The sequence below is a fragment of the Schistocerca piceifrons genome, chromosome 1 (genome assembly GCF_021461385.2).
Source record: "Schistocerca piceifrons isolate TAMUIC-IGC-003096 chromosome 1, iqSchPice1.1, whole genome shotgun sequence".
NCBI lineage: Eukaryota > Metazoa > Arthropoda > Insecta > Orthoptera > Acrididae > Schistocerca > Schistocerca piceifrons.
Genome location: NC_060138.1, coordinates 1067486010 through 1067774367, shown reverse-complemented (window position 1 = coordinate 1067774367; position 288358 = coordinate 1067486010). Strand labels below are relative to the sequence as shown.

The 288358-nt window shown below is 42.2% G+C and overlaps 1 protein-coding gene across 1 annotated transcript; it reads left to right on the top strand.

The window, feature by feature from the left end:
* The first annotated feature begins 57572 nt into the window (after positions 1–57572).
* On the top strand, positions 57573–275900 carry LOC124777677 (solute carrier organic anion transporter family member 74D-like). Its single transcript, XM_047253157.1, has 15 exons — positions 57573–57576; positions 57981–58272; positions 103892–104093; positions 113304–113514; positions 114550–114789; positions 119834–120043; positions 151188–151328; positions 181534–181677; positions 194551–194715; positions 197791–197986; positions 217858–218005; positions 231766–231926; positions 248875–248978; positions 259953–260054; positions 275546–275900. Exons 1-15 carry the CDS (start codon positions 57573–57575, stop codon positions 275749–275751), a joined length of 2526 nt encoding a protein of 841 aa, XP_047109113.1. The 3' UTR covers positions 275752–275900.
* The last annotated feature ends 12458 nt before the right edge of the window (positions 275901–288358 follow it).

Below are 288358 nucleotides of genomic sequence, written 5' to 3'. Positions count from 1 at the left end.
CACTAGCGCGTAGGGCTAATGTCAAAATGTTGTTGTTGTTGTGGTCTTCAGTCCTGAGACTGGTTTGATGCAGCTCTCCATGCTACTCTATCCTGTGTAAGCTTTTTCATCTCCCAGTACCTACTGCAACCTACATCCTTCTGAATCTGCTTAGTGTATTCATCTCTTGGTCTCCCTCTACGATTTTTACCCTCCACACTGCCCTCCAATACTAAATTGGTGATCCCTTGATGCCTCAGAACATGTCCTACCAACCGATCCCTTCTTCTGGTCAAGTTGTGCCACAAACTTCTCTTCTCCCCAATCCTATTCAATACTTCCTCATTAGTTATGTGATCTACCCATCTAATCTTCAGCATTCTTCTGTAGCACCACATTTCGAAAGCTTCTATTCTCTTCTTGTCCAAACTATTTATCGTCCATGTTTCACTTCCATACATGGCTACACTCCATACGAATACTTTCAGAAATGACTTCCTGACACTTAAATCAATACTGGATGTTAACAAATTTCTCTTCTTCAGAAACGCTTTCCTTGCCATTGCCAGCCTACATTTTATATCCTCTCTACTTCGACCATCATCAGTTATTTTGCTCCCCAAATAGCAAAACTCCTTTACTACTTTAAGTGCCTCATTTCCTAATCTAATTCCCTCAGCATCACCCGACTTAATTAGACTACATTCCATTATCCTTGTTTTGCTTTTGTTGATGTTCATCTTATATCCTCCTTTCAAGACACTGTCCATTCCATTCAACTGCTCTTCCAAGTCCTTTGCTGTCTCTGACAGAATTACAATGTCATCGGCGAACCTCAAAGTTTTTATTTCTTCTCCCTGAATTTTAATACCTACTCCGAATTTTTCTTTTGTTTCCTTTACAGCTTGCTCAATATACAGATTGAACAACATCGGGGAGAGGCTACAACCCTGTCTTACTCCCTTCCCAACCACTGCTTCCCTTTCATGTTCCTCGACTCTTATAACTGCCATCTTGTTTCTGTACAAATTGTAAATAGCCTTTCGCTCCCTGTATTTTACCCCTGCCACCTTTAGAATTTGAAAGAGAGTATTCCAGTCAACATTGTCAAAAGCTTTCTCTAAGTCTACAAATGCTAGAAACGTAGGTTTGCCTTTCCTTAATCTTTCTTCTAAGATAAGTCGTAAGGTCAGTATTGCCTCACGTGTTCCAGTGTTTCTACGGAATCCAAACTGATCTTCCCCGAGGTTGGCTTCTACTAGTTTTTCCATTCGTCTGTAAAGAATTCGTGTTAGTATTTTGCAGCTGTGACTTATTAAGCTGATAGTTCGGTAATTTTCACATCTGTCAACACCTGCTTTCTTTGGGATTGGAATTATTATATTCTTCTTGAAGTCTGAGGGTATTTCGCCTGTTTCATACATCTTGCTCACCAGATGGTAGAGTTTTGTCAGGACTGGCTCTCCCACGGCCGTCAGTAGTTCCAATGGAATATTGTCTACTCCGGGGGCCTTGTTTCGACTCAGGTCTTTCAGTGCTCTGTCAAACTCTTCACGCAGTATCATATCTCCTATTTCATCTTCATCTACATCCTCTTCCATTTCCATAATATTGTCCTCAAGTACATCGCCCTTGTATAGACCCTCTATATACTCCTTCCACCTTTCTGCTTTCCCTTCTTTGCTTAGAACTGGGTTTCCATCTGAGCTCTTGATATTCATACAAGTCGTTCTCTTATCTCCAAAGGTCTCTTTAATTTTCCTGTAGGCGGTATCTATCTTACCCCTAGTGAGATAGGCCTCTACATCCTTACATTTGTCCTCTAGCCATTCCTGCTTAGCCATTTTGCACTTCCTGTCGATCTCATTTTTGATACGTTTGTATTCCTTTTTGCCTGTTTCACTTAGTGCATTATGTCAAAATATGGCGTGCATTACTCTAGTGGCCAGAAGAGCTGAGGTCATTGCCAATTAGTGGCGTGTTTCATATCAGGAAACATAATCGTCGACAAATTCTAATGTTACTATCCAACTTTCAGTTCCTTCACTTATGTAACTACTAACTTGCAACTACCTCGACTCTGATAAGTGCAGGCTGTTTTCTGTACTACCTGTAAATAATGTAAAGAAAGCTTCTGATGCGAAGTTTTTTTATTGCCTTGACCGCGTGTATACACACTGGATTACATGACTAAGCTGCCATCGTCAGATGACCAAGGTTGCAAAAAATGTAAAAACATTTACACTATAGTATCTGTAATCATAAAATAACGATTTTTCGTAAGTTCTTTTTGACATGCCCACCGAGCAGACGTTATGAAATCATCCTGTGCTATAAAGCGCACGTTTTTATTCGTACCATAGTGATGGATCGTGGACCATCGTAATGTATCGTGCATTTGAAATACAGTACAACACAATTACCTTTACGTAAGTTATTATAGTAAATATAAAAACTCCAGCATAGGCCTAAAATAACATAAGAAATAGCAGAACTTTCGAAAATATAGCCGTGTCTTCATGGCAAGTGTGACACATCAAGAAGTACCGCAAGTGTCTGGGTTGGCTGCCGGCTACATACTGCCGGATACCAATCCGGCTAACAGAGTAATACATAGGAGTACCACCAAGCTTTTTTAAAATAAATGTAAATGTGACATTTCTTGAGAGAATGCAAAACATGGAAAATAGTGCAATGTCAGTAATATGAAACGAAAATACTCTAGGTAAAAATATTTCGTTAACTTTGAAGAGCGAAAAAATTATTTCCTATATCTCAGTTAATGTTAAACATTTGTTTCATGCTACATGAACAACGTAAGTGGGAAACAGTGTAGGTAACAGTATGTGTATATTCCGTTAATCTCTGTATATTTGTGTACACTTTATTAATTTTAAAGATCGAAAAATTGTTTCAAATGGGGCATTTAACATCAAACATTTGTTGCAGGCTTAATGAACGACGTAAGTGGGAAACAATGTAGGTAACAGTATGTGTATCGATGTACACATTACAAGTAAACAATTATGCAAAACGGTACTATAACTGGAAATTTCAGTAACATGTCTACAGTGAGACGAAAATTAAATTACGTGATATTACAAATTATAAAAGTAGGCATTCAGCCACAACCCTAGTAAATGAACGAATCATGCTGTTATCTACGTTGCTTTGCACTTACGCCATTAATTTAGCTTGCAACAAATGTTTAACGTCGACTGCCTTATTTTCGGTCTTGCAAATTCACGAAATATTTTTACCTAGTGTATTTTCCATTTTATATGACTGACATTGTACTATTTTTGACTTTAATTTGATTCACTTTGAATTCTGTCATTTACAGTGACATGTGAGCTTTTAAAAACTAGAAAATATATATTATTATTTCTGAGACGGCTCCCATCTGCTGGTAGTCCTCTGTATTACTCTGTTATCCTGACTTATGTAAAAGTATTTTTGTTTTATTTCACGTTCATAGCCCGTTTCGACGGTATGAAAACAAACATACGGTTTATCGCACAGCATGATTTCATAACCTGTACTCTGTGGGTATATCGAAAAGAACTTACGTAAAAACGTTATTGTACGGTTACAGCTACTACAGTATAAATATTTTTGTGATTTTTGTGACCTTGCAGATCTGAAGACGACGGCTTAGTCCTGTCGAAACTAGTAATCCAGTATACACACAAGAGGTCAATGCTATAAAAAGCATCATTTTAAACATATTTGGAAGGTGACTATCAACAGCCGTCAAGTAGTGTATAAAATGCATGTTTGACCATCAGCTGCTTTCAGCCGGTTTCAGTCATGGAAAGCCAAGCACTGTGTACACTTAGTATGTTTGCTTTTAAAAGTCCTGTGTCGTATATTGATATTCATGAGATGCTAGACATTATTTAAATAATGGCAAATGTAATGTGGTGGCTTAAACCATTTTAACCATTATCCGTGAAGATGGTCCATGACTGAAACCGGTTAGTATTTGAGTTTAAAATAAAAGTAGCTGATGGCCAAACGTCGATCAGTTGTAGAATTTTGGAACACGTACTATGTTCGAGTATAATGACTTTTCTGGAGACTAGAAACCTACTCTGGAGGAATCAGCATGGGTTTCGAAGAAGACTATCGCCGGCCAGAGTGGCCGTGCGGTTCTAGGCGCTACAGTCAGGAACCGAGCGACCGCTACGGTCGCAGGTTCGAATCCTGCCTCGGGCATGGATGTGTGTGATGTCCTTAGGTTAGTTAGGTTTAATTAGTTCTAAGTTCTAGGCGACTGATGACCTAAGAAGTTAGGTCGCATAGTGCTCAGAGCCATTTTTGAAAAAGACTATCGTGTGAAACCCAGCTCGCGCTATTCGTCCACGAGACTCAGAGGGCCATATACACGGGTTCCCAGGTAGATGCCGTGTTTCTTGACTTCCGCAAGGCGTTCGATACAGTTCCCCACAGTCGTTTAATGAACAAAGTAAGAGCATATGGACTATCAGACCAATTGTGTGATTGGATTGAAGAGTTCCTAGATAACAGAACGTAGCATGTCATTCTCAATGGAGAGAAGTCTTTCGAAGTAAGAGTAATTTCAGGTGTGCCGCAGGGGAGTGTCGTAGGACCGTTGCTATTCACAATATATATAAATGACCTTGTGGATAACATCGTAAGTTCACTGAGGCTTTTGGCGGATGATGCTGTAGTATATCGAGAGGTTGTAACAATGGAAAATTGTACTGAAATGTAGGAGGATCTGCAACGAATTGAGGCATGGTGCAGGGAATGGCAATTGAATGTAGACAAGTGTAATGTGCTGCGAGAACACAGAAAGGAAGATCTTTTATCATTTAGCTACAATATAGCAGGTCAGCAACAGGAAGCAGTTAATTCTATAAATTATCTGGGAGTAGGCATTAGGAGTGATTTAAAATGGAATGATCATATAAAGTTGATCGTCGGTAAAGCAGATGCCAGACTGAGATTCATTGGAATAATCCTAAGGAAATGCAATCCGAAAAGAAAGGAAGTAGATTACAGTACACTTGTTCGCCCACTGCTTGAATATTGTTCACCAGTGTAGGATCCGTACCAGATAGGGTTGATAGAAGAGATAGAGACGATCCAACGGAGAGCAGCGCGCTTCGTTACAGGATCATTTAGTAATCGCGAAAGCGTTACGGAGATGGTAGATAAACTCCAGTGGAAGACTCTGCAGGAGAGACACTCAGTAGCTCGGTATGGGCTTTTGTTGAAGTTTCGAGGACATACCTTCACCGAGGAGTCAAGCAGTATATTACTCTCTCCTACGTATATCTCGCGAAGAGACCATGAGGATAAAATCAGAGAGATTAGAGCCCACACAGAGGCATACCGACAAACTTTCTTTCCACGAACAATACGAGACTGGAATAGAAGGGAGAACCGATAGAGGTACTCAAAGTACTCTCCGCCACACACCATCAGGTGGCTTGCGGACTAAGGGTGCAGATGTAGATGTATATTTTATACAAAAAACATCGTATCAGAAGCTTTCTATACACTGAATTAGTTGATCGCTCTCCAGACGACAGTTCAAGTATTTACTCGTATAAATTGTGGAAAGCTTTTGTTCCATCTTCAGAGTTTCGTGCACTGTATTCTAGTGAACACTGCCGTTTTCTAAGTGTACAGTTGCTGTTACGAAGCGCTGTATTTCCATTAAACCCAATCACAGTCTGTAGGAGAGATCGCTACAGTCGTATTTCTTTGGTGGCCAGCGGAATGAGGGAATAAGTGGCGGTAATGCTCGCCAATTCGTGGAGAAGGTCGCCGAGGTAGGTGGGCGGGGCGCCTTGTAGCCGCCGCAGCTGCAGCAGCGGACGCTACGAGGGCTACAGCAGGCGCCCAGCCGCAGTGACATCAGCTGGCGTGTCCTGTCACATCTGGCCGCCTCGACACAGCGGGTACCTGCAACAGGTTGCACAGTAGATCACCCGATGGACCGCTGTACGTCTCGGAACACTACGAGAAATGCTTGCTTGAACGTAAACGCAGATGCCAGCGAACCGAACCTGCAGGTTGCGCTGTTGTATTTCGTAACGCTGTCTAATAAGAGCTACAAAAGCACTCGTTCAAAATTTAGTCTGCCACTGTAGTCACACATCCACGCACAGGGATGCCAAGCCTAACACTATCGCAGCAGAACGAGAAGGAATGATAGAAATATCGCCTGGCACAATATGTACACTGGGATGCACAGTGATGCTACGTGTGATTTAGTGATGGAAGTCTAATGCGTCCGCCCCCTACTCCTCGTAACTGAACTGTGGCGAATATGCTTAGCTCGCGCCTCGTAGACGTTGCTCTAATTGGTTTCTTCTCCGTCGGTCGCTAGCTCTAACGATTGAGCAATAAAGAGCGCAGAATAATGTGACAAATGGGTTGATGAAAATGCTAAGCATGAGAAGAATCATAAAATGGCTCTAAGCAGAACTTAGAACTACTTAAACCTAACTAACCTAAGGACATCACACTCATCCACGCCCGAGGCAGTATTCGAACCTACGACCGTAGCAGCCTCGTAGTACAGGGGGAAACGCCTAAAACCGCTCGGCCACACCGGCCGGCTGTTTTATTTCATCAATCGCAAAATTAGTAAAGCGATGTCTGGAGCCACTCCATAGTTAATATACCGGGTGATCTAAAAGTCAGTATAAATTTGAAAACTGAATAAATCACGGAATAATGTAGATAGAGAGGTAGCAATTGACACATGTGCTTGGAATGACATGGGCTTTTATTAGAACCAAAAAAATTAAAAAGTTCAAAAATGTCCGACAGATGGCGCTTCATCTGATGAGAATAGCAATGATTAGCATAACAAAGTAAGACAAAGCAAAGATAATGTTCTTTACAGGAAATGCTCAATATGTCCACCATCATTACTCAACAATAGCTGTAGTCGAGGAACAATGTTGTGAACAACACTGTAAAGCATGTCCGGAGTGATGGTGAGGCATTAGCGTCGGATGTTGTCTTTCAGCATCCCTAGAGATGTCGGTCGATCACGATACACTTGCGACTTCAGGTAACCTCAAAGCCAATAATCGCACGGACTGAGGTCTGGGGACCTGGGAGGCCAAGCATGACGAAAGTGGCGGCTGAGCACACGATCATTACCAAACGACGCGCGCAAGAGATCTTTCACGCGTCTAGCAATATGGGGTGGAGCGCCATCCTGCATAAACATCGTACGTTCCAGCAGGTGTTTATCAGCCAGGCTGGGGATGATGCGATTCTGTAACATATCGGCGTACCCCTCACCCGTCACGGCAGCAGTTACTGACGTTTTGCTGTCCAGCGCCATCTGTCGGACATTTTTTGAACTTTTTCTTGTTGTTCTAATAAAACCCTAAACAAAGTGTGTCAATTTTTACCTCCCTATCTACATTATTCCGTGGTTTATTAAGTTTTCAAATTTATACTGACTTTTTTAACACCCGGTACATAACAAGATCCCCGGCAATTAATCATTAGATCCCGAGCAGAACACAGAAAATGTCACGAAAATGCTTCACACGATCTTAGAATCAACATGAGAACGTGCAAATATGTTTTCCGAGGCAGATTTAACAATTAATTCCGTCTTTATGCGCTGTTGTACTTCACACACTATTTCGCCACCTCGAAACCCCGATCATAGACTGCCTTGGATTAACACTACATCGCACAAGTACGTCATCCGACGCAATTTTTTAACAAAATGTCCCGTCTCTACATGAGATCAGATTTTATACAGAGATTCTTGTATCACCTACTCGGAAACCGATCGTAGTCTATTAATGAGCTATTTTAGCAGTTTGGCGCACTTGTGCCTGGTCCATCCTTTCCGTCAGTAAGCACTAACAGTAGCTAATTTTTTAAATTAGCATTTCATGGTAAACTTAGTGATACCGAAATTATTATTAACAAATTCTCAGTGCAAGTAATGTCATCAGCACGGCTAGAGCTGTATATTAATATTTAAACAGTGAACATAAATAACAAGGTGACCATATTTTCTTCGGACAAAAGTAGGACTTTCATACTTTTCTTGGCCAAAGAGTGGGACTCATTTCACCTTCCTCTGCAAATATAGCCTTCACTGATATTTGTGTCTTTGTGTCTGTGTGTCTGTGTGTTTGTGTGTGTGTGTGTGTGTGTGTGTGTGTGTGTGTGTGTATGTACAAAACCAAACAAACAATGGAAAGACTGGAAAGAAGTACATCTCAAGTTTTCAGAGATTTATTTATTAAGAAATGTAACATTTATAACACAGAATGTAGAAAGACATACAATAACAATCACTACAAAAAAAGTTCTTAGTGAACACAAGGAATTTATGGTTTTGTGGATTCCACACTGCAATCATATTTCTTCGAAGACGAAATTTTATTCATCAACTCAGGTTTGCCTAATAGGTATGAATAGAAGTCAGTGCAACTGTATCTACTGAAGTTTAAAGAGGTCAGTAAAATACACTTAACGCTCCTCACAGTAAATATATTCCTCTCATCTGTCCACTGTGACGATAGTAAGCTGAAAACTCTTTCAACATTTGCATTGTGGGCAGGGAGTGAAAAGCAGTAGTGCGCATTAAGCGATTCTCTGAACTGTTCATTACACTGGCAAGATCTGAAAAACCTACACCATTTTTCATGTGCCATCAACTGATTCCATTGTTCACTGTCTGTTTCCACTTGTTTTACAAATGACTGTATATGAACTATTTCATCAAATAAGAGGCTGTCATTTACTAGAATGCCCTTTTCATTTAGCCACAGTATTTTCAACTACTGACTATTCTGGTGGTTCTGTGAGCATCATCCATGAGAATACAGAAAACTCAGCTATTTCCTGTAACCATGAGGATAAATAGTCTACTGAAGCATCTAAAACGTTGATATTGCTACGTCAAATTTCTTAACAGATTGGTCATCACAATCATTCAGCAGTTTTTTTTACACTTAGTGGTACAAAATGTTCATGTTTCCTTGAATTTAGACTTTTCAAAGCTTTATTTAAGACTGCTAATACTTCACATATGGAATTATTCTGTTTCTCAATGCTCAGAATGGATTGTTGGAAAACACTCATTTGTGAATGTACAAAAAGTAAATAACATTTATTTATAGGATCACTGAAAAAACTCATTAAGATTGCAGGGCACTTTGAGTTAGACTGTGACAAAAAGTAAGATTTCAAAGGTTCATACATTTTCAAGATGTTTCTATGGCTGGCAACGATGAGAGTCTCCTGGTTTTTGAAAAGAAAAGTAAATTTTTGTAAGTGACAACAACAAATTCACAGAATTCAGTGAGTTCTGCAACACGAATAGAAAAAATATGACAATGGTTGTACAACTTCATGACAATGCAGTCAATGTCAACAGCTAAAACATCACAAGCATTTTGAAGTGTGTTATGAACAACATGTGCTGGACAACCTATGCCAACAATGTTAGAGTTTTTTTTTTAATTTTTCTTTAAGATGTGTGAAAACATTTCTTCACTAACCCCCGAAATTACAGTTAGTATTATCTGCAACAAATGCAACACACTTTGAGATGATACTGAATGACTGTATAACATGAGAAAGACAACTGGAAATTGTTTCGGACTTTTCGTTCTGCAATTCATCAAGATCAAGCAATTTCGTCTGCAGTCCACCCTCACTTACAGAAAAATACTGAACTATCACAGCCTAAATTTTCAGATGCCCGTGGTTGCTAGCATCAGTAGATATTGAAAAGTATTTTGCAGCACCTATTTCCTGTTTCTGGGAATGCGGAGCTGTAGCAAAATGGTTCAAATGGCTCTGAGCACTATGGGACTCAACATCTTAGGTCATAAGTCCCCTAGAACTTAGAACTACTTAAACCTAACTAACCTAAGGACATCACACACACCCATGCCCGAGGCAGTATTCGAACCTGCGACCGTAGCAGCCTCGCGGTTTCCGGACTGCAGCGCCAGAACCGCATGGCCACCGCGGCCGGCGAGCTGTAGCATTCTTGATAATTGCTTCACACTTTGTTCTTCCACACATTTTCTACAATCTTAGAATCAAGAAAAAAATTCTTGTTTAGTTGAACACTGCAGTCATTAGAATGATAGCTTTGGCGGTGTTTAACAGCATGGAATGACAGGGTTCCTTCTGTTGCAGCTACGTTTTTCTGTTCCTGTGTATTTGAAGTTACAAAACATCTCGCAATTTTTTGCAAGGAACCTGCTGATCGAAAATTCCTCCCGTGTTTCTCTGATTCCATATGATGCTTGAGATCTGCAGCATCACCATGAGACACGGATACAGCACAATTACATACACTCCCGGAAATTAAAATAAGAACACCGTGAATTCATTGTCCCAGGAAGGGGAAACTTTATTGACACATTCCTGGGGTCAGATACATCACATGATCACACTGACAGAACCACAGGCACATAGACACAGGCAACAGAGCATGCACAATGTCGGCACTAGTACAGTGTATATCCACCTTTCGCAGCAATGCAGGCTGCTATTCTCCCATGGAGACGATTGTAGAGATGCTGGATGTAGTCCTGTGGAACGGCTTGCCATGCCATTTCCACTTGGCGCCTCAGTTGGACCAGCGTTCGTGCTGGACGTGCAGACCGCGTGAGACGACGCTTCATCCAGTCCCAAACATGCTCAATGGGGGACAGATCCGGAGATCTTGCTGGCCAGGGTAGTTGACTTACACCTTCTAGAGCACGTTGGGTGGCACGGGATACATGCGGACGTGCACTGTCCTGTTGGAACAGCAAGTTCCCTTGCCGGTCTAGGAATGGTAGAACGATGGGTTCGATGACGGTTTGGATGTACCGTGCACTATTCAGTGTCCCCTCGACGATCACCAGTGGTGTACGGCCAGTGTAGGAGATCGCTCCCCGCACCATGATGCCGGGTGTTGGCCCTGTGTGCCTCGGTCGTATGCAGTCCTGATTGTGGCGCTCACCTGCACGGCGCCAAACAAGCATACGACCATCATTGGCACCAAGGCAGAAGCGACTCTCATCGCTGAAGACGACACGTCTCCATTCGTCCCTCCATTCACGCCTGTCGCGACACCACTGGAGGCGGGCTGCACGATGTTGGGGCGTGAGCGGAAGACGGCCTAACGGTGTGCGGGACCGTAGCCCAGCTTCATGGAGACGGTTGCGAATGGTCCTCGCCGATACCCCAGGAGCAACAGTGTCCCTAATCTGCTGGGAAGTGGCGGTGCGGTCCCCTACGGCACTGCGTAGGATCCTACGGTCTTGGCGTGCATCCGTGCGTCGCTGCGGTCCGGTCCCAGGTCGACGGGCACGTGCACCTTCCGCCGACCACTGGCGACAACATCGATGTACTGTGGAGACCTCACGCCCCACGTGTTGAGCAATTCGGCGGTACGTCCACCCGGCCTCCCGCATGCCCACTATACGCCCTCGCTCAAAGTCCGTCAACTGCACATACGGTTCACGTCCACGCTGTCGCGGCATGCTACCAGTGTTAAAGACTGCGATGGAGCTCCGTATGCCACGGCAAACTGGCTGACACTGACGGCGGCGGTGCACAAATGCTGCGCAGCTAGCGCCATTCGACGGCCAACACCGCGGTTCCTGGTGTGTCCGCTGTGCCGTGCGTGTGATCATTGCTTGCACAGCCCTCTCGCAGTGTCCGGAGCAAGTATGGTGGGTCTGACACACCGGTGTCAATGTGTTCTTTTTTCCATTTCCAGGAGTGTATGTTACATTTTGCTGAACCGTCATTGTCTGTAGCAGTGAAGCAAGGAAATTTCCTCTGAAGCTCTTCCGAAAACTTTGATTTTCGTTTCGGCATCGCCACGACGTGCTAGCACTTCGCGAAACTGATACTGAGTGCTGACAAAAATGGCAAGCAAAAGCAAATAAAATGGGAGTACTCAACAATTATAGTGCTTAAGCTGTACATCATCAGGGGTACCAACATACAGAAGGTCAGTTTCAATTGATAGTTTATAAAATCGACACTCAGAAAATGTTTTAACCACTTTGTAAATGTCTGAAAATAATCCTTGAAAAACGGGACAAATTGCTTGTTTTTTTAAAAAAAAAAAAGTCGGGACAAATTTTTGAGCCTCAAATAACGGGACAATCCCGAATAATCGGGACGTATAGTCACCCTAGCCTCTCCGCACCCAGCGCTGTGGTGAAACCCCATTCTCTGTTCCAGTACGATACTGCTCTTGCTCTCCCGGCTATTGTCACGCTATGTGACTATTTCGCGCGTCTTTCGATGAGTCTGCCTCGCAATCCTACCTACTCGTCAGTATCCCGCAACAAAATCTTCCTTTACTGTACATTAAAACATAGCAACAAAAACGTTATAAACGTGGTCAGTGATGTGGTATAAACGACACAATTTGACCGCGACTGGCACATGTGCAATGCCACAACACAATGTAAGTAGCACTCGTGATCAGAACAGTGTTCTGTGTAACTGTGACCGAGTATCTGAGCTAAGAGAATTCAAAAATTGGCAAATTGTTGGTGCTCGTATGGTGTGTGCTTCCTAACCAAGGTAGCCCAAGTGTTCCGTGTTTTAAGAGGCAAGGGGTCGAAGATTTATACCGCATGCAGGGAAACGTCATATGCTCAGTCACCACGCGGACAATAGTGTGCGTTGAGGGACCGTACGAGACAGTCACTGAAAATGAATGTGACGAAAAAAATGTGAGTACAAGGGCTGCAAAACTCACCGAATAACTGAATGTCGCACTCGCAAACCCTATCAGCACCAAAACACAACGACGAGAGCTCCATATGAGGGAACTGCGGGAACAGCTGGAGTTCCAGAACCACTCCACATTGAGAAAAATGCCTGTAACAGGAAAACGAGGTGCCGAAGCAATAAAACCTGGACTATTGAGCAATGGTAGAATGCCATTTGCTCGCATGAGTCTTGTTTCACACTATTTACAACTTCTGGCCAAGTTTACTTCGGTTGTAATGTAAGTAGGCTGTTTAGGTTTTTATGTTGGTAACGCCACCTAGCGCTCTGTATGAAAATCGCTGACTGCGCTGTGTGCAGTCTGTCCGCAGCTCGTGGTCTTGCGGTAGCGTTCTCGCATCCCGCGCACGGGGTTCCGGGTTCGATTCCCGGCGGGACCAGGGATTTTCTGCCTCGTGATGACTGGGTGTTGTGTGTCTTTCATCACCATTTCATCCCCATCGACACGCAATTCGCCGAAGTGGCGTCAACTCGAAAGACTTGCACCAGGCGAGCGGTCTACCCGACGGGAGGCTCTAGCCACACGGCATTTCCATTTGTGTGCAGTCTGTGGCTGCTTGGACTCGTTGGAATATTCGCTGGTGTAGTGTTGGGCAGTTGGATGTGAACAGCCCGTAGCGTTGGAAAATTGGAGGTGAGCCGCCAGCAGTGGTGGATGTGGGGTGAGAGATGGCAGTGTTTTGAGAGGTTAGTATGAGCGGACGATCTAGATGTGTGTCCGTCATAAAAATTGGATGTCACAAAATATATATATATATATATATATATATATATATATATATATATAATTACTTTTTAACGCTATTAAGATAAATACATTGTTTGTTCTCTATCAAAATCTTTCATCTGGTAACTACGCCTATCAGTAGTTGGTGCCTTCAGTAGTCAGAAACTTATATTTACCTGGCAGTATTGGCGCTCGCTGTATTGCAGTAGTTCGAGTAACGAAGATTTTTGTGAGGTAAGTGATTCATGAACGGTATAGGTTATTGTTAGTCAGGGCTATTCTTTTGTAGGGATTATTGAAAGTCAGATTGGGTTGCGCTAAAAATATCGTGTGTCAGTTTAGTGATAATCAGAATAAGTAAAGAGAAAACTGTCTGAGTACGTTCAGTTCATTCTGCTGTTTTAGTATCAAATAACGTAGTTTACCAGCACAGTCATTCTTAATTTTCGAAGGGGACTTTCAGTACGCCTTCCTAGGCATTCGATGAAAACTGATTGCTGCCAAGAATGAAACAAGGCAGGAGTTTTGTAATGATTTGGGCAGCCATATCGTGATATTTCATGGGCCCCATGGTTGGAAGTTATTCCCTGATGTCTTAATAGAAATCGTATCATCCTGTCCCTTTTTGTTGTCAGTGCCTTCTATATGTTCCTTTCCTCTCCGATTCTGCGGTGAACCTCCTCATTCCTTACCTTATTAGTCCAGTCAAAGATTATGTGACCATTTTGGCTCATTACTCCCATCCCATGGTACAATGTTTGTTCCCCAGTGAGGATGCTCACATCGTCCAGGAATGAATTTTGAGCACGAGGATGAAGTGTCGCATCTGCCCTGCCACCAGAGTCAGCATATATCAGTGTTACTGAACTTTTGTGGTCTATTTTGGAGGGAAGGGTACATGACCGTCACCTACAATTTCCACTGTTTTTCAGGAAGATTCTCTTGAGAAACGTAGCTGTTTTGAATGCCAACGGTTTTCATACAGCTTATTAGACATAGTAATGTGTTTTTAGGGTTTCCGTATTTTTGTCCAACGACTGATTATCCTGCAAATTTAGGAAATGTTGTGAAACAATCCGCTTCTGGTACTCTCACCCTTGCGAAATCGCGGGAATGCCTACGTGCCACTGTCCACGAGCGTTTATTACGTTTTGTAGCTATGTTTTAACGCACAGTGCAGGATGATTTTGTTACGGGAGGCTAGCGAATAGGTAGGATCACAAGACGGACTGACCGAACGACGCGCCAGACGGTCACATAGCGAATCAGACGATCCCGCCATGAATGCAAGTGCGCCAGTATTGGCGAAGAAACGGTTAATAGGTGTGGTTTTGAATAAACTCTCTGCATTACTACTGATGTTGTGGTTTCCAGCTCGAAGACTGGTTCGACACAGCTCTCCGCTCCTGTTCATCCTATGAAGGTCTCTTCATTTCTGGACAACTACTGCGGCCTACGTCTATTTGAACCTGCACACTGTAGTCATACCTTGCTCCATCTACAACTGCTAAGCCCCTCCCACTCCAAAATGTCCCTCCATTACCAAACTGATGACTATTAGATCTCTTCTTTCAATCAGTTTGTGATACACATTTATTTTCTCCCCAGAACGATTCAGTACCTCCTTATTGGTTACCTGATCTACTCATTTCATCTTCAGCCACCTTCTGTTGCACGTTTTTCTTGTTATTGCGAATCTACGTTTTTTAAATCCTCTCTGCTACTGCCATCTTCAGTTACTTTGCTGTCTGAATAACTGCTGGTGTCTCATTTCCTACTTTAACACCCATTGACATAAGCTGATCTTATTCTTTAAATTTCCATTAACCTTATTTTACTTTTGTTGGTAGTTTTGAAGAGGTACGTACATGACGACCGTAGGTAAACACCACATATTATTTTTACTGCTCGCTTTTTTGCAGTCAGTACTTTCCTTCTAAGTGCTGAGTTACCCAAGAAAATTAGGTTATAAGGTCAATATCTTATAGCCTACTATGCTAGTGAAATAGCTTTCCATAGCGATCAACAACCTGGCTCGTATCCCAAAGAATTTGCTGGTACAAGCTATCATAAGGTCTGCAATAAGATATTTGGTAACATGTGTGAAAAATTTAGTTCTTCCTCGTACGTGTAGCGAAAAACGATTCACGTCTTGCAGCATAGAAGACGATTGAATTCCGTAGCAACTTTCCATAGTCGATGAAGTCAATGTTAATCTCATTACACCTGAATGCCTTGTTCAAAGAAGATAACGATACAGTAAACTGCTGGCATTGTTGCTAGTCGTGGTAAGTAAGGCAGACAAACACTGGACGCTAATTATCTTATCCATACCAATATTGACACAGAGAGTCAATGGCAGTTACTGTGTTCCTAACAGTGGAACTAGCCTGAATAAGTATGTGGAACGATACAGTTTACGCAACAAATTATTCCGAGAATATGCAGTAACATTCAATTTTTATAATACTCTAAGTCTCCCCATTGTCAGTGCTTCCAGATGCACGAATTTGGAGCAAGGTAATGAAACTGGGTATCCTATCCCTTCCTTAGAAAGAAGAATTAAACTCAGAGACTATATGAACAAATTTAGTAGTTTGTAAACCATATCGGAGTCTAACTGCATTCATTGTTTGGTAAAAGATTTTCTTGTTTTCTTTGAGCACTGTATCTTTATGTATAATGGCTATTTCATTAGCTGTGCTAGAGACATGCGAATCCTAAAAAAATGAACACCATTTTCGTCTACGATGCACAAAGATACATGTCAGTGAGGTATAGCATTGTGTTATGGATCGCTTCTGCGAAATTAGCTCTGACGAAAAATACAGCGCATTTTATTGTTCCGCTACAATGACTTGACACGTGAAAAGTGTCTTTCCTAATAACTGACTGATATTCAACGTGAATCCCCACAGTGGCTGTAAAGCATCAACATTAATCCCGATCAAAAATTTTTAAATACTTTATATTGAGACACAAATCCTAAATTGAAAACGGTGTCAATTCTATTCTTTTTTGCAGATGGCACACCATGTAGTCACCGAAGGTAATTTAGGATTCTGAATCATCTAATTGCGTAAACATTGATAATCCCTATCCTCCACGTAAAACACACAGCGACTATGAAATACGCAGTTATGAAGTATAATCACAATTTCACACTTTTTACCCTTAGATCCTGCACTCAGATTTTTTTCAAATTCTTCGTAGCGAGAAAGTAAGAATGCTTAGATGTAGACACAACTGACAAAGCCTTCATTGCATATACAATAAAATCGGATAAGTGCCTAAAACTGACTGTAGCTGTGTGCAGTCCTTCTTATACAAGATATTTAAAGTACTGCTGTAGTAAGTTTGGATGTAAATTTTAGCCGATGTAACTAGTTCATTTTTGTATAAACTTATTAGCATTAGTATTAATGTATTGTACAGATTACTATACTGCAGTGACACCGATTCAGCAAATAACCGTAAAAAAGTTGTGTTCATAACGAATTTGAAACAAAAACCATTACAGTTTGAAAGTTGTGCTCAAAACTTCAAATGTTGTATTTTAATTTTCATTTCGTCATTGAAATTAGCACTTCTGTTAATGAGGATAAACAATGAGATTGCATTAAAGTTCATTAACAAACGCAGTTTGGGAAGCTACTTTATAAAGTGATGTCTTTCGTAAAGCAGGTCTTTGGAACTTAATAAAGTGGTGACGAATGTATTACATTGTAGTTTAGAAAGCTGCATGTAACGGTTACGCACGCGAGCTGCAGAAGTATAACTAGAGCACATTTCAGTCATTTTTATTTTCATGAAATTTATCTTATTTTGGATCACACTTAAACTGTTTGCAGTTATCCCTCATAAAACTTGTTCTGAAACGATCAACGTCTTTTTATCACACACAACAAAGTGGCCTACGTTTTAACGACTGTGTCAGCATCGGTTTCTAGTGTGTTAGTTACTACTTTGCGACAAATGGGACAGGAGGATGTTTACTGGAGTTTTCTGTGACATTTCATCACCAGTGATCCGTCTTCTGACTGGTTCGATACCAGGCGCCATAATTTCCTATCCTTTGCCAATCCCTTACCGCCAAAGTACTCAGTTGTTAGTTCTTTGTTTCCAGTGTCTGCCTTCCCCAACAATTTTTGCCCTCTACCGATCCCTCAAGTATTGCGCGAGGTTACTGTCTTGTGTTTTACCCAAGTCACATCGTTTTGTCCCTTCCATTCGCCAGAGATTTCCAGACATCCCTTTGCTCGGCGATTCTGAAGAGAGGCTCCCATTTAAGTTCAGAGTACATAAATGACCTAGTGGCTAACGTCGGAACCTCCATGGGGCTAATCATGGATGATGCTTCTGTGTAGATAAAATCGTAACGCTACAGAACTGCACCGAAATACAGGAAGACTGGCAGTGGATCGACGGTTGATGCAAAATTTGACAGTTGGCTGTCAACAAAATTGTTGTTTGACTAAATAATTGCTGAACGATCCCTGGAAATAGTCATACTCTTTAAATTGAGGGAAATATGAATTTGGAGCGGTTTAAGTTGATAGGACCAAGCAAAGTTAACCATAAGAAAGGCAGCTGCCGTACTAACGTGCAGTGGAAAAATACTCAGGAAGTGCAGTCCACCCAAGAAGAAAATAGGAAGGAGATAGTTCAGTAAATCCTCATACGACCGGTACTTGAGTGTTTCTCCTCAGTTTGAGACCCTTGTATGTTGGATTAATAAAGGAAATAGAGAAGATTCAAAAGAAGAGCGGCACATTTCGTAACTGTTTCGTTTAACAAGGGCAGCAGCATCATCGAGATGGTCATCCGACTCCAGTGCCTATCTATGAGAGAAGTGTTATGCGTCACAGTGTAATTTTCAGTTGAAATTCACTTCTAGAAGAGTCAATCATCATATTCCTTACACACACACACACACACACACACACACACACATATATATATATATATATATATATATATATATATATATATATATATATATATATATATATATATCATATGCTCGCTGTGCTCTCACTTGCGTTCTTACGACCATTTGTTTCCTGTTCTTTTCTTGGTGTGTTTCTGTTTAAGTGTATGATTTTTTAAGACGTTTCTAAACTGCTCTCGATTATTTATGTCGTCTTGAGTGATATCCAGTTTTTAGTGTTTTCTTCTGTTTCAGTGGTCCACTGAACATTGTTAGTGTTTCCTACGTCAAAGATTTGGCTTGTGAGCCTGTTCTTGCTCATCCTGCTGATATGTCCATAAAATTTCATCCTTCTCTTTCTAAGGGTGTCCTTTTTTGTTTCCATCCCTTTGTAGGTCTCTTTTGTAGGCCTCTTTATCCATATTCTTCACGAAACACTGGTCCATATATTTTCCTCTTGCTCTTCAATCTCTCTGATGTTGGCATGACCATTAATCTCATGCCTTAGTTTTGCGATGACAGAAATAGGTATTTTTTTGTAGTGGTTACAAGTCAGTTCATACGATTTCTGAAATTTGAAAATTCTTGGTGGAGTAGTGACACTGGTAGAGGCAGTACTCTCTGCCACGCACTGTAAGGTGCCATTTGAGTAACTATGTGGATGTATAATATGTGGTCAACGTCAGTCGATCTCTTTGAGTGCTGCAGGTGGAGGGGTGCAGGGACTTGGTCGTACTGGCTCTGCATCTACCGGTAATGGTAGATTGAGATCGACTACCCACATTTGGGGTCACCCAGAAGACGTTGAAGTTCTTCACATCAGATACGCCAATGAAGTTTCACGTCAGTATGTCCCGCCACGAAAGCTCTTTGCTCAAGCCCAGAGGACTGGCTGCCGTGTAAGATTTTGCCAGGTGTCCTCATTTGGGTGCTACATTATCACCTTTACAGACCTCATTCACGTAGCTTCTCAACTGGACTAAGCAGGCTGAGTTCAAACTGTCCGAGTCCTCCAACTACGAAAAAATACCTGCCAGTACTGGAAATTTAACTCTGCTCCTCTACATGGCTGTCAGACAAGCTGATCGCTCAGCTCTCGGACATGTCCCCCCGTAGCGTTCTGCGAAGTTTAATCCGATAATGCCGATACATGTCACTAGACGGCACGAATGTTTTCGTCGCCAGTCGTATTATATTTAGCAAAGCTCAAGACGTAGCACAAGCGATTCCAGGATGGCCGGATGTCTCTGGCCAGTGATGGGCGATTGTCCAGCAAATGGAAACCCTCATTACTGAATACGGGTGTATTACGGTGGCAGCCGTTGATCCAGAGGTGAAATGAAATGATCGTATGGTATTGTTGGCCGGGAGACCCCATGCGGGGAAGTTCTGCCGCCGTATTGCAAGGCCTTTTTAGTTGACGCCACTTCAGCGACTTGCGAGTCGAAGGTCGGATTGAATCTCGGATTGAACGTCAGACTGAACGTCGAACTGGATGTCGGGATTGCAGGGGAAATGCAATGCTCTCTGTACACTTGGATAAATTGCCGTTCCACGCACACCTTCCGCTCTAAGCAAACCCACTGCACTCCTTTGTTTTTCTTCTGAAGCCTTCGTTTCTCTATTTTCAGCACTGCTGGGTACAGCCGACGATCGACGCGGTCACGTGTTCGCTCTACTGTCAAGTGGGTATGCTCCCATGCACTTTAGCGCCCACTTTTGGGGCGCACTTGGAGAGACCACATGTTCTTCCGTAGGCAGTGTATTAGGATTTTCATTTTAAAGTCTGCGCTTCGTTTCTTTTTGAATGTTGCTCATACGTTTTTTCAAACAAGGTTGCTGTTAAAGCTTCAAAAAATCAAAGGATGTTGGTACTTGATGTTTACATCTACACTGTGCAGTACCAGTATTAGCGATGTTCCTGTCCTCTTCCATTCGTGAGGCGAGAGATCACATCTGTTACATCACGCCGGCCGTGAAGGTCTAGCGGTTCTAGGCGCTCAGTCCGGAACCGCGCGACTGCTACGGTCGCAGGTTCGAATCCTGCCTCGGGCATGGATGTGTGTGGTGTCCTTAGGTTGGTTGGGTTTAAGTAGTTCTAAGTTCTAGGGGACTGATGACCACAGATGTTAAGTCCCATAGTGCTCAGAGCCATTTTTTTTTTTTGTTACATCACATCACATCTGTTACATTGTTTTAGGGTGAATGTCTACTTGTTACAATCCCATTAGCGTGCTCAGCTCATAAATATTCGGAACGGCTGGAGCTGTGGCCTAGAACCGGCTGCAGTGGTATTTTGCGTGCTATAACGTACTGATAGAAACTGAAAATTGTAGCTCAATATCACGCCATGAAGGTCAGGCTGTCCGCCTGCTTAACTGGGTGGTAATGTGCTCGCCTCCCATGCAAGCGGGCCGGGGTTCAATTCCCCACTGGGTTGGATATTTTGTCCGCTCGTGGATTGGGTATTGTATTGTCCTCATCATCATTTTATCCTCATCACCGGCGCGCAAGTCGCCCAGTGTGGCGTCGAACGAAATAAGACTTGCACTTGGCGGCCGAACTTCCTCGACTAGGGGCCTCACGGACAACGAAGCCATACGCTCATTTCATTTCAAGGCCATTCGGGGTTGGATGATAGTAGTGGACTCACCGAAACTATCCGTCTGCTCTGACTTATGATGTCATGAAAATAGTAGACATAAACCACTCATCAAAATCCATTGTGTTCAAAAGATGCACCATTACAGGAATCATGGTTATTCTCATGAATCACGCTTATTAGTTCGCCAACTTAACTAGTCTGTCAACGTTCAACCTGACAAGGGGATTACCCTTTAGATCAGTACATCAGTACAACCTAAGCTCTAAAAATAATATAGAAAAGGAATAAATAGTGTCAGTATTCTGTTCTATCTTTTCTAAGCACGTGTGATGTCACACAGCACATCATTAAGGTACGTCATTTGTCAAAGTCGACGTGCGGAGTGGTAGGCTCAACCCAGCCGGATGAGGAGGTTTACGAGCGGAAAACTGATAAAAGAACTCGCGGCTTTCAGCAGATTATAAAAGACGAAAATCAGAAGGTGACGGAACTCCTCTTTCGCTGTGCGTTAGGCACTACGCCACACCGCTCTGGACATAATGGTAGACGCTCTGAGACAATCGTCCGTCATGCGTCACTCCCCACTAAGGCGACATCAGAATTGTTGACACAGTGCCGCGACGTGCCTGAAGTAACCTACTCACTAGCTTTGCTTGCGTCTACCGTGACGCAACGAAGGCGCACCGGACCTCTACATAGCGAACACAAGCATTCTTCTAGAAGAACACCATTCGAAACGATGTATGCAATAGCATTATTCATCGCTAACTGTTGCTGTACGATGTAATGCAAGAAATGCTTTAGAAATAGGAGACATGTAGTTCTATCATATGGGTAAAACTATAGTAAATGGATTATTACCATATGGTGTGACATGCGAAATATGATGAAGTCCCTTGCTCTTTTGTATCCGAATCGTTTCAACTTCCACAAATTCTCGTGTACAATTCTACGAATGTTGTAAGATTCCGTAGGAAGAATTTGTGGCTAAGATGCTTGCTTTTACAACATAAAGGATGAGATTTACGCAGAATATTCTGTCCAACAAACTTCCACAAATTGTAGTGTATGTAAGGTCCATCACTTACCAGGAAGAATTTGTGACTAAGATGCTTGCTTTTACAAAATAAAGGATGAAATTTAACCAGAATTTTCTGTCCAACCTGTAGATTTTTTATGTTTCCTAGTTGTTGATTATCTTGTGGATTTGGTGATCTGACTTCAATTAGTTCCGTCTGTCGCACTGTGCTTGCTGTTCCAGAAATTTGCCACTGTCAGTTACGATACTGTGTTGCCTGCTATATGCATAATTGTTTCTGTGCCATCTGTTTTGCGGAATTGACCTACATGAATTGTGCCCATGACATAAAAGTATCGCCTGTGATTATTTTGATTGTTGTTGCCCATCAGAATATGCATTTGAATTCCCAGTATCGTCTGTAATTAATTTGGTTGTTTGAAAATTATTTGCACCTGTACATTATATAATACCGCAAAATTTGTGAACAATCGCAGTTCCGGAAGTTACAAAAATCATTATTCAACAGCGAGAATTATGCGTCATATGGACGATGTCGGTTATCCCGCCTGTAATTGTTTCTGTGGTTATGTTTGTTGTTATGTGAGTCCCAGTAGTTTCTGTTTTCACGTTGTACAAAAGCGTCTTGCGTGTCATAGTTTCTGTTGTGATTGTTACTGTGTATTTTCATTAAACCGTTGTCACTGTTCAATTTCTGAGGTAAAGTTTGAAACGCTTCTAAATCATCTCCACATCTGCCGGCCAAAATTACGTGTCTCAAGCGTGTAAGTAACTTTTTTAAGCAAATGCGAATTAGCTCCGACGGGATGCATGGGTTTGATAAGTACTGATATCTGGGTATGATGTCTTCAAAGTATTTTACTGCTCTACAGAAGTCAGACTGTTCAAAATATTCGTAACATTGTAATGCTATGTTTTACGCAATCTTTTGTGGCTTGCGACCAGTAGGCTGACAAAAATGCTCGGCAGAAATCATTAACGCTTTGGCAATCTCTCACTCTCGAACGCATTCTTGCCGTGGGTTCATTTTCCAAATAACCGCGAAGCATTTCTAATTTGTTCTTAAGTGGCCAATTTGTTGATAAAGAATATACGAACTGATCAATCAATACTTAGGGGCGAATTTCGTTACCGTTATTCCTGAAAATTTGAATTTACATACTGAAAAAAATGTTTGTAATCCAAGTTGCCATTTTTGTGTAAACTAGATTGTTCTCTACTGTACCACGTCGATGATTCATTGTCGTATCTGGATGTATCGTACTGTCCCCGTGGAAAATCACCTAAACGTAATAAATTTGTATTGTCACCAAATTTTCTGAATATGAATGTATACAGTCAAATTCGTCCTTCCCGTCATCGCGGTTAAGCTTTCTCTCAATACGCACGACCTCTCTATTCATAGTGTTCCTATAACGCTTATTCTTCCCATTAATTTTCTCCTGGTTGTCTTTAAAATTTATTAATGACTGGTATTCTGCTGTGTCTGAAAACTGTATTGGCAATGTGTTATTTGAAACTCGATCTGCACTGGCTGACAAGTTTGACATTATCATTTTCAGGTTATCAACTTTTTCTTTAATTGTGCTTAACTGTTCTTTTTGTCCTTCAGAATTTAATGTCAAAGTTTTCACTTCTTCGCTAATTTCTTTTACCGTTATGTTAACCGACTTTTCTTTTCTTTTACCTGTGTAACTATCGCACTCGGAACTACAGTGCTGAAAAACAAAAAGGATATTTTACCGTTATGTTAGCCGACTTTTCTTTTCTTTTAGCTGTGTAACTATCGCACTCGGAACTGCAGTACTGAAAAACAAAAAGGATATTTTTCACCCTAACATTCAATCAGCCATTCACCCTGTTCGAACTGTTAGTTCGTCCTTGTCATTACGCTGGTCTCTTCTCATGTTTTCGTGTTCTGCTTCAAGATCAAGTAATCTAGTTGCAAAACTGCTAATTACACAGGTCTGCAAAAAAATATTTTTTGAAAGTTGTTTGAAATTTGTAACTGACTTTTACGTACTTTTCAGCGCAGATATCAAAAATTCAATCCATTTTTTCTATCACGTTAGGTTTTCTCACAAAAAAGGAAGTATTTTTGGGTATAATAACAAAATTTGAACAATTTATCACACTCTTTCCAACGTATAAAATTTTATTTTATTTATACATCATGTTCTAAACTATATTTCCGGTACATTTCCATTTCTCTTTAAGTTCATTAGTCGTAATAATGCTTTCGCTTTCTGTCGAAGCTTATTTGTTGCTTTTCCGGCTGTGGACTCGTTGAGGATCACCTCTTTTTATCATTCAGCAGTAATCCGCTATCATGTTGACGTTCCATCTTCCTTGATATCTTCTATCCATTTCTTTGATGTCTTGGTGGAATCTTTCGCCCTGGTCTTCACGTACATCACCCATGTTTGCAGGGAAGTAGTCAAGATGTGAGTGGAGAAAATGAACTTTAATGCTCCAGGTCCATGAGGAACAGGGCGAATGGCTGATTGAATGTTAGGGTAAGAAATATGTTTTTTGTTTTTCAAATTGAAACCTCGTACGTTGCAAGAACAAAAATAACAGTCATCACTATGATTTTTGGTCTGCCTCCAAACCACTCCAACACGTAAGGATTTCTTTTTCGTTAAAAACATTGCCTCAGTTCTTCAACACACACTGAACAAACTTTGTGTGAGGCCCAAGGCTTGATCGCCTAACTTTATACCAAAATAGGGTAAATATACTTTTTCAACAAAATCGTAAATGTTTCTTTGTTGCTTTTTAACGGTATAGTTGCCACAAATCTAACAGAAACAATCTGGTGAGTTTCTATATCCTCAGGTAGCCATTGCCAATTGTCCATAAAACAACTTCAAAACACAAGAAAACAGTCACTACTTTAAAGCACTAGTAACAACAACACGTAAGCAGCACAGAGTGAAGAGGTACTGTGAACTGAAGGACAATAGCAGAGGCTCACTGCTTGGTGATGGCGGGGGAAGGGGCAGCGCGACAGCGTCACTGACATGAAAATACTGCTGGTTTCTCCTAATTTCTCTTTATTTTACATGTATCTAGTATGAAACTGGCTAAATAACAGTTTATAGAGATCCTAAAAACAAAGTGAAGTGGGCTGTGTTCGCTCAAAAGACATTGACGGACAACCTGATTCCGATGTATGTATTACCACTTGTAAAATCGCACGACTGTGGCAATTTTCGTGATCTTTCGCTAGACTGTGACGACTAATAGGCGATTGACCTAATTTCAGAATTTACGTTTTCATTACACATCGTTTGTTCTGCTTCACTGTTGTTCGCTAAACTAGATGATAATGGTGGATCCGCGCAATTTCCTGCTGTCTCATGTAAGCTATTGGTAGTTGCTAATCGCTCAAGGCAGTTTATCTCAACCTGTACCAACTCGTTATTTTGTAACACCCTTTGTTGTCTTGTGCTACGACAGATTTTCATACTATTTTCTCTTGTGCCGAACATGATGAAACACTATCTCTTGGAGAAATAGAATTGCTACAATTACCAAACAAACAAAAACAAAAACTGTACTACTGCGCACGCAAATACTCAACAATGTGTGAAATCCACGCAGAGCCTGTATTATTATGCCAACAGTTTATATAATAAAGTAATCGGTAATCGTCAAACGACACAAAATTTCACAAATTGAACACAAAATTTTAAACAAATTGCCTGAAAAAGAAGTACAGCATAAGTAAAATTAATGCAGTGGTAATGTTGCTTTCGAGAAGTCCAGCACTATCCGACTATGTATTACCAAAAGTACCATCGAACTATCCCGGCAGAAAAGGTCTCCATATGTAACCTCCTCACCACATGTTTCTCTAAGCAATTTAAACTAACTTCACTCCCCACTCTAAAAAAAATCTAGGTACTGCCAGGACTATGTACCCACAAAAAGTTGTCCAACTTAAACTCGTATGCTAACCTTTGACTAGACAGAATCTACTTTGAACTGAACTGTAACCGGTCTTAATACAACTTGTCTTTACGTTAAATGCGCAACCGAGTAAAACAATTATCTGGCCCTGATCAAATTATCCACCTACGTCACGTCTTAACAACACTGTTGCAGATTTCTCGAAATCACAACAGAAAACAGCAAGCAGGCAGTGGCTAAGCTGGATTTCTATTTCTAAATAAATATTCAAACTGTTGCATACCATATGTTAAAGTGTGGTAATGAGTAGTGATAAACATTCTTTAAACAGTGGAATGGGGAGAGTAGCTATTCCTATGAAATGATGTTCGAAGACAACGACTTTAGAGTGAAATATGTATTCAAAGATACAGAGCAAAATTTCGCATGATCTTCACACATAACATTGGTCTGAATGATACTACGCTTAACAAAGTGAACGATGACTAAGAAGGGTATAATGTTTACAGAGAATTTCTATAAATACCAAAGAGCTTATTCAGTTGATACGTTAATTCATGACTCAGGGAAGTGGGCTGATTTCTCTCTCTCAGCTTTGAGTAAGTAAACTAGCTGACAATAATTCCAACTAGCTGCAGAGTGCTGCAGCCTATTCTTTTCTGCCTCCAATAAATACATTATATTCATCCTTGCTGTCCTTTGAAATAAATCTTTCTTCATCTAAGAGATACAATCACAACCCGACGCAGCCACTACTGAATTTCTGAATACGTCCATCACCTACCACACTTCAACTAGAAATGTGTCAGACAGCGCAGAGGCAACGACTGTGCCAGAACAAGACCAAAGATTGTACAACAGTAACATAACTTGTTCTCCCTCTAACGTGCAGATCGATAACTTAGATAAATGAAAATGAAATACCTATCTTCAAATATATTTTGTCAGTTCGAGTAGTGGAACGTGAAAAGGAGGTGCTTAGAAATAGAGAACATTTTGAATCATGATTAAATAAAGAAGCTGAGTACCGTGAACAGCAGTTTAAATTAAATTCTTTAGCAGCGAATCAGGCTACCACTGTAATAGGTGTTCTAAGGGTTTATTCGTGAACAACAAAGTGTTTTGGAAATAATGGAAAATAACATTCAGTTAATTTTCTTGCTGTGTGTAGAGATGGTTGTTTGTGAGTTATGTTGGAAGAGGCAAAAATTAAGATCGCGAAAAGTGATCTTGAGGGCAATGCACAATGATGGGCAAATTTAGTGAGTGCTTCATTTATTACCTGTCATGGGTTTGAGAGTTGTTACCTGAACAAATTCAAGTCAAACGAAGCAAACGCGACTTCAGAATGAGTTCCCAAACGGGCCAAGTTTCAGATACGGAAGTGGGTCGATGCGGGATTTTTGTGTGTGTGCGAACTGGCTGAGATGACGCATATAAACCGTCCGCTAGGAGGGTTAACTGAAATCACGACGCTTGAGAACAACTACCGGATTTTTACAATGGGAGCTTGTCCACAGTCTGACAAATTCTACTGATGAATTTTTGGATTTTATTGAGAGTCTTGACCAGGCGTTGAAATTCAAGCCACATAACTGGACCAGTAGACGGGGAAATAGGTATCAGAATGGGAATTATTATGATCATAAGAGAAATAATTACCACTGTAATAAAAATTGTCAAAGGGAAATGGAAACAGGAACTTTCGTAATGGAAATCAAAACCAGAAACGAAGATTTGAGGATCAGGAGCCTCACGACATGCAATGCCAGAATACGGGTTCGAGAAATTAGAGATCGCCGCGTCTCATGTCCGGAGGTGACGAAATAAACCGTCGTTGAAAATGAAACGTTCTTTTAAAATTTCTGTCGGTGTCTAAAATTCGCGAAAAAAGCCACAAATTTTGGAGATGGAAGTTATAATAAGCAATAGTATAATGTAGAATAATTTTAAGCATCGCACCAATAAAGAGTGCACAAGTAATATGGTAAAATGTGCTGAGAGATTCGATAACGGGGATATGTGGCTGAAAAATTTATTATGTGAAAGGGAGGTGAATGAAGAAATGAATATATGTTGAAAGATGCTGTGATCAAAAGAGAGGCAGAGGAGGATCTGAATCCATTGGAGCTGTAATGTATGACGAATTCTAATGATTCACTAGACAATAGCAACAATTATAGTAATGTAGATGATTTTGTATCCGAGGAAGTAAGTGAAAATATCTGTGAAGGTGGTGAAGCTGTAGTCTCGTTAGCTGAAGTTTGTAGTGTATCGGGGGAAGTATTTAAGAGTATTTGTGAAGGAAGCGTAGCAACAGTCTCATCGGCTGGTGGTGAATTTTATTATGTATCGACGAATGTAAGTGATTTATTCTTAAATGGGGGTAAAGGTGATAATGTAGGTGCGGAAGTTGCGATTACTGAAGATACTGATTTAGATATCTCAGAGGAATACGTTCGAGCATTTATGTCTACTGTTGGAAGTGAACCGATGGTTCCTAAAGAAAACATGAATTTTGATGGAATGTTGAAGCTTCTTCGTATTCTTCTTTTGCTGCTGCCTTTGTCCCACAGTTTCGCGGGGTCGGCAGGGTTATAATCGGATTTGGCATGGTTAATTTTAAGGGGTGGCCAGATGCCCTTCTTGCCACCACCCCAGGATGGACTCAGTGTACCACAGGTGTCTGCATCTAGTGGAAATCATGAAAGAGTGCGAACATGTTGTAAATGTCTGCACATCGTGTAACTGAGGTGGGACATGGGGACCAGCCCGGTATTCACCAAGGGATGTAGAAAACCACCTAAAAGCCATTTCCAGGCTGGCCAGCACACCGGCCCTCGTCGTTAATCTGCCGGGCGGATTCGATCCTGGGCTGGCGCGCTTACCCAAGTCCAGGAAGCAGCGCATTAGAGCTCTCAGTTAACCTGGTGGGTCAGATTGGATGTTGAAGCATGAATGTGAAAATGTATTAGACGGTATGTTGATGCGTGAAGTGGTGGAGTCGTCTGAAAGGGGAGAAAGTGTAAAGGAGAAACCGTTAGATTCGAATTTCGCGGAATGAAAGTGTAATGTAGGTTCTAATATGGGGCGATTCAATAGCGGCAGTTTGTTCGAGGGTCAGTCCAAAAGAAATGCACACTATTTTTTTTTAATCCATCTTTTATTCTACATGTTTGAAAGTTTTACAGTGTGTAGATACATCCTTAAGGAACAATATTTTCATTTCTCCACACAATTTCCATCCCTCTCCACCGCCTTACGCCATCTTGGAACCGGCGCCTGTATACCCACACGGTAAAATTCTCGACCAACCTTTTGGAGCCACTGTTTGGCAGCGTGCACAAGGCAGTCATCATCTTCAAACCTTGTTCCACGAAGAGAGGCTTTCAGTTTCCCAAAGAGATGATAGTCACATGGAGCCAGGACAGGACTGTAAGGCAGGTGTTTCAGTGTTGTCTATCCGAGTTTTGTGATTGCTTCCATGGTTTTTTGACTGACATGTGGCCGTGCATTGCCGTGCAACAGTAAAACATCCTGATTTTGCCGATGTGCTCGAACACGACTCAGTCGAGCTTGAATTTTCTTCAGTGTCGTCACATACGCATCAGAATTTATGGTGGTTCCACTTGGCATGATGTCCACAAGCAAGAGTCCTTCGGAATCGAAAAACACCATAGCCACAACTTTTCCAGCAGAAGGTGTAGTTTTGAATTTTTTTTTCTTGGGTTAATTTGCATGATGCCACTCCATTGATTGCCTCGTCGTGTCTGGTGACAAATGATGTGGCCATGTTTCATCGCCGGCCGCGGTGGCCGAGGGGCTCTACACGCTTCAGTCCGGAACCGCGCGACAGCTACGGTCGCAGGTTCGAATCCTGCCTCGGGCATGGATGTGTGTGATGTCCTTAGGTTAGTTAGGTTTAAGTAGTTCTAGGGGACTGATGACCTCAGCTGCTGCGTCCAATAGTGCTCAGAGCCATTTTGAACCATGTTTCATCACCTGTCACAATTATTCCAAGAAATTCATCTCCACCATTCTCGTACTGTTCCAGAAGTTCCCTGCATACCGTTTTTTTGTTTTTTTCTTTGTGTGCCACTGTCAACATCCTGGGAACCCACCTGGTACTAACCTTTTTTAACGCCAGCACTTTCAGTATTCTGCAAACACTTCCTTCCCCTATCCCAACGTAGCGTGACAATTCGTTCACTGTGATGCGTCTGTCAGCAGTCACCAATTCGTTAACTCTCTGCACATTGTCTGGAAAGTGTGCAGTACGAGGCCTGCCGCTGCGAGGACAGTCCTCATTATTGCCGTGCCCGCTTTCATCACGTAACCTGCTTGCCCACCGACTAACCGTACTGTGATCGACAGCAGCATCTCCGTACACCGTTTTCAACGTCTTGTGGATGTTTCCCACTGTCTCGTTTTCACAGCACAGGAATTCTATGACAGCACGTTGCTTCTGACGAACGTCAACTATAGCAGCCACCTTGAAGACATGCTGTGAGGACGGCACTCACGGGAACAGGTTGAACTAAGTTTGAAAGCAAGCGGGAAGGATGTATCTACACACTGTAAGACTTTCACACATGCAGAATTAAAACTGTATTTTTACAAAAATAGTGTGCATTTCTTTTGGAGTGACCCAAGTACTATGTATCAGCAGAGACTGACGGAATTATTGGTAGGGGAGTGCCATAGATATGAAACAAAAGGAAGGTATGACGATAATGATATCTTGAAAGAATGTAGTTTAGAGAGGGGTGAAATTAAAGATATGCAGCCTCTAAATGTGTTGATCGATGTTAATGATGAAATAATTTTGCATATCTAATCTAGAAACTAAAAAATGATATGCCAGTGGTTGTCACAAATCTGGCCTCTAAACTTAAGAGCAAAAAAGAACAAAAAAAGTGAGCGTTAAAGGGTAGATTGGCGAGAAAGATGCTGTAAGAGACAATGTTAGTAGAGTTGCACCTTGTGAATGAAGAATGTGGTGTTTATGTGTATGTGCGGGTATGTTCAATGTTCAATTTAGTTTATAAGAATTTTTGGGGACTATTCTGTTTGATGTAAAGGGTAAACTTGGTGGATTTAAGATGTATTTAAGATTTATGGAGGCACAACTTGTGCAAGGAGAGTGCCGACATTGGCCGCACAACTCATGGTGCGTGGAGGTCGGCAGAATATAATTAATTCCATCATTTACGAAAGACACAAATATAAACGGTACAGTATATAAGATTTGGGGAGAAATTACAAGGGGTTATTTATACGTGTTAGATGTTACATGCAATAATTTGGATGGGTTTATCGTGTAATACGTGTACTTTATTTGTAACTATTGTTCGCACAAAATTGGGTGCTTGGAGCTCATCAGACCTCATTAGTTTTACTTACTTGTGTGAGTAAAACATGTTGCTACGTCCAAAGTATGAGCTAAGATTTAGTAGTATATTTTGTTGAATAATTCTGTAATATATGTTATTTTGGAAAGGATTTGAATAGATTTTTGTAAGTAGATATTGGGCATAACTCTACATAAAGTATGTGAGAGTATTTTAGTGCAAATGAAAGTGAACATTTACTTAATTTATGATCCAGTTATCCACGGAGTTGAAAGGAAAGCTCAATGGGCGATTTCTGCAAAGGGTTGAATTAATTTTAAAGTTTCTGATTACGTGCTGCAAAATTGTACAGAAATGATAAAATGTTTCGAACAAATTTAGAGACATGTTTTCCACAGGGAACATGTACAGAGAGAAATGTCGAACTGAATCACGTGTTTTGCCTATGTTATAAAACAGTTTTTGCTTGCTGTCCCGTTTGTGAATGTATCGATTACACTGGGGAGGGCATTCGGGCATTCAGTGCCTGATCTATGCGGATTCAGGAAGTCATATGATCACAGTAGTATTTCGATAGCTGTCGTTCTTTAACACCGACGGTGACAGGAGGTTGACACATGTATCGGAGCAGTGCTTAGCCAAGGGCGTCAATAGGCAGCTGGATTGCGAACCATTTAAACACTGACACCAGAACACCGATCGTGTAATTTGTATGTGATAATAAACTGTTACAATGTAGTGGTCAAAGCAAAAGGTGTTATCAGATGAGTGCAAAAGAGGTCAAAAACTTTTGAAAAAATCGAACTGACTCGAAAGTTACGTAAGAGTTGTGTGTTTACTTGGACATTTAATCGATGTGCCATAATTTCTATAACTCGTGTTAGATTTAGAAAATTTATGCTAATAATATGTTGTGACCTATCCTAGGAGATACACGCTGTTTCACGCACCACCACAAAGATGCTTACACTACTGTTCTGACACGAAAGTTGGGTATTCTGTTTATTATGTTACGTACCGGTATGTATTTGTTATATTAAGTAAGTATGTTACATTTGGTGCGACTAAATGTACCAGATTAGCGAGCTAATATGCTAAATAAAGTGGAGGAGTATGTGGGCGAGTTATTCGTCCACCTAGGCGTGGTACTGACGAGAGGTGAACTTGCTTCCATGGTTGAAAACTTGCGGGTCCAGGGCATAATGCACGACGCGGCCAGCCCTGCTAGTTGACCGGTCCCAGCCAACCAGTTCCAACCAGCTAGCTCCAAATATGAGCAGTGCCACAGGCAATAGGTAAATCCCAAAGCTGGCAGTTCAGATGGCTGTTGTTCACAGGGCCTTTGAGCAGGAGACAGAACTCCAGGAAAAGACGGTGTGCAAGACAAGCTGAAAGACGGCTTCTTCAGCTCTTTGAGGTTCGACACTAACTCACAGTCAAGTATTAAAGCAAATCTGAATACTAGAATGAAATTTTCACTCTACAGCGGAGTTTCATTCTAGAAACATCCCCCAGGCTGTGGCTAAGCCATGACTCCGCAATATCGTTTCTTCCAGGAGTGCTAGTTCTGCAAGGTTCGCAGGAGAGCTTCTGTGAAGTTTGGAAGGTAGGAGACGAGGTACTGGCGGAATTAAGGCTGTGAGGACGCGGCGTGAGTCGTGCTTGGGTAGCTCAATTGGTAGAGCACTTGCCCGCGAAAGGCAAAGGTCCCGAGTTTGAGACCCGGTCCGGCACACAGCTTTAATCTGCCAGGAAGTTTCAAATCTGAATACGTCTTCGATCTTAGATGAATGAGGAGCGTCAAATAACACAACAGTATTAATATCTTTAAAACTACAGGAGTTAATATTTCACAGTGAATAAATATTTAAAACAAAGACCTTTGAATTAACAACGTTTAACCGCTTCGTGTGATTTCACCTAAGGATATCTCAGATAATGGCATTGCAGTAAACCTATCATCCTATAATGGATTATACTGTAAATGATGAAAGTATGTGAATGCAGCTTGCCGCTAACTTGGTGTAATGTTTTGTCTGTAAAGACGTGTATTTGTTGCCTTTATGATTCCTTCACTCTCACACATAAATCTGTACCGTAAAGTAAGGGCCTCCTGTTTTGTCTTTAGGCTGATGCGTGATAAGACAGGCAAACAATTACACTACTGGAGGATTCTGAGTATTTTCTCTAATTTCATTCACTCTCTCTCTCTCTCTCTCTCTCTCTCTCTCTCTCTCTCTTCTCTGTACGATTTTAAATATAATATTTCATTACGTGAAATCAGCCTAATAGAATCTCTGGTGGAGCCCTTCGTCTTAACATTCAGCGGCTGGCTTGCTGTAAAAGATCTTTATATCTATTATTATTGTTAAGCGCTGCATTCAGTTGGGAAAATCGATCGTTTGAACAATTCGTTCATTTTACGACAGATTTAGAATTTCAGATGTGTCCGAAGCCTTTTTGGACGATTTTATAAAATCTCGGTGATTGCAGGCTCTCTTCGTCACAACTGAAACTTCCCCACTAATTACAGGGCCAAGACAATCATCAATGATTCAGACAGAGAACTCATTCGTCATTCACTCTAGAATAAGAGGGTCACAAACCTCATTTCTGAGGAAAATTGTATATTCAATCCATTTCCATTACAGGTTCCGTTTCCTGCTGATTCCAAGTCTTACTTAATTTGCATTTACAGTTTTTCTCTCTCTTCAAATAACCCGCTAGTGGCACAAACGTTAATAGCTCGCTTTAGCAAGAAGAAGAGCAAATATGTCTCTTTTAGAAACCCGACAATCTTCCCACCGATACTTCCGAAGCTGTCCTCGTTATCCCCCTATAATAACCATGGAGAATACATATATGTATCTCTGTTATTCCAAAGAATAAACGTACTAGAAAAATACCTTGGCGTCGACGAGCTGTCGGCGCATATATTACTAGAAAATCCGATCAGATACTTTTCAAAAGTGAATCAATGTGGATGATTTGATTGACCATTATTAATTATTGCGTGGTAGAGGGTAATTTTCCGTGGGGAGATTACAATGCCCCTCGCAGCGAGCGAAGTTTGTGAGCTCGATTTTGATTTACCGAACACACTTCGCGAGCTATCTATTAGTGTGGGTAACCCGGAAGTGATGATTGTCAGTCCTCCGACTGAAAAAGAATATTATGTTTAAGACAGACGAAGAAAAGAAATGTTGAAAACAGAAGAAATGAAGAGACAGTTACCGCGGCTGTATTGCTTGTACGTGCATCTAGGTGTTATGTTTGCTGTGCACAACCAAGGAAGATGATCTTTCATGAAACTGTCTACCCATTCGGGAACTTTCTTAAGCAGGGAAACCTTGGAAAACCTCTTAAGCCTAGACCCCCAGCCTACGGTACATAGAAGATAGGAAAGCCTATAGAAGAAAAAAAAATAATTTTGAAATAGATTTCTAAAGGAAAGATAGGGATCGATCTATATAACGCTTTGGAGAAGAGTGATTTGTGCCTCTAGCAAAAAAAAAAAAAAACATTTTACAATAAATAACGTGAATTTTCGTTTTACAATCTTGTTCCTAGGACAATATCTTGAGGTGGTAAAACTCCCCCGGGTCTTGCATGTCCCCGACGTCCACATTTGTAGTCGGTCTTCTACGCGGCCCACTTTGTAGTCGGTCTTCTACGCGGCCCACAATGGGAAGAGTAGAAGGAACAGGGATACCCGATTTCACATGCAACATTGAAACACGTATGTAACGCAGCAGCGATGGCGAGGCATTGCAGCGTCTCTGACCAGAGAGTATGCGCTTGACCGCGCGAGTGTTGCGAGCAGTTCGCTAGTTGTCGCTATGCAGAGCAGTACTCTGTCTGTAGTCGTGGCAGTCTGTAGCTCGGTTTTGTTGAGTGCAGTACTCTGTCTGTAGTCGTGGCAGTCTGTAGCTCGGTTTTGTTGAGTGCAGTACTCTGTCTGTAGTCGTGGCAGTCTGTAGCTCGATTTAGTTACGAGCGGTCGGTCAGTAGTAGCAGCAGCCCAGTGCGGTTGTGTGATGTAGGCGGTCGGCAACACTGGTCAAGATGCTGAATGAGGTATACTGTTAATTAATATAATCATTAAATAATGTAAAGTTTATTAATTGTAATTAATTTCCAACAAATGCCCCAATAATAATTTTTATTTCAAAAGCATTTTTTCAAAAATTTTATTTTTTATTGAACTAAAGATTTCGTTGCACTTCCCATTTCACTCCACATTTTTTTAAAGAAAAAATTTCAGTAAAATCACAAAAAAAAGGAATATTATTATTTGCAATGCAAATCCTCCAAGCCGTGCGCACGAAAAAGAGCAGAAATTTGACATCCAGTTATTCTGAGGTAAGACTTTAATTCTGATTGTTTTACACAGGGCCAAAGACCGATATTTCGGTTTAATTGAATTTTCTTATCACTGAATAGACTTTAATTTTTTGTGAAGAACTTATATTTGAGTCAGATTGCTAATTTTTGTTTAATTGTCATTGTCAGTAGATTTCATTGTGGGGAGGTTACACTTAGCGCAATGTCCATTACCATTTCTAATTAGATATTGTCCATCTTCTAAAATTTTTGTGGGGAGGTTACACTCGGCTCCCATTTGTACTAAATAATATTGTCATTTTTCTTTAAAAATTACGGTGGGGAGGTTACACTTGGCGACACCCAGTCCAGGATCGTATTTCGTTGAGAATCTTTTGAAAAACAGTCAGATATCTGCTCTTATTCGCTTAAGTATAATTAGGATTTGGCGCTACGCTTTTACTAATTTTGTGACTCTCTTTCCACAGATCAACGACAATTCGTTTACTCTGTTCTATTTGTGTGTTGTTTTTGCATTGTGCTCATTTGTTTTGTGAATATTTGTGACTATTGTAAAAATGCCGCGAAAGGCTGTGAATAGTGTATCGCGAGGTATTACGAACGAAATTACCGGCTCAAACGACTTTACCGATAGGACATGTGACACGCAGTGTAATGATGTCAATCCTGCGTTCACTAACAATCCGTGTATTCCAACCACTAATGATGAATTTTATCTTAATGATGAACAAACGAACTCAATTGTCTCTTCTGTTAATTTGACGACAATTGATGACGCGGGACACGCTATTGTAATGAGCGCTCCCCAGCTTAACACACCCGATTTGGAAAATTCAAGTAACGTTCAGACAAATTTTTCGAATGAAAATGGTCAGTGTAGTGAAAGTACGACGGATTTATTTAATTCCGGAACAGTGTCTGACAGTGTACATCCGACTGATAATCCTTTTTGTAAATTGCAGAATGACCAAATGGTCACACAAAGCGCGACAATTCCAGGTACACAATCAAACAGCACAGATAATGGAGTAGGTAATGTTAGTTTGGATCAATTTATGGCAATAATGCTACAGTTTAGGAACGAACTTATTGAAATGTTCAAACAGCGGAAGGAAATGATAAATAATTGTTTCAAACAATTTAATGAAAAACTTGATGAGCAGAACAAACGACTGGAAGAAGAGAACAAACAATTTAGAGAACGGAACAAACAATTTTCTGAAAGTATTAAACAGCCGAGAGAAAAACACGATAACCTTAATGAACAGAACAAACAAGCTAGCGAACAGATTACAGGTGTTACCATGCAATGCCAGGACATTAAAGAACAATTACGTGTGAATACTAAGACTTGTGCTAATAACAGTAATGAAAAAGTTGGCACTGTTGCACAAGAATTAAATAGTACACGTGTAGGCACAACAGAATCACATAAAGACGAGATTATTGCAGTCACCGAACAATGTTCAGCAAACGAAACACAGATACACGAAATTAATGCAATCACTGAACAATGCCGAAAAAACGCAGTACAGATTCGCGACGAGATTAATTTAGAGTCAGTGGAAGTTTCACACACTCCGAATACGGAAGCTGACGAGAAATTTGCACGACAGATCAACCAAATTGACGAAAGTGTTACAGTAACAGAGTTGAAAACTATTCCAATCACCAATACGTCACAGAACCCGCCACTTTGCGAACATTTGTCAGAGTCACGCAGCGTGTATAATGTGAGCAATTTACAGCAACTACGCGAATTAAAATCTGAAAAGCTATGCAACTTAAAATCCGAAAAGCTACGTAACTTGAAGTACGAAACGACACAGACAAACAGATTCACACACAAACCCGAACGTGTTTTCAAATTCAATGACGAGAACGTAGATTTCGAGCAATTTGCATTTGTAAGAAAATGTAAGGAATTTAATAATGACAGCGTACAGGTACACGCTTTGCGCTGTATACGACAATTTGTTTTTGTACTTTCACCGCTATTGCGTGTAATGCAGAAGCTAGCTTTGAACCAGATGCGACAATTTATTTTTGTATTTACAACAGCATTGCCTGTAATGAGGAAACTTGAATTAGCACGGATACAACAATTTGCCTTTGAAATTTTACCGCTATTGCCTGCAACGCAAAAGCCAAAATTTATTTGCAGTGCGTAATTGACCTCAGGGGATTCATTACGCTTTAATGAATATGTGCCGTAGCGAGCATAGGGCCCCGAGCTGTAGTAGTGCTGTTTCATCTTTAGTTTTCTGCACTGCTGCCTTTTCTTCTACTATCCTTTATATCTATCAAAACTGCTCTTTAACTATTGCTCTACCTAGTATTAAGAAACATGTAATGAAAAACCGGATATGACAAACTTTTACCGAATGTGGCAATATTCAGTAGGCACTCCCGTAATGACAACTACCGCCGTAATTTTAAATAACAGACAAAAGTCGTAATCATCAGTATGTGTAAAATTATTAGTAACAGGAACCACATTTTGGTAACAATAGACCTTTTCACCACAATAGCTTGAAAGTCAACCGCTTAGCATACGTAACCAACAATGCAGTCTACAAGGTCAACCAAACTTTAATGTTTCGCCGCGTAAACGTATAGTCCCAGCTCCAACAAATAGTAACGCACGGCAGCAAAGAAATAACTACGTACAGACAACACACTATTTCAACTCGTATCGCAATGCGCCGTATAGAAATTACTATCATGACAGACGTAAAAATAACGAGCACAATTTTCAGCGTACATTTAATAATAGTCGATCTTATGAGCAGCAACAACATCAGCAACAACGAATAATGATGAATGAAACAGACAATAGGTGTCATCGATAGCGTAACACGTCAATAAGAAATAAAAGAACAGTTCATATAGTGGATATGCCACAACATTCTCCCGTAAATAATAACACGTACGATAGATTTTAACCAGATACAGTACAGATTGCATATTACAGTAACGCAAACATTACTTTTGACACGCAGAATTTTGTTCACGAGAATGTTATTTGAAACATGCTTTGTTGAATGCTCCACTGTTATCGCATCCAGATCTTACTAGAAATTTTTCCATTGCCACCGACAGTTCTAACACCGCTTTAGGTGTACATATTTTTCAGGAAATAGAAGAAGATGGTTCAACAGTAATTAAAAACATTGCATTTGCAAGTCGCATTCTGTCACCTGCTGAACGAAATTACTCTGTTACAGAATTGGAAACATTATGTGTTGTATGGGCTTTTACGAGATTTAGGCATTTTCTTTATGGCAGACATACCACCGTGTACACAGACCACAGAGCGATACAATTTTTACTTTCGGCCAAATTCACTCACGATAGATTAAGTAGATGGAAACTGTATTTACAGGAATTTAATTTTACAATAGTTCACATTCCCGGCACGCAAAATGTTATAGCAGATGCACTATCGCGTTCTCTCGGCAACAATCAGCAAGACGTAGCAACCAACTTCTGCAAAACAAATTTCAGTGTCATGTACATTCAGCAAGTTGCATTTGAAAACTTTATTTCATCGTCATTACAGGACATAGCACAAGAACAAAATAAAGACAACGTGTGGAAAGAAATTAAACACCTTTGGCAAGATAGGAATAGTGTTACGATTAGAAACCATTACACTGTACGCAATGACATTCTGTTTCGCCGCTCTCATCCTGACAGCAACAATTGGTTATTATGCATTCCTGACGAACTGGTTAACAAACTAATTTGGTACACTCATTTAAGTTACGCACATTACGGAGCAAGAAAATGTTTTCTTATACTGAGACAGAACTGTTATTTTACCAACATGGAGAAACGTATACGACGAGTTGTAGCGTCTTGTAAAATTTGCCAGAAAGCTAAATCTGACACCACTTTACATATTCCTCCTTTATATCCAATTATACCTGTTAAGTTAAGACACATGGCCGCAGTAGATATTTTTGGTCCGATTCCGAGAACTAACAGAGGTTATTGCTACATTTTTGTCGCTATTGAGCTCACTTCAAAATTTGTTACTTTCACTCCATTACGCAAAGCTACTGCCAAAACTGTTTCGAAGGCATTTGTAAAACATTCTCTATCTCATGTAGGGCATGTAATGAAAGTAATTTCTGACAATGGATCTCAATTTCGTAGTACCATATGGACACGCATGTTACGAGCCAGAAACATTTCTCCGATCTATATATCCAAGTACCACGCTTCTTCGAACCCCTGTGAAAGATTAATGAAAGAAATTGGTAAGCTGTGCCGAATATACTGCCACAAAAGACATATTGATTGGGATACACACATACTCTCATTCCAAGATGTAATTAATTCCATTCCAAATGAATCCACTATGCTATCTCCGTCTGTTATACTGAAAAATGTTGAACCACCAAACAAAATTAAAGAATTAGTAAAATTTCCCAAAAGTCGTCGCCTACGACACCACGAAATAATTAACATTGCGCTGAACAACATCAAACGTGCCGCAGAGCGCCGGAGAAGACAGCAAAAACAGGTTTGTACACGCCGCGACTTTCACGTTGGACAGAAAATATTAGTACGTACACACTATTTATCCAGCAAATTAAAAGGTAAGTGCAGTAAATTTGAACTTCTATACGCAGGTCCATATCGGATTCGCAGCATCCCTCACCCCAATGTTGTACACGTCGAAACTTTGAGAACCAGAAAATCGAAAGGCAATCACCATGTCTCAAACATTAAACCGTTTATTGAGTGAAACCACTGTATGATTCAACACACTATGATGCCATTTACTAATGCAATTATTTCACCTGACTAATTACTGATGATTATCGTATTTTTTCTTGGCAAGTGCCCGGCAAGGTAAGGTTAGCAGGTCGCTTTTCTTGTCGTTACACATCAGACCGTGCATACTTTTCCAGATGAACTTACGTATTTTATGACTAATTATGCAATGTTAGCTAATGACATGTTAATTTCATTACATTTTTTTCATTAAAGTCTTTAATTCTCGCCTCTATTAACTACACTACATACAAGCTGAACACAACGAACGTCACATTTGTCTTTTTTATGTACGATTGTATTCCAGTTTTGTTTATATGCACTGTGAAATAGTTAAGATATAACACACACCAGTCGACTTTGACATTTTTTTTTTTTTTGCCCTATGATATCTCAACGTCGTGACTGTTTTACATTTTTTGCTGCTGCATTGTGATATTCTCTGTACATTTTTAGCTTTGAACACTGTCAATGTCTTTGACATATTACGTTTTCTGTCATGTTATGCTGTACGGCTAATTGTGTCACCATAAACCAGTCATTATCTAGTGGGTATATGATTTAAATGCAGGACATTAATCTGTTCATCAATTTCAGAAAGAAATGATGCGTCTAAGAAATAAATTTAACATGAATGGGAATTTCACCTACGGAATAAACGAAAGAAGATGCAATAACTTTATGAGGAAGAGTAAATGGATCAGGATTAACAAACATTAACAAGAATATACTATACTCATCACAGAATAGCAGTCTTAACTAATTTTTTCTTTCAGAATGCAAGGTGATTGATGCAGGCTGTCAGAGAGAACTACACATCTTAGTTTTAGTGATGAAATATGCTAGAGATAAGGAATAGTTGTATAATGAGTAATGAAGTGATTTTTTGCAGATGATAATGAATACTGATGAATAATGATGAAGGAAATGGTATTATGAATAATGAAGTTTTTCTTTACAGGTGATGATAATAGTGAAGTTATGATGATATGGATAATGAAGTTTTTTCTTTACAGATGAGGATAATGTTGAAGTTATGTATTTATGCTATGTAGTTATTTAAGTATTTGTTGCAGTTTGTTTTGACAGCAGGTGTTATATTGCATAGTAGGATGACAGAAAGTTTTGGAAAGGACAGCTATGGAACACATTTTATACACATTTCACTGCCTGTTAATTCGAAGTTCACTACCTTTCAGCATAGTGTGCGTTTCTTCTTTCAGGTCAATAATCCATTTTGTATTTTTTCCAGGAGAAGCTTTTCATGATACTTACTAAACCTGTTAGTTATTATGCCTGTTCTAGTACTTGCATTTTCATTTTTTTACCCATTTTTGTTTATCATTTATAAATGTGATCACATATACTGCCTTGTTACATAACCTTGCTACAGCTGACTCATGACGAATGACGTTACCTATCCTCATTTGCAGCAATAAGTCAAAAGCAAATAGTGTTATGCCTCAGCAATTAATTATCGATAACAACGCAATGCATTGCTATAAAAAAAAAAAAATGTATTACCAGTCCCAAGTAGTGATACCAGTTTGAGAAAATTCTGAATAATGCTGATTAGCTCTGAATAGTATGTCACTTCAGTAATGACTTCTTAATGAGACAAAAAAAAAGAGAAGGTATATATATAAAATAATGCTTTGTCACAAGCTAATAACTGCCACTGTTTATTGTAATGAGACTACTTATAATGCCTGTGATTATTAATGCTTTGATTGTAATTAGCTGATTTTTAATAATGACTTTGTAATGATCTGAATAATACTGAATGAGGAACAATGATTTATTGTAATGAGACTACTTATAATTCCCATGATTATTAATGCTATGACTGTAATTAACTGATTTTAATAATGACTTTGTAATGATCTGAATACTACTGAAGGAGAAACACTGTTTATTGTAATGAGACTACTTATAATGCCTGTGATTATTAATGCTATGACTGTAATTAACTGATTTTTAATAATGACTTCGTAATAATCTGAATAATACTGAATGATGAACTATGTTTTATTCTATTCAATACTTGCTGGCCACTGAGTGCCAATAATTAATGTCACTCGATGAATTGTTATTAATTATGCCATTAATTAGCTCTTGTTTTCAATGTTCATACTTTGTAAGCAGAAAAGAATGTGACTGTTTAATAATGCTTTGTAATTAGGAGAAGACTAATGATTCTTACTATATTGGAATGACAAATGATTAATTAACCATGCTACATTTTGTAACTAGGAAAAGAAGACTACTGATTCCATGTAAAACAATTAATGAACATTTTTCTGTAATACTACATACTTGGTACAGAAATGTTCAATAACTGGGCTATGAATGCCACAAACTGCTAATTAAGTCTCTAATTGTCAATATTATGTGACTTGATGTCCTTCACCTCATAAGCTGACTACCCTGAATTATTGCAATGTCCATTTGTCCTGTTTATCCTAGTGATCATGGAGCACTATCTTTGGTTTTGCACTAATTCTACGTTGGTGTGCCTTGTAAGAGCGTGGTGTTGACACGACATGCTGTCCACCACCGTGAGCGATGAAGACATTATTATGGTCCCACTGTTTGGTGTACCTAATGTACTGCCAAAATGAAAACATGGAACATTACTATGACAGTTCAGTGTCTTGGCTACACTGATAAATTCTGATGGGAAAAGAACTTCAAGTTGTGTCACTTGGTGTTGTACTTCTGTGGAAAGATATGGACTTTCAGAACAGCTGTGTGCAATCTAAAGTGCTACAACCATGATGCAATCCTTCCCTTTCCTATCCTAATTCTTGTCACATAATGAAAATCATTTTTTGGTAACATCATTTATGTTCATAGGTTATACATTTTTCGATTTGCTGAACTCCAGTGTGAGTACACTTATGGCACTGGTCGACATGATGTTTTGCCATTATGTTTATTTATTGCGAAAATGCTAAAGACATTTCTTCAGTGCATGTACACTTTCGACATGATGTTTTGCCATTTTGTTTATTTATTGCGAAAATGCTAAAGACATTTTTCGATTTGTTCTGAAGTACAGTATATGTACACTCTTGTCTTTTATATTGTGTATACATTTTTTATTTTAAGGATATGTTCTGAACTACAGTGCATGTGCACTTATGTTAGGTGTTAATATGTTTTGTACTGAACTTCAGTGCATGTACACTTTTCTCATTTTTCAATATGATTTGTACTATTCTGTATATTCAATACTTCAATGCGTATGCACTTATGTCATTTGTTACTAATTGTATATACATTTCATCATTTACTGATATGTTCTCAACTGCAGTGCATGTGCACTCATGTCACTTGTCAACATAATATTTTTTTGCCAGTCTGTTTATTTGTTCTGAATATGCTAAAGAATTTTTTCAGTGCCTGTGCACTTTGTTATCTGTCAAATAATTTGTATATACATTTTTCTGATTTGCTACTATGTTTTGTACTCACATCTTGTCTTTGTCTTATATATTTTGTACTTAGTGCGTGTGCACAACATTTAATTCATGTACTACATCTAAATATTCTGTAAATTGTAGAAGTTTATTAATTAATTAAAAATTTTGCCGCGATTGGCAAGTCCAAATGACTCACCATCGCTGCCAAATTTTTGCCCCCCCAGTGGAGGGTTATGAAACATGTATGTAACGCAGCAGCGATGGCGAGGCATTGCAGCATCTCTGACCAGAGGGTCTGCGCTTGACCGCGCGAGTGTTGCGAGCAGTTCGCTAGTTGTCGCTATGCAGAGCAGTACTCTGTCTGTAGTCGTGGCAGTCTGTAGCTCGGTTTAGTTGCGAGCAGTACGCTAATAGTCGTCATGCAGAGCAGTCGGTCAGTAGTAGTCGTGCAGTGCAGTTCACTACTAGTCGTCATGTAGTGCAGTACGCTAATAGTCGTCATGCAGAGCGGTCGGTCAGTAGTAGCAGCCCAGTGCGGTTGTGTGATGTAGGCGGTCGGCAACACTGGTCAAGATGCTGAATGAGGTATACTGTTAATTAATATAATCATTAGATAATGTAAAAATTTATTTATTGTAATTAATTTCCAACAAATGCCCCAATAATAATTTTTATTTCAAAAGCATTTTTTTAAAAAAATTTATTTTTTATTGAACTAAAGATTTCGTTGCACTTCCCATTTCACTCCACCTTTTTTTAAAGAAAAAATTTCAGTAAAATCACAAAAAAAAGGAATATTATTATTTGCAATGCAGTTCCTCCAAGCCATGCGCACGAAAAAGAGCAGAAATTTGACATCCAGTTATTCTGAGGTAAGACTTTAATTCTGATTGTTTTACACAGGGCCAAAGACCGATATTTCGGTTTAATTGAATTTTCTTATCACTGAATGGATTTTTAATTTTTGTGAGGAATTTATATTTGAGTCAGATTGCTAATCTTTGTTTAATTGTCATTGTCAGTAGATTTCATTGTGGCGAGGTTACACTTAGCGCAACTTCCATTTGTATTAAGTATTGTCCTTTTCCTTTTAAATTACGGTGGGGAGGTTACAACATTCATTCCAAAAGAATTAGCAATGACCAAAAGGGAAACTCTTCCTGTAAGAGAACTGGTTAGGTTGCACCGTCCAAGATTCTCCTTTTTGAAAGCAAAATCCTTATGGCTTCAAAACATCATCATATTTACTCTCGTTTGAATACTCTTTTTGACTTTGATCCCCACTTGTGCTTATAAGTCCAAAAGTTCTGACACATTTTCTATCACTGATTTGTTCTTCGTAATTTAAAGGATTCATGCAACTTACAATAGATTTTGGATTCAAATCATCGAATAATGGAAAGTGTAGTTCATTTTATACAAAGACATAATGCATCATTTCTTTGAAAAGTCATATAATTTATCTATACTCAAAAACTTTTTATCCTAAATACACATATTTCTCCAATTGATTGTTGTAATGTAAAAGTTATTAGCATTGAGGAATGCGGATTCACTTCTTTCATTTATTCTCTGATTCATACGGCGTTCACACATGCACATATATGGAAATGGATTTTTCAAACAAAATTCCCATACGAACACGAACCATTAAATAACTACTAATTCTATGAATATTACTTTCTTTAATTATTCATTAATAAATTAAAAACTCTTAACTTCTAATTATAACACCTTTTTTTTTTTAAAGTTCAACATGAGTCAGTTTACCCTCGCGTTTGACGCGAGTCTCTTACAAAGCATATCTGTGTCGTCTATATCGATTTTAACTCTCGCGCCGACGTCAACTGTTTTGCGCGGGAAATTATCTTTGCGGCGTTAACCGTCACTCATGATTCACTGCCTCAACACATCCCTTCACACGTTTACACATCTAAACGTGTACTTGAGATTATATATGAACATTCACTCGGAACCTCTTTTGATTATTCAGCGTCATTTACGGGAAACATTTCATTGTTCTTGAAGGTCAGTTAGATCCTTTATAAATCTTGATGACATTAGCAATGCTAAAGTTCCATGTTCACCCAAACACAGGTGAAGCCTATCTCCACTATCTTCTTTGCAACACTCGATAGTAATAGTTAGTCACTATTTCTATAGTCTATGTCACTGATTAATTATTTCAATTTAAAGTTTTCTAACACTACACACACAGTTTATTGTTATGTTTTTCACGAGCGCTCATCTCTGTCACTCGCAACACCATTCCTCCCTATCTTCTAATCTTCATTAAATTTTTTCAAGTCGTTATGGGAAAATAACCCTTTTATTTTGTTCGATCCCGGGTATGCTAACAGATAAGCCCCAGGAACTTGATTCTGTTTAGTGCAAAATGGGATTTCTGTAGGTTAGCAGTTATTCCCATGGTTTTGAACACGTCCAACACCCGTCTCAGTAAGGTAATATGCTCCTCCCAAGTCATCGATGCAATAAGCAAATCATCAACAAACACTGTTATCCTGGTTCTTAGTTCTGGGCCTAGTGCATAATCTAGAGCTGCTATAAAGATTCCAGCACTAATGTTGAGTCCGAAAGGAACTACAGTAAATTGGTAACTTCTTCCGGAATAAATGAAAGCCGTATATTTCCTTGATAACCCATCCAGCTTGACTTGCTAATAAGAACGCCGCAAATCAATGCTCGTCAAATATTGGACATCCTGGAACCGTTGTATAAGTTCGTCTATGTTTTCCGGATGTGTTCTCACTGGAATTATAATTTTATTTATTTCTCTGGCGTCGAGTCCCATTTGCTTTTGGCACGACCAACAATGGGGAGCAGTATGGGCTTGTAGAGGGTTCGATCAAACCCCATTTCAACATGCGATCTATTTCTTTCTGAACTTGAGCCTTTAACCTCCAGGGAACAGGATAGAAAGTTCTACAATACGTTTCGTGCAGCTTAACGTGGAGATGGCATATGTATCCCTTAATAACTCCTGGCCTTTCGTCAAACACGTTTTTATACGCTAATAATAATTCTTTGAGCTGCTTCTTCTGATCTTCAATAATGCAGTCGGATTCATTTAACTTTTCAAACACTAATTGACCGAAATCTCCTTTGACTTGGAACTCACCAATTACATGCTGTTTAGAATTTTGTGCCTTCCTGATTACTTGCACACTGATCCCACTATTATATTTTCTGGTAAGGCTTTCTTTTTTCAACAAGTCCAACTCAATTTCTTGTTTATTTACATTTAACCAAATTTTTCCTGTTTTAAAATCTATTCTGCATCCGTATTGACGTAGGCTGTCGACTCCGATAATGCAGTCTACCACCAAATTTTTCACAACAAGGAATGTGCTTAATATTGCTACATTTCCAACTTATACACTAAGTAGTGACTGCACTTTTACATTAGCCGATCTAGCCCCAACGGCGCCTATTATTCTGCAATTTTGAACTGGAAAAATTGGTACTCGTCTTATATTTCTGATCTTGTTGAATAGTGCCTCCGAAATAACATTTGTGGTTGCAGCTGTGTCTAAAACCGCCACTATAGGTACAGTCTCCAAAATGACTTGCACTTCGGCTACTGCCACCTGTTCCTTATCCTCATCCTGTGGTTCTAAGTCCTCGGTCAGTTCATCTGCCAGTAATCGTCCATCATTATACGTTAGCATGGGTACACATATCCTGTTGCCCCTCAACCAATTGTTGACCGCTCCTCCGGGGCACGAGTGGGTCCTTACAAGTTTGTTGGATTTTGATTTGCCTGCTGGTTGACATCATCCGTCACTTCGGTAATTACCGGTTGATTCGTAGATGTCCGTCCCCACTGATGTTGATTATTTGAATTTATTCCCCCCGGTTGATTCCACTTTCTATTACTGTTATTATTCCAGGCTTGAGGTCTGAAATTCCTTTCGTTCCCCCACACGGGATTGTATCTTTTCCCATTCCTGTTCTTCCTTGGATAGCCCCTCGCAAGACTATTGCCGGTATTACTATTGAGATTTTGAGGGGTTTCTCCGCTATTTAACGATCTCTGTCCATTCCCTTGCCTACCGTTGGGCGGAGGTTCTATCTCCCTATATTGGAATCTGTTATTACGGGCTTTCTGGTTGTTCTCTTCAATAATATCTATATGGTCTAACGTCGTGAGGAACGACTCCAAGTCTTTATCATTGCCGTAAATCAATTGATTCCGGATGCTAATTGGTAGTCTTGCCTTAAGTATGTTTATTATGTCTGGCAAGGGCATAGGTCTGTCCCAGTATCTAGTTTTATTTATATATTTTTCAAAATACTTCCTAAGGCTTCCTTTTGAAAAGGAGAAAGGCTCTGGGTAGAGCACCTCCTGCCTTAGGCGTTCCTGTACCCCTTCTGACCAGAACTTTGCTAAAAATGCCTTCTCAAAATCGTCATATGTCGAGCAAACAGAAGTCATGTCCGAGGCCCAAATCTCCCCCGAACCTTGTATATATCCTGTAAAGAAACTGATCTTCTGCCACTCCGACCAATTTCTGGGTAGCACTCCTTTGAAACTTCGAATAAAAACAGTTGGATGGACCCCCCTTTTGTCAGTGTTAAAAATCTGGAATTGCCGATGCTTTATCATTTTTTCTTCGGCATGGCAAAGGCTTTCGTAATCTCCGTTAGATAAGACTTCACGCGAACAACTAGCTCGAGGCAATTTAATGTTTGAGTTACTTACACAAGTCGGTATCGTGTACGAATGTGCAGTAACTGGCTCTATAGTCGCTGCCAACTTCTGCTGCTGGCCTGTATTCATTTGTTCTGAGCCTTGTTGTGAAACGCGTATCGACTCTTCTATCGTTTGTTTCCAATGCACGAAATCAGCACCTAACTGCTGTCGCACATCCTCAAGTCCTTTCACAAACAAATTCTCTTCCTGTTTGCCAAATAGACTCTGGAATGCTGCCTTAACATTTTGCTCAACGTTTTCACACATTAGCCTTTTGTTTTCTAATGTGATTTCGGATAATTTACCCGTTAATACATTAATTTGGTGGTCTATCACATCTTGACGCTCTGTCAGATGTTCAACACTTTTCTTTAGGTTCGTCTGCGTACGTGCCAATTCAGGAAGTTGCGCAATTGCACATGACATGGCATCTTGCTTTTGTACTAATTGCCGAACCATTTCCACCTGTTCCCGTACGGTATCTATCTTAATAGCCACATACTCCTTCATTTCTACACGTACGCGGTGAGTAGATTCCTCACATTGAGCTTTCACCAATTCTATTTGTGCAGTTAATTTTCGTTCCGTCTCTTCGGCCTGATCTTTGAGTTCCTTGGTCTTCGTCTCTATCCGCTGCTCTAATTCGGAAAAACTGTCTTGTAACTGCTGCTTAATCTCAGTTTTCAAATTTTCCTGCCCTTCCGTAACTGAGGCTAATTTCGCGTTCAAATCATTTTGCCCTTCAGTAACTGAGGCTAATTTCGCGTTAATGTCGGTTTTCAGATTTTCCTGCCCTTCAGTAACTGAGGCTAATTTTGTATTCATATTATTCATGCTCTCGGTTATCATCTGCATCTGTCTCATGATAATGACCAATGGATCTAACCCATGTTGCGTACTTGCCGTTTCATCTCCAGCCGTGTCTACAGGGCGTTCTCTTGCGCTATCTGTAGCGATCGGTTCTACAACACTTCTTACTACATCGTTATTATCACTGCTAACAGCTGAAGGCTGTTGCGTGCTGCACTGCTCTGCTTGACTCATCTTAAACATTGCCCTAGTTAAAACCATATAAATGTTCTACCGTCAATATATATATCTTCCTTCTACTGTCACTATATGTAACTCCGTTCACACAAGAGTACTCCTGTGGCTAGTTTCTTACTGTACTTATACAAATAAATGCAACTGGGGCAGGTCAATCAAACTACATCTAGCATGAACACAATTAATCAATGTTCAAATATCCAATAATACTAAATAGAAAGGCGTATACTTCATCTATACTAGCAAGCTTTAATAATTAAATTATAGATCTGACCTTTTCTCTGCGCCCAGCGTCTTGTTTTATAAATAATTACTATTAATAACAGTCTTGACCACAATTTATTTAATAAGGTGACCGGTTTCGACTACTACTGTGGTCATCTTCAGACCATTGAGTAGGAACCTCTTTGTTGGAGAATAAGACATTGATCACTGCTGTTCCCACAATGCATTCAAAAGTAAGTCTTGTTTTATGTTCTTATTTGTAGATCCACTTAATGTGACTGCGAGTATTTCTTCTCTTTTCCAAGCGTCAGTTAAGTTGGCTCGTCATAGTTCACATGAAACAGAGAACAAAATTATTTTAACAACGTCCAAAAACGAGTCCTGTCACGGATTGGCCATTATAATGGATTATACTGTAAATGATGAAAGTATGTGAATGCAGCTTGCCGCTAACTTGGTGTAATGTTTTGTCTGTAAAGACGTGTATTTGTTGCCTTTATGATTCCTTCACTCTCACACATAAATCTGTACCGTAAAGTAAGGGCCTCCTGTTTTGTCTTTAGGCTGATCCGTGATAAGACAGGCAAACAATTATACTAATGGAGGATTCTGAGTATTTTCTCTAATTTCATTCACTCTCTCTCTCTCTCTCTCTCTCTCTCTCTCTCTCTCTTTTCTCTGTACGATTTTAAATATAATATTTCATTACGTGAAATCAGCCCAATAGAATCTCTGGTGGAGCCCTTCGTCTTAACATTCAGCGGCTGGCTTGCTGTAAAAGATCTTTATATCTATTATTATTGTTAAGCGCTGCATTCAGTTGGGAAAAGCGATCGTTTGAACAATTCGTTCATTTTACGACAGATTTAGAATTTCAGATGTGTCCGAAGCCTTTTTGGACGATTTTATAAAATCTCGGTGATTGCAGGCTCTCTTCGTCACAACTGAAACTTCCCCACTAGTTACAGGGCCAAGACAATCATCAATGATTCAGACAGAGAACTCATTCGTCATTCACTCTAGAATAAGAGGGTCACAAACCTCATTTCTGAGGAAAATTGTATATTCAATCCATTTCCATTACAGGTTCCGTTTCCTGCTGATTCCAAGTCTTACTTAATTTGCATTTACAGTTTTTCTCTCTCTTCAAATAACCCGCTAGTGGCACAAACGTTAATAGCTCGCTTTAGCAAGAAGAAGAGCAAATATGTCTCTTTTAGAAACCCGACAATCTTCCCACCGATACTTCCGAAGCTGTCCTCGTTATCCCCCTATAATAACCATGGAGAATACATATATGTATCTCTGTTATTCCAAAGAATAAACGTACTAGAAAAATACCTTGGCGTCGACGAGCTGTCGGCGCATATATTACTAGAAAATCCGATCAGATACTTTTCAAAAGTGAATAAATGTGGATGATTTGATTGACAATTATTAATTATTGCGTGGTAGAGGGTAATTTTCCGTGGGAAGATTACAATCCCTAAAAGCTACATACCTGTATCTACTTTATTTATAGATTTACGACGCCTTTTACGTGTTTTTCATGATGCATTTGTATTCTCCACAATAGCACAATCCACATGACTGCAGCATTAATACATTTTGTCATACTTGTGTATTTATTTAAACAACAGTTTTGTAGTTCGCCAGTAACTTTATCCAGATGCTGATTACAAGTGCTATTAACAAAATGTGCTAATTAAAAGGTGGTGATCCACATGCGTTATTGGACACCACAGCTGAAAAGAGAACTGTAAGTCACTTCTGTCAAGAAAGCGTATGTCGTTGTTGTGATCTTCAGTACAGATACTGGTTAGATGCAGCTCTCCATGCTACTCTGTCCTGTGCCAGCTTCTTCATCTCCGAATAATTACTGAAACCTACATCCTTCTGGATCTGCTTAGTGCATTCATTTCATGGTCTCCCTCTAACCACGCTTCCATCCCGTGCTAAATTGGTGGTCCCTTGTTGCCTCAGAATGTGTCCTATCAACCAACCCCTTCTTCTGGTCAAGTTGTGTCACAAATTCTTCTTCCCCCCAGTTTTGTTCAGTACCTCCTCAAAGTGCTAGAAACGTAGGTTTGCCTTTCTTTAATCCAAGATAAGCCGTAGGGTCAGTATTGCCTTGCGTGTTCCAGTATTTCTATGGAATCCAAACGGATCTTCCCCAAGGTCGGCTCCTACCAGTTTTTACAGTCGTCTGTGCAGAATTCGTGTTAGTATTTTGCATCCATGACTTATTAAACTGATAGTTCAGTAATTTTCACACCTGTCAACATCAGGTTTCTTTGGTATTGCAATTACGAGTATTATATTCTTCTTGAAGTCGGAGGGTATTTCACCTGTCTCATACAACTTGCTCACGAGATGGTAGAATTTTGTCATGGATGGCTCTTCCGAGGCTATCAGTAGTTCTAATGGAATGTTGTCTACCATCGGGGCCTTGTTTCGACTTAGGTCTTTCAGTGCTCTGTCAAATGCTTTACGCAGTATCATATCTCCCATTTCGTCTTTATCTACGTCCTCTTCCATTTCCATAATATTTTCCTTAAGAGCATCGCCCTCGTATAGACCCTCTATATACTACTTCCACCCTTCGGCTTTCCCTTCTTTGCTTAGTACTAGTTTTCCATCTGAACTCTTGATATTAGTACAAGTGGTTTTTTTTTCTCCAAAGGTCTCTTTAATTTTCCTGTAGACAGTATCTATCTTACCCAAAGTGATGTATCCCTCTAAATCCTTACATTTCTCCTCTAGCCATGGCTTCTTAGCCATTTTGCACTTCCTGTCGATCTCATTTTTGAGACATTTGTATTCCTTTTTGCCTACTTCATTTACTGCGTTTTTATATTTTCTCCTTTCATCAATTAAATTCAATATCTCTTCTGTTACCCAAGGATTTCTACTAGCCCTCGCTTTTTTACATACTTGATCTTCTGCTGCCTTCACTATTTCATCTCTCATAGCTACCCATTCTTCTTCTACTGTATTTCTTTCCCCTGTTCTTGTCAATCGTTCTCTAATGCTCTCTCTGAAACTCTCTACAACCTCTGGTTCTTTCAGTTTATCTAGGTCCCATCTCCTTAAATTCCTACCTTTTTGCAGTTTCTTCACTTGTAATCTACTGTTCATAACCAATAAACTGTGGTCAGAGTCCACCTCTGACCCTGGAAATGTCTTACAGCTTAAAACTTTGTCCCTAAATCTCGGTCTTAACATTAAATAATCTATCTGAAACCTTCTAGTATCTCCAGGCCTCTTCCATGTATACAACCTTCTCTAATGTTAGCTATGATTAGGTTATGCTCTGTGCAAAGTTCTACCAGGCGGCTTCCTCTTTCATTCCTTACCTCTAGTCCATATTCACCTACTACTTTTCCTCCTCTTCTTTTTCCTACTATCCAATTCCAGTCCCCAATGACTATTAAATTTTCGTCTCCCTTAACCATCTGAATAATTTCTTGTATCGCATCATAAATTTCTTCAATCTCTTCATCATTTGCAGAGCTAGTTTTCATATAAACTTGTACTACTGTGGTAGATGTGGGCTTCGTGTCTACACTATGAGATCAAAAGTACCTTGACACCTGGCTGAAAATGACTTAGAAGTTCGTGGCGCCCTCCATCGGTAATGGTGGAATTCAGTATGGTATTAGGCCATCTGATCCTTGGTGACAGCTTCCACTCTCGCAGGCATTAGTTCAGTCAGGTGCTGGAAGCTTTCTTGGGGAATGGCAGCCCATTCTTCACCGAGTGCTGCACTTAGGAGAGGTATCGATGTCGATCGGTGAGGCCTTGCACGAAGTCGGCGATCCAAAACATCCCAAAGACTCTGTGCAGGCCAGTCCATTACAGGGATGTTATTGTCGTGTAAGCGTTTCGCCATAGGCAGTGCATTATGAACAGGTGCTCGATCCCGTTGAAAGATGCAACCGCCATCCCCGAAATGCTCTTCAGCAGTGGGAAGTAAGAACGTGTTTAAAACATCAGTGTACGTCTGAGATGTGATAGTGCCACGCAAAACAAAAAGGGGTGCAAGCCCCCTCCATGAATAACACGACCACACCATAACACCGCCGCCTCCGAATTTTACTGTTGGCACTACACACGCTGCCAGATGACGTTCACTTCGCACTCGCCATAACCACACCCTACCATCGGCTCGACACATTGTGTACCGTGATTCGTCACTCCACACAACGTTTTTCCACTGTTCAATCATCCAATGTTTACGTTCCTTACACGAAGCGAGGCGTTGTTTGGCATTTATCGGCGTTATGTGTGGCTTACGAGCAGCCGCTCGATCACGAAATCCAAGTTCTCTCTCCTCCCGCCTAACTGTCATAGTGCTTGCAGTGGATTCTGCTGCAGTTTGGGATTCCTGTATGATGGTCTGGATAAATGTCTGCCTATTACACTTTACGACCCTCTTCAACTGTCGGTCGCCTCTGTCAGTCAACAGATGAGGTCGGCCTGTACGCTTTTGTGCTGTACATGTCCCTTCACGTTTCCACTTCACTATCCCATCGGAAACAGTGGACCTAGGGATGTTTAGGAATGTGGAAATCTCGCTTACAGACGTATGACACAAGTGACACCCAATCACCTGACCACGTTCGACGTCCGTGAGCTCCTCGGAGCGCCCCATTCTGCTCTCTCGCGATGTCTAATGACTACTGAGGTCGCTGACATGGAGTACCTGGGTCTAGGTGGCAGCACAATGCACCAAATACGAAAAACGTCTGTTTTTGGGGGTGTCCCGATACTTTTGATCACATAGTGTATACTGGCTACAATAATGCGTTCACTATGTGCTTCATAGTATCTTACCCTTGTTCCTATTTTTTAATTCATTATTAAACCAAATCCTCGATTACCCCTATTTGATTTTGTATTTACAGCCATTCACCTGACTAGAAGTCTTGTTCCTCGTGCTACCGAACTTCACTAATTCCCACGATATCTATCTTTAATCCATCCTTTTCCCTTTTTAAATTTTGTAACCTGCCCGCCCGATTAAGAGATCTGACATTCTACGCTGCGACCCGCAGAAAGCCAATTTTGTTTCTCCTGATAACGACGTCCTCCTGAGTAGTCCCCGCCTGGAGATCCGGATGGTATTCTAATTTTACCTCCAGAATATTTTACCCAAAAGTACGCCATCACCATTTAACCATACAGTAAAGCTGCATGCCCTCGGGATAAATTACGGCTGTAGTAGCCCCTTGCTTTAACCTGTTAGCATAACCAGCACAGCAAGGCCGTTTTGGTTGATGTTACAAGGCCAGATCAGTCAATCACCTAGACTGTTGCCCCTGTAACTATTGAAAACGCTGCTGCCTCTCTTTAGGGTCCAAATGTTTGTCTAGTCTCTCAAGAGATGACCACCCCCAAATACAGGGTGGTCCATAGATAGTGACTTGGTCAAATACCTCACGAAATAAGCATCAAACGACAAAACTAGAAAGACCGAAACTCGTCTAGCTTGAAGGGGGATACCAGATGGCGCTATGGCTGGCCAGCTAGATGGCACTGGCATACGTCAAACGGATATTAACTGCGTTTTTTTAAATAGGAACCCTCATTTTTTATTACATATTCGTGTAGTACGTAAAGAAATATGAATGTTTTAGTTCGACCACTTTTTTCGCTTTGTGATAGATGGCGCTGTAATAGTTACAAACGTGTAAGTACGTGGTATTACGGAACATTCCGCCAGTGCGGACGGTATTTGCTTCCTGATACATTACCCGTGTTAAAATGGACCGTTTACCAATCTCAGAAAAAGTCGATATCGTGTTGCTGTGTGGCTATTGTGATCAAAATGCCCAACAGGCGTGTGCTATGTATGATGCTCGGCATCCTGGACGACATCATACCAGTGTCAGGACCGTTCGCCGGATAGTTACGTTATTTAAGAAAACAGGAAGTGTTCACCCACATGCGAAACGTCAACCACGACCTGCAACAAATGATGACGCCTGTCGCGGCTCATCCACACATCAATAGTAGACAAATTGCGCGAGAATCAGGAATTTCAAAAACGTCGGTGTTGAGAATGCTACATCAACATCGCTTGCACCCATACCACATGTCTATGCACCAGGAATTGCATGGCGACGACTTTGAACGTCGTGTACAGTTCTGCCACTGGGCACAAGAGAAATTACGGGACGATGGCAGATTTTTTTCACGCGTTATATTTAGCGACGAAGCGTCATTCGCCAACAGTGGTAACGTAAACCGGCATAATATGTACTATTTGGTAACGGAAAATCCACGATGGCTGCGACAAGTGGAACATCAGCGACCTTGGCGGGTTAATGTATAGTGCGGCATTATGGGAGGAAGGATAATTGGCCCCCATTTTATCGATGGCAATCTAAATGGTGCAATGTATGCTGATTTCCTACGTAATGTTCTACCGATGTTACTACAATATGTTTCACTGCATGACAGAATGGCGATGTACTTCCAACATGATGGATGTCCGGCACATAGTTCGCGTGCGGTTGAAGAGGTACTGAATAGCATATTTCATGATAGGTGGTTTAGTAGTCGAAGCACCATACCATGGCCCGCACGGTCACCGGATCTGACGTCCCCGGATTTCTTTCTGTGGAGAAAGTTGAAAGATATTTGCTATCGTGATCCACCGACAACATCTGACAACATGCGTCAGCGCATTGTCAATGCATATGCGAACATTACGGAAGGCGAACCACTCGCTGTTGAGAGGAATACACGTATTGCCAAATGCATCGAGGTTAACGGACATCATTTTGAGCATTTATTGCATAAATGTGGTATTTACAGGTAATCACGCTGAATCAGCACGCGTTCTCAGAAATGGTCAGTTCGCAAAGGTACATGTATAACATTGGAACAACCGGAATAAAATGTTCAAACGTACCTACGTTCTGTATTTTAATTTAAAAATCCTGCCTGTTACCAACTGTTCGTCTAAAATTGTGAGCCATATGTTTGTGACTATTACAGCGCCATTTATCACAAAGCGGAAAAAAGTGGTCCAACTAAAACATTCATATTTCTTTACGTACTACACGAATACGTAATAAAAAATGGGGGTTTCTATTTTAAAAAACGAAGTTGATATCCGTTTGACCTATGGCAGCGCCATCTAGCGGGCTAACCATAGCGCCATCTGGTTTCCCCCTTCAAGCTAGACGAGTTTCGTTCTTTGTAGTTTTTTTGTTTGACGCTTATTTCGTGAGATATTTGGCCCGGTCACGATCAAAGAATCACCCTGTATTATTGTTTAAAATATATTTTATGACAATCTTTTGTCATTTATGATGAGCACACCAACCTTTATTTATAATTAATGTAAATGATCTGTGTTTACTGCAATATTTATGACATTTCTTTATTTATTTTTTTCAGCCGTTGGAAAAGCAGACAATAGTGGAACATTATGGGAGTCAAGTGGAGCCTTGGATTTTTCAAGTGAAGAATTCAAGGGAGTGATTTGGGATACTTTTACACGAGTTTCGGAAGGAGGCAGACCTGACTGTGTTAATAAATGGTATTCAATCGCTGAGTTGTTTCATTCTGGGCGGTGAATGGTCGCTACCATACTTTAACCTTGAAGGGACTTTATATTTCGAAAGGTCTAAATGTGCTCGAGAGTAGGACGCTAAGTTTCCCGCTGGTATTATGCAACTGAGAAAAGACGGAATATGGGTTACTATTCTGAATAACAGTAACAACACTCAGCACTCGATAATAGTTAAAATTATAATGGAAATTACAAAAGCTAAACAGTCAAGCATGGTGAGGTGTTTTTGACTTTTTAAATGTCGTAATTTTTATGACAGTTTGGACAATTATTCATTTAAGCAGCGAATTTCGAATGAAGTGGGAAGTCTGTCCTTGAGTCTGTCAGATGTGACACAGTAGCTATGTAGCCTCACTACCGCCGTATAGGCAGTATATTCATTTGCTAAAACAAACGGCTTATCCTCCAAAATTTTTACTGCCACCATCGACTCAGATGAAATCCAGATACGTAGACGGTACAGATGAGGCTCTGAGGCAAAAACGATGTGAAACTCGTCGTCGACAGAGATGAGCACCTGCGATTTCAGGCGAACTCGGAGTTCGACAGACGCGTGTTGCCGGACCCGCGCCGGCGCCGGCTGGTGTCGAGCTGCGCGGCGGCTATCGGCAATGGGCCACTTACTTACTTAAGGCCCGGAGCCGTGGCCAGGCGCCGCCGCGTGGCCGCCGGCCAGTGCCCCGCTGGACTCCGCGTCGGCCGCCGAGCTGCGCCGACAACGCCTGCTCCACGCGGACACAACCTCCGGCGGCGTCGCAGCAGGGCAGCTCCCCAGCCAGCCAGCGCCGTGCCGCGCCGCAGTGCGACGCACGAACCGTCAGGTGAGACGACGCCAACTGCCGCGTGTGGCACAGTACGTGATACTGAATGACCGAATAGTCGCACACATTATACACTCAGGTGCCAAAGAAACTGGCACGCCTGCCTGTGTACGACCCCCGCGACCTCACAGAAGTGCCGCAACACGACGTGGCATGGGCTCGACTAATGTCTGAAGTAGTGCTAGAGGGAACTGACACCATGAATCCTGCAGGGCTGTCCATAAATCCGCAAGACTACGAGGGGGTGGAGATCTCCTCTGCACAGCACGTTGCAGGGCATCCCAGCTATGCTCAATAATATTCATGTCTGGGGTGTTTGGTGACCAGCGGAAGTGTTTAAACTCAGAAGAGTGTTCCTGGAGCCACTCTGTAACAATTCTGGACGTGTGGGGTGTCGCATGCTGTAATTTCCCAAGTCCGTCGGGCTACGCAATGGACATAAACGGATGCGGGGGACCGGACGGGATGCTTACGTACGTGTCACCTGCCAAACTCGTATCTAGACGTATCAGGGGTCCCATATCACTACAGCTACCCCACACTATTACAGAGCCTCCACCAGATTGAACAGTCCCGTGCTGACATGCAGGGTCCATGGATTCATGAGGTTGTCTCCATACCCATACACGTCCATCCGCTCGATACACTTCGAAACGCGACTCGTCCGACCAGGCAACATGTTTCCACTCATCAACGGTCCAATGTCGGTGTTGACCGGCCCAGACGAGGCGTAAAGCTTTGTGTTGTGCAGTCGTCAAGGTTACACGAGTGGGCTTTCGGCTCCGAAAGCCAATATCGATGATGTTTCGGCGAATGTTTCGCACGATGACACTTGTTGATAACCCAACATTGAAATCTGCAGCAACTTGCGGAAGGATTGCACTTCTGTCACGTTGAGCGATTTTTTTCAGTCGTCGTTGATGCCGTTGCCAGGATCTTTTTCCAGCCCCAGCGATGTCGGAGATTTGATGTAGAGGATTCCTGATATTCATGACACACTCGTGAAATGGTCGCACGGGGAAATCCCCACATTATCGCTACCTCGGAGATTCTGTGACCCATCGCTCGTGCGTCGACCATAACACTAGGTTCAAACTCACTTAAATGTTGATAATGGGCGTTGCCGACCGCAGTGCCGTGTTCTCCCTGTTTAGATATCTCTGTGTTTGAATACGCATGGCTGTACCAATTTCTTTGGCGCTTCAGTGTATGTGGGGTGATTCAGCAGCCCCTACCTATGGCTTTTATGCAACCCACAACACCTTCAGATACCAATCGTAAATTTTCGTACTTGCTCGTTCGCTATGCACCAACTATTAGTCCTAAAGGAAAAATGAAAGGGATCTTTTGTAGGAAATTTAACGTTGTTAAATTTTGTAATGGGACACGTTTACCCCAGAGGCTACAGTTTCGCGAATTAAAAAAATGTAGGGTTTTTTGTCTGACCGTCTGTACGTCCTTCTCTCCAACTGTAAGACCCCTTTTTCCCACTTAAGGGTAAAGGTATCAAGAGAAAGTTATGTCAAATGCTAAGGTCCCTTAGCTGTATGAATAATTTTATGCTTCCAAGTCAAGAAATACGTCCATGTATGTCACACACTGCGATTCTCACAAACTCACCCATTAAAACATATAGACGAAAAATCTACATACATGTTGTCCTCGTGGTCCAGCGGAAATCGAGAGCTCGCGGGATAGAATCTCGGTCGGATAACAGATTTTCCAGTCTTCTTTACAACCAGGCTTCACCTCTGAACGGTGCGAGTAGTCGCCTGAAACATCACGTGCTTCGATTCCAAGTTAAGCTGTAGGTCCGCTTTTCTAGGAAGGCTTGCACCAGGCGATTGAGCCACACGAAATTATTATCATTATTATGTCAGAGACAGTTTATCTTTGCCGGCCAGTGTGGCCACGCGGTTAAAGGCGCTTCAGTCTGGAACCGCGCGACCGCTATGGTCGCAGGTTCGAATCCTGCCTCGGGCATGGATGTGTGTCATTTCCTTAGGTTTAAGTAGTTCTAAGTTCTAGGGGACTGATGACCTCAGATGTTAAGTCCCATAGTGCTCAGAGCCATTTGAACCATTTTTTGAACAGTTTATCTTTATTATGCCAGAGACAGCTTATCTTTATTATGCCAGAGACATTGCTCATGTGTGTGTACATTGTCTATTTCATAAGGAGCCCCTTTGGTCGAAAGCTTACTTGCTTAGCAGTCTTTTTGCTGTGCGTGTCTGCTTCTCAAAATCTCTACCGTATGGTGCGTAGCAATCTACCCTTTTCATAATTTGTCATTATTCCATTCTGGATTTTCCATTGTTTGATTTTATTATTATTATATGTATACATAATTAAGTTTATACGGAACCTTCAGAGCGCGAGTACTACTCGCATTTGTCAGGTTTATTTTTTTTTTTTATTAACCTGACACGTTCCACATCATTACGAAGTGTCGTATTCATGATCTATGGAATAATTACTAATCTAATCTAATCTTAGGTGGGGTTGCCAGGTCCAGAAATAGAAAAGCCGGACTCGGCGTTACATTTAAGCGGACATTTTGCCATTAAAGCTGGTTTGCTCAGTTTAAACAGAAACAGAAACAGTTCAATATTGTTAGCCGTTATTAATAATCTTTACGGTGAGTTTTTTCAAGATAAACATTAAAGGTACTCGAAACGTGCTAGGCAGCACGAAACAGAAATATCTTTCTGCTTTCTGGGTAATGTTCGATAGCTTTGTACAATGCTCTTTAGACAGATAAGTGCCGAAAAAAGTTGTCAGGGATGAAAATGACTCATCGGGGTTTGACAGCCATGTTAGAAAGCTGCTACGAAAGCAAAAACTGCTTCACTGTAAATTTAAAACATTTAATTTAAAAGTTGTCGTAAGTTCCTATGGGACCAAACTGCTGGGGTCATCGGTCTCTGGGCTTAGGCACTACTTAATATAACTTAAACTAACTTAAGCTAAGGACACCAAACACACCCATCCCCAAGGGAGGACTTGAACCTCCGACGGGGGAAGCCGCACGAACCGTGGCAAGGCGCCTCTTACCGCGCGGCAGGCAAATTTAAGCGTAGCCAAAGCCACACAACCACACAAAAAGCCAAATAAAGCCAAAATTAATGTAAGGAGAGCCATCCGTGAAGCGTTCAGCGAATTCGAAAGTAAAATTCCGTCCACGAACTTGATGGAAAATACTAAGTGACACTGAAACGGAGGACGACACGGAAAAGGCCGAAATACTAAACGTCTTATTCCAAAGCTGTTTCACACAAGAAGATCGCGGTTTATTATTTCCTTTAAGTCATTGCAACAACGAAAAAATGGTTGATGTCGGAATCAGTGACCATGGGTTGGAAAAGCAACTGAAATCCATCAACCGGGGTAAGGGCACTGGAACTGACGGGATACCAGTACAGTTTCACATAGAATATGCGAAAGAACTGGTCCCTCTTCTAGCAGCAGCGAAGTTTTCCTGATGATTTGAAAAAGCACAATTCATTCCCGTTTTGAAGAACGGTCGTCTAGGAGACGCACGAAATTATAGAGCTATCTGTCTGACATCAGCCTGTTGTAGTACTTTGAAGCATGTTATATAATTGCGTGCTATGACATTTCTGGAGACCGAAAGTTTCCTCTGTAGGAACAACTTGGATTCCGAAAACAAAGACTGTGTGAAACCCAGCTCACTCTGTTCATCCACGAGACGCAAAAGGCGGTAGATACATCTGCCCAGGAAGGTGCCGTAATCCTTGAATCCTGTAAGGCTTCCGATACAGTTCCACACTGCCACCTAACGAATAAAATTAATATTACAGCAAGTGCGTGACTGGACAGAAGAGTTTATAACAAACAGAAAGAGCTATGTTATTCTCAAAGAAGAGAAATCTTCAGATGTAAAAGTAACTTCGGGCGTACCCTAAAGGAGTGTTCTAGGACCATTACTTTTCACAATATGTGTAAATGACATTGCAGACGACGTCGGAAGTTCCTACAGGCTTTTTGCGAACGATGCTGTTGTGTACGGAGAGGTCACAGCGCTAGAAAATTGTAGTGAAATGCAGGAAGACTTGCAGAAGATCGACGCCTGGGAGTCACAATTGATCCTCACCACAAATGAATGTAACGTACTGTGAATAGACAGAAAGACCCATTCTCGTATGATTACACGATTGTAGACCAGTCACCGGAAGCAGTTACTTCCACAAGATATTTATGAGTATGCCTATCGAGCGATTTAAAGTGCAATGACCACATAAAACTAATCGCAATAAAGGCACATGACACACTGAGTTTCTCTGCAAGAATCCTCAGGAAATGTAGTCCACCAACAAAGGAGGTAGATTTCGGTAGCTTTGTTTGAGCAATACTTGATTATTCGGCATGGGATCCATACCAGAGAGGATTTATAGGGGAAATAGAGAAGGTCCATGGAAGGGCAGCGCATTCCGTTACAAGTCCATTTAGTAAGCACGAAAGCGTCATTTCCAGTGGCAGACACTGCAAGAGAGGCGTTCTGCATCACGCTATGGTCTACTTTTAAAATTCCGAGACGCGTGAGTTGCTAGTTTACGTCACGAAAAGGCTGTCAAGACGAAATTAGAGAGATTCGAGTCCACTCGGACACTTACCGGCAATTGTTCTTCCCGCGAGGCATTCGCAACTGCAACAGGAAGGGGGAGAGCGAGGGGGGGGGGGCGTTACTGGTATACAGAGAATCCTCTACCACAAACCGCAAGGTTACTTTTTTCTTTTTAAAAAAAAAGTAGCAAACTGCATTATAATTGATGTTAGGAAGAACTCTGCTCAAGATGGTAAAGTTGTTGCTTATTAAAACACGACCGGTTTTGCGACTTTAAACCGCATCATCAGGTGAACAATGTTAAAAGATCATAGGCACACCCATTCAGAGTAAATTTTGATTAGGATCAATGGGTATGCCTATGATATTTTAACATCGTTAACTTGATGATGCGGCTTAAAGTCGCGAAATCGGTCGTGTTTTAACAAACAATAATTTTACCAGCTGTGAGCAGAGTTCTTCCTAACATCACGCCTTTGAAGAGCTGCGGTTGCCTGCAATTTAAAATAGTTTGTGCATTATAATCTGGTAGGTACCAAAGAAACTATGTGCTTATTCTTTCTAGTTACTATCTTCTTCGTATGATAATCTTTCTAGAAAATAAACTAAAAGCTCTTCGTTAAAGAAAATAAACAATTATCTGTTCTCCTGGGACGAAAAACGGAAAGACGCTCAATAACTTCGCTCATTTCAATTCAGGTGAACAATGTTAAAAGATCATAGGCACACCCATTCAGAGTAAATTTTGATTAGGATCAGTGGGTATGCCAATGATATTTTAACATCGTTAACTTGATGATGCGGCTTATAGTCGCGAAAAAAGCAATAACAACGATCTGTAGTTAAGTATTAACACGTCTCAAATGAATCCACTATATGATGAACATTATTTTTCTTGGAAATCGTTTCATGGAACTCTCGACGGGATAATTTTAAATTACACCTCAGCAACTACATCATCAGTTTATTGCGTTTACTTGTCCATTGGGCGTTTGTGAAGAAGAACTTCCTTTCGACGTTGGCTTTAAAGCCTCGAATTGCAAGGTAATATTTTGCTAATTATAATAATTTCGAATGAAATTCTTTGTTATGCTCTTGCGTGTCTCAACACGGATAGGATCGCCGTGCGAGCTTCGTGGGGTGGGGGTTGGCATAAGCAGATAGGCACATTTTGCTTTACCGCGCTCGCTCTGCTTCTAGCATGGTTCTGACTTCGTGTATAAGACTCGTTCGGCCAACTAAGGAAAATATAGACCACATTTACAAGAATAGCATTGGCTCGTTTAACTATATATGGTCTTATAATATGTCTCCTTGTTCCTCCTTGTACATATTCCTCGCGCTTACGTCATTAATTTGGAACAGTTCTTTGTTGTACGTTCTCTATTACACCACTAAAAAGCAACAAAAAAAATTCAGACAGACTGGATTTTAAGGTATTTGGCCCGACATGACCGTAAAAACCACGAATATTTCGGCTAAAACCCGATACCAGCAGACATACGTACAAGACGAAGGCTTGTTGAGACGTTAAATCGGGGGATAACTCTATCACCAAAATATTCACTTTCGAAATGAATTACTTCATTAGACGATACCAGCAGACATACGTACAAGACGAAGGCTTGTTGAGACGTTAAATCGGGGGATGACTCTATCACCAAAATATTCACTTTCGAAATGAATTACTTCATTAGACGATACCAGCAGACATACGTACAAGACGAAGGCTTGTTGAGACGTTAAATCGGGGGATGACTCTATCACCAAAATATTCACTTTCGAAATGAATTATTTCATTAGACGTGCGCAAGTGGCACCATCCTACTGCAATCAACAGTAGCGTTCACTGCCTCCAGAAGATAAATGAACTGTGTGGTGATGCCTTAGCACACAACGCTGTTCACTGTATTTTCAAAGACATTAGCGTTCATTGTTCGACGAGACAATACGGCACACTACACGCCAAATTTCTGAAAGAGCAAGGTGTTTTCATGAAATATATGTAGGTTTCCGGTTGACCAAATTCTTGTGTTTTGACTATTCAAGTACCAAAAATGGTTCAAACGGCTCTGAGCACTGTGGGACTTAACATCTGAGGTCATCAGTCCCCTAGAACTTAGAACTACTTAAACCTAACTAACCTAAGGACATCACACACATCCATGCCCGAAGCAGGTTTCGAACCCGCGACCGTAGCGATCACGCGGTTCCGGACTGTAGCGCCTTTAACCGCACGGCCACCCCGACCGGCTATTCAACTACCCACTAAGCTAAAATGGCGCCTCATCAGTGAAGAAAACAAGGCCCAGTTCTGCAATAATATGAACGTCAATAAATGACCGAAACCGTGTACAGTGCGTTAGACACTATTTCAGGGGCCTTCAATTGCTGCACACTGCGAAAAAAATATGCACGGAATTTCAAATTCTGCATCGCTTTCTGAGCACATGGCAGCCTTCCCAGTTCTCTTCCTGTCTACAACTCATACTTATTACCGGAAACGGGCGATTAATCTCGTTGTTGTTGAATTGTTCGGCACTGTGCCATCTGGATGTTCCCGACGAAACGCGTCTACGACACGTACGTACGAATTACTGGCAAAACAATGTTCAGCCATAAAAACTTGTTGCTATTGTGAAAACGGTATGCAGAGTGAGTTTTTTATCTTGAGAGGACAAAATATCTCAAGAACCACGCATTGGATTAAAAATGGAGAAATATCTTTTCAACATTTGTAAAAATACTGTCCCGTGATACTAATGTTAACCGCCCTGCCCCATCCTCTTGGGTTCGGCCGGTAGACAACTTCGAAATCTTCAATATCAATATACCATTTTTACTGTAAAACTCGATTCTACGGGAGGAAATATTCTGTGTGTAACACTTCTGTCGTTGAGACAGGCGGCGCTGTAATATACAGATGGCAGAATTGAGTAGCAAAACGGTGTTATCTCGAGAAAAAGGGATTGGATTGAAAACATAAAAACAGATACGTGTTGCAAACGACTCAATATTTTGCAGTTTTCTCCTCGTAGCTGTTCGTAAACAGTCATTCATTCATTCATTCATTCATTATTTCACTTGATATTATGGCGTGCATGAAGTCACTTATTTCTTAAATATGTTCCTTCGTAACCTGCCTGTGTTATTAGTTAAAACGCTGGCTATTGCGGTAGAAGAGAAAGTTGCAAGTGTTTACATGTTGTAAGAGGTCCATGATTAAGAAATTTATTACTAGCGCACTCAAGCAGATGTAACTTCGGTAGATTGCCCACGCGCTACCTGCGATATGTAAGCTACAACAGAATCGCAGACAAGAGAGCAGTGTCGGCAGCAGTAGGAGTAGTAGCTCGCAGTCGGGCGCTTGGGTCAGGTCGCTCTTATAGAGCAGTTGTATAGGTATGAAATTGCGAGGAGCCGGTCGTGGAGAGCGCTGGCGGTGCCTGAGCAATGTAATAAAAGGCAAAACCAAAAATTACTGTTTATAGCAGCGCACATATGTAATTTGTAACAACTGATTTTGTACTATTGTTATATCAAAACCCATGTAAATGTTTTTTTAAAAAAAATCTTTTAATAATAATCTTCCGTATAAAATTAACTTTTGACAGTCTTTCACCTGAATTTAAAGATTTTACTGATTTCTCTTGTCCATGGTCATCCAGATTATCGTAAAGAAAAATCAGTTGTTTCTTTTTATACGTGACAAATCTAGCGGCCAGCATTGCACTGGGCAGTGCCAGAAAAATTTCTTAAAGGAGCAGATATATACGCGTTATCCGGCGACTTAATTATAAGAATTTTCAGTTTATTCAGGATGACTTTTCAGGGCCATGACGCAGCATTACTAACGTCCAGATTTACTAGTTTAGGTTCACAGTTTCTTAATTATTGAAAGGTTATATACGAGTCACATTTTTATTAAGAGGTTAGACACATTTTATTCCGAGGTTACGGAAATAAATAAAATGTTGGGAGGTTACACTTCTTTTTTACGTGGGACTTGATATAAAAATAGCACAAAAATATGCGCGCAGCTATAAATAGTAATTTTTGGTTTTACCTTATGCTACATCGCTCAGGCACCGCCATCGCTCTCCACGACCGGCTCCTCGCAATTCCATACAAGACACGAGTGCTCTCCGTGAGGTATACAACTAGACAATTGCTCTCTAAGAGCGACCTGACCCAAGCGCCCGACTGCGAGATGCTACTTCTATTGCTGCCGACACTGCTCTCTGGTCAGAGATTCTATTGTACGTTACATATCAGGCGGCGCGTGAGCAAGCCATCGAAGTTACATCTGCTTGAGTGCGCTAGCAATAAAGTTCTTAGTCATGGACCTCTTACAATGTATGGAAAAAGTGGCAGGAATGTCAATAATGCTGTAACCCATTATGCTCCACGTTTTCCAAACGGGATGAAATCACGCGCTTCTTCTTGTCAGGTTATTTGACAGTTCTCCATCGAGTAAACATTACACTCATGAAAAAGGAAACGTCGACGAACAGTTGCTGAGACACTCATAGAACAGCGATATTAGCGATATCAGCACTAGGCAGTTAAGTCGGGAATCGGGAATTAGTCAAACAAATGTGTGCCGAATTTTGAAACATGGAAAACATCATTCGTCAAGAATTTCATGCAGTTATTTCCAGAAGCAAGTAACATTTTGTCAGTGGTTGCTTCAGCCTCGCCGGCCGGTGTGGCCGCGCGGTTCTAGGCGCTTCAGTCTGGAACCGCGTGACCGCTACGGTCGCAGGTTCGAATCCTGCCTCGGTCATGGTTGTGTGTGATGTCCTTAGGTCAGTTAGGTTTAAGTAATTCTACGTTCTAGGGGACTGACAACCACAGATGTTAAGTCCCATAGTGGTCAGAGCCATTTGAACCATTTAGCTTCAGCCTCTACAGAGGACCACAATTTCTTTGTTCTCTGACGAATCGACCTTCACAAACCACGGTACGATTAATCGACACAATAAGCAATATTGAAACGCGGAAAATCAACATTGGTTTCACGAAGTAGAACTTCAGCGTCCGTGAAATGTGAATTTTTGGTGTGGAATAACTGGTGAGGAACTGATTACTACGTTCTTTATCGATGACACCTTAGAAGGTGATAAATATCGAATACTCTTGGAGGTCGATTTCCACTGTTGGTTGTAGGCAATATGTTGGACTTGCTACAAACAATGTGGTTTCAACATGATGGTTATCCAGCACATTATTCTGTAGCAGCACGACAAGTGTTAAGTAGCGTGTACAATCGTCGGCGTATCGGAAGAGGCGGTCCAGTGTCCTGGACTGCAAGATCGCTAGATCGTACTTCGTCTGACTTTTGTTTGTGGGGTTACTTGCAGAGTGAAGTTTATAATGAAATGCCAGCTTCGTGAGATAGTATGATTCAGGGCATAACCAATGTGTGTCGACCTAGTACATCGGAACCACTGCTCAGTTGTGTCAAATCATTCCGTGTGCGGATAAGTAAGTGCCTCGAAGTCGGCGGCGACATTTTTGAGCACTTACTGTGAAGTAATTCTTATAAACAAGCACCTCGTTGATGAGATGTGAGAGAACAATCTCGAGCTTTTTCGCAGTTACTGAACACATCTTGTTTTCTCTTTTGAGCGAAGGCATTTTTCTCGAGATAACTCAGTTTTCTATTTTGTCATATACAGGTTGTTCATAAATGAATATCGGGGTTTTAACGCTCTATAATATGTATTATATTAAACTTACAGTTATAAATGGCATGTGAAATGAAAGAGCACCTCAACAGTTTTACCAAGAACCTTATAAATGTTCAATGTGAGCACCATTTGTCACACGGCACACATCAAGTCTATAGCCAAGTTCTTCCCAAACATTGATAAGTGTGTCTTCAGTGACTGTAGCAAAATCTGCTTCAATCCGGTGTCTTATCTCAGGGAGGTATACTGGTAGCGGAGGCACGTACAAACGATACTTGATGAAGGAAAAAATCGCATGGCGTTAGGTCGGTTGAACGTGGGGGCCATGCAAGGCAAGCCCTGTCATTGGGCCCCTTGCGGCCTATCCAGCGCTTGGGTACAGTGAAGGTCAATCAATTGTGTACTTCGTTATTATTTAACATTTATAAAGTTCTTTGTAAAACTGTTTGAGTTGCTCTTTCATTTGACATATAATTTATAACTGCAAGTTTAATATAATAAATATTATAAAGCGTTAAAACCCGATATTCATTTATAAACACTCTTTACTCCTTCCACATTTCAGCTTTACCATCTTTGCTTAGGACTGGTTATTCATCTGAGCTCTTGATATTCAACAGGTGGTTCTCTTTTCTCCAAAAATGTCTTTAATTTTTCTGTAGGCGGCATCTGTCTTACCCCCTAGTGATATATATTTCTACATCCTTACATTTGTCCTCTAGACATTCCTGGGTAGCCATTCTGCACTTCCTACCGCTCTCATTTTTGAAAAGTTTGTATTCTTTATCGCCTGCTTCATTTACTGCATTTTTATATTCTCTCCTTACATTAATATTTCTTGTGTTACCCAAGGATTTCTACAAGCCCTCCTCTTTTTACCTGCTTGATCCTCGGCTGCCTTCACTATTTCATCTCTCAACACTACCCATTCTTCTTCTACTGTATTTCTTTCCCCTTTTCTTGTCAATCGTTCCCGAATGCTCTCTCTGAAACTTTCTACAACCTCTGGTTCTTTCAGTTTATCTAGATCCCATCTCCTTTAATTCCTACCTTTTGCAGTTTTTTCAGTTTTAATCTACAGTTCATAATCAATAAATTGTGGTCAAAGTCCACATCTGCCCTGGAAGTGTCTTACAATTTAAAACCTGGTTCCTAAATCTCTGTCTTACCAATACATAATCAATCTGAAACCTTCTGGTGTCTCCAGATCTCCTCCACGTATGCAGCCTTCTTTCCTTCATGATTCTCAATATAAATGTTAACGATGATTAAGTTATGCTCTCTACAGAATTCTACCAGACGGCCTCCTCTTTCATTCCTTATAACCAGTCCATATTCACCTCCTACTTTTCCTTCTCTTCATTTTCCTACTATCGAATTCCAGTCTCCCATGAGTATTAAATTTTCGTCTCCCTTAACTATTTGAATAATTTATTGTACCTCATCATAAATTTCTTCAATCTTATCATCATCTGCGGAGTTAGTTGCTCAGGTTGTAGTACTTAAAAATAATGATAATGAATTTCGTGATATGGAACTTTTAGTTTAATTTAAAAATTTACCTTCAATTTTTTATTATTACATACTATTTTTATTATTAGTCGCTGCACGAGATACCAGAAAATTTAAGTTATATGTGAATATGGTAGAAATGAGTCAAGCATTCATACAAACAACATGAACAATCATATATTCACAAAATTCTCATGTCTGCTTAATTAGGAAAAATTTTATATAAACAAAATTTTGTTTTATAATAAGATGATCCGTTTCCCCTATTTCTTAAACTCGATCTTCTTAGAGCTGGGGAACATAAAGAAAAAAATAAAATGAAAAAATTTAGTTATTTTTATGAACTGAGGAACCAAAGAAACTGGTACATATGTCAAATGTCGTGTAGGTCCCCCGATAGCACGCAGAAGTGTTGCAACACCACGTGACACCATGAATCCTGCAGGTCTGTCTGTAAATCCGTAAGAGTATGAGCGGGTGGAGGTCTGAACAGGACGTTGCAAGGCATCCCAGATATGCTCAATAGCGTTCATGTCTGGGGAGTTTGGTGGCCAGCGGATGTGTTTAAATACAGAAGAGTGTTCGTGGTGCCAATCTGTAGGAATTTTGGTGTGGGACGTCGCATTGTCCTGCTGGAATTGCTTGAGCATGGGAAGAGAAACTGATTATATATTATGTATTTAGGCAAGCAGTTGTTGGGACAATTTTATGTTCAGCGTTTACCCGAGAGCAATATGCAGGAAGCGAAAGAATATTCATGGCTTCCGGCATTTAAGACAGTTCTTGGCGTTTTTTATGCAGGTTTCAGCTTTTCTGTAACACTACACCCCCAGCGAAAGCTCCATGTGAATGATCGCATCTCTTTTTTGTTTTTCGGATGGATGAATGATATTAGTCCGGCCTGAAATAGGCCTCATAGACTTGACCAGTATTCCAAAATTGATCATATTTTGTAAGTAACCACCTATTTACATAAATTGCAGTTTTACACTACCATACCAATAATCCGAAACCTACCTACCTGTCTACAACTGTTATTGTGTAATCACTACGCTTCAAATATGCACACATCGTAAGTCAACGGTTTTTGAAAAACGTTACTGACTACAGTTATTTGCCAGTACCCCTGTACACGAAAGCTACTTCTTTTCTTCGTTTCGTAGAATGCACAAATTATCATTTCTCTGGAGCCACAGCTAGTAGCTGACCCTTCCATTAATCCGACATTTTGTCACGATCTAACTGTCTATTTCTACAAGTTTCATAGATAGCTGCATCAGCTACAAAATGTCTCAGATTGTAACTAACACTTTCCATGAAGTCAGTAATGTACAACCTAAACAATAGTTGTCCTTGTGTCCTTCGTTGAGGTGCATTGGATGGTATTTCCGTGTCTGTGTCTTTTACAGTATACTATTTATTTGACAGGGAATTTTCAGTTTAGCAGAAACATGTGTTAGCAGTTTTCAATGTAGAAGTAAATCTTGTTAGATTTTCCTATATTTTCTTTACTAGCCATCAGTCTGTTCCTGAACAGGAGGCATCCAAAAATTTAGAAACACCGAATCCGCTTGGTGAGCTCTATTACAGGTATCATGTTTTGAAGAACAAGCATAGGATTTCCCATGATAAATACGTTTCTACATCCCGTTTTTTCTATAGAGAAACACGCTGTGTTTTGTCTCAGAAGGATTTCAACTAGCAATGATTATTGAATCATATAGAATGATAATTCTGTGCATTTGTTTAGCTGCCTAATTTGTAATTATATGTGATATCTCTTCTTTTCAAATCGCTGAAAACACTTTCTATTGGTGAAATCTGAGATAAACAATGGTAATGATTGCAGCCATTTCAGTGGCAAACTTTGTGTGGCATCTGAAACGGACTTCGTCGATCCATGGAATGTTACTGAGTTTTTGTGATTTCAATCGTTTTTCATCATCGTCCACACTGATCTCAGTAATTTTTGGAGTGGAACTGCAGTTGTATGGTGACAACATTCTTCGGTTTCCTTTATGAAAGAGCATTTGAAAACAAATTCAACGTTTCCCACATTGTTTTGCTGATATCTATTTCGGTACCAGCTTATTCTTGTCTACAAGGATCTGAAGGATTAATTTTTGCCATTGTTAGCCTTAAAGTTTTCCAAAATTTCTTAGAAATTCTTAGACAGTGTGGTCAACTGAAGCCTTCAGCCTTTGACTCTCACGTACTGATGTTGAGGCGCGTGGCGTGCGCCCGCTTATATGGGCGGTAGTTAACTGAAGGTATCGACACAAATTATGCGAGGTGTTTTCGAGGTTTTGGGTAACATAATGTTAATGAATTTTCTGATTGTCGTTTGTGTATTTTTGTGTTTTTCGCAGTTAATTTGTGGACCCCAACACTCTGCAGGTTTTAGCGACACATTGGTTTTATAATGACTTAGAATATTCTATTGTTAGCAAATTTTTGCTGTTTATTATGACGTTAAGGTTTCGATATTGAAATTAGATGCGTTGCTTGTTGTTGTTGTTGTTGTTGTTATCTTCAGTCCGAAGGCTGGTTTTATGCAGCTCTTCACGCTACTCTATCGTGTGCAAGTCTCTTCATCTCCGAATAACTATTGCAACCTATCTTCTTCTGAATCTTCTGAATCTGCTTGCTGTATTCATCACTTGGTTTCCTTCTACGACTTTCACCCCCGACACTTCCCTCCAGTAACGAACTGGTGATCCATTGATGCCTCAGAATGTGTCTTGTCAACCGATCCCCTCCTCTAGTCATGTTTGCTACAATCTACTTTTCTCCCTAATTCCATTCAGTACGTTCTCTTTGGTTACGTGATCTACTCGTCTAATCTTCTGCAGTCTTCTGTAGAACCATATTTCAAGAACTTCTGTTCACTCTTGCCTAAACTGTTTATCGTCCATGTTTCACTTTCATACCTGTCGACGCTACAGAGAAAGACTTCACTGTTTCATTTCTCAAAGCTCCCCATTTATCTCCTACTGTATTCCTTCCCCCCTGTTCTTGTCAATCTATGCATAATGCTCTCTCTGAAACACTCAAAAACTTCTGGCTGTCTCAGTTTATCCCCATCTCCGTAATTTCTTACCTTTTTTCTATTTCTTCGGTTTTAATACACAGTCCGTGACCAATAGATTGTGGTCAGAGTCCACGTCTGCCCCTGGAAATGTCTTATTTAAAATCTGGTTTCGAAATTTCTCTCTTACCAGTACACAACCAATCCGAAACCTTACGGTGTCTCCAGGGCTCTTCCACGTTGCTCCATTATTTTGATGACGTCACTGTTTGCCACGTTTCAAATATCTGCACATCTGCGTTTTAAACGAAGTTGTCTCTTGTTCAGCAGACTTCGTTTCGGAAAAACCTTCTGGATGTTGTTTGGCGGACGCAACAAACATTAATTTTCAACAAATAGGGAATTGTTTTAATGTGACTTATTTCTTGAGATACTCACCTATGATCTGCTCGAACAAGTCCTATTTTACCGGGCTAGCATATCCGAATATTTATTCCAGACATTTTGTCTTTATGAGTTAGCGAATAGCACATTTCCTGCAGGACTGGCGTAGGGACGCATGTAAGCACCATAGATGTCTTCTTTGTTCAATTACGTAGTAAAATTTTCACGTATGTGAGGTAATGAAATGTGTGCGAACATAAAACAATATCACCACACTCACAAAGACTCAGTCTCGTCTGAAGCCATTCGTTTAGCTCACGTGTGAAGTGTGACAACAGGGTTCTGTTTCCCGCAGAATGCACATATGTTTTCCGTCAATCTTTGACCGAATCGGTACCAACACATACAGAGGACCTCGGCAGAATAGAACGAGTGACCCATGAGGAAACTCTTCAGTTTCGAATTGAAAGCGCGTGGATTATTGCTAAGATTTTTGAATACTTTGGCAATGTATTGAAAATGGATGCAGCAGTATACTGCACACCTTTCTGCACCAGAGTTAAGGAAGTCCGATCCAAATGCAGGTTCGATTTCTGTCGAGTAGTAACCAAGCGAAAGCTGCTTATTCTTTGTAATAAGCTGATATTGTTAACAACAAATGACAGTAAAAATATATAGATATTGAGAGGCCAATGTCTGTCGAGTAGTAACCAAGCGAAAGCTGCTTATTCTTTGGAATAAGCTGATATTGTTAATAACAAATGACAGTAAAAATATATATATACATATATATATTGAGAGGCCAATGTCAAAATACCCAGGCTAGATAACAGAGGTTGACAAGAGGCTCTAGAACTTACACCACTTATTTCCTGAACTGCCTGTTTCTGAGCCAAAAATACCCTTTGAGAATGGGAAGAGTTATCCCAAAATATAATCAGCGAATGAAAATAAGAAAACTAGACTAATTTTCGTGTCGAACGATCACTTACTTCAGTTACCGTTCAAATAGTAAAAATGGCAGCATTAAGTCTTTGAACAAGATCCTGAACATGGGCTTTCCACGACAGTTTACTATCTATCTGAACACCTAGAAATTCGAACTGTTGAGTTTCACTAATCAATGCCCATTCCGTGTAATTAAAACGTCGAGTTTTGTTGAATTGTGTGTTAGAAACTGTAAAAACTGAGTCTTACAGTGATTTGGCATTAGTTTATTTTCTACAAATCGTGAACTCATGTCATGAACTGCACTATTTGGAACAGAGCCAATGTTGCACACAATATCCTTTATTACCAAGCTAGTGTCATCAGCAAACAGAAATACTTTAGAATTACTGTAATACTAGAGAGCATATCATTTATATAAAAAAAGGAGCAGGAGTGGCCCCAACACTGATCCCTGGAGCAACCCCCATTTGACTATACCCCCCCCCCCCCCCTCAGACCTCACATCACAGCCATTCTCAGCGTATTAATAATTACCTTTTGCTGTCTGTTGCTCAAGTAAGAATTGAACCAATTGTGAGCTACTACCCATATTCTGCAACAGTCCAACTTTTGGAGCAATATTTTGTGAGCAACCCAATCAAAAGCCTTAGCTAAACCAAAAAATATGCCATGTGTTTGAAACCTTTTGTTTAACCCATCCAGTACCTCACAGAGAAAAGAAAACAGCATTTTCAGTTATTAAACGACTTCTAAAACCGAACTGTACCTTTGATGGCAAATTGTGTGATATAAAATGATCAATTATGCTTACATACACAGCCTTTTCAATAACTTTAGCAAACACTGATGACATAGAAATAGGTGTGAAATTGTCTACATTATTCCTTTCCCCTCTTTATAAAGCGGCTTTACTTCTGAGTACTTTAATCGTTCAGGAAACTGACCATTCCAAATCAAATATGGCTAAATATGGGACTAAAATGTGCAGCACAGTGGTTTAATATTCTGCTAGGCACTCCATCATATCCATGAGAGTCCTCAGTCTTCAATGATTTAATTATTGACTCAATCTCCCCATTTTCTGTATCACAAAGGAGTATTTCAGATATCAATCTCGGAAAGGTATTTCGCAAGATAGTTATACGATTCCCTGTAGAAACTAAAGTTTTATTTAATTCACCAGCAAGCTCAGAAAAATGATTGTTATATACTGTACATATATCTGAGTTATCAGTAACAGAAATATTTTTACTACAAACTGACTCTTTATCATCGACCTTGTGCTGCTGACCAGACACTTCCATCACAACTGTATATGGTTTTCGTTGTATCCTGTAAATTAGCTATTCTTTTTGCATATCGCATATTCTTTGCCTTCCTAATAAAAATTTTAAGCACCTTACAGTACTGTTTCTAATGGGCTACTGTAGCTTGATTGTGACTACTTCTAACATTTTGATATAATTCCCACTATGTTCTACATGATATCCTTATCCCACTAGTCAGTCACCCAGGCTGCCTTTTACTGCTAATACCCCGTTTAGAGCTTTCTAATGGAAAGCAACTCTCAAAGAGCATGAGAAATGCGTTGAGGCAGGCATTGTATTTGTCATTTATGTTACCGGCACTATAATATCCTGCCACTACTAGTCCTTGACGAGGTTTAAAAAACTCTCTATCGCTGTTGGATTGAGTTTCCTACATAGTTTGATATTGCATGTGACATTTGTTTCAGTACAAAAGCCTTTTAGTGTTAAAATTTGTGCATCACTGTCTGAAAGACAATTCACCCTTTTACTAGCAGAGTGCCATCTAGTAATGAAGAATGAATAAAAAATACTGTCTATGGCTGTGCTACAGTTCCCCTGCACCCCAGTTGGAAAAAAACACAGTCTGCATCAAATCATTTGAATTTAGGAGATTTCCAACGTATTTTTTCTTGCACAATCATATACAAAATTAATACTGAAGTCACAATATATAACTAATTACTGGTACTTCCTACAAAGTGAATCAAGAACTCTGTCTAGCTTGAGCAGAAATGCTCTGAAGTCAGAGTTAGGGGACCCATAAACAACAACAATTAGAAGTTTGTTTCACTAAATTCAACTGCCCCTGTACAACATTCAAATATCTGTTCAGTGCAGTGCTGTGATACGTCTATGAATTCAAATGGAATACTGTTTTTTATGTACTTGGCCACTGCCTCACTCCGCAAGGAACTCCTTGAAAAACAGCCTGCTAATCTGTATCTTGGTAAAGGAAGCATCTGCATTGTCAAATTATTTAAGTGGTGCTACGATGTACCAATAATTTCAGAGTAACATCCATAAGCAGTTCACCACCTTTATCTATAATGCCTCTTTATATTTTGATGATATATGCTAATTTCTTCTCTACTTGGAAACATGATATCATCTGTAGGTGATTTCTTAGTTAGAGGGACGCCCTTTAAACAGGTATACCTATCATCTGACTTCAATCTAAAAAAGGTGCAGCTCTGACAGCAACCACTATAGGAATTTTTCCATGAGTGATCCCACCACCACCCATTACACTGTCACCTATAAGCTTTGCCAGCCTCCCCTTCCCGTACCTATTGAGGAGCAGGCTAAGCCAAGTGAAACCTGATCTACTGATAGACTTAACCGGTGCTAGTGCAATGTGAGCCATGTCCTCTGCCATCAATGCTATCTCTAGTTCCATGTTAACGCTCCTAACAGCCGCATTAAGATGAGACCGATCATGACGCTGAAACAGCTGCACGAAGTGCACATTAGTGCCACCAGTTTGAATAGCTATCTTTACCAGGTCACCACTTAAATCAAATTCCCCGTCCCTATCAAGACTATTCCCTGCTCCACCCATTATCAGTACCTGCTCCTCCTTCGTAAAATTCCTACATAACTCCCCTATGCTGCCAGTCACCTGAGAGATATCCAATCACCTACTCCACCTTCTTGTCAGTGTTTTCCATATATTCCTTTCCTCGCCGATCGTGCAGAGAACCTCCTCACTGGAAATCTTATCAGCCTACCTAATTTCCAACATTCTTCTATAACATGCTTAGATTCTCTTCTGTTCCGGTTTTTCCAAGGTCCATGTTCCACTACCATACAATGCTATGCTCCAAACGTACATTATCATCAATCTATTTCTCAAAAATTAGGGCTTATGTTTGATATTAGTAGACTTCACTTGACCAGTAATGCCGTTTGTCTAGAGCTAGTCTGGTTTTTATACCCTCCTTGCTTCATCCGTCATAAGTTATTTTGCTGCCTAGGTAGCAGAATTCCTTAACTTGAACTACCTCGTGATCCTATTTCATTGTTAAGTTTCTCATTATTGTTATTTCTGCTACTGCTCATTACTTTCGTCTTCCTTCGATTTACTCTCAGTCCATATTCTGTATTCATTAGACTGTTCACTCCGTTCAACAGATCCTGTAATTATTCTTTACTTACACTGAGGATAGCAACGTCATCACCGGATCTTATATTCATTCACCTTGAATTTTAATTCCAGTCTTGAACGTACCTTTTATTTCCGTTATTGCTTCTTCGATGTATAGGTTGAACAGTAAGGGCGAAAGACTGCATCCCTGTCTTACAACCTTTTTAATCAGAAGAGTTCGTTTTTGGTTTACCACTCTTATTATCCACTCTTGGATCTTGTGCATGTGGTATATTACCCCTCTCTTCCTACAGCTTACTCCTATTTTTCTCAAATTTCAAAGTTTACATTGCCGAACGCTGTTCTTGTACATAAATCGGAATCACTTTCAAAGCCAAACCACACAAGTCTATTGATCGCTTTCTCGTTACCATTGTCATGTGCTTCCTTTTGCGATAATCACTTGATTCAATTCTAAATATCGCAGCGATACACCCATTATCAGAATATAATGCACGGTACGGCATGTCCACAATTAATTCTTTGATACCGTTGACTTTTCCAACTCGTGACTCAATCAGCCGCTGTGCGTCAGATGTCGGTGAATATAAGTTATAATACGCGGTAATTATCTTAAATTGTGAAATTAAACGTATCATTGCACTATTATGCGCCCCATACGCATACGAAGCATCTACTGTTCGCGCGTCAACGAAACAAACGGGACCTTAACGCCGGGCTATCGATGGCTGCGTGCAATGATTTGCAGCTTACAAGTTGTCCTATGGTAACAGCATTGTGGTTGCTGTGTGGGTGCTCTTTGGACCACTCTGTTGATAGAGAAATGTATCTCTGATATTTTATCCGTGCTTCCAGTAATGACCACCTTACTGCAGAGAGAATGGGAACTGATGCATAAAGTTAACAGGAGGAACAAGTGACCATCAAAACTTGGTGAAACATACATTAAGGTTCATCACATGAAAGATCCCAACAGAATGATCACGACATGAAGGATCACAAGATGAAGGACCCCAGCAGAAGGATCGCCATATGAGGATTTTCACGGCCCTGAACTATCAGCACGTCAAGGATCACCACCCTGAAGGATCACTACGTAAAGGATAATAAGTTGAAGGACCACCACATGAAGGATCACAACATTCAGGACCTCCGCATGAAGGATTACCGCATAAAGTATCACACTATGATAATGACATGAAGAATGGCAATAGGCACAATATTCAGGAAATTATTCTCCTCTTTCATGTTCGCTGAAAAGAAAAATATGAAATATGTAGTGCATACGGTGACGTACCATTGCTGGAAAACAGAACTGCCAGCCGAAAAATGAAGTCAATGAAATAAAAGCAATGCACATAGTTTTATGTTAACATCAACGACATCCACGTGTACTGTAAAGTCGTTGCTCCCGGGCTTTACTCGCTCTCACGGCTTGCGTCAGATGGTGGCCATAAATCTGAGACGTGTAAGACACAAAGTGTAGTAGCGCCCCACCTGTTACGTAGGCAAACAAACGAGACGCCGGCTGCCTGCTATTGTCTCAGAGCGAGCCACGGAACTCGGTTATGTTCAAATACCGGCTTCGGAAGTGTCGACGATAGTGGTACACTTTACAGACAGGTATGCATTCAGTGCCTCCACAACTTCTAATACATCAAGATGAGTCGTTACACCTTAGTTTCCATTTACTTGGTTTCAACGCAACATCAGAAGATTTGTTACAGAAGTTTTTACATTTCCCTAGAGTAGCGAATAATCGCGAAAACAGCTTTAAACTGCTGGGATAGACAACTTGGTGAATAATCGCTTCGTGGACGAATTGCGATTTCTGACTGCAAGTCTAGCACATACTTCAGTTCTGTAATGGCTCCCTTGCCGAGCACGGGGTCCCAGGCTCGATTCCCGGCGGGGTCAGGGATTTTCACCTGCCTCGAGATGACTGGGTGTTTGTGTTGTCCACATCATTTCATCATCATTCATGAAAGTGGCGAGATTGGACAGAGCAATGGTTGGGAATTTGTACGGGCGCTGATAATCGCGCAGTTGAGAGCTCCACAAACCAAACATCATCATCATCTATAATGGCCCATTTGAGCTACGGTCTAACATTACTTCATATATCATCGATGCTATGTACAGGAAGCTTCATAAAAGTTGTATGCGTTTAAAGCGAACAGTTCGTTACAGGACCGATACCGACAACCATAGCAGAGTTCACTAACATTGGCTGGTGCACCGGTGATCGTTTCAGAGGTAGCCGGCTCGAATCGGTGTCGTAAGAAATGTTCGTAGCGACTATTTAAAGGGGCGAGGGCACTGGAGCTGATACAATACTAATATTGGTAGCTAGACTTGGAGACAACGTCCTGGTTTAAATTCCAAGCCTCTCTGCACTCTCTCATGATGTCAATGAAGATGTTAACCTCGGCTGTCTCTTTTGTTTCCGTTCTCTCTCTTTCTCTCTCTTCCCCCTAAGGAGAACAGTAGTTTTGTGCGCTACTGTCGCACTTTTCGAAAGAAAGGTGGTGCACTGCCCAACGAATACCAGTGTTGACAATTAGGCAGCTGAAACCAATCCTCGGAGTCGCTCAGCCGTCTGTACTGTGGGAAGGATCACTTACAACGGGCACACAGAATTGCACTGCGGAGTGCAGATGAGTGGAGAAACAGTCTCGTCACTCATTAGTCACCCTTTGGCTTGCAGTTTTGTTAAATTACAGGCTCGTAAGCATTATCAACCAAAAAAAATTGCATGGTACTGCGGAACCGCAGTAGTATCTTAAATAAAACACTATTCAACGTTTGGAGTACCCAGTTCTATAACCTGCAATACTGCATTATCGCTACGCCAGACAAGTCGAAAGGCCGTTGAAAGAACTAACTGTGAGGAGCCAGAATTGACACTTCATAGACAAAAAGTTCCAGGCGGAATGTTCAGTACTCAGGGATATCACTCAAAGCAAGAAACTTCATATGGAACTGGGCCCTATTGCAAATGGTTTCCTAATTGTAACACATTTGATGTATATTGTAATTTAGTTTCTGTATTACTTCATACTTTGTCAGTTTTTCAGATGTACACATATCAACAGGTAACAAACATAACAAAATTAGTTTTGCAAAGTATCCATTGACAAATACACATTTTCAACACATTAACCTCTAAGCGTTATCGTACACATCACACTACAGTTGTTTCACAGTTCACAATAAATGTTCGAGTACCCCACCGTCAAGTTCGACGCATTTGTGCTCTTTTGGGAGAATATGTTGTATTCCTTGTCTAAGTATCTCTGCACGATCACTAATGGGGGCAGCACCGTTCATGACGCGACCAAGCAGTTCACCTCGAGTACACAGTTTTCGTTTGCACACCTCCCATAAGCAAGCATGTAATGCCGTAAGATCTGACGATCTTGGTGTCCATTTAATTTTGCTACTTCACATGTCTGGTGAAATGTGGAGGGACTCCGTCATGCTAGGAGTACATTGCAAACGGTGTGGCTGAAGGAAAGTCCTCAAGCGGCTTAACAAACTAATTTTCCAATAAAGTCAGCCTTCCAAAATGACTGGACCTATCAAAATGTCACCGATCATGCTGCACCAAACACTGATCGAAAAACGAATGTGGAAACTGGTTTCCAATGTAGCGTGCGGATTTTCCTGTAAACATCGATGACTGTTAAGCCTGTTGCTGATTCCATTCCGTGTAAACGTGGCTTCTTCAGTGATAAGTGTTAGTGGAAGTAAATGACGGTTGTCATTTAATGAGTGACAAAATTCAAGTCGTTTGGCATTGTCGACAGTATTAAGATTGTGGACACATTGTAGTGATATGGATACAAATTTTATGCATGTAATGTTTGCCGAACACATGTTTGCAGATAATCGCCGTGTACTGGCAGTAGGGCTACGCTGCAGTCCCAACAATGGGTTGCTGTTGCTTCACAGGTTGTTGAACTATACATTTACAAGAAGAATGGCAGCTTGGAACAATACGTGTTTCACGCACTGTTCTGGAAATGCTGGTAAACAGTCTACTATAAAGAATTCGAAGTGTAGGAAATGGCCGAAGGTTCAAATGGTTCAAATGGCTCTGAACACTATGGGACTTAACATCTATGGTCATCAGTCCCCTAGAACTTAGAACTACTTAAACCTAACTAACCTAAGGACATCACACAACACCCAGTCATCACGAGGCAGAGAAAATCCCTGACCCCGCCGGGAATCGAACCCGGTAACCCGGGGGCGGGAAGCGAGAACGCTACCGCACGACCACGAGCTGCGGACAGGGCGGAAGGTATTCTTCGACAGCAGCAGGCGCACTACCGCAGCACAAGTCGTAAACATACACCAAGTGATCATATTTTTCGTTACTGTAAGTGTGACCAATCCACCTGTCATGAAATATGCTATTCAATACCGCTTCAACCGCACGCGAGTTATGTCCCGGACATCCATCATGTTGGAAGTACATCGCCATTCTGACATGCAGTGAAACATCTTGTAGTAACATCGGTAGAACGTAACGTAGGAAATCAGCATACATTGCACCATTTAGATTGCCATCGATAAAATGGAGGCCAATTATCTTTCCTCCAATAATGCCGCACCATACATTAACCCGCCAAGGTCGCTGATGATCCACTTGTCGCAGCCATCGTGGATTTTCCGTTGCCCAATAGTGCATATTATGCCGGTTTACGTTACTGCTGTTGGTGAATGACGCTTCGTCGCTAAATACAACACTTCCTGTTTCCTTAAATAACGTAACTATCCGGCGACCGGTCCGGGCACTTGGATGATGTCGTCCACGACGCTGAGCAGCATGCATAGCACACGCCCGTTGGGCATTTTGATCACAATAGCCATACATCAACACTATATCGACTTTTTCCGAAATTGGTAAACGGTCTATTTTAACACAGGTCATGTATCACGAAGCAAATACCGTCCGCACTGGCGGAATGTTACGTGATACCATGTACTTCTACGTTTGTGACTATTACAGCGCCATCTATGACAGAGCTAAAAAAAGTGGTCCAACTAGAACATTCATATTTCTTTCCGTGCTACACGAATATGTAATAAAAATGGGGGTTCCTATTTAAAAAAAACGCAGTTGATATCCGTATGACCTATGGCAGCGTCATCTGGCGGGCCAACCATAGCGCCATCTGGTTCCCCCCTTCAAGCTAGACGAGTTTCGTTCTTTGTAGTTTTTTCGTTTGTTGCTTATTTCATGAGATATTTGGCCCTGTCACTGTCCATGGACCACTCTGTATACTGTCGTAGGACCTGTACCTGTGGTACTAATCGAACGCACGATGACAGATGTGGACTACGTGACCTGACTGCGGATGATCAGCACCCCATTATACCCGACACCAGAATAACAGTTCGTGTCACAGGGCCTGAAACGTGCGACAGTGATTTGGGGAGCATGTCAGTGCACTGATGTTAGTGTCATTTCCATCAAATTCTGATGATAGTACTCCGATAGAGCATATCTGGCATGCGTTGTGTACAGGAGTTGGGTGATTTATACCGTGCCCCACACCTGCAGAAACCTGTCAAAGACTTGGTGAATCCATGTCACGCAGAAGCGCTACTGTATTGCGCTACAGAGGTGGACCACCACGCTACTAAGCTGTTGGTCACATGCCTTCAGTGTATACCCAACAACACACCCCAGCCACACTCAGCACAGTCGTCTAAGTCACACTCACACACGCAGAAGTTTGGTTAAACTTCATTCTCCTCTTTTCAAGCATCTGCATTCCGGCTGATTTGATAGTTTGAATGGTCGGAAGAGGAATTTGGTAAGAAAAGTTTTAACGTACCGTCTACGAGCAGATCTCTGGAATTGAACTTTGGTCTCCGGAATACGACTCCATTGTATTGACCCCTGCGTCGCCTAGTTCATTCGACTACTTTGATTCTATACTCAACATGTTTTCACCCTGCGATAGTCCTTAGGCCTCCTGTCACCCCTGCACTCGACATACTTGGTAACACCATACTCCAGTACTTGCGCAACTCTACGGTTTTACTCTCTTTTCCTCTTTTACGTTTCATGTTTGCTAATGCCGGACGCCTTAATTAATACTCCAGTAACTTATATGTTATTCTTAATGCTAGATACTCGTCCGTCAACCTATAGAAGAAGAGATTTTTAGGATGTTTTTTGAATTAGTGAATCAATCGACATAAACATTTTTGCACATTATTTATTGGGCTTTGGACATCACCCTCTGATGTTTTGAAAAATTCAGTCATCGTGAAGCCACCCCACCCTAGGAGTTTAAGTTGCAGTGTCCAAAATGAGATGTTCCCATAACGAAAGTCATACAGTTTGCAAATCTTATCTGAAATCAAACGACAAACAATTTTCTTAATCTACATTACGTTTCGCACTGAATAATAGCACAGGTTTTTCGAAATTTGAAGAAATAATAAAATAGAGGACGTTTCAATCAAAAATATGCTTTCGTTGTGTTCGTTTGGTCACGTCTTTTTGGAATAACTAATGAATAAAGTAAAATAAAAAAATAGCCTGTTTCTCCTTGCGGACATGTCCGAGGAATAATTCAGCAAATTTTCAGGAAGAAATCCTTATTAGTATGCCCTAGAGTTTCACTCTACCAAAACTACGGTTGAGTACTTTTGATACACTAAATAAATGACATAGTAATTGGTAGGATTACCGTTAGTATTGATAGAATTGGCAGGGAAAACATAAATAAATATATAAGAGAGAAAATGAGAGCCAACGACATCTCTTTCTTTTTTTTGTTTTTTTTTTGTTTGTTTCTTTGGTTGTTTGTTTTGCATATAATTAGAACTAGAACTGAAGTGTTAGTCTGTTGAGAATTTTGTATCCTTACTGATTATAAACTGCATTTTATAAGTAATAAAAGTAGTTGATAGCGTAATTTCTGCGCTTTTTTGTAACCAAAGTAATTACTTTTGATGAAAGTGCAGTTTACATTCAGAAACATAAAAGATACATATACGAGGATTGGAACTAAAATAGTCATAACTATTTATTCACAACCGATACCAAAGAGTTACATGTTTGCACCTGTTACTGTCTTTCAAAGTAGTCACCAGCGTTGTGTAGAACCCGTTGCCAGCGATGTGGAAGGCGTAGTATACCGTTAGCAGAGCCTGTACTGTTGATGGTGCGAATGGAACGGTGTACTGCCTGTTGAATCTCCGGAACAGTTCTGAAGCGAATGCGACGAAGTGGTTCCTTCATCTTCGGAATCAAATCAAAGTCACAAGGACTTAAGTCGTATTATTGCTCATTTTGGAGCATCGCCTGCGACCAGCTTTGCGAAAGAAGCGGCGACACTTTCTGCGCAACCCACCCATCATTTTGCAAGATAATTCGCAGGCACATACAGCGCAAGGTGCGGCTGCTCTGTTTGGTCGATGGGACTGGGAAGTACTGTACCGTCCACAATACTCCCCGGATCTAAGTCCGGTATTTGCCATCCATACTATCGTTGGATCTTAGAGTCAGTACCTGCATTGCCATCCGTGGTTGCTACACCACGTATAATCTGAGCGACAGATTTTGCCACGCAGATCGCCCTTCATGAATCCCATCAAACATTTATGGGACATACTCTAGAGGTCTGTTCGTGTACAAAATCCTATTTAATATTTGTTGTGATATTCTTCAGATTCTGGAGCAACACTTTCACCAGTTCTTAAGGCGTAACGCTGAGGAAGTGTGAATAGCTTCACGAGCAAGTTGTCTGCCAGTCAGAACAGCAGACAACATTCTGATGGACTTCAAGCGCGCAGGTACTCACAAGCGGTCGGCTAAAATGCCATCTCTCGAGCGTGCAATAATGTTACGCTCGACTTACTCTTCGCGCGACATCTTGTTTTGAAAAGTGCTGGAGGCCACGAGATTCCGTGCGGAAGAAAACATAAAGTGTTCTTCGATTAACTGATAGCACTGTTCGGCACAGTTCTGCCTTGTGTGTCCGTTTCGAAATGTCAGTTTTGAGTGACTGCTACTTTGGCTACGGTAGTAACTTCCAGATTGTTAATAAACAAAAGCTGAATATAATGAGGGATTTCACCAAAGTCAGCGGCGATTGCGTATAGTTGTCAGAGCTAAAAGGCAAGCAACACTGCGTGAAATAATCGCAGAAATCAATGTGGGACGGACGACGAACGTATCATTTACGGCAATGCGGCGAAATTTGCTGTTGGTAGGCTATGCCAGTAGATGACCGACGCAGGTTTCGTTGGTAATAACACGACATCGCCTGCAGCGCCTCTTCTGGCTCGTCATCATATTTGCTTGACCATAGACGACTGTAAAACCGTGGTCTCGTTCAGGTGTGTGCGGATTTCAGTTGGTAGAGCTAATAGTAGAGTTCGTGTGGGGTGCAGACCCCACGAAACCATGGACCCATATTGTCAACAAGACACTGTGCAAGTTGGTGGGAGCTATGTAACGGTGTTGCTATGTTTACATAGAACAGATTGAATTCTCTGGTCCAAATGAGTCGATCATTGACTGGAAATTGTTATTTTCGGCTACTTGGAAACCATTCGTTCCCAAACAACGATGGAATTTTTGTGGATGACAATGCACCATGCCACCTGGCCACAATTGTTCGTGATTGGTTTGAAGAACATTCTGGACAATTCGAGCGAATGATTTGGCTACACAGATCGCCCGACATGGATCCCATCGAGCGTTTACGGGATACAATCGAGAGATCAGTTTGTGCATAGAATCCTGCACGGGAAATTATGGGCGCCTATAGGGGCAGCATGGCCCAGTATTTCTGTAGGTGACTTCTAACGATTAGTTGAGCTCCCGACATGATATTAGGAGGTATGCCATCAACACGTTTGTCAGCTCAGTGTAAATTTGCCTAAGATCTCAGTCTTGCTATCAGTGTTTCCTAAAATTAGTTTTATGTGATCATTCCACTTCTATTCGCTCCAAACCGCTGCTCCCGGGTACTTTACCGTAGTTCCTGTATCCAGTGATTTTTCTCTAACAGAGTAATTGAGGTTTAACGGATCGCTCTCCTAGTTTTACGCCTTCAGCTATATTTATTTACTGCAGTTCCCTGCACCAATCATTGATCGTTGACGTTGCAACCTTTCTGTATGCAACAGCATTGTCTGCGAGCAGTCCCATAGAGCTTCCAACGATTATGCTTGGACGTTGAAATTAAGCGAGGTGTCAGTTTATGCTGCTTCATCCCCCCCCCCCCCAAAAAAAAAAAAAAAAAAAAACTACCAACTGTCATTTATGACCCACAATTCCTTCTTGCTGTTGCGATTTTTTTCCTTCACTGTATATTTATTTACTGCTAGTAGCTGCACCAGCTTCATCCTGTCTTTTTCGTTCTGCTCATAGTCTTCTGACGTCACACCCTTCCCATATACAACAACATTGTCTGCGAACAGTTGCGTGCGACTTCCTACGATTATGCTTGGCGCTGAACTTCAGCGTAGTGCCAAATTATGCATCTTCAGAGATGAACTTTCTGTGTCGAAGGGACGTTAAATCCTAAGCTTCCTTCCTTTTTTGAATCTTTTTGTAAAGGGAGCGGAGCTCTTCCTTGAAGACCTGACAAACTCTGCGGCCCATCGTTGCCCGTCCGCAGGCGCGGTCCTCTCCCCGGCAGAGAGGTCACGCACGAGTACCGTGACTGGGCTTCCAGCGACGGCACAGCCGGCCTAATTCAGCTGATGGCCGGCTGAATGGCCGATGCTCAGATGCGGCTGCAGAATTTGGCGCGGCCAGACTGAGTGGGCCGGTAATCGCTGGAACCTTGCTTGCCCTCTGCCCACCACTCTCTGAGACCTCAGCACCAGCACTGAACCACGTCGGCGTGAAGCGTGAAGATGAAAGTACAGGTGCCCGCTGGGCACTTGCCCGCAGCTCCATTATTTCCAGTCTATGAATAATAGGAAGACTGCATGCTGTTGTTGAAACGGAACACAGATTCCATTGAGTCATCGGATGTATCTGTGAACTATACTCTGTATCCAAGAGACTCGGCGCTTGAAATGTTTGATCTCATTGCTCACATAGTTTTTCATACTATCGGTGCTCTCGGATCTGCGAACTATGAGAAAATTTCATATAAAGCGGCAGTTCATTCATTGCGTTTGGTTAAAATTTCTGTTTACTGTCGGCTAATCCTCAGTTACGCTCTGTACGGTAAGTACAAACTTATTTTGCTCTCACAACTCATTAAATGTGACATAATTAATCGCTTTCTGCCAAGCAGATAGAAAGGGTGGAAAAATGATACCGGCCTGGAAAATGTTTCATGCTCCTTAAGAGAGGCAACCCGTCTTAAGTCATTTGACCCAGGGAGTGGATGATGTGAGCTGCGTTGCCTATGTTAAGGCGTATAAAATATTTTCTGTACCACTCTTACTTTTGCCTATCCTATATGTTTATAGGCTTTATTTGTTACTCGCGAATTATAGCGTTTTCAAAATGGTTCATATTGCTCTGAGCACTATGGGACTCAACATCTGAGGTCATAAGTCCCCTAGAACTTAGAACTACTTAAACCTAACGAACCTCAGGACATCACACACATCCATGCCCGAGGCAGATTCGAACCTGTGAACGTAGCTGTCACGTGGTTCCAGACTGAATCGCCTAGAACCGCTTGGCCACTGCGGCCGTCCTATAGCGTTTTACACACACTATAACTGAACATTAACTGAATGCCCATTTTCTCGCTTGGGTTTGCACAATGTTTGCTTCCCCCGAGAATTGTTGATTTTTTTCTCCTCGGATTCTTTGTGCGTTGTAGCCCCTTATATAATTTAAATATTGTGGAACCTTGGTTAAAGTCACAATTAAACTATAATGAGTAACAAATTTTTGCAGTTGGTGACGGGATTCGCCTGGCACAACAAGGAATATGAGGGTCTGACGTACTGCTGATGACGCCACCAATAGACGAGAAGCACAGACACAGAAGTACAAAGTTACAGAAGGAGTTAACAGGAAGGCCATAGAGCTAGGCATTGCTCCAATATGTTACGAACATTTTTCGTCTCCAAATTTACACTACCTTGATCAACAATAATTTCAACCATAGCCGAAAAGAGGGGCCTGTGTAACATACTGCCTAACAAAACAGGAGATGCAGCCAGAAGGAGAGAAGGGAACGAAATGAAATTTCACGTCTTGAGAGGGTACATGATATACTGCAAAACCAGCAGTTTCACAGTCTGACGCTGCACGTCCACTGCCCATAACTAATGCAAGTGGTCATTGTTGTCTTGGACGCTGGCACTGGAACGGAGTTGACATCCGACGTGGTCTCACATATGATCCATCGTGGACGGATCGGGGACCTCACTGGTCGCGGAATAACTCAACATCACACAGATAGTTCATAGGGATGTGTGCTTATAAGTGGCAAGTCTGACCTTGCGGGTGATAACGGAAGCAAGAGTAAGAAAAATCAAGACATGTGCACAGGATTTTTCGACCTAACAAAGACGTTCGACAATGCAAAATGGTGCAAGATGTTCGAAATTCTGAGGAAAATTGGGGTAAGCTATAGAGAGAGACGGGTAATATACCGGGTGATCAAAAAGTCAGTATAAATTTGAAAGCTGAATAAATCACGGAATAATGTAGATAGAGAGGTACAAATTGACTCGCATGCTTGGAATGACGTGGGGTTTTATTAGAATCAAAAAATACAAACGTTCAAAAAATGTCTGACAGATGGCGCTTCATCTGATCAGAATAGCAATAATTAGCATAACAAAGTAAGACAAGGCAAAGATGACGTTCTTTACAGGAAATGCTCAATATGTCCACCACCATTCCTGAACAATAGATGTAATCGAGGAATAATGTTGTGAACAGCACTGTAAAGCATGTCCGGAGTTATGATGAGACATTGGCGTCGGATGTTGTCATTCAGCATCCCTAGAGATGTCGCTCGATCACGATACACTTGCGACTTCAGGTAACCCCAAAGCCAATAATCGCACGGACTGAGGTCTGGGGACCTGGGAGGCCAAGCATGACGAAAGTGGCGGCTGAGCACACGACCATCACCAAACGACGCGCGCAAGAAATCTTTCACGCATCTAGCAATATGGGGTGTTTTTTTTTTTTTTGTTATAGCAAAACCCCATGTCATTCCAAGCATGTGTGTCAATTTTTACCTCTCTATCTACATTATTCCATGGTTTATTAAGTTTTCAAACTTATACTGACATTTTGATCACCCGATATAATACATACAATCGCCAAGAGCGAATTATAAGGGCAGACGACCAAGAACGAAGTACTCGGATTAAAAAGGGTGTAAGACAGGGATGTAGTCTTTCGCCCCTACTGTTCAATCTGACCATCGAAGAAGCAATAATGGAAATTACAAAAAAAGGATTCAGGAGTTCAACTAAAACTCAAGATGAAAGGTTATCAATGATACGATTCGTTGATGACATTTCCATCGTGAGTGAAAATGAAGAAGAATTACATGAGTTGCTGAACTGAATGAACAGTCTGATGAGTATGGAATATGGATTGAGAATAAATCGAAGACAGACAAAATTAATGAGAAGTTGAGAAATGAGAACAGTGAGAAATTTAACATTAGGATTCATGGTCACGAAGTAGATAAAGTTAAGGAATTCTTCTACCTAGTCAGTAAGATAACCAATGACGGACGGAGCAAGGAGGACATCAAAAGCAGACTAGCAATGGCAAGAAAGGCATTCTTGGCCGAGGGAAGTCTACTAGTATGAAACATAGGCCTTAATTTAAGGAAAAAATTTCTGAGAATGTACGTTTGGAGCACAGCATTGCTTGGTAGTGAAACATGGACTGTTGGAAAACCAGAACACAAGATAATAGAAGTAAATGTGATGCTATAGATGAGTAGTGTTGAAAATTGGGTGGACTGATAAGGTTAGGAATGGGGAGGTTCTGCGCAGAATCGGAGAGGAAAAGAGTATGTGGATAGCACTGACAAGGAGAAGGCAGATGATGATATACGTCTATTAAGATATGAGGGAATTACTTCCGCCGGCAGGAGTGGCTGAGCGGTTCTAGGCGCTTCAGTCTGGAACCGCGCAACCGCTACGGTCGCAGGTTCGAATCCTGCCTCGGGCATGGATATGTGTGATGTCCTTAGGTTAGTTAGTTTTAAGTAGTTCTAAGTTCTAGGGGAGTGATGACCTTAGTTGTTAAGTCCCATAGTGCTCAGAGCCATTTGAACCATTTTTGGATGACTTCCATAGTACTAGAGGGAGCAGTAGAAGGCAAAAACTGTAGAGGAAGACATCGACCCATGAGAATAATTCGTGGCAGGCCGCATCAAACGGGTCAGGAGACTGATGACTCAAAAAAAAAAGTGGACGAGCATTGTGCTGTAGAAAAATTGCACTTTGATATTGTCGCCTGGGACGTAACACATGAAGATGCAGAGTGTCCGTGACGTACCATTGTGCTGTAAGATTCCCCTCAGTCACTACCAGCAGTCACCTGAACTCACACCCAAAACCTCCCCGCACCATGACCACACGAGTAACACCGCTGTGCCTCTCGAAAACACTGGAAGAACAGAACCCCCTCAGAGGTCGCTGCAGTACTCGCCGACGATCAGTTTTTTATAAACATGATTTGAAAAGAGAAGATGCAATCCAAATTGAAGTTCGAGAGTCGTACGACATCCAAAATTAGAACCATCTACAAGCTATGATTCATAAGAAAAATTCGTTGTCACAAAATATACCAACAGTTCTCAAAAAAGAATTGACAACTTGAAAATAATTTGCTTCTGATCTTCTCTCTTTGCTATAGGATGCCACCGCCAAAATTAAACAATATTCTGTTTTGCAGAAAATATTAATTAACTAACTGAAGATTTACTGGTTGATTCTACCTTCGATACAAGTTGATTTTTAAAATGCTTTAACTTCTTATTGTTACAGCAACAATGAGTACCAAAGTACAAAGGATCAATAAAATACGCATAAAGATCTGTATGTTCAGTAACCTAATGAAAGAAGACGTAGTGTCGTATCTCCATGAGGAATCTGAAACTTTTAGCTCAAGGCAGAGGCGTTTGGAGGGAGTATGGCCAAAGTTTAAGAGAAAAGTTGACCATGCACTGAACAGATCTACCCATCAGAACAGGTAATGTAGGTAGGAACCCTCCAAGCCATACTTTTGCCATGCGAGCGTAAAGTGGTGCGAGTCAGTATCAATAAATCCCTCTGGTTACCAGCACCACTGGCGGTGGCAGAGTCAAAGTGATATAGGAGACAACTTGAGCACACATGTGGTTTACATATTGAGTCCCGCTAAAAGGGAATTGAGTAAAAGAAATATTTTATCCTAAAATGGTTGCTCTCTCTGTAAACCGTACTAAAGCGAGTACCGAAAAATTCAGCTGACCAATCAGGTTGAGTGTTGTTCATAAACAAAAGGAAGAAGTTGTTTTGGGCCTACACGGGGACCTTGTCTGCACGACCAACAGCTTATATTTTGTGTGAACTTCTCATCGGCCTTTTTACTTGGATTTCTTGTTATTCCTAATAGCATGCGATGTGTTTTTCTTGCCAGTGGATGTCGAATGTTAATTTCCCGTTAATCATTTTGTAGGTTTCTAAAGCTTAAATCTGGGATATATTGTTAAACGGCACATTGTCGATCTTATTCAATATCTATTAACAAATACAATATCTATTAACACAGGCTTGGATTTAATAGCAAGATTTCAGAAAATTTTTCTTAAAATTCTTTTTTTAAAATTTTTCCTTAAATATTATTTTACAGGTTTTGTAAACACTACCACTATTTGTCTTGCTTCCAAAATAGAAAGCAGCTAGTAAATTTAATCTTGCTGAGGTCATTTTTATGTGGCAAGAAACTGGTTTATTTTTTATTAAATTTGTTAGTAAAATTATGGGTCAGAACTCCATCACACAGCACCAGGTCCCTACCTCATTTCAATACAGTCATCGTAAAGAAACTTCTAAAGAAACAAAAGCTGCAGGATAATAGGTAGAGAAGCAAAGCATAAGGTATAGAGATGCTGAATGAAACGCATTTGGCTGTCAAGACAGAAATGAGCGAAGCCTTCAATGACAACTCTAGCCGAATGTTGCCGAAAGATCTTTCACAAAACACAAAGAAATTTTAGTTGTGTGTAAAAGCTGTTAACACCAAAGTTAATGTCCAGCCATTCACGGACCAGACGGGAACTGAAACTGTGTGTAACATAGCAGAAGCAGAAAGGCTTAACTCTGTTTTCAGTTGTTCCTTTACAAAAGAAAATCCAGGAGTATTGCCCCAATTTAATTCTCGTTCCATTGAAAATACGAGTGAATAGCTATTAGTGTTAGTGACGTTAAGAAACAGCTGAAATCGTTAAAACTGAACAAAGCCCCAGGGCCTACGGAATCGCTGTCAGATCGTACACCCAATTTTTAGCTGAATTAGCCCATCTGTCAACTATAATGTATCGTAGATGGCTCGAAAATAACATCCCTCGAACACAAAACCGTGCCCAGAAGTTGGAATGAAGCATAGGTCACACCCAACTACAAGAAGGGTAGCAAAGGTGAACCACGGAACTACCATCTAATATCCTCGACATCCACCTGTTGTAGAAACGTAGAATTTAATTTGAGCTCTAAAATAATGTGGTATCTCGAACAAGATGATCTCATTCTTGCCAAAACATCAATCATGTGGAACACAAGTTGCACTTTTCTCACATGATACTGATAGGCCACTCATCAACGTAGACAGACAGAAGCAATATTTCTAGATTTCCAAAAAGCATTTGACTTGCTACCATCTCTACGCTTATTATCTTTTTCTTGGTAATATCTCTCTTAAATTTCGTATGTGTTTTTTCTATATTTAAGAAGTCTATCGTCGCGGTTTGTAGCTAAGTATAAATTCAGGCGTCCGCAGTTCGCGGTCGTGCGGAAGCGTTCTCGCTTCCCGCGGCCAGGTTCCCGGGTTCGATTCCCGGCGGGGTCAGGGATTTTCTCTGCCTCGTGATGACTGGGTGTTGTGTGATGTCTTTAGGCTAGTTAGTTTTAAGTAGTTCCAAGTTCTAGGAGAATGATGACCATAGCTGTTAAGTCCCATAGTGCTCAGAGCTATTTGAACCATTTTAAATTCAGGCAGTCAGTAGCGCACTAGTTATTCACTTGTGCTTTTGAAAGTTATGATTGTAAATCGGAACCAGCTGAGGCTGACAATTCCCTCACAGCTTTGACAACAGCATCCGAGTCTCGAAAATGTTAGCCACGTAGTCCATCTTTCAGAAGCCAAAAGAGATGGAAATCTGAAGATGCTAAATCGGGACTGTAAGACAGTCCAGCCGAATTTTGCAATGGGTTTCATGGTCGCAAATTGGTTTGGGGACTGGCGTTATAATGTTGCAGGTGAAAGTTGGTCTTCTTCTCTGGTCTTGCTCTTGAAATTCGGGCTTTCAGCTTACTCAGTGTGGTCTTGTAGCGTGCTGAATCGACAGTGTCTCTGGGCTCCAGGACATGCAAAGGAACCACACCCTGGCTACCTCAGAAGACTGTGCACATCACTTCGCCTGCGGCATTCCATGGACTGTCTTTTGGATTCCAGGTTCGTAATAGTGACACCACGACTCATCTCCGCTGACGATGTTGTTCAGAAAATTGTCTTCGTATTGCTCCAGCTGCTCACCACAGATTTCTATTCGATAAGTTTTTTGTTCTTCTGTAAGCAGCTGCGGTACCCATCTCGCACAGACTTTGCGATAGCCAAGATGTTACAACATTGTCTCCAAGGCATTACAGCCGACATTCAGCTTTGCACGCAATTCTCTGGTCGTTATCCGCCGATCAGCACGGATGTGTTGATCAAGACACTCTTCGTCGCGGGGTATGACAGCTGTGCAAGGTCTGCCGATCCGTGGCTTGTCATGAACACCCTTTTCACCACCTTGAAAATGCCATACCCCTCGCCCCACGTTGCTCACGTCTGTCGTATCGTCTTCATATACATTTAACAAGCGTCTATGGACTTCAATGGCGCAATTTCTTCAGCAGTGAGGAATTCGATCACATCCATGTTTTATACGGGCGTCCATCTCAGACTAGATTTTGGAACACTCCTTTGCTGGCGCCAACTACCGCAAAACAACGAAACCAGCTGCAAATGAAAGAGAAAGTTCCAGTATTAGCACTACGCCAACGATATCTGGTGCGGACAGCCAACGTCACCACAAAAATGTAGGAGGCATTACTTTCGGAACGACCCTCGTATGATCATGTAATATAAACATGCAGTAACTTGTGACATGTTCACCATCAAGATGGGAATCATCAAAAATTTGTTCTGACAATGTACGTAGTGTTAAATTACAATCTATGTATCACAAAACAGATTCGGACACTGGCTCCAACGAAGAAGAAAAAAAGGTTATGATCAACCAATATATTTTATAAGTTTTCTGGCCACACTTCGCAGCAGTGAATCTTGATTGCACAAAACTAAAGAGGAAGACGTCTCCAAATCCAACAAGGCAATGCTGGCCACACTTCCTACCAGTGAATCTTCGGTTGCTTGCGGAAATGCTGTAAAGCAACTCTTACTAAGTGGCAAACGCCTCCAAAAGCAAATAACATGATGCTAGACTTGTTACTGGTAGGATGAGTCAACTCGCTACTATTATATGAACTCAAACTGCTCAACACTTTTCTTCGTTCAAACAATATCGAAAACCGATATTCACAGTCAACGTAATATGAGAGAAAATAGAACTTGTATGGATAAACGCTTTCGTCCCTCCATCTCTGTTTTTGTGGTTGGCACATGATACTATAAGGAAGCTATATGTGTGGATAAAAAAATAATTCCAACATTCACAGCCAATGTAAGATAAGTAAGATAGGAGAAAACAGAGCTTGTGCAGATAGATGCTTTCCTCTCTCTCTAGCTCTGGTTTTGTGAATGGCACATGGAACCATACGGAATGTGTGTGTGTGTGTGTGTGTGTGTGTGTGTGTGTGTGTGTGTGTGTGTGTGTGTTAGCGTATCCTGAAAAATTAGGAGGAGACGTCACGATCACATTATAATCTTATAAGTGACCAACAGTTTGGACCACCATTAAAAACATGATAGCAGCGCATCTGTGGAAATCATCTTTCTACCATCCATATCTGCAAGGACATAATAAAACGTGTTTCCCAATCTTGGGTCTATGGGGAGTAACAGAGCAGACGAATGGGTACACCATTAGACCGGATGCCAGTACTGCTTTTTAGTGTAATCGATTTCTGCATTAACATTATAAACAGCCAACATAATGTTTTATAAACCATTATAGATCGTGATTGTTTTTTTTAGTATAGTATCGAAGTATCACACCCTGACTTTACCAAACGATCCATTAAAACTACAGTCTTCTACACCATTTACACATACACTGAAAAATGAGACACTTTTGTATTATAATTTTAGGAGTCATAATAGTAAAAAAGACGTTATGACCAACGTTGTCTACTTTAGTATTACTTCCCCTGTAGACAATTTGCAGAACGACACTAGGGATATATATATATATATATATATATATATATATATATATATAAACATTAATATGTAACTGTCTAGGTCTGCGTGACAAACGATTCCTCCTTTACGTGACAGTATAACATAATTTGCTCTATTTAGTTACCAGTAAGACAGACATGACTCACTGTCGCATTATCGGAATTAGTCACTAGAGTTTTTTTCCATATTCTTAACTCCCTGACAGGTACCTCAGGAGAGGGTTGTGTGTTTGATAACCATAGTAACTGAAAATAACAATCATGTTTCAGACACGACTAACTTGTCAGATGAAAAGATTACTTGAATACATAGCCACATACTTTCGAAATTAGAAAAACATTAACATGTCACGACTGACTTTTTTTAAAGTAGAGTATCGATGTACTGCATCTTGCCAATACCGAATGATCCATTAAAACTACACTCTTACCGTAACATGTACACATACAGCTAAAACAATTTAACATTTACGTATTCGAAGTTTAGTACACATAGCCAGAAAAGATTTCATGATCAATATCATTGAAGCCAGTATTACTTTCCCAGTAGGTAAATTGCAGAAGATCTTGGGTAACATTTATCACAATTTTAATAGGTAACGGTCTGGCTGTTCTCAATGCACATTGATTCCTTTATGTATAAGGAAAGTATAATTTCTTCTATATCTCTGTTAGGAAGACAGTCAGAACCTCTAGAGATGTATAGTTGTTCTGTGCATTCTCATATTTATGGTCAACAGAATCTTCCACACTGCTAAAGTTAAGAAAAAGGGGCTCTGAGAAGGTAACGTAGCCCATACAGGTTTGCTTACGAAGAACAGTGAGTCATCCAACCTACATATAGTACACAGTAGAACAGTTAACATCGCTGTTTGGTGGCTCACGTAATCAATTTCCAAGTCAAATAATTAAACTATAGGATTAAAACTGTAGAAACACAGACAGAAGCTTTATAAACAATTATCGACTCCGATTATGAGGAATATGAACAGCGACCCAAATTAAAAGTATGTACGTAAATTCTCCAGAAGATGTCGGTTTAGAACTCACGTCATTTGCCTTAGTATTCGTAAAAGCGCAGGACACACACAAATGCGGCTTAGCAAATGCTTTTTACTATAGATTATTGTTCACTCAGCCAACGGCCTTGCCCGAGTGGTAACACCAGTTCCCGTCAGATCACGAAGTTAAGCGCTGTCTGGCTGGGATAGCACTTGGATGGGAGACCATCCAGTCTGCCGAGCGCTGTTGGCAAGCGGAGTGCACTCAGCCCTTGTGAGGCAAACTGAGGAGCTACTTGATTGAGAAGTAGCAGCTCCAATCTCGTAAACTGACATACGGCTGGGAGAGCGATGTGCTGACCACATACCCCTCCATATCCGCATCCAGTGACACTTGTGGGCTGGGGATGACACGGCCGCCGGTCGGTACCGTTGGGCCTTCCAAGGCTTGTTGGGAGGAATATATTATTCACTCTAGAGCCAGAAGTGTGGGGTGGCCATATGGGGCCATAACTTACAAATGACCACAACACATTTGTCCATATCTCCTACCTAACTTTGTGCGCCTTAGATACACTAAGAGTAGGGGTTTGATGTGTCTTAATAATATTTAGCATTATTCACAGTACAATAACAAATACACTCCTGGAAATGGAAAAAAGAACACATTGACACCGGTGTGTCAGACCCACCATACTTGCTCCGGACACTGCGAGAGGGCTGTACAAGCAATGATCACACGCACGGCACAGCGGACACACCAGGAACCGCGGTGTTGGCCGTCGAATGGCGCTAGCTGCGCAGCATTTGTGCACCGCCGCCGTCAGTGTCAGCCAGTTTGCCGTGGCATACGGAGCTCCATCGCAGTCTTTAACACTGGTAGCATGCCGCGACAGCGTGGACGTGAACCGTATGTGCAGTTGACGGACTTTGAGCGAGGGCGTATAGTGGGCATGCGGGAGGCCGGGTGGACGTACCGCCGAATTGCTCAACACGTGGGGCGTGAGGTCTCCACAGTACATCGATGTTGTCGCCAGTGGTCGGCGGAAGGTGCACGTGCCCGTCGACCTGGGACCGGACCGCAGCGACGCACGGATGCACGCCAAGACCGTAGGATCCTACGCAGTGCCGTAGGGGACCGCACCGCCACTTCCCAGCAAATTAGGGACACTGTTGCTCCTGGGGTATCGGCGAGGACCATTCGCAACCGTCTCCTTGAAGCTGGGCTACGGTCCCGCACACCGTTAGGCCGTCTTCCGCTCACGCCCCAACATCGTGCAGCCCGCCTCCAGTGGTGTCGCGACAGGCGTGAATGGAGGAACGAATGGAGACGTGTCGTCTTCAGCGATGAGAGTCGCTTCTGCCTTGGTGCCAATGATGGTCGTATGCGTGTTTGGCGCCGTGCAGGTGAGCGCCACAATCAGGACTGCATATGACCGAGGCACACAGGGCCAACAACCGGCATCATGGTGTGGGGAGCGATTTCCTACACTGGCCGTACACCACTGGTGATCGTCGAGGGGACACTGAATAGTGCACGGTACATCCAAACCGTCATCGAACCCATCGTTCTACCATTCCTAGACCGGCAAGGGAACTTGCTGTTCCAACAGGACAATGCACGTCCGCATGTATCCCGTGCCACCCAACGTGCTCTAGAAGGTGTGAGTCAACTACCCTGGCCAGCAAGATCTCCGGATCTGTCCCCCATTGAGCATGTTTGGGACTGGATGAAGCGTCGTCTCACGCGGTCTGCACGTCCAGCACGAACGCTGGTCCAACTGAGGCGCCAGGTGGAAATGGCATGGCAAGCCGTTCCACAGGACTACATCCAGCATCTCTACGATCGTCTCCATGGGAGAATAGCAGCCTGCATTGCTGCGAAAGGTGGATATACACTGTACTAGTGCCGACATTTTGCATGCTCTGTTGCCTGTGTCTATGTGCCTGTGGTTCTGTCAGTGTGATCATGTGATGTATCTGACCCCAGAAATGTGTCAATAAAGTTTCCCCTTCCTGGGACAATGAATTCACGGTGTTCTTATTTCAATTTCCAGGAGTGTAATAGAAAAGATTAGTAGAAAAGTAGTAATAATAATAAATAAAACAGACACCCCTGCGTAACAGTGGACACCTATAGAAGCTCACAGCCAGGCAGGCAGATATAGCTATGTGGATGACCCTGTCAGTTCAGTTACATGATAGCCATGATATAGTGTACAACATAACAGTGAGAAAGAGATGTAAAACATCGATAGTGTTCACAGGATCTCAGAAGTCTCGTCTCGTCTCTCTCTCTCTCTCTCTCTCTCTCCAGTGTACATTAATTCTCCTTCAAAATACATGTCTCAAAAGAAGTAAATTTCCAACATCTGATGCCACCAGACTGAACCCTCGAAAAATAAGTTAAATTTACGATAGATGGGATAAAATTTAGACAAGCGCCAAGCAACAGTATTAACAGCTGACCTAAGTCATTAGAAATCATTATGCTATCCCCGTCGCCCACAGAGCTCCTTTTTATCTTCTGTCATTTTGTCTTCTCAAGATTACACCTATTGGGTGGAGGCTGCCACAGCACTCAGTATAAAATAGAACCACCATTTACACACACACACACACACACACACACACACACACACATGCATATATGGATTGCAGTAGGGGTAGAGTGTTTACGTTATTTCCGTTGTAAACACACATAGCATAAAAACTGGTTCAAATGGCTCTGAGCACTATGAGACAACATCTGGGGTCATCAGTCCCCTAGAACTAAGAACTACTTAAACCTACGTAACCTAAGGACATCACACATATCCATGCCCGAGGCAGAATTCGAACCTGCGACCGTAGCGGTTGCGCGGTTCCAGACTGAAGCGTCTAGAATCGCTCGGCCACACCAGCCGGCCACATAGGACAGTTACTGCATTACATGCGTTGATTTCCATCAGGGATCTCTACTGCCTCCTTCCATCGACACTAAAGGTGTCATCGGTGGCGGCAGCGGTGTTGGTAGGTGTAATGCCAGCATCAGAACTAAAGTAGGATGATCCACTTTTAGATGCTACCCTGGATCCATGCTGTACATTATCCCAGAATTACTGCACCGATGGATCAATCCCAAACATTACCCCAGACTTTGCGTAGATGGATCTGCCCAAACAATAACCACAGATGCAGAGCGTGCTAGATCCAAGGTGAACAATATACCATAATGCACCACATGCTAGACCTATCACTGGCTGATTCTACTCTCGGATAACACTTTGGATCATAAGAAGATGAATCCATGCTGAGCACAATCAAAGAAGTTTTTGTGCAGATGGATCCACCCTACTGTTATCCTAGCCTTTGTACAGGTGGAGCCACCCCAAACGGTATGTCTGGATGTGGCATATGCTGGATTCACGCCTTATAATACCCACAGATGTACTATGATTTGCATCCACCATTAGTAGCGTCCAGGACCTAATGCAGCCAGATACCACTATGAACCCGTGGCTATACGTTCCAGCCACCATCATCACTACTGCCTCCAAAAACACCTTCAGGGTCAGTGGAGGGAAGGAGTTGAGACTCCTGATGGATGTCAACATATGAAATAGCATAACTCTGCTGTGGGTGTTTACAACAGAATAATGGAAACACTCTATTCCCACAGCAATCCATTTATGTATAGGTGTGTCAGTTTTAGCATTGACTGTGGCACTTATATGATGGTGCATTGTAGAGAAAAGACGAAACTGTCGTATTCCCAATAGTTCTGCGTGTCTCTGAGTGGTGTATGTCTGTGTGTGTGTGTGTGTGTGTGTGTGTGTGTGTGTGTGTGTGCGTGAGAGAGAGAGAGAGAGAGAGAGAGAGAGAGAGAGAGAGATATTGGGGTGGGGGGAGGAAACGGTAGTGTTATTTTACTCTATTCTGAATGCTATGGCATTCCTCACAGAATACAAGTTAGTAGCAGGTCATATGTATTTGAAATTGTAAGGAAATATTTGGGTGCACTCTAAAGTGGTACGATTTCAGATGCAAAAAGACGAAATGATGAGAAGTTTGATTACAGACGATAAAAAGGAGCTCTGTGGACAACATGTATAGCATTATTTTTATCTAAATAACCAAATTTGCCCCTAATAGTATTGTTTGGCGTTTATTTAGTTTTTAAAGCCATTTATCGCACATTTAAAATATTTTTGACTATTCACTCTGGTAGTATCAGGTGTAGGAAGTTTACTTCTTTTAACACATACACGGTGAAGTGTTTTGGGGGAGAATGAATGCACAATTCACAGAGATCATTTCTACTTCACTGATGTTTAGTATCTCCCAATCGCTGCAATTTGGATCATAGAAGGGTGAACCCATACAGAACATTATCTAAGAACTTTTTGTGTAGCTGGATCCATTCGACCGTTATCCCAACTTTTGCACAGGCGGATCAGCCCTGAACGATCTGTAGAGCATATGGATAGCGCAATTTTTATCTAACAGATTTATATTAGCTCCTACTACCATTTCTTGGCGTTAGTTTGATTTTTAAACGCATTTATCGTACAGATAAACCTTTTCCTACTATTCACTGTGGTAATATCAACTATCAGAAATTTACTGCTTTTGGACACATGTGGTTTTGAAAGAGAATTAATGTACAATGGAGAGAGAGAGAGAGAGAGAGAGAGTGAGGATACTTCTGAGGTCCTGTGAGGCCAGCTGATGTTTTGTGTCTCCCACTTGCTATGGTGCTGTACTGTAGGTCATGGCAACCTCACACCTGAATCGACTGTCTCATTCAGATAGCTATATTTGCTTGCCTGCTTGCAAGCTTCTAGAGGCGTCTACATCTACATCTACATGGATACTCTGCAAATCACATTTAAGTGCCTGGCAGCGGGTTCATCCAACCACCTTCACAGTTCTCTGTTATTGCAGTCTCGTATAGCGTGCGGAAGGAACGAATACATGTTTCTTTCTGTAAGAGCTCTGATTTCCCTTATTTTATCGTGGCGATCGTTCCTCCCTATGTAGGTCGGTATCGACAAAATATTTTCGCGTTCGGAGGAGAAAATTGGTGATTGGAATTTCGTGAAAAGAGTCCGCTGCAACGAAAAACGCCTTTGTTTTAATTATGTCCACCAGAAATCCCGTATCATTTCAGTAACACTCTCTCCCCTATTTCGCAATAATACAAAACGTGCTGCCCTTTTTTGAATTTTTACGATGTACTCCGCCAATCCTATCTGGTAAGGATCCCATATCGCTCAGCAGTATTCTAAAAGAGGACGGACAAGCGTAGTGTAGGCAGTCTCCTTAGTAGATCTGTTACATTTTCTAAGTGTCCTGTCAACAAAATGCAATCTTTGGTTAGCCTTCCCCACAACATTTTCTATGTGTTCCTTCGAATTTAAGTTGTTTGTAATTGTAATACCTAGGTATTTAATTGAATTTACGGTTTTTAGATTAGACTGATTTATCGTGTAACCGAAGTTTAGCGGATTTCTTTTAGCACTCATGTGGCCCGACCTCACACTTTTCGTTATTTAGTGTCAACTGCCAATTTTCGCACTATACAGATATCTTTACTAAATCGTTTTTGAATTTTTATTTGATCTCCTGATGACTTTATTAGTCGATAAACGACAGCGTCATCTGCAACCAACCGAAGACGGCTGCTCAGATTGTCTCCCAAATCGTTTATACAGACAAGGAACAGCAAAGGGTCTATAACACTACCTTGGGGAACGCCAGATATCACTTCTGTTTTGCTCGATGACTTTCCGTTAATTACTACGAACTGTGACGTTTCTGACAGGAAATCACAAATCCAGTCACATAACTGAGACGATATTCCATAAGCACGCAATTTCACTACGAGCCGCTTGTGTGGTACAGTGTCAAAAGCCTTCTGGAAATCCAGAAATACGGAATAGATCTGAAATCCCTTGTCAATAGCACTCAACGCTTTATGCGAGTAAAGAGCTAGTTGTGTTTCACAAGAACGTTGTTTTCTAAATCCATGTTGACTGTGTGTCTTACAGAGTTATTGTTTAAAATTATAATCAATTAATCTGTTTCTATAAAGCGGTCTGGGTGCCTTTAATGGAAATTTCCTGCATTAGTATGGCGTTATGCATACAGAGAATAATGCTGCATCCACCCTACCCCTATCCTTGTAGTATTCACGTAACGGAGTGTAATTTCAAGCACACTTAGAGATTATGATAGAAAGTGCTGCCATCTGGAGTCCCATAGTGCTTAGAGCCAGTTGAATCATTTGAAGCTCTGTACTTCGTGAAATGACGTAAATATCGTGCACTGTTACCGGTGTTATAACAAAATACTCCTTCCCCTGTTAAATTTGTCTGAGGTGCCCGAGTTCACCCTGTATAATCTTACCATGAAGCATCTTACTGTCTCTTGAATAACTTTGATTAAAACGACGGGAGTGCTTTGGTTGCAGGACAAAGACTAGACGCGCAGGCAGCCAGTGCGGCAGGCACAGGGATGTGGCCGTGATGCCGGAGTTCGAGGACGTTTCCATGGTGGCGGTAGCGGGCGGTGCCACGGCGTCCCACGCGGAGCCGGCGCCAGGCTGCAGCAACGGCGTCGCCGCTCCCCCAGACCAGGAGGCGCTGCTGCCGGCGCCACAGCCTCCAGCCAAGGTGAGCGGACGCTAGTCCAGTCCAGCATCCTGAGCCTGGAAAGTGAGCTAAAGCCATTGGCAGCTTAAATATAGTAAAAGAAGCTGTTACTCTGCACACTTCTGCTGCTATCAGTTGTGCACCAAATCAGCATACACAGTCCTTGCTATCCTAAGCCAAGCTCTTCTCGAATGTCTTTAGAGCAGTACAGCTTTAATTACCACCTCAAAAAATGAAGATATGTCCTCGTGCCTTCCATCTACCCTTGCTACCAGATCTAATCCCTCCTTCTTGCCCCCCTCCTCAGGGCTCCATCTCTCCCCTTCCCTTCTTCCTCCTTTTCCCCTGACAAACACCTTCTTCCCCCCCCCCCCCCATGGGCTTACAGCTCCTTTCCTTCTCCCCTCCACTGTGTCCTTCCTATCCTCCTCCTGGTTTCCCCCTACCATCTCTCCCCCCCTTTTCCCCTTTTCTTCCCTCCCCCTCCTCCCCTCACCCGGTGGTAAGTACCCATCGGTGCAGTGATTTTAACATTTTCGTTGTGCTGTCAAGTTACTCCAGTGCAGTGTGCAGTGCTATGTTCCACCAGCACCAGCAGTGTCACCAGCGTCATTCATTTGTGTTCCCACTGTGGTGTTTCTTTGTTTCCGTGTCGACTCACAGAGTTCATTCTCCTCATATGTGTATGGCTCTCGTCTGTGTTGTTTTTAAATCTACCGTTCCTACTCATCTATTTTTGTTATTGTTAATTCATCATTTTATACTGTTGTATGTTATGTGTTATTTTCTCATTTGCTTATGTTTTCACTGTAACTCTCTTGGCTGAAGAGTGACGTATTATGCCGCTGCCAGCCCTCCCCTTTTTGGGGAGTGAAATAACAGTAAAGACAAAAAATGAAGATACAAAGTTTGGACAAAAACGTGGAAACACGATGAGAAATGCATTCGTTGACTTCCATAACTATAAGTGCCATATAGTAGCATTTTGCAAAGTGACCTAGTCAGTTTCTCCAGTATAAGCTGCTCCCTGTAGGGAATTTTGCAACCTCATTTCTGAACGCAGGTCTGGCCCTTGGCTCATGACAGGTAGGCATTGCTGAGGGACTGCAGTGAGCGTATGTGCAGTTACCTGGGAAAAGCTGCAGAGAACAGATATGTCTCAGCCAGCAAGCACCACGGTCAGCGGAATGCATTGCTTAATATGTTAAAGATTCCCATGGAGAACCTGCAGCGAGTAGATGTGTGATGTGTTTCGGTCAGGCAAGCACCGCAGTCAGCGAAGGTGGGAGGTAGTATAGAGATGTATGTCCCGACCAGCCAAGGACCGCAGCTCACTGGAAGATTGTGCACTTTGTGTGCACTTTGTAAAGCATTAAGACATAAAAGTATTTTTATATAACATGTTGTGTTCCATCTTATCATTGCGTCGGGAATAAGGGAACGGCAGTGAGTACCCTCGCACTATATGCTCACAAGGTAAATGTTAGTTGAAACTGTTGTTTAGGAGTACTGTCCTTGTTTAGTAACCACAAGGTTCTTATTCCCAGGTTCAAACCCCGCCAACGCTTACATTTTGAATAAAAGTCAAGAACAATGGCGGGAGAAGACTTTGGGCATAAGAAATCAGCCTCATTCAGCCATCGACGTTGTGGAAGAGGCGGAGGACAGAGCTTAGGGGCACTCTCTTGCCTTTGGAAGAACCAGAAATGGTCAACGGCATGAGGATGCAGAAGGCAAATGGCCTGTAATTGAAAAAGTGTCGTGACGATCTCGCCAGTGGCAAAAGATTCCAAATTACTCCTCCATTAGGCTCTCTGGTAGGGGACTGCCAAAGGGAGGTGAAAATGAGAAGAAGGTTCAATAACCAACGAAAGGATAACGTTCTACGGGTTGGGGCGTGGAATGTCAGAAGTTTGAACGTTGTAGGGAAACTAGTAAATACGAAAAAGGAAATGCAGACGCTCAATCTAGATATAGTGCAGGTCAGTGAAGTGAAATGGAAACGAGACAAGGACTTGTAGTCAGACGAGTATAGGATATTATCAACAACACCAGAAAATGGTATAACAGGATGGTAGGGCAGAGAGTGTGTTACTGGGAACAGTTCAATGATAGGGTTGTTCTCATCAGAGTCGACAGAAAACCATCAGCGACAATGATAGTTCGGGTATACATGCCGACATCGCAACCCGAAGAGGTAGATATTATATGAGGATATTGAATGGGTAATTCAGTATGTAAAGGGGGACGAAGATCTAATAGTCATGGGAGACTGGAATGCGTTTGCAGGGGAAGGGGCAGAAGAAAGGATTACAGAGGAATATGGGCTTGGTAGTAGGAATGGGAGAGGAGAAAGACTAACTGAGTTCTGCAATAAATTTCAGCTAGCAATAGCGCATACTCCTTTCAAGAATCACAGGTGCAGGAGGTATATTTGGAAAAGGCCGGGATGTACGGAAACATTTCAGTTACACTACATCATGGTCAGGCAGAGATTCGAAACCAGTTACTTGATTGTAAGGGATATCCATTGGCTGATATAGATTCATATCACAATTCAGTAGTGATGAAGAGTAGGCTGAAGTTTCAGAGAATACACAGGAAGAATCAATGTTCAAAGAAGGGGGATACGGAAATACTAAGGAATGGGGTGATACGCTTGAAGTTCCCTGAGGCTGTAATAGGGATACTGTGATAAGGAACACCACAGCAGGCATTTCAGTTGAAAAGGAATGGATATCTCTAAAAAGGGAAATCACGGGAGTTGGAAAGAAATAAGGTAACTGCAAGGAAACCATGGGTAGCAGATGAGATACTTCAGCTGATCGATGAAAGATGATGATGATGATGATGATCGGTCTGTGGAGCTGCTCAACTGCGCGGTCATCGGCGCCTGTACAAAGTGGCAATTTTTTCACTGTCCAATTTTGTACACAGTCCTATCTATTCACTGTCACGAATGATAATGATGTTGATGATGATGATGATGATGATGAAATTATGACAATACAAACACCCAGTCCCCGTGCAGATAAAATCTCCAACCCAGTCAGGAATCGAACTCAGGATCCCGTGACCCAGGGACAGCAACGCTAGCCACTAGACCACCAGCTGCAGACATCAATGAGAGAAAAAAAATGGTTCAAAAGGCTCTGAGCACTATGGGACTTAACATCTTAGGTCATCAGTCCCCTAGAACTTAGAACTACTTAAACCTAACTAACCTAAGGACATCACATCCATGCCCGAGGCAGGATTCGAACCTGCGACCGTAGCGCACGGACAGTTCCAGACTGAACGCCTAGAAGCGCTCGGCCACTGCGGCCAGCCATCGATGAGAGAAGAAAGTGCAAAAGTGTTCTGGAAATTCAGAAATACTGAAAAAAAAATCACTTAGGAGTGAAATAAACTGAAGTGTAGGGAAGCTAAGGCGAAACGGCTGCGTGAAAAATGTGAAGAAATACATAAAAGAACGACTTCGAAAGGACTGACCTAGCATATAGACAAGTCAAAATAATCTTCGGTGAAGTTAAAAGGAATGGAGGTAAAATAAAGAATGCAACGGGAATGCCACTGTTATCTGCAATGGAGAGAATTGATAAGAGGAAAGTGTACAGTGAAGGCCTCTATGAGGAGGAAGACTTGTCTGCAGACGTGACAGCAGAACAAACAGGAGTCGATATAGAAGAGTATTGCACTCATAATTTAAAAGAGCTTTGTAAGACTTCAGCGCGAATAATGCAGAAGGGATAGACAACATACCATTAGAATTTCTAAAATCATTGGGGAAATCGGCAAAAACAACGATATATGTTTTTGTGTAGAATCTATAAGACAGGCGATACACCATCTTACTTTTGTAAAAACTTCATCCACACAATTCTGAAAATTGCAAGAGCCCACAAGTGCGAGAATTATCGAAAAATCAGCTAACAGCTCATGCATTCAAGATGCTGACAAGCATAATCTACAGAAGAACGGAAAAGAAAATTGAGAATGTGTTAGATGACGATCAGTTAGAAATTATGAGAGATAAAGGCACAACAGAGGCAATTCTGACATTTAAGTTGATAATGGAAGCAAGACTAAAAAAAAAAAAAAATCAAGATACGTTAATGGGATTTGTCAAACTGGAAAAAGCGCTTGACAGTGTCAAATGGTGCAAGATGTTTGAAATTCTGAGAAAAGTAGGAGTATGCTGTCGGCAGAGACGGGTAATATACAATATGTACAAGAACCAAGAGGAAAAATAAGAATGGAAGACCAAAAACGAAGTGCTCTGATTAAAAAGTGTGTAAGGCGATGTAATTTTTCTCCCCTATTGTTCAATCTATACATCGAAGAAGCAAGGACAGAAATAAAAGAAAGGTTCAAGAGAGGAATTAAAGTTCAAGTTGAAAGGATATGAATGATAAGATTCGCTGATGAAAGTACTAACCTCAGTGAAAACGAAGAAGAATTACATGACCTGCTGAATGGAATGAACAGTATAATGAGTACAGAATATGGATTGAGAGTAAATCGAAGAAAGACTAGAGGAATGAGAAGTAGTAGAAATGAGAACAGCGAGAAACTTAACAGCAGGACTGGTGATCATGAAGTAGATAAAGGTAAAGAATTCTGCAATCTAGGCAGAAAATAACCCAGGACGGACGGCGCAAGGACATAAAAAGTAGACTGTCGCTGGCAAAAAGGGCATTCCTGGCAAAGAGAAGTCTACTAGTATCAAACATGGTCCTTCAGTTGAGGAAGAAAATTGCTGAGAATATGTGTTTGCAGCACAACATTGTACGGCAGTGAAATAATGACTCTGGGAAAACTGGAACAGAAGAAAATCGAAGCATTTGATATGTGGTGCTACAGAAGATTGTCGAAGAATGGGTGGATTGATAAGATAAGAAACGTGGAGGTTCTCTGAGGAAGTGGTGAGGAAAGGAATATATGGAAAACACTGAGAAGAAGAAGAGGCAGGATGGAAGGACGTCTGTTAAGATATCAGGGAATAATATCCACAGTACTAAAGGGAGCTGTGTAGAGTACAAACTGTAGAAGAAGACAGATATTGGGATACATACAGAACATAATTGAGGATGAAGGTTGCAATTGCTACTCTGAGATGAAGAGGTTGGCACAGGAGAGGAATTCATGGCGCGCCGCATCAAACTAGTTAGATGATTTAAAAAAAATGAAACCCTTCCACTGCAGGACAAGTGGCTTGCAATTGAATGCGTGCACTAAGCTTCAAAGTAAATGCATATGCTAACCAAGCCTGCAGCTTCCGCTGTTGTATTTGACCACGAACGGCTAGTTTGCAATGTCCTCAACTCGCTATGAATGGTCAGTTGTGGTGAGAACGGTTTTCTGTGCAGTTGTGTTTGCATTATGTCGGAGCTAAGTGAATTAGAACGTGGGAAAATTATTGATGCTCTATGGTGGATTTTTCCGTGACTAAGACAGCCGAAGTATTTGGTGTTTCATTAGGCATTCTATCGAAGAAAGCGGAAAAACAGCATCCGCTAAGTTCCAACGCGGCCAAATGTGTTTGTCTCATGATCGTGACGGACGGTCATTGAAGAGAATTACGAAGAAAAATAGGAGAACGACAACGGCAGGCTGGTCCTGGCGCAGGTTCGAATCCTCCCTCGGGCATGGGTGTGTGTGTTTGTCCTTAGGATAATTTAGGTTAAGTAGTGTGTAAGTATAGATTTAAGTGTCAGGAAGTCGTTTCTGAAAGCATTTGTATGGAGTGTAGCCATGTATGGAAGTGAAACATGGACAATAAATAGTTTGGACAAGAAGAGAATAGAAGCTTTCGAAATGTGGTGCTACAGAAGAATGCTGAAGATTAGATGGGTAGATCACATAACTAATGAGGAGGTATTGAATACAATTGGGGAGATGAGGAGTTTGTGGCACAACTTGGCAAGAAGAAGGGACCGGTTGGTAGGACATGTTCTGAGGCATCAAGGGATCACAAATTTAGCATTGGAGGGCAGTGTGGATTGTAAAAATCATAGAGGGAGACCAAGACATGAATATACCAAGCAGATTCAGAAGGACGTAGGTTGCAGTAAGCACTGGGAGATGAAGAAGCTTGCACAGGATAGAGTAGCATGGAGAGCTGCATCAAACCAGTCTCAGGACTGAAGATCACAACAACAACAACAACAATAACAGTGTGTACGTTTAGGGACTGATGACCTTAGCAGTTAAGTCCCATAAGATTTCACACACATTTCACACACACGACAACAGCAAAAGTCATTGTAAACTGAATATTGCACTCGCGATCGGTGTCAGCAACAGAACTACACCAAGGGACCTCCATAAGTAGGAAATTGCAAGGCTAGATGAAATTCCAAAACCAATTACAATTACAAATGCCTGCAATAGGAAGATGTATCACCGGAGCAATAAAACTTGGATTGTGGAGCAATGGAAGAAAGTGATTTGGTCTGATGAGTCTTGTTACGCATTGTTCCAACTTCTAGCCGAGTTTACGTCACGAGGGTGAAACATAGTGGAGGTTTCGTGATGATTCAGGCATTGTGGCATTCCATACGCCTAATGGTTACCCTGCAAGGTCGTATTACTGCCATTGTTTTGGATCATCAGGTCCATCCCACGGTACAGTGTTTGTTCCCCAGTGATGATGCTGCGTTTCAAGCCGAGAGAGTCCCTATTCACACAGCTCGCTTCGTTCAGGACCGATTTTGTTAGCACGAGGATGAACTGTCGCATCTCTCCTCTCCACAGTCACTAGATCTCAATATTTTTGAGGCTTTGTCGTCTACTTTGGAGAGAAGTTTGCGTGATCGTCATGTATCTCATTCATAGTTACCTGAATTTGCCACTATTTTGCAGGTGGAATGGTATACGTTTCACTTGAAAACCATTTGAGACTTCTGTTTACCCCTTATGAGACAACTGGGAACTGTTTTGAATTCCAACGGTTTTCTTACACAACTTTGAGCATGGTAACGTGTTTTTGGTGTTTCCATACTGTTGTCCACCCCGTGTGTGTAATTAGATTTCAGATACATGTTTGGAGCTCTACTCCATATTGAAATCAGAGCTGCCCTGAACGGTAGTGTACTAATAGAGGAGCCCAAAGAAAATGGCGCAGCCGAGTATTGAAGAGGAGTGTCGTGTGGGAATTCGTTTTTTGAATTTGAAGGGGAACTGGTTTGCAACGATCTATGACGAGTTGGTGGAAGTGGGGGGGGGGGGGGGGGGGAGGGGAAGCTTAGAGTCACGCCAAACAATTATAACACGACATTAAATATTTAATTCGGCTCTAACAAAACTACTGTATAGTCCATTACTAGTTTTGAGGGATGAACAGAGTAGTTTATTGTCAAATTGGAAACTGAAATTTCTCTTTAGCGTTCAGAATTATCGTTGATCCACGTGCTCTTCCCATGGCTGTGCGCCATAATAGGCCTGCCTCAGAACAGGAGTGATTAACGTCAGCTAAAAATGCTGGCAGGAGAAGCTTTGCGAGCGGCGTCTCCGGTGGCCAATAGTACGAGGGTTGCCCAAAAAGTAGTGCACCACATATTTTTTCTCAGCCTGAGACAATGCTACGAATGCAAAACGTTACGTATGTATTATTTGAAGTGGTCTTAGTGAGCGCGCCAAGTTTTCGTCACTTCCGACAGATAGCGTAGCTGCAGGACAGTTTCAAAATGGCGTCTGTAGGTGATTTACGCTACAAGAAACGTGCCGTCATTGTATTTCTTACTGCAGAGAAAGGAACAGTCAGGAATATTCCCAAACGCTTGTGCCAAGTCTACGGAGAATCTGCTGTCGACAGAAGCACAAGTGGTCTCTGGGCACGGAGGGTGAGGTCATCAGAAGGTGGCTCGGCGGAGCTGCAAGATTTGGAGCGGTCGGGGAGACCATCCACGGCTGTCACACCTGACATGCTGCATCGAGCTGACGATGTCATTCGCGAGGACAGACGTATTACGACTCGGCAGTTGGCGCTGCATCTGTCAATCAGTAAGGAAGTGTGGTTGCAATAATACGTACTCTTGAATATTCAAAAGTGTGTGCAAGATAAGTCCAGCGGTGTCTAACAGTGGATCACAAATCGCACAGAAAAAACATTTGTCTTGATTTGTTGCAACGTTTTAGAGCTCTGAGGGAGGCCTTCTTGCCGCGGTGGTCTCGCGGTTCTAGGCGCGCAGTCCGGAACCGTGCGACTGCTACGGTCGCAGGTTCGAATCCTGCCTCGGGCATGGATGTGTGTGATGTCCTTAGGTTCGTTAGGTTTAACTAGTTCTAAGTTCTAGGGGACTGATGATCACAGCTGTTAAGTCCCACAGTGCTCAGAGCCATTTGAACCATTTTTGGAGGCCTTCTTATCCCGGATTGTGAGAGGTGACGAAACCTGGGTTCACCATTTTGAGCCCGAAACGAAATGACAGTCGATGGAATGGCGCCATTCCCGCTCCCCACTGACGGGAAAGCAACTTCTTCCGCCGGTAAGGCCATAATCACCGTTTTTTTTTACTGTAAAGGAGTAGTTCTCATTGATGTGATGCCACGAAGTGGTACCCCCTTAATGCAGAAGCATATGTTAACACATTAACAAAACTCACGAGGCGCTTCCGGAGAATTGGGCGCCATAGCAGCCCAGGACATATTTTGCTGTAATATGATAACACTCGGCACCTCATAAATCTGAGGACTGCTGAACACATCGCAAAACAGGGTTGGACAATATTACCCCATCCACCCTACAGCGCTAACCTAGCCCCATCGGACTTCCACTTGTTTGGGCCATTAAAGGATGCTATTCGTGGAAGACGTTTTAAGGACGATACGGAGATGAATAATACACTAAAGCACTGGCTCCGCCACCAGGAAAAGGATTGGTACCAACATGGAATACACGCCCTTGTTTCGAGCTCGAGGAAGGCCATAGAACGGGATGGAGATTACGTAGAAAAATAAGGTGTGTAGATAAACACCATTCTTTAGTGTGTGTAATAATCATTATGTTTAAAAAAGAACTGTTAAAGAAAAAAATTCGGTGCAGTAGTTTCGTAAGTGTGGGAAAGATATATGTGGCTCTGGGGCACACAAGTTCTTCCATCTCCCAAAACATCCTGCATATTTATGCTACAGCTTTCGTAAAGTCTGCTTCTTGTTTATTTGGTTGATTTTGCTGTACTTCTCTGTGGAACTATTGTGGCAGTAGTGAGTGCACAGTATTGGTAGCAGGAGGAGAAGTGCGGCCGTGAGGCGGCCGAGTCGGACACGTTGTGCGGCCTGGGCAGATGGACGCCGGCGTGGCTGCAGCCGCTGGCCAGCAAGAAGGCCTACGTGCTGCTGCACGGCCTCATCGGCATGAACACGTTCGCGCTCGGCTCCTACTTCGTCGCCACCATCAGCACGCTCGAGAAGAGGTTCAAGATCCCCAGCAGAACCTCAGGTACCGTACCAGAGAGCTCGTCACTGATTCAGCTGTACTTTGTAAGAAAACTGCTGCCGTAGTACCACTTTCCTGGTTCTTATACTACACTTTCGACTGTAAAATTACAGCACATATAAGCCTTCAAGGTTTCAGACGCTTTCTCTTTCCTAGCGCTTACCCTGTCGAATGCTGTTTTCCTGGTTTGTCAAATTTTTATTCCAAGTAACACGGGTTATACACTGAAGAGCCAAAGAAACTGGTACTACTGCCCAATCTCGTATAGGCCCCCGCGAGCACGCAAAAATGCCGCAACACGACGTGACATGGACTCGATTAATGTCTGAAGTAGTGCTAGAGGGGAATTGACACCAAAATCTTGCCAGGCTGTCCATAAATCCTTAGGAGTACGAGGGAGTGGAGATCTCTTCTGAACAGGCAAGGCATACCGGATATGCTCAGTAATGTTCATATCTGGGGAGTTTGGTGGGCAGCGCAGATGTGTAAACTCAGAAGAGTGTTCCTGGAGGACTCTGTAGCAGCCCTGAACATATGAGCTGTCGCGTTCTCCCTGTAGAATTGCCAAAGTCCGTCGGAATGCACAATGGACATGAGTGGATGCAATGGATGCAGACAGGATGCTTACGTACGTGACACCTGTATCTGTATCTAGACGTATCAGGGGTCCCATATCACTCCAACTGCACGCGCTCCACACCGCTACAGAGCCTCCCCGAGCTTGAACAGTCCCAAGCTGACTTGCAAGGTCCATGGATTCATGAGGTTGTCTCTATACCTGTACACATACATCCATTCGATACAATTTGAAACGAAACCCGTCCGATCAGGAATCAGAATAGTAATGCCTTTTCTGTGATGAAATTTTTAGTTGGGGCTGTCTCATATCGAGTAGACGTGGGATGTTCGTGCAGCCTAATATTGACCGAGTGGAATCCACACCACGAGTTGAAGGGAAACCAGGTAGTAGAGCCTTCTTCCTTGATGCGTGTATTTCTGTGAGAGACACGGGAGTGAGGGAGAGGGACGTGCCGGCAGGGCTGATATCGTCGGCGTGGGACATCGGCACGATGGTGACGCTGCTGGCGCTGAGCTACCTGGGCAGCCGCGGGCACAAGCCGCGCTGGATCGCCGCGTGCACGCTGCTGGTGGCGCTCTCCTGCCTGCTGCGCGTGCTGCCGCACCTGCTGTACGGACCCGGACAGGACGCGCTGCTGCTCACGCTCGAGTACGGCGCCGCCGGCGCCAACACCAGCCTCGCCCTGGCCAACGCCTCCGGTAAGCGGAAACACCTGTACACGTCTACACGATTCTTCATGCACTCATAACCGATTCCACGCTGAGGCAGTTTTTCCATCGTCAATCGTTTGATTGGTTGGCAGTGCTCCATCCCGCACTGCGGTATACGGTGGAAACTCTTGTCACCTCGAAAAATATAGTTATGTAACGAATATCTTCGCTGTTTGCATGTAAATGTCTGCTGTCTTTTCCATCGTCCTCGCCATAGGTAGAAAATAAAAGTGACCTAAATTTTTTTTCATGTAACTGAAAACATACTTTTACCTATATATCACTCCACACCCACGTTTCTACATCAAATACAGATGTTCTTATCATTGCATCTGTCGGCGTCACGAGATATTTGTTTGTTTTATTTACATTGCTAGCCTTTTACCTATAGCTTCACCCACATATGCATTCAATGCATATACTGTAAATACTTCCTCTCTGTCTCCACCTCTTCCCGCCTTTGACTCTCTACCCCAGCCTCCCACCTCAATTATCCATTCGTCCACGTCCACGTCATCCGCCTCCACCATTCTTTGTCCATTTCGTCCTCCCCTCACTCTATCCAACCATTACTCTGTCCATCTCAACCTGTCCCCAGCCTTACTCATTACAATAAACTTCAATAAAGCAGGCTTATACTTCTCCCATTACACACACATCACACAGGTCAGGCTACACATCAGTTTATGTGCCCTTATTTGCTGGCCACAAAGCAACGCTGGTCGATAAATAAGGCCGATACTAATCCAACACAACATGGTTGTCATTCAGGGCAGGCTACACGTCCACATCCAGGAAACCCACTTGACATGTAGGCTGCTCTGCAAAGCAGGTTAATTTGTCAAACATACTATTCCCAGACATGATTGTCTCACAAGGCTGTGTAAATACCAGCGGCTGGGAAAACAAATTTTTGCCCATATCTCCACTCCTACTGTGATTAGGAAATTATAAACCCCACAGTGCCGATAATAGGCCTGATGTTTCTGTGCTAGATTTGCTTGCAGTTGGTCTAGGGGTTTGGGAGCAGATCCCAAATTATGAGGTACGACAATAAAGTAATGAGACTGATGTGAAAAAAAATGTTGCTTACCGTTTTAGTCAAGTTTAGTCTTGTCTCCTTCAAAGTAGTTCCCTTCTGATTGAACACAATTTTTCCAGCGCTTTTACCATTGATGGTAACATATCTGGAACTCTTCTTCTGTAATACCCTTCAAGACCCACGTCACACTTTTTTAGAGATCTCGTGTTGTTTGAAAATGGTGTCCCTTGACCGCCGTTTTAACTCTTGGAAATAGAAAAAAGTCGCACGGAGCGTTGTCTGGTGAATAACGTGGTTGTGGTAGTACTGAAATTTGTTTTGAGGTTAAAAATTTCTGTACTGACAGAGCAGTATGGGATGGGGCATTATCCTGATGCAGACTCCAATTATCAGCAATGTTGGCACGGACACGAAGAACTCCTTTACGAAGTCTTTCTAAAATTTCTTTGTAGAAATATTGGTTAACTGTTTGTCCGGGTTGGCACCCCCACTATTTATGAACAATTCCCTTGGAATCAAAGAAGCACACAAGCATGCATTTCACTTTTGACTTTGACATGCCAGCTTTTTTTAGTCTGGGTGATCCATTTGATCACCATTGCGAACTTTGGCGTTTTGTCTCTGGATCATACTGAAAGTACCGACTTTCATCACTACTGATAACACGGCTCAACAACTATGGATTGATTTCCGTTTGCTCTAACAGACCGGCTGCCACATTTTTCCGTGTTTCTCGCTGTAGTGGTGTGAGATTTTTGGGGACCATCTTTGCACAAATCTTTCTCATACCAAGATCTTCAGTTATTATTGGACGAACCGTTTCTCGATTGATGTTCAGTTCTTCTGCAATCATTTTCACAGATAATCTTCGATCAGATTGTACGAGTTCACGCATCCTGGCCAAGTTGACATCCGTCCGTCAGATTGATGGCCGTCCACTGCGGTCATCATCTTCAACATTCGTTCTGCCTTTACTAAACATTTTATGCCAACGAAAAAACTTGAGCTCTTGACACAACCTCCTCTCCAAAAGCATTCTGAAGCTTACAGTAAGTTGTCGTCGCGTTTTCATCCAATTAAACGCAAAAAGAAATGGCATACCATTGCGCAATATTATGCGGTTCCATTTCCGTGACGAGAGACACAAACATGTGTTAACTTATTACAGCATAACTCACGACTGGGCAGTTGCATCGATGTGCCGCTTGGAGTAGAAGCAGATTATAGACCAAGGTCAAAGATATTGAGCCTACGTTAGCCTGCAGGGCTGCAACATCTTGCAAAGAAAATCAGTTTCATTACTTTATTGTCGCACGTCGTATATATATATATATATATATATATATATATATATATATATATATATATATATATATATTACACCACGAAGATGACGTGCTACAGACACGAAATTTAACTGACAAGAATAAGCTGCTGTGATATGCCAATGATTAGCTTTTCAGGGCATTTACACAAGGTAGGCGCCGGTGGCGGCACCTACAACGTGCTGATATGAGGAAACTGTGCAACCGATTTCTCATACACAAACAGCAGTTGACCGGCGTTGCCTGGTGAAACGTTGTTGTGATGCCTCGTGTAAGGAGGAGAAATGCGTACCATCACGTTTCCGACTTTGATAAAGGTCGGATTGTAGCCTATCGTGATTGCGGTTTATCGTATCGCGACATTGCTGCTCGCATTGGTCGAGATCCAATGACTGTTAGCAGAATATGGAATCGATGTGTCCAGGAGGGTAATACAGAAGGCCGTACTGGATCCCCACGGCCTCGTATCACTAGCAGTCGAGATGACAGGCATCTTATCCTCATGGCTGCAACGGATCGTGCAGCCACGTCTAGATCCCTGAGTCAACAGATGGGGACGTTTGCAAGACAACAACCATCTGCACGGACAGTTCGACGACGATTGCAGGCGCATAGACTACCAGCTCGGAGACCATGGTTGCGGTTACCGTTGACGTTGCATCACAGACATGAGCGCCTGCGATGATGTACTCAATGACGAACCTGGGTGCACGAATGGCAAAAGGTCATTTTTTTCAGGTGAATCTAGGTTCTGTTTACAGCATCATGATGGTCGCATCCGGGTTTGGCGACATCGCGGTGAACGCACATTGCAAGCGTATATTCGTCATCGCCATACTGACGTATCAGCCAGCGTGATGGTATGGGTTGCTATTGGTTACACGTCTCGGTCACCTATTGTTCGCACTGACGGCACTTTGAACAGTAGACGTTACATTTCAGATGTGTTACGACTCGTGGCTCTACCCTTCATTCGACCGCTGCGAAACCCTACATTTCAGCAGGATAATGCACGACAGCATGTTGCAGGTCCTGTACGGGCCTTTCTGGATACAGAAAATGTTCGACTGCTGCCCTGGCCGGCACATTCTCCAGATCTCTCACCAACTGAAAACATGCGGCCGAGCAACTGGCTCGTCACAATACGCCAGTCACTACTCTTGATGAACGGTGGTATCGTGTTGAAGCTGCATGGGCAGCTGTACCTGTACACGCCATCCAAGCTCTGTATGACTCGATGTCCAGGCGTATCGAGGCCGTTATTACGGCCAGATGTGGTTGTTCTGTGTACTGATTTCTCAGGATCTATGCACCCAAACTGCCTGAAAGTGTAATCACATGTCAGTTCTACTATAATACACTCCTGGAAATTGAAATAAGAACATCGTGAATTCATTGTCCCAGGAAGGGGAAACTTTATTGACACATTCCTGGGGTCAGATACATCACATGATCACACTGACAGAACCACAGGCACATAGACACAGGCAACAGAGCATGCACAATGTCGGCACTAGTACAGTGTATATCCAGCTTTCGCAGCAATGCAGGCTGCTATTCTCCCATGGAGACGATCGTAGAGATGCTGGATGTAGTCCTGTGGAACGGCTTGCCATGCCATTTCCACCTGGCGCCTCAGTTGGACCAGCGTTCGTGCTGGACGTGCAGACCGCGTGAGACGACGCTTCATCCTGTCCCAAACATGCTCAATGGGGGACAGATCCGGAGATCTTGCTGGCCAGGGTAGTTGACTTACACCTTCTAGAGCACGTTGGGTGGCACGGGATACATGCGGACGTGCATTGTCCTGTTGGAACAGCAAGTTCCCTTGCCGATCTAGGAATGGTAGAACGATGGGTTCGATGACGGTTTGGATGTACCGTGCACTATTCAGTGTCCCCTCGACGATCACCAGTGGTGTACGGCCAGTGTAGGAGATCGCTCCCCACACCATGATGCCGGGTGTTGGCCCTGTGTGCCTCGGTCGTATGCAGTCCTGATTGTGGCGCTCACCTGCACGGCGCCAAACACGCATACGACCATCATTGGCACCAAGGCAGAAGCGACTCTCATCGCTGAAGACGACACGTCTACATTCGTCCCTCCATTCACGCCTGTCGCGACACCACTGGAGGCGGGCTGCACGATGTTGGGGCGTGAGCGGAAGACGGCCTAACGGTGTGCGGGACCGTAGCCCAGCTTCATGGAGACGGTTGCGAATGGTCCTCGCCGATACCCCAGGAGCAACAGTGTCCCTAATTTGCTGGGACTGCGATGGAGCTCCGTATGCCACGGCAAACTGGCAGACACTGACGGCGGCGGTGCACAAATGCTGCGCAGCTAGCGCCATTTGACGGCCAACACCGCGGTTCCTGGTGTGTCCGCTGTGCCGTGCGTGTGATCATTGCTTGTACAGCCCTCTCGCAGTGTCCGGAGCAAGTATGGTGGGTCTGACACACCGGTGTCAATGTGTTCTTTATTCCATTTCCAGGAGTGTATATTTGTCCAATTAATATCCGTTTATCATCTGCGTTTCTTCTTCGTGTAACAATTTTGATGGCAGTAGTTTATATACAACAGCAGTGTATACGAGTGTGAGGTTGTGCTGGGGAGTCAATGCTAGACAAGGGAAGCCACTACACGTGGTCTGGTTGGCGGTGTGCAGCCGCGTCGGCCGCGGCGGCGGTGACAGCGGTGTGCGGCAGCGCGCCCGACACCGAGGACTGCTCTGCGGGAGGCGGCGCCTCCTTCGCACCCTCCGCCATTTTCTTCATCTCCCACGTCGTGCTGGGCGCGGGCAACTCGCTGTACTTCACCCTGGGGCTCGCCTACATGGACGACAACACCCGGAAGGACAAGGCGCCCATATTGCTTGGTAAGTGTGTGCCTCAATCCATTGCTGCTGCTACATGGATTACTTGGATGGTAAGGATCGCAGGGTGTCTGTACAGAAGCAAGCTGTGATGTTTACGTCACAGTCAACCATGCAACTGCCAAGTAGCCCGCCACTACCATGAAGTATTGAATTTATCCATGTTATATGGAACTGTTTGAGGACTGTGACTGTATTGTAAATTTACGAAATAATTTCTACTGTTTCAGCTAACTGTTACTAATATTTATTAGGATAACGTATTTTGGCAACACTTGATTTTCAGTTATATGTACATTACATTAATCTGAAGTGTGATGAGGGTCATTTACTGCGTGTGCCAGTGAAGTTATGTAATGAAATATAACCCTCTGCAGAAAATTAATTTAACTTATTGTGTACCTTAAGTCAATTATATGTTTAAGCCATTTCATTAGTTTTTACACACATCATAAATTTTTGTTGGAAAGTTGACTGTCACAAAGAGCACAGTAAAAATAGATCATCACTTAACACATCCATATTAAGATGTTTACATCATTTGAGAGACTCTAAACTGCTATGATAAACTAATTTCAATAGCTAAGATAGTTCAAACAGTAAAGATAAAAGTTTTCTGTATAAACATATTTATGTCGCGGAACTATTAAATACTATGAATATTTCGTGTTTCTTGATTATACAGCAACACTAAAAAAATTTTATAAAATAAGCTTTCGACATTGGAGAAATTTTTGAAGAAATTTATGTCGTTGCTTTCTAAAATTTCATTTTTCACTGAGAATAGTCTCACTGAAATATTATGTCAATATAAAAGTAGTTAAGACACAACTCAAACTACAGCCAAAAAACGCACACTTCTTGCTGACTCTAACAATAGGTGTAGCACTACCATCAATCACTGGGCACCTAAGCTAAGATTACAGCCAGAAATATGCAAAGAAAGTTGCCCAGTCAGGCCATTTTGAACCTCGGAATAAGCCCAGGTTCCATATCTCATACAAACTTAACCAGATGTTAGTCAAGACATATACATAGACCTAAAACCAGTAATTAAAAATACAGTCTGTCACTAATAGAAGAAATTGAAAACATCAACATCCCCATTCAGCTCAGTTAGTATCGTGTAACATTATAAATCTTTATAAAAACGTACCCATCCCTGAATCACTCAGAACCATCAGATCGAACATTATGAAATATAAAAACCGATCATTGTGGGAAATTTTTGAATTCAGGGACCTGCTTGGACTGGTATTAAACTGTTATTATCCACGTTTAATAAGAAAATTGACATGCAGCATAAAGATACTGCAATCGGGTCAGCAGTTAAAATTGCCAACATATACATTAACCACCTACAGAAAGAAAATCTTGCAACAAAATCAATCTTTAAGGATAACGTTATTTACTATAAATGTTATGTTCAAATAATCAAGAGTTGAGAGGCATGAAAGGGAAGCAGTGGTTGGGAAGGGAGTGAGACAGGGTTGTAGCCTCTCCCCGATGTTATTCAATCTCTATATTGAGCAAGCAGTGAAGGAAACAAAAGAAAAATTTGGAGTAGGTATTAAAATCCAGGGAGAAGAAATAAAAACATTGTAATTCTGTCAGAGACAGCAAAGGACTTGGAAGAGTAGTTGAACGGAATGGACAGTGTCTTGAAACTAGGGTATAAGATGAACATCAATAAAAGCAAAACAAGGATAATGGCATGTAGCCGAATTAAGTCGGGTGATGCTGAGGGAATTAGATTAGGAAATGAGACACATAAAGTAGTAAAGGAGTTTTGCTATTTGGGGAGCAAAATAACTGATGATGGTCGAAGTAGAGAGGAAGTAAAATGTAGACTGGCAATGGCAAGGAAAGCGTTTCTGAAGAAGAGAAATTTGTTAACATCGAGCATTGATTTAAGTGTCAGGAAGTCGTTTGTGAAAGTGTTTGTATGGAGCGTAGCCATGTATGGAAGTGAAACATGGACGATAACTAGTTTGGACAAGAAGAGAATAGAAGCTTTCGAAATGTGGTGCTACAGAAGAATGCTGAAGACTAGATGGATAGATCATATAACTAATGAGGAGGTACTGAATAGGATTGGGGAGAAGAGGAGCTTGCGGCACGACTTAACTAGAAGAAGGGATCGGTTGGTAGGACATGTTCTGAGGCATCAAGGGATCACCAATTTAGTATTGGAGGGCAGCCTGGAGGCTAAAAATCGTAGAGGGAGACCAAGAGATGAATACGCTAAACAGATTCAGAAGGATGTAGGTTGCAGTAGGTACTGGGAGATGAAGAAGCTTGCACAGGATAGAGTAGCATGGAGAGCTGCGTCAAACCAGTCTCAGCACTGAAGACCACAACAACAACAATCAAGAATGGGTCGCAGTACTGTTATATTCACTCTCTCCTTTGTAGATGAGCTACACTTCTCCTAAATTCTCCCAGCGAACCGATGTCGCCCATTCACCTTCCCTACTACCGTCTTTATGTGCTCGTTCCATTATACACTCCTGGAAATGGAAAAAAGAACACATTGACACCGGTGTGTCAGACCCACCATACTTGCTCCGGACACTGCGAGAGGGCTGTACAAGCAATGATCACACGCACGGCACAGCGGACACACCAGGAACCGCGGTGTTGGCCGTCGAATGGCGCTAGCTGCGCAGCATTTGTGCACCGCCGCCGTCAGTGTCAGCCAGTTTGCCGTGGCATACGGAGCTCCATCGCAGTCTTTAACACTGGTAGCATGCCGCGACAGCGTGGACGTGAACCGTATGTGCAGTTGACGGTCTTTGAGCGAGGGCGTATAGTGGGGATGCGGGAGGCCGGGTGGACGTACCGCCGAATTGCTCAACACGTGGGGCGTGAGGTCTCCACAGTACATCGATGTTGTCGCCAGTGGTCGGCGGAAGGTGCACGTGCCCGTCGACCTGGGACCGGACCGCAGCGACGCACGGACGCACGCCAAGACCGTAGGATCCTACGCAGTGCCGTAGGGGACCGCACCGCCACTTCCCAGCAAATTAGGGACACTGTTGCTCCTGGGGTATCGGCGAGGACCATTCGCAACCGTCTCCATGAAGCTGGGCTACGGTCCCGCACACCGTTAGGCCGTCTTCCGCTCACGCCCCAACATCGTGCAGCCCGCCTCCAGTGGTGTCGCGACAGGCGTGAATGGAGGGACGAATGTAGACGTGTCGTCTTCAGCGATGAGAGTCGCTTCTGCCTTGGTGCCAATGATGGTCGTATGCGTGTTTGGCGCCGTGCAGGTGAGCGCCACAATCAGGACTGCATACGACCGAGGCACACAGGGCCAACACCCGGCATCATGGTGTGGGGAGCGATCTCCTACACTGGCCGTACACCACTGGTGATCGTCGAGGGGACACTGAATAGTGCACGGTACATCCAAACCGTCATCGAACCCATCGTTCTACCATTCCTAGATCGGCAAGGGAACTTGCTGTTCCAACAGGACAATGCACGTCCGCATGTATCCCGTGCCACCCAACGTGCTCTAGAAGGTGTAAGTCAACTGCCCTGGCCAGCAAGATCTCCGGATCTGTCCCCCATTGAGCATGTTTGGGACAGGATGAAGCGTCGTCTCACGCGGTCTGCACGTCCAGCACGAACGCTGGTCCAACTGAGGCGCCAGGTGGAAATGGCATGGCAAGCCGTTCCACAGGACTACATCCAGCATCTCTACGATCGTCTCCATGGGAGAATAGCAGCCTGCATTGCTGCGAAAGGTGGATATACACTGTACTAGTGCCGACATTGTGCATGCTCTGTTGCCTGTGTCTATGTGCCTGTGGTTCTGTCAGTGTGATCATGTGATGTATCTGACCCCAGGAATGTGTCAATAAAGTTTCCCCTTCCTGGGACAATGAATTCACGGTGTTCTTATTTCAATTTCCAGGAGTGTATGTCGCTTTGCAAAGCTACGCCTATATATTTGATCGAAGTGACAGCAGCACACTACTAATGCTGTATTCGAACATTACGAGATTTTTTTTCCTACTCATATGCATTAATTGCATTTTCTTGTATTCAGAGCAAGCTGTCATTTGTCACACCAAATAGAAGCTCTGTCACCCTCTATCTTCCTACAGTCATTCAACGATACCTTCCCGTACACCACAGCGTCATCAGGCAACAGCTGCAGATCAGCAGCCAACAGCTGCAGGCGGCTGCTCACTGTCCGCCAGATCATTTCTGTATATGGAGAGAGTAAGAGCGAACGTTTCACACTTACCTGGGCCACTCCTGGCGATGCCCTTCTCTCTGATGAACAGTCGCCGAGGAGGGCAACGTATTGAGTTCTATTACTTAATAAGTCTTCGAGCCACTCACATACCTGGGAACCCAATCCGTATGCTCGGACGTTCGTTAACATCCTGCAGTGGGGAACTGCGTCAGACGTCTTCCGGAAATTTAGAAATGTGGAATATGCCTGTTAGCTTCCATCTAATTCATTATAAATGCAAGATAAGCAAGGGACCAATGCCGCAGTGTACTCCCTTTAAAACCGAAATTGAAATCCGTGTGGAAGAGGTGACTTATATGTTTTCATCCCTTTCATTTGCTTCTCTAAGCCAGGGATGCCTATTACTACGTCCTCCACACGCGAGCCTGTGTGACGGTAAATCGACAGCATGTTTGTACAATCCTCCTGCGTGTATAATTTCCTAAAAGCGAAATTTAAAACTTAGCTTTGCTTTTGCTATCTTCTATAGCCACACAGTCTTAGGTATGTCAGTGGAAGTTATTCAGACATCTATCTTTTTAGTGACGCACGAATTTTTACTTTCTTTTGTAGTCAACATTTGCGCGTTCTTTTTTGAATCGAGAGTGCAACCTCCGTATTTCGCCAGTATTTTCCAAATTTTTATATTAAACAATGGTGAGTCTTTTCCGTCCTTAATTCGCTTGTTAGGCGCATACTTCTCCAAAGTGCGATTTACAGTCAGTTTAAACTTTGCCGATAATTCCTCATATTGATAATAAATGATGTCAATTGATTGTGCATGTTGGCTAAGAACAACTGTTTATCTGTCCTTCGTAGTAAAAATATTCTCCTAGCCCTCTTGATGGATTTACTAATTTTAGTAACGATCGTCGCATTCTAAATCCCTGTCTCTATACTGACACTGTCGTCAATGTGAGCCCTTTTTGTATCTATAAGGTGTAAAATATTTCAGTTACAAGTGGGCTGTCGAACTAGCTGCTCAACACACTTTCGCGGAAACCTGTTCAAAACTGCTTCATAAGAGTGTCTGTCCGTATCAGCTGCGATGAATCCATAAACGTCCCAATCTTTTCTTGATTTTGGCGTACTTTCATAACGCCGGCATTATTCTGAAAGTTCATAAGTTTTTCACTTGTTGATGACTTCTTAACTTGTAGGACCTAAAGAACTTCTTCCAATGCGCTTTCTGTAGTGGTTTGACGACTTCTTAACTCGTAGGACCTATAGAATTTCTTCCAATGCGCTTTCTGTTGTGGTATTCTAGACAATTACGTTGGATACTGGGATCTGCCGTCATTCAATCGTAACCGAACTTTAGTATTTAGGATGTTTATCTTTTCTCCGGAAAGGAATCACAAGATCGCTGCCCAAACCAATTACATGATGGGATCGTTTTGAAAAAAATCCAGGGGACTCAAACTGTACAAGTGTTCATTCAATTAACGTTATAACTATGCTGCCAGTACCTTCTTAGAAATTTGTTCTTTAAATAGTACTCTGCCAACATTAGTAATCTCTGTAACCTCTTTACGGGCATCGAGCAACTCATTTGCTGTAATGCAACGAATCCCAACTTGATTTTTCGTTACTCAGGCGTGTTAAAGATAATTACGTACGACTAACGCCACAGAGCTGCCCTCTTTGTTCTTTAACTACGTAGTACACCAGTATATCACAGAAATTATATTCACGATAACTTTCTTACTCCACAGCACTTAGTAAGTTTTCACGATTGCCAATCATTCTGCAGCATACACAAACGTAAAATTATACTTTCATTCATTATGGTGGCTACTGAGAAGTGCAGCCTTGCTCCACTTTCTTCCTTTAGGCGAAAGTCGGGATCGCATGATGTCCTCTGTGTTCTCGTAATCACTGCCTTCTGTCCACGCCGTTCTCTCTCGCTGACTTTTAATTTATCTTGGAAATCATAAAACTGCTTCAGCTGTACGAAAAACCTTTTTGTTGGGCTCACGACTGAGTTCGCGGAATTGTAACACACCTTCAGCTGAACATCTAGGCATAAACACATGTTGTTGTTGTTGTTGTGGTCTTCAGTCCTGAGACTGGTTTGATGCAGCTCTCCATGCTACTCTATCCTGTGCAAGCTTCTTCATCTCCCAGTACCTACTGCAGCCTACATCCTTCTGAATCTACTTAGTATATTCATCTCTTGGTCTCCCTCTACGATTTTTAGCCTCCACACTGCCCTCGAGTACTAAATTGGTGATCCCTTGATGCCTCAGAACATGTCCTACCAACCGATCCCTTCTTCTAGTCAAGTTGTGCGACAAACTCCTCTTCTCCCCAATCCTATTCAATACCTCCTCATTAGTTATGTGATCTACCCATCTAATCTTCAGCATTCTTCTGTAGCACCACATTTCGAAAGCTTCTATTCTCTTCTTGTCCAAACTATTTATCGTCCATGTTTCACTTCCATACATGGCTACACTCCAAACAAATACAGGGCTATTACAAATGATTGAAGCGATTTCATAAATTCACTGTAGCTCCATTCATTGACATATGGTCACGACACACTACAGATACGTAGAAAAACTCATAAATTTTTGTTCGGCTGAAGCCGCACTTCAGGTTTCTGCCGCCATAGCGCTCGAGAGCGCAGTGAGACAAAATGGCGACAGGAGCCGATAAAGCGTATGTCGTGCTTGAAATGCACTCACATCAGTCAGTCATAACAGTGCACCGACACTTCAGGACGAAGTTCAACAAAGATCCACCAACTGCTAACTCCATTCGGCGATGGTATGCGCAGTTTAAAGCTTTTGGATGCCTCTGTAAGGGGAAATCAACGGGTCGGCCTGCAGTGAGCGAAGAAACGGTTGAACGCGTGCGGGCAAGTTTCACGCATAGTGATGTGAAAGATTCAGTGTTTAAACCTCCTCTACCAAGAAACGTGCCAGAACTGCGAGCTTGCATCAACAATGCTTTCGAACTCATTGATGGGGACATGCTGCGCCGAGTGTGGGAGGAACTTGATTATCGGCCTGATGTCTGCCGAATCACTAAAGGTGCACATATCGAACATTTGTGAATGCCTAAAAAAACTTTTTGAGTTTTTGTATGTGTGTGCTAAGCATTGTGAAAATATCTCAAATAATAAAGTTATTGTAGAGCTGTGAAATCGCTTCAATCATTTGTAATAACCCTGTACTTTCAGAAACGACTTCCTGAAATTTAAATCTATACTCGATGTTAACAGATTTCTCTTCTTCAGAAACGCTTTCCTTGCCATTGCCAGTCTATATTTTATATCCTCTCTACTTCGACTATCATCAGTTATTTTGCTCTTCAAATAGCAAAACTCCTTTACTACTTTAAGTATCTCATTTCCTAATCTAATTCCCTCAGCATCACCAGACTTAATTCGACTACATTCCATTATTCTCGTTTTGCTTTTGTTGATGTTCATCTTACATCCTCCTTTGAAGACACTGTCCATTCCGTTCAACTACTCTTCCAAGTCCTTTGCTGTCTCTGACAGAATTACAATATCATCGGCGAACGTCAAAGTTTTTTATTTCTTCTCCATGGATTTTAATACCTACTCCGAACTTTTCTTTTGTTTCCTTTACTGCTTGCTGAATATACAGATTGAATAGCATCGGGGAGAGGCTACAACCCTGTCTCACTCGCTTCCCAATCACTGCTTCCCTTTCATGTCCCTCGAGTCTTATAACTGCCATCTGCTTTATGTACAAATTGTAAATAGCCTTACGCTCCCTGTATTTTACCCCTGCCACCTTCACAATTTGAAACATATTAATCCAGTCAACATTGTCAAAAGCTTTCTCTAAGTCTACAAATGCTAGAAACGTAGGTTTGCCTTTCCTTAATTTTTCTTCTAAGATAAGTCGTAAGCTCAGTGTTGCCTCACGTGTTCCATCATTTCTACGGAATCCAAACTGATCTTCCCTGAGGTCGGCGCATAACCATTACATTTGTCCTCTATTACGAGCGCATCATCTTAAACTCAGTTGTGTCGCATACCGCAGGGCATCAGATGATCAGTACTGGGCGTATATGGAAAACCGGAAACTAAACCGCGAAGCAGGCAGTATGTCGAAAATAAAAGCTGCAAAGTTACTACCTAGTCTCAGATTAATCGGTAAGACCCACTATAAAATGTGTGACAACTAACGAAACGACGCGAACATTATGTAGTTGAGCAGTAAGTTAAAACAGGATGAAACAGAAACAACTAAGTGAGTTTATCTTAGCTATTTTTCCCTGTACACAATGTGAGGTTAGCCAACGGCTTGCCTCAGTGGTAACTCCGCTTCCCGTCAGATCACCGAAATTAACCGCTGTCGGGCTTGGATGACAGTTGGATGGGTCACTGTCCGGGTCTGCCGAGTGCTATTGGCAACCGGGTGAGGCCAACTGAGGAGCTACTTGATTGAGAACTAACGGCACCAGTCACGAAAACATAATGGCCGGGAGAGCGGCGTGCTGACCACACGCCCCTCCGTATCCGCATCTGGTGACGCCTAAGGGTTGACGATGACACGGCAACAGGTCGGTATCGTTAGGCCTTTATAGCCCTGTTCGGACGGTGTTTGTTTGTACATTGTGAGGTTATTGCTGAGTCATTGTCATATCCCTGTGTATGTCAGAAAGTGTTGTGTCGAGTGATCTTACCCTTCACCGATAATAAACTCGCCCCCCATCCGTGACGTGAATTTAACTGCAGGCGTCGCGGAACGGATAATTTGGTGCATGTACTTTACAAAACAGGGGTCGCTCTAACGAATGTGAAACATGGGTGCTATAATTCACAAGATGGTAAAATAGAGAGATTCATCAAACTACTAAATAAAACTGTGGCGGTTCATTTCTATCACCATTTCCCGCGGATTTGAATTCCTGCTTAGTGAGTACACAACGACGTATGTGCGCCGCTGGAGTAATGTTCAAATGTGTGTGAAATCTTAAGCGACTTAACTGCTAAGGTCATCAGTCCCTAAGCTTACACACTACTTAACCTAAACTATCCTAAGGACAAATATACACACCCATGACCGAGGGAGGACTCGAATGTCCGCCGAGTAATGTTCGCAGCGGCCGCAAGTTCTGGGAGGAAGCTCCACGGACTGGACGAGCAGCGCTGAACTCCCTGTGGCAGAAGAATTTTTCCTGTGGACCGATCAGCTTCGCATATCGGTCGAAGGAGGACGACAGTGAGACCACACCTTGCCCGGTTCCGATGGCTAATGGACCCGCATATTGAGTGCACAGGGCACGTGCATCGTGTATCGAGAGAACGTTTTTCTTGCTTAGCTTGGAAGCAGACTCACGGTAACATTCTTACATACGGGCACTCCGTTGAATCAGAAGGTCAATGTACTTTTTCGATTTTTCGTGATTTATGAGCAAGTGAAGTTAAAACATTTTGTAATCCAACAGATAAAGGCGATGTTAATGGCCGATATTTAGTGCTTAGGATCAGAAACTTTTATTTTTTCTTTAAAGCATCTCTTGGTGTTATCGAATATCGTCACTTTATAAAATAAATAAAATAAATAAAAAATGTTATTTTAAATATGTTAATTATTCTATCTGTATGATGGTGATTGTGATTGCAATTGTATTTGCTTATCTGGAACGTGGACGTTTAATTATTCGGTATCAGACGCTTGACAATGGCTTTTTCGTAAAGGCAATGTTACTCGTAGTTGACCGTGAAATAAAACTGAATAATCGGACTTCGTAATTAAATCGTTTCCAAAGCCTGCTGCGGTAGGTGCGGACTCATAATCTAAATCTCAATATTACAATAATTTGCCAGCCATGCCAATACGTCGTACAGAGGTGATTGTCTACTAAACATAAAAAAGTTACACAGTTAGTTAAATCAGATATATTCAATGAATAAGCCTACAGTTCATAATCCTACTTACTTTTATAAATATAAATTCTTTACAGAATCGAGTGCCTAGTGTGGTTGCAACTCGCAGTATTCTCTTATAACATGAAATATGGCGGTGTGCCAGACAATAAAATAAAATACGTGCTTCTCGCACCACTTCAACCAGAGCTCTCTCGTTTCTTAATCAAACATAAGAGTAACGTAATTGTGCTTTTGTTTTATCAGCGACACAGCGCTGCAGTTGTGTGCCATAGGCTTTATTTATTTGTCACTGATTATTTATTTAATTAATATTTCGCGTTTCCGAGGAAACTCACGCTCGGCATGCAAATGTTCCTTTATATTGCCCCCTGAATTGCGAGGCGAAAGGATACACCTGCAGGCGAGCAATTCACCTAAAGGCACAAGAAAATCTAAGTTATCTACAACTATTTACATGACTTACATTACACATTATACACATTATATACAAAATTTGAATGACGCGGGTGCGCCATAAAGGTTCTAATGTTGGCAGATAGAGTGCGCGCATGCGCAGAAGCGTCTGTGTAACTGCGGCACTGCCGTTATATCGTACAGTTAGATCACGCGACACAGTATTGCAGATCATATTGTTCGTGTGCGCGCGTTTTTCAGTCGTTGCACAAAGAAAATATTCAACCAAGATTACATATGAAGACTACATTCTATGACAGGTAACTTAGTTTTAAATTTACAATATTTGTTATAACATAATACAACTTAGATTGTTGAATGTTCTTAGTTACATAGTATTGTTTTGAAATACTTCAAAGAAAAATGTCCGTATTTTTCAGGTGCGTTGACCTATACACATCGTGTCATTATTACAGTTCATATTCATCCGCTGCACAATAAATTTTTACAGGTTAGTATCGTCGTGGTAAAGTTTTTTGATCACAGTAACATCGTTGTATAACAACGTGATTAATACATAAGCGTGTCCATTTCTCATTTCCATTATAGTCGTAGTGATGCAGTTCGTTGTGACTAAAAGCATTGCTTATTACAGATCAGACGTGACCCGTCAAGCAATTGGTCCACGTGCAGTTCGTTTTTTACATTCCGTGGAAGCTTGATTACAGAACCTCGGACGGCACATAGCTGGCGTCGATCCTTGGACAGTCCAGGTAAGAGTGTCCGTCACATTTCGAGAACATTTCATTCCCTGAAGTTCCAACCAAAATTCTTCCACCCGTCGTGTTGTTTTCTGGACAGGCACTTTGTGTCCATTTAATCCAGTTAACATCTTGAAGTTGGGTACTGTAGTAATATCACTAGACGATGCACGAATTATGCACTTCACATTTTCAGTTTTTTGCTGAATATAGCTCACCTAAATGTTCGTAGTTATTAATCAAGGAAATCGTTCATCGCGTTCACATAGATACGCTGCATAATGAATGGCATTAACAGTTTCTTTCACATAGGTTTCCGCGTAGTTGCAGAGTTAGTAATGTTCGTTAATGTCTGTGAACAGTGGTTCACTATGCAATGTCTTTTTGGCACTCGTTTTGTTCAAATTTTTACATAGTAACAGTTACACTATACATCAGTTAAAAAAATAAGTAATTATACATACACACATCACATATTTTCTTAGCATAAACATAATATAGTTGCACATAAACATGTTTACATCATTACATCGCTATAGGTTATTACATTGTGTCACATTTGATTACATGAATTGCAGATATTTACATCCTCTTTAGCGGTTTTGCTGGGATATTATCGATGTTTTTTGTGATGTCATCTGAAATTAAGATAGGTTAGACACAACATTCATTACATCAGTAGGCAAGACCAGGCGTTTTCACTACTCAATAAATATTCAAAATAGTAAGAGAGAGAAAATGTTCGATTCCTCGCGTTTTGTGCGTGTGTGTAGAGTGTCTGTGTGGCCTTGACTACTGATAGATGCTTTTCGTGTTGAGAGATGTGCGTCTAATCTATTTCTCAAAGTAAAAGATCGCTTCACAGATGACGTCTGTCAGTTCGTCAGGTGTCACACCAAGTCAGTGGTACCTTCAGTAACAAATGTTCCGTGAAAAATTAATATGTCATCCACTACTACGTAATCATAAATTTTACTTTAATATTCCGTCTTTCAGGTGGAGGCGCGCGCTGAAAGAAGAGTTCTTCTGTCTTCAACTGCGTCGCTGGAACCGCTAAAATGAAAATTTCTATACTACTTATTATCTGTGTTGTAACAACAGAGTTTTTCGAGTTGCTTAGCAATATTTTGATGGGTATGACTTTGACATTATTCAGCATGAAATGCTCTAAGATCTCGGTGTGCGTATAGCCCAATAATTTTGTTAGTTCTAGGATGTTGTAACAGATACGCACCAGGATGCGGTATGTTAACAATTATATAAGGTCCTTCATATAGCAGACGCCACTTAGCGTTGCGCCATTTGAGTGCTACAGATTTATGATGAGTACGAAGTAGTACAAGCATTCCTACCTCGAATTTTTGTTTTCTTTTTATTATGTTTCTGTGATGTTTGTTTCGTATTTGTGCGTGATGTGTCAATGTAGTCAATACTTCTTTTATTTTCTGTTCAGGTGTGATTTCCTTGTCTGACAACTTAGGTAATGGTTCTATCCACTGATCGTTCTGTTTGCAATTGAACATGATCTCGTTAGGTGTGTAATTCGTATCGTAAATATTTAAGTTATTGTGTACGTCTTCGAAAAGACTTAGGTAGGACATCCAATTAGTATGTTTTGATGAAATATAGGTCCTCATGAATCGATTTAATTCTCGGAAAAGTCTCTCAGTCGCGTTACATTGTGGACTAAACCTCGAAATAAACATACTTTTAATGTTATTGTCCTTCAAGAAATTTCTCCATTTGTACCCAGAGTAGTATGCTGCATTATCTGATAGAATTGCTTTAGGTTTTCCCACGTGCGTCAGGTAATCACTTGAGAATCTTCGTATTATAGCATTTGCAGTGGCGGATTTTAAAGCATAAAGTTTTACATGTTTAGAAAATATATCGTAAAAAGCTAAGATATATTTGACGCCTCCAGAGCTTGCTGGATGCGGTCCACTGATGTCAGTACACAGAATTTCCAGGGGGGTTTACTAGGTAAAATAGAATGTAAATCTGTTTTTGTGGATAAATTCTGAGGTTTTGATTTTTGACATACGACACATGTTTTTAGTTCCCTGTAAATTTTTCTTCTCATATTGCTAAAATAACAGTATGTACTGAGCTTTGCCAAACACTTTTTCGTCCCATAATGACCCCAAACTAAGTGTGTGTGCCAAATTAGATTACGTTCAGACTCTTTGGGAATGCATACACACCAGTTAGTAGCATTTGGATGTCGGCGGTAAAATAACACATCATTGTGTAACTTGTAATACTTAGTCAAAGGATGATTGTGTTTTTCTACCAGTAATGTTATTATCTTATACCAGTGAGGATCAGATTTTTGTAATTCAGCCATGTTTCTGCACATATCAATATAATATTGGTGATACTGCTTGTCTTGCATTAAGAGAATCCTGTAGTCATTTATATTTTCTAAGTCACTGTTGGTATCATTCATACCTTGTGGAAGTCTAGACAAAGTGTCTGCAATGGTGTTGTCCTTACCTCTTATGTACTTAATTTCAAAAGAGTAGTTCTGAAGTGTAATTGCCCATCGTGATAGTCTAGGATGTACAAGTTTACAAGTTAACAAAAATGTCAGGGCCTGGTGATCGGTGTAAATTACTGTATGTTTTCCAAATAAATAATAATTGAATTTCTTGAATGCCCATACAATGGAAAGTGTTTCTAACTCAGTAGTGGAGTATGTACGCTCACATTCAGTTAGAATGCGACTCGCAAACCCAATAATTCTTATCTGTTCCTCCTCTTTATTTTTTACAACTTGAAATAAGCAACAGCCCAAGCCAGTACGTGAAGCGTCACAAGTCATACAAAAATCTAAATTGAAATCTGGATGGCTCAATATGTTAGCATTCACTAAAGCATGTTTAATTGTATTAAAGTCATTCTGGCACTGTTCCGACCAGATCCAAACTTGATTCTTTCTGAGTAGATTTAGCAGATGTTTACTGTTCAAAAGTGGTTGTGGCAAAAAACGTCTGAAAAATGAACATAGCCCAAGGAATGATTTTAACTGCTTTTTAGTTCGAGGGCTAGGAAAGTTTCTGATAGCATCTAATTTACTGGGATCCGGACGTATGCCCTGTGAATTAATGATATGTCCTAAATACTTTATCTCACTGCAACCAAATTTTGATTTTCTTAGGTTGGCTGTGACTCCAGCTTGTGCAAATTTTTCTAAAATTCTTTGAAGAGTGTCAACGTGTTCATTCCAAGATTGTGTAGCTATCAGTATATCATCTACATAGTGTGTGACTGTCTCAACTAAATCGTCGCCAAGCACGGTATCCAGGGCTGTAATGAATACCCCAGAGCTGACATTCAGTCCGAAGGGTAGAACACAAAACTGATAGGTTCGCCCCCCGAACATAAATGCAGTATATTTCCGACAATCAGGAGTGATACCCACCTGCCAAAACGAATTAGCGAGATCTATTGTGGAAAAATATTTTGCATCTAGAAATTTCTGTAATTGCTCTTCTAAATTTTCAGGTTTTGTGTGAACCGGTAAAATTATTTCATTAATAGCTCGTGCGTCTAACACTAACCTAATGCTTCCATTTGATTTTTTGACAACAAGTAGAGGACTACAATAAGGTGAGGTGGATGGTTCAATGACCTTCCAGTCTAACATTTGTTTTAATTCTTGCCACACAGCAGGTCGTTGAGATAACGGTACGTTATATGTCTTATGGTAGAAGATCTTGTGAGGCTTAACTTCAATCTTGTACACATACGTGTTGATAACACCTAATCGTTTGGTAAAAACTTGTAAATATTTGGATAAACTCCTGTAGTTTTATACGTTCATGTACACTGAGAGCTGTAGCTTCACTTATCTTATGATCAAGCAATGTTTTCAAGTCCATTAGCTCTGTGTCAGATGAGTGTGTTTGCATGTCTTGAATGTCATTGTCAAGTACTAACTGAACCTTGTACCCTGTACAGTGTTTGTCATGCTTTAGAGTTCTCCTGTCCAAATCAATAATAATTACACTGCCTTTATCATTTAAAATACATTTACCTTTGGAGAAGTCTATAATGCAGTCCTTCTCGCTCATAATATCTATTCCTAATATGCAATTTGTCACAAGGTTTTGTACAACCAGGAATGGCCATTGTACGGTTCCATTACCTATTTTAACGTTTACAAAAACTTGCTTCGTAACCCTACATGACTTATTACCTAGTGCAGTAGTTATTTTACAGTTTTGGACAGGAAACTCAGGCACAGGTTCCAATTCACACATCTTTTTATAGAAATTAAAAGACAAAACGCTCACAGCTGCACCTGTATCTAGGATAATAGTAGTTGGAATCCCACCTACTACACCAGTAGTAGATGCTAAAACAATTTCATTTGTGTTTAAACGACATTGTGTACTGTCTTGTAAAAGTTCATCTGATATATTGTTATTGTGGTTGTATCTTATAAATAAAACAGGTAGTTTTTGTTTAGAATTACTCGGCATATCATTATTCTGTTGTTCAAGTGTGGTGTCAAATAACTGATTAACATTGAAGTCGCCCCCCAAGAATTCTTCAGCCACGACCTGGGGCAAAGTAGTGACTGTTTCTAGTTTGTTGGATTATCATTTGTACTAGGTACTGACACAGATTGAGGTTGTGCATCAGGTGTCATTTCTATTATATTCACATTCGGATATTGCCTATTATGATCTCCAAACTTTTGCGGTTGTTGTTGCTGTTGCGCATTATAACTTACCTGTCGGTCGTAAGGTATGCTCCAATTTTGTCCTGGTGGCTGCTGTGGTAAAGCAGAGTTTGAATGAAAGTACTGATCGTTACGAGTCCAACCTTGATGCTGTCTTGGCTCGTAGTTATTATTATTTCTATTTCTGTTTGTGTTTTTGTTATTACCTTTGTATCCGTTGTTACCGTTGTAGTTATTACCGCGGTGCCTTTTGTATGGATTGCCGCATGAAATGTTATTACTGTTGTAACTATTGTTTGTATTGGAATACGCGTGTTGATTTTGATTTCCGTACTGAGACGGCATGTGAGTTTGCTGTTTTTGTTGTACCGCGTATCCAACTGTGGGCGCGCCAGAATTGTGTTGGCAAGCCCGCATGTTTTGCATACCACTAGTGTAAACATTGTGGCTGCTGTTTTGCCGCGCGAAGCGCTGATCTTCAAGTAAATGTCAACCGAATCTAAAGCTGTTAAAAAATAATCTGAATCGTCATCCGGGATATGTAGAAGTTTTTCCTTAATGTTGAAAGGCAATTTGGCCTTCAACGCTCGGAGTATATCACGCGTTGCGACTGGTTCGTCTAAAAAATGTCCCATGTTCAAGTATTTTTCAAAATATCTGCGTAAATTACCATTTTTCCTGTTAAAAGTTTCAGGTTCTAAAATTTGTCTTCTGAGTCGCTCCTGGACGGATTGCGACCAGAATTTGTTCAGAAAAGCACGCTCAAACTCACTGTACGTGGTACATACGTCAGCTTGACTGTATGCCCAGACAGCTGCATCGCCTTGGATGTAACCGACAATATATGAAATCTTTTTCCGGTCACTCCAAGTGCGTGGAAATGCGTTACTAAAAGATTTAAGAAAAATCACCGGATGAATGGTTCGTTTTTCTGGGATAAAAATCTGAAATTGCCTGTGTTTCATTAAGCTTTCATCTTCCTTCGCATTGTGATATGGATTTATTCCACTGTAATTACTGGTATGTTCAGCTGGCGAGTAATTACGATAATGTTGCTGTGGTTTACCATGATAATAGCTTGTGTTTGTGTTTCCACATCGTGGTATGTGTTGTAGTCGTGGTGTGTTTTGTTCTTGTGTATTTGTCGTGTGCGGAATGTGTGTATCATACTCAAATGTATATTGGTTTCTGAACTGTACATTTTGACTGATATTTTCGTTACGTTCAGACTGTAGTTGATCGGTGAATTGTCTCATGGGTGCAGTGACGGATTGTACTGCGTCACTGATCAGCTGTTTGTTATTAGTAATGTATTGCGCTACGGAGTCGTGCACAATTGTTGGTAAATTTTCACGTAAGCATCTATCAAAATGTTTGTCTTTGTTCTCAACCCAATCATGAAATTCTTTATTAATATTTTGAAAATGAGCTGTGGCATCTGATTGTAAGATGTCAGTCAGGTGTTGTTCAACATTGTCAAATTTATTCTGTACGTCAGTAATTCGTTTTTCAAGATTGTCATGTACTGAAGGACATGTTTGAATTTGTTCAGTAAGAACTTCACACGTGACATTAAGGTTTTTTACTTGTGTCTGTAAAAGTGCTACGTCAGTTGTAGTCTTTTCTTGTCTCGTATTGAGCTGGGAAAATTTAGTACTGAGTTCGGTCATCTGTTTGGTCAGTGTGGCGTCTATAAGTTCCACACGCTTACATAAAGTGTCATTACCTATCTTGATTGCTATGAGATCAGATTTGATTTCGTCATTTTGTGTTTTTAACTGTTCATTTTGTGTCTCTAATTGTGCCTTTAAGGTTGCCATGTTTTCGGCGTTTTGTTTCATTAGCATTTGTAACATGTCGGCAATGTTTACCGTTTGCAAGGTCTCTGCCCCCGCCGTGTCATTAGACGTGACGTCATGCATTAACATGGGCTCTGATTGAGATTTTGAAATTTTTGTAGTGGACGGCCTATCGTCAAAATTTTCGTCAACACTTGCGTCAATGTTTGATGAATCGTCACTACCGGTTGCTGTCGTAAAGTCATTTTCTAACACTTGTCTCACGTCCGAGTCGGATTGCGTCTGAATAGTACGTCCTTGCTGTTCCATTTTTGCGTATTGTTTTCTAGTTATTACCATGCCACACGTGATATATGTTTCAAGAAAATTTTTGACACTGATTTTAAAATAAAATGTAGTTGAGCATGAATCGCTCGTAGCAACAATGGCTGTCTGTTAATTTAAAAATATAAACTGAATTTGAGATTATTGGTAATGGCTGCTGGCCATGTTACATGATATCGTACAGAAGTCGGCCATATTGTACACTCGTGTATTGGTATTGTTGCATACGTTATTGTTTAGGGAAAAGTACTGAGAATGAAATTTATCACTGAAACTGTTATGCAGAAAAGAAACACTACAGAATTTACTGAAAAGCTAATACACTGAATTATACGTCTGGTCAAGCCTACCAATGCAAAGATGCTGCGTCTTACCTTATTTTGCTGGAAGTTTCATTGCGTCTTCCCGCAAAATTTCAGAATTGGAAAATATCTTCAGATTTTGTTATCTCTCATACATTGACGTCCAGGTCCAGAAAGTTGATTTTTTACATGAAACAAAGAGAACAATGTAACAAATGACAAAATAACAAGTCCGACACGCAGTCGCCAATATAAAATAAATAAAATAAATAAAAAATGTTATTTTAAATATGTTAATTATTCTATCTGTATGATGGTGATTGTGATTGCAATTGTATTTGCTTATCTGGAACGTGGACGTTTAATTATTCGGTATCAGACGCTTGACAATGGCTTTTTCGTAAAGGCAATGTTACTCGTAGTTGACCGTGAAATAAAACTGAATAATCGGACTTCGTAATTAAATCGTTTCCAAAGACTGCTGCGGTAGGTGCGGACTCATAATCTAAATCTCAATATTACAATAATTTGCCAGCCATGCCAATACGTCGTACAGAGGTGATTGTCTACTAAACATAAAAAAGTTACACAGTTAGTTAAATCAGATATATTCAATGAATAAGCCTACAGTTCATAATCCTACTTACTTTTATAAATATAAATTCTTTACAGAATCGAGTGCCTAGTGTGGTTGCAACTCGCAGTATTCTTCTATAACATGAAATATGGCGGTGTGCCAGACAATAAAATAAAATACGTGCTTCTCGCACCACTTCAACCAGAGCTCTCTCGTTTCTTAATCAAACATAAGAGTAACGTAATTGTGCTTTTGTTTTATCAGCGACACAGTGCTGCAGTTGTGTGCCATAGGCTTTATTTATTTGTCACTGATTATTTATTTAATTAATATTTCGCGTTTCCGAGGAAACTCACGCTCGGCATGCAAATGTGCCTTTATAACTTGCTACGACACGTTGTTTCCTGAGTTCATTTCTCGTTTGGCTGTGTTCAGATAATACATCCAGAGCCCAGTTCTGGCTAAAGGTTATCTATTTTTAATAAGGTTTATTGGTGTAAAATTATTTGGTTCAAATGTGTGTGAATTCCGAAGGGACCCAGCTGCTAAGGTCATCGGTCCCTAGACTTACTATTTAAACTAACTTATGCTAAGAACAGCACAAAATTTTTACTTGTGCGTGACGCTGAGCACTAGTGAGTGATTCATCTGAGTTCCAACCAATCAGATCCGTTCTAACAACGCATCAATCTTCCTGCCATACTCATTTTAAACACAATTAACCAATCGTGTGAGTTTTTACTGTTAGGGTTAAGAAACAAGCAGCTCCTGACTCCCAGCAACTGTCCTATCTTATGTTTTAGCCAACCATTCGTTCTCGATGTACATACACCACTTTCTCTTCAGCCATTCTATAATTCATTGATATCATGCAATGGCAGACGCTCTTACTATGTTTTAACAGAGTCAACAACAATAGAAATAACGTGGCGTCAGTCTGAAGGATGTGATTCCCGTGACCTTAAACACGTATGGCCTCTCATCTCACATCAATTCAGAGATTTCTTTCTGTGTACTGCACTGAATCTGGCGTTTCCCAGAATGCTGACTTCCTGCAGAGGGCAGGATGTTGTGGTGATACTATCCCTTATTACGAGGTCAGTTCAATAAGTAATGCAACACATTTTTTTCTCGGCCAATTTTGGTTGAAAAAACCGGAAATTTCTTGTGGAATATTTTCAAACATTCCCGTTTCGTCTCGTATAGTTTGATTGACTTCCGACAGGTTGCAGCGCTGTACGGAGCTGTTAAAATGGCGTTTGTAACGGATGTGCGTTGCAAACAACGGGCAGTGATCGAGTTTCTTTTGGCGGAAAACCAGGGCATCTCAGATATTCATAGGCGCTTGCAGAATGTCTACGGTGATCTGGCAGTGGACAAAAGCACGGTGAGTCGTTGGGCAAAGCGTGTGTCATCATCGCCGCAAGGTCAAGCAAGACTGTCTGATCTCCCGCGTGCGGGCCGGCCGTGCACAGCTGTGACTCCTGCAATGGCGGAGCGTGCGAACACACTCGTTCGAGATGATCGACGGATCACCATCAAACAACTCAGTGCTCAACTTGACATCTCTGTTGGCAGTGCTGTCACAATTGTTCACCAGTTGGGATATTCAAAGGTTTGTTCCCGCTGGGTCCCTCGTTGTCTAAGCGAACACCATAAAGAACAAAGGAGAACCATCTGTGCAGAATTGCTTGCTCGTCATGTGGCTGAGGGTGACAATTTCTTGTCAAAGATTGTTACAGGTGATGAAAAATGGGTTCATCACTTCGAACCTGAAACAAAACGGCAATCAATGGAGTGGCGCCACACCCACTCCCCTACCAAGAAAAAGTTTAAAGCCATACCCTCAGCCGGTAAAGTCATGGTTACAGTCTTCTGGGACGCTGAAGGGGTTATTCTGTTCGATTTCCTTCCCCATGGTCAAACGATCAACTCTGAAGTGTATTGTGCTACTCTTCAGAAATTGAAGAAACGACTTCAGCATGTTCGTAGGCACAAAAATCTGAACGAACTTCTCCTTCTTCATGACAACGCAAGACCTCACACAAGTCTTCGCACCCAAGAGGACCTCACAAAACTTCAGTGGACTGTTCTTCCTCATGCACCCTACAGCGCCGATCTCGCACCGTCGGATTTCCATATGTTTGGTCCAATGAAGGACGCAATCCGTGGGAGGCACTACGCGGATGATGAAGAAGTTATTGATGCAGTACGACGTTGGCTCCGACATCGACCAGTGGAATGGTACCGTGCAGGCATACAGGCCCTCATTTCAAGGTGGCGTAAGGCCATAGCATTGAATGGAGATTACGTTGAAAAATAGTGTTGTGTAGCTAAAAGATTGGGGAATAACCTGGTGTATTTCAATGCTGAATAAAACAACCCCTGTTTCAGAAAAAAAATGTGTTGCATTACTTATTGAACTGCCCTCGTATTTCTTTGTGGTCCTTTTGTGTGACGTAGGAAGACTGCCCGCGCTAAAACACGATACAATGGCTTTCCGTCGTTTAGGTCACAACACAGACGGTGCTTCTTTGGTGGAGTTTAGCCCGCATACCATATACAGTTCAGGACCTTGCACCTACGCTACTCCTTCCGCTGCCAATGTTTGTCCCGGCTCGACCTCCTCTTCTCAACCAGTACTCAACAAGATTCCCAACTACATTTAGTCAGATCCTCAGAAGAAGAATTTAATATGGAAACATAGGAATCGGATGTGGCAGTCAATAACAATAATTTTCACATACTTTTACTTTAGTTTATTACTTGGGTCTAATTTAGATTGGCTGGACTTATCAATTTACTAGAATTACGGTACGTGACGGTTGTGACAAAAACCATCATCTAACAACCCTCCTTTCGTCCACCTGCCGCGCGCGATTAGCCGAGCGGTCTGATGCGCTCCAGTCATGGACTGTGCGGCTGGTCCCGGCTGAGGTTCGAGTCCTCCCTCGGGCATGGGTGTGTGTGTTTGTCCTTAGGATAATTGAGGTTAAGTAGTGTGTAAGCTTTGGGACTGATGACCTTAGCAGTTAAGTCCCATAAGATTTCACACACATTTGAACATTTTTTTCGTCCACCTGAAATTTAAGTGAAGAATACTTTTTTCTCGTTTTGATGAACACGACGGGATAGGTTTGCAGAAAGTTGAGAGAAATGCGGCTTTCCAGAAGTTGCGAGGCAATGCAGAGCTGATCGAAAACGTGTCTGAGATGCAGGTGACGGCAGGCTACAAGATGTCTCTGAGAAATGAGTTTTAGTCGTGCTGAGCAACTGCTTTCTTGCACTATCCTCTTTGAGTGTCGTCGAAATTGGTGACATTGTCTAATCAATCGACCACCTAAGTTTATTTAATTATTAGATTAATGCAAGATTTCGTAACGGATTCGTTCGCTACCACAACAATACTTTTCGAGGAAATTGTCTTTCTTCTGTCATTCGTCAAATGAAGTGCATTGCTTGTAAATGCTCCTGAAATTATGCATATTTAAAGAAACTGTATGTTACTTTCAAGTGAAAAAAACAAGTACTTCTTTTTGAGTTTAACAGAACAGGAAAAAACAGCTGTTTGTCATATTTAAACAGTATCGCAAGTTATTGACCATTCAAAATTTCAACATGCTGGAAATCCGTAATACACGGAAAGTGGCTTGAACTGTTAGTGACTTCGAGAGGAAATGAGTTGGAGATTATGGAAATCTCAAAGTAAGAAAATGATTCCGTTGTTTCAAAGGGCAACATTTTGGGGGAACGATTCTCCACGTCCAGCAAGGGCGGCGAGCTCTCAAAAAACTTTCTGAAAAGTTTAGTCCACAGTGATCTGCAATATTCAGCCAGAAATATTAGTAGTGACGTTGAATTAATAGAATATGAAATTCACATTTTGCAGACAAGGTTAGAAGGTCTACTTTAAATGGAAACTATAAAAATCAAGCATCTGTTCTTTTGTCGGCACTGAAATCGCGAACAACATCACTTATTCGTACCCAAGATTATTCTTGGCGATAGGAAACGCCTCATATATGAACACTAAACCAAAATAAACACTACACCTCATAAATATGCCTTCCTATCCACAGCAGGCGGAACGGTGAAGGAGTCGTGCGCTACGAACTCTTTCTGTGGAGTACGACCATAACTTTCAATAACACCCATTATCGTCGAAAATAATAAGAACGAAGCAACTGAAAAAGGTTACATTCGAAACATGTTGACTGTGACAAAACGTGTGATTGTGATAAAAATATAGATGAAGAGCTGCACAAATTTCAAGCAGTATGAGGAACAATAAACAGAATACTTAACTTCAAAATCCAAAAAAGTAAAAAGTCTAAAAGTCTGTGGCGCAAGCCTGTGACCCGGCTATTGGCCTAATAGTAGACAGAGTGCAACGTTTCTTCGCCACGGCACTAGGAGGACGTGACGGGCCCGTCACTCCAGCAGAATTGTACCTCCGGGAAAGTTCGCTGGCACTCACATAATAGCAGGCTAATTGAATCCTGTACGTCCTGGAGGGGCTGGAATGAGGAAAAGTCCTCGTTAATATACAAAAAAGTTCACTTAATTCGGAATCATAAACAGAAAATCACTTACCCTCAAAGAGAAAATGGAAATAAATAAATAACACCACGAGACCAAAGCATTCTCAACAGCTGAACTGACTGCTTCGGTAAAGAATGATGAATGATGTCTTTTGTTACTGGCTATTCGCGTTTAGTAGCCTTGATTAAGTTTGGATTTTAAGTTTTTCCATCCGTATTTTCTTCTGATTTTTCATTTCCTTTTTGGTTAGTATTTAAAGTGAAAAATGTTTAGGATTCAATTTCACATTACCTCCTACTACGTTTATCATTTCATTGGTTCCTATGCTGTGTTTTCTCAATGTTAATGAAGAATGTATATACCATTTACAGTTTAACAGCCGTTGTAGCAACTCCACTTGCAAATTTCTTAGTTTTTTATCTTGTGATTTTACTAGTATCATGGGAACAGCTTTAATGCTGTTCACGTATTTAGTACGACTGCCAAATCAGAAACATCGCTAACAACAGTTTACACGTTGTGAAAACCCATCGGTCCTTGTTAACGACTTTTACATAGCTGAGAATTGATTTCTTATGTTTCATGTCAGTCTTTCACATCCTTCATAAATCAGTGATGTCAAATACATTACCCGAAGTACACTCTCTGTAGGCGGTGGGTTGTATCGATAACACACTGACAGATTTTTTGTTTGATCGTTCCACGAAACAACTTTTAAAATTTGAAGTTATCTGGTTTGTTTTATTTTTGGAAACATCCCTTTCAGTATATGTGGTGTATTTCTGAGAATCACCACTGCCCGAAAAATCTGTCGTGCTGTGGCACAGATCAGCATATGCTAGAAATACTGTGAAAAGTGTATTCAATGCGTGTTCGTCACACCAGTGAAGATTGCCTTGATAATTGAGCGACATATAGAGAGCGGCAGTTGTAAGTTCCGCTGTGGTGGTATCAACGTAGGCTGTTCCTCAAAAGCATTCTCAAGACGAACGCTTTGATACAACCGCAAGACTCCGCTTGAATTTATCACCCCAGGCGGGGCGCTTGTACTTTGATGTCGTTCTGTTTACACCAGACTGACAACATGTGAGTAGTTCCGGACTGTTTGTTCCAGATAATTTTCCTAGACTGCCTTACGACACAATCGCAGGAGCTTTGTCCCTGTGTGCTCGTCTATAATGCTTAAGTGTCTCAACGAAAACGTGACGGCAGTAAACCTCTGAAAGTAACAACCTTAGTGTACTGTGGACCACAACCAATAAATTTACAAATTTGATATTTGATTTCATTCTCTTCTGGATTGTAGCCAAGTAGCCTTTACTCAATGTTGACATCTTTAAGTAAAATCTATAGTTGTCGTAAAACAGAAGTTTGATTTCAACAAAGCAGTGTTTTAGTAGGTATGGCACTGTAGGAGGTGGTATGTTACTGCCATCCTCGGACTTTCTAACTGATTTACCAGTTATAAGAGGACCTTTAGTTTAACGTGAATGCCTAATCAAAGTGGAACTCGGAACCTTTCACTTTAAAAGGCGCAGAAAGAGAAAGTGGGACACATATCCGATAAGTCACAACGCGCATGAAAGTTTGTGTTAAGCAGTCACGACGCACCGTCATTGAAGAGTACTGTGACAAAAAAAATAAGAAGACTACAACTGCAGAAGTCACTGCAGAATTCAATTTTGCAGTCGTGAATACTGCCAGCACCAAAACAACACGAAGGAAGCGCCATAAGCAGGGAACTGTAGGGTGAACTGGAATTCTAAAGCCATTCATCTGTGATACAGAGGCCCGTAACAGGAAAACAGAAGTCATAAAACCTGGACTGTGGATCAATGGAAGAGAGTCCTTTGGTCGATGAGCCTCGTATCACACTGTTACCAACATCTGGCCAAGTTTACGTTCCAGGAGTGAAAAGTAGCGGGGGTTCGGTGATGATTCAAGCAGCCATATCGTGATATTCCATGGGCGCCATGGATACTCTGCAGGGTCGCGTTACTGTCGAGGCTAATGTGACAATTCTGCCTCATGAGGTCAATACCATGGTACCTTGGTGTTCCCCAATGGTCATGCTGTCTTCGAAGGCAACAGGGCCCCTATTCACACAGCTCGCATCATCCAGAATTAGTTTTGTCAGCACGAGGATGAACTGTCGCATCTCCTTCGGTCACCACAGTCACATCTCGGTATTACTGAAACTTTGTGTTCTACTTTGAAGAGAAAGGTACCTGATCGCTATTCACCTCCATCATCTTTATCTGGACTTGCCACTATTTTGTAAGTGGAATGGTATAAGATACACCTAAAAATAATACAGCACCTGTATTTATCCATTCCGAGATGAGTGGAAGGGCTAGCCGGTGTGGCCGAGCGGTTTTAGGCGCTTCAGTCTGGAACCGCGCGACCGCTACGGTCGCAGGTTCGAATCCTACCTCGGGCATGGATGTGTGTGATGTTCTTAGGTTAGTTAGGTTTAAGTAGTTCTAAGTTCTAGGGGAGTGATGACATCAGATGTTAAGTCCCATAGTGCTCAGAGCCATTTGAACCATTTTGACCGAGTGGAAGTTGTTTTGAATGCCGGCGGGTTCCCTGCTCCATATTAGGAATGGTAATGTGGCGGGGAGGAATACGACAACAGTCATTCAAATTTTGCAGTGCACTCGAAGTTATATAGTTATCATCTCACAAACATAGGAAAAGATGCCGTAGCGATCAAAAGTACGGAGTAAATATTGCAAAACAATTACATCAAAATATTAACTGCATCTACACCATACTCAAATTTTCATTACTTACACTGTAAATACTGAAACCATATTCTGATGTCGCAGGCGAGATTTGTTTCAATGAGATAACTTTCGTTTTCTGTTCAGACAGAGAATGTATCACACACAGTTAATATCGAAAGCTTACACGGGTGTAAATATCCGGAAACAGAAGTAAAGACATTCCAGTACACGTGAGTCCACAAAGAGGCGATTGCGAGACAGCTGATTGTGTGATTACGGGACGACAATGGCTGAGTATGAAATAGAACCCTAGTTAGCACAAATGTATTTGAAATGTAATCATGTTAGTTAAGTCCCCATCTACCTTGCCTCAAATTTTATCCGTGGCCCAAGGTAGAGGAATGTGGTAGAAATATGTTGGAGCACATTCTGCTGCTGATGTGTGGCGTTTAACCACTCCCAAACTATCTAAGATGGATGGGTCGAGCAGGGCCTACACTTTTGTCTCACAGCTCATCTGATCTCAGTCCAGGGGATTTTTCTGCCTGGAGCCATCCCATAAGTGAAGTGTATAGCACTGCCGTTGATACGATTGAAGAACTGGAACTGCGAATTGTGCAGTCACGAGCTGGCCCTAGGATGTTTGTATGAATTAGTAACTCAGTGCAAAGACGAGTGCAGCGTTGCATTAAAATGCAAAGAAGACAAATGAAACACTCCCTTTAAAAAGTACAGTACAAGGAAAAGTTGCAAAAACTTCTATTTCAGGTCTGCAGGAACTTTCGAGTCCAATGGTCGCTACTCTGTTTGAAATACGCCAGGAGAAATGGAATACACACTAACTATTACTCCTGTTTCACTCTTACCTCACTCTACGCGAAGTAAGTAACCCAGGAGTACTGCCTGTTATTATCCATGAAACTAACGCAACCTGACATATACTGTATCATAGACGAGTGATGCTTCCCTGAGGTATCGAAATGAAGAAGTTACTAATTAATGTAACTCTCCTTGCACTCTCAGCAGCCATGTGTGCAATGTCGACAGTCTGGAATACTTCTCACACTTTATCAAGGCCCTAATATTAAATTACACAACTGTTAAACACAGCTCGACTGCACGGTGATGATATCCACTGCCCAGAGACGTTCATTATGCACAGAATATGATTAGGAATTGACTTAAAATCTATTGCTTTCGGGGAAACATCTAGAGCATATGTGGCAAGACTGGAGACATTTGAAAGACAACTCTGATCAAAACTGTGAATTTACTACACTTTTTAATAACCCACATGGAATGCAAGACCTAACGTTAGATTAACCATGAAACTCATTCAGCCCTTATTTCTATAAGTCAGGCTTACCTGAAGTTGAAGGGGAACGCCAACGTGAGTGATCCGAAAAGTTCTAACGTGGAAGTTGCAAATCCACACAAAAAAGAGGAATGACCCTGTATTATTCTATAACTAATCACACGGAACTTGATAACGAAAAGTAAGAAAGCTTGCTTCACCACTGTAGCAAATGGTCGTGCTGCAAAGGGAGTAAGGGCCAATCAAAACTTTCTCACCGAATATAATAATTTCGATGATATTTGAAAATCACATAAAACAAGGTTTATTTTGCAGAGAATTCGTCTTGCTCACTAACAAGCAATCTACACGCTGTATGTTCACTCTGTACAAACTTCAGGGTCAAACCATTCAAAAACCCTTGCTTCGGTAAAAAAGAAACAAAATTCAAATCTCGCGACCGAAACACACAACTCACGAGCTAATCACTAAAGGCTCTAACTCTGACCGTGTTTTTGCAAACTTTAACAGTCTGGCAGCAGCTGCCGGCTGAGAAACAGCCCCAACAGGGAAGTAACCGATTTTGCTACATTTTACGAGTTCCTTAGCAGAAGCAAATTATGTAGTTTCATCTGTTAACTTTAATAGTTTAGGTTTTTAATTTCTGCTTCTTAATTTAATATTTAATAGACGCAGTTCTTGCGTTTTTGTTCCAAATCAGGAGCGAATTATTTAGTCTCACCTGTGTGCTTTGGTAGTTTAGTTTTCGAATCTCTGCGTGTTAATCTAATTTACTAGACCAATTTTGCGTTTCGTCATTGTCTACAGCAGAGTTCCATTGCGCTTGTCGATAGTCGTTTGTTTGTCTGTGTACTGCAGCTTTCCACGGTCTTAAGTATGGATGTGAACTGTGATTGCAGTGTGTCGGATGCAAGCTGAGGTGGTGACACTTCACTCTCAGCTCCAGGCTGTGATGGCTTCGTTTACAATGCTTGAGGCTGCAGTGGATGGATACCACTGTTGTGGATCGGCTGTAGGGGCCCAACGAACGTCCAGCACAACGCTTGAGTCCGCCGATCGGTCTGCAAAGCTAGCAAGCCAAGTTACTGCTCACCTGAGGTTTAGCTCTCACCTGTGGTCAAGTGCGAGGTTGCCTAAGGATTCAGGTTCACGTCTCATCTGCGTCTGACAATGTCCCTCGGCCAGATGCACTCGTTTGTCCTCTTTCAGAGAAAACCTCTCAGCATGCAAGAACTGGGCAGTCACAGAGGGTGGGGTTATTGGTAGTTGGGAGCTACAATGTTACACGCATTGTGGGGCACCTTAGCGACATGGATGTCAGGGAGGGAAAAAAAGCCAGTGTGCACTCCATGTGAATAACGGGTGGAGTCATTACAGACATGGAATAGGACCTTCCAGTTGCCATGAAGAGCACAGGGTGCAGCCAGCTGTAGGTGATGGCTACGTCGGTGCCAATGATATGTGTCACTTTGGATCGGGAGAGGTCACCTCTGGTTTCGAGCGGCTCTCTGATGAGGTAAAGGCAGCCAGACTTGCTTGCGAGATGAAAACAGAACTCACCATTTGCAGCATACTCGTCAGGGCAGATTGCGGACCTCTGGTACAGAGCACAGTGGAGGGTCTGAATCAAAGAGCCAGACGGTTCTGTGATCGTGTAGGCTGCAGATTCCTCGTCGTGCACCATAAGATGGTGGTGTTTAGAGATTCGCTAAATAGGTCAGGAGTCCATTACACGCAGGAGGCAGCTACACGCTTAGCGGAGTCTGTGTGGCGTGGACTGGGTGGATTTGTAGGTTAGAAGGTCTCTGGAAAACAATAAAAGGCTTCAGTCTCAAAAGGTGCAGATCGAACAGAGGAAGAACGTAGATCCAGGAACCATCGGCATAACTGTTGTAAACTGTCGTAGCTGTGTTGGGGAAGTACCAGACCTGAATGCGCTGATAAAAGCAATTAATGCTCAAATAGTTATAGGCACTGAAAGCTCGATGAAGCTGGAGATAAGTTCAGCCAAAATTCTTGCGAAGGCTCTAACAGTTTTGAGAAAGGATAGGCTAAATACAATTGGTGGTGTCGTGTTTGTTGGTGTTGAAAGTAATTTATCTTGTAGCGAAATTGAAGGAGATAGTTCCTGTGTGTTATCGGTAGAGATCGTTCTTAGAAACCGGAATAAAATAATAATTGGACCCTCTTACCGACCTCCCAACTCAGATGATACAACTGCTGCAAAATTCAAAGAAAACTAAGTTTAATTTTAAACACGTATCTGACTCACACAGTTATGATTAATGCTAACTTTAATTTACCCTCGACGTGTTGGCGAATATACGTGTTTAAACACGAATGTACGAATAAAACATCATCCGAAGATGTGCTAAATTCATTCACTGAAAATCATTTTGAGTAATTAGTTCATGAGCGCACTCGAACATAAAAGCCTTCTTGAATATAAAAGCCCTGTCCAATGTAAATGGTTGTGAAAACACATTTGCCCTCTCAGTAATAAATAATCCTGAGCTAGTAACGAGTATCAGGACGGATACAGGGATTAGTGAACATAGGGTTATCGTAGTGAAACTAAATATCGTAACTCCCAAATCCATCAAAAATAAACGAAAAATATGTCTATTCCAAAAACCAGATAAAAATTCACTAGACGCGTTCCTGAGAGACAATCTCCACTCCTTTCAAATTAACCGCGTCAGTGTAGACCAGATGTGGCTTGAATTCAAAGAAATGGTATTGACAGCAATTGAGAAATTTATACCAAACAAATTACAAATAACGGAGCTGATTCCCCATGGTGCAAAAAACGGGTCAGGACACTGTTGCAGAAACAACGACGAAAGCTTGCCAAATTTAAACGAATGCAAAATCCCCAAGATTTATCGATATTTTATATCTCCAACATGAACATGGTCCTACTCTGAACACACACACACACACACACACACACACACACACACACACACACACATTATAGTCGACTACACTAACCAGATACGCTTCTGCACACGGCTCTCATACTTCGCGAGTGAATAATATCTGTAGGCGCGAGTATAGCCAAAACCTTTCGAATCATGTGGCTGAACCTGCACTTCGGATCCTTCCAGCTGTTGGTGCCAAATTATTTTACTTTTTACAGTTAAATAGGTCGTTTATCACAGGTGTCTTTTTTCTGTATGGCCCACCACCCAAAGAAACTTTCGCCACAAGGGAAGTAAACAATTGTAAATAATAACAAAACAAATGTAGTCTCAATGCGAAAATCTGTCGGAAGATGAACCTAACTGTTCGTAACCGGTAACAGCGCTATATTTACAAAAACATAGCATTGTTAACAGTGGCTGTTTGCTGTTTTCTCCTTTGCGATAATCAACTGGTGTGTAAAAGTGTTATTTCAAAAATTTTGTAAAAGAGTTTCAGACCTCAGCCAATTTCAAACAATATGGACAAATTGAACTTCCACACTCACGTGGGCAAATATTTCTTTGGCCTCAGATAAGAAAAGAAAATGCAGGAGGTGTCTAACGCTTTTGAACTGATCTACAGATTCGAACCTAACAGGGAATTTTCGTTTGTTCGTGCCAGCCGTGTCGCAGTGCCTGCGCATGCTGGGCCCCACATTCGGGTTCGTGGTGGCCTCGTACGCCCTGCGGCTGTACGTCGCACCAGGACTGACGCCCGTCATCGACAACGACGACCCGCGCTGGATCGGCGCCTGGTGGCTGGGTGAGTAGCCGAGCAGCCGCACTTCTTCCCTCCAACTAAGCATGCTGTACGTACGCACATCGACCGCAGTCCGTCAGCACAAACCAAGCGGTATTCCAGTCCTCTGCATTGCCCTTCCCCATGAGTGGAATCAACTGCGAACAGTTATAGAACCACGTCCTCATTAGCTGTTTCGTTGCAGTGGAATAGATTTTTCTTATTACAGGTTCTGAATACTTCATACGACGGTTGCCTTGTAATTAAGATATACATTGTACAATAATATTGTGTTCATAAATATAGTCTCATTTTACGTAACGCTTAGTGCTTCCAAGCCCTTAGTGAAAACTGGATAAATCATCTCGACTTCTTTATGCCACCATTATTACTCTTTGTGCTATATACTGAGCTGGCCTTGCTTTACACCACATTCACAAGGTGAGCAGAGATTATGGAAAGAAATTTAAGATTGAACATTATAGGAGATCGCTGAAAATCGTACTATGAAATGATATATACACTACTGGCCATTAAAATTGCTACACCACGAAGATGACGTGCTACAGACGTGAAATTTAACCGACAGGAAGAAGATGCTGCGATATGTAAATGATTAGCTTTTCAGAACATTCACACAAGGTTGGCGCCGGTGGCGACACCTACAACGTGCTGACATGAGGAAAGTTTCCAACCGATTTCTCATACACAAACAGCAGTTGGCCGGCGCTGCCTGGTGAAACGTTGTTGTGATGCCTCGTGTAAGGAGGAGAAATGCGTACCATCACGTATCCGACTTTGATAAAGGTCGGATTGTAGCCTATCGCGATTGCGGTTTATCGTATCGCGACATTGCTGCTCGCGTTGGTCGAGATCCAATGACTGTCAGCAGAATACGGAATCGGTGGGTTCAGGAGGGTAATACGGAATGCCGTGCTGGATCCCAATCTCCTCGTATCACTAGCAGTCGAGATGACAGGCATCTTATCCGCATAGCTGTAACGGATCCTGCAGCCACGTCTCGATCCCTGAGTCAGCAGATGGGGACGTTTGCAAGACAACAACCATCTGCACGAACAGTTCGACGACGTTTGCAGCAGCATGGACTATCAGGTCTGAGACCATAGCTGCGGTTACCCTTGACGCTGCATCACAGACAGCAGCGCTTGCGATGGTGTACTCAACGACGAACCTGGGTGCACGAATGCCAAAACGTCATTTTTTCGGATGAATCCACGTTCTGTTTACAGCATCATGATGGTCGCATCCGTGTTTGGCGATATCGCGGTGAACGCACATTGGAAGCGTGTATTCGTCATCGTCATACTGGTGTATCACCCGGCGTGATGGTATGGGGTGCCATTGGCACTTTGAACAGTGAACGTTACATTTCAGATGTGTTATGATCCGTGGTTTTACCCTTCAATCGATCCCTGCGAAACCCTACATTTCAGCAGGATAATGCACGACCGCATGTTGCAGGTCCTGTATGGGCCTTTCTGGATACAGAAAATGTTCGACTGCTGACCTGGCCGGCACATTCTCCAGATCTCTCACCAACTGAAAACGTCTGGTCAATGGCGGCCGAGCAACTGGCTCGTTATGATACGCCAGTCACTACTCTTGATGAACTGTGGTATCGTGTTGAAGCTGTATGGGCAGCTGTACCTGAACACGCCATCCAAGTTCTGTTTGACTCAATGCTCAGGCGTATCAAGGCCGTTATTACGGCCAGAGGTGGTTGTTCTGGGTACTGATTTCTCAGGATCTATGCATCCAAATCGCGTGAAAATGTAATCACATGTCAGTACTAGTATAATATATTTGTCCAATGAATGCCCGTTTATCATCTGCATTTCTTGTTGGTGTAGCAATTTTAATGGCCAGTAGTGTATTTTGTAGTCTAGTATCATAGGTAAACACATCATCACACATCAAGAAACCTTATGAACGCATCAACAACATACAAAAAAAAATCTAACGGATGCTACATGTAAGATGCAATGTAGAATCCAGTAACGGCAGAAATTTTGCAAAATAAGAAAGCTGAGCTACGCCCAGGCTGTTGGTCTGGATTTTAGGCTGCATGTTCAGTCTTGAGGTGATAATGAAATAGACCAATATATATGCAAGGTGTTCGAAGATTTGCGTTACATATTTCTAAAGGGGAGAGAGTAAATAAAATTTTGAATAAGAAACCCATGTTTCGAAAGTTCTGTTCCCGTTCTAAGACGGTTTCAATAGAGTTGTTTAATCCTTTCTTTTCTGCTTGAGGAACTGAACAATGCGTGACACAGTACAATTATTAAGCAAAAGTTCGAAAGAAGACGTAACAAAACACCCATTTATCACTTAAGCTCATTTGTATGGATTAACTCTTAAACCCTACTTGTTTATGATATTCCAAAACAAAAGAGGACCCAGCATACCGTGCGTACAGAACAATAGTGATGCATTACAACAGCGGCTCGATGTGACAACCACCGACGTTGAAACAGACATTGTACCTACGAAGCATGTTATGGTGTACACTCGCCATCCCACATGGCGTCTCTTCGATTCTACAGTGCACCGGCCAGATCTCGCGCCAGTAGATCTTCCTATGTCTCAACAGGATCTCATAGATTAAACTTTACATGCGGTCCCACAACAAGTGCTACACGTCATACTGTCTACACTACTTCATACAAGGACAAGCAACTAAGAGACTTCCCCTTTCCCTCAGCAGACGTAGACGCACTACACATCTGAATTGAAGCTGTCGCATAACGAAAATTATAAGATCGATAATAGATTGCAGACCTTGCATCTTAAATACAGTTGACTGTGGGCTGCCCTCAGTAAGACATCACGAAGTGTGAAGCAACTGATTTCTGGTTTCATGGGGTATGGGGCAACTGGATACATTTAAAAGGGGAATCACATTCTGGAAGGGGCACCTTCAAACTTAAAAGACTATCCGTTTTCCCGACATTACCGTCGTTGAAGTAGCCACAAATGCTGAAGAATTTATTTTGGCATTGAAAGAACTACAATAATAGTTTTCTAAGCATTTTAAGAACACTGCCAGATAAGCCAAAACATTACGACCACTGCCCACCGCGACGTTGGAGAGGATGTCGCCTGGTGGCTTTGCGGGCACGTGACGCGGTAACAGAAGTATTGAAGCGGAGAAGACACGGGCGGCGGATCGCCCTAGCGAAGATATGGGCCGCAATTAGGGAAATCCATAGAGATGAGTGGAAGGAATATATAGAGGGCCTACACAGGAGCGATGTACTTGAGGGCTATATTATGGAAATGGAAGAGGATGTAGATAAAAATTAAATGGGTGATATGTTACTGCGTAAAGAGTTTGACAGAGCACTGAAAGACCTAAGTCGAACCAAGGCTCCGGCAGTAGACAACATTCCATTAGAATTACTGACGGCCTTGGGAGAGCCATTCCTGACAAAACTCTACCATCTGGTGAGCAAGATGTATAAGACAGGCGAAATACCCTCAGGCTTCGAGAAGAATATAATAGTTCCCATCCCAAAGAAAGCAGGTGTTGACAGATGTGAAAATTATCGAACTATCAGTTTGATAAGTCACGACTGCAAAATACTAACGCGAATTCTTTACAAACGAATGGAAAAACTGGTAGAAGCCGACCTAGGGGAAGATCAGTTTGGATTCCGTAGAAATATTGGAGCACGTGAGGCAATACTGACCCTACGGCTTATCTTAGAAGCTCGATTAAAAAAAGGCACACCTACGTTTCTAGTATTTGTAGACTTAGAGAAAGCTTTTGAGAATGTTGACTGGAATACTCTCTTTCAAATTCTGAAGGTGGCAATGGTAAAATACAGAGAGCGAAAGGCTATTTACAATTTGTACAGAAACCAGATGGCAGTTATAAGAGTCGAGGGACATGAAGGGGAACCAGTGGTTTGGAAGGGAGTGAGACAGGGTTGTAGTCTCTACCCGATGTTATTCAATCCGTATATTGAGCAGACAGTGAAGGAAACAAAAGAAACATTCGGAGTAGGAATTAAAATCCATGGAGAAGAAATAAAAACTTTGAGATTCGCCGATGACATTGTAATTCTGTCAGAGACAGCAAAGGACTTGGAAGAGCAGTTGAACGGAATGGACAGTGTCTTGAAAGGAGGATATTATGGACGGGTGCTCGATCGTGTTGGAAGATGCAATCGCCATCTCCGAATTGCTCTTCAACAGTGGGAAGCAAGGAGGTGCTCGAAACAACAATTTAGGCCTGGGCTGTGATAGTGTCACGCGAAACAACAAGGGGTGCAAGCCCCTGCATGAAAAACACGACCACACCGGAACACCACCGCCTCCGGATTTTACTGTTGCCACTACACACGCTGGCAGATGACGTTCATCGGGCATTCGCCATACCCACACCCTGACATCGGATAGCTACATTGTGTACTGTGATTCGTCACTTCACACATTGTTTTTCCACTGTATCATCGTCCAATGTTTACGGTCCTTACACCAAGCGAGCGCGTCGTTTGGTATTTACCGGCGTGATGTGTGTCTTATGAGGAGCCGCTCGACCATGAAATCCAAGTTTTCTCACCTCTCGCCTAACTATCATAGTACGTACTTGCAGTGGATCCTGATGCAGTTTGGAATTCCTGTGTGATGGTCTGGATAGATGTCTGCCTTTTACACGTTACGACCCTCTTCAACTGTTGGCAGTCTGTTTCAGTCAACAGACGAGGTCGGCCGGTACTTTTTTGTGCTGTACGTATCCCTTCACGTTTCCACTTCTCTATCACGTAGTAAACAGTGGACCTAGGGAAGCTTAGGAGCGTGGAAATCTCTCCTACAGACGTATGACACAAGTGGCATCCAATCACATGACCGCATTCGAAGTGCGTGAGTTCCGCGGAGCACCCCATTATGCTGTCTCACAATGTCTAATGACTACTGAGGTCACTGATATGGAGTACCTGGCAGTAGGTGGCAGTACAATGCACCTAATATGAAGAACGTATGTTTTGGGGGATGTCCGGATGCTTTTGATCACATAGTGTATATGTGTGAAGGAACGGCTTTTTCGGATTATGAAATTACATAACTCACGATTACATGGCAAAATGGGTGACGAAAATTTGCAACACTACCTGCGTCCGTCCATACGCCGGCACTTTGTGCCAGATGTAGATTTTATTATGTTTCCAGTGCGCCAAAAAAATTATTAAACTGAAAGTTTGTTTTGTTTGAGATCTATGCCGCTGACACATATGAAATCTGTACTAAGACGCATAATCCAACAATAATGGTCCTGTCCTCCTATTTACACGCCACACATTACATTTCTTTACAATGAATGTCAACTACCGCTCCCTGTACCAAGAGTCGATTGACCGCTAGTGTAATAATGAATGAAGTCTACAAATAAGCTGATATTTTGACATTACCATAAAGTAAAATTAAAATTAAATCAAGACCCTATGCTGTCGACAGGCGTTGATATTCATCAAGGGGGACAGTTGAAAATGTGTGCCCTGACCGGGACTCGAACCCGGGATCCCCTGTTTACACGGCAGACGCTCTGTTCATCTGAGCCAGCGAGGACACAGAGGATAGTGCTACTGCATGGACTTTATCCCTTGCACGCTACCAGTAGACCTACATTCCCAACTTAATGTCCACACATTACATTCGTAGTGCCCTGCCCATTACACTCATTACTCGCGGCAGACAATCTTACCGAGTCCCGTAAGAGTTTGGGCAATGCGTGTGCATCCAGCACAGAAGAAGGTCAATAGCCGGTTAGCCTTAACAATGTATATGAAAATGGTATCTGTTCTTTCGGACATATATTACCAAAAAGTGTCCTTAAGTTTGATGACGTATTTTTTTTAGGGTAATGAATGCGATGAACTCTTTTTAACTTGCCAGTGAATCAAAGGGTCTGCATTACGTGAGTTCGTACTAAGGTACCCCACTTTGGTGTGTGGCCGGGAGCATGAGACACCCATAGTGCCCTCTGTGCGAATCAGCCGCCGGATAGGATCCCGTTCTGCTGCCCTGATGGCCCCAACGCTGCCTTTCTTGTAGAAAGAGGTCAGCTTCCTCAGCTGTTTCTGTACCCACTTACAGCCTACGCTGCAATTACGTCGCAGACAGCCTGACAGCGTCACGCGTGCTGACGTCACAAGTGGCCGACGTAATCCGCCTTGGCTCCCACTGCTACACTGAGTTACCCGCCCATGGAACGCCAGTGGACTGTTGGCCTAGTCTATGGACCGTACCACTTTGCTACCTCAACGCTGTCCCGAGCTTGGCTGACCCGCACTTATGTTCCTTGTTGCAAAAGATCGTCGTTCATTACCCACTGATTTTCTCGTTTCGAGCTACTTGCTATGTAATAGAAGCCTCACCGCACAGGAACAGTTATTCCACGGCTAACGACAGCTTGTCGTTGGCTCTGGGTGTAAGATCCATACCTCTGATTTACAGCATCTGCGAGTAACCTGATACCTCTTGGTTAGAAGTGAAGTACATCTTCTTATTGCAGCTTTGTCGAAGGCACTCCGATCATGAAGTCATAAACTAATCACTAACGGTATTAACTAATCATTTTTTATCCACTAATGCAGCTTCAGTCACTGTTTCGTAATTACACGCTGAGGTGACAAAAGTCATACGATACCTCCTAAAATCATGTCGGACCTTCTTTTGTCTGGTGTAGTGCAGCCTCAAAAGTCGTTGGAAGTCCCCTGCAGAAATATTGTGCCATTTTGTCTCTATAGCCGTCCATAATTCCGAAAGTGTTTCCGGTGTATGATTTCGTGCACTAACTGATCTCTCAATTATGTCCAATAAATGATCAATGGGATTCATGTCAAGCGATCTGGGTGGCCGAACCATTTGCTCGAACTGCCGAGAATGTTCAATAGCGAACAACTGTATTCCGGTGACATGCGTTTTCATCCATAAAAGTTCGATCGCTGTTTGGGAACAGGACGTCCATAAATGGCTGCAAATGAGCTCCAAGTAGCCGACCATCCAGAGTACCAGACCATTCGATGTAAACACACCCCACACCATTATGGAGCCACTACCAGCTTGTACAGTGCCTTGTTGGCAACTTGGGTCCATGTTTTCGTCGAAACTGCGCCACACTCGAACCCCGCCACTGTTTCCCAATCGTTTAGGTTTCAACCGATACGGTCACGAGTCCAAGAAAGCGCTGCTGATAGCTAAGCCACTGTCGTCCGTCGTCTGCTGCTATAGCCCACTGACATCAAATTTCGCGGCGCTGTGTTAACGGATACCTTCGTCGGACGTCCCACATCTATTTCTGCCGTTATTTTACGCAGTGTTACCTGTCTGTTAGTACTGACAATTCTACTCAAACGCCGCTGCTCTCGGTCGTTAAGGGAAGGCCGTCGGCCACTGCGTTGTTCGTAGTGAGAGGTAACCCCTGATACACGGTATTCTCAACATACTCTTGACACTGTGAATCTTGGACTATTGAATTACTTAATGATTTCTGAAATGCAATGTCCAATACGTCTAGCGCCAACTACTATTCCGCCTTCGAAGTCTGTTAATTCCCGACGTGTGTCCATAATAACGTCGAACACATTTTCAAATGAGTAATTTGAGTACAAACGACAGCTCCACCGGTGCACTGCCCTTTTACTGCCCTTTTATACCTTGTTTATGCGATTCTTCCGCCATACGTATATGAGCATATCTCTATCCCGTGATTTTTGTCACCTCAGTGTTCAACAGCTTAGAGCTTGTTCTGACTGTTCCGTCACCCAGGACAACGTAGCCGACGGGACGTCGAGCTCAGCATTCCTTCTTTCTCAAAAACGTTCGACATTCTTTTCGTTTGACTGACGCTCTTGCAAATGGTTCCTATTTTTTATGTAGTCGACTGACATATAGCTAAAACTATTGTCCACCATCAGCTCTTACGAATATCATAAAATTTTCGCGACGGTTTCTGAAACTTTCTCCAACGATCTAAACTCAAATATCGATTCACCATACTAGGAATGGTCATTTCCCCCTCCCCTTCACCCACACTGACAGGATTCATGTCCAACTTCTCAACTCTTAGAGTTCATTCCAACCACCTGAAACTGTTGATTTTTTAATTTCTTTAGTCTTTTAGCGCTGTAGTAGAACCTACTGGTTGATTAGTTACATCTAAGGAATGAACATTCCCGTTGCTTCTGTTCACAGTCTCCTAACTCCTCTTTGTGATGCTGTCATCTACCAGTTCAAGAAAGCTTCCATTCACGTCATGGGTTGGGTTGGGTTGTTTGGGGAAGTAGACCAGACAGCGGGGTCATAGGTCTCATCGTATTAGGGAAGGATGGGGAGGAAGTCGGCCGTGTCCTTTCAAAGGAACCATCCCGGCATTTGCCTGGAGCGATTTAGGGAAATCACGGAAATCCTATATCAGGATGGCCGGACTCGTGATTGAACAGTCGTCCTCCCGAATGCATTCACGTCATGGAAAACACTGTTACAAATGAAACTAAGAAAAATCGTTCAACGTGCTCTTCTTAGTTTTCTAAAACGAGCTGTATTCCATTCAGATAAATTCAGTTCAATTTGACACTGATAAAGGAGATACTTATCGCTGAAAAGGCTCCACCGCTGCTTCTCTTGCTTTAATGGGCTACGCAAATACTCTTCATTCAGTGGCAAAGAAGTACACCTCATACTGATGCTGTATCTTGCGCCACACTTGACGTAAATATTCCGCTCTCAGAATTGAAATCTCGATCGCATAATTTGCTGCTGCTTTAAACGCATCTCTAGGGATTTGAAAATGTTGTTTTGCATAATGTCAGAAATGATAAGTCAGAAGAATGAAGACAATGTGTCATTCAACTCTTGGCACAAAAAGCGTCAGGCAAGCGCTTTTTCTGAGTGCTGGATTACAATCTCTAGGCACCCATCACACAAATAAGAGGCTACGTTTCAGCATTATTTGTATTCTGGCTCTACAGTTCGAGATGTATTTCAGCGATTGTGTTATTGACACGATCGGGTCGTTCAGCTGCATGGCTCCGCTGTTTTCCTCAATAATGGAACTGTTTTCTATCTCTGCTGTGAAGCACCTTGAACTACTCGTGGTATTCGCATGATGGACTCCATTCTGCTTGCATTATGACACTGCCGTCAATATAGAGAACGGTTCCGCGACAACAGCCGCGCACCGACCTACAAGCTAATTGCATTCTGACGCCGACTAGAACTTTTACTGAGTGATTTCTGGAACCTGCAACGTGGACGACGATAAGAAGTGTGGTGCTGCTCCTGTCCTGTGCGCTGGTGCTCTTTGACGAAAGCAGGAGCGTCTTGGTCTGCACATACACTGCACAACAAAATAAAAGCATCTTTTTCTCGAAACTCTGTAATTCTCTCTGACTGCAACGCAAAAGTTCTAAATTTGGCTCAAAGATGCCTACAACTTTCCCATGTAATGATGAAAAAACGTGACACCCAGGGACTTCATTCTCGGCTTTGGCGATGCTTCAAACCACACTTCGACAAATTCTAAGGAGGCCACACTTCAGAAGTTCGTATGACTTCTAAGGTCGGTTAATGAGTTTACACTAGCGCAAATTTCACCACAATTCCAGCCTACGCTACCGTGGGCGTGTCGCACGATGGAAAGGTCGTCACAGCCTGCTTTACCCTCATTTCACTTCCTCTGCAGTGAAGCCAGTATCGTGACACCCAGCTTTTAAATCACGCAGTTTTCGTATGGGTGGCTGAGGAAAATATTTCAGACACACCGCCGCTCAGACTGGATATGAAGAGGCCTGAGATGGTGGCATAAATGGCGTCAATGAAACCACTCCCTCCCTTGGGGTTGAAGGCGATAGTTCGCAGTGCGATAAATAACAGGACGGCGTTCTTGACGAAGCTGGCCACTGCTGGTAAAACCCACTTCGGAGTCATCTTCAGTGCCATCCACGCACCTTTCTTGAGCACGTCAAGAGTGTACCTTTGAGAAACTTCTACACCTACTCCAGCGTCTGAGGGCTACATAACACCTTCGACTCTCTTACGTGGAGGATGTATAACTTCAGGCGCTAAAGCAGCTGGGAGACTGAATTGGCGTAGAAGTTTCTGACAAATACACTTCCAATGTGCTCAAGAAGAGTGCAAGGGTAGCACAGAAGGTGTTGCCGAACTGGGCTATCTTAGGGGAACACTTCGTCATTTTATTCACGCACGTGTCAGTACCGAACCACCCCGTTGTCACGCCACAAGTGGGCTCAAAAAAGGAGGGGTGGAACAGAATACAAATCTTTTCTACTTCTAATCACGTTCACATTTCGTCGTCTGGTTTCGAACGGTCCCTAGAGGTCCAAATTGTAAGGCAAAGCGAAACTTGCTATCACGTTACACTAAAAACAAATGAGATCGTTTTCACTGGAGTTGCGGCCCTACAGTGTCCATAGAGTAGAGTTGAAACGACCAGATGGTGACAACAATATCATCGTATTGCTCATCGCACATCGAACTGTCATTTCTGACCACGAAATGTGTGGGGGAACAATGCCCCAAGGGAAGAGGTGATGTCACTGACGCCCTTTATGCCATTCGCTGAGGAATTTTCGTGGCGATTTTTAGCCGTGGTTTGCCTCAGATGTTTTCCTCTGCCACCCATACGATAATCACGTGGTTTTAAAGCTGAGTGTTACGGTACTTACCCGTATTGCAGAGGGGTCAAAAAAGGTGTGAAATGAGGGTAAGAGTGGGTGTGACAACTTTCTCGTCATGTGACACATCCACGGTGGTGCTGAGCAGAATTGTGGTGAATTTTGCGCCAATGTGATTTCATTAACCTAACTTACAGCTCACATGAACTTCTGAGCTGTCCTTTTTCTTTGCATGTGCCGACACCTTGCTGTTTCAAGCGTCGCCGAGCCGGAGGGTGAAGTCTCTGGGCGTACGTTTTTGCTCCATTACGGAGGAAGGTTGTGAAGGTTGAAGGCAAGAATTTCGAACATTTTCGTCGCGTAGGAGAGAATTACGGGGTTTCGAAAAAGTGACCCCTGGCGGCTTAATGTTTGCTACGCAGTGTACATTGTGCAGCGTGGGGGCGCCTACTTACCCCGCAACCAACAACACACGCGAGCTATGCGTGCAAAGGACCTCTCTGCAGAAGAGAGACGCGAAAGGGCCGCGCTACGACCTGCCAGTAGACGGCAACCTGAGAACCACCGAAGGACACTGGCCTCGTGAACCTTTTCCCTTCCGTAGGCTATGTGATCAAGAATAGTGCCAGAAGTATCCTGGAGCACGAGAAGGTGGTCGGGCCTCGATGTACCAGTTCACTCCAAGTGCGCTTCCTGGGCCAGGCGCCGATTGCTAAGACATTCCAGCTATTAGGATCTCGCTCTGGAGCCACTGTCGTGATGAAGTCACTGTCTGTGTCAATCTTCCCATTCAGCAGCTACCAGCTTGGCGTCTACATGGAAGAGACGTGGCTCCGATCACGTAACCAGCAGTAGGACTTTGTAATGTTTGTAACGTTCTTGTTGTCGGGTATGCCGACCTTAAAGTCTTTTTGTCCGCTCGGGACTCTGAAACGTCCCTTCTAAACTCTGATTATGGTACACTTAGTGTAGGAGTGAGTGTGACACTTTAAAAGTACTTTGATTTTAACATGCCCTTTGCCTCAAATATCATTTTGTTATTGTATATTCCAGAAGTGTTCTTTGCATTATTTTATTTGTGGTTTAACTACTCCAGTCAGAGAAGATTATTTTCTTGTGGTGCAGTGAACTTCATCTTCATTGTATAACTGGGTATTTTTCCTTTGCCACCCTCGGGGCACACTTTACACTGCTTGCTTTCTGTTCTTGTATTCCTCTGCAAGTTTAACAGCGTACTCTGGATTTATTGAAAAATCATGATTTAGTGATTGATGAATATGGTGATGTGTTCTCCAAGAATTTTCGTGTGAGAGCCCACGCCTGTGTTTGCTGCATCGTCTTCTCAACCATTGCACTCTTTTCTATTTATCTTCAACCCTTACGCTACTGTCCGAACAACATAGCAGAAATACTCGTTCTCAACAAAGTAAGATCCTCTCGTACCTCCACACAACATAGCCATATTCTCTACATCAATCCCTTTATCAGGAATCTGACTCTGGAACAATCTTTCTCAAAATTCTAGAGAAATTAAAATCCTTTAAAACTTCAAAAGACGTCTAATGGCCCACCTTCTATCACAATAACTATCTCTTCTTGCTAGTCACACTCATCATCCCATGCTCCCCCACCACATTTCCCTCCCCTCGTCTATAGAGTTCTGTACTCAACTTCTCTCTTTCCTTTAAAACTTCAAAAGACATCTAATTGCCCACGTTCTATCACAATAACTATCTCTTCTTGCAGCTCGCACTCATCAACCCACCCTCTTCCTCCACATTTCCCTCGCCTTGTCTATATAGTTCTGTACTCGAATTCTCTCTTTCCTAGCAGCCATCGTCACTTTCATTTCAGTCCTCTCCTCTTTGAATGCCCCTTCCACTTCTAATCAAACAAGGCTTCAAAATGTTCAAATGTGTGTGAAATCTTATGGGACTTAACTGCTAAGGTCATCAGTCCCTAAGCTTACATACTACTTAACCTAAATTATCCTAAGGACAAACACACACACCCATGCCCGAGGGAGGATCGAACCTCTGCCGGGACGTATCTTCCTACAATCACTCAACGACACCTTCCAGTACACCACAGCGTCATCAGCCAACAGCTGCAGACGGCTTCTCACTGTCCGTCAGATCATTTCTGCATATGGAGCGAGTAAGAGCGAGCGTTTCACACTTGCCTGGGCCACTCCTGACGATACCCTTCTTCTGATGAACAGTCGCCGTGGAGGGCAACGTATTGAGTTCTATTACTTAATAAGTCTTCGAGCCACTCACATACCTGGGAACCTAATCGGTATGCTCGGACGTTCGTTAACATCCTGCAGTGGGACACTGCGTCAGACGCCTTCCGGGATCAGTCGCAGAGTCCATGACTGCAGCGCCTGAGACCGCTCGGCTAATCCCGCGCGGCAAACAAGGCTTCAAAAGTGCTAAAGTAATTAACATCATTCTTAATGCCTCCATTATTTTATTATGATATACGTTATTATTATGATTATTATTATTATTATTACTGCAAATGATTACTTCTTTGTAAATAATGAACATTATTATTGTTGAGTTTGTTATGTAATAATTAATTCATATCATTCTTAATTTATTCAATCATTTTATCCTAATTGTTAGTGCTACTTTTATTGTTACTATTATTCCAATTTTGTTGTTCCTGATCAGATGCAAGATAGGGTCTTATGGACTTATCTGGCCAGGCTAAATAAGCAATAAATAAATAAAGGTCTGACAAAGAAAGCGAAGTACCAAGAAGAAATTTTGTTAACTGAATGGAACTCCACAGGCCATTTGATGTTTTTCTCTGATTAATAAATCGAGCCATATTTACAAACAACTTGGAAAATTGAGTCTACTTATCAATATGATGTTGCATGCTCTCTGGCCTGGCTGCATGCACTGATTCTGTTGGGAAGGGTGTTAAAAACTCATTGCATCACCTCCTGAGCAAGCTCACACATGGTTGTTATTCTGGATAATGGCACTGGGACTGAGTTAACATCCATGCTGGTCCCACACAGATTCTATTGGGGGCAGATACAGTGATCTTGCTGGCTACAGGAGTACCTCAACATGATGCTCGCTCGAAGTTCATAGAGATACGTGCCATGTGTGGACGAGCACAGTTCTGCTGAAAAAAAGGCATCACAATACCGTCTCATGAGAGGTAACACGTAACGTCGCAAGGTTCTCCTGCCATAGTTCCCTCCACATCTAATCGCCGACACATGAAGTCGTACCAGATGGCTCCCCAAACAAAGACGCCAGGTCTGACATCTCTGTGCATTTCCAAAAAATTGGAAGAGTTGGACCTTTACCCAGGTCGACGCCATACTCCAGGACAGTGGTCATCCGGGTTAGCGCAGAATCGCGATTCATCGTGAGCACAACGCGAAACCATTCATCAAGATTCCGCACTTCTTGGTCACGGTACCATTCCAAATGCAGCCATTGGTGCTGCGGTGTTTATGGCAGCCTACGCGTGGGATGATAATTCCCTGCTTTCACTGTTGCCAGTATCCGACCAATGGCGAGGGATTACACAGGACGTTGCGTATGACATTATGTCATTTGGTTCAGAACTGGTGATCCTATCTCGTGGTGGTCAGACGTGGTTGGCCGGAATCTTGATGATAAGTATGTCTGCCCTCACGTTCCCACGCAGTTCAACATCGGGCCACTCCTACATCCGAATGTCTCACAAATCTGTATATTATATGATTCGACCAGACGGCCAATACAGACCTACAATTGAAGCCATTTTCAAGCTCTGTCAGTTGCTGATAACGCTGTCTCAGAAGAGTACACAGCATCTCCGTGTTCTTCACAGTGACCTGTCAATATCTGACTCCGTTGACGCCTTTACATAACGTACCAGACCTGGCAACAACGTTCAACCCGAACAAAAATAATACACTCTGTTGGCTGGTATACTTGCACAGAGAATACAGGGTGAATCACCTAAAATATGCGCTGCAAATATTGCGGAAATGGAAAGTGCTATTGATGTGCGGTTTTCACAGAACTAGTTGGTACTCAGGGGCTCGTATCATTACCAACAAACAGCTTGTAACAATACTTACAAAGTGCATTTTTTGTGCAAATAGACACTTTTTGTAAATGGAACGACACCTATTGATACTAACAAATTGAAAGGAAGCTAAATTAGAATGTCAGTGGTATTGGTTGCAGGATTGTAATGCGAATCGTTTATGAGATACCGTAGTTTGAAAAGTTTCCACACCGACACTTGTTTGTGCTATTCGACCTGCGTAGTTGCTAGGTACGATGTTATGTTTTCTTACAGTGTGCTTGTGTGTTCCTTGTATACATTGCGACTTGCTCGTCAGTGTGTGAGAGTCAAAGCAGTAGGTCGTGAGTGAATGATGGGATTTACCAATGCAGAAAAAGCCGATACGCTCATGGTGCATGGAGAGTAGAAAGAATACAACTCGTTCTTGTACGGTGGTGGTGGTGCTGGTAAGTGTTTAACGTCCCGTCGACAACAAGGTCATTACAGACGGAGCGCAAGCTCGGGTTAGGGAAGGATTGGGAAGGAAATCGGCCGTGCCCTTTCAAAGGAACCATCCCGGCATTTGCCTGAAACGATTTAGGGACATCAAGGAAAACCTAAATCAGGATGGCCGGAGACGGGATTGAACCGTCGTCCTCCCGAATGCGAGTCCAGTGTGCTAACCACTGCGCCACCTCGCTCGGTCGTTCTTGTACTGTTTATGTTGCAAGATATCCCAACAGATGTCAACCACCTCGGCAGTTATGTATCTACCTCTTCAACAAGTTACGTGAAAGTAGTAGTGCAATACCTAGACAACGTAACAGAAGGCAGCAAGTGAGGACAGAAGAGGAAGGATGTAATGTTCTTGCTGGTGTAGTAGTTGATCCGCACATTAGCTCCCGCGCAATCGCACGAGGTAGGGGCATGGGTCAGGCAAGCGTCCCACGCATTCTCCATCAGACTCCGTGCCTATCACATCTCTCTCCATCAAGAGCTGCATGGAAATGATTATGATAATCGTGTTAACTACTGTACATGAGAAATCAAACGACATACTATAGATGTATCACGTATCTTGTTCAGTGATGAAGACACATTTACCAGTCATGGCCAGGTAAGCCGCTGAAACATGCATTATTGATCTGTTGACAATCCTGTTGGTTTGGTCTGGTCGATCGTCGGCGTCTATGGAGTGTAAATGTGTTGTGTGGGATAGAGAACCATCAGCTCACATTTCTGTTTTTCGTGGACAGAACACTGAACTTGCACAAGTATCGCAACCTCCTAACACATCATCTTCCACGGATGCTAGAAGACACTCCTTTGCAGGCTAGGAAGAACTTGTAGCATCAACATGACGGCTGTCCAGCCCATAGCGTGTGAAGTACTACAGTACTACAGTGTCGTCACGAATTGTTTCCAGATAGTTGAAAACCTGTATGTAGACCGCCCCTTTCCCGGTATTTGACGCCTGGAGAAAGCTGAAAGAACCTGTTTACAAGGACATACCGACTACACTCGATCATATACAATGACATATTACTGCAGTCTGCTTTGACATCTCCGCTGCAATGCTAGCACGTGTGCAGCAGTCGTTCCACACCAGATAGGAAGCGTGTATTGCCGCTGCCGGTGATCATTTTGAACACAGCTTGTCAACATATCTACGTACATACTCCGCAATCCACCATACGTTGGTACCTCGTACCACAAGTAGCATCTTCTCTCCCTGTTCCACTCCCAAACAGAACGAGGGAAAAATGACTGCCTATATGCCTCTGTACGAGCCCTAATCTCTCTTATCTTTGTGGTCTTTCCGCGAAATATAAGTTGGCAACAGTAAAACTGTACTGCAGTCAGCCTCAAATGCTGGTTCTCTAAATTTCCTCAGTAGCAATTCACCAAAAGAACGCCTCCTTTCCTCTAGAGACTCCCACCCGAGTTCCTGAAGCATTTCCGTAACACTCGCGTGATGATCAAAGCTACCAGTAACAAATCTTGCAGCCCACCTCTAAATTGCTTCTATGTCCTCCCTCAATCCGACCTGATAGGGATCCCAAACGCTCGAGCACTACTCAAGAATAGGTCGTATTAGTGTTTTGTAAGCAGTCTTCTTTAGAGATGAACAACATCTTCCCAAAATTCTACTAATGAACCGAAGACGACTATCCGCCTTCCCCACAACTGTGATTACATGCTTGTCCCACTTCATATGGCTCTGCAATGTTACGCCCAAATATTTAATCGACGTGACCTGATAACAGCTACACTACTAATAGAGTATTCAAACATTACAGGATTCTTTTTCCTATTCATCTGCATTAATTTACATTTATCTATATTTAGAGTTAGGTGCCATTCTTTACACCAATCACAAATCCTGTCCAAGTCATCTTGTATCCTCCTACAGTCACTCAACGACGACACCTTCCTGTACACCACAGCATCATCAGCAAACAGCATTGCTACCCACCCTATCCAAAAGATCATTTATGTAGGTAGAAAACAACAGCGGACCTACCACACTTCCCTGGGGCACTCCAGATCATACTCTCACCTCCGATGAACACTCACCATCGAGGACAACCTACTGGGTTCTATTACTTTCTTCGAGCCACTCACATACTTGGAAACCAATCCCATATGCTCGTACCTTAGTTAGGAGTCTGCAGTGGGTCACCGAGTCAAACGCTTTCCGGAAGTCAAGGAATATGGCATCCGTCTGATACCCTTCATCCATGGTTCGCAAGATATCATGTGAAAAAGGGCGAGTTGCGTTTCGCAGGAGCGATGCTTTCTAAAGCGGTGCTGATGCATGGACAGCAACTCCTCTGTCTCAAGCAAATTCATTATATTCGAACTGAGAATATGTTCGAGAATCCTTCAACAAACCGATGTTAAGGATATTGGTCTGTAATTTTGAGGATCCGTCCTTCTACCCTTCTTATGTACAGGCGTCACCTGTGCTTTTTTCCAGTCGCTCGGGATTTTACGTTGGACAAGAGATTCGCGATAAATGCAAGCTAAGTAAGGAGCCAATGCACTAGAGTACTCTCTGTAGAACCGAATTGGAATCCCATCAGGACCTGGCGATGGTCAATTGTCTCGTTACTGGTCAGAAGCCACATATCTAGTGTATTCATTTCCGTTGTTCTTTACTGTGTGCTACCACAGATATTGTACAAGTGTCGCTGTGGGAACTTTTCCAAATACGATGTCTCATAAACGACATGCACTAGTGTCCCGCAACAAATACCACTGGCACTCTAATTTACGCTACTTTCAATTTTTTAATATCAGTTGGCATTGTTCCATTTAAAAAGTGTATTTTGCACAAAGTACGCCTTCGTAAGTATTATAAAAATCTGTTGGTCGGCTAATAATACGAGCCCCTGACCACCAATCTCTTCTGTGAAAGCCGCACATCAATGGCAGTTTTAGGTGATTCACCATGTGTACCCGCCGATGTGTACATCGTACTTGGACGAATTTACATCGACATCTGATCGTCTTCTGTGTGCTTACCTTTTTTGGTCAGGCTGTGTAAATTTATCATAACCAATGACACTCTTTGCTGATTTTACAATTCGATATGATTTTGGTACGGTCGCACAATTCCATTGGTCCAACACGGACAACTTATTGTTAGTAAATTGTTCGTGGTGCTCGCAAGGTTGGTGCTGCTAGGCCACGTGATGGCATTTGTGTCCGGAACGGAACGTTAGTGCTGTTCCTACGATCTTTTCTACACACCACCCAGAATCTTTCTTCATTCTCTTCATGTTTTTCTGGTTTATATTACTATGCACCGCGATGGCGCTTCCTGTTACATCTTTCTGCTAACACTGAAATTACTCACCTTGGTGAGTTCTTCGGGAGAATGGTCTGCCCTGCAGCAACAAACGAGGAGGAAAGTTGTAAACAGATGTCGGCACTACAAGTGTCAACTGGATGTGTGTTTTAAATGTCTCATCACTGCAAAGCGTATTCATTTCATTAGGTCTGGGTGTAACAATAAATTAAGAAAAAAACTTGAATAAATGATCGCTTCTGTATTATCTTTCAGTAGACAAATTTTGTTACGAAGTACTTCCTAGCACACAGTTCAAGATACGAAAGTACGAAAATAAGCGCAGTTTGTACTCCATTCACCACATTTACTAAACCTCATGTCTCCAGTAGCCAGTTTAAGTTTTAAACTCACGACCTGTTATTTTAATATCGGCTTCTTTATTCAATTAATCAGTGGCTTGAATTCACATCATCACGTGCATCTAGGACTCAGCCTTTTGTGGTCCGTTCCGTCTCCTTCAAAATCGGTCGACCTATCTCTTCGTTGGTCTATCTTTGCCTCTTTCTTAATATTGTTTGTATTTAAAGGCTTTAAAGATTCTTGCATCTGGCATACGGCCTATATGCTCTTTCTTTCTTAACTAATATTGTTTAATTATGTCAAATATGGTTTACCAGGTAGCTAAAGAAATTCAAGTCACATGCTTCTGTTCTCTTGTCATCTCTCTTCTTCTACATCTACATCTGCATGGATACTCTGCAAATTACAGGAAAATGCTGGCAGAGGGTTTACCAAACCACCTTCACAATTCTCTATTGTTTGCAATCTCGTATAGCGCGCGGAAGGAATGAACACCTGTATCTTTCCGTACGAGCTCTGATTTCCCTTATTTTATCGTGGTGATCGTTTCTCCCTGTGTAGGTTAGTGTCAACAAAATATTTTCGGATTCGGAAGAGAAAGTTGGTGATCGGAATTTCGTGAGAAGATTCCCCCGCATAGAAAAACGCATTTGTTTTAATGATGTCCATCCCAAATCCTGTACCATTTCAGTGCCACTCTCTCCCATATTTCGCGATAATACAAAACGTGCTGCCCTTCTTTGAACTTTGTCAATGTGCTCCGTTAATCATATCTGCTAGGGATCCCACACCGCAAAACAGTATTCTAAAAGAGGACGGATAAGCGTAGTATAGGCAGTCTCCTTAGCAGATCTGTTACATTTCCTAAGTGTCCTGCCAACAAAATGCAATCTTTGGTTAGCCTTTCCCACAACATTTTCTATGTGTTCATTCCAATTTAAGTTGTTCGTAATTGTAATTCCTAGGTATTTAGTTGAATTTACGGCCTTTAGATTTGACTGATTTATCGTGTAACCGAAGTTTAACGAATTTCTTTTAGCAGTCATGTAGATGATCTCACACTTTCGCACCATACATATATATATTCTACATCGTTCTGCAATTTGTTCTGATTTTCTGATTACTTTACCAGTCGAGAAACAACAGCGTCAACTGCAAACAACCTAAGACGGCTGCTCAGATTGTCTCCCAAATCATTTATATAGATAAGGAACAGCAATGACACTACCTTTGGGAACTCTAGAAATCACTTGCGTTTTTACTCGATGACTTTCCGTCAATTACTACGAACTGTGACCTCTCTAACAGGAAATCACGAATCCAGTCACGTAACTAAGACGATATTCCATAAGCATACAATTTCACGACAAGCTGCTTGTGTGGTACAGTGTCAAAAGCCTTTCGGAAATCCAGAAATACGGAATCAATCTGAAATCCCTTGTCAACAGCACTCAACACTTCAAGCGAGTGAAGAGCTAGTTGTGTTTCACAAGAACAATGTTTTCTAAATCTGTGTTGTCTATGTGTCAATACACTGTATTCTTCAAGGTAATTCACAATGTTCGAATAAAATATATGTTCTAGAATCCTGCTGCATATCGGCGTTAATGATACGAGCCTATATTTTAGTGGATTAGACCTACTAACTTCCTTGAGTATTGGTGCGATCTGTGCAACTTTCCAGTCTTTGGGTACGGGTCTTTCGTCGAGCGAACGATTGTATATGAGTGTTAAGTATGGAGCTATTGCATCGGCATACTGTGAAAGGAACCTAATTGGTACACAGTCCGGACCAGAAGACCTGCTTTTATTAAGTGATTTTAGTTCCCTCATAAGTCCAAGGATATTTACTTCTAGGTTACTCATGTTGACAGCTGTTCTTGATTCGAATTCTGGAATATTTACTTCGTCTTCTTTCGTGAAGGCATTTCGGAAGGCTGTGTTTAGTAACTCTGCTTTGGCACCACTGTCTTCGATAGTATCTCCATTGCTATCGCGCAGAGAAGGCACGGATGGTTTTTTGCCGCTAGCATATACTTCACATACGACCAGAATCTCTTTTAATTTTCTGACAGGTTTCGAGACAAAGTTTCGTTGTGGAAACATTTACGAGCATCTTGCATTGCAGTCCGCGCTAAGTTTCGAGTTTCTGTAAAAGATCGCCAATCTTGGGGATTTTGCGTCTGTTTAAATTTGGCATGTTTGTTTCGTTATTTCTGCAACAGTGTTCTGACCCGTTTTGTGTACCAAGAGGATCAGCTCCGTCGATTGTTAATTTATTTGATATAAATCTCTCAATTGCCGCCGATACTATTTCTTTGAATTCCAGCCACATCTGGTCTACAGTTATATTGTTAATCTGCAAGAAGTGGAGATTGTCTCTCAGGAAGGCGTCAAGTGAACTTTTATCTGCTTTTTTGAATAGGTACATTTTTCGTTTATTTTTGAAGGATTTTGTGGTTACAGTATTCAATCTCGATACGATAACCCTGTGTTCACTAATCCCTGTATCCGTTTTGATGCTCGTTATTAACTCAGGATTATTTGTTGCTAAGACGTCAAGAGTGTTTTCACAACCGTTTACTATTCGCGTGGGCTCATTAACTAACTGCTCGAAATAATTTTCAGCGAATGCGTTTAGCACAATTTCGGATGATAGTTTATGCGCACCTCCGGAATAAAACATGTACTTTTGCCAACACATCGAGGGTAAATTAAAGTCACCACCAACTATAAATCGTATGAGTCGGCTACGTGTTTGAAATCAAACTCAAGGTTTCTTTGAACATTTCAGCAATTGTAACATCTGAATTGGGAGGTCGGTAAAAGGATCCAATTATTATTTTATTCCGGTTGCCAACAATTACCTTTGCCCGTTCTAACAGTAACTATCTGCTTCTTAGCAGTCCAGTTTGCGCATCCATAGAGCAGTGCTGGTATTGTCATAACCTTATATAACTTTAGTAATCTCTGTGTAGTAGAATATCTCTGTGAACTTCCTTTCCCAATGTTCTGCGTAAAGTTCTACAGAAATAGTTAAATAGGTCTAACTTATTTTTTATTTCATTGTTTGCCTTGCATGTGATACTGTATCCTAAATATTTAAATGTATTAACGCGCTCTATGATCTTAGCTCAATTGGCACGGTATTCTAAAAATGCCACAGATTTTGTCTTAGTGATCGAGACGTTCAGACTGTTTTCTCTGGAATTTTACTTAAATTAATGACAGTTTTCTTGTTAGTCATTTTCGTTCTGACTAACAATTACTTAGTCGTCAACAAAAAGTAGTGTACTTGCATCCACGTAGTTAATTTTAAAATGTTTTGTTGTCTGTATCTAAGTTCTGATCACATCGTAGATACACGTATTAAAAAGAGTGGGTGAGAGGGGACACTCTTGCCTAACAACTTGGTTTTTTCAGCTGTATTATGTCCGCTGCACGCTATTTTTATTTCTATTTTTTTATTCATATCTAATTCCAGTATAGCTCTTTTAAGATGAAATGGAATCCCTGTGTTTCTTAAAATTTTGCACAGTTTGTTTCGATTTACTTTATCAAATGCCTTTTTGTAGTGAATGACGGCAAGAAAAGTTGGTAAATTGAATTCACTATGTTTTTCTGTTAGTTGTGTGATGGTGAAGATACAGTCCGAGCATGATCTGCCTTCACGAAAATCATGATGTGCATCAGATAATACAGTTCCGGCTACCGGCGATAGTCATTTTGTTAAAATTCTGGCATACAATTTGTAATACAAATTCAGAAGGCTAATATTTTTGTAGTTCTGACATTCATGTATGTTTCCTTCCTTATAAATTGGGGGTATCTGAGCCCTATTCCACTCTTCAGGTACAGTATGTAATCACTTTGCCAGCACATTTTCCTAAAATCGAGTATTCTTATTTTTGCAATATTTGGTACATGTTTTGTCAGTTGTGTATTGATCTGGTCACACCATGGAGTCCTGCTTTTGGTGCTAAATTTCATTGCATCCTGTAGTTCTTCCAATGTTATTAAGTCTACGTTCCTATCTTGCAAATGCATCAAGAGTATTTTATAGTGTTGTAACCCATTATATTCAGATTGCGATTATTTGCAACTTGCCTTTACCTTCTTTGCTTGAATGTTTCATTATTTTGTATAATTTGTCTTGTCTTCCTCTTACATCATGTTCAGTATCATAACATATGTTTCCCAACTAAGGTTTTTAACTTTCCTGATTTTCCTTTCGACTTCAGCAGATTTACCTTTATGATCTAGTCTCAAGTCTTGATATTCTGCGGAAATCAACTTTTTCAAGCAAGCATTATTCTTATCTTCAATTAGACTACGTTTTTCATCATTCCAGTGTCGCAGGCCACTTTTGAAAAACTTTTTTTTTCTTGTGCCAAGTGCTTCTTTCGTTGCTTTAATTAGTGCTTCCTTTAAATTATTCCGTTCCTGGTCTATGTTATCAGCTTTTGTATTTAAAATCATGTATTCTTCAAGCCTTTTCTGATAGAGTAATCGGATATTCTCTTTTTGAAATAAACGTGCTTTTAATGTTGCACCGGTATAATTCTGTTCTGTTTGGAAGATATCTTCCATCTTTTAAGTAGTTTTGAGACTGGCGAGAAATTATCTGAAGAGACATCTGGACCTCTGAAGACCCTTATGTCTTGCACTTAAGACCAAGTCTTCCAAGTCTATAATTGTGGTAGAGCCTTTAGCTGACAGGCTGTGTTTGTGGATCTGTTTACGCCTGAAGAGTATATTGTTATTCTTAGCTCATTATTTAATGGAAACGTCTTCAGTCTCTGTCCATGAGTATTTATTACGTTTTCCCATTTAGGACCAACAACATTTGCCATGGGGGTGTTATTCACCATTGCTTTTAAATCTCCTACTATTATCAGATGCCGGCCGAAGTGGCCGCGCGGTTCTGGCGCTGCAGTCTGGAACCGCGAGACCGCTACGGTCGCAGGTTCGAATCCTGCCTCGGGCATGGATGTGTGTGCTGTCCTTAGGTTAGTTAGGTTTAACTAGTTCTAAGATCTAGGGGACTAATGACCTCAGCAGTTGAGTCCCATAGTGCTCAGAGCCATTTGAACCATTTTATTATCAGATAATCATTTCTGTTTACCTTATATAGGGCTGTTGGCAAGATATCGTAACCTTTATTCTGACCACAATTATCCTTCCACTGATAGTTTTAGAGTGTATTTTGTTTGTTAAAGTCGTTTTTCACAGAACAGCAACTCTAGCAAAGACTCTTTCCTTCTGAGGGACTACAGTCGTGATTTTTCCCGAGGGCATACAGCTTTACTGTATATTGCTTTCGAAATGTCGTGCTACAGAAGAATGCTGAAGATTAGATGGGTAGATCACATAACTAATGAGAATGTATTCAGTAGAATTGGGGAGATGATAAATTTGTGGCACAACTTGACTAGAAGAAGGGATCGGTTGGTATGACTTATTCTGAAGCATCAAGGGATCACCAATTTAGTATTGGACGGCAGCGTGGAGGGCAAAAATCGTAGAGGGAGACCAAGAGATGAATACACTAAACAGATTCAGAAGGATGTAAGTTGCAGTAGGTACTGGGAGATGAAGAAGCTTGCACAGGATAGGGTAGCATGGAGAGCTGCATCAAACCAGTCTCTGGAATGAAGAGCACAACAACAACAACAACAACAACATGTTTATTACTGTGGAACCTCTTGACTTCTCTTTGGTTTCCATTATGATGGCCATGTCAATATTTTGTGAGTTCATTTTACAGTTCTCCTTCTTTATCTTTCAGACTTCGGACATTCCAAGTAGCCAATCTGAATGCAGTGTCTATTTCTTGTCGTTTATTCCCGTTGCATGCCACGGTTTACTTAAATTTGTCTGCCCCACTTGCTTTTTTTCTGGAGATTCTGAGCACTATTATGATTGCTCGGTTACAGGACACTTGCCTGCAACCAGGGTAGCTAGTTGCAGGGCTGCTACCTTCAGGTATCCCAACACACTGTTTTTCTTTTGATGTTGCCTCCCTTGAACTGTTGCTTCCATTACAGCTACTGATCCATCTCTCCTGGTTTCGTAGGATGCCCTTCCCCGTTTTCCATCGAGGTTGACTCCTGCGACTAGAATCTCTTCCCCGTCCCCCCGCCACCCTACGTTGTGAACTGCTATTCGTCTGACTCCTGCCCAAGAGACCTGTCTGGCTTGGGTGGCTCTGCCAGGAGCATAAGCCCGCACCAGCGTAGCTCTCTGTGTCATGGCAGAATGCACAAACCTCCTTGCCAATCATAAGGCGGCAGCTCTCGAGGAGGTCACAAAAAAAAAGTACGATGTTTATCGGTTTTAATTACTCCCACAAATACTGGGCAGTTCATCACATTTAGGACTCAGAAGGTTCGCAGTTGTAATTGCACAGCCACCAACGCGGAATTTATACCCTTCGAAAGAAAGTCTCAGTTCTCATTGAAAAATACGAATTTTCCTTAGATGTCATTCACGGATAATCACAAACTTTTACGAAGTAATATAATTCTTCTTGAAACGTTTCAGAATCTTAACAAAAATGTTTGGAGCTCTGCGTTATGTGGCCTCACATTACGAAATCTGACCACGGATCCCTTCAGACTCACTTGGGAAATCACCTACCAATGCCAAAGCTCACGGAGGATATCTTTCTTGACTAACCTAATAACACAGGTGCCAGTCACCATCCTACTTCAACTCACACAGCCCCTTATTCTCCCTCTTTTGACCATCCCAGTTCTGTAAACACTTTCCTCAAGGAGGCAACCACTGTGTCGATGGGCATTGGCAGCAGATGACGGTCGCGAGTGTCTTTCCTAGCAGCACGACACCGTATGCAGCGCCTCTTCTGGGCTCGTGAGCATACCGGTTGGACCCTAGAGGACTGGACTGGAAAACCAGGGCCATATGGTACGAGCTGATGGTAGGGTTTGAGTGTGGCGCTGACCCCACGAGGCCATGGACCCAAGTTGTCAACAAGGCAATGTGCAAGCTGGTGGTAGCTCCATAATGGTGTGGGGTGTACTTGTATGGAATGAACTTGATCCTCTGGTCCCATTGAACCGATCATTGACTGGAAATTTTTATGTTACGCTACATGGAGACCATTTGCAGCCATACATCTACATCTACGTGATTACTCTGCTACTCACAATAAAGTGCCTGGCATAGGGTTCAATGAACCACCTTCAAAATGTCTCTCTACCGTTCCACTCTCGAACGGCACGCGGGAAAAACGACCACTGAAATTTTTCTGTGTGAGCCCTGATTTCTCTTATTTTATCGTGATGATCATTTCTCCGTATGTAGGTGGGTGCCAACAGAATGTTTTCGGAATTGGAGGAGAAAACTGGTGATTGAAATTTCATGAGAAGATCCCGTCGCAACGAAAAACGCCTTTGTTTTAATGATTGCCACTCCAATTCATGTATCATGTCTGCGTCTGCGACACTATCTCCCCTATTTCGCGATAATACAAAACTAGCGGCCATTCTTTGTACTTTTTCGATGTCATCCGTCAGTCCCACATGATGAGAATCCCACACCGCACAGCAATACTCCAGAATAAGGCGGATAAGCGTGGTGTAAGCAGTCTATTTAGTAGACCTGTTGCACCTTCTAAGTGTTCTGACAATGAATCCCAGTCTTTAGTTTGCTCTACCACAATATTATCTATGTGATCGTTCCAATTAAGGTTATTTGTAATTGTAATCCCTAAGGATTTAGTTGAATTTACAGCTTTCAGATTCGTGTGACTTATCGCGTAATCTGAATTTAGCTGATTTCTTTTAGTATTCATTTGATTAACTTCACACTTTTCTTTATTCAGGGTCAATTGCCACTTTTCGCGCCATACAGATATCATATCTAAATTGTTTTGCAATACGTTTTGATCATCTGATGACTTTACAAGACGGTAAATAACAGCATCGTCTGCAAACAATCTAAACACGGCTACTCAGATTGTCTCCTATGTAGTTAATACAGATCACGAACAAGAGAGTGCCTATAACACTTCCTTGGGGAACGCAGGATATTAGTTCTGTTTTACTCGACGACTTTCCGTCTATTACTACGAACTGTGACGTTTCTGACAGGAAACGACGAACCCAGTCGCACAACTGAGGCGATACTCGGTAGGCACGCAGTTTGGTTAGAAGACGCTTGTGAGGAACGGTCTCGAAAGCCTCCTGGAAATCTAAAAATATGGAATCAATCTGGCATCCCCTGTCGATAGCACTTATTACTTCATGAGTATAAAGAGCTAGTTGTGTTCAACAAGAACGATATTTTCTGAATCCGTGCTGACTATGTGACAATAAATCGTTTTCTTCGAGGTACTTCATAATGTTCGAATACGGTATGCGTTCCAAAACCCTACTGCAAATATGGACTTCATGTTCACAAACAATGATGGAATTTTTATGGATGACAATGCGCCAAGTCATTGGGCCACAGTCGTCGATAGGTTCGAAGAACATTGTGGGCTTTTCGAGCGAATGATACGGCCACACAGATCGCCAGGTACGAATCCCATCAAATATCAATAGGACATAATCCAGTGCTGAGTACTTTTGCAGGGGACTTCCAACGACTTGTTCACCCCATGGCACGTCGACTTGCTGCAGTAAGCCAAGGAAAAGGAGGTTTGACACGATATTAGGTACCGTATGACTTTGTCACCTCAGTGTAACCTGGCTTTTGGCTTGATTGACTGCCGGGAAATACCTTTTTCAGTAAGCAGCTTCGAAAAAATCTCCCCTTCTGTTCAAACGAAATTAGGAAACGAATCTACATCTACATCTACATGGTTACTCTGCAATTCACACTGAAGTGCCTGGCAGAGGGTTCATCGAACCATTTTCATGCTACATCTCTACCATTCCACTCTCGAATGGCGCGTGGGAAAAAGGAACACTTAAATCTTTCCATTCGAGCTCTGATTTCTCTTTCTTTATTATTATGATCATTTCTCCCTACGTAGGTGGTTGTCAACAAAATATTTTCGCATTCAGAAGAGAAAGTTGATGATTGAAATTTCGTAAATAGATCTCGCCGCAGAGAAAACCGCCTTTGTTTCAGTGACTGCTACCCCAACTCGCGTATCATATCAGTGACACTCTCACCCGTATTGCGAGATAACACGAAACGAGCTGCCCTTCTTTGCACTTTTTCGATGTCCTCTGTCAATCCTACCTGGTAACGATCCCATACTGCGCAACAATATTCCAGCAGAGGACGGAGAAGTGTAATGTAGGTGTCTGTTTAGTGGGTTTCTCTCATCTTCTAAGTGTTCTGCCAACAAAGCGCAGTCTTTGTTTCACCTTCCCCACAATATTACCTACGTGGTCTTTCCAATTTAAGTTGCTCGTAATCGTAATTCCTAGGTATTTAGTCGAACTGACAGCCCTTAGATTTGTGCGATTCATCGTGTACCCAAAATTTATCGTATTTCTTTTAGTACTCATGTGGATGACCTCGCGCTTTTCTTTGATTAGTGCCAATTTCCACTGTCCGCACCATACAGAAATTCTCTCTAGATCATTTTGTAATTGGAATTGATCGTCGATGATTTTACTAGACGGTAAATTACAGTGTCATCTGCAAACAATCGAAGGGGGCTGCTCAGATTATCACTAGATCATTCATGTAAACCAGGAACAGCAGAGAGCCTATGACACTACCTTGCGGAAAGCCAGATATCACTTCCGTTCTAGCCGATGATTTACCGTCTATCACTACGAACTGTGACCTGTCTGAGAGGAAATCACGAATCCAGTCACACAACTGAGACGATACTCCATATGCAAGCAATCTGATTAATAGTCGCATGTGAGGAACGGTATCAAAAGCCTTCTGGAAATCTAGGAATATGGAATCGATCTGAGATCCCTTGTCGACAGCACTCATTATTACATGGGAATAATGTTGCGCAAGAACGATATTTTCTGAATCCGTGTTGGTTATGTGTCAATAAGTCATTTTCTTCAAGGTGATTCATAATGTTCGAGAACAGTATATGCTCCAAAATCATACTGCAAATTGAGGTCAGTGATATGGGTCTGTAATTCGTTGAGTTACTCCTATTTCCTTTCTTGAATATTGGCGTGACCTTTGCAACTTTCCAGTCTTTAGGAAGAGACCTTTCGTCAAGTGAGCGGTTGTATATGATTGCTAAGAAAGGCGCTATTGTGTCTGCATACTCCGAGAGGAACCTCATTGGTATACCATCTGGACGAGAACACTTGCCTTTCGTAAGTGATTTGAGTTGTTTCGCAATGCCTAAGATGTCTACTTTTATGTCACTCATGCAAGCAGCTGTTCTGGTTCCGAATTCCGGAATATTTACTTCGTCTTCTTTCGCGAAGGAATTACGAAAAACTGTATTTAGTAACTCCGCTTCAGTGGCACCATCATCGGTAGCATTTCCATCGCTATCGCGCAGTGACGGTATTGATCTTGAAATCTATGTGATGAAGTACGTTACTTCAGAGTGCTGATAGTGAACGCAACGTCGAGAATATGGATATTGTAAATGTGTAAACTACATTAGACACTATACTTCCACTCCATTCGATTTATAACCTAAAATGGGTTGAAAACTGTACTGAGTTAACGAATAGCTTCTGTTAGTAGTATCTCAGATGGTTGCACAGAATTACGTAGTGTTCCTCTACTAGCAATTCACTGTACATACCATGGATGAGTCCAGGATTTTCTCCGTGAATTTTTCCGCTCTTCTTCGACAGTCCCTAACAGAGTTAACGCAGCCAATTTATGCGTGTCCATTCTCGTAAGGAAACTGTGAGCTTTTAGCGCCAGATGCAGCCTTGAACTGCCACGGGAGAGTGCTACGGAGACAAATCGAGACGACGAACACGTTATATACAATGACATTAGCAGGTCGTTCCAGAGCGTGCAGAAACTGCGACGGACACCACATCTGGAGGGATACGTCCAGTATGCGGACGGTTTAAGGCCAAATGTCATTGAGTGTAGCAAGACAGGTTATCACAAATTCCCTACCAGCGTTGTATGATGCTACTCCTCAGCACCTTGAACTGTGTGTGGTATTCGCAGCGCAGTGTGAATGCCATTCAGCTGCGCGGCGATGCATCTGTTCTCCGTGGTGAGCTGGGGCTGTTCCCACAACAGTTGCCGCAGGCAGCGCAAAATTTAGCTTGCGCTCCGTTCCATCGCCGTCAGGTATGTACTATTAGGCACCTCGCCCTTTTGACGTATTCGGTTCGGTGGCGGTGCTCTCGTATGGCGTGGTGTGCTGGTGTTGTTCTCGCTTTATTCTGCTCCTGTGCTGTTTGGAATGTGCTGTCAGTTATCTTGATCATTTTTTGCTGTTTTGTGTTCACAGCGTGGGTGCCGTTCGGCTGCGTGGCGGTGGTGCTGTCGGGCGTGCTGGTGATGTTCCCCCGACAGCTACCGCGCACTGCTCAGCGGCGCGCAGACGCCGGTCACCAGACAGTGGCGGGCGACGTCGCCAAGATATCCTTCGCAGGTAGCAACGTTTAATACATTAGTTAATGCCATTTAAGGAACGTTCTAAAATGCTCTAGTTGTGGTTGAATTTACCGACAGCAGTTTGCTGCTTCTTTTATACATTAGTGAAAATGAGTTTAAAGGCATAGATATTTGTACCAGAATTATCATTGTCGATTGGAATAGTCCTGCGGACTACTCTCGTCAGTAGTGATGTGCGCTCTGTGAACCAAAATTCTGAGAACACTCATCGACTGGGAAGGATGGTGGAATTGCACGTAAATATAAATCCATACGCATTGGCTTCTTATATACAGGGTGTACACGGTATAAGGCGCCAAAATTATACAGATGGTACATCTCGGTGTGCTTGACAAAAAAGTCTAATGACATTTTCTTGTATCATGTACTTTATTTTTGTATTATTAAAACCTAATGTTCGTAGGATAGATACTATACGCATTTCTGTTTACGTAGTCAACCGACAGTACACGGCGTACCGAGCTTGTTGCCTACAATGACGGGGCGGCCAGAGAAAGGCAACGAGCCGACCAGAGGATTGAAATCATTAGACGTGTACAATGACGTGGCGTGATACTCAGGTGGTACCGAAAAAAGGAATGTAAACGGTTTCTGGGTTGTCAAGAATGTGTAATTCGCTTTACGTGAATTGAATACAACCGGTCTGTTTCCCAACAAGTCGATAACGAAGGTCGTAGTAGTAACGACAAGCGAATATCAAACACAATGTATTTCCATTAGTACAAATTCAATCAAGCACCAAGTAGATAGTTGTGCATTAATTCCAATCAACTGTTTCTCCTTTTTACGGCAATGCCATAACGAATACTAAATTCACATTATTTTCCTTCTGTACAACAACATCGTAATGAAAAGAAAACCCATTACTTCGTTTCCTCTTACACCAGTACTACAATAAATGTTCGAAATGACCACCATTCGCTTCTAAACGTGCTTCATTACGGCGAACCCAGTTTCGTCGCACTCGTTCACACACATGCACATTGGCCTTTATGGTATTGGCAGCATCTAAAATCTTCTGCGTCAATTCGCCCACATTATTTACTGGCTCAGCATAAACAAGTTCCTTCATATGGCCCCAAAAGTAAAAATCCAGTGGATTTAAATCAGGGCTGCGTGCTGGCCATCGACATGGACCCGAACGCCCGATCCATCGTCCTGGATATCGTACTCTGTGACCAAAGTGGGGTGGAGCACCATCGTGGAGGAACCACATGCTATGGCGAATGCCTAACGGAATGTCTTCTAACAACGTTGGTAACAATGTTTCCTCTAGAAACGTTCGGTAATAGTTACCAGTCAAACGTGCAGGTAAAACATAGGGCCCAATAATGTAATTATCGAGCCCACCCACCCACACATTTACGGAAAGTCGTCGCTGAAAATGTGTTGCAACTACGTGGCGAGGATTGTGTACACTCCACGTGTGCATGTTATGGAAATTAGTTATTCCGTCGCGAGTGAAACACGCTTCAACTGTGACGAGTATTTTGTTGACAAAATCATGCTGCGCACTGTGTAACAAAACCACTCTGAGAATTCACGTCGTGAAGGGAAATCTTGTTCTTCCAATCCTTGTAAGGCCGCAGACGCTCCTCTTCCAAGGTGCGATGAACGACAGAGTGCGATATAGCCACGTGGCGGGCGATGCTTCTAGTACTATGAGAAGGATCCTCCTGGATGCGGTCCAAAATTCTTTCCTCAGCTTCCAATGTACGATCGGCGCGTTGTGGGCCTCTGCCTTCTGCGCGGGGCAGTAAAGAGCCAGTATCTCTCAATCTATGGAAATTAAATACGTACTCGTCAGTTATATTCTCTCATGATATACCAAAAACGGAAAGCATATCAGAACAGAAGATACGTTTCGCATACGAACGAAAATGTACAAAGGTGCAGATAACTACTGTACTTTATTAAGATGTAAATGCATAATAATCGCATACAAGTAGAGAATTACAATAACACAAACCTTTGGTGCACAGCAGCAAATGTCTTTCGTGCAGGAAGTCGTCGTGGGAAGCCTCCTCGATAAATTCGTACAGCTGCCCTGGCAACACCTTTTGCCTCGCCATAAATTAAATGCATATCGCATAGTTCAGCTATAGTAAATCTCCTTTCCATCCTAACAGTTAACAGAGTTGCAATAACGTCTGCACAGGTTACTCGCCAACTGTCGTCGCTCGGTGTATTACAATGACGCAGCAACTCAGACCGTAGTTGCCTATGTGTTTACGATTTACGCTCGCGATGTCAATACGCGCAGCGGGCAATAACAGGAACCTATTGCTTACGTACGTGCACGGCCAAGTATCTACTTTTCCAAAACAACTATCCTGAGACGAACTGTCTTTTTCTGGGACAAACGTAGGAAATACGCAAACATGTTACTAGACTTTTTTGTCAAGCATTGCGAGATGTACCATCTGTATAATTTTGGCGCCTTATACCGTTTACACCCTGTATACAGTAGTATGAGATCTAGTGTACTAACAAATGCAGTCAAATGGTGCTGCTTTTGATGTCAGTAGTACAGGTATCAACGATTCAGGTGGTAGAGGGTGGAACTCGGTACAACAGCGGTCGGCTTTCTATTGGGTTACTGCAGATAGGAAACAGACGCCATTAATGACAGTGAGTATTGTGCATATAAACGACGATTGTGATAATGCCACGGGGAAGACAGTTATCATGTGATGGAAAAGCAAAAATAGGTGCGTAGAAGGAAATGAGACTTCCAGATCGTAAAACTGCCAAGACGTTTCAAGTACAGTGGTTTATAATTTCATTACAGTGGGCGCACGATATGGACAGCATGGAAAAATATCGGCAAAACAGAAAATTATCAGAGTCATCGAAACGGCTACTTTTGGGCAAAGCAAGAGTCGCAAACCGTTATTCTTCACTTGTTGCTGATTTACAGTTACCAGTAACTGTCAGACATGTACGAAAAATGTTGTCGAATTACGAACATCTATCACTCGAGAAACGAGTGCAGAAACCTGCTCTAACACCCAAAATAAGTAAGAAAGTTTGGAGTTGGCTGAAAAACGTATGTCATAGACTTCAAAATGGGTTAAAGTTATGTTCTGTGAGGAGAACAAGTTTAATTTAGATGCCATACGAATTTCAATATTATTGGCATGAACTGAGAATGGAGCAGCAGGGAAGAATGAACAGAAATTTTGGTGGTGGAAGTGTTCAACTTCTCAGCTAAAGATAAATTACATTACACATTGCTTGGCTGAACAATATAATGAACTCTAACATGTATACTGAGATCCTAGAGACAGAATTGCTTAGCATTTATGTGGTCATAGGGGGCGCAAGTCTAATGTTCCAACAAGGTAATGCATCTGTGCGTGTTTCTGCTACAATCAAGAAGTGTTTTGAAGATGAATATATCTATGTAGCCCGTAGGTGCACGTAGCCCCAATTTGAATACCATCGAAAACCTTTGTGGGATACTTGCAAGGTGTGTTTTTCGCAATGGAAGGCAATTCGAGGCCGTGTATCAGATGAAAAGCGCGATACGAAAAGAGTGGGCAAGAATTACAAACCCAAATAAAATCAGTGCCGAAGATTATTTTTCAGATAACTAGGATTAACGGAGGTTCGACAAAGTACTAACAATACAATAACAACAGGACAGTGAGTTTATTTTGTTACTCGTGTTATGAAAAGAACTATGTAAATCGCCCATGATTGCTTAAATGCTTCTACTACTTTCATGATAAATTGAATACCTGTACGAAGAGAGTTGTATGACGACCCTATGCCAGTCCTTACCGCATCCCAATGACGCCATCGGCAGGAGGGCGACACGCCGGTCGGTCGGAACCGATTGGCCCATCTGAAGCCAGAACGACAGAGTTTTGCATTTCTTGTACCAAAATAAACAATATCCAAATTCATCTTTCACCCTGGAGTGAAGTATGCACTATTTTGAAACTTTCTAGCAGGTTAAAAGTGTGTGCCAAATCAGGATATGAACCCGGAACCTGGCCTTCTAAGTCAAATGCTCATACTAACTGAGGTAACCAGTAGTGTCAGTGTCGTCGTAACTGCCGCCTGCTTCACGTCTGCTGTGCAGCGAGCTACCTTAATTTAAGTATTAACTGTATTTTTCTTACTTGTCACTTCCGTGTGTTTTTGCTTTTAGGAAGCTTTAATTGTCGAGTGCTAGTAATAGTGTTCCATAGATTTCGTGTTTGTTTTGAATACAGTCAGAGAGAGAGTCAACCATAGCGCTAGTAGTGCTAGTGTTTGTTTTCAATACAGTCCAGAGACAGGTAGTGCTATTTTCATTGTTTTCTACATGAAGTGGGTAGCAATCACAGTTTAGTCAACAATCGGCCGCCTTCAGTGAATTAGCAGTGTAGTTAAAAGTTGATTAAATCTCTACAGTAAATTGATTCCTTAGGATGGATAGGATGTCTGACTGTTGTGTACGGACGCAGGAAGAGCTGGCCACTGTTCGCGAACAGCTGAGCGTGTTGATGGCCACGGTCAGCCGTCTTCAGGCTGCTGCCTCGGAGAGTAGCGGCAGTGGGGAGTCTGGTGCGTCGCAAGGTACACCCCAGGTGTGTGATTAGTGAAGTGGAAACGTGAAGGGAGACGTACAGCACAAAAACGTACAGGCAGACCTCCTCTGTTGACTGACAGAGACCGCCGACGGTTGAAGAGGGTCGTAATGTGTAACAGGCGCTCGTCTATCCAGACGTTCACACAGGAATTCCAAACCGCATCAGGATCTACTGCAAGTTCTATGACAGTTAGGCGGGAGGTGAGAAAACATGGGTTTCATGGTCGAACGGCTGCTCATAAGCCACACATCACGCCTGTAAATGCCAAAGGACCCCTCGCTTGGTGTAAGGAGCGTAAACATTAGACGATTGAACAGTGGAAAAACTTTGTGTGGAGTGACGAATCAAGGTACACAATGTGGCGATCCGATGGCAGGGTGTGGGTATGGCGAATGCCCCGTGAACGTCATCTGCCAGCTTATGTAGTGGCAACAGTAAAATGCGAAGGCGGTGGTGTTATGGTGCGGTCGTGTTTTTCATGGAGGAGGCTTGCACCCCTTATTGTTTTGCGTAGGACTACCACAGCTCAGGCCTACATTGATCTTTTAAGCACCTTCTTGCTTCCCACTGTTGAAGAGTAATTCGGGGATGGCGATTGCATCTTTCAACACGATCGAGCACCTGTTCATAATACACGGCCTGTGGCGGAGTGGTTACACGACAATAACATCCCTATAATGGACTGGCCTGCACATACTCGCGACCTAAATCCTACAGAACATCTTTGGGATGTTTTGGAACGCCGACTTCGTGACAGGCCTCAGTGTAGCACTCTGTGAAGAAAGGGGTGGCATTCTCCAAGAAACCTTCCAGCACATGATTGAACGTATGCCTGCGAGAGTGGAAGCTGTCATCAATGCTAAGGTTGGGCCAACACCATACCGAATTCCAATATTACCGATGGAGTGCGCCACGAACATACAAATCATTTTCAGACAGGTGTCCGGATACTTTTGATCACACAGTTTATAGTTCGTGCAGCAACAGTTCCATCCACATATCACAGCTTGCAAATCTCCCTTCAGCAGGTAATTTCATTAACTAAGTGCATTAACAAAAATTTTGCGTCAACCGTTTATTTCATGGCACAGAAAAATTGACTCTCAGGCAGGCGTATAAATACATTTGCAGTGTGTCCCGATCACCATAAACAGTTCCTTTTAATCGGTCCCACACATGTTCGGTTGGGCTCATGCCCCAATAAGAGGCAGGCCACTCCATTCTGGTAATTCTACGTGTTCACGAGAACAGCACGATGAGAGAGTGGGTAATCGTTCCTCAAGATGGAATTGACACAAAAATTTTGACGACGCTATTGGTTGCAGAATCTCGTTCCCGTACCGTAGAGCAGTGAGCTTGCCCTCGACAAGCAAAACAGATGTGCTGTGGCTTTATTTAATAATGTATTGCTATCTGAGAACATCACTACATTGTTCCGCATGGGGGACACAGTCTTGGAGCCGTTCGACTTTACCGGGTTGTCTCCAAACACATTGTGATTATCACTGTACAAACTGGTCCTAGTTTCTTCCGCATCATGCAATCGTCATTTGACAGTTTGATGCGATACATGACGTCCTATAGCCTCTTAGAATGCCGAATTCAGTTCTGTAGCACTCAGGTCACGGTTACTTCGACTCAAAAGTCGTAGATCGCCCTGAGCACCTTTCGTACGTGGGCGGCCTGTGCGGTGCAAGTCCTCAACGCTACCAGTCTACTAGAACCGACTCCATGTCCACACATCACTTTGATTCCGATGCACACATCGAGTAACTTCCCTGGTTGACAAGACTTCTGCGTGTAACGTGATTATGAGTAACCGATGATTGGTCATCATTGTCCTACGTGGCCTGATGGATGTTCATTCTACTGATGCGTCTCTAATGATGCTTTACTTTTAACTGAAACGCTCAATCCACTCGAGCACAGCCTTCTACCCGTAGGCAGCGCTTGACAATTGTGTGTATGTTTGCAAACAACGTCAGGGGTGACCGTCCGGTCGGTACAGGAACAGTCTCAACAGTAACGCACATGCACGATGTGTCGGGGTGGCGCAACACTTTTGTTGATGTGTGTATTACACCTTCATATAAAATCATCTTTTACAGGGACAACTCTCGGTACCAAACACGTCGTTCAAGTAACAATTATTCAAAAGAGTTATGCACTGAACATGATGAGACAGACAAAATTTAGGAAATATTATATCGTAATAGGACGAGGAATTCCAACATATGCAAGACACCTTTTCCGTTTTGTTTTACCCAGACGTGTTTCAGCACTTTTTGCGCTATATTCAGTGGGTTATTTTTTATTCTACTGTAAAATTGTTGTTACATATTAACATTTAGCGAAACTCTTGGTACATAATATTTACGATTGTGAATGAATAATTGTTGTAAAATATTATACATCATTTGTTCATAGTTGAGATATGTATACAGAACATCTCAGTGCACTGAAAAGCAATAGCTCACACTCAATATTCGCAGATCACCTGACAGCGCACAGTCACCACCCAACAAACATTGAAACTGACTACACGTCTTTAAAACTAGTAACAGATTATACCAAAAATTAACTATACAAGAAAACTATCACATCCAAAAATCAATAGCCCAAGGAAAGAAATTACTAAATGAATACACATCACTGTGCAATAAAACCCTCTTTGCCACAACTGAAGAACTATACAAATAACATCCACACCAAAACTACTCATAGGAAAAAAAATCTCTCTCTCTCTCTCTCTCTCTGCACCAGTCCCGAACACACACACACACACACACACACACACACACACACACACACACACACACACACACACTCGCACTAACCAAACACCAGAAACGCCAAATACACTTCAAACTCGCGCGCCTCACCCAGACAAACACGGCACGAAACAAATAAATACGCACAGCCACAACAACACGTAATGGCGGCGAAAACACTGCCTATGTTTTGAAAAATCGGAGAAAAATCAGTGTCAAGCGACCATCGGTCACGAAATCAGTCTATTCACTCGCCAACAACCTATGAGAAAGCAATACAACATCAAAGTCGTAAGTTACACACAAAAAACGTGATATATACTTATTTCCGTTTGTAAATGCATAATAAACAGAAAAATAAAAATTACGTTTTGCTGCTTGCTGATGAGAAGTTGTAGATTGTGTAGCAGACTAAGCTACCAACATAAATGTCCAACAGCAACATGTAAGGTATGTAAACTGATGCATACATCCACTCTTGAGTCAATTAATCTATAACTAAAACTTTACACGTAATGTTATAAACAACACACATTGCATCAGGTGGTTAATACATATCTCAACCGTGAACTATGAACAAATGATGTATAATGTATTACAACAATTACTCATTCACAATTTTAAATATTATGTACCAAAAGTTTCGCTAAATGTTAGTATGAAACAAACATTTTACAGTAAAATAAAAAAAATAACCCACTGAAGTTAACACAAAAACTGCTAAAACATGTCTGGGCAAAATAAAACTGAAAATGTGTCTTGCATAAGGCGGGATTCCTCGACCTATTTTCATAACAAGCACGAACGTAAGAAAAAGAACTGCAGCACCACAAGATAAAGATTATATCATTCAAATACGACATGAAGTGCAAAGCACTGGTTGTCAGTCTGAACGTGAATCAACAGAAGATATTACTTTTCTGTCATTTTACATTCCGTGCTCAGTTGTCCTAACAGAATACATATGTCGAGACATAAGTCCTGCACTGAAGGCCCAAAATCTTACTCGTAGAGAGCCCGTTCATATCATAGGTAAACTGTCTTCCAGTAAGCAACCAGGAGGCGTGGGAGAGAGCCCATGTGACTACTTCCGGCGCGGCGCGCGCCTGCATGGACACACTTGTGACACACGCTCTTAAGTATTTTACAGAGCATGTGGTAATAGGCCGTCTGTCTCCCTACCATTCCGCATTCGCCCTGGAGATATCTTTCCCTTTGAATATCTTTACCTTCCGTCACACACCGCTGTTCCCCATGAGACTGGCGCTAGGTTAAGTTTTATATTTCCTTGAGGAACCGATTGTAATGGGGAACACTACAATAAGAGCTGACTTCGTTGATTGTATTTATGACTCGGACGCGACGTGAGAGAACCATCTCCTCCGTTCTGACCACTCCCACTCAGAGGAGAAAATTTAGATAACAGGCTTTTGCAGATGACTGTAGAACGATCCTACCGCCGTCAACGTAGATTAGGAAAGCGAAAGCCTAGAAGTGGTACAGGATACCGTCGCCCATACGCCATATGGTGGCTTGTGGAGAACGTATGTGGATGTAGATACCACATAATTTTCCTGCTCATCTTATCACTGCCAAAAATTAGACTAATTAGAAAATAAATAATTTATTAAGAATGTTATAGGCCTCAAACCAGGGAAATGAATGGTGCTAACAATTAGTCCGAAAAATGAAGTTTTTAAAATTTTGTACATGGCTGGAGCTGCAATCGTATATGAAACCTTCTTGTAGAAACAATGAAGAGCCTGTCAGTTGCAAAATGAGAGGTTCACCTTGGTTTCAAAGTTAATAAAATCGTCTTCTTCAGAAGGAATCTGACCACAATCTATTGGTTATGAACTGTAGATTAAAACTGAAGAAACTGCAAAAAGGTGGGAATTTAAGGAGATGGGACCTGGATAAACTGAAAGAATCACAGGTTGTAGAGAGCTTCAGGGAGAGCATTAGGGAACGATTGACAGGAATGGGGGAAAGAAATACAGTAGAAGAAGAATGGGTAGCTTTGGGGGATGAAATAGGTAAAAAGACGAGGGCTAGTAGAAATCCGTGGGTAACAGAAGAAATATTGAATTTAATTGATGAAAGGAGAAAATATAAAAATGCAGTAAATGAAGCAGGCAGAAAGGAATACAAACGTCCCAAAAATAATATCGACAGGATGTGCAAAATGGCTAAGCACGGATGGCTAGAGGACAAATGTAAGGATGTAGAGGCTTATCTCACTAGGGGTAAGATAGATACTGCCTACAGGAAAATTAAAGAGACCTTTGGAGATAAGAGAACCATTTGCATGAACATCAAGAGCTCAGATGGAAACCCAGTTCTAAGCAAAGAAGGGAAAGCAGAAAGGTGGAAGGAGTATATAGAGGATCTACACAAGGGCGATGTACCTGAGGACAATATTATGGAAATGGAAGAGGATGTAGATGAAGATGAAATGGGAGATATGGTACTGCGTGAAGAGTTTGACAGAAGACTGAAAGACCTGAGTCGAAATAAGGCCCCCGGAGTAGACAACATTCCATTAGAACTACTGACAGCCTTGGGAGAGCCAGTCCTGACAAAACTCTTCCATCTGGTGAGCAAGATGTATGAGACAGGCAAAATACCCTCAGACTTCAAGAAGAATATAATAATTCCAATCCCAAAGAAAGCAGGTGTTGACAGATGAGAAAATTACCGAACCATAAGTTTAATAAGTCACAGCTGCAAAATACTAACGCGAATTCTTTACAGACGAATGGAAAAACTGATAGAAGCCGACCTCGGGGAAGATCAGTTTGGATTCCGTAGAAATGTTGGAACACGTGAGGCAATACTGACCCTACGATGTATCTTAGAAGACAGATTAAGGAAGGGCAAACCTATGTTTCTAGCATTTGTAGACTTAGAGAATGCTTTTGACAATGTTGATTGGAATACTCTCATTCAAATTCTGAAGGTGGTAGAGGTAAAATACAGGGAGCGAAAGGCTATTTACAATTTGTACAGAAACCAGATGGCAGTTATAAAAGTCGAAGGACATGAAAGGGAAGCTGTGGTTGGGAAGGGAGTGAGACAGGGTTGTAGTCTCTCCCCGATGTTATTCAATCTGTATATTGAGCAAGCAATAAAGGAAACAAAAGAAAAGTTCGGAATAGGTATTAAAATCCATGGAGTAGAAATAAAAACTTTGAGGTTCGCCGATGACATTGTAGTTCTGTCAGAGGCGGCAAAGGACTTGGAAGAGCAGCTGAACGGAATGGACAGTGTCTTGAAAGGAGGATATAAGATGAACATCAACAAAAGCAAAACGAGGATAATGGAATGTACTCGGATTAAGTCGGGTGATGCTGCGGGAATTAGATTAGGAAATGAGACACTTGAAGTAGTAAAGGAGTTTTGCTATTTGGGGAGCAAAATAACTGATGATGGTCGAAATAGAGAAGATATAAAATGTAGACTGGGAATGGCAAGGAAAGCGTTTCTGAAGAAGAAAAATTTGATAACATCGAGTGTATATTTAAATGTCAGGTAGTCGTTTCTGAAAGTGTTTGTATGGAGTGTAGCCATGTATGGAAGTGAAACGTGGACGATAAATAGTTTAGACAAGAAGAGAATAGAGGCTTTTTAAATGTGGTGCTACAGAATAATGCTGAAGATTAGATGGGTAGATCACATAACTAATGAGAAGGTATTGAATAGAATTGGGGAGAAGAGGAGCTTGTGGCACAACTTGACTAGAAGAAGGGATCGGTTGGTAGGACATGTTCTGAGACATCGAGGGATCACCAATTTAGTATTGGAGGGCAGCGTGGAGCGTAAAAATCGTAGAGGGAGACCAAGAGATGAATACACTAGGGAGATTCAGAAGGATGTAGGCTGCAGTAAGTTCTGGGAGATGAAGAAGCTTGCACAGGATAGAGTAGCATGGAGAGCTGCATCAAACCAGTCTCAGGACTGAAGACCACAACAACAACAACAACTATAAACATATTTTAATGATAAAAACAAAAGCTTACATGGTTTATGCTTACCAAACCAATTGTGCACCAAATAAATGGAGGACCCTGAGACGCATGGCGCTTCCAACTCCCAAGGAAAGCACTACTTGGCACGAAGATCGTCCGCCATTATAATAATGAATGTTTAAAACATTTTGTCCAACTTTGACACTTAGAGCAAGTCTAGGAACATGTAACAAGGTACTGAGAACACAATAGCAGGATTTAAAACGCGTTTTGCGGAAAAATGCACGTCTAACATTTCCCCACTTCTTATATCCCCACTTAGAAGCTGGTTTGGATGCACTTACACTCAGCAGAGAATGCAGTTCAAAATATCCAGAGCTCACTCCTCCTACAAAACGGCAATCCTCTTACCGAGTGAGCTAGCCAGGCATGACTCAACCCCCGCCTCGGTGTTTCAGTTCTGCCAGCACGTCTCTCGTGCTTCCCAAGCTTCACGGAAGTTCTAAATACATAGTAGAAACTGCACTTCAGGAAGAAAGGATACTGAGGAGAAATGACTTAGCCACGACCTGTGGGATTGTTTCCAGAATGAATCTTTCACTATGCAGCGAAATATGCGCTGCTTTGACATTCCCAGCAGATTAAAAGATTGTGCCGGACCAGGACACGAGCTTTGAAAAACAGAACAGAGAACAGTAACAATGTTTACCGAACTACATCTACATCCATACTCCGCAAGCCACCTGACGGTGTGTGGCGGAGGGTACCCTGAGTACCTCTATCGGTTCTCCCTTCTATTCCAGTCTCGTATTGTTCGTGGAAAGAAGGATTGTCGGTATGCTTCTGTGTGGGCTCTAATCTCTCTGATTTTATCCTCATGGTCTCTTCGCGAGATATACGTAGGAGGGAGCAATATACTGCTTGACTCTTCGGTGAAGGTATGTTCTCGAAACTTTAACAAAAGCCCGTATCGAGCTACCGAGCGTCTCTCCTGCAGAGTCTTCCACTGGAGTTTATCTATCATCTCCGTAACGCTTTCGCGATTACTAAATGATCCTGTAACGAAGCGCGCTGCTCTCCGTTGGATCTTCTCTATCTCTTCTATCAACCCTATCTGGTACGGATCCCACACTGCTGAGCAGTATTCAAGCAGTGGGCGAACAAGCGTACTGTGACCTACTTCCTTTGTTTTCGGATTGCATTTCCTTAGGATTCTTCTAATGAATCTCAGTCTGGCAGTGGCAGTGGACCTAGGGATGTTTATGTGTGTGGAAGTCTTGCGTACAAACGTATGACACAAGTGACACCCAAGTCCGTGAGTTCCGCGGAGCGCCCCATTCTGCTCTTTCACGATGTCTAATGACTACTGAGGTCGCTGATATGGCGTACCCGGCAGTAGGTGGCAGCACAATGCACCTAGTATGAAAAACGTATGTTCTGGGGGGGTGTCCGGATACTTTTGATCACATAGTGTAGCTGGAGCAGAGCAGGCACCTTTCGTTTGAACGTGTTGTCTGCCTTTGTACAGATTTCCGTTGCGCGTTTTCTCGGCTCATCCACAACCCCGTGCTGTTGTTCAACACCTTCAGCGGCGTGTGCTTCATGTTCGGAGTGATCGGCTACTGGATCTTCATGCCGAAGTATATGGAGACTCAGTTCCGGCAGTCCGCGGCTACCGCCAGCTTAATCTCAGGTAAGTGCTCCCTTTTATCCTGGCCTTGCGAAAAAAAATTAAATTCCGTAGTAGCACATACGAAACTGTTGCGAAACATCATTAGGAAATAATCTCTATCGGCCAATAGCGCAGATCAATATTTGCTTTATTTATTTGCTGTAATTATCATATAACGTGCAATTTAGTGACCAAGCTAAGTGTGCAGTAACATTTTAAAACTGTTTATATGCTTATTTTGAGAGGATGATATTTACTGTGGACTTTATTCGGGAGCGTGTATCACTAAATAATTAATGTACTACTTATTATATTTACAAACTTGTAGTTCATAATTATTTAGATTTATAGTGTGGGTTTTAAATTGTTGTTGGTTTGTGGTGCGTCTTGCAGTGGAGCTCTTTACTGTTATCATTTTCAGCATTCACTGCTCTTTTCTCAGTCTGTCCCCACCTGCCCCCCCCCCCCCCCCCCGCCCTCTCCACACACACACGTTCCATTCGCTCAACCTAGTACTACTATTATTACTACTACTACTACTACTACTACTATTGCACAAACCGAAGTGTCTTATTACACTCTATTGGCAAGGGTGATTACGTTCGTTCTGTCTTTGGAGATGTCAGCTGTAACTGTATTTTAGTGGCAAGTGTACCTATAACGAAGACACTAAGTTGCTTGAAAAAATCATCGCACAATAAGCATAGTACAGCGCGCCTAAAAATACCCACAAAGTAGTTTTTGAAGAATGGAAGCAAAAACTGATGCTTTGTTAGGAGAGCACGAATCGGGTTTTAAGAGACACAGAGGTACTTGATATTTTTGTGCAGCGGCTGCTAAAAAAGGACAAGTTTGTAAAAAACATGAAGACATATACTGCTACAGTAGTTTTGCAGGAAGGTTTCGGTAATGTGGAATACAATAAAATGGTTTCCATTCTTAGACACATCATGGTACGGTGGGGTGTTTTTGTGTTCAGCATGTGGTTCACATATTTCGTTTAAGAAAATGCTAAATGAGAAAGTAAATGAACACATTTTAGAGCATTGTGCACTGTGTACAGTAGAGGAATAGTTCGGAGACAATGACTGATTATATCAAAATGACAATACAATTCCTCATACAGCAGCATCTGTGAGCCACTTGTTCGTTGACAAAAACATTCCTGAAACGGACTGGCCTACCCAAGGTCCCGACATGAACCCAGCAGAACACTTTTGGAATGAGTTAGAAAGTCGACTTCGCTCCAGACTCCAGGGTCGAACATCTCTACCTTGTGTGGATTCCGCTCTTGACGGAGAAAGGGCTGACATTCCTCCAAATGCGTGGAGAGACCTCACTGAAAGTGTCTCCAACACTACTGAAGCTGTCATAAAGACGGATGTAGGACAGAACCCATGTTAATTTCCTATAATAGGTGTCTGGGCGCTTTTGAACAATTAGTGTAAATGGGAGGATCCTATGCCGAAATTACGTAGAGATTGAATTACTTTCATAACGATAAGAGGCGTCACATTTCTGATACCTGCTCAAAACATGACTGACGCAACTCCTTGCTGATTCTGTGGGAATGCATGTATGAGAGAAGCATTGGTACCTGACCGCCCCCGCACTCTTCTACGGCGAGCATGAAGCGTGAGACTTATTCTCGATTCGTAGCTGAAAATAATTTGATGTGTCATATCTAAGTTCCATTTCAGATGTCCTCTTGCCCATCTTCTTCGTGCATTACGGTGCCAGAGAGACTGTACTAACGTTGGTAATGGACCCCTAAATGCCAATGCGATCGTATGGAGACGGTTGCGCATTGCCTGAGTGGACATAGCCCTCCCAATTACCTCTAATTAGGTACCACGCAGATCTGTTTCATTCACATCGCGGTACCTACAATCTATGAAACCTACGAAGCGGACATCAGCTGGTTCTTCAGACCGCGAGCGACCGCCATGAGGCATACTCATAAGGTTTCATGTCTCACGACAGTTGCTGAATGTTCGAATGACGGACCGTGGTGCGTGGCGTTTCTATGATCAACGTCCAGTGGTGATAATCCTTCTTGCCGACAAGTGACAATGGTCTAAGCCTGGAATGATCCTTCATGGCATATTGGCAGATTGGAAAGTCCACACAAACAGAATTGTCTCGTTCACGGCTACAGACACAGCACGCTCAAGTGAAATAAACTTTTTCAGTTTTACTTTACCCTCTAGCAGGCATGCGGCCGTACATAGCGATTTTCTGTGGACAAAGCAGTGTTGAGAAAGCCTTTTCCCGACAACAACAACAAAGCACTGTTGGCGTAAAACTGTTTTTAGCGGAGCATTACGATATGAGTTGCAGCTCAAAATTTTAGTTGAAGTGACAGCTGAAGTAAGGCCTAGACATTAGTACAAACGCATCGTTGATGATACATAATGCCGCATTAAGCTGAAATGAAGAGGAAAGCTGGCGTATGAGAACACTGAAGAAGTAAGTTAACAAACCTGAGGGTTGATGGTTGAAACAAAATCTATTAGCAGTTCATGACGCTATGCGTGGTCTCAACACGTGCACATGTCTCATTCTACGTTTGATACGCTGAATGTGAAAAGGATAAGGATCATGTTCCGTGAACCGCGCCACGGTTGAGCTGGAGGAAGATCATATTTAGGATATCGCGGATGTTGGAGAAGAATGAATAAACTCGTAGGCACTTACTTTCTCCTTTTTGTGTTGACGGGCACCCATTTGAAAGAGGTGCGCTTGTTGCACTCTTAATTCTAAATCTTTAGATAGTCCAGTACCTAACAGAAACCGGGTCTCTTTGCATTTGCTGTGTTCTGTTCTACCACCTGAACCATCCTCACAAGACGCTTCAACTGGAATTAAACAGTTCCTTACCTCATTGTCCTAATTGTTATTTTTCTCAAAATTCACAGGACAGCCTTCGTAGATTTCGAGACAGTCTAGCTACAAAACGCGCCGTATTCGTGTGGTATGCGCTAGTTCAGCTAAAGGATAATGTGGCTGTGCGCCTTGCTCGGTTGATTACATGGGCGAGCAGCTCGCAGCTGTCAAGAAACGCCAGACAGCTAACCCCTGGCCGCGTGCCCGCAGGTTCCGTGGGTCTGGTGTTCACGGCGTTGGGGCTGATCACGTCTGCGCTGGTGATCTCGCGCTGGAAGCCGCGGCCGCGCGTGCTGGCCGCCTGGAACGTCGGCGTCGAGCTGATCGACGTCGTGGGGCAGCTCTGCCTCGCCTTCATCAGCTGCCCGTCCGACAACCTGCAGGGCTCCTGGGGACACGACAACACGTAACTAACCGCTCCTAAGTGTCTATCCAAAAACTTTTCCTCCTATGTCAGTAGAGCACTTAATTCTATTTTACATCTACATCTACATCAGCATTTATACTCCGCAAGCCACCCAACGGTGTGTGGCGGAGGGCACTTAACGTGCGACTGCATTACCTCCCTTTCCTGTTCCAGTCGCATATGGTTCGCGGGAAAAACAACTGCCGGAAAGCCTCCGTGCGCGCTCTAATCTCTCTAATTTTACATTCGTGATCTCCTCGGGAGGTATAAGTAGGGAGAAGCAATATATTCGATACGTCATCCAGAAACGCACCCTCTCGAAACCTGGACAGCAAACTACACCGCGATGCAGAGCGCCTCTCTTGCAGAGTCTGCCACTTGAGTTTGCTAAACATCTCCGTAACGCTATCACGCTTACCAAATAACCCTGTGATGAAACACGCCGCTCTTCTTTGGATCTTCTATCTCCTCTGACAACCCCTCCTGGTACGAATCCCACACTGATGAGCAATACTCAAGTACAGGTCGAACGAGTGTTTTGTAAGCCACCTCCTTTGTTGATGCACTACGTTTTCTAAGGACTCTCCCAATGAATCTCAACCTGGCACCAGCCTTACCAACAATTAATTTTATATGATCATTCGACTTCGAATCGTTCCGTATGCATACTCCCAGATATTTTACAGAAGTAACTGCTACCAGTGTTTGTTCCGCTATCATATGATCATACAATAAAGGATCCTTCTTTCTATGTATTCGCATTACATTTAGCTATGTTAAGGGTCAGTTGCCACTCCCTACACGAAATGCCTATCCACTGCAGATCTTCCTGCATTTCGCTGCAATTTTCTAATGCTGCAACTTCTCTGTATACTACAGCATCATCCGCGAAAAGCCTCTTGGAACTTCCGACACTATCTACTAGGTCATTTATATATATTGTGAAAAACACTGTTCCCATAACACTCCCCTGTGGCACGCCAGAGGTTACTTTAACGTCTGTAAACGTCTCTCCATTGAGAACGACATGCTGTGTTCTGTTTGGTAAAAACTCTTCAATCCAGCCACACAGCTGGTCTGATATTCCATAGGCTCTTACTTTGTTTATCAGGCGACAGTGCGGAACTGTATCGAACGCCTTCCGGAAGTCAAGGAAAATGGCATTTACCTGGGAGCCCGTATCTAATATTTTCTGGGTATCATGAACAAATAAAGCGAGTTGGGTCTCTCACGATCGCTGTTTCCGGAATCCATGTTGATTCCTACAGAGTAGATCCTGGGTTTCCAGAAGTGACATGATACGTAAGCAAAAAATCATGTTCTAAAATTCTACATCAGATCGATGTCAGAGATATAGGCCTATAGTTTTGCGCATCTGCTCGACGACCCTTCTTGAAGACTGGGACTACCTGTGCTCTTTTCCAATCGTTTGGAACCTTCCGTTCCTCTAGAGAGTTGCGGTACACGGCTGTTAGAAGGGGGGCAAGTTCTTTCGCGTACTCTCTGTAGAATCGAATTGGTATACCGTCAGATCCATTGGACTTTCCTCTGTTGAGTGATTTCAGTTGCTTTTCTATTCCTTGGACACTTATTTCGATGTCAGCCATTTTTTCGTTTGTGCGAGGATTTAGAGAAGGAACTGCAGTGCGGTCTTCCTCTGTGAAACAGCTTTGGAAAAAGGTGTTTAATATTTCAGCTTTACGCGTGTCATCCTCTGTTTCAATGCCACTATCATCCCAGAGTGTCTCGATATGCTGCTTCGATCCACTTACTGATTTAACGTAAGACCAGAACATCCTAGGATTTTCTGTCAAGTCGGTACATAGAATTTTACTTTCGGATTCACTGAACGCTTCACGCACAGCCCTCCTTACGCTAATTTTGACATCGTTTAGTTTCTGTTTGTCTGAGAGGTTTTGGCTGCGTTTAAATTTGCACTGAAGCTCTCTTTGCTTTCGCAGTAGTTTCCTAACTTTGTTGTTGAACCACGGTGGGTATTTCCCGTCCCTCACAGTTTTACTCGGCACGTACCCTGTCTAAAACGCATTTTAGAATTGCCTTGAACTTTTTCCATAAACACTCAAAATTGTCAGTGTCGGAACAGGAATTTTCGTTTTGATCTGTTACGTAGTCTGAAATCTGCCTCCTACTACTCTTGCTAAATAGATAAACCTTCCTCCCATTTTTTATATTCCTATTTACTTCCATATTCAGAGATGCTGCAACCGCCTTTTGATCACTGATTCCCTGTTCTGCGCTTACAGAGTCGAAAAATTCGGGTCTGTTTGTTATCAGTAGGTACTTTGGGCAATGCACGAAAAAGTACTAATGTTGGACCATAAAACTCACAGATCGTCTCAAAAATACTTTAATATCCCCGTCAGCAGACGTTACAATGGAGGCACATGAAATTCCTTGGGAAGTGCACGTGGAATAATGCGGAAACCTGTCATGGAGGGGGCACGCGACTCGTAGTAAGGGCAGACCCGCTGACAGAAGTGTTGACCGGCGGACAGCAGTGAGTCGGGCGGACCAGAGTTTACCCTGATTCCAACCACCACTGACTTTACCCTGCGCGTCGAGCCGAGTGACGCTGCAGAACACTCAGTCGCCAGTCGCCCGCAAGAGCCGTGTGCAGAGTTTATCCCTGTGCACGTCTCAGCGCGGTTTCGGACCTTCTGCTTCCCTCACGGCGAGTTTTCGTTTCCTCTTGCGAGGAAAATGGTCATCTTCGGTCCATGGAGTACCCGCACCTACAGTGTAGTGTAGCGGCGTTGTCACGCCTTTGCAAAATCTAAAGTGGCAACGAAGGACTTTTGTTTCCCTTTTGCTAGCATTCATTTCGGGCGACCATGGACCAGCAATTTCTTCAATGCTGCCAACAACAGTTTCGCCAGCCGAAAGAACAGCAGTGGCAGCAGCAGGAGTAGATACAGGCGTTGACGACCCAGAATGCGGATTTGCTTTGCGCCCAAGCCAGGCTCCTATTCTCTTCCCAACTTCTTGCATCCAGTTCCGTGGCAGGCGGAGTTGTTGACCAAGGTGTTACGGGGACGCGCATCGACTTGCTGGATGCCTACCTGCAGCTGCTGTCGGACACGGTTTCTCGGATTTTCCTGGTCCTCAATTTTCCCTTTGCGTTTTATTAGCCTAATCTCTTGGCTTTTGGAACCTCACCTGCCCGCGAAATTTATCAACAGTTGGAGTTTCCCGGCAGAGGTTCGAGTCCCCCCTTGGGCATGGGTGTGTGTGTTTGTCCTTAGGATACTTTATGTTAAGTAGTGTGTAAGCTTAGGGACTGATGACCTTAGCAGTTAAGTCCCATAAGTTTCCACACACATTTGAACAAATTTTTGAGTATTTAGAGCAGCTGATTCAGGACAATCCCTGTACGTCAGGTACCTTGATGATATCTGAGCAACAGGACCCTATAGAGAGGAACATGTGCGAAAACTCCAGTCGGTCTTCCAACGCCTCCTGGAGATCCGCCTGCGCTACAAGCTGGAAAAGTAGAGTTCCTTCTTCCCGAAGATGCGTTTTTGTGTTTAGGAAAGGTGGTATTGTCTCTATGAATCACATCAAAGGCGTCGAAAGCCTGCCTGCTCCTGGTGAGTTCATACTCTGGGCAGCGAACATCTACCAACCTCTTAACAGGTTTCGCCAGACGGCCGTTAAGTTTGTCTGGTCTGTGGATTGTCAATGGAATCCTCAGCCTCTCAGTCCGCCGGGCGGCAGGGTTGGTCACGAAGCTGCTGAGGTGGAGCCGATGGATTTTGTATTCCAATCTCTGTCTTCCTCTACAGTTTTCCTTTCCGCCCCGATTCTACGCAGAGCCTGTTCATTCCTTACCTCATCGGTTCACCTAATTTTCAACGTTTGTCTGTAGGACCACAACTCAAACGCTTCGATTCTCTTCTGTTCTGGTTATCTCACAGTCCCTCTTTCACTACAGTGCTGTGCTCCACACGAACATTTTCAGAAATTTCTGCCTCAAATTTAGGCTTGCGTTTGATAATAGTAGATTTATCTTTGCCAGGAATGCCCTTTTTTCCAATGCTGGTCAGCCTATCATGTCCCTCTTCCTCCGTCCGTCAGTGGTTATTTTGCTGTCTAGATAGTATAATTCCTTAACTTCATATACTTGGTGACCATCAGTCCTGATAAGTTTCTCGCTATTCTCATTTCTGCTATTCTCATCATTTTCGTCTTTCTTCGATTTTCCCTCAGTCCATATTCTGTACTCATTAGACTGTTCATTCCAATCAGCACACCGTGTAATTCTTCTTCACTTTTACTCAGGATAGCACTGTCATCTGCGAATTCTATTATTGATGTACTTTCACCTTGAATTTTAATTCCATTCCTGAACCTTTCTTTTATTTCTATCATTACTTCCTCCCACACAAATATTGAACAGTAGGGGAGAAAGACTACATCCTTGTGTTACATCCTTTTTAATCCGATCACTTTGTTCGTGGTCTTCTACTCTTCTTATTCCCTCCTGGCTCCTGTTCATGTTGTTGCTCCCTGTAGCTTACCCCTAATTTCCTCAGAATTTCGAACATCTTACACCATTTGAAATCGTCCAACGCTTTCTCCAGAGCGACAAATACTATGACTCTGTCCTGATTGTTTTTCAGTCTTTCTTCCATTGTCAACCGCAGTGTCAGAATTGTCTCACTGGTGGCTTTACCTTTCCTAAAGCCAGACTGATCGTTATCTAACACGTCCTCAGTTTTCCTTTCCATTCTTGTAACTTGGATGCATAATCTGTTAAGCTGATTGTGCGATAATTATCGCATTTATCAGCTCTTACTATCTTAGGAATTCTGTGGATCATATTTTTCCGTAAGTCAGTTGGTATGTCTCCAGACACAAACATTCTGCGCAACAACGTGAACAGTCGTTTTGTTCCCTCTCCCCCCCCCCCCCCCCCCCATTATTTTAGAAATTCTGATGGAATGTTATCTATCCCTTCTGCCCTATTTCATCTTAAGTCTTCCACAGCTATTTTAAATTCTGATTCTAATACTGGATACCCTATCTCTTCCATATCGACTCCTGTTTCTTCTTTTATCTTATAAGACACATCTTCCCCCTCATACAGGCCTTCATTGTACTCTTTCCACCTATCCACTCTCCCCCCAGCATTTAACAGTGGAATTCCCGTTACACTATTAATGTTGCCACCCTTGCCTTTAATTTCAGCGAAGGTTGTTTTGACTTTCCTGCATGCTCAGTCAGTCCTTCCGATAATCATTTCTTTTTCGATTTCTTCACACTTTTCATGCAGCCATTTCGTCTTAGCTTCCCCGCAGTTTCTATTTATTTTATTCCTCAGCGACTTGTATTTCTGTATTCCTGAATTTCCCTGAACATTTTTGTATTTCCTTCTTTCATCGATCAACTAGGGTATTTCTTCTGTTACCCATGATGTCTTCGCAGTTATGCTCTTTGTAGCTATTTTTTCCTTTCCAACTTCTGTGTTTGCCCTTTTTAGAGATGTTCACTCTTCTTGAACCGTACTGCCTACTGAGCTGTTGCCTACTACAGTATTGTAGCCTTAGATAACTTCAAGCGTATCTCTTCATTCCTTAGTACTTCCGTAGCCCACTTCTTTGCGTATTGAGTCTTCCTGACTAATCTCTTAAACTTCAGCCTACTCTTCATCACTACTATATTATGATCTGAGTCTAAATCTGTTCCTGGGTACGCCTTACAATCCAGTATCAGTGTCTGACAATGAAATAATCTAACTGAAATCTCCCCGTTTCTCGCGGCCTTTTCCAAGCAGATCTCTTCCTCTTGTGATTCTTCAACAGAATATTCGCTGAAATTTATTACAAAACTCAGTCTTTCTCCTATGTCATTCCTAGTGCCTATACCGTCCTCTCCAGTAACCCTTTCTTCTACCCTTTCCCCTACAACCGCGTTCCAGTCCACCGTGACTATTAGATTTTCATCTCCCTTTACGCACTGAATAATCCGTTCACCACCCTCATATACTTCTTCTATCTCTTCATCTTCAGCTTGCGACGTCGGCATGTATACCTGAACTATCGATGGCGGTACTGGTTTGCTGTTTCTGATGAGAAAAACCCTATCACTTAACTGTCGATTCTGATAGAAACAACCCTATCACTGAACTGTTCACAGTAACAAACTCTCCGCCTTACCTTCCTATTCCTAATAAATCCTACTCCCGTCATACCATTTTCTGCTGCTGTTGATATTACCCTATCCTCATGTGACCATATTCCGTGTCTTCTTTCCATTTCACTTCACTGACCCCCACTATATCGACACAGAAGCGCGAAAGAAACTGGTATAGGCATGCGTATTCAAATACAGAGGTATGTAACCATCCAGAATATGGCGCTGTGGTCGGCAACTCCTATACAAGACAACAAGTGTCTGGCGCAGTTGTTAGATCGGTTTCTGCTGCTACAATTGCAGTTTATCAAGATTTAAGTGAGTTTGAACATGGTGTTACAGTCGGTGCACGAGCAATAGGACACAGCATATCCGAGGTAGAGATGAAGTGGGGATTTTCCCGTGCGACCGCTTCACGACTGTACTGTGAATACGAGGAATCCGGTAAAACATCAAATCTCCGACATCGCTGCGGCCGGAAAAAGATCCTGCAAGAGCGGAACCAACGACGATTGAAGAGAATCGTTCGACGTGACAAAAGTGCAACTCTTCAGCAAATTGCTGCAGACTTTAATGCTGGGCCATCAACAAGTGTCAGCGTGCGAACCGTTCAACGAAACATCATAGATATGGGCTTTTGGAGCCAAATGTCCTCTAGTTTACACTTAATGACTTCACGACATAAAGCTTTACGCCCCACCTGGGCCCTTCAACACCGGCATTGGACTGTTGATGACTGGAAACACCGATCTAAGGCGCTGCAGTTATGGACTGTGCCGGCGGAGGTTCGAGTCCTCCCTCGGGCATGGGTGTGTGTGTTTGTCCTTAGGTTAATTTAGGTGAAGTAGTGTGTAAGCTTACGGACTGATGACCTTAGCAGTTAAGTCCCATAACATTTCAAACACATTTGAACATTTTTGAACTGGAAACACGTTGCCTGGTCTGACAAGTCTCGTTTCAAATTGTATCGAGCTGATGGACGTGTGCGAGTACGGAGACAACCTCATGAATTCATGGACCCTGCATGTCAGCAGGGAAGTGTTCAAACTGGTGGAGGATCTGTAATGGTGTGGGGCCTGTGCAGTTGGAGTTATATGGGACCCCTGATACGTCTAGATACGACTCTGACAGGTGAAGCGTATGTAATAATCCTGTTTGATCACCTGCATCATCGATGTCCATTGTGCAACAGAATGAACACGATTTCTCATGCTAGAAATCTTCGGCCGACAATGCTGTTTATTATTCAAAATGCAAGTTGTGATGGGGTTTCGACACCGGGACTGAAGTCGTTTTCATTACAGCTGAAAGACGCTACCCCAACACCACGGATATGTTGGTAGCAAAACTAAATAATATTCTGGAATAGCATTACAACCCGTTTATTGATAAATACCTTAAAACAGGTCGCAATTACTCAATTTGATAACCTAATATCATAAAATATTGAAAATCGATAGCAAGGCTGACACGTAGTTCAGATCAGCAGTATATCCTAATACTGACTGACTTACTTGACGTGCAACAGGAGTCACTAGCAAATTTCGTACAACATTGAAAAGATTCGTACTTCGTCTGTAGTATTGCCACCACCATGTATTTCTTATTACAATTAGTTTGCTGCATAATGTAATAAAGGTATAGATGTTTTAGTAACCCTTAGACTGCCCCTAGAATTTATTTCGTTAAAAGTGGAGTGTACTAATCAATATTTGAAACAGAAAAAGTAGTCGTTTCGCACCATAAAATCGGATGGTCCATGGCATCTACAATTGTTATAAGAATAACAGGTATGCCATCACGCTTCGTTCGACTCCCTTCATCACCAGTGTTCCCACAGCGATATTGGCCATGGCAACTGCCTGGCTTCTCATCGCTGTAGCGATCTGCATCGCTACTCAAGACAGTAACTTACTCGTCTTAAATGTAACTTGGAAAAGGAAAATAAATGGTGACTACGAAGTCTTTCGCGGCGGAGTCCTTGCATAAAAAGTTCTCGGTTTACTTGCCCGAAAATAAATGGTGCCTGTGATATGCACACAGCACAGAAAATGAAACACTGCTACACAAATCATTACGAACATAATTTAATACCGGGTAATTCCATCTCTGGACTTGATACCTCCTGAATTCGGTTAGGAAGTGAGTCCACAACGTTGTGCAAGTACATCGCATCCAGTCATTCACTGAGGATTTGTTCATACAATTCCCCAAATTGCTGGGATGCCGATGTCGACATGCCTTGGGCAACCTAATAAATTAGCGGTAATGGAGCATTGCCTAGACACGGGGCACCGCATGTTTATGTAAACATCGAAATTTGATCCCCAGCTTCATTTTTCTGGCGCCATACATATTCGTACGGCGGACACTTTTATCAGCAGGGATGCACATTTTCAGATCAGCGCCGCCTGAAATCAAGCACTGGCTGTCATTAAATCAAAACAGGGAAAACAAGAACTTCCGATTCATAATTCGACGCAATGCACTGCTGAGGTTTAATTCAGTTTTAAACCACAGGAGCGCCCGGCAGCATAGTCATTGCCAAAAGTACAGTGGTAGAAGGCCATTCTGCGGTTCCCAGCAGGGGCAACAGGAGGGCCGCTTTCCTCCAACTGCGAGCGTCTTCCCACACGCGCGTATTGCCTGCTCCTGGTCAGATAAATTTCGACGCCGCCACTCGATTATTGTCAGTCGCGTCTTGCAGCAGATACAGCAACTACAAGCACCTAAAGATGTCGAGCTGTTGCATCGGTGAAATATAGTGGGATTTACGCTATATGTTCCGGCGGCAAACCTGAGAAGCGTATTTACAATGGACCGGTCAGGAAAACCTGAAAAGTCGCTTCTAAAGATTGTCCTGTAACATCCTCTATTTGTAGAGGAGAGCGTCTAAACGTGCTTGCCTCTGAATTTTTAATAGACCTACAGCGCGGTCCTCATTTAATGATTTTTGACTGAGGTTTGTTACAATGTATTTATTTCCAATCAATTGAATTTCCCCAGACACGAAAAAAGTCCCGGTTCACCGCGACAGTTGTATAAAAACCCCTCCATTACACCTCTGGTCGCTCTCAAAACTAGGGCCAATCCAGGGAAACCCAATGTTGCAAAATTATATCTTTCCCCTGAGCTAATAAAGCGAAATATATTTGTGTTCATACACTACTGGCCATTAAAATTGCTACACCTCGAAGATGACGTGCTACAGACGCGAAATTTAACCGATAGGAAGAAGCATTCACACAAGGTTGGCGCCGGTGGCGACACCAACAACGTGCTGACATGAGGAAAGTTTCCAACCGATTTCTCATACACAAACAGCAGTTGACCGGCGTTGCCTGGTGAAACGTTGTTGTGATGCCTCGTGTAAGGAGGAGAAATGCGTACCATCACGTTTCTGACTTTGATAAAGTTCGGATTGTAGCCTATCGCGATTGCGGTTTATCGTATCGCGACATTGCTGCTCGCTTTGGGCGAGATCCAATGACTGTTAGCAGAATATGGAATCAGTGGGTTCAGGAGGGCATTATGGAACGCCGTGATGGACTCCAACGGCCTCGTATCACTAGCAGTCGAGATGACAGGCATCTTATCCGCATGGCTGTAACGGATCGTGCAGCCACGTCTCGATCCCTGAGTGAACAGATGGGGACGTTTGCAAGACAACAACCATCTGCACGAACAGTTCGACGACGTTTGCAGCAGCACGGACATCAGCTCGGAGACCATGGTTGCGGTTACCCTTGCCGCTGCATCACAAACAGGAGCGCCTGCGATGGTGTACTCAACGACGAACCTGGGTGCACGAATGGCAAAACGACATGTTTTCGGATGAATCCAGGTTCTGTTTACAGCATCATGATGGTCGCATCCGTGTTTGGCGACAACGCGGTGAACGCACATTGGAAGCGTGTATTCGTCATCGACATACTGGCGTATCACCCAGCGTGATGGTATGGGGTGGCATTGGTTACACGTCTCGGTCACCTCTTGTTCGCATTGACGGCACTTTGAACAGTGGACGTTACATTTCAGATGTGTTACGACCCGTGGCTCTACCTTAATTCGATCCCCGCGAAACCCTACATTTCAACAGGATTATGCACGTCCGCATGTTGCAGGTCCTGTATGGGCCTTTCTGGATACAGAAAATGTTCGACTTCTGCCCTGGCCAGCAGATTCTGCAGATCTCTAACCAATTGAAAACGTCTGGGCAATAGTGACCGAGCAACTGGCTCGTCACAATACGCCAGTCATTACTTTTGAAGAACTGTGGTATCGTGTTGAAGCTGCATGGGCAGCTGTACCTGAACACACCATCCAAGCTCTGATTGACTCAATGCCCAGGCTTATCAAGGCCGTTATTACGGCCAGAGGTGGTTGTTCTGGGTACTGATTTCTCAGGATCTATGCACCGAAATTGTGTGAAAATGTAATCACATGTCAGTTCTAGTATAACATATTTGTTCAATGACTACCCGTTTATCATCTGCATTTCTTCTTGGTGCAGCTATTTTAATGGCCAGTAGTGTAGTAACGTTGAGCGAGCATGCTCGTGGTTTATTTGATCGTGGGTACCAGATGACATGATGTAATTCATCTGAGAAGTTTTAAGACATTACATTAAAAGTGTGTCTGCCAGATTTGTGCCAGAATTGTGAAGGCAAGTGCCGTCTCGGTTTGATTCCCCATCGCTTCAGATGACTTTTGTCAACCAGCAGTTTTTACGTGGTTTCTCCACAGTCATATAGGCGAATGCTGACCTGTTTAACTATTTCAACCTTATTTACGCGATATACAAACGCTTACAGTACGAAAAACATATCTCCATATTAACACTATTATGCAGACTCATTTCAACACGAATAAGGCTACCTTTAGAGTTAACCTTGTGTAGTATCATCAAGATGATTGTGTTTCGATCGTTGTAAGAAGCTGCAAAGTTTGAAATATATAAATCTTTTTGTTCATCTGTACCGCTTAACTGGAAGCAGATAATACTGAAAGTGATTCTGATGAATCGAAAGCGTGATGAAAACAAAGCCATCTTAACTCTTACATAAATACATTCATATATCGATCAGCTTGGTGTATATGAATGGGGGAAATCGTATGACTGAGCAAGACGTGACCCTCAAGATAAATTCAGTGCTATATACAAATCTGCAAGGATGATTCGTATTACAAAACTATATCAAGCAAAGAAATTCAAAGTAAATTGACGAATGAGAACAAATGTTTTTCGCGAAAACATACATCTCACAAGTGGCAGTATATACTTAAAATCATCATTAAATGCGGAACATTGCGACTGGAACAGGGAGAAGGGAACTAGCAGTGGTACATCAACTATTCTCCACTGCACATCAGAAAAGAAAGCGAGTTAATACTGCACTGTCATCGAGATCTGTGCCAAGTTGAAATTTTAAGTGTTTAGCAAAGTGTCTAGGTTAACGGGAAGTTAGTTTAAAATCCGTTGCAAAATTTGTACCAAACAAACAGACAAGAAACAGACCTCATAAAACGTGTTAAAAATATAAATTTACAGTGGAGCATCAGACAATAAACTTTTAAAACTAAGTAAAAATTGACATTTAAAGCCACAGGTACGAAAATGAGTAAGTAAATACACATTTTTAAAATACTTTATTTGGAGGAATATACGTTTTATTCACTTCTGCTTGAAATAAGATACTTTATTTGTCTGTAAAAAAATTGCCAATCCTACTTATGATTCATAAGGCTGGAAAACTGTGTATATAAAATCACTCAAACCGGACGCAAGTGAAAACATTCATAGTACGGCTGCAACGGATGGAGACTTGTTTCAGTCGGTTGTCCCGCAATGAGTGAAATCACTTAAACCTGATGTATGAGTGAAAACATTCGTGCAACTGACATGGCCGCAGAGACTGGTATCATTCGACTGAAAAACTTGACTGAATGAAAAAACAATCGATTGTTAAAAATCTTACTACTGAGGTGCCTACCTTTCAATAAACCGCAGTTTTGTTCTGTCTTTGATATTCTGCCAACGGCTTACATCGTCCATTCCGAGACCGTTTTTATTCTTGGTATACAAGTGACGTCAGCGCAGTAACTACGATGGCAGTTTGCATCAACAACTGTAAAGAACAGATGTGGATTCTCCCAGTTAATTGTGAGGAGGCAGTGTTTAGTAGTGGACGTACGACCGTAGTGTGTTGATATTGTTGTGTTTCAAATCGCTATGGAACAACGTTTCTAAATCATTGTTCAACACATTCTTTAGAATGTTTTGAAGAATACAAAAGTGTATGCAAAGTCTGCCCCGCGAACCTGGACTCCAGAACAAAAATAACGGCGGGTGGGTGCCTTCTGCGACTTGAATGAAATGCAAATCGCAGACAATTTTTATCTGGAAAAAAAACATCATGGGTCACAAGATTTGGTATCATCACAAAACAATAAAGTGCAGCAATTCACATGACTGGTCAACGCTTTGACGACATAACCGACATTCAAGCCAGTGTGACATGAGAGTTGAACAACATCCGGAAGGAAGATTTTCAGACAATTCCACGTGGTTGTACGAACATTGTGTGCGTTATGCTAAAGTGGGGGAGACCAAGTAGAACACCAGAAGCGTTAAAATTATCACCTTAACTGTTCTCTACATTTAATTAGTCCAGTTCCGAAACTTTTTGGTCTGAGGGAATGAGAAGAATAATCTACGTCAGAAAGTAAATGACGAAATTTCACGCTCGATAACTGTTCAATATGTGTTGGCAGTATTTAATCAGTGAGACCTGTGATTCAGATATTAACAGCTAGAGACTCTCAGTTGTAAGAGTCCTTTAATTTGCTTTTATTGGAACTTTTTAACATGCCAGTCACTAAAGGATTTACGTCTTTGTGTAGTTATGGCATGATGCAGCTCTGCATTTCGCAAGTTTATATCGACAGGAATAATTACACCATTGGAATTTGGCTGAGAGGTCAGGGCTATACGCAAACCACCTGCGTTAAAACGCAAACAAACTCTCCTCAGCTGCATGCGATGCCACTACTGTGTCGCCATGTCAGATGTCCCTGACCGGAATTACTTTTTTTTGGTCATCGATCTTCTGACTAGTTTGATGTGACCCGCCACAAATGCCTCACCTGTGCCAAACTCTTCATCTCAGAGTAGCACCAACCTACGTCCTCAATTATGTACTATCTCTGTTTTCCTCAACAGTGTTTATCCTTACTTACATGGAGGATACTTGCAGATCGGTATCCCGTCTATCAGTACCCTCACTATGTGAACTAGTCTGCCAAGCATTCTTCGATGGATCGTAATTGTAGGGCAACACACTAAGAAAAATGAAATGTCGAACTAGTGCTTGTTAGTAAATGATGATTGTTTGAAAGTAAGATAAACTGTGTCTTACTTTGTCAGCTCTAGAGATAAATTGACTTTTACAAAATGCAATATGAAAGTTATCTATGGTGACCAACATTTTAAGCTGTTCAAATGACTAGGAAGCTTCGTAGACCACCGTTCTCCTCCCGTTTATACAATTATTTTACTATTAAATTTAATTGTAAAACGTTGATTTGCATGTTTAATATTCTTGAGCTCCCCGGGCACTACATTGTGGTGAAGGTGATTCTGTGCTAAACCTTCTTTCATTTTTTTATTTATTTATACGCTGGATGTATGCAAAATGGCCTGTTAACACAGCACTGCCGTCTTTCGTTAAATCTGGATTTCAGATCAGCACACGACATAGTGGATATTTTACATGCTTGGAAATCTACTTCGCACATACATCTCGCTACGGTTATCTGTGAGGGCAAATAGGCAAATATTGTGTTAAAATCTTATTTACAATGTAAACAACATAGGAATGGAAAATAAACAGCAACTGTTAGCAGTAAGTAGTTTTGCATCTTACAGAATACTTGCTGCATTACAAAAGGCATAGGCTATTTTGTGGCATACCAATTCTTCTTCTACTATCTTATCCATACAGTACTTAAACACAAAAACAACACAACATTCCACATGAATCTGTGTTAATAATGTTGTAAGCATCCTGTCTTCTTTACAACTTAGGATCACATGCAAGAATATATTCTGAAACATACCCTGAATAAAACGCTATCTTCTGCACAAAAGTTTAGACCCCTAAAACCATATAATAACGCTATAGGAAGAGGAGTGGCTTACTTAGTGTAACGTAAAAACAATGGACCTAAGTAGACACCTTACTTGATTACAAGAGCTTACTACGTTGTGTTATGTATGCCAACTAATGTTAATGACGTGTAAATAAAGTATCCGGTAGCCAAGCTACATGCAGTTTGCATGCTTGGTCCAGTTTGCAAGCCTAACGTTTCTGTTTAGAAATCTAAGAATTCAAAGTCACAAAGCAGTCACATTCCATATACATGTGTAAATTGATGAAATGCCAGCTTTCTCTGAAACTCCAACTTGTGACTTACCTTTTGGTCTGTAAAAACGTACGAAGAAAAGAAATGAGGCATACCGCCAACTGCTGTTTAGAAATATACATATATGTTAATAGTAATAATAGTTCAGGTTAATTGATATATCTGCTGAAGACAGAAAGAGCATTACGTGATATATACCGATGGAAAAAATCGCAACACCAACTACGAGTAGCGCGAAATAAGCGAAAGTTGGTCGGTGTGTTTCTACGTCTGAAAGATAACCTCTATTCAAATTCACACCAGTCGCGTAAGAGTGCCGCTAATAGCGCTACTATGAGGATGCAAATCAGGTTTGTGTTAGTTACCTTGAGATTGGACGTGGTAGGTTTGTTGATCGTGAATGCCTTCAAGGCACCATTATTAACACCTCACTGACTTTGAAAGAGGTCGTGTATTAGAGCTATGTGAAGCTGGGTGTTCCATCTGCGATACTGCAGACAGCCTTGGCAGGATCGTAGCCACTATACAGTTCTGCTGGCAGCGGTGGTCGGTAGAGTGTATGGTCAGCAAGAAGACCATGCTCCAGACGGCCATGTGACACTACCGAGAGTGAGGACCACCGTCTTCGGTGTGATGATTCTGGTGCATCATACTGCATTTGCTACACCAAATAGAGCAGCAGTTGGCACCACAGTAATACAACAAATCCGGTACTTCAAGGACAGCTCCCAACCAGATGCCCTGTAGCGTGCATTCCACTGACCCCAACCTACTGCCATTTTCGGCTTTAGGAGTGTCAAGCGAGAGCTCATTAGGGTGAAGGGTACAGGGATGTTGTGTTTTCTGATGAAAGCTGCTTCTGCTGCGTGCTGGTGATGGCTGTATGTTTGTTAGGAGGAGTCCAGTGGAGGGCCTGCAACCAACCTGACACACTGGACCTACACCTGGAGTTGTGCTTTGGGATGCGATTTTGTGCGGAAGCAGGAGCACCCTCATGGTTAGGCTACACACCAATACTTCCAATTTGTTCGTCAGTCTGGTGATTCGACCTGTTGTGCTGCCAACCATGGACAGCATTCCATGGGGTGCTATCCTGCAGGATAATACTTGCCAACATACCGCTGTTGTTACCCGACATGCTGTACAGAATTGTCTTGGCGTGCTTGATCACCATATCTGCCTCCAATCGGGCACACATGGGACATCATTGGACGACAACTCCAGCGTCATCCACAAACAGCATTAACCGTCCCTGTATCGACCGACCAAATGCAACGAGCATGGAACTCCATACAAACTGGCATTCGGTACCTGTACAACACAATTCATGCATGTTTGCATGCTTGTATTCAATATCCTGGGCGGTTATACCAGTGATTAATCGACCAACATTTTACATTTGCAATGGCCTATCTCGCGCTTGCATAGCCGTAATCTTGAAATTTTAATCACTTAAATATGTTACCTAGAGAAATGTGTTCCCAAAATTTCATTACTCTGTATAAATTATTTTTTGGTGTTGCACTTTTTTCTTCATCTGCGAGTTCGATCCACACTGCGAAGTGCAGCTCGGCCGTAAATAACCAAAATTTTAAAATAATGGCAAGGGATGACGACTATCTGAATTAGAATAATCGAATAAGGAAATATGCATTTACATTCAAAGCATAATTATTGGCACCATGAAACACAATGTATCTGCATCAAACAAGAGATACAATAAATCAAGATATGTGAAATATTTATGCGAAAAGTGTTCGTCAAACATCAGAAAGCGCTGAAAGAAGCTCGCTAAATGGCAATGTGATGAATTCAAGTACCCTGATATTTGGTTGGATTAATATACACCGGATTCTGTAGTGTGCCTTGAACGCTACCCAACTCAGCATATAACCAACGTCCAGTTTGCACTTGGTAAAGTTCTGTAAATGCTGTAAATCCAATAGACTAAGCCTTGAAATAAGAAATAAAAAATAGGCAGACACGTTTATAGCATAAGATCTGCTAATGAACAACAGACTCTGCCTTCAGCTCCACTTAAAACTTAGTCAGCCATAACAGCGTTCTACCATACCAGCCCATTCCGATCAGCAGCGTCCAATTCTTAATCCCTTCGAGCATTCAAACCGAATGTTCCCACGAGATTACGTGATGCGTTCGCTCCTGATCGGCCCGCCGTAACCAGCACGTCAAAATATTTCCCTGAGGCATCCTACTAATCTTGTCAAAGACAGTCATGCTTTCAGAGTTCATATGGTTCAAATGGCTCTAAGCACTATGGGACTTAACATCTGAGGTCATCAGTCCCGTAGACTTAGAACTACTTAAAGCTAACTAACCTAAGGACAACACACACATATCCATGGCCGAAGCAGGATTCGAACCTGCGACCGTAGCAGCAGCGCGGTTCCGGACTGAAGCGAGTAGAACCGCTCGGTCACAGCGGCCGACTGCTTTCAGAGTTCGACCGCTCGATACAGAATACACAGAGGTGACAAAAATCATCGAACAGACATTTGCCATATATAGACAGCGGTAGTATTGCGACACAACGTATAAAAGGACAGTGCATTGGCTGAGCTACCTTTTGTACTCAGGTGGTTCATGTGAAAAGTTTTCCAATGTGATTATGGCCACACAACAGGAATTAACAAACGTTGGACGCGAAATGGTGGTTGCTACTAGACCCATGAGGAAATTGTAGGGAATTCAGTATTCCGAGACCCACAGTACCAAGAGTGTGTCGAGAATACCAAATTTCAGGCATTAGCTCTTACCACGGACAACGAAGTGGCAAACGGGTTTCACTTAACGACCGAGAGCCGCGGCGTTTGCGTAGAATTGTCAGTGCTAACAGACAAACAACCTTGCGTGAAACAATAGCAGAAATCAATGTTGAGCCTAGACGAACGTTTCTGGTAAGGACAGTGCGGCGAAGTTTGCCGTTAACGGACCGTAGCAGCAGACGAGTCCTCTCGCTAACAGCGCGACATCGTCTGCAGCTCCTCTCATGGGCTTGTGACAACATCGGTTGGGCCCTAGACGACTGGAAAACCGTAGCGTGTTCAAATGAGTCCGACGTTTAGATAGTAAGAGCTGACGGCAGGTTTAGAGTGTGGTGCAGACTCCACAAAGCCATGGACCAAAGTTGCCATCGAAGCACTGTGCAAGGTGGTGGTGGCTTCAGAATGGTATAGTCTGTGTTTACATAGAATGGACTGGATCCTCTGGCCTATCTGAACCGATCATTAACTGAAAATATCTGTGTTAGGCTACTTGGGGACCATTTGCAGCCATTCATGGACTTCAAATTCCCAAACAACGATGTCATATCACCGGGCCACATTGTTCGCAGTTGGTTTGAAGAGCATTCTGGACACATCGATTTGGCCACCCATATCACGTGACATGAATTCCGTCGAAAGTCTATGGGACATGATCGACTGGTCTGTTCGTTGCACAACATTCTACACCGGCAACACCTTCGCAGCTATGGACAGTTATTGATACAGCATGGCGTGATATTTCGCTAGTGGACTTCCAATGACTTGTTGAGTCCGTGTCAGGCCGGGAGGTCCTACACGATATCAAGAGGTATCTCGTGACTTTCGTAACCTCAGTGCATGTCTTATGTAGAGTGTCTGCGTTTGAGAATACGCGAAAGATAATCAATACTGATGCTGGCTTATGGTACCAACGTTCAGTGTGAAACTAACACATTTCACTGCATTGCATGGGTGGAGAAAAACAGCAAACCAGGCTTCAGAAGATAACTGCCTGTTATTTATACACTGCTGGTCATTAAGATTGCTACACCACGAAGATGACGTGCTACAGACGCGAAATTTCACCGACAGGAAGAAGATACTGTGATATCCAAATGATTAGCTTTCCAGAGCATTAACAAAAAATGTTGGCGCCGGTGGCGACACCTATAACGTGCTGACATGAGGAAAGTTTCCAACCGATTTCTCATACACAAACAGCAGTTGACCGGCTTTGCCTGGTGAAAAATTGTTGTGATGCCTCGTGTAAGGAGGAGAAATGCGTACTATCACGTTTCCGACTTTGATAAAGTTCGGATTGTAGCCTATCGCGATTGCGGTTTATCGTATCGCGACATTGCTGCTCGCGTTGGTCGAGATCCAATGACTGTTAGCAGAATATGGAATCAGTGGGTTCAGGAGATTAATACGGAACGCCGTGCTGGATCCCAAAGACCTCGTATCACTAGTAGTCGAGATGACAGGCATCTTATCCGCATGGCTGTAACTGATCGTGCAGCCACGTCTCGATCCCTGAGTCAACAGATGGGGACGTTTGCAAGACAACAACCATCTGCACGAACAGTTCGATGACGTTTGCAGTAGCACGGACATCAGCTCGGAGACCATGGCTGCGGTTACCCTTGATGCTGAATCACAGACAGGAGCGCCTGCGATGGTGTACTCAACGACAAACGTGGGTGCACGAATGGCAAAACGTCATGTTTTTGGATGAATCCAGGTTCTGTTTACAGCATCATGATGGTCGCATCCGTGTTTGGCGACATCGCGGCGAACGCACATTGGAAGCATGTATTCGTCACCGTCACACTGGCGTATCACCCGGCGTCATGGTATACGGTGCCGTTGGTTACACGTCTCGGTCACCTCTTGTTCGCATTGACGGCACTTTGAACAGTTGAACGTTACATTTCATATGTGTTACGACCCGTGGCTCTGCCCTTTATTCGATCCCTGCGAAACCCTGCGTTTCATCAGGATAATGCACGTCCGCATGTTGCAGGTCCCGTACGGGCCTTTCTGGATACAGAAAATGTTCGACTGCCCACCTGGCCAGCACTTTCTCCAGATCTCTCACCAATGAAAACGTCTGCTCAATGCTGGCTGAGCAACTGGCTCGTCACAATACGCCAGTCACTCTTGATGAACTGTGGTATGGTGTTGAAGCTGCATGGGCAGCTGTACCTGTACACGCCATCCAAGCTCTGTTGGACTCAATGCCCAGGCGTCTCAAGGCCATTATTATGGCCAGAGGTGGTTGTTCTGGGTAGTGATTTCTCGGGATCTATGCACCCAAATTGCGTGAAAATGTAATCACATGTCAGTTCTGGTAGAATATATTTGTCTGATGAATACCCGTTTATCATCTGCATTTCTTCTTGGTGTAACAATTTTAACGACCAGTACGTTAATTTAATGTATTTTCTTGCATCTTTTGATTTAAGAGACATAATTTTGTGTCAGTACGGTTTCACTGTTGTAACGCCCACACTGTGTATCTGGCGGCAGGTGGAACATGACGTTGGAGTGCAACGCGGACTGCGGGTGCGGTCCTCACGTGAAGTACGCGCCAGTGTGTGCAGAGGGCGGCGGCGCCACGTTCTACTCGGCCTGCCACGCCGGCTGCGAGACCAGCTTCATCAACGGAAGCACCACGGTCAGTCTGGTGGGCGGTGAATGTGCCTCGCTCTTCCAGTACGATACTATTGAAACCTTCTTCTGCTTCTCTGTTTCAACAATATATTCGTAATCGCTGTTTGAAAGCGATAATAGTGGCTAACGGGCAAAAATTCTAACAATCAAGGAAGTAAGGAGCCACTAGTATCGGGAGAGGAAGCAGGGCCAAGTGCTGGTAGAATTAACACAACACCTTACTTCTAATGCATTTATTAAAACTAGCTAAAATACAATATACAATCTGCCAAGATAATTAATATAGGGAGAACCAAATCTTAAGAAACTAGCTCATCAACAATTTAACATTGTACCACGCAACATAGTACTGCGTATGCCTTAAGGGCTGCAATCATAAAGAAAGCCTGAAGGGCTAATTTAGCAAGAATACATATAACATGTTCAGCCTGAAGGGCTGTGCAACTTCCACGTAAGGGGCCTGAAGGGCCAAATTTACAAGATAAGAAAATCTTAAAGATATCAACTGGAAAATAACAAGTGCTTATTAACAACTCGACCTTAAGGGCCAGGTAATAAACGAAATTAGTCAAACAAATTCTGCAATAAGTAAGTAATGGCCAGGAATTTATCAGTAAGCCGGCCTTAAGGGCCCCAGTACACTAACAAGGGAGGTTAAGTATTAAAACTGGATTTCAAAGCCTTAAGGGCTGTAGAGCTTCCAAAAGGATGGCCTGAAGGGCCAATTCATCAAGGTACTTAATAAACAGCTCAGCCTGGAGGGCTGGCCAATGATTAAGGTTAGACGATTTCTCAAAAATAGAAGGCAAATCAACAAATTTATCAGTAATCGAGCCTTAAGGGCCACAGTACATTTAGAATCCACATTAACCATTAAGAACTATCATACAGCGAAGCAATTTCCTAAAACTTAGCAACCTTAAATAAATCAATTGATACTATCCAGCTTAAATCCTAGGGACAACAATACATGCATATACTTCTAAAAGGTAAACGTGCATAAAATCTAAATTTAAAAATGCAAACAATCGCACACCAACATGGCCAGCAAAGTTACAAAAGTTTAACCACAGTTGCTGAGTATAAAATACAAGCAGCTGGAAGGCTACCAATGAGTCATCGTGCCCAATATCATGATTTACAATCTTCAGGTAGTACGAAACAGGAAAAATACAAGGCGAGCCCCAAAGAGGAATTAAATGATGCCCTTCAATTACAAATCATTAGACCGCAGCCTAAAGCTGCCACATTTTACAAACTGGCGTAAAAGCCACCAGCTCAAGCGACACTGTTCATATAGGCAAACATACAAATAAAATTCTCTGATCCCGTAAAATTTTCAGTCTAAAAGGGGGCTGATAATAACATACGGTATTAAAACAGTCTAAGATAAACACATGCACCAACAACCTTTAAGGTGTGCACAGCCGCGTACTTCACAAATTTCTTTTCTTTCTCTCACATACATAGAACACGTAGGCTTGGAATTGACTATCAAATTGGTCACAAGAATGAATAGATAGCCACCAATACATCAGTACCTAATTAGACAGTCTCCTAGTGTGACATGACAGAGCAACAGTTCACATTCACAGCCTTTGACTCAACATGTTCTACTATCCTGGTTGTACAGCATCGACCATGCCCGGAGTGCCTACTGCAAATTTTAACCACGCAGTTCACTCTCACGTCGACGCCTAACCGAGGAACCAGCCCAGCAGTACAAGAACAACCTACACACTCTAAGTCAAACTCTGCAAACGCAGTACGCAACTAACATTCAACATTTTCCTTCATAGGTTCTGAACCGGCGAGCTAAACCGGTGGACGGAAAACACACAATGTCGGCGGCAGCAACATAAAGGAAGTCGCAAACACCACCCTAATACAAGGCAATAGCAAGTCAACTTCAGTCCCGGAGGAAAACCTGCCGCCCTCAGTGCTCAAAACATTCCCGGAGCAACCGTCCTCGGCGACTCCCACTATTCTCCGGAACAGCAACACCACAGCTCCTTATTTCAATTCTCTTCCAACAAGAACAAGCATAATCGGAGCTAACGGCTTCTCCAAGTCAGACACGCTATGCCGTAGAACCTCACGGTGGAATGAGCCGGGCAACACCACACAAACCACCGCAAGTCAGGCAAACAAGCACTTCCGGAGTCGATGGCGTACTGTCACGCTTCACGACTCCGTCACTGCACTCCACCGACATAGAGGGCGGGGCATGAGACGAGGAGAACAGACGACGCCGCCACGCGGAAAAGCACCGGCGAGAAAACAAGGCGTAACTAGGGCGCGTGTTTAAACGAGACGGACAGAAGCACGTCTCACTGCCAGTTACTCTAACCTGTTGCTCTGATCGACTCTCAGCTGTTCTATCTTCTTTTTATCTCTGCACAGTGTTTTAATTAGAGATGAATCGGATATGCGAAACCATTTATTGATAATTTAAAAAATATGAATTAGTAATCGTAGTGAACTAGAAAAATTGTGGTAAATGAACACCAAATACTCTGAATTAGGATATAATGCGTGATTTCGATTGTCTTCGTGAAAAACGTCACTTTTAGAAAACAGGCTTTCGCTATATACACAGCTGGAAGGTGCTGAAAGATAATCTGACCACAAAATAGAAAATTTGCGATTGTGACCGATTCGTACTGACTTTAAATAACAGTCAAGTTCGCTTTCAGTCGTTTTGATTCCTGAGAGTCAGGCTGGCTGTTATTTTCGTTTGCCAGCTTGTTAAAGCGGTCCCACAACATGTCGCGAGCTTCTTGAGTCACAGATGACTCACGCTCCTCTCATATACTTTTTTAGCAGGCATTGGAAATGAATTGCTACTGATAGTAAATAATTCATAATATTCCAATAGCATCGTCTGTGGAACTCTCTCAGCTTTAAAAATCACCGAACAGTCCTTCTTGCATCTTGGGTCTAGCGAGGTTGCAATCAAGTAATTTCGATCTTCATTTAAGGAGATGAAACGACATTATAATTCAACTTCCAAAGAGGCTGTCATGTGTAATCAGGATTCTTTGTGCAGTCTCGTCCTTATCTAAATACTTAAATGACGAAAATATTGTTGAATCTTACCTAGTCGTCGAATAAGGGGTGTCTAGGAAACCTGCTTTCTCGTATCGCCAGACAAGAATTCAAGCAGATCGTATTAATGAATTTCATTACGAAAAGTAAATGATAATACTTAACTTTGAGAAATACATAGATGTGTCGCAAGCAAAGGGCGACAAGGAAAATAAGAAATTTCTTCAGTATAACAATTCCAGAGTGAGCTACATAGAATGTACGAGGAAATTAATGAGCTTTGACGCTCTATCTAGTTGCTACCCTTCAAGCTGCTGCAGAACTGGGCCGCGACCAGTCGAACGCGGATCTTAAGTTCTCTTTGCATAGAGGCCGCTGTTGTCACGTTGTCGTCCTGGAGAGGGGTCGATCAGCATGCAATTGGCTGACGTCTTCTTCACAGCCCTTTTTGTTCTCTCGTTGCCGACTGGCGTGCTGGTGCTCGACTTTACGCCCGTAAGACGTATGATAATGCTTCGGATTTACGGAAGAGACCACAACTTATTTGTCTCATTTCTTCAAAGCACTTAAAAAGCTTAACACATTATTCCATCAAATCTAACTTGTGACAATGAAATTAGTAAGCGTATAGTGATCATCCACATACAGAAACAGAGCAACGTAGACAGTTTCAGTTCCAACAGACACGCTACCAAATAAAAGGTGGAATTATACCTCGTGCTGATATCTTGCACGAACTGTTGTTCTGGTACATTTAGCTCCCTTTGAATCACCAACAGCTCTCCTTGATCTAAGCTCGAATAACTGAAGTGGTTAACAGACATTAATCAGTAGCGACCATTCCTCCTACTTTGGGCTGCAACAACAATGACTCCGTTACAAGCTCTGACGCGAATGGATGAAACATCTAGCAGAATCAAACTTAGCCGCTGCAGTGCGTTGTACCATGTTAGCGTCATTCTCATGAATAGGTAAATGTGATTTGATTTTGTCAATATCCCAGCCAACTGCAATGGTGTTTAACTCCTTTCCTACATTTTCTCAAGTCTGAACCTAAAAAAGGCTCCATCGCGAGGACTCCGTGTTCCAGCTGAAATTTGGGAGAGAAGTAAGCTCTGAAACTCAGGAAGTTAGCAATGTTATGCAAAGAGGTCAATATATTAGAGGTTACAGAAGGCGTTAGAGAACATGAAATATTTCATTTGATTTTTTCATAAAATGTGTCATAGATGTCAGGACGGTTTGGCATTTAACAGCGGGTTAAAGCTTGTTCTAGGAGTCTTGCAGATCAAGTACTATCTGCGACAGATAATGCTCGTTGTCTATTGCATTGTTTACAAACCAAAACAGTAATATTTCAAACGATTCTGACATAGTGAACTTCTTTGTTGTCGATGTTGAAGAGGGACTTCTACTGGGGAAGGCTAAAGAAGATGCATGCACGCAGCGGCTGTATCTTTGTCAACTGCTTGGAATTTACAAGGGCTGTTCAGAAAGTAAGGTCCGATAGGTCACGAAATGAAAACCACAGTGAAAATCAAAAGTTTTTTACTCGCAACAGTTAGCCAGATGTTCCAGCTACCTCTGCGAATAGTCACCGTTCCGACTTAGACATTTGTCGCGGCGTTGTACAAACTTTCCAGTACTCTCGTCACAGAAAGCAGCAGCCCGTGCTTTCCGCCAATTCTCTACGCTGGTCTGCCTTTCGTTGTTTGTGCCAAAATGTTGTCTTCGTAGAAAGCGGTTCAAGTAAGCAGAGAGGATGAACGGAGGGAACCAATTAAGGGCTGTATTGTGGATGATCAAACACTTCCCACCGAAAAGGCTGCAGGAGCGTCTTCATTGCCCCTGCAGAATGCGACTGAAAATTGTCTTCAAGAAAGAAATGCATGACATTTATGTTATGTGGGCTTCATAGTTTCAGGCGAAATCGCTCACCAGATCCACATACTTGGCGGGAGACACTGTTGTTTTAGGCATTTCTACGTGATCACTTTGCGCACTGAACTGAAAAGAGGGAAGTGAAGCGATCGACAGGCACACTAAAGACACTGCCCAATAGAAATGTGCAAAGTTCCATTGGATTTTCACAGTGATTTCCATTTCGCGCGTAATCGAACCTTACTTTCCGATGTGCCTCATATCTGGATATTTCATTTCAAATTATTTTCCAAAACTGAAGAACCTATTACAAAAACGAAATATTTCATTGGGTTTAAGATGGATTAGGGATTTCTTGTTAGTTTAAATATTTTTATATAACTTCGTTTCGCAAAAACATTTGTGCATCCCAAAATATTTTAATTAAACCGAGTATTCGATAAATATGCACGTATTGAACGGTATTATTGTATCTATGGACAAATCAGTTGTTGATCAAGTGTAATAAGATAAGAATAAAAGACAAAATAAGGCTTTGGTACATACCTCTTTCCTTTTCCTTCTCCGCCACGAGAAATTTGAGCTATGTATAACAAATGACAATATTATTACCACTGTATATTTCAAAATATTTCTAAAGGACATTTTTCGTAATTTATCTTACAATTAAATTACATTAAGTAGTAACCTGAAATAACAACTAACAAAAAATGGTTCAAATGGCTCTGAGCACTATGGGACTTAACATCTGAGGTCATCAGTCCCCTAGAACTTAGAACTACATAAATCTAACTAACCTAAGGACATCACTCACATCCATGCCCGAGGCAGGATTCGAACCTGCAACCGTAGCGGTCACGTGGTTCCAGGCTGAAGCGCCTAGAACCGCACGGCCACACCGGCCGGCGCAATCAGTAAATAGTACACATTAAGACATATGTAAAGTCCGCACTTAGATAGCGCTTACCTTGACGCCTGCACAGCAAATTAAAAAAAAAAAAAAGTGTGCCCAAGAACGTCTGGATTTTAAAATTAAATTGAAAACCTAAATTTAAACACGATGTGGACATTATCTACAGGGACTGTCACAATGATGAAGAATCGTTCGCTTTGATGCAGTGCATGAATACATTGCTGATTATCTATTATTAATGAGATTTTTACTAGTGTTCCAAGACAATATAGAATGCTAGACACCAAATTGCAACACCAGGAGGGAAACATTACTTATTACATGTATCCATTATAGGTGAAACATAGCTGATTAAATTTGTAGGAGTTTTCACTCGTCAGTATTCTGATTGATTCGATGCAGCCAGCCACGAATTCCTCTCTTGTGCTAACCTCTCTATCGCAGTGAAGCACTTTTATCCCACTTTTACAATTACTTGTTGGATGTATTCCAATATCTACCCTACAGTTTTTACCCTTTACAGCTCCCACTAGTAGCATGGAGGTAATTCCCTGATGTCTTAACGTATGCTCTATCGTCGTGTTTCTTCTATTTACCACTGTTTTACATATGTTCGTTTCTTCGCTCATTCTCCGAAGAACGTCCTCATTCCTTATCTTATCAGTCCACCTAATTATCAACATTTTTTTATAGCACCACAACTCAAACGCTTCGATTCTCTTCCTTTCTGGTTTTCTCGCGGTCCTTGCTTGACCACCATACGATGCTGTGCTCTAAACGTACAATCTCAGAAATTAAGAACAATGTTTGTTACTAGCAGACTTATTGGGCCAGGAATGCCCTGTTTGCCTGTGCTATCTCCTGATTTTTATGTCCCCATCATGGGAATTCTGCTTCCAAGGTAGCAGAGCCCCTTCACTTCGTGGTCTCCAATTCTGATCTTAAATTTATTGCTAATCTCATGTCTGCTACTTCTCGTTACTTTCACCTTTTTTCGGTTTCCTCTCAGATCCTGTAACTCTTCTTCACTTCCTCTCAGGACGCAATATCATCAGCTAATATTATATGTGATATCTTTCAATCTGGATTTTAATCCTACTCCTGAATCTCCCTTTCATTCCCGTCGTTGCTTCTTCGAAGTACAGACTGTCCAGCAGGTGCGAAAGGCTACATCCTTCAAACCATTTCTAATCCCAACCTTTCGTTCTTATTTTTCATGTTATTTTTCCGTCTTGGTTCCCGTACATATTGTATATTACCGGTCTTTCCCTTTGGCTTAATCCCGTTTTGCTCAGAATTTCTAACATTTTGCATTACATTGTCGATCGCCTTTTCCAACTCGACAAACCCTATGACCGTGTCTCAATTTTTCTTAAGTCTTGCTTATATTACCAATCGCAACGGCAGAACTGTCTCTCTTGGGCCTTCACCTTTCCGAAAGCCAAAATTATTGTCATACAATAGATCTTCGGTTTTATTTTCTGGGATTTTTTTATCATCAGTCTTTTGACTGGTCTGATGTGGCCCTCCACGAATTCATCTCGTGTGACAACCTTTTCATCTCAGAGTAGCACTTGCAAGCTACGTCCTCAATTATTCGCTGGATGTATCCCAATCTGTGTCTTCCTCTACGGATTCAACAGTTTGCAGCTCCAGTACCATGGAGGTCATTCCCTGATGTGTTAACACATGTCTACACCTATATCTATATCTACATCGATACTATAAAAATCACATTTAAGTGCCTGGCAGAGGGTTCATCGAATCACCTACACAATTCTCTATTATTCCAATCTCATATAGCGCGCGGAAAGAATGAACACCTATATCTTTCCGTACGAGCTCTGATTTCTCTTATTTTATCGTGGTGATCGTTCCTCCCTTTGTAGGTCGGTGTCAACAAAATATTATCGTATTCGGAGGAGAAAGTTGGTGATTGGAATTTCGTGAGAAGATTCCGTCGCAACGAAAAACGCCTTTCTTTTAACTATTTCCAGCCCAAATCCTGTATCATTTCTGTGACACTCTCTCCCATATTTCGCGTTAATACGAAGCGTGGTGCCCTTCTTTGAACTTTTTCGATTCCGTTAGTCCTATCTGGTAAGGATCCCACACCGCGCAGCAGTAATCTAAAATAGGACGGACAAGCGTAGTGTAGGCAGTCTGCTTACTAGGTCTGTTACATTTTGTAAGTGTCCTGCTAATAAAACGCAGTCTTTGGTTAGCCTTCCCCACAACATTTTCTATGTGTTCCTTCCAATTTAAGTTGTTCGTGATTGTAATACCTATGTATTTAGTTGAATTTACGGCTTTTATATTAGACTGATTTATCGTGAACCGAAGTTTAACGAGTTCCCTTTAGCACTCATGTGGAAGATCTCACACTTATTCAGTGTCAACTGCCACTTTTCGCACCATTCAGATATTTTTTCTAAATCGATTTGCAGTTTTTTTTATCTTCTGATGACTTTATTAGTCGATAAACGAAAGCGTCATCTGCAAACAACCGAAGACAGCTGCTCAGATTGTCTCCCAAATCGTTTATATAAATAAGGAACAGCAAGGGGCCTATAACACTACCTTGGGGAACGCCAGAAATCACTTCTGTTTTACTCGATGACTTTCCGTCAGTTACTAAGAACTGTGACCTCTCTGACAGGAAATCACAAATCCCGTCAGTTAACGGAGACGATATTCCATGAGCACGCATTTTCACTACGAGCCGCTGGTGTAGTACAGTGTCAAAAGCCTTCCGTAAATCCAGAAATACGGAATCGATCTGAAATCCCTTGTCAACAGCACTCAACACTTCGTGTGAATGAAGAGCTAGCTGTGTTTCACAGGAACGATGTTTTCTAAACCCATGTTGACTGTGTGTCAATAGACCCTTTTCTTCGAGATAATTCATAATGTTCGAACACAAATGGCTCAAATGGCTCTGAGCACTATGCGACTTAACTTCTGAGGTCATCAGTGCCTAGAACTTAGAAGTAATTAAACCTAACTAACCTAAGGACATCACACACATCCATGCCCGAGGCAGGATTCGAACCTGCCACCGTAGCGGTCGTTCGGCTCCAAACTGTAGCTCCTAGAACCACACGGCCACTTCGGCCGGCCGGTTCGAACACAATATATGTTCTAAAATCCTGCTACATATCGACGTTAACGATATGGGCCTGTAGTTTAGTGGATTACTCATACTACCTTTCTTGAATATTGGTGTGAACTGTGCGACTTTCCAGTTTTTGTTACGGATTAGTCGAGCGAACGGTTGTATATGATTGTTAAGTATGGAGCTAATGCATCAGCATACTCTGAAAGGAACCTAATTGGTATACAGCCTGGACCACAAGACTTGCTTTTATTAAGTGATTTAAGTTGCTTCACTTGATACTGTGCCTTCTTCTTGGCAGTATTTTCCGTGTATTACTTTCCTCGCCGATTCTGCGGAGAACCTCTACATTTCTTATCTCACCAGTCCACCTAATTTTCAAGATCCTTCTGTAGCACCACATGTCAAATGCTTCGATTCTGTGTTGTTGCGGTTTTCCCACTGTCCACTACGATACAATGCTGTACTCCAAACATTCTCAGAAATTTCTTCCTCAAATTGAGACTTATGTTTCATACTAGAAGACATTCTTTGGCCGGGCATACCCTTTTCGCCAGTGCTAGTCTGTTTTTTATGTCTTCCTTGCTCCATCCGTCATGGGTTATATATCTGCCTAGGAAGCAAAATTCCTTAACTTCGTCTGTTTCGTGATCATCGATTATGATGTTAAGTTTCTCGTCGTCCTAATTCAGCTATTTACTGTTGCATTAGCGGACCTGTGGGACCAGGAATGGCCTCTTTGTCTTTGCTGTGTCCTGCTTTTTATGTCCCCGTCATTGGTTTTTCTGCTTCCAAGGTAACAGAGTCTGTTCACTTCACAGTCTCCAATTATGATGTTAAGTTTACCGCTAAACGCATTTCTACTACTTCTCGCTACTTCCATCTTTCTTCGATTTACACTCAATCCATACTCTGTACGCATTAGATTGTTCATTCCATTCAACAGTTCCTGCAATTCTTCTTCACTTTCACTGTATAACTATACCTCCATTAACAGTCGATTAGTTCAAAAATTATCACGTCGCGCACTCAAATTATGATCTTTTTATTGCGCAACTAAAAGGTCTTTAATGTGGCAGGTATTGCTACATCAATTGATCACAGTCAATGAAAAAAATTAACAATAACAGGGTGTATACGGGGCCAAGGAAAAAGAATTCCCGGATTATTCCCGAATTTTTCCCGGATATTCCGTTTAAAAAATATGCTTTTTCCCGGGCGAAAATACACTTTTTCCGTGCTAAGTGACACTGCGTTTTCCGTAGATTTTCCCTCGGAACTGTAAAACTTACCAATACTTTGAATGGTTAACGTTATACACACTCGCGTGAAGTTCCCGGAAAAAAAAGAAAAGACGGGGGAGCGAAGTTTTGGAAAGACCTTTAATGAAAAAAAAGGAGAGAAGTTTTGGAAAGTACTTTGATTTGCAGCCACATATACGCTGCATATTTTCGTATTACGAAAGTATAAATTCGAATTGCACCAAACATAGCGCGTTAGTTTCCGGAGCGTTGAAACCGCGGTTGCGATGTCCTTTTGTAAGCCAATCATATCTCATGCCACGTGATCTTGCCAGCCGATGACAGCAGATATTCAGAGCATAGGACACATGTTATACTCAGCCAATAGGAAGATCACTGGTTACGTAGCGCGACCACACAAAGACGAAAAGTTAAAGGTTTACATTAATATACATAGTTTAGCTACTAGAAAAGCTAAGCTTTCACCTATAATATTGGTCTCTACGATTAACAAGCTACAATAGAAGCTAAGCCTTCACATGTAATATTGATCTTTTTTTCGTGTTTTATACTTTAAGCTACATCACACAAACGTGCCAGTAAATTTAAAATTATGACGTAAATGTCTGGGCTCGAAATTCTTGTAAGTAGATGGTCCTCAAAGTGTTCAGTTTTAAACGCTCTGTGATTTAGAAATTCCTCCCACTTTCTCGCACGTAACATAATTCATCTTGCGTAAAAAGAAATTTACTTTGAAAGTAACGCTTTTCGAACCACCGTTCGCAATACTATCCGGAGACTGTTAGAAATAGGTTCGATTTAGCAGTTGCCAGAGAGCGCCAGAAAACAGGCATTATTGCGCGTGCGCAGCTGCAGTGGTGTAGGAAGCCCGCATGTTCCTATGTATAAAGCACTAAGAGAGCTTACATGACACCATAAAAGAAACAGGGCATCAGAGGATACTCCCAAGGGCATCGTGATTTCGTAAACCATACTACAATGCATAATTCGGCTTGAAGTGCACATTCGTGTTTTCCAGATTCACAATGAATGAGGTCCCATCTGATACTCTACGATCTCATTTTTGGTTGTTTATTATGGCATAATGACATACATGGCAGAATATGATAACGTGCACATGAAATTCAGCAAACAGTTGGAACTAGCAAATACTTTGGAATGAAACACTTCGTTTCCAATAAAATGGCTGCCTCAGCGGAAAGATTAATAAAGCCCAATTTCTTTAGCAAACTTGCAAAAGTAACTTCACTGTTCTGCAAGGCGATTAATGTAGACTGATAATAACTTGGAAATAAAATTAAATAAGAAAACTGAAACTAATAACATATTTTTGCCCTCCGTAATTATGTGAATGTATTTTGATTCCCTTGATAGCTCCCAGCCACAGAAATCCGTTTTGTTTTCATTTGACGTGGAGCTGTAAACCAAAAGAAGCAGCGAAAACACTAAACGTCACTTAACGCAAACACGGGTCTCGTGGAGACTACAACTACCCCACTACAACTCAGACAACTCTGCGTATGCGCGAATCTGGCAACTAGGGCGCGCGGGAAAAATTTTTCTCGTGTGCATCTGGCTGTCTGCTGCTACTGCCCATACAGCTAACAGCCACACTTCAAGTAGCGGGAAGCGGGAATCAACTACTCATGCGCATCTGTCCGCTGGCAAGTGGTCAAACAGACCTAATGTGACTAGTTGTGACGTTATGCTCACAGCAAGCAGTTTATTGTTACGAACAATAGACATAGTCTTCACCCTACGGCCTTTTGACATATTTTTGCTATTTGCAAACGCTTGTGCGTGCACGGTGTTTTGTTGTTGTAAATTGCGCATTTCCTTTGCCACTAAAGTTTTATTTTTTTCCTCTCTTTTATATTTTATTGCTGCAGTATCATTCTCCAGTAGCAGGATACAGTAACATTTTGCTAGAGAATCAATTTTACCAGTCAAAATTACAAAAATTTAACTGAAAGCTAAAAGAATGAAAAATTACCGGAATTACGAAAAATTCCCGGGTTTTTCCCGGTTTTCTCCCGGATGAAAAAATTCCCGGGTTTTTCCCGGTTTCCCGGTTGTCCCGAGTCGTATACACCCTGAATAATATCACATATCTTGTATTTGCAATCCAACGACGATCTCGCTCTGACTTTGGCTCGTAATTAAAATTGTTGTCTAGGTAGCATGACTATCGCTGTTGGTGCGAAAGGCACTCGGATGTTAACTACGCCGACTTGAAGAACTTACGAAGACAATCTTTCAGGATAAATTTGATGATTTATGTTTTTCATTGCAACGTGCTTCATACTTTTTTAAACAATGGTCACTTGAAAAAATTCTTCACACTCACTTTTCACAGAAATTCACATTTATTAAACTTTTTATACTTTCGCGTGTCCAAAACATTACTTCATCATATAGTTTAGCAGCCGTTACTGCTCTTAATAAAACTCACAACATTTTTCATTGTCCACAACTCAGACTCATCTTTTCATTTCCAACACAAAGTCAAGACTGTTCATATTCAACACAAAAACTTAACTACTGTGTACGCTTCCACGGCAAAAGTCACAAGCCACCATCAAAGATAACAATAAGTACAAAGATATTCACACTAGATATTATATCGATTTCAACATCTCAAAATATCGACGTACATACATATAAAAATGAAACCAAATTTGAATAGAGTGAAAAATATGAGACATTACGTAGAAAAATATTCATTAATCTACGGTATCGAAAAATTGGGTAGGAGGGTGGTAGTGGTTTCGCAAACAAAGAACCTTTACAACTGGGAACAGCAATATCATAGCGAATCTTAACACCGATATCGTTTCACTTTGCTTTTTAATCCCTCTCTTTGACCTTTCTTTTATTTAAAAGAAATATAAATGTGTATGAAATCTTATGGGACTTAACTGCTAAGGTCACCAGTCTCTAAGCTTACACACCACTCAACCTAAATTATCCTAAGGACAAACAGACACACCCATGCCCGAGGGAGGACTCGAACCTCCGCGGGGACCAGCCACACAGTCCGTGACTGCAGGGCCTTAGATCGCTCGGCTAATCCCGAGCGGCTTTCTTTTATTTCCGTTATTGCTTCTTCGACGTACAGATTGAACAGCAGAGGCGAAAGACTATATTGCCACGTTACATCCTTTTTAATCTGTGGACTTCATTCTTGGTCTTACACTCTTCTTATTCTCTCTTGGTGCATATTGTATATCACCCTTCTTTCCCTATTTTAAACCGCCTTACGGCTATTTTTCTCAAGGTTTCGAACATTTTGCGCAACTTTTTCATTTAAAACGCTTTTTCTAGAGGTTGGGAAATTTAGTTCAAAGACGTACCACCTCTAGCTGTAACAACGGTTCCCACCCGACTGGGCATAAACAAGTTTCTTGTAGTAAACACAGAGAACTGAGTGGCGCCACTGGTGCCTGCCTTAGTGACATTTTTATATTCGTTTGATGGCAGATGTGTGGGGCGCTTTGATACTGTAGGGTAGTGGTTGATGCACACTTGTAACTTCTTCTCTGCAGGTGTACGGCGGCTGCGCATGCATCCCTGGCAGCGGACGCGCCGTGGAGGGCGCATGCACCGTGGACTGCGCCGCCAGCTTCGGCCTCTTCCTGGCGCTGCAGTGCTTCATGAGCTTCGTCAGCTCTACCGGCCGCGCCGGGAACACCATCATACAGTTCAGGTCAGGCGCCCACTGTCCGTCGTTGTAACAGAACACAGTACTTCACACTTCCGTGAAGATCATAGAGTCTACTGCAAGGATCTCGTTTATTGAAAATTATCTTACAAGAGAAGTACCAATGCTGGGACAGCGGCGTTACATACCAATGAGTATGCGTACAGAGCTGTTTAAAGTAGAACGACCACACAAATTTAGTCGTAGGAAGGGGATATGCCACAATACTCAGGAAGTGTTATCCACGCAGGAAAGAGATAGCTTTCAACACCTTTGTTAGACCGTTACCTGAGTGATGCTCGTCATTCTGGGGCTCTTAGGACTTGTAGATGAAATGTTGAAGATCGGAAGAAGAGCAGTGGTATTTGCTACAGACTCGTTTAGTAAGCACGAAGTATCACAGGGATGATCAAGCAGCTACAGTGGCCGACGCTACGACAAAGGCGTTGGGCATCACGACGTGGTTTACTATGAAAATTCAGAGAGCTCCTAGAAGAGTCAACCAATATATTGCTTCCTCCTATGTATATCTCGCCAAAAAAGTCATGAAGGTAAAGCTAGAGAAATTCCAGCTGGTCTACCTGTCAGGAGTCAAAGCAGGAATAGCACAATGGGGTGTAGGGCTTTACATCAGGAAAGAAATGGAGCCCAGCGTAGTTGCAATAAGGTATGTAAACGAACGACTGATGTGGATAGATTTGACAGTGTCTAGCAAGAAAATTAGGATTGTGTCAGTATATTCGCATTGTGAAGGGACAGATCAAGATAAGATGGATAGTTTTTATGATGCACTCAGTGATGTAGTTGTTAGAGTAAAGGACAAGGACAGTGTTCTGCTCATGGGTGATTTTAATGCCAGGATTGGAAATCGAACAGAAGGGTATGAAAAGGTTATGGGTAAATTTGGAGAGGATATGGAGGCCAACAGGAACGGGAAACAACTCTTGGATTTCTGTGCCAGTATGGGCTTAGTAATCACAAACTCCTTTTTTAAACATAAGAACATTCACCGGTATACTTGGGAAGGCAGGGGAACCAGATCTGTCATTGACTATATAATAACAAATCAGGAATTCAGGAAGGCTGTGAGGGACACACGTGTATTCAGGGGATTCTTTGATGACACTGATCATTATTTAATCTGCAGCTAAATTGGTATTGGGAGACCGAAAGTGCAGGAGGTCAGGTCCATATGTAGGAGGATAAGAGTGGAGAAACTTCAGGATAAGGAAATCAGGCACAAGTACATAACAATGATCTCAGAAAGGTACCGGTTAGTTGAATGTAGTCAATTACAGTCATTGGAAAAGGAATGGACAAGGTACAGGGACACAGTACTAGAAGTGGCTAAAGAATGTCTTGGAACGGTAGTGTGTAAAAGTAGAATAAAGCAAACGGCTTGGTGGAACGACACAGTCAAGGCAGCCTGTAAAAGGAAAAAGAAGGCGTATAAAAAATGGCTACATACTAGAACTCAGGTAGACAGAGAAAGTTATGTTGAAGAAAGAAACAAAGCCAAACAGATAATTCCAGCATCCAAGAAGAAATCTTGGGAAGACTTTGGGAACAGGTTGGAGACTTTGGGTCAAGCTGCTGGAAAACCACTCTGGAGTGTAATCAGCAGTCTTCGAAAGGGAGGTAAGAAGGAAATGACAAGTATTTTGGACAGGTCAGGAAAACTGCTGGTGAATCCTGTGGATTCCTTGGGCAGATGGAGGGAATATTTTGAAGAGTTGCTCAATGTAGGTGAAAATACGATCAGTAATGTTTCAGATTTCGATGTACAATGGGATAGGAATGAGGATGGAAATAGGATAACATTTGAGGAAGTGGTGAAAATGGTCAATAGATTGCAGTGCAATAAAGCAGCTGGGGTGGATGAAATTAAGTCGGAACTCATCAAATACAGTGGAATGTCAGGTCTTAAATGGCTACACAGGATAATTGAAATGGCCTGGGAGTTGGGGCAGGTTCCATCAGACTGGACAAAAGCAGTAATCACACCAATATTTAAACATGGAAACAGAAAAGATTGTAACAACTACAGAGGTATCTCTTTAATTAGCGTTGTGGGTAAAATCTTCTCAGGTATTGTTGAAATGAAAGTGCGAGTATTAGTTGAGGACGAATTGGATGAAAATCAATGTGGGTTTAGGCCTCTTAGAGGTTGTCAGGATCAGATCTTTAGCTTACAGCAAATAATGGAGAAGTGTTATGAATGGAACAGGGAATTGTATCTATGCTTTATAGATCTAGAAAAGGCATATGACCGGGTTCCTAGGAGGAAGTTATTGTCTGTTCTACGAGATTATGGAATAGGAGGCAAACTTTTGCAAGCAATTAAAGGTCTTTACATGGATAGTCAGGCAGCAGTTAGAGTTGACGGTAAATTGAGTTCATGGTTCAGAGTAGTTTCAGGGGTAAGACAAGGCTGCAACCTGTCTCCACTGTTGTTCATACTATATATGGATCATATGTTGAAAACAATAGACTGGCTGGGTGAGATTAAGATGTGTGAACACAAAATAAGCAGTCTCGCATATGCGGATGACTTAGTTGTAATGGCAGATTCGATTGAAAGTTTGCAAAGTAATATTTCAGAGCTAGATCAGAAATGTAAGGACTATGGTATGAAGATTAGCATCTCCAAAACGAAAGTAATGTTAGTGGGAAAGAGATATAAACGGATTGAGTGCCAAATAGGAGGAACAAAGTTAGAACAGTTGGACAGTTTCAAGTACTTAGGATGCATATTCTCACAGGATGGCAACATAGTGAAAGAACTGGAAGCGAGGTGTAGCAAAGCTAATGCAGTGAGTGCTCAGCTACGATCTACTCTCTTCTGCAAGAAGGAAGTCAGTACCAAGACTAAGTTATCTGTGCACCGTTCAATCTTTCGACCAACTTTGTTGTATGGGAGCGAAAGCTGGGTGGATTCAGGTTACCTTATCAATAAGGTTGAGGTTACGTATATGAAAGTAGCTAGGATGGTTGCAGGTACTAGTAGATGGGAACAATAGCAGGAGGGTGTCCACAATGAGGAAATCAAAGAAAAACTGGGAGTCGTTTTCCTACCAGCAATTGTTCCTTCCTCGGACCATTCGCGACGGGAACAGGAACTGGGGGGACGGGCGAGGTGGAAGGTGGCGGAATATATATGCACATGTAGATTTATCTCTAAAACACTGCATTTGTGTGCAGTCTATTTCTGAATGTCAACGAATACAAATATACACACGCGCACGTTAATGACCGTTTTCTTGAAACAGTGTCAGTTAAAACACGCAGCACTTTCAGAACCATATTCCCCACTATAGAAGTCGGTGTGCTGTCGTACGTTCTTCCATCATTCATCATCAAAATGCAGATGTGGAGTTTCAGTGATGTGATTATAACACAGCGAAAGGGGCAGATCGTGGCACAGATCTGGGTCTGGAGATCGCTGTGGCTTTTGATGTGGGACTACTTCTGTGCTGATGCACCAAAAATGATGCAGCATCTCCATAATTATAGTATCTGAAGTGTGCATAATATGCCACTCCGCTATATTTTAATGAGTTTACTGAAACCCCAATTTTGCAACACGATAATGAATGTCAGAAGGACGTACGACAAAAAGTATGACCCCGCAAGCACTGCATGAATTAACGGACATTGTTTCAATCAAATGTTTAGTTTATTACCAAATAATAAATTATGAGCTGTGAATCTCCTGGTCATAACTGAGTTAACTGGAAGCAATGAGGGAAGTGGCAAAATCCAATATTTGGAGATATGTGCACCATACTTCAGTGGAAGAACCAATCTATTAGGTAGCATATGGATGTGGGTGTATCAGGTGCTTTTATCTTTTTCCTAGCGGTTATTTGAAGAACTATTTAAATACAATAGTTTTCCCTTCGGATATAAAGAGATATACGTGCACATACGTGTCTTTGGTTCTAAATATTTTGTAAAACGTTGCGATCAGGTGATTTCATGCATTGTGCCAGCATTTGGCAGATTAGAAGCTGTTTTTGCATCCAGAACATTAAAACAGAAGAGTGGAAGAAGGTGAACACATCAAGTGACGCTTTGTTGAGGTACGTACAACACCTTTCTCAGTGTAGAATGACCCTCAGTGCCTTTAGTAGCGACACTGCAGGGATCAGAAAAAAAAAATCTTTTAGTTTTGGAGGAGTGTCAAAGTACACCTCACTGACGACCCGATGATCACAGGTTCCTGATTTCTGGCCAATATTTTGTAAGATTAGCCTCAATGACGACATGAATTTTGTAAGAGTGCAGAGTCCCGCGGTGGTAACATTAAGTAAAAAGTACTCAGCTTTCCACCCGCGTCAAGTGATTATAATTACATGAGCTTTCGTCAAGCACCCTTTGGCCATCACCCAGTGGTATGTCTGCCAGTGGGCTGCTGGTACGCCCTTATATCCACTTGCCGCCGCCTGTGTTCTCACTGGAGCCCGCGGCAGCATCATACACGGCCTTTCGTTTACTCTGTTTTTTACGGTGCGCTTCAATTGCACGATCGCTGGATCCGATGCCGCGCTGAGCTACAGGCTCCCGCCAGTATTTAGAGTGTTATCGGTGAATTTTATTTCAATGGCTTCTCTAATTACAAGGTCCTAGAAACCATTGATGCGAGCCGTTCTGTGGCTCCGTGTCGGGGAAGACAAGCCACCTACTGAAACGACACAAGATCAAATAGATCTTCTGGCCTCTCTCAAAAATCCGTCAATTATGAGACCAGTTAAAGACGCAGCAGGTCTCTGAACACCTGGGGTCTACAGGATACTTTGTGAGTGTGGCCAGCCTTACGTCGGAGAAACAGTATGCTCTATGGCCTACGCTACTCCGACAAGTCTGCTTTAGCTGAATATGCTTCATAAAACAGACACTGGATGAAATTTTCCGAAACATCGTTGTGGCTCGCGGAAACAGCTTATGGAATAGTGTAAGTAAAGAAGCCATCGAAATAAAAATCACCAATAAAACTCTAAACAGATACGGTGCCCTATAACTTAGCACGGCGTGGCATCCAGCGATTGCGCGGTTGAATTAGGCACGTCGAAAGCCGAGTCAACATACGTCCGTATATGGCGATGCCGTGGGCATCAGTGACGTCACAACCGGTAGCTAGTGTATATCAGAGGCGTACCAGCAGCCTATTAGCAGGCATACCACGTGACAAGAAAGAAGGAATGCTTGGTGAAAGCTCGTGTAATTTTAATCACTTCACGCGGCTGGAAACCCGAGAACGTTTTACTCGACATAAATTTTGATTCCGTTGACCTAAGACGATTGCGATGCCACAACCCGAATTTACTGTGTTATTATTAGACCGTGTAGCATCGGACTTCCAGAAAGCGGCTCTCGCGTGTAATAGGTTTGAATAGACATCATATGGTGATCCAACTACTACACGGCATTTTTGGAATAAATAATGATAGTGGCGCCTAACAAACTTATTTTTACGTCTATATTTGATTATTAGTAGCACTGATAATCTCTTTGAAGCGACCGAACAGGGAGCACTTAATTCTGTATTTTGGATATTGCCTAGCAGGAAGACATATTCATTTAAAACAATACCACAGACTGAAATCGTTTCACAATACATAAACAAACACGATAAACACTTGAACTTGTTTTAGGTTAATGTAAACTACACAAATTATAATTACTGAATTTAATGTTATTGACCTTGCATTGTGCTGAAGGCATAATGTGTATTGTGGTGGCAGCAATTTCCTTGAACGCTTAATTAAAGAACTACATAGATCTGCTTGTCAATATAGTTACTGAAAACACTAACTGAGAATCACGTTGCTCGGACGGAACCGAGTAATTTTTGACTACGGCAATGTACTGAAAAGCCACCACATCGAACTGGATAGTAATTAAGGTGGCACAGTACCTGGTATCTTCCATCCGTTGCATGAAGCGGCGTCTGCTGGCAATTTCGGTGTTAATTTCGACTATTTTCTCTTGTAATATAACTACGCCGATATTCACGCACCATAACTTTTCACTGATGTTGCAACACATAGAAATCACTGGATATGGGGTAATAATTAGCTATTTCCTTTAAATAATTGATTGCACTCGGGGAATGCAATTTAAACCACAAAATTATTATTGCCTCCAAACTTTACACACTGTAGAGAACTTGGTTTGACTATTACACAAACTGATTCACAAAATATAAATGTACTGGTAATGGTGTCGGTATAACAACCACTGTTCATAATAATATTCTTGTATGGTAACTTCTAGTTCGTTGCTACCAAGTGAGCTCACCAATGGACCTCATCAGTTACTGAGATCACCATACGCCGTTGGATGAGGCTACTGGTCCCTTCACACCTCGCCGTTGGCACAAGCAACTTGTCGTCATTAATATAGCATCGCACCATGCAGTGCCATGTACCTCAGAGCGGGAAGCCGTACTATTTTTCCGCTCACAGCCCATCTCCGTCGAAATACCGCGTCTTACAAGCCTTAGTGTCCATTTAGCTTGTACCCATACGATAAACGAAGTCCATATCTGTTTTCAGCTCACTTCTAAATGGACTGTTAGCAACGTTTCTATCATACACAGGCAGTCACTTTGACGCCACTTAACACTTGTTCTGCCCTCAGAGCTACGCCCACCTACTTCTACCGCCAATATTATGCGCCATGCTGTACACTGTGCTCATTCTCGGGGATTCCCCCCACACCTAAACATTATTTTACATTATGTCAAGTTCTCTACTTACAATTAAACATACCATAGCATTACAATATTCAGTTACAGTCATTTTCATATATTAAAGTAATATTACATTTATATTTTTACTACACGTAACAATACTACTTAGTTTAATTCATTTATTATTTCGCTGTCGGAGAGTACCACAAGCCAGACACTGTCTCCCGCATAGCGTTGTTTAATTTAGCTGCCACCAGGTGGAAACACTTCCGCTTTGTCTTCGATTCTGCCCCACAGAGGGCATAAGCATCCACTTTCTATACCGTTGCGCCTTGGCTATGCCTGGCATTCACTAGATAGTACATTGTCACATTACACGAAAAAACCTAGGACGTCAAAGTTCAAAGATGATATTACTGAATATACTGTCACCAATGCCATAACAGAGATAATATCAGCAGTTATTTCCATTTGTGCTTCCAATTTACCATCCATTCTATACATATCTTAAGCGCATATCAAAAATATCTCTTTCCAAACCATATAGCAGATCACAGCAAGTGGAGGGCCTAGCACACCATCTGCTGTTGATGTGGTGCCTTCTGATGATGCTTTGTGAGTTTCGAAATAGGTATTTTCCGTTACACAAACATATAGAATCTTTTGTATGTGTGTTGTTCCAAGAACTTGTTTCAAAACTTGTGTTTTTTTTTTTTTTTTTTTTTTTTTTTTTTTTTAACACGGATTGTTCATTAGCCTTGTGCGCTGTATTATATGTATAATCAATAATTTATTTGTATGGGTTAATGCAATGCGTAAAAATGGGACAGACTATTGAATTATATTGTAGTGCGTCATTCCAACGAGATATTAAAGAAGAAAAACGGATGTAAGTGACGTTCTTAGAGACAGAGGGCCCCATTAGTGCTAACTAGATAGTTGGTAAAAACATTACTGAGCACAACATTCTGAATTTAGTTCACTGATATTGTTTTAATAATCACTGCAAGTGAGGGTTATTAGGCAACATAACAAATGAACATAGAATTTTAAATCTGTTACAAACTTTGAAGCTCATTTTCTCAGAGCTTGATTTTGTCACTTTTTCCCCCCTTTGCTTTTAATCGCCTCAATTTTCTGTTCAGTCTATTTTTTCTTCAGCAATCTATGCTTCTGAAACCTTTTAGATTCGTTAACCTAATGTAAAATAGATAGATCTCTGTATTTTAATACGATTTTGATTCAGTCGTAGATGTTCGAGTAATTTATAAGACTGTAAGTTTGAAGCACAGCATTATATGAAAGTGAAAAACGGACTTTGGGGAATCAGGGAAAGAAGAGCATAGAAACGTTTGGGATGTGGTGATACAGAAGAATGTTGAAAATTAGGTGGACAGATAAGATAAGCAATGAGAAGTTTATCTGCAGAGACAGCTTAGAAAGGAACACTGAAAAGGAAGCTCGCTTCCTTTGTTTAGTGACCATCGTGTATGTTCGATTCCTGGCGTTGCCAAGATTATTTCCTCAGTGGGAGAATGGGAACTGAGTCTCATCAGCCTCGTGATGCCAATGAAGGAGCAGCTGCTCCAAGGACTAGTGAACCAACAATGGCCAGGAGACGATGTGGTGACAGCACACCCGTCCATACTGCATCTACATGACTCCACCGGCAAAGGATGACACGAAGGACGGTCGAGCCCGATTGGTCCTTCAGAGCAGAACACTGATGTTTTCTGATTTATCAGGTAGAACGGACAGAATCATAGGGTGTTTGCAGTTATTGTTATGGTTGAACTGCTAAACGGGAATTTTAGCGTATGATCTTTCCCCCATAGTTGTGGACTATAAATGCCAAATTTTAAAAGTTTGTTTACTTGCGTACTGTCCCCCTGGGTAACTGTAATTTACATCACAAAACAGGGTAGTAACACAACACTGATTAGTAACATATGTAGTAGTACAGTCACACCATTAGTGCTCACTCTTAAAAAAAATCATTCGGTCTAATATCCTAGACCATATTTACTTTGTATTAATGATATATGTTATATTTTAAGACGAATGTCCTTTTTGATTTTAGCTATTTCTTCAATGTGTTTGGTGATGTTGCACGGAACATCTTTGGACTAATTTCCTATGTGTCGTGTTGACCCTTTCTTACTATGAGGCAACCGACAACAGTATGAGAGGGACATCAGAGAAGAAATAATATATATTCAGAATAAACCACGCAAAATATTAATATCAAATTCTACGAGTATCATTCTGCGTTTTATATCTTTCGCGTTAATGCAAGGATTTTCTCCATATTGTTTATTTATTTGTTTATTGTTCCATGGGACCAAATGAAGGAGAAGTCTCCATGGTCATGGAACATGTCAGTACATGAAATTATAACACGATAGTAGAAACAGATAAAATGAAATATAACAAACATATTCAGGCGACAAGTTGTAAGTTTAAATAAAGAAAATCAACAATGTAACACTGGAATTTGCTTAATTTTTCAGCTCTTCCAGGAGCTCCTCGACAGAATAGAAGGAAAGAGCCATGAGGAAACTCTCAGTTTAGACTTAAAAGTGTTTGGGCTACTTCTAAGATTTTTTAGTTCTTGTGGTAGCTTATCGAAAATGGATGCAGCAGAATACTGCACTCCTTTCTGCACAAGAGTCAAGGAAGTGCATTCCACATGCAGATTTGATTTCTGCCTAGTATTAACTGAGTGAAAGCTGCTAACTCTTGGGAATAGGCTAATATTGCTAACAACAAACTAAATTAAAGAAAATATATACTGTGAGGGCAGTGTCAGAATTCCCATACTACTGAATAAAGGTCGACAATAGGTCCTCGAACTTACACCACATATAGCTCGAACAGCCCGTTTTTGAGCCAAAAATACCCTTTTTGAATCAGAAGAATTACCCCAAAAAATAATACCATACGACATAAGCGTATGAAAATATGCTAAGTAGACTGCTTTTCATGTTGAACTGTCACTTATTTCAGATAATTTTCTAATGGTAAATAAAGCAGCATTTAGTTTCTGAACAAGATCCTGAACATGGGCTCTCCACAACAGCTTAATATCTATCCGAACGTCTAGGAACTTGAACTGTTCCGTCTCGCTTATAATATGCCCATTCTGTCAAATCAAAATATCGGTTCTTGTTGAATTGTGAGTCAGAAACTGTAAAAACAGAGTCTTACTGTGGTTTAGCATCAAATTATTTTCCACAAGCCACTAACTTATTTCATGAACTACATTATTTGATACTGTTTCAATATTACACTCAAGATCCTTCACTATCAAGCTGGTATCATCAGCAAACAGAAATATTTTTGAATCACCTGTAATGCTAGAAGGCATATCATTTATATAAATAAGAAAGAGCAGTGCCCCAGCACTGACCCTTGGGGAACGCCCCAATTAACAGTGCCCCACTGGGACTGAACATCACTACCACTCTCAATAATGCGGAGAATTACCTTCTGCTTTCTGTTCTTAAAGTAAGAGGCGAACCTATTGTAAGCTACTCCCCTAACTCCATAATGGTCCAACTTCTGCAGTAATATTTTGTGGTCAACACAGTCAAAAGCCTTCGTTAAATCAAAGAAAACAGCTAGCGTTCGCAACCTTTTATTTAATCTGTCCAAAACCCCACCGAGAAAAGAGAATATAGCATTTTCAGTTGTTAAACCATTTCTAAAACCAAACTGTACATTTGACAGCAAATTATGTGATGGCATAGAAATAGGTCTAAAATTGTCAACATTATCCCTGTCTCCCTTTTTATAAAGTGGCTTCACTACCGAGTACTTTAATGGGTCAGGAAACCGACCACTCCTAAAGGAAAAGTTACAGATATGGCTAAGTACTGGGCTAACATACATGGAACAATACTTCAGTATTCTGCTAGATACCCTGTCATATCCATGAGAGTTCTTGGTCTTCAGTGATTTGATTATTAACTCAATCTCCCTCTTGTCAGTATCATGGAGGGCATTTCAGGTAACAGTCTTGGACACTTTTTTCTAAGAGCGCTATATGATTCCCTGTTGGGACTAGGTTTCTATTTAGTTCACCTGCTATATTCAGAAAGTGATTATTAAATATTGTACATATATGCACCTTATCAGTAACACTGACATTTCCACTACGCACTGATTCTAGTCTCTGCAGACCAGCCACTTCCTTTACGACTGACCGTATGGTTTTAATTTTATCCTGAGACTTAGCTATTCTATCTGCATACCACATACTTTTTGCCTTCCTAATAACATTTTTAAGCACCTTACAGTACTGTTTGTAATGGGCTGCTGCATTTAGATTTTGACTGTTTCTAACGTTTTGATACAATTGCCTCTTTGTTCTACAAGATATTCTTATCCCTATAGTCAGCCACCCAGGCTGCCTGTTCGTGCTAGTACCCTGTTTGTTTTGAATGTACTAACGGAAAGCAACTTTCAAAGAGCACGAGAAAAGTCTTGAGGAAAGCATTATATTTATCGTCAACTGTATCAGCACTATAAACATCCTGCCAGTCTTGTTCCTTGATAAGGTTTACAAAGGTATCTACAGCAACTGGATCAGCTTTCCTAAAAAGTTGATAACGATATTTAACATGTGTTGCAGCACAAAAATCTTTTAGAGTTAAAATTCGTGCATCATGATCTGAAACGCCATTCAACTTGTGGTGTGCGTACTGTAAGACCTTCGGTACACACACCATCAGATTATTTGACTTGTCGCTCTAACGAAGTAGGCAAGTGTCAGCAATATGTCTCGTGGTCTTATCGTGGCGTGTTTACCTTCTGCCATTAGGTCAGACGATAGAAATGCCACTTGCACACTTAGAGTAGCAGATTGACGGTGACCAGCTTTAAACAGAACTTGATTAATTTTCACACACATTTATTAAAATAATAAAAAGCATAGACATTACGTAACTTGATTCTGGATGCTGTTTACAATTGACAATCTGAAGTTCCTTTGGTCTTGGTACGTTAATCTTATTCTCACATATCTCTCATACTTGACAAAGTGTTTATACATTTATCTTCATGGTTATGTACAGGAATATGATAATCTTCTTAGGTGCAGACTGAAACTTGACTATTTACTGGTACAGACTAATGCAGACTGGTACAGACTGGTGCAGACAAATGCAGACTAATGCAGACTGACTAATCAGAGGTCTGTACACTCATTATAATACCTCGCGCCTTCAGGTATCACTGCGCACGTATGATCCACGAGGAGAAAAGGTTTTACGTTAGCAGCAATCTCATTGGTTGCATTACATATTAATACGCAGATCGGCGGAAGCAGAATTTGGTCCGTCTCTCAGGCAGCGCCATCTCGTAGTGCGGAGACAGACAAGCGCTGTGCCTGCGCTGTTGTGCTTAGCGGGGCGCGCTCTAGTGGGAAAGTTGTGTACGCGCTGACTACGCGGAACTATGTACACACCACCCCTTTTTGCTGACGGAATGCCCTTCTAGTAATGAGGAATGAACAAAAATTTTGTCTATGGTTTTTCTACTGTTCCATTGCACACTCGTTGGAAAGAATACGGTTTTCATAAGATTATATGAATTAAGGAGGTCTACCAGCATCCTTTTCCTTGCACAGTCACTTATACAATTAATATTGAAGTCACCACATGTAACTAACTAATTGTATTTCCAATAAACTGAACCAAGAAGTTCCTCTAGCTTTAGCAAAAATGTTGTGAAATTGGAGTCTGGGAATCTATAAATAACAACAGTTAGAAGTTTAGCTCCACTAAATTTAACCACACCTGCACAACATTCAAACATATTTTCAGTGCAGTACTTTGAAACATCAATTGACTCAAATGGGATGCTGTTTTTCACATACATGGCTACTCCCACACACCAAAAAGAGCTCCTAGAAAAGCTGCCAGCCAACCTGTATCCTGGCAAAGGAACCCTCTGCATTTTCTCCTTATTTAAGAAGTGTTCAGATATAACAATAATTTCAGAGTCAACATCTATAAGCAGTTCACTAACTTTATCTCTAATACCTTGTATATTTTGATGAAATATACTAATTCCCTCATTACTCAGATACCTACACTTTGTCGAAAGTGGTTCCTTTGTTAGAGAGACTTCCCTTAAGCAGGAATACCTATCAGCTGACTTCAATCTAAAAAAAGGAGCTCCTCTAACACCCACTACTACAGGAATTTTCCCATGAGTGATCCCACCACCCCCACCTATGCTGTCACCTATAAGCTTTGCCAACCTCCCCTTCCCATACCTGTTGAGGTACAGGCCATATCTAGTGAAACCCGTTCTGGTGATAGACTCCATCGACACCACTGAAATGTGACCCTTGCCTTCTGTCATCAGCGCACCCCCAAGTCTCATGTTATTACGCCTGACGGCTGTATTAAGATGAGGCCGATCGTGACGCTGAAACAGTTCCACGAAATACAAATTCATGTTGCCAGTCTGTGGATATCTTTTCCGGGTCACCATCTACACTCCTGGAAATTGAAATAAGAACACCGTGAATTCATTGTCCCAGGAAGGGGAAACTTTATTGACACATTCCTGGGGTCAGATACATCACATGATCACACTGACAGAACCACAGGCACATAGACACAGGCAACAGAGCATGCACAATGTCGGCACTAGTACAGTGTATATCCACCTTTCGCAGCAATGCAGGCTGCTATTCTCCCATGGAGACGATCGTAGAGATGCTGGATGTAGTCCTGTGGAACGGCTTGCCATGCCATTTCCACCTGGCGCCTCAGTTGGACCAGCGTTCGTGCTGGACGTGCAGACCGCGTGAGACGCCGCTTCATCCAGTCCCAAACATGCTCAATGGGGGACAGATCCGGAGATCTTGCTGGCCAGGGTAGTTGACTTACACCTTCTAGAGCACGTTGGGTGGCACTGGATACATGCGGACGTGCATTGTCCTGTTGGAACAGCAACTTCCCTTGCCGGTCTAGGAATGGTAGAACGATGGGTTCGATGACGGTTTGGATGTACCGTGCACTATTCAGTGTCCCCTCGACGATCACCAGTGGTGTACGGCCAGTGTAGGAGATCGCTCCCCACACCATGATGCCGGGTGTTGGCACTGTGTGCCTCGGTCGTATGCAGTCCTGATTGTGGCGCTCACCTGCACGGCGCCAAACACGCATACGACCATCATTGGCACCAAGGCAGAAGCGACTCTCATCGCTGAAGACGACACGTCTCCATTCGTCCCTCCATTCACGCCTGTCGCGACACCACTGGAGGCGGGCTGCACGATGTTGGGGCGTGAGCGGAAGACGGCATAACGGTGTGCGGGACCGCAGCCCAGCTTCATGGAGACGGTTGCGAATGGTCCTCGCCGATACCCCAGGAGCAACAGTGTCCCTAATTTGCTGGGAAGTGGCGGTGCGGTCCCCTACGGCACTGCGTAGGATCCTACGGTCTTGGCATGCATCCGTGCGTCGCTGCGGTCCGGTCCCAGGTCGACGGGCACGTGCACCTTCCGCCGACCACTGGCGACAACATCGATGTACTGTGGAGACCTCACGCCCCACGTGTTGAGCAATGCGGCGGTACGTCCACCCGGCCTCCCGCATGCCCACTATACGCCCTCGCTCAAAGTCCGTCATCTGCACATACGGTTCACGTCCACGCTGTCGCGGCATGCTACCAGTGTTAAAGACTGCGATGGAGCTCCGTATGCCACGGCAAACTGGCTGACACTGACGGCGGCGGTGCACAAATGTTGCGCAGCTAGCGCCATTCGACGGCCAACACCGCGGTTCCTGGTGTGTCCGCTGTGCCGTGCGTGTGATCATTGCTTCTACAGCCCTCTCGCAGTGTCCGGAGCAAGTATGGTGGGTCTGACACACCGGTGTCAATGTGTTCTTTTTTCCATTTCCAGGAGTGTATGTTATACTCCCCATCCCTATCAATACTATTACCAGCCCCACCCACAATCACAACCTCATCCTGTTTAGTAAAATCTCTACATAACCCCCCTATGTTATCAGTCACCTGAGCCAATCCTGCATTAGGCTTCACAATGCTGGTGACCTGGCACTCACTCCCCAACATTTCCTGCAACTGCTGGCCTACACCTCTGCCATGAGATCTACCTAACAGCAGAACCTTCTTCTTTCTCTTCGACTTTACAACTGTCCTAGCCACCATAACTGCTGAGGTCTGCTGCATACTTCCTACATCTACAGCTACTAGAGATTCCTCTCCACTAGACTCTGACAGTTGGTCATATCTATTGCAAACACCAATAGTAAAACTATCTGAAAATCTCCTTCTCCTAGCAGATCTCTTGCCAACAGCCAGCTCCCATTCTCCAACCCCCTTCTCCCTCCTCATCCTATCTAGCTCTTCCTGTGCGTTTTTCAACTGCACCTGAAGGGCACAGATCTTACGCTCCTGCTCCTCTATGAACTTACTCTTGCTACATAACCTGCAATTCCAGACACTGCATTTCCCCCCCCCCCCCCCCAGTGAAAATACTTCGAACAAGTCTAAAAAGTCTCACACCGCAATCCACTACCCACGAAACTACGGCAAAGCCCACACTTCTCACTCATGGTAAAATTTTACAGTTATTGAAACAAGAAAACTACTTTATCTCAGTTCCGCTACTACAATAAGATGATGTTAAAAAACTGACTACAATTATCACAAACTTACTCTACAAGGGAAGTAACTACTATTCTTAACAGTATTAACCAACAACAAATGAGAATATAACAAAAGACTAACACAGAAATAAAATGAAACGTCTAATGACACTGTAACGAAACTGACAACAGATCCCAAAAAGTTCTTCTGAAATTATTTCACCAGAAAACACCAAGAACACCGGTTGAAAACTACTAAAGTTCCTAAATAAACCACTGTACACAAACAATTAATTAGTACTTAGCTTTCGATGCGCCGCTACAGCTGCAACTGGTCAGCGTGGAATGGAAACACAGGTAAGAGGTTAAGTTACTCGATACGAAACACTCAAAAATACCAGGTCACAACACAAGGAAGGCAGAGGTGACTGAAGAAACCACTAATAAGTCACTTATATAGTAAGTATTATCACAAAAACCGTTAAAATATGTATCTGAAACCTAAAAATATATAAAAACTTAGAGAGCGATCTCATACGCAGTCACGCGCTTATGACGTCACACCAAAGATCATGTCACGTCCTCTTCATTTGTAGAATAAGCACTGCAAATGAGGTGATATAAAATACAATCAAAAAGAGACCAGCCGGAGACTCTAAAATGAAAAGCACTGAACAGACCATAATGTCGTTGCCTGTGGAAAAATGTTTTGTCTCTATGAGAGCGGTGAAGTTCCAAGCTTGCAGCTAGAGGGACAAAGGTGCACATCTACATGACGACAAGCGAACATTCTCACTCGTCGACCCTCCACTGCACTCAATCGTGCTGAAAACAATGAAATGGAGGCTTCAAAGAAAGAGCAAGTGGGTGTAGTGCGTTTCATGACACCGAAACGAGCGCGGGCAACGGAAATTCGTTAAGAATGGCACAAGATCCAGTTTCAACCCTCAACCCGACGTCTGCGGCAGTGGCTACTACTGTAACTGCCCGGTCTTATATGATGAGAGCATCCACCTGCTGGACAGTGGTATCCTTAATGCGGTGTGGCTTTCCAGAACGTGCGTCGTTGGCCAACGACATCCGTTCTCGACATTTGTGTCACACGTTGACGCTTGCATTGGGCATGCAAGATGAATTTTCGTTGCCCGCATCCCTTATATCGTCAGGAGACGGGTTACAGACCTGCTCTTGAAACCTACACATCTGTGTTTCTAGACGGTCGACACGTGTACATGCTCGCTGTGTCGGAGGGATCAACTTTCTTCCGTAGGCAATGGAAATACGATGGCTTCAGCGGTTTTCATTTTACAGCCTTCGGCCTGTTTCTTTTGGGTTACATCTTACACTTAACTATCCTGTAACATGTGCTCTGATCTGTTGATAAGAATGTACTAAAACAAATGCAGTCCCAGTGTAATTGCAAGAAAAACACGATAGTATGAGGATCATCTAAGTCTAACAATATGCTGTGTAGGAAGTAAAAGGGCAAATGAGCACTTTTTACATGAAATTGGCATATCATCAAAGTTCTCAGGTTTCCACCATGCAGTGAAGTTAGGACCGTCCCAACGAAATATGATTATGGGACATTGCTATCTTACATCCTAGCTATGCACGTTTCTTGTTTCAGATGCGTGGATGAGGCAGACAAGCCACTGGCGATCGCCTTCGCTGAAGTACTCATGTGTGGGCTCGCATTCATTCCGGGGCCCATCATCTACGGTCTCCTGCTCGGTCAGTATCTACGTCTATACTCTGAAAGCCACTGAGAAGGGCGTGACAGAGGGTACTTTCCATTTTACCAGTTATTAGGGTTTCTTCCCGTTCCACTCACGCATGATGTCAGGGACGAGTAATTGCTTAAAAGTCTCTGCGCACGCTGGAATTAGTCTAATCTCGTCTTCGTGGTATCTACAGAAGTAACATGTTGACTGCTTGAAACTGAACGTACGTTTCAGTTAATGCTCATTACTCACATGGGAGCTCAAATGAATATGCCAGCTATCACAAAATTCTAACTGGTTAACAACCAACATAGTCAACACCTTAGAATTATTTAAAATCCAAACTGGCCGATATACCGTCTCACGCGATGCGTTAATGATTATGTAGCATTAACCTCACAATAATGTTGACAGTCACTGAGCAACTAACCGCCCTTTTCAACCAGTAAAATTTCATCACAAAAAAATCAGTTTGTATTAATGGTAGAAGTGAATGCAATGTAGGCGACGCCAGAATACGGTAACCAAGAGATCGACGCATGAAACATTAAATAATATGAACAATAATAGTTTGCCAGATTCATTATTTCAACATTCAACGCACTTTATTTTCAAAAAGGTAAATAATAAAAAGGTAAGTAATACTGCTGTAGCACGATATTTGTACAACAACTTTGTATAACGTAACCAACAAGAAAGACTGATGGTCTGAAATGGTGAAGTTGCTGCCGCGACGCCTTAGTTCGGCGGCAAGGCAACGGTTGCTTTGACCTAGGCACATGTACCAGTTATGGATAACTTTTAAACGTGCTTTAGTCACACATTGCTCGTCCTTCCATAAATCTCTTGAATGCTTTTCATTAATTGACATCATACTGTCTCCCACAAAATTATACAACATCCCATCCGCATCCGCTAAGCCTGCTATATACGAGGGCAGTTCAATAAGTAATGCAACACATTTTTTTTCTCGGCCAATTTTGGTTGAAAAAACCGGAAATTTCTTGTGGAATATTTTCTAACATTCCCGCTTCGTCTCGTATAGTTTCATTGACTTCCGACAGGTGGCAGCGCTGTACGGAGCTGTTAAAATGGCGTCTGTAACGGATGTGCGTTGCAAACAACGGGCAGTGATCGAGTTTCTTTTGGCAGAAAACCAGGGCATCTCAGATATTCATAGGCGCTTGCAGAATGTCTACGGTGATCTGGCAGTGGACAAAAGCACGGTGAGTCGTTGGGAAAAGCGTGTGTCATCATCGCCGCAAGGTCAAGCAAGACAGTCTGATCTCCCGCGTGCGGGCCAGCCGTGCACAACTGTGACTCCTGCTATGGCGGAGCGTGCGAACACACTCGTTCGAGATGATCGACGGATCGCCATCAAACAACTCAGTGCTCAACTTGACATCTCTGTTGGTAGTGCTGTCACAATTGTTCACCAGTTGGGATATTCAAAGGTTTGTTCCCGCTGGGTCCCTCGTTGTCTAACCGAACACCATAAAGAGCAAAGGAGAACCATCTGTGCGGAATTGCTTGCTCGTCATGTGGCTGAGGGTGACAATTTCTTGTCAAAGATTGTTACAGGCGATGAAACATGGGTTCATCACTTCGAACCTGAAACAAAACGGCAATCAATGGAGTGGCGCCACACCCACTCCCCTACCAAGAAAAAGTTTAAAGCCATACCCTCAGCCGGTAAAGTCATGGTTACAGTCTTCTGGGACGCTGAAGGGGTTATTCTGTTCGATGTCCTTCCCCATGGTCAAACGATCAACTCTGAAGTGTATTGTGCTACTCTTCAGAAATTGAAGAAACGACTTCAGCGTGTTCGTAGGCACAAAAATCTGAACGAACTTCTCCTTCTTCATGACAACGCAAGACGTCACACAAGTCTTCGCACCCGAGAGGACCTCATAAAACTTCAGTGGACTGTTCTTCCTCATGCACCCTACAGCCCCGATCTCGCACCGTCGGATTTCCATATGTTTGGCCCAATGAAGGACGCAATCCGTGGGAGGCACTACGCGGATGATGAAGAAGTTATTGATGCAGTACGACGTTGGCTCCGACATCGACCAGTGGAATGGTACCGTGCAGGCATACAGGATCTCATTTCAAGGTGGCGTAAGGCCGTAGCATTGAATGGAGATTACGTTGAAAAATAGTGTTGTGTAGCTAAAATATTGGGGAATAACCTGGTGTATTTCAGTGCTGAATAAAACAACCCCTGTTTCAGAAAAAAATGTGTTGCATTACTTATTGAACTGCCCTCGTATATTGCCACCGCGCCGTCGGCATAGCCACTCGACTGCGTGCGTATTTTCACGCAGCTGTAGCGTCCAACCTCCTTCACAGATAACTTCCGACTCTCTCCTATTCTCTTGTTGTCTACAGATCCAATCGCATAACTGAAGCGATAGTAAATTGCTACGCAGTTTAATTAGAAGTCTCGTGTGAGGGATGGCGTCAAAAGCCTTTTGGAAATCTAGAAATATGAAATCAATCTGAGATCCCCTGTCGATAACATTAGTTCCCTCATGAGAATAAAAAGTTCGTTGTGTTTCATAGAACTATATTTTGGAATCCATGCTCAATGGTCATAATGCATTTGGTTATCAGTATACGTGCGTATATTGTGGCTGATAATGCACTGAAGGTGTAAAACAAAGCTTCAAAGCTTCCACTATCGTACAGAACGAGCCGGGATAACCCTGAAACTTCTTTATATTTTTTTTTACTTAAACTGAAATAACTGAGAATATGAAACATCAACGTTATTTAATTCTGAAACTACTGAGTGAAACTGAACGTACTGAGCCTACTTTCTCTTTACTTATTCTTCGCTTCCACATTCTGGTGAATCTTCTTAATTACATTTTTTACTTATACTGCTGAGTAAAATTGACTATACTTTCTCTGTGCTATTTTATCATTTCAACACTGACCCTCAATATCCTAGCGCAAAGAAATCTGACTGCTCAAAAATCATAACCTGACTTCAAATAATTAATACAAAAGAATGGCCCTGAATAAGAAGAAATCCAAACAATAAACCATACATATCGTAAGTCGTTTATTTGAAAGAACCAAAGCTTTAGAGTACAATTATAGCTTCACAGAATAAAAATGGACAATCAGAACAGAAAAATGAAGAACCATCTGCATCACACGTAAGGAAATATTAATAGTATTAATAATAACAATGTGATGTCTACATCGTGAACACATCAATCCTCCTGACGTCTCTGAAGATCTCCATCACATGCGTTGTAACACGTTTGTACTTCTCTTTCACAGACATTAATTCTCTGCTTTCCCGCCATCGTTTCCCTTGATACAAGATACAGCGCGGAGGATGTTCATTGCATACATAGTACGATGTACAAATGTTTGAGTTGGCTTCTACTGCTCTTTGATGTCAACCCAATATTTGAGCATTTCGATTTTCCCATTTCTTGAGTATAGCACTTCCCTTTTCTCCTTTGGTAGTATTTCGTCATTTCCATCACTTGAGGACTCCTCTGGCGACGATATCGAAAGCGTTGACTATCGGGTATGAATTTGATCACAAACGAACGATTGCGTTCCATCTGGTGGGCGCTCGTCGGTATCTAATGTTTCTTCTTCGGTGACGTTCGACGCCTTCTACACTACTGGCCACTAAAATTGCTACACCAAGAAGAAATGCAGGTGATAAACGGGTATTCATTGGATAAATATATTATACTAGAACTGACATGTGATTACATTTTCACGCGATTTGTGTCCATAGATCCTGAGAAATCAGTACCCAGAACAACCACCTCTGGCCGTAATAACGTCCTTGATACGCCTGGGCGTTGAGTCAAACAGAGCTTGGATGGCGTGTACAGGTACAGTTGCCAATGCAGCTTCAACACGATACCACAGTTCATCAAGAGTAGTGACTGGCGTATTGTGACGAGACAGTTCTCGCCCACCATTGACCAGACGTTTCAATTGGTGAGAGATCTGGAGAACGTGCTGGCCAGTGCAGCAGTCGAACATTGTCTGTATCCAGAAAGGCCCATACAGGACCTGCAACATGCGGTCCTGCATTATCCTGCTGAAATGTAGGGTTTTGCAGGGATCGAATGAAGGGTAGAAACACGGGTCGTAACTCATCTGAAATGTAACGTCCACTGTTCAAAGTGCTGTCAATGCGAACAAGAGGTGACCGAGACGTGTAACCATTGGCACCCCATACCATCACGCCTGGTGATACGCCAGTATGATGAAGACGAACGCACACTTCCAATGTGCGTTCACCGCGATGTCGCCAAACACGGATGCGACCATCATGTTGCTGTAAACAGAACCTGGATTCATCCGAAAGAATGACGTTTTGCCATTCGTGCACCCAGGTTCGTTACAGCCATGCGGATAAGATGCCTGTAATCTCGACTGCTAGTGATACGAGGCCGTTGTAGTCCAGCACGGCGTTCCATAGTGCTTTCCTGAACCCACTGATTCCATATTCTGCTAACAGTCATTGGATCTCACCCAAAGCGAGCAGCAATGTCGCGATACGATAAACCGCAATCGCGATAGGCTACAATCCGACGTTTATCAAAGTCAGAAGCGTGATGGTACACATTTCTCCTCCTTACACGAGGCATCACAACAACGTTTCACCAGGCAACGCCGGCCAACTGCTGTTTGTGTATGAGAAACCAGTTGGAAGCTTTCCTCATTTGCGTATCACAGGATCTTCTTCCTGTCGGTTATATTTCGCGTCTGTAGCATGTCACCTTCATGGTGTAGCAATTTTAATGGCCAGTAGCGTATTCATCAGCCACGTCCAGTAAGAATACTGCACATTTTCTCTCATCCTGAGGTATTTCCGTTGACGTAGGTACACACAACAGTCGCTTCGCAACAAGAATGTCAGTAACGTTGCACGAATTCATACCGCAAAACAGAATTGTCAACTGCGGTGCCAACAGTAGCATGCGGACTGGACAGCAGTTTCAGACTAACTTACTCCCGTGTGAACAAACACGAGACTAGCCACAACACGCGTATCTGATATCCGAAGGTGCTGCCATCTAGCTGTCAATTATTATTATCATTATTTCTTTCCTTTCTCAGACGTTATGTCTGGTTAAAAATGGGAAGTGACGCGGACCTTGATCTTGCATGACTTCCTTTTAACTGTACAGTATATCTTACATTGCATTTAGGAACTTTCGGGTAATTGAGCATGTATCAATAATTACAGATTCCTGTAGTTGTATATATACGTTTGGATGTAGCTGTATTGCGTTGATGTACTGGTGGATATTGTGTGGTATGACTCCTGTAGTTGATAGTATAATTGGTATAATGTCAACTTTATCCTGATGCCACAAGTCCTTGACTTCCTCAGCCAGTTGGATGTATTTTTCAACTTTTCTCCTGTTTTCTTCTGTATATTTGTTGTATTAGGTACGGATATTTCGATTACTTGTGTTAATTTCTTCTTTTTATTGGTGAGTCTGATGTCAGGTTTGTTATGTGGTGTTGTTTTATCTGTTATAATGGCTCTGTTCCAGTATAATTTGTATTCATCATTCTCCAGTACATTTTGTGGTGCATACTTTTATGTGGGAACGTGTTGTTTCATTAGTTTATGTTGTATGGCAAGTTGTTGATGTATTATTTTTGCTACATTGTCATGTCTTCTGGGGTATTCTGTATTTGCTAGTATTGTACATCTGCTTGTGATGTGATCTACTATTTCTATTTGTTGTTTGCAAAGTCTGCATTTACCTGTTGTGGGTTTGGGATCTTTAATAATATGCTTTCTGTAATATTTGGTGTTTATTGTTTGATCCTGTATTGCAATCATCAATCCTTCCATCTCACTGTATATATTGCCTTTTCTTAGCCATGTGTTGGATGCGTCTTGATCGATGTGTGGCTGTGGTAGATAATACGGGAGATTGCCATGTAGTGTTTTGTTTTTCCAATTTACTTTCTTTGTATCTGTTGATGTTATGTGATCTAAAGGGTTGTAGAAGTGGTTATGAAATTGCAATGGTGTAGCCGATGTATTTATATGAGTGATTGCTCTGTGTATTTTGCTAGTTTCTGCTCGTTCTATAAAGAATTTTCTTAAATTGTCTACGTGTCCATAATGTAGGTTTTTTTATGTCTATAAATCCCCTTCCTCCTTCCTTTCTACTTAATGTGAATCTTTCTGTTGCTGAATGTATGTGATGTATTCTATATTTGTGGCATTGTGATCGTGTAAGTGTATTGAGTGCTTCTAGTTCTGTGTTACTCCATTTCACTACTCCAGATGAATAGGTCAATATTGGTATACCATAAGTATTTATAGCTTTTGTCTTGTTTCTTGCTGTCAATTCTGTTTTCAGCGTTTTTGTTAGTCTTTGTCCATATTTTTCTTTTAGTTCTTCTTTAATATTTGTATTATCTATTCCTATGTTTTGTCTGTATTCTAGATATTTATAGGCATCTGTTATTTCCATCGCTTCTATGCAGTCGCTGTGGTTATCCAATATGTAATCTTCTTGTTTAGAGTGTCTTCCCTTGACTATGCTATTTTTCTTACATTTTTCTGTTCCAAAAGCCATATTTATATCATTACTGAATACTTCTGTTATCTTTAGTAATTGGTTGAGTTGTTGATTTGTTGCTGCCAGTAGTTTTAGGTCATCCATGTATAGCAAATGTGTGGTTTTGTATTGGTATGTTCCAGTAATACTGTATCCATAATTTGCATTATTTAGCATGTTGGGTAGTGGGTTCAGAGCAAGGCAGAACCAGAAAGGACTTAATGAGTCTCCTTGGTATATTCCACACTTTATCTGTATTGGCTGTGATGTGATATTATTTGAATTTGTTTGGATATTAAGTGTGGTTTTCCAATTTTTCATTACTATGTTTAGGAACTGTATCAATTTAGGATCTACTTTGTATATTTCCAGTATCTGTAGTAACCATGAGTGGGGTACACTTTCAAAAGCTTTTTGGTAATCAATGTATGCATAGTGTAGCGACCTTTGTTTGGTTTTAGATGTCACCTTGGCATCTATTATCAGTTGCTCTTTACATCCTCGTCCTCCTTTGCAGCAGCCTTTTTGTTCTTCATTTATAATTTTGTTCTGTGTTGTATGTGTCATTAATTTCTGTGTAATGACTGAAGTTAATATTTTGTATATTGTTGGTAGGCATGTTATGGGGCGATATTTTGCTGGGTTTGTTGTGTCTGCTTGATCTTTAGGTTTCAGATCAGTTATTCCTTGCGTAAGTGTACCAGGGACTGTGTATGGGTCTGCAATGTAACTGTTAAATAATTTAGTTAGATGTGAATGTGTTGAGGTGAACTTCCTTAGCCAGAAATTTGCTATTTTATCTTTTCCAGGGGCTTTCCAATTGTGCGTAGAATTAATTGCTCAGCTGACTTCATGTTGCAAAATTATGGATTCAGGCATTTGTGGTATCATCTTGTATGTGTCTGTTTCTGCTTGTATCCACCGTGCATGTCTGTTATGTTGTACCAGGTTTGACCATATGTTGCTCCAGAAGTGTTATGTTTGGTGGATTGTATATTTTAATGTGTGTGTTATCTATTGTCTGATAAAATTTCACTTGGTTTGTGTTGAATGTTTGAATTTGTTTCCTTCTATTTTCACTTTTTTTGTATCTTATAAGTCGTTTGGCCAATGCTTGTAATTTCTGCTTCTTTTCATCTAATTGCTCTATCGCTTCTTGTTGTGAGATTTTACCTAACCTTTTTCGTTTTTTTGTCTGATATTTCATTTCTAAAAATTGTGTTAGCTGTCTGATGTCTTTTCTCAGTTTTTCTATTCTGATCTGTAGCATGTGTTGCCATGCTAGTTTTGTAGGTTTCTTCTGTGTGTTGGTTGTTTCTCATCTCTGCCTAGTGTGTATATTTAGTATAGTGAGTGCTCCTATATAAATCAGTAGTTGTAACTCTTCCATAGTTGTATTTTCATTTATTTTGTTGTGTATGATTGTGTTGATAGTTGTTATTGTTGTTTCGACTTGTGGGTTATTTGTGGGTATATGCAAGAATGGTCTAATGTCTGTATTTGTGTCTTTGTATTCTATATATGTCAGCTGTTATTTTTCTTCTATATCTAACATGTGTGTCACTTCGTGTTCTGTTTGTGCTTGTTCTGGTGGCTGTCTTAAGATTTCTTTTTCCTCTGATTGTTTAATTGATGCGTGTTGTTCTTTGTTTGTTTGCTCTAGGATGTTTGATTCCATTACTGTATTTTGTTCTTCTTCTGATTGCACATTATTTTGTTCCAGTATTTGTTGTACTTGTTGTTTGATGTTATCTAATTCTGGCTGGGGTGTCCTGTTATTTTTGATTATTACACGGATCTGATCAGCTAGTCGTTGTTCTGTTAAAAATTTTAATTCTGGGTATCTGGTAATAAATGTTGTGTATACATGTGATCTGTATCCAGTTGTGTTGGTTCCTAGGTTTGTTGCTTGGTAATAACAGAACATGAGGTGTCGGTTAACTTCATCTGACCATCTGATCCTCTGTCTTTGTTTTCCTTCTAGAGTGGTTGCAGGAAGCATATCCTGCAAAACACTTCTATTTGGATTTAAATAACTTTCTGTGTGGCTAGCAGTGCCATTACCATTGTGGACAGGCATAGGGTTCAAGTGTCGTCCCCGACCGTAACAGCGCTTGTCCAAGGCTTCATTAGTTCTGTCCTGAACCAACTAATCACACTAAAAGGGGGGTTAGCCCTATTAGTGGTTTGTTCTTTTCATCGCCTTTTACGACTGGCAGAACATACCGGAGGCCTCTTCTTTTCCCGGGCCTCTAAGGGGTTTATTATTATTATTATTATTATTATTACAATTAATACTTCCGCAAATATTGTGCAATTGTTTCTTTATTCTTCTGTTACGATCGTTTATGTTTATTCTGTAAAACTGCAAATGTACTCTATGGGTTTGCTATTTTCAAATAAACGAAGCTAAGCAGACTACCAGTAGGACACTTCTATAAACTCCGAACAATCCTTTTACATGTCTAGAACATGTTGTCCCATGTAACAGTTTCACACCTACTACAGTACAAAAACTGACATGACCAGGGCTCAAACTGGGACAGACTAACGGTCCGCCGACTTCCCCACTGGAAGTCTATGCGACAGACACTTGACCATTTTTTCTTGTGCTTTGCACGCCAGGTGTTACTTATTACTTACCGTTTACACACATTATCCTTGACGACAGCATCTAGCACAAACTACACTCCTGGAAATTGAGATAAGAACACCGTGAATTCATTGTCCCAGGAAGGGGAAACTTTATTGACACATTCCTGGGGTCAGATACATCACATGATCACACTGACAGAACCACAGGCACATAGACACAGGCAACAGAGCATGCACAATGTCGGCACTAGTACAGTGTATATCCACCTTTCGCAGCAATGCAGGCTGCTATTCTCCCATGGAGACGATCGTAGAGATGCTGGATGTAGTGCTGTGGAACGGCTTGCCATGCCATTTCCACCTGGCGCCTCAGTTGGACCAGCGTTCGTGCTGGACGTGCAGACCGCGTGAGACGACGCTTCATCCAGTCCCAAACATGCTCAATGAGGGACAGATCCGGAGATCTTGCTGGCCAGGGTAGTTGACTTACACCTTCTAGAGCACGTTGGGTGGCACGGGATACATGCGGACGTGCATTGTCCTGTTGGAACAGCAAGTTCCCCTGCCGGTCTAGGAATGGTAGAACGATGGGTTCGATGACGGTTTGGATGTACCGTGCACTATTCAGTGTCCCCTCGACGATCACCAGTGGTGTACGGCCAGTGTAGGAGATCGCTCCCCACACCATGATGCCGGGTGTTGGCCCTGTGTGCCTCGGTCGTATGCAGTCCTGATTGTGGCGCTCACCTGCACGGCGCCAAACACGCATACGACCATCATTGGCACCAAGGCAGAAGCGACTCTCATCGCTGAAGACGACACGTCTCCATTCGTCCCTCCATTCACGCCTGTCGCGACACCACTGGAGGCGGGCTGCACGATGTTGGGGCGTGAGCGGAAGACGGCCTAACGGTGTGCGGGACCGTAGCCCAGCTTCATGGAGACGGTTGCGAATGGTCCTCGCCGATACCCCAGGAGCAACAGTGTCCCTAATTTGCTGGGAAGTGGCGGTGCGGTCCCCTACGGCACTGCGTAGGATCCTACGGTCTTGGCGTGCATCCGTGCGTCGCTGCGGTCCGGTCTCAGGTCGACGGGCACGTGCACCTTCCGCCGACCACTGGCGACAACATCGATGTACTGTGGAGACCTCACGCCCCACGTGTTGAGCAATTCGGCGGTACGTCCACCCGGCCTCCCGCATGCCCACTATACGCCCTCGCTCAAAGTCCGACAACTGCACATACGGTTCACGTCCACGCTGTCGCGGCATGCTACCAGTGTTAAAGACTGCGATGGAGCTCCGTATGCCACGGCTAACTGGCTGACACTGACGGCAGCGGTGCACAAATGCTGCGCAGCTAGCGCCATTCGACGGCCAACATCGCGGTTCCTGGTGTGTCCGCTGTGCCGTGCGTGTAATCATTGCTTGTACAGCCCTCTCGCAGTGTCCGGAGCAAGTATGGTGGGTCTGACACACCGGTGTCTGTGTTCTTCTTTCCATTTCCAGGAGTGTATATCGGAGTTGTGGTTGACACTCTGTCGATAATCAGCGTTTCGCATCGAACTGACTGTCTGACATCTGGAGGTTCCGTATGAACTCCACACCTCTCAGGACAAATGAATTAACATCTGCCTCTCATTCTTTATACATATTTCAAGATAACTGGAGTGAGCGCCTAGTGGGCAATAAACAATACTTGACGAGAAAAACAAAGACGAAAGAAGTAAAATCACAAAACTAGACGGAAAGGGTTATGTTGCAACCAGGACTGGGTGGGATGTATTGTTACATACGGTATGTTGCTGTGTTGCAGACTACGCGTGCGTGGTGTGGGGCGAGACGTGCGGCCAGAGCGGCAACTGCTGGCTGTACGACGGCACCACGTTGCGCTACCTGCTCAACTTCTTCGCCGCAGGTGAGCCACCCCGCTCTACTTACTTACTTTTCCACACCAAAAGTGCAAGCGGGGTGTCACAGAGCCAAGCTAGTTTCAATAGGAACCACAAAACACGGACCCAGATAACAACTGGGAGCGTATTTAAGATTACAAAACAAATTTTTCGTATATACAAAAACTTCCAAAAAGTTTGATCTGAACCGAAACTCTAGTAACTACATTTCCTTTCCTGCATAGATGATTCTGATCCAGAAAAAAATTTTTAATGCCAGGTGTAGTGTGGATGCAATATTAACTTTACGAAAGTCATATTGGCATGAAACACAAATTGTAATATGCACAGCACTAAGCCTTGCCACCTTCGGGCATTATTCCGCTTGCTACAGTGTGTTTATGATCATCCGATTTGTTTATTTTATTAAAAAATATTTTTTGTTTGCAGGCGGCTTCGCCCGCTTACGCATTAATCACATGTATTTTACTTTATATATTGCACACATCTCATCTACATGTGTTGCGAATTTCATCCTGCAGTATTCTGAGGAAATTAGTGACTCTGGCCGGGTAAGAAGTATGCAAAAGGTTGTGGAAAATGGTTCAACTTCCTAGGTGTCGGAATAAACAAAACACGTTTCTACATTTTTTTCATCTCATTTCTTGCCATTCGCTCACAATCCTTAACATGTCGACTTTAAACACTGTTACATGTCATCCATTCCCTATCCCAAATCTACCTCTAGGATGCAGTAGGGATACCTTAGCCCTATAGTATTTTTCTACAAATAATTATTTATGTATCTACTCAGTCTTGTTCAAATCGTCCCAGATGATCCTAAGTTACACAGTTATGTCACCAGTTTTCACCTTCATGCTGAACCGTAGAACTACTAGGTGTGTTTTACTGTCGCAGTATTTTTCTTTCTTTTTTTTTGTCACTTAGGAAGTTATGCGTGTGCCAAGTTTGGTAGACACTAAACCAGGTGTTAACGAGATCTGTTGATATTTGATGCGGGCCTCCACAAATTGCTCTCCTGTGCTAACCTCTTCATCTGTGGATACAACTTGCACCCAAAGTTGATATTTATTTGCTCGATGTATTCCAATCTCTGTCGTTGACTACAGTTTTTACCCTTTACGGCTGTCTCTAGAACCATGGAACTTATTCCCTGATGCCTTGTAACATGTGCTATCATCCCGTAGCTTCTTGTCAATGTTTTCCACTTATTTCTGTGGACAATCTCATTTCCAATCTTATCAGTCCACTTAATTCTCAATATCCTTCTACAGCACCACCTCTCAAACAATTCGATTCTCTTTTACTCAGCTCCCCCCTACCCCTCAGCCCTCTCCCCGCTCCCTATCTGGCGTCTATGAGCCGTATCCATACAACGCTGTGCTCCAAACTCAATATAAGAAAGTTATTATTCAGATTAAGGGCTATGTTCCATGCTACTAATCTTCTTTTGGCCTGGAATCCCTTTTCCGCATATGCTAGTTTGCTTCTTATGTTCACCTTGCTTCGTCCATCAGGGATTATCTTGTTTCTAAAGTACTAGAATTCCTAAACTTCGTCTGCTTCACGGTCACCTGCTGCTTCTCATTACTTTCGACTTTTCTGATTTATCCTAAACCACATTCTGCACTCATGAAACTGTTATACTCACTTTCGGTGAGAATAACAATGTCATCAGTGGTAAAATAAACCCAACGACTTTGAGAACTTTGTATTCCCTGCTAATATCGAATACTTTTACACGTCGCCACGCCCTGTGCGGTGGTAGATGCATATTAGGCGCATATTGATTTCATACAAACAATACAAAATGTTAGTCATAACAACAATAGTTTAGTTGAAACAACTTTAGGTGTTCTTCAGTTACGATTTTTGTGTCCCCCACTTTTCAACCTCCCTCGGCCATAGGGGTGCTAGGGTACAAAGTAATTTTTTCCGTATGTCCTACACAGTAATGTTTTTCCATATAGCAAGTTCTGCATGTGTCCTGTTTGTTAGAAATTGCTTCAGGCCTCACAGAGACTTATTAATATGTTATTGTCCTTCATCCCCCACTCCACACCCACTTGCGTCGAAAGATTATCTGGGCTGTCAGCAACGACCCCGAAATCTACAGCTTCGATACTAATATCGGTCGTTATCGAAAATTTTTACATGGCGTGGCAGTTGACCCCATCTCGATCACTGTTCCCAAGGCTGTAGGGGCATATTACTCACACAGCATTTTCATACAGATAACAGAAAATTTCGTTAAAATTTCTCCAGACATTTCTGAACTATGCTTCTATTTTACCTCCTTTTCATCTCCACTATCTCCCCTACAGGGCGTAGATGATCCTTTCCAATATAGTTCTTCTTTCAGGATAGCAAGAAATCTGTCCAGTGGTTTAGAGGGCAACATGGGACGTAAATTCAGTGATATATATAAATATATAGATTCAGCAAGAACAGCAGTTTAATGTCATTGTGTGCCATAAATTTTGGTGCTTCGATTCAAACTAGCTTTCCGTTGTACATACTTGTAGCGGTCATATCTGTGATTATCATGAAATGTAAATTCTGTGTTTGTCACAGTCGTATGGAAATTACTCGAGTGAGAGCAAATATTGTGAAGTACAGTGAAAATACACATTCTGTGACTGGAATAATATATATTTTTTTTAATAAGGAAATTCATTTGGAATCTGAAATCATTTCCTTTGTGTAAAGAACAGCCGCTTCTAAAAAGTAACTGTTAGAAACAAAACTGAAGAATTACAAGCTGGCAATTATTCAACCAACCAAAACATTGCCGCTCTCTCTTGCGTTATACAACGAGACAGGTAGTCTGGATACTACCAACAAGTTTCTCTTCCTTTTCTACTGTCTTCATTGACCAACAACTTCGTGTAACCCATTAGGAACAAAATTCTTAGGTTGAAGACTGGTCGCGTTGGCCATGGGACAGGATGCCCCCTTTCAGTTGAAAGGTCATGATAACTGTAGTTCATGTGTTCACAGACATTAATATCATTAAGACATTAAGAAATCATTAAGACATTAAGTGACATGCTGCACCATCGTGCTGTAGCCACATCATGTTGCGCACTAAAAGGTATACAATTCCCAACAACAGCAGCAGCATATCTCGAATGAACACCATTCAACAGGGGTGGAAGCAAATAAAGTCGATCATTTGATCTTATGCAATTGCAGCCCGCACGTTGATTGAAAATCGTTGTTAGGGATTCGAGATGTGGATGTTTCAGTCCACCAGACATGAATACAGTGGCAGTTCAAAACACCATGACGTATGGAATAACTGTCATTCCTGAATAATAAAAACACAAATGAAGTACAGAAGTACTAAGCTGGTTAATCCACGGACATGTCTGAGCACTGTGTTCAAATCATCGCTTGCGCATGCTGTTTACGATAGGGAGCGTAGTAGGTGCTCCGTCAGTAGTTTCCAAACTGTAGTCTGAGAAGTGTGCATTTCTTTTGTAAGTTGGTGGATTTGTTTTGATTGATCTTCTTCCACATTGTTCAGCACCGTCTCCTGAAATTATACTTTGTGAACTATTCTTTGCCGAGATCATTCGTGGCACTGAATACTGTCACACCATACGTTTAAGTTGTACATTCAAGTTGCGACGTACCAGTACTTACGCTTTTTAATTAAAATAGTCTGTAAGACTAGATTAAGCACTAAATACAACTGTGCGATGCACGGTTCTGTTTTGAAAACTGGATCGATTTGTAGTAGAGTTGAGCCGTAATATCTGATTTCATGTGTAGCAGATAAACTCGTTGCAAAAATGGTCTTACCTTGCTATACTTTGGTCAAGTCAGCGTTTAATGTAAATTTAAGAAAATATAAGAAGCATTAAAATAAATATTGACAAAACGGTAAAATAAGTTTAAATTATCCTGAATAACTGATGCAGCCATCACCAAAACTTTTATATTGCAAATAACTGATGATTTATTCGATCAGTCAAAGCACACACAAATTCAATTGGTGGTTCCACAGATACTGTTTAACCATGAAACGAAGTTACAAAAATTATCAAATGCAGTTAAGTTTGCGTGATTGTTATTTGAAGTGGTAAAAAAATACAGCCAGTTATTATTTAAACAACGTTGGTCGATGACAAACATAGCCCCATTTCGTCAACTAAACAAAAAATATTCAGTAGGTCATAAATAATTAAGGTTCACTATGGTGTTCAAGATATCAGAATCTGTGTCGTCATAAGTATATTCCCGATGTGTATTTAATAGTAACTACAGATTTTCTGCTGAAAATAATCATAATTCAACTCTGCACATCGCATAACTTCCGTGAAATATTAAAATTCCAGCAGGCTCACCGGTTTTCTGTCCCATTTGACTCAAGATGCTTTTAATTGTTAACATGCCGCCCAAAACCACTCACTTCGCAAGTTCTAAAACCGTGCTATGAGCCCCACAACATGAAAGTTTGCTCCAAGACCTGCCTGCTATTCGTGACCATCCGACACAGAATTACTTCTCGACCCAGAATGACCATGAGGTATTGCTCGCTCGCCTTTACAAGCCCTCAGATTCCCCGCCAAAATTCACAACGAACGCAAAAAGTAGAGACTGGACCATCATGCAAAATATATACAAGCTGTAAGTACAACATATATGTGAAATGAAAATGTTCCTGGTCCCCCTCAGACCATACATATTATCTATGTCTAATAGTTTATGCGTAACTAAATAAAACATGAAAATAGTGCACATGTGCTTGCGATAAATTACCAAGAAATTGTTGTTAAAATATGATAAAAAAGGAAGTGTCTCTTAGCGCTCTATTCAATGGTGGTATCAAATATTGCATTTAAATTACAGGACCCTTTAATATAGGCCAAACTTAATGTTTAATTAAATAAACTAGAAAATGTGTAATAAATCTTGGCCATGGTTTGGACAGTTTTAAAACTATTATCTTCAGAAGCTATTGTACCTATTAACAAATATTACGACATTGTGTGCGGAATATTGCAATAAACAAAATTACATGAAATGTTTACAAATAATTTTAGTGAAGCTTAATCACGTAGAGTCACATATTATCTGTATCCCATTCGAGAGTAGTTGACTCTGTCTGCCATACATACGTGTCATCCACTTAATCAGCGTATAAAATACATGATTTAAAAGTAGTAGCTCGCTACTGTAGGGCTTTGCCTTAAAACATCTTAAAATACTGCACGTTTGACAAAGAATCCAACAACGTATAGTGTGTCACTTGAAACAATTGTGTACATATGAGATTTAAATATAGAACGTGGCATCGGATTAACATAGTATAAACATGCCTTGTAGAGATCTAATGACATCGCTAGTGAAGTCATACACGCAGCTCTTTGCAGCTATGCCCATATAGAACACGCAAAGCGCCACCTACCAGAGGCGACCTAAGGCTAGTGCCTTCAGGCTTCAGCCAGCCAACGCATCTCACTAGTTCTGTAGATGGCAAATTTACGCACCGTAAGATCCAATGCAACGTTTTATTTTTAAATGTCATATGTACACAAATCTTTCATGTGGCACATTACATGTTGTTGGATCCATTGTCTAATATATGGTATTTTAAATAGTTTTAAGACAAAGCCCTTCATTAGAGAGCTATTACTCGTACTTTTAAATCATATAATTTAAATAGTGATTCAATGGACGACACGCATATATACTAGACAGACCCAGCAACTCCCACGTCGGATTTAGATGATACGTGGTTCTACGTGAGGGTGTTTCATCTAAATTATTTGTAATCATTTCCTGTAATTTTGCTTATTGTAATTTTTCTTATTGTACTGATACCATCTCTGTTCAGCACACAATGTCGTAGTATTTGTTAATAGGTACAATACGTTCTGAATACAACAGTTTTAAAACTATCAAAGCTATGGTCGAGGTTTAATAATCCTGTATTTTGCAACTGGTTGACTGTTATTTTCAGTCAATTCAAGCTTTTGCGTATGACAGTTGTTTACCAAGGGTGAAGTGTAAGGTATGTCATGCTGCATTCATATTCTGAGTATATGTGGAGAATACGATACCTGGCACATTAACATAATTAAAGAGGTATAAAACAATAAATAAACTATAATAGATGTGTAGCCTTTAGTGATGATGGCTAGCATCATTTGCTATCATTTAATATTTTTTAATCCTTGTCGCACAAAGAGTTCAACTATTATGAATTTATAACGATTTTAATGCCACGATCTAACTTCAATTTACAAGCACCTAAGGGCCGTGATTGCTCTGATGTGATTGGTTTTGTTATACGCTGAAACTGTGAATTATTGTTTAATTTTAAAGTATTTATCAATCTACATCTATCTGTGTCAATGGTACCAGTCTCCCAGTTGCCACAACCACCATCTTTAGTGGCGTTACCTTCCTCCAGGTACTGGTATTCAAGCCAGTGGTCACCTCACCCCATTCATATATGGGGAAAACCACAGATTTCCTATCACTGGCGACTTGCTCCTTTGTGGTCGCCGCACCATCGAAGCGGGACCAGCAGCCTGCCCTCGCCCTAGCCCTCAGCAAAGTCAGTTAGTCAGTCACACGTTCTATTCATCATTTGAACGACTCTTTTATCGAAATTATGTGGAACGAGTCAATTTACAGGATAATTTTGGTCCTGTTCATCCAAATACCTGTGAGACATTTTATATTATTAGTCAAATGATCAAAAACTTTTGTTTCTGCATACTGAACTCCTTTATGAGCCACTGACAGCTTCAACAGTGGGTAATAAAGGTTATTTTTCCCTTTAGTGTTGTAGGTATTGACATCATTTTGTTCTCAAATGATCAAAAACTTTTGTTTCTGCATACTGAACTCCTTTATGAGCCACTGACAGCTTCAACAGTGGGTAATAAAGGTTATTTTTCCCTTTAGTGTTGTAGGTATTGACATCACTTTTATTCTCAAATTTTGATGAATTATTTATGACAGATGTCATTAGCGCATTTGTGTATTGTGACAGCGCAGTTAAAATGTTAGCTCGTTGAAGAGGCACCTGCATGACGTCCGTGGCGGAACACCACGTATTATTCTTACTGTTCACTTTTCTACAATTAATACTTTCTTTCTAAGTGATTAGTTACCCTATAAAATTATTCCATGAGACACTACTGAGTAGAGATATGTAAAATACGTCAGTAGGTTTATACGTTTGTTTCCAAGACTAGCAATTACACAAAGAATAAACGTAGCTGAACTTAACTGTTTGAGAGGTACAGTGATGTCTTTCTTCCAGTTACAGCTTTTATCAATATGAACACTCAAAAGTTTGGACCATTCCACCATATCTACTGTTTCCTGCTCGTGTGCAACATCAATTGTTGGTATGACTCTATTTGTTGTCCAGAATGGAATTTAGTGTGTTTTTCCATAATTTATGGAGGTTCATTTTCAGAGAACCTCTTAATAATTCTTTGGAAAATATCATTTACCAAACTTCCAACTCTAAAATTCCATTAACTTTATACGCCTGAATAAGTAGTCAGCATAAGCATCATGATAAAAAGTTTCTATTAAGAGTAGTGCTCCATCCGCGACAACCGGACCTGAACTCCAAATACTGGTAAACTCCACCATGGACTCACGACGTACTGATTAACGTAGCGGCCCCAACGTCAGTGCGGCAGGCAGTTGTTCGTCACGGAACATTAGCGCTTCATAAACGCGAGCCGCACACTTATTGTCCATTCGATATATAATACGCCAGAAATTTACATTATCGACTTTTCCCTCTTTTCCATTTTGGGATCCTATACTCTTGTTTAACTCTGATCCTAAATGCCTGGGTCACTATGTCTAACCACAGCGGAAGTGATGAAGCCTAGGAGCTGCACACACTGGTGAACCACGACGGCCCTTTCCTTACCTCACACATGGCTAATAAGAATGCCCACGAGACAAGTCTCTGGTAGCGCCACTGTGAAGCTTGCTGTTCGTGGTGGGAGCGCTGTCCGCAGGCTGTTTGCCGTTTCTTTATCTGACGCCATCGGACCACCATTCAAATATACGGGACTAATTAATTTATGCGCGAGAGACTAAATAAATCTTACAGTTTCCTCAAAATACACCGACGGAAAAAAATCGAAATCCCAAAAGATAATTAACGTAGAATAATGAAATTTGGGGAATAGGTTTGTCTAGGTAATGTACGAGGGTTGGAACTTTAATAGTGGCAACTATTTGTTTACAGCTCGTACAAAATAGATACGTGTTTCAAAGTAGTCACCAGCATTGTGTATAACCCGTTTCCAGCGATGTGGAAATCTTAGGCTACTCTTAGTAGTGCCAGTTGTGTTGACAGTTCGAGCAGTGCGGTCTGTTGCCCGACGAATTTTTAGCACTTCTGAAGCGCATGCCGTGAAGTGTTTCCTTCAGTTTAGAAATCGAGTTAAACTCACTAGGGCTTAAGTCAGGGGAGTGCAGTAGGTGGTATAGAACTTCGCAGCCCAATCAATCAAACAAATCAGTAGTAGCTTGCACTGTAAGTGCTTGAGCATTCTTCTGCAAAATGATGCTCAGGTCCTGCAGAAAGTGTCAACACTTCTATCTCTATTCTGTTCATTTTTGGAACACTAACTACGACCAGCTTAGACACGGAAGTGATGACACTTTCTGCAGGACCTGACCATCATTTTTCAGAACAATGCTCAAGCACGTACAGTGCAAGCTGTTTCTGATTTGTTTGATTGATGAGGCTGCTAAGTGCTATACCACCTATTGCACTCCCCTGACTTAAAACCTCGTGGGTTCAACTCGGTTTCTAAATTGAAGGAAACACTTCACGTCATTCGCTTCAGAGCTGCCACGAATTCGTCGGGCAATAGACAGCGCCGCTCGAACTGTCAACACAACTGGCACTGCTAAGAGTATGCTACGATTTCCACATCGCTGACAACGGGTTATACACAATGCTGGTGACTACACTGAAGGTCAGTAAAACTTTGAAACACGTATCTATTTTGTACTAGCTGTAAACAAATAATTGTCACTATTAAAGTTCCAACCCCCGTATTTAACTGACTCACAAAGCAAGAGCCCAGATCAGTGCAAGCGCTAGGTAACATTCGCAAATGTGAAATGCTGGTACATTAATAACCGGTGTAACCGTCAAAATGTTGAGTGTAACCACGCAAAGTGCATGCATTGTGTTGTACAGGTGCCGGATGTCAGTTTGTGGGATGGAGTTCTATGCCCGTTGCACTTTCTCGGTCAATACTGGACGGTTAATGCTGGTTGTGAAAGAAGCTAGAGTTGTCGTCCAATGAAGTCACAAAAAATGGTTCAAATGGCTCTAAGCACTATGGAACTTAACATCTGAGGTCATCAGTCCCCTAGACTTAGAACTACTTAAACCTAACTAACCTAAGGACATCACACACATCCATGCCCGAGGCAGGATTCGAACCTGCGACCGCATCGGTCGCGCAGTTTCAGACTGTAGCACCTAGAACCGCTCGGCCACTCCGGCCGGCAATCAAGTCCCACACGTGCTCGATTGGTACAGATCTGTTGATCAAGCAGGCCAAGGCAACATGTCGACACACTGTAAAGTATGTTGGATTACAACAGCGGTATGTGGGGAGCTTTATCCTGTTATAAAACACCCCCTGGAAAGCTGTTCATGATTGGGAGCACAACAGGTCGAATCACCAGACTGACGTACAAATACGCAGTCAGGGTGCGTGGGATAATCACGACAATGTTCCTGCTGTCACACGAAATCGCATCTCAGACCACAACTCCAGGTGTAGGTCCAATCTGACGCACGCAGTAGGGTTGGTCGCAAGCCCTGAACTGGCCTCCTCTTAACAAACACCAGCCATAATTGGCATCGAGGCAGAACCAGCTTTCATCAAAAAGCACAACACACCTCCACCCTGCCCTCCAGCGAGTTCTCGCTTGACGCCACTGAAGTCGCAAACGACAGTGGTTTGGGGTTAGTAGAATATATGCTACAGGGCTCCCGGCTAGGAGACGTCCCTATAGTAACTAATTTGTAATAGTCCGTTGTGTCACTGTGGTGTCAATCGCTGCTCAGATTGCTGCCGCAAATGCAGTACGATGCGACAGCGGCTTACAGCGAACACGATGGTCTTCCCTCCCATTAGTGTCATGTGGCCGTACGGAGACCGGTCTTCTTGCGGCTGTACGTTCTCGTGACCACCGCTGGCAGCAGTCGTGTATAGTGGCTACATGCCTGCCAAGTCTTTCCGCAGTGTCGCAGAAGGAACATCCAGTTTCTCGTAGCCGTATTACACGACCTCGTTCAGACTCAGTGAGGTGTTGATAACAGCATCTTCGTTGCCTCAAAGGCATTCTTGACGAACATCCACTCACCACGCCAAAACTCAAAGAGGACTAACGCTCAACGCCGTTACTGCATGCATTTAAAGCAAATCTGATTTGCATCCGCATATCGTGCTACTAACCCCACTGATGGGACCGCACGAAATTTGAACAGATATCATCTTTCAGTGGTAGAAAGACGCCTACAGACTTTCGTTTATGTTGCACATCTTTTGGTGTTGTGATTTTTTCCGTCGGTGTATGCTCATTACACTTTGATATTAATAATGATTGTCGTCCCTCGTTAACTTCCACTTTTCTCTATTCCTTGTAACAGAGAAAATATCTGTTTGTGTTACACTCAGCCTCATGCTCAGTTGAGCTGATTAGAAAATTTTAAAATAGGATTTGGACGGTTGGAATGGCAGTGCTTAATCGATGGTAGGTGTGTCTGGACGACTGGAATGGCAGAGATTAATTGATGGCAAGTTACGTCTCGACGAATGGAATAACAAAGCTTAATTGATGGTAGCTTACGTCTGGGTGTGTGATAAATGGTCGTGTTGTCATAAATCACAATGCGACGTGCCTAATATTGGTCGTAGTATATCTTATTATTCATCTTATAATTACAATGATTTGCTTTCTGAAATGAAAACAGTTTTTATGACTGTTACGTTTACTTAAATCATATTTTACCTTAATATTGTGGACGCATACTTGCACTGATCTATCATTTTCACATTTCTTCTTTCATTGTGGGTTAAGCCACGTCACTAGGTCGTAATCCACAAAATGGTGGTTCCCGCTGTCCTGCTGTTTACGATGTTTCATACTGCACTGGCTGCAGGCCGACTTTAGCCCAAAAACGTAATGCAGTATCTGCTTGTGAGCCTATTACTTTCCTTAGTTTTCCTACCACTTACGCCCCTTAGCTCTTAGGCATTAAATTACTCCTTTAAACGACACAGGTTGCAGAACCTGTGGCATATGGGTTCCTCGCACCCTCATACTTGACACATGGAAGTCAGATCACGCAACATGCGACTCCCTGCATTGTTCCTGTCCACTGTCGTAAGTACTCGATATAGTCAAATTCTAAGTCCACGCGTAACCCACGCCAGCACCTTCAAAAAGATCACAGACATTAAACAAACGAACTTAGCCAACACAGAGTATAGTACAGCCACGTACTGTTCTCCTGAGCAGTGTAATTAAAGCATAGCATTCTAATTCCCCAGAGAAGCTTTAACGCTCCTCTTAATTTCCTTTTATCACTTCAGAAGATTACTGGCTTGTTGTGTTTGACGATGAATGCTTGGGTTCTTTCCGTACTCTTCTCAAACAGTGCACTGTCCTCAAGAGGTCGATAGATTCCCTTGCATTCCATCTGAGAATTTTTGTGTGTCGAGTATTATGCGACCTCTTCTCCTGAACATGGGAATAGCCATTAACTGCCAATAGAAAATGAAGTATGCTGTTTTCAGAAAACGATATCCCGAAGCAGAGGCTGTAGTTCGGTATTTAGCACACGTCACAGGCACTGCTAAGGGCGCCACACCTTGCAAGAGGTAAAGTAAAGTATAGTATAGCATCGTTGGGTGAGATAACACAAGGGTCATATTCAGGCATGCTGATTGGAGAGGTCATCTCTATTCGCACATATTGACATTTCTCCTCGTGCAGACCCATTCACGAATCCTTTAATACAGGGTGAACATCACCCCATTTGTTTCCGAACCGTGACGATACTGGTTCCGAACTTTTTCAAGTGTTTCAAGTGTAATTTTTGGATGCCTTTTTGTCCCGGAGCTAGCAAATATGATACGATTATACCGAATTTGATATTTATTTCACCTGTATCGGTGTATTTTATAAGTAATTTTAGTTAAGTCGATGAAAGCGTTTGACAAAGAGTGTCTACCTACATTGTTATGCACGAAGCGCAAAGCTTATTTCTAACACCAGAGACGTTGATCGGTGGCTAAGAGGTACAACACACGCATAAAATTAGATCCATGGCTGCACGGTCTTTCCACACGGTACTATGTATGTATTGCGAGCTGTACCGTTGTGACGTCTTCGTGGCGCCTTGTGTATGTGGCCGCATGCGCAGTGGCGCGATCCGTTGGTTTAAAAGAACGGGCCGAGTGCTGAAGCGTCAGTCACCCGGCTCACTCTGAAGATGGCTGGACGGTATACAGTCGAAATATCAGAAGAAGAAGTCAAATTTATGCGGCTGCACACTCGAAATTTTATGGAACAATCATTGCGCCGCGAAAATATGAAGATGCACATCAAGTACCTCTTTGCGGAGGAGATTGGATAAGTTACGACATTTGAGGGCTAGATCTCTGAGCTATTTAAGTTTTTTATTAAGTTACCGTGACCGTGGCATAGTTCCGAAGTTGCCAGGTTAATAAATTTTATAAAATCGACTTCCATGAATAAGATTTTAAGGAAAGCTAGTGTTGTTGTTCTTAAGGAGAGGATCCGCTTTACCCATCGAAAATTGGACCTGGTTTCTGAACAGCTTTACCGCCTGTATGTGAAGATATCTGCGGAGTTACCCTACAATTCGTGGAACTGTATAGATGGTGTGACGTGGCCCAAGTCAGACTGGATTCCTGAGGTGGTCACATCGAGAGAGACGGCAAAGTTTAGCCGCCTTGAGACCTCTTCGCAGCAAGAAATTATTTATTTGATGCTCCGCATTAATATGATGAATAAATATTTTGACGACGCTACGGTGATGGTTTTAAGTAAAGGACTGAACTTTGCACCAACGCCAAAGGTTTTGCTAGTACCTGCGTTCATCAGTGGCGTTGAAGAAACAGTTCGAGCGTTTTCCACTGATTCAACAAAAGAAGTAAGATGTGAAACTTGTCGAGCTCTTATGAAGTCTCGCCCGCAAAGGAGTAACATTTCTGTGGCAGAGATGGCCGCACTATCTAAGCTTCGCCAGGATATCGCGACGATGGTTCTTCCAGCTGATAAAGGTAAAGCCAGAATCATTATTTCACATTGGCAAAACCTTTAATAAAGAGATTTCAGATTCGTTTAAACACGTCTTGATCTCGACATACTTGTATATTCACTAACCAGTTTTATAAACAGACTGACGCTGTCGCCATAGGTAATCCTTTGTCACCCTTGGTGGCCAACTTCTTTATGGAGAACTTTGAGGAAAAGGCGCTGGAATTTGCTATCTTCAAGCCCACAGTATTTTGGAGGTATATTGATGACACGTTTGTAGTTTGGCCCCATGGTGAAGATAAATTAAAAGAATTTTTAAATCATCTGAATTCCATCCGTGGACAAATTAAAAAAAAAATGGCTCTGAGCACTATGTGACTTAAATTCTGAGGTCATCAGTCCCCTAGAACTTAGAACTACTTAAACCTAACTAATCTAATAACACCACACACATCCATGCCTGAGGCAGGATTCGAACCTGCGACTGTAGCGGTCGCGCGGTTCCAGACTGTAGCGCCTAGAATCGCTCGGCCACCCCGGCCGGCAGACAAATTCAGTTCACGATGAAAATGGAAAAAGATGGATGTTTTCCATTTTCCCATTTTTCTTTACACTGTCCGCAGGCTTGATCCCCCACCACCACCCGCTGGTGTCCTCATTCTTCCCCATCCCCACCCACTGCTGCCGCTCAATTGCTGTATCCCTCTCTCTCTCTTCACCTCCACACCCTCCATCTCCTTCATCAGAGCAATTTCCAGAACCTCGCCCCCCTGTATGATGAGCCTCGCCGTGACATCTACCCTTCCTACCAACTGTAGCCTGGCCTTGTTCTCCCCCTCCCCAGGGCCCCCCTTTTTCGTCTCCCCTCCTTCCCCCAGAGCGGTTTTTGCTCCTTCCTCCCCCCTGAGTCTGTGCACCCTCTCCTCAACTGTTTCCCTCTCCCATTATTCCCTTCCCGCCCCACTTCGGCAAGCCCCCCTCCCATCCCCCCTCTTTCCCCATCTAGCACCGCCTATCCCCCTTTCTTCCCTTCACCCTTGTCTCTGTACCCCTGGGAGATCCTCTCAGTTTGTTCATCATCGTCAGTGTGCTATGTCAGTGTCGTGCTTGGTGCTGTTCTCTAGTGACGTCAAGAGCTGTGATTTTAATTGTGTGCTGGGCTTGTACATAATGTTTCAAAAAAATGGCTCTGAATACTATGGGACTCAACTGCTGAGGTCATTAGTCCCCTAGAACTTAGAACTAGTTAAACCTAACTAACCTAAGGACATCACAAACATCCATCCCCGAGGCAGGATTTGAACCTGCGACCGTAGCGGTCTTGCGGTTCCAGACTGCAGCGCCTTTAACCGCACGGCCACTCATAATGTTTCAGTCCATGGTTGTTAGGTGCTACGCCACCCATCACAACTTTTATGCTCTGGCCGTACTTGGCCTTGTGTTTCTTTTAATCGTCACAGTGTGTGGTTTTTTGTGTACAGATTTTAGATTTTTATCAACATTTTTACAGTCACCCCCTTTTATGCTACTTTCCATTATATTTTCGTTTTTTATATGTCTGTTTGGCCTTATTTCCTTTTTTATGTTGTTTTAAATGTCTCCCTGTTATGTACTCTCTCTCGGCTGCAGAGCAGAGCCTATGCTGCTGCCAGCCCTCCCCATATGGGTCACTGAAATCCGGTAAAGAAAAAAAAAGCTGGCATGTCAGTCACCCAGCTCACTCTGAAGATGACTGAACGGTATGCAGCCGAAATATCACAAGAAGTGAAATGTATGTGGCTGCACGCCCTCAATTTTATGGAACAGCAGTAATCATGATCATCATTATAATCATTAGTCAATTTACATTCACTGTTGGATAAATGATTCTCCTAGAATTTTCCTGCATTATTATCGTCACATATGTACAACCATGTTGCTCCTACATGTTTTCTGTCACCTATTCACATTACCGAAATTTCGGTTCCGTACAGTAATCTTATTTTTTGTGTTGCGTTATTTTCCGTCAGTGTATTTTTCCGTCGTTCACCCTTGAAACTGTGAAAAAGCCCTTATATACATTACATACATTTATTTATTTATTTATTTTTGAGGTATTTAAACTGCTTTTTGTTCGGAGGTTTGTGAAACTTCTAAGAAGGCGTTTCTCGTAGACTGCAGAAGTGTTTGGCGCCTTGTGCTGCAGGCTTCCTGCTGTGCGGCACGGTGCTGGACGCGGGCGTGTGGTACTACGTGCGGGACCTGCGCATCTACGACGACGACGAGGCGGCGGACGGAGTGGGCCCCGGCGGCGCCCCCTGCCCCGCGGCGCTGGGCCGCCGCTGCAGCCGCGCCGTCTCCTTCAGCCGCGCGCTCGCCGACGAGCCCGAGCTGCCCCCAGCCATACACTGACCGCGCCGCTAGTCAGCGCAATAAAGCTCGCCTCAAAGCCAGCTGCCGGTTTCTCTCACTAATGCCTCCCCTTTATCCTTACAGGTGACTCGACACAGACACTATATGCTATCCGAAGACTGGTGAAACGTGCCAGCAACGATGCGAACGTCCCTTTCGTCTTCGAAGCTTCCGTTGCGCCACCACAACAATTATATGCGGTCGTGGGCAGAAATGACGCTCTCACACCTATGTGTGCCACGTGAAACAATTTACGCGTTGCACTACCCTGTAGCATTTATCGGTAGATAAGTGTTTGGGTACACTCTTACATGTGCTCTAATAGCATCTTTATAGGAACTTCATCCATATTTGTTTCGTAAGAGTTCCACATCAGGATCTAGTGAACTGAACACTTTATCCTCAACGTAACCTCCCAAAAAAGGCAAGAGGGTTATGTCTGGTGAATGTGACGACCGTCTCTACCGATTCATCAGTCCTCAAAGGTTTCATCCAAGAATTGACGAACAAATAACTGCCACGGTGGCGGTGAACCATATTCTTGAAACGCTATTCCTGGATGAAATTCCTCTAAATATGCTGTCACAGCACATGTAGGAGTGTATCCAAATATTTTTTAAAGCTGTCATTCGCGAAATTCCTCACATGTTGAAGAGTATCCACAACAAAACTTTGTAAGTTACCATTTCCGACATACGGCATAGTAATATCTTGCGTAGTTCCGTAGAAATAAATTTTTGTAGTACTGAAAATAGTTTACTCCCACTCTGTACATTTTTAGCTTGTCACCACGGCGACGAAAAGTTAGTAGACTGTAGGAGCGTCTTAACTCCATTCACGTAAATATCAGGTTAACCAAGGAGCAACAAAATAATGGCTGTCTACATTTCTGGATGTATTAGTTCGACGGAAGGAGGTTGGGTTCCTAGGGAATTGTGTGTACCGTACACACATTTATACTTGCAAGAGTCCAGACAAGATTATCCAATGAGAGTACTTAAACGTTTAGTTCACAACGCTCATGCTGTTCATGGCGATAACAGCGTGATATAGTAGAACCCATGGGGACCGCAATCAAAAAATAGATATACACAACTTCAGACTGAGACAGTTTCGCAACCCAAAACTCCAGATGACCGAAACCAAGACAAAAGGAAAGAGAAGTAAAATCTACCGTCATTGTTTCACATGTGCGGAACGTTTCTTCAAAAGTTTCCGGTATCATGAAGAACATAAAATGAATGCGATCATCCGCAGAACGATGGAGATGATCTGTTTCGTGATCTGTGAATCATGATCAGCTGTAGCTAAAGGAAGGACTCTGTGGTATTCTTTGTAATAGAGACAAAAGATATACACTGAGGTGAGAAAACTCATGGTATCCTTCTGAATATCGTGTCGGATCTCCTTTTGCACGGGGTAGTGCAGCAGCTCGACGTAGCACGGACTCATCATGTCGGTAGAAGTCTCCTACAGGAATATTGAGACAGGCTGCCTCTGTAGTCGTCTATAATTACAAGACTGTTTCCGATGCAGGATTTTATGCACGAACTGACCTCTCGATTATTTCCCACAGATGTTCGTTGGGATTCGTGTCTGGCGATCTGAGTGGACAAACCATTCGCACGAATTGTCCAGAATGTTCTTTACACCGTTTGCGGGTAGGTGACATGGCGAATTCCATCGTTGTTTTGTCCACAGCTCGTAGTCTAGTGGCTAGCGTTGCTGCTTCTGGATCACGGGGTCCCAGGTTCGATTCCCGGTCGCGTTTGGATTTTCTCTGCCCGGGGACTGGGTGTTTGTGTTGTTCTCATCATTTCACCATCGTTATCATCATTCGGGACAGTTGCTAGATTGGACTGTGTAAGAACTGAACTGTGCAAAAGTTAGGGCTTTGTGCGGGTGCTAATGACCGCGCAGCTGAGCCCCCACAAACCAAACATTATCATCTGCGTTTGGGAACATGAAGTACAAACATGGCTGCATATAGTTTCCAAGTAGTTGAAAATAACCACTTCCAGTCAATGACCTGTTCAGTTGGACCAGAGGACCCAGTCCGTTCCACGTAAACACAGCCAGTACGATTATGGAGCCACCAGTAGCTTGAGCTGCCTTGTTCCCAAGTTGGGTAAGTAGCTTCGAGGGGTCTGCGCCACATTCGAATCCTACCACTGAAAATGGAACTCATCTCAGCAGGCCATGGTTTTACCAGTCGTGTAGGGCCAAACCAACTACGAGCCCAGGAGAGAAGCTGCAGACGACTTCGTACTGTTAAGAAACGCACTCGCGTCGGTCATGTGTTGCCATAGCCCATTAACGCCAAATTTCTCCGCACTGTCCTACCTGATATGATCGTCGTACGTCCCACATTGACTTCTGCAGTTACTTCACTGAGTGTTGCATGTCTGTTTGCACTGACACCTCTACGTGAAGGCCGCTATTCTCGGTAGTTAAGTCAAGGTCGTCGGCCTCTGCGTTGTCCATGATGAGAGGTTATGCCTGAAATGTGGTATTCTCGCCATACTCGTAACACTGTGGATCTCAGAAAAATGAATTCCCTATTGATTTCCGAAATAAAATGTCCTATGTGTCTTGCTCCAACTACTTGTACCATTCGGTATTCAGAGGCCGGTAATTCCAGTCGTGTGCTCATAATCACTTCGGAAACCTTTTCACATGAACCATCTGATTACAGAATGCTTCTGTACACGTGCATATCAGTATCCCATGTCTTTTGTCACCTCAGTGTGAAGGGCAAACCACAAGCTTTGAACAAGAACGGTTCTTCGATCACCAGCAGTGCGCCCGTCTTATACAACCTAAAAATCTGCGTTGGCAGAACTCCTTATTTCTACCGACCACTCCATCGGTTAACGAAAGATGTTGGCCACAGCCTCAACTTATTTGATCTCATCGGTCGAGGAAGCTGTGGAAGTATATATGGTAGGCAACCTGCTTAACCGAGACGACGGATTCCATACCGAAAATTCATGTAAATTTTACAATTGTGCTACGAAAGAAATTTTTTTTCTGGTGCCTCGCTGCCTAGCACTCCAACAGTTGCTTCCAACGTTTTTGTTAAGTACATATTTAATAAACAATGTGGATTTTCTGGTGCTATGTGTTTGTTTATACTCCGTTCTTTGATGCATAGGTTTTATCTATGACTGGAGCTGCTGTTCCGACTCTGTTATCTGTGACGTACGCGCATTTTGCCTCACAGTGTAGCTTTGTACTACATGCTTTGTGGCATTTCAGCGTATTCAATAGAGACCTTGCAGGTAAGGGATATTCTGAACTCTCGGTCGGATGGCGTTGTGGTGGTTAGAGTATCTCGTGAGTGGCTTTCAAGGACACAGACCAGACATTACAGTCTATATTTATTGGTACACACGTACAATATTAATTAGTAGTAACAGTACTGTCTACACGTTCCAGAGCTCGTGAAGGAAAGTGGTGAAGAGTTGTGCAGCATTTAATTGTACGAATACATTCGGGGAAGGGTCCAGCATTACCTTTCGCATGTTTAGATGTTTTATATTAGGAACTTTGAATCATAGCACTCACATTTTCAGAAGAGATAGATTCTGGATTTACATTCTTTTTCAGAGTAGCTGCTGTTTTTGACATTAGTGGTGGACATGTGCCTCAGAACGTTTTATATTGTGGTACTATAAAATAGCTCAGGTGGGGGTAAGGACACCTGGCAGTCAGATGATTTATCTGCGTAGAGCATGTGGCACGAAACAGCAATAATGTAGCAGATTTCCAGATACAGAAAAAATCATATGATCCTAAATAAAAATCTCCCTGTAGCTAAGATGGCATAAAATATTTTGTAGTTTTGACATCTACTTTCGATAGATATTATTGTCAACTTCTGCTCTTCAAAAATTTTTCGTTACAAAAATTGTTTATTGTGAGCTAGAACCTTGTGCCATGTAGCTATAATGATGGATAAGATGTAGCACATTACACAACGATTGGTCAGCTACACTTATCCACCGTTACAACATAGTATGAGGTTCTAACACACAATGAACACGTTTTGTAACAAAAAAGTTTGAAGACTAGAAGATGACTGTTAATATCTGTCGAAACCGGTTGTCAAAAATAAAGAATAATTCCTGAGATCTTGGCTACAGAAAGTTTTTTTACCAAGTAAAAGAAATCGCTTCTTCCAATTTCTCAACAGGAGAAAATTCAGTGATGCCAAATAATTGCACTTCAAAACTTTGGAGCACTAAACAACTAAACGCCACAACTATGTGCTCATGGTAATGTAATAAGTTATATTTACTTGTGAACGAACAATTATGGAAAATTTCTTGTAGTGGGTAAAAAAATGGTTAACATTGAGAGGCCTCCCTTTGGTCATAAATGAAATTTTTACCTTGTACTAATCCACTCAAATGAGATATTGTGTTAATGACATAACTGAAAAGAATATATGTTATAACGAAAGTCGAGTACGTTTACCACTACAAAGGCCGTCGAGGCGTCTTTCAAGTTGTCCGTTGTTCACAGCCGACCGCTTGAAGGATGGTGGGGCCTTGGTAGTGACAGACACGCTTGGACAGTCACCGACCCGCCTTGAAAACGGCTGTAAGATACACAGCAGAAATTTAGGGAGAATGAGAGTTGCACACCCGACAAATTATGGAATTCTATCCGCTGGGAAACTTCAGGAATCACAGCAACTGTTGCGTCCTACCTGTAAGTTATTCAATAGTATAACAACCGAAGTAGCTCCTGGGAACGCAGGATACATCCATCAAAAAAATGGTTCAAATGGCTCTGAGCACTATGGGACTCAACTGCTGTGGTCATCAGTCCCCTAGAACTTAGAACTACTTAAACCTAACTAACCTAAGGACATCACATACACCTATGCCCGAGGCAGGATTCGAACCTGCGACCGTAGCAACAGCGCTGCTCCGGACTGGAGTACCTAGAACCGCACGGCCACCACGACCGGCTACATCCATCCATAAAGTTCTTCTCTGTGAAGGTGTTTAGCACCCTCTGCATTCGCGTTACAGTTTACTGAAGTGCACAAAATCTTTAATCCCTCCAATTAATTTTTATATCGATGAACAGAAGAACTGAACAAATCTCATTTATAAGTACGGTTGCTGGGGAACTACGTTCGTCTCAGTTTTGATGCAATAATTATGCTCAAAATGTGACGTATGTGGTCCTGTGTTATGACGATGTAAAACACAATTGATCGTGGGTCAGTTCTAATTGTTCCCAAGACATAGCCTCTAGTCACTAGATGAGTAAAAAAAGAACTTCTGAGGTCATCAGTCCCCTAGAACTTAGAACTACTTAAACCTAACTAACCTAAGGACATCACACACATCCATGCCCGAGGCAGAATTCCAACTTGCGACCGTAGCAGTCGCGCGGTTCCAGACTGTAGCGCCTAGAACCGCTCGGCGACTCCGGCCGGCGAGTAAAAACTTTCGGGAAGTTCATTTCACTTAGAGCTTTTGTAAGTAAGCAAGAATATCAGAAAAATTGCAAACCAATCACAACCAAATAGTAAAGCCAAAGTTGTGTAGGCCACTCACTAACAATGTGATTCTAACCAAGGAAATAGGAATGATCACATCAAGGTCGTAATGACAGACAGTCCTATGGAATGTTAACAAGAGCCCCAAAAATGCTACGAATGGAGCGCTTGGCTTGCCTAATAGCAGCTACGCACGCCAGCACTACGTCAATTTCTGTCTAGTGGCGAGTCGTCCGTGCCCGTCTTGACCAAGCTGTTCGACGGAGGTACACAAACTTTTCTGCGCAACTTTCGTTCCAAAAGAGCAACCAGTAGCGGGTTATTCCCTTGATTATTTGTCTGGGGTGTTAACCGAGTGATTTTAGATTTATTGCAACACAGGAAAGACTGCGCTCCTTACTCTTTTAAGCGACATTTGCTGCATTTTAAATGAGCACCACAACAATGTAGCTGTATTCACAGATGGGTCTAAACAGGGAACTCCGTTGGCTGCTGTTTGGTTTTTACTGACCGTTTCCTCAAGATTAGGTTGCCTCCAGACTTCACTGCCTTCGCTGCCGAATTATACCGAGGGCGGTGGATCAGATGAGACGTGGCGTGGCTGCTTAAATTCCTCATGTGTTCCGATGTCCTGTGTGCTCCTCAGTCTCTACAACACATCTATCCACCCAATAAAGTAGTCCCTGATTCCCAGACGCTCTTCTCTACTTACAAAGGCGGGGAAAGAAATGGCGGATGTAGCAGCCAAGGAGGCGAATCGTGATTATTAGTTAGTTCGGTGTGCCATCCCCCTATGTGGTATCACCTGCCTGGTGAAGCAGAGAGTCGTGCGCCACTGTGAAAAAAAGTGGCTAAAAGTGGCAGACAAAAAGCTCCGTCTAGTAAAATCCACAACGCGGCAGTGGCATACCTCCTTCCTGGCATGCAGGCGTGATGAGGTCTTCCTTTCTCGCTTTCACGCATCCCACAGTCTATGGCGCATGGATTCTTGCTCTGGCGAGAGAACCCTCCAATGTGTGGTGCTTGTGGTGTTCCGATCACTGTGGGCCATATTTTACTAGACTGAGTTTTATTTTCAGACCAGAAGACAGCGGCAGATTTGCCGACAGGTCTGCCCTTTATTTTAAGCGACATTCAAACGAATGTGGTTGATTTGTGATACATCCTATTTGTTTCCTAAGATATTAGCGAGATGTTAGTAATGTATTAATAGGGTGGCTGGTTCCCTCATGTTTTTTGCAAGTGGTCGGGCAGTCACATTTCCCTGAGCTGTTGTTTTAGCTCCGCTATCGTTTTCTTGGTGTTTTAACCCCATGTGTAGCACCTTTCACCATTTCGCCGTTGACTTCCGATGTGTGAGCCGGTGTGACTGCGTGAGTCAACGAGAGTGAGGTGGGAGCAATTCCTTTTGCAGGTTTACTCCTTACAATGTGACATTTTAGTCCACTTACCCAAATTTGTCTCAACATAATATCTACAAATGGCAATAGCAACATCAAGAGGAAACCATTAAGCAAGTTTTAGTGCTGGTGAAGAAGTTATTATCCACTGTAATGACAAAACGTATTCATCATTATTATTACAGTATAATCATTTGCATCTCGTAGGAACGGTACATATATTTTACACATTTTGGTGACTTTCAATATTCCACCATTTTTTGCAAATGAAAAGTCAGTCATATCAGTGAGTAAAAAGAGTTTGAGGAACTCATGGTTGTCGTTGTTGTTGTGGTCTTCAGTCCTGAGACTGGTTTGCTGCAGCTCTCAAAAATGGTTCAAATGGCTCTGAGCACTATAGGACTTAACTTCTAAGGTCATCAGTCCCCTAGAACTTAGAACTAATTAAACCTAACTAACCTAAGGACATCATACACATCCATGCCCGAGGCAGGATTCTAACCTGCGACCGTAGCGGCCACGCGGTTCCAGACTGTAGCGCCTTTAACCGCTTGGCCACACCGGCCGATGCAGCTCTCCATGCTACTCTATAGTGTGCAAGCTGCTTCATCTCCCAGTACCTACTGCAACCTACATCCTTCTAAATCTGCTTAGTGTATTCATCTCTTGGTCTCCCTCTACGATTTTTACCCTCCACGCTGCCCTCCAATACTAAATTGGTGATCCCTTGATGACTCAGAACATGTCCTACCAACCGATCCCTTCTTCTGGTCAAGTTGTGCCACAAACGTCTCTTCTCCCCAATCCTATTCAATACTTCCTCATTAGTTATGTGATCTACCCATCTAATCTTCAGCATTCTTCTGTAGCACCACATTTCTAAAGCTTCTATTCCCTTCTTGTCCAAACTATTTATCGTCCATGTTTCACTTCCATACATGGCTTCACTCCATACAAATACTTTCAGAAAAGACTTCCTGACACTTAGATCTATGCTCGATGTTAACAAATTTCTCTTCATCAGAAACGCTTTCCTTGCCATTGCCAGTCTACATTTTATATCCTCTCTACTTCGACCATCATCAGTAATTTTGCTCCCCAAATAGCAAAACTCCTTTATTACTTTAAGTGTCTCATTTTCTAATCTAATTCCCTCAGCATCACCCGTCTTAATTCGACTACATTCCATTATTCTCGTTTTGCTTTTGATGTTCATCTTATATACTCCTCTCAAGACACTGTCCATTCCATTCAACTGCTCTTCCAAGTCCTTTGCTGTCTCTGACAGAATTACAATGTCATCGGTGAACCTCAAAGTTTGTATTTCTTATTCATGGATTTTAATACCTACTCCGAATTTTTCTTTTGTTTCCTTTACTGCTTGCTCAATATACAGATTGAATAACATCGGGGAGAGGCTACAACCCTGTCTTACTCCCTTCCCAACCACTGCTTCCCTTTCATGTCCTTCGACTCTTATAACTGCCATCTGGTTTCTGTACAAATTGTAAATAGCCTTTCGCTCCCTGTATTTTACCCCTGCCACCTTTAGAATTTGAAAGAGAGTATTCCAGTCAACATTGTCAAAAGCTTTCTCTAAGTCTACAAATGCTAGAAACGTAGGTTTGCCTTTCCTTAATCTTTCTTCTAAGATAAGTCGTACGGTCAGTATTTCCTCACGTGTTCCAGTATTTCTATGGAATCCAAACTGACCTTCCCCGAGGTCGGCCTCTACTAGTTTTTCCATTCATCTATAAAGAATTCGTGTTAGTATTTTGAAGCTGTGGCTTATTAAACTGATTGTTCGGTGATTTTCACATCTGTCAACACCTGCTTTCTTTGGGATTGGAATTATTATATTCTTCTTGAAGTCTGAAGGTATTTCGCCTGTTTCATACATCTTGCTCACCAGATGGTAGAGTTTTGTCAGGACTGGCTCTCCCAAGGCCGTCAGTAGTTCCAATGGAATGTTGTCTACTCCGGGGGTCTTGTTTCGACTCAGGTCTTTCAGTGCTCTGTCAAACTCTTCACGCAGTATCGTATCTCCCATTTCATCTTCATCTACATCCTCTTCCATTTCGATAACATTGTCCTCAAGTACATCGTCCTTGTATAGTCCCTCTATATACTCCTTCCATCTTTCTGCTTTCCCTTCTTTGCTTAGAACTGGGTTTCCATCTGAGCTCTTGATGTTCATACAAGTGGTTCTCCTATCTCCAAAGGTCTCTTTAATTTTCCTGTAGGCAGTATCTATCTGACCCCTAGTGAGATAATCCTCTACATCCTTACATTTGTCCTCTAGCCATTTCTGCTTAGCCATTTTGCACTTCCAGTCGATCTCATTTTTGAGACGTTTGTATTCCTTTTTGCCTACTTCATTTATTGCATTTTTATATTTTCTCCTTTCATCAATTAAATTCAATATTTCTTCTGTTACCCAAGGATTTCTACTAGCCCTCGTCTTTTTACCTACTTGATCCTCTGCTGCCTTCGCTACTTCATCCCTTAAAGCTTCCCATTCTTCTTCTACTGTATTTCTTTCCCCCATTCCTGTCAATTGTCCCCTTATGCTCTCCCTGAAACTCTGTACAACCTCTGGTTCTTTCAGTTTATCCAGGTCCCATCTCCTTAAATTCGCACCTATTTGCTGTTTCTTCAGTTTTAATCTACAGGTCGTAACCAATAGATTGTGGTCAGAGTCCACATCTGCCCCTGCAAATGTCCTACAATTTAAAACCTTGTTCCTAAATCTCTGTCTTACCATTATATAATCTATCTGATACCTTTTAGTATCTCCAGGGTTCTTCCATGTATACAACCTTCTTTTATGATTCTTGAACCAAGTGTTAGCTATGATTAAGTTATGCTCTGTGCAAAATTCTACAAGGCGGCTTGCTCTTTCATTTCTTCCCCCCAATCCATATTCACCTACTATGTTTCCTTCTCTCCCTTTTCCTACTGACGAATTCCAGTCACCCATGACTATTAAATTTTCGTCTCCCTTCACTACCTGAATAATTTCTTTTATTTCATCATACATTTCTTCAATTTCTTCGTCATCTGCAGAGCTAGTTGGCAAATAAACTTGTACTACTGTAGTGGGTGTGGACTTCGTATCTATCTTGGCCACAATAATGCGTTCACTATGCTGTTTGTAGTAGTTTACCCGCATTCCTATTTTCCTATTCATTATTAAACCTACTCCTGCATTACCCCTATTTGATTTTGTGTTTATAACCCTGTAGTCACCTGACCAGAAGTCTTGTCCCTCCTGCCACCGAACTTCACTAATTCCCACTATATCTAACTTTAACCTATCCATTTCCCTTTTTAAATTTTCTAACCTACCTGCCCGATTAAGGGATCTGACATTCCACGCTCCGATCCGCAGAACGCCAGTTTTCTTTCTCATGATAACGACATCCTCTTGAGTAGTCCCCGCCCGGAGATCCGAATGGGGGACTATTTCACCTCCGGAATATTTTACCCAAGAGGACGCCATCATCATTTAATCATACAGTAAAGCTGCATGCACTCGGGAAAAATTACGGCCGTAGTTTCCCCTTGCTTTCAGCCGTTCGCAGTACCAGCACAGCAAGGCCGTTTTGGTTATTGTTACAAGGCCAGATGAGTCAATCATCCAGACTGTTGCCCTTGCAACTACTGAAAAGGCTGCTGCCCCTCTTCAGGATCCACACGTTTGTCTGGCCTCTCAACAGATACCCCTCCGTTGTGGTTGTACCTACGGTACGGCTGTCTGTATCGCTGAGGCACGCAAGCCTCCCCACCAACGGCAAGGTCTATGGTTCACGGGGGGGGGAACTAATATAAAACGTGGCAAAGATGGTTCAAATGGCTCTGAGCACTATGAGACTTAATTTCTGAGGTCATCAGTCCCCTAGAACTTAGAACTACTTAAATCTAACTAACCTAAGGACATCACACACATCCATGCCCGAGGCAGGATTCGAACCTGTGATCGGAGCAGCCGCGCGGTTCCAGACTGAAGCGCCTACAACCGCTCGGCCACAACGGCCGGCAAACGTAGTTAAGTCGCGATATTTAACACATTAGATTTCTTCTTATGAGAAATAGGACACATACCGGATGATCAAAAAGTCAGTATAAAATTGAAACTTAATAAACCGCGGAATAAAGTAGGTAGAGAGGTAAAAATTGACACACATGCTTGAAATGACATGGGGTATTATTAGAACCAAAAAAAAAAACAATGTTCACAAAATGTCCGACAGATGGCGCTGAACAGCAAAACTGCTACCGTGACGGGTGAGAGGTACGCCGATTTGTTACAGAATCGCATCATCCCCAGCCTGGCTGATAAATACCTGCTGGAGCGTACGATGTTTATGCAGGATGGCGCTTCGCCCCATATTGTTAGACGCGTGTAAGATCTCTTGTGCATGTCGTTTGGTGATGATCGTGTGATCAGCCGCCACTTTCGTCGTGCTTGGCCTCCCAGTTCCCCAGACCTCAGTCCGTGCGATTATTGGCTTTGGGGTTACCTGAAGTCGCAAGTGTATCGTGATCGACGGACATCTCTTGGGATGCTGAAAGGCAACATCCGACGCCAATGCCTCACCATAACTCCGGACATGCTTTACAGTGCTGTTCACAACATTATTCCGCGACTACAGCTATTGTTGAAGAATGATGGTGGACATATTGAGCATTTCCTGTAAAGAACATCATCTTTGCTTTGTCTTACTTTGTTGTGCTAATTGTTGCTATTCTGGTCAGATGAAGCGCCATCTGTCGGACATTTTTTGAACGTTTGTATTTTTTTGGTTCCAAAAAAACCCCATGTCATTCCAAGCATGTGTGTCAATTTGTACCTCTCTGTCTACATTATTCCGTGACTTATTCAGTTTTCAAATTTATACTGACTTTTTGATCACCCGGTATATCACGGAACGATATTTCACATGAAGTCTTATAAATGAATAAGTGAACGGTCAATAATTGTATCGCTGATGTGGGTAAGACTACACAAGATAGCGAAATGAAATTTCTGTTCAAGGTTTTTAATCCAGAATTTGAAAATAGTGAACTTTAGGAATTATGTAAAAACTGTGAGAGTTAGAAGAAAACTGATCAAATTTTCGTAAACAGTGAGAAAAAGCCACTCCAACTGACCCACTTTCACGTAAGGCGCCTAAACGTCGCAAGGACGCCCACGGACTACAGTAATTACAGATATAAAAGATTTTAAAAACGTACCAATAGGTCTTCATCTGACACAGTGTAGCTTGCATAGTACGAAAATGTTGCAAGTAAGTAACTCTTGACTTGAGCTTCAGTTGATCACAGTGAGGTAGATGTCTTCCACCATCAGGGTCGTGGCCATATACACTCCTGGAAATTGAAATAAGAACACCGTGAATTTATTGTCCCAGGAAGGGGAAACTTTATTGACACATTCCTGGGGTCAGATACATCACATGATCACACTACAGAACCACAGGCACATAGACACAGGCAACAGAGCATGCACAATGTCGGCACTAGTACAGTGTATATCCACCTTTCGCAGCAATGCAGGCTGCTATTCTCCCATGGAGACGATCGTAGAGATGCTGGATGTAGTCCTGTGGAACGGCTTGCCATGCCATTTCCACCTGGCGCCTCAGTTGGACCAGCGTTCGTGCTGGACGTGCAGACCGCGTGAGAC

Bases quoted from the DNA above. Each gene is read 5' to 3' on its own strand.
- LOC124777677 (XM_047253157.1), top strand. The intron at 120,044-151,187 runs GTAAGTGTGTGC...TGTTCGTGCCAG, and splicing joins CAAGGCGCCCATATTGCTTG to CCGTGTCGCAGTGCCTGCGC. The intron at 181,678-194,550 runs GTAGCAACGTTT...GCCTTTGTACAG, and splicing joins CGCCAAGATATCCTTCGCAG to ATTTCCGTTGCGCGTTTTCT.